Source organism: Microcaecilia unicolor, chromosome 11, assembly GCF_901765095.1.
Source record: "Microcaecilia unicolor chromosome 11, aMicUni1.1, whole genome shotgun sequence".
NCBI lineage: Eukaryota > Metazoa > Chordata > Amphibia > Gymnophiona > Siphonopidae > Microcaecilia > Microcaecilia unicolor.
Window position 1 is genome coordinate 27,973,971 of NC_044041.1, and position 265,671 is coordinate 28,239,641.

At 45.5% G+C, this 265,671-nt stretch overlaps 2 protein-coding genes across 5 annotated transcripts; both read right to left on the minus strand.

Moving 5' to 3' along the window:
• Positions 1 to 13,987: 13,987 nt before the first annotated feature.
• KCTD10 (potassium channel tetramerization domain containing 10) lies at positions 13,988 to 47,383 on the minus strand. 2 transcript variants are annotated; one of them, XM_030218236.1, is made up of 7 exons: positions 47,301 to 47,383; positions 43,967 to 44,180; positions 23,558 to 23,727; positions 19,272 to 19,358; positions 18,387 to 18,439; positions 16,761 to 16,956; positions 13,988 to 14,907 (listed from the first exon to the last, which is right to left on the minus strand). In XM_030218236.1, exons 2-7 carry the CDS (start codon positions 44,172 to 44,174, stop codon positions 14,689 to 14,691), a joined length of 933 nt encoding a protein of 310 aa, XP_030074096.1. In that variant the 5' UTR covers positions 44,175 to 44,180; positions 47,301 to 47,383; the 3' UTR covers positions 13,988 to 14,688. The 2 variants fall into 2 exon arrangements, with proteins under 2 accessions (XP_030074096.1, XP_030074095.1); XM_030218235.1 differs by having other exon boundaries at positions 19,272 to 19,361.
• An 11,994-nt stretch (positions 47,384 to 59,377) lies between these two features.
• On the minus strand, positions 59,378 to 157,152 carry MYO1H (myosin IH). Of its 3 annotated transcripts, none has more exons than XM_030219579.1 (32): positions 157,078 to 157,152; positions 144,925 to 145,086; positions 140,521 to 140,636; positions 140,170 to 140,368; positions 135,842 to 135,922; positions 131,592 to 131,771; positions 129,351 to 129,449; positions 127,688 to 127,801; positions 125,154 to 125,225; positions 124,474 to 124,593; positions 120,642 to 120,709; positions 118,291 to 118,396; positions 116,078 to 116,158; positions 113,600 to 113,691; positions 112,836 to 112,930; positions 108,824 to 108,870; positions 106,928 to 107,008; positions 106,694 to 106,799; positions 100,148 to 100,265; positions 95,764 to 95,877; positions 92,512 to 92,588; positions 90,099 to 90,167; positions 87,549 to 87,654; positions 81,600 to 81,759; positions 78,982 to 79,065; positions 77,213 to 77,306; positions 72,203 to 72,258; positions 70,834 to 70,969; positions 66,886 to 66,956; positions 62,869 to 62,966; positions 61,773 to 61,869; positions 59,378 to 59,894 (listed from the first exon to the last, which is right to left on the minus strand). In XM_030219579.1, exons 2-32 carry the CDS (start codon positions 145,048 to 145,050, stop codon positions 59,871 to 59,873), a joined length of 3,087 nt encoding a protein of 1,028 aa, XP_030075439.1. In that variant the 5' UTR covers positions 145,051 to 145,086; positions 157,078 to 157,152; the 3' UTR covers positions 59,378 to 59,870. The 3 variants fall into 3 exon arrangements, with proteins under 3 accessions (XP_030075439.1, XP_030075441.1, XP_030075438.1); XM_030219581.1 differs by lacking the exon at positions 157,078 to 157,152 and adding an exon at positions 156,908 to 157,032 and having other exon boundaries at positions 87,570 to 87,654; XM_030219578.1 differs by lacking the exon at positions 157,078 to 157,152 and adding an exon at positions 156,908 to 157,032.
• Between the last annotated feature and the right edge of the window lie 108,519 nt (positions 157,153 to 265,671).

Genomic DNA, 265,671 nt, shown 5'->3' on the forward strand with positions numbered 1-265,671 from the left:
CTTTTGTGTATACCCTACTTTGATTTGTACCTGTGCACTTCAGGGCACAGACCGTATAAGTCTGCCCAGCACTAGCCCCGCCTCCCAACCACCGGCTCTGGCATAGACCGTATAAGTCTGCCCAGCACTAGCCCCGCCTCCCAACCACCGGCTCTGGCATAGACCGTATAAGTCTGCCCAGCGCTATCCCTGCCTCCCAACCTCCAGTCCTGCCTCCCACCACTGGCTCTGGCACAGACCGTATAAGTCTGCCCCCACTATCCCCGCCTCCCAACCTCCAGCCCCGCCTCCCACTACCGGCTCTGCTATCCAATCTCGGTTAAGCTCCTGAGGATCCTTTCCTTCTGAACAGGATTCCTTTGTTTATCCCACGCATGTTTGAATTCCGTTACCGTTTTCCTCTCCACCACCTCCCACGGGAGGGCATTCCAAGCATCCACCACTCTCTCCATGAAGAAATACTTCCTGACATTTTTCTTGAGTCTGCCCCCCTTCAATCTCATTTCATGTCCTCTCGTTCTACCGCCTTCGTATCTCCGGAAAAGGTTCGTTTGCGGATTAATACCTTTCAAATATTTGAACGTCTGTATCATATCACCCCTGTTCCTCCTTTCCTCCAGGGTATACATGTTCAGGTCAGCAAGTCTCTCCTCATACGTCTTGTTACGCAAATCCCATACCATTCTCGTAGCTTTTCTTTGCACCGCTTCGATTCTTTTTACATCCTTAGCAAGATACGGCCTCCAAAATTGAACACAATACTCTAGATGGGGCCTCACCAACGACTTATACAGAGGCATCAACACCCCCTTTCTTCTGCTGGTCACACCTCTCTCTATACAGCCCAACAACCTTCTAGATACAGCCACCGCCTTGTCACACTGTTTCGTCAAACAGAAAGATGGTTTGTAGGAATTTGTTCCTTTTGTTTTGTGGAATGCAGTGGTATATTATAAAAACGCACTTAATATTTACTACTATTATTTGTCAATGAATAATGTATAGAGCTATGTCCTAGGAATAATGATGGCTAAGGGAAAGCAGCAGTAAAAGAGTTGGAGCCGAATGACAGGAACAAATCTGGTGGAGGAGAAATGAGTCACCATAAGTTAAGTAAAAGTTTTTATTGGGCCAGGTTGGACCCTTCACTGTTTTGTTTTTCTTGGTCTGTATGAAGCTCATCAACCTTGTTGTGTTTTGAATAAAGATGATTAAAACCAAACTAAGTTTTGGATGTTACAGAATTCTATTATTCTCTCACTGTATTTCCAGTATGTCATCTCAAGGACAAAATATATGAAAACCAATGGCCTGCACTAGGGGATTATAGCTCATTTAGTTATGTTTAAACAAATGAGAGATCTGCAAGAAAGAAAATAAATATTTTATTTTAACTTGTGAAAAACACTTGTCCCTGAAACATGCTTAAAACAGAATAATCAATTTACAAAAGAGATGAGGTGAAGATGTGATTCCATGTGCCCCAGTGAAAGGAGAATTTAATTTTACTTCCAGTTTTTAAAACAGCAGGCTTACCAAGGCAGATTACAACAACAGTTAAGATGAACTCATCAGTAAAAAGGGGTATTCTCACTGCTAAATCTATGGCCTATCCAGTCTGCCCATCCATGCCATCTACTCTCCCTATCAGAGATCCTGTGTACTTATCCCATGTTCTCTTGAATTGAGATAATGTTTTCATCGCCACCACTTCCACTGGGAAGCCATTCCACTAATTCACCACCCTTTCGGTGAAGAAGCATTTCCTCAAGTTACTTCTGAGTCTATTCCCTTTCACCTTCGTCCTATGCCCCCTCTTTCCAGAGCTTCCTTTCAGCTGCAAGAGACTCATCTCCTGTGCATTTATACTGCATAAGTATTTAAATGTCTCTATCATATCTCCCCTCTCCCACTTTTCTTCCAAAATATACATATTGGGATCTTTTAAGTCTGTCCCCATGCTTTATGACAAAGACCACCGACAATTTTGGTTGCCGTTCTCTGGACTGGCTCCATCCTGTTTATATCTCTTTGAAGGTACGGTCTGCGGAATTGTACACAAAATTCTAAATGAGGTCTCAACAGAGTCATATACAGGGGTATCATCACATCCTTTTTCCTACTGGCCATTCCTCTCCCTATGCACCCAAGCATCTTTCTAGCTTTCATCATTGCCTTTTCTACCTGAAACCATGCTATTAGTTAAAGTGGAAAAATGCCCACTGACAGTGTTATAAATGCACATTGACAATAAATACTGACCCATGACCTTTCAATATCCATATGCAAAACAAATCATTTAATAAACACCAAACATCTGTGAAAAACAGTGGTGGTGAGTGAGCCAAGTATGGTCCCTGAAGCAGTTTTCAAAACGGGGAAGCTCATCAGAGGTACACCTTGAGTGAACGGCTGAAAAACCTTGTCAATCAGGTGAATTCATGGAACGGTTTCCCAGTGGAGGTGGTGAAGACGAAAACTGTATCTAAATTCAGGATCTCTAAGGGAGAGGAAGGGATAATAGATGGAATGGATGGGCAGACTGGGTTGACAATATGGTCGTTATCTGCCTTCATTTTTCTCTGTTTCTATGAATATGCATGAGATATATTTGCATACTAAGGAGGCAATTCATTGTGGATATTCTAAAAAAATGAATGGCTGAGTGTGCCATAATGACTGGATTAAGAATCATTGGCCTAGATGATGAAAGACAATATACCTTATGAAGTCCACTATTATTGAGTTTCAAGTGCATTGATAACAAAACATATGGAAATTAGATTTCAGATATCCTTAGAAACAAAATGCTGCTTATTGCTTACACCGATATTTTTTCACCTTGTCCTCAGGGACCACCTGGCCAGTCAGGTTTTCTGGATCTCCATAATGAATCTGCACAAGATGTATCAGCTTGCGCTTTCTCCACTGCATGCAGATCTGTGGAGATCTTGAAAACCCGACTGGCCAGGTGGTCCCTAAGGACTGGGTTGAAAACCACTAGCTTACACAACCATATCGTATGCAAACATTTCTGGGTATGAGGCTGTACCAGGGGCGTATCTGGACTCTGGCAGTAGGGGGGGCCAGGGCCAGAGGGAGGGGGCACATTTAGCCCCCCCCCCCCCGGCACCACCGACCCCCCCCCGCCATTGCCAGAGCCCCCCCTGCCACCGACTCCCCCCCCCGCCATTACCAGAGCCCCCCCCTGCCACCGACTCTCTCCACCTCCTCTCCCGCCGCCAACCCTCCCCCGCTGACGTTGTTTACCTTTGCTGGCGGGGACCCCAACCCCCGCCAGCCGAGGTCCGCTGCCGCCTGCATTTAAAAGTAATTCTTCAGCTGGCGGGGGACCCCAACCCCCGCCAGCCGCCGAGGTCTTCAGAGTTCTTGTTCGTCGTCCTCCTCTGTGGCCATGCTGTACGCTGCTGATTCGGAGTCTGTCTGACGTCGCACCATGTTGTACGCACGTACAACGTGGTGCGACGTCAGACAGACTACAAATCAACAGGGTACAGCATGGCCACGGAGGATGACGAACAAGAACTTTGAAGACCTTGGCGGCTGGCGGGGGTTGGGGTCCCCCGCCAGCAAAGGTAAACAACATTAGTGGGGGAGGGTTGGCGGCAGGAGGGGGGCCAGGGCGAAATCTGCGGGGGCCCAGGCCCCTGTGGCCCCACGCAGATACGCCCCTGGGCTGTACACAATAGGAATAAAAACCATACAAAATGCCAGAATAGTTATAGATGTCAGCCTACCCCCTCCCCTCTTGTACTATATCTTCTCCTCTTTCCAAATTCTAGGGCGATGCAATCTTGCGATGTGAACACATCTTTGAAACAGTTACAAAACTATGTATGCTGGCAAATAAGCAGAACTCAGTTAACATCGTCCAGGGAAGGTATGTATGGTGTTGTTCAGATCACAGAATGGAAACACTGTGTACTAAATTAGTCCTGGATCCTAGAGAGAAAAAAATGGGTTAATTATCAGAAGATTTGCAGATATCCCCATTCATTACACCAAATCACTGCATAAGGTTTGCCATTTTTAGTCACCTGGCTCTCAGTGACTGACAAAACTTCTAATGATCACCTGCAGATGAAAAACTTGTTTCCCAATCAGCTTTTGTATTTATCACAAGATTTCAGCTATTCAAAGTACTTTTAAAAAGTATTTCTGCAGAAGTAACTGGTTTCCAGATAATGAACATTTATTTGGATTTGTCAACATTTAGCACATTTTCATAGGAGTTATGGCAGATAAGGACCAGTTGGCTGATTCGCCCTGCTTACATGAGCTGTCTCCCACCTCTTACTAATACAAGCTTGACTACTTCCAGATCACTCCTTATTCCAGCTGGGTTTCTAGCCTCCCCTTTGAGCCACCTATCCCCAGATTCTCTGTAGGTTGCCCAAAGTTTGTTATGCAAATTTGGGAACAGATCCCTGATCCAAGTGGAAACTAATTAACAAGAAATAATTGGTATTAATTGTAACTGATTTGGAGTTACATGCAGATCTGCTCTGTGGAAGAGTAGCCTAGTGGTTAGTGCAGTGGACTTTGATCCTGGGGAACTGGGTTCGATTCCCACTGTGGCTCCTTGTGACTCTGGGCAAGTCACTTAACCCTCCATTGCCCCTGATACAAAATAAGTACCTGACTATATGTAAACTGCTTTGAATGTAGTTGCAAAGACCTCAGAAAGGCTGTATATCAAGTCCCATTTCCCTTCCCCCTTTCCCTTATGACATCACAATATCAGAAGTGAGCCAAGTATCGGGCAATCAAGCCATTGTGACATCACTGATGAGGTTGGTTCTTATTGGTGGAATGAGTGGAGGAGTAGCCTACTGGTTAGTGCAGTGGACTTTGATCCTGGGGAACTGAGTTCGATTCCCACTGCAGCTCCTTGTGACTCTGGGCAAGTCATTTAACCCTCCATTGCCCCTGGTACAAAATAAGTACCTGTTCAATATGTAAGCCACTTTGATTGTAACCACAGAAAAGCAGTATATCAAATTCCATCCCCTTTACCATTAAAGAAATGCAATGGGAGGTATATATATTTTTTTAATTAACTTTATTTTACATAAATGCATGAAAAAGTACATTTACATAATCTATAAACAATTGAAGCTTTTTTGGTACATAATGAAAATATTTCAAACTGTACAAAAGTACAGACTAGGAGTTTCTAAGTTACAAACATATATCCAAGCAAAGGCCACACACAGTGATGACAACACAGCATATGCTGGGAATGCCCATCCTGAATCTAACACATCAAGCCTGGAAATTCACCTTTCATTCTATTAAACCAAAACACACATTGCTACATAGTGTGTAGAACAGTAACAGGTAACATTTTCATACCAAACACAGAAACTAACAGTTTTATTGCAAGAACCTGAAATGGGACTGCTTTGCAACACTGAAGCTCCCACAAGTTTTATCAGCATTTCACATTTCCTGTATATCTGTGCTTGGGGGGGGCGGGGGAAGAGAACATGAAACGATTCATTCAGCAGATTTCATCAATAAAGCTACAGGATGATTATTTATACAGCAGTTTCAGAAAACTATCCATAGAAATCAAACCAAATAAAACATGGAAAAGAAAATAAGATGATACCTTTTTTTATGGGACATAACTTAATACATTTCTTGATTAGCTTTCAAAGGTTGCCCTTCTTCATCAGATCGGAAATAAGCAAATGTGCTAGCTGACAGTGTATATAAGTGAAAACATTCAAGCATTACTATGACAGTCTGACAGGGTGGGAGGATGGGGGTGGGTAGGAGGTATGCATGGGGACATCAAAGCATATCACTGATATTCTAACAGGATGGGTGTGGATAGGTGAGGGGTGGGGTGATCAACAGAGACATAATCCCACCCTGTCAGACTGTCATAGTAATGCTTGAATGTTTTCACTTATATACACTGTCAGCTAGCACATTTGCTTATTTCCGATCTGACGAAGAAGGGCAACCTTCGAAAGCTAATGAGAGGCTGGCACAGGCGCAGCTCACACTTCCACGGGAACCCCGCAGGAACTGCTTCCATCCCCGTGGTATTCCCACAAACCCCACTGAGGTCTCTAGCAATAACTAACCCGGTTAAGGCTCACTTTTTAAGTCACCAATTCAGCAGGTGATACCTCTAAAAAAGACTGTTGTGTAAGCATGGCTACTGTACTGAACGAAAAATCAGATATTTTTGCTAGAGGCACACCGATATTTAGACGTCAATTTAATTATCATCAGAAGAAAAACGGGAATTCCTGGGCCATGGTCAGTTCTGGGCTAGTAGGGCATGTTTGTGTAAGTTGGCCATTCCGGCAGGCTGAGGCCTAAAGCAACTGAATTGAATCTGGAGTAGGGATGATTCTCAGAGGTCGAATTCTTCTCCCTCTCTGGTTCACTGCCGTTTGCCTCCTTCCTCTGAAAGGGGTTTAGATAAGTGGATGGCTAGTTGCTTCCTCACCTCAAGACAACAGAAGAACCCTGCAGTGTTTACTTAGAGTGATTAAGCCACATTCTGCTCTTCCCCTAGTCAGGATGATGCAGCCCAGACACTAAGAAACAACAAGTTAAAAACACCACTCCTAGGCTTAGTCAAGGAAGTCGTATGGATATTAATTCTTGACTAATGGAAGGACTCTACTCAATGCTAACATATACCAGAACAAAAATTCACAGGAGGAAACAAGTTGCTTATTTTAGTTCAGGAATGCCAGTAACACCATCAACAAAAAATGTTGTTACAGTAATAACCTCAAAACCAAGTGGGGTTCACAATTTCCACAAAAGTCAACAGCACAAAAGGAAGTGGAAAAGAGACCAACTTCAAGAGATCAAACAAAATACCAGGATAAGATGCTCCAACACACAAACTTTATTCTGACCCCCAAAACACAAACTTTATTCTGACCCCCCCAATACAGTTTCTGTGTTGGAGCATCTTATCCTGGTATTTTGTTTGATCTCTTGAAGTTGGTCTCTTTTCCACTTCCTTTTGCACAGTAATAACCTCAGCATCACAAACCAAATTTTGTAGAATCATGGGCTACATGGTAAATGTCTGACAAAGAAAACTGAAGTCAGTTGAGCTCAATGGACCAAACAATATGGTAATGTCTTAGCCATCATGCGAGAAGACTTGACGTCCTTCAGCAGTTAGGCTAACATTTACACTGAGAAACGTGTACATTAAAAGGATGACAGCACAAGCCCAGAGACTGTGCACCCAAGGAAATTAACATCACATGAACACCAACAATTCCACCCTTTCTACAGAGGAATCCTAAACAGTACGCTAGGTTTATTTCTTTGAACTCGCTAGAAAACAAATGACCGTGCTCTGAAAAGGAGTCAAAAGCCCTCCTTCTCCTTAACTAATCTTGGAGTCATTTCTACGTTAAAGCTCAGTTTAGGCGGTAAGCTGCACTTGCACGTATAAGAACAGTCATACTGACCCCACCTAACCCAGTATCCTACTTCCAACACTGGCCAACCCAGGCCAGAAGTACCTGGCAAAAACCCAAATAAGCAATATTCCATGCTACCAATCCTAGGCCAAGCAGTGGCTTCCTCCATGTCTACCTCAACAGTGAACTATGGACACTTCCTCCAGCAACTTGTCCAAACCTATTTTAAATCCAGATATGCTAACCACTGTTACCCCATCCTCCGGCAACGAACACACTTCATTTGTAGCTGCTTCCTGTAAACTGATTTGATAGCTACTACGTAACAAGTCTTAATAAAATAATGTGAAATACTGTGGATATAATATATACTTCACACACAGCAAAAATTATCCCCCCAATATTCAAAGCTATATTCAGAGCCGGTGGTGGGAGGCAGGGATAGTGCTGGGCAGACTTATACGGTCTGTGCCAGAGCCTGTGGTGGAAGGCTGGACTGGTGATTGGGAGGCGGGGATAGTGCTGGGCAGACTTATACGGTCTGTGCCCTGAAGAGGACAAGTACAAATCAAGGTAGGGTATACACAAAAAGTAGCACATATGAGTTTATCTTGTTGGGCAGACTGGGTGGACTGTGCAGGTCTTTTTCTGCCGTCATCTACTATGTAACTGGGCAGACACAGCCGCTAACTGGTTAAACAGCATATCGGCGCCTAACCACTAATATTCAGCGGCAGATAACTGGTTACCCCCTGCTGAATATTGCCAGTTAGTGCCAGGCGCAAAACTGGCTATATCACACGATTTATTCAGTTTGGTGCTGATATTTCAGCGCCTAACCGGATAAGTTTAGCAGACAAATAGAACCGCATAAATACCTGTCCTATCTTTAACCGCTAAAACGTTAACTGGTTTAGTGCTGAATATCAACATAGCCAGTTAACTTTTTAGTGATTGAAAAAAAAAAAAAAAAACCCTGGATACTCAATGCCGGTCGCCAGAAATAACCCCGGCATTGAATATCCGGGGTTAACACTGGCAGTGGACAGCAAAGGTGCTGCCCACCGCCAGCTGAATACTGGGCTCTATAGTCCTGTTTAGCACACTTCAGTTTAACACTGCTGTTTGGTACCACTGCAGCCTAATCAACTGTAGATGTGTTTCTGAGAACCTGTACTAAGCAAACAGAAGTGCAAAGGGAAGTCTAGAGGAAGAATATTTCAAAACAAATGCACCTTTCCACGCAATCCAAGGACATATCTCCAATATTCCTGTTTCAAGCTGTTTTATGAGACCAGATCATTCCCCCCCCCCCCCCCCCCCCCCCGAAAAAAACCTGCTGTAAGGAACTGAAAGATAATGGGAATCTAGTTTTTAACAAATCTAAAGGTGCTCTAAATTCCATTATCAAACAGCAAAGTAGGGAAGTGTGATCTTAGCGTTCTTCGTCCTTCTTCAGACAAGTCTCGGGTTCCTCCAGCCAGAAAAAAATTAGTTACACAAGGCCTCCCTTTTACAAAGTGCCAGTAAGCCCAATATGTCTTTACTGGGCAATAACTGGGCAGCCCAGTGGTACTTCCCACCCCCCACCGTGCCATCATATTGGGCACTACAAAAATATATTTCTGTACTTCCGGGGTATACCAGCGGTAAAACCTCCCCACCCCGAAATGGCCGTGCGGCAAGTGCTTTACTTAACGCACGGCCATTCCCTGCAGAAAAGAAAGACTACCTTTTTTACAAGCTGCGAAAAAAGGGGGCTTCAGCGCGGGTCAAAAATACGCGCCAGCGCAGGCCCCCTTTTACCGCAACTTGGGAAAAGGGGCTCATAGTAACTAAGAGGCCCTTTTACTCAGATGCCGCAAATAGAGGCCTTAGCGTGACTCCAAGGGAGACTTGCCCACACGCTAAGACCACTTTTTGTTGCAGACATAAAATGGCTGATTTTCCGTTTTTTTTTTTTTTTTATTAATAGCCATACACTAATGTTGCCATTAGTGTGTGAAATAAAACACAGAACAAAAACAGTAAAGGTTGGTATAGGAAAGCAAGGATAACTGTGAAACAGGGGACCTCAGCAGTGACTCGTTTCACAGTTAACCTTGCTTTCCTATACCAACCTTTACTGTTTTTGCCATGGGTTTTATTTCTAATGTGTTTATTGCCCCCGCATTAAAAAAAAGAATCTTTTGGGGACATTTTTAATTTGCCATTAGTGTGTGGACATTAATAAACATTACCATATGATAACTTACCGCCTACAAAGCAAATGGCGGTAAAGGCGAATGCGCTAACCTTGTGTTAACTAGTTAGCATGCAGTAATGTAGCTGTGCTGATTGGCTGAGGAACGCCCCGACACGCCCCCTCCCAAAAACATTAAAAAAAAATTTTTACCGTGTGGATTAGCGAGTGCAAAATGGCACTTACCCACAGGAAGTCCGAGTGTCCCCTGCGGCACACCATTTTAAACTGCGTTACACGTGCAAAAACGCCTGACACACCTTGGTAAAAGGGCCATTAAGTTTTTACAAAATTACTACCATTTCCAATTTTATTTCTAGCAAGACAATCCAAGCACTGCTGCTTTAGGATAAAATTATTCTCTTCTCCAATCATAACATTCGACACAGGAACATCTCCAAATTGTCATACCAGAGAAAACAAAAAGACTGACAGGCCCAAAAAATAAATATATGTCTATAAAAAGTACAGTATGACAGGATAATTCCATTTATATTTTTCAAAAATGGCCACTTTGCAGCTGCTGAATCCGTGGGAAGGCCTGGATTGCATGTGGAGAATCCTGCATGAGGGGGGGGACCGTGTTACATGGATAAGAGACTTTAGAACAAGTGCTAAATCACAACTGGAAAGTTGAAATTGCAGGATTAGATAGAGTGCTCTGTACGTCATTACTCCTACTTTCAACAAGACAAAACTTTCCATTGCCAGCTAAGAGAAAAATTACTACCGTTTCTGTGGCAGTAGTAAAACATTATGCAGTCCTATAGACATACAAAATTAGAAGCAAACAATGGATACAGTGCTGAATGCCTATCCTGGCTACTCAACCCCTCAGCCACTCCACATGAATCCCTGATTCTAAGACACAGAGCTACCTAGTAAGTGATATGTAAGCTGGACTGAACCAAACATGCTTTTGGATAATGTGGGATATGTCTATATATAAAAGGCACCACCAACGTTCTAAATGAAGCCTCCAGCCGGAAGTGTGAAGGGGGAGAGATATCCGGTATCCCCATGACTGTCTGCCCCGCCCTCGCTCTCTCTGTAACCCAAAGTGAAGGAAAACGCAGCAAAGCATGAAATCAAATCGCTCTCTCTGTAACAGTGAAGGACTCAGAGGGGGAAGGGGAGAGAGGGCAGAAGCCCTCACTATCTCTGTAACACAAACACAGCAGGAAACTTAACACTGAAGGACTCGACTCCGAGGGGGGAGGGGACAGACAGCACAGGGGAAGGGAGAGAGGGCAGAGGGCAGGGACACACACACTCCCACATGCACACAGAAGAAAACCTTGCTAGCCCCCGTTTCATTTGCATCAGAAACGGGGCTTTTTTACTAGTAAATAAATAAATGAAAAAATTTACTTACAATAGCTCCCCAAAGAAACTTCTGTATATTACACTGGGAGTGGCTTAAACCTTCTTCCACAGCTCATCGAAGAGGAAGCAATCAAGAGACAACTATTTTTATTACTGCTCCGTTTCCGAACCAACCTTATGTGGTCAAGGACAGCTCTTAGGGATCTCGAGAAAAGGTCCTCACACTTCTCCATCCCTGTTTCACTGACACAGTCTATTGCCCTAACATTAGACCAGGGGTTCTCAACCCAGTCCTCGGGACACATCTAGACAGTCAGGTTTTCAGGATATTCACAATGAATATGCGTGAAATACATTTGCATGTGCTACCTCTGTGTGCAAATCTCTCATATGCACATTCCCTCAGGGGTATCCTGTGTGTCCCAAGACCCGAGTTCAGAACCCCTGCATTAGATCACTCAGGTCTGTTATGTAGGTTTCAGTTCTCCCCCTTATTGGTGGTTTTAGTGAGTTCACTTTAAAAGTAAGTTAAGTACAGGAAATGTCTAAAGAACATTTTTATGCTCATTATTGCAGTATCAGACTAAATGTATTTCGGCTCTATAGGAGTAACGGAGACGATTCACATAATGTCATCACTGCCCTATTTCTTCCTCCTTTCAAGCCCTCTCCTTATTACTTGCCACTTTTGAAAGAAATCCCCAGACTGTGTGTCATGATCCCAAATGAGCTCTTCAGAGTAAACGCAGGTCATGTCCACTTCTGGATAGGTTCATATGGCCTAAAGACTTAGCAACTTAGAAGGCCAATATCTCCAAAGTGGACTTGGCCAGCTTTTGTTCTCAGGGGCTGAAACGAGGTCGCAAAACTTACATTTGGGGTTACGACCTAGGCAGACCATCAATATGTCATCAGCCTGCACCTTGAATGCTTTCTGAGGATACCATACTGGTGTTGTGGCCACAAAATATTTGTTAAAGCTCTGCTCCAGTGAGTCAAGGACTGACTGCAGCTGTAGTATGGAGTTTGCAAGTAAGACATGAAGTCATCTGTCAGACCTGTAAGGGATTAATTTAAGAATGTTTATAACTTGCAGTAGGTTACTGTGAATGAAAGGAGAAATTAGACCTTACCTGCTAATTTGCTTTCCTTTAATCCCTCCGGACCGGCCCAAGCTTGGACTGTCTCCAACCTGCTGGAAGGCGTGCACAACCCATCAGTCCAATCCTGGGCCGGTCCGGAGGGATGGTAAGGAAGACTTGTTTTGCTCACACCCCTTTCCGATCAAGAAGCAAAGCAGCTGATTCTATCATCAGAGAGTGTCCCCCTCATTCTATAAAAAGTCGCCAGCACCATTTGTACACTTACATTTATAGAATACTGCCATCCGTGTGGGTACGAATATGTTTATACATAACTGGAAGTAGTGCGCCTAACCGTTGTTCTATAAATTTATGCACTAAATGGCTTAGCTTGGAATTAAGGGAATAGTCACAAGGGAAGGGCATCAGCGGAGCCAATATTTTCTCAGGCTACTTACAGAATAGTGGTATGTATGTAAATATCACATTTAGACCCATGCGTTTACACAACTATAGACCTGGTGTAATGCACACACCAAAAGAGAGCAGAGTATGACACAATAACAAATCCGCCAGGGAGGTGAAACTCAAGATGGAGCAGCAGACAGGAAGACCCGACACAGGCCGTGTTTCAGTGGTCACAGCTGCCTGCCTCAGGGTTCACAAGAACACTGTATATTTATTTATTTACGGTTCATTTCTACCCCACATTTTCCCACAAATGCAGACACAATGTGGCTTCCATGAATTCCAAAAGTTAAGAGATACAGCACATGAATTTAGCAGTAGAATAAGGATAAAACGTTAACAGCAATTAGGATGACTAAACAGCAGAGTCACTAATGGAATACACTTGTTCAAAAAGGTACGTTTTCAGCAGCTTCTTGAAAAGAGGGTGGTCAGCTTGCGACTTTAGGTACAGGGGAAGAGCGTTCCAGGTCTTCGGGCTAGAGTAGTGGAAAGTGGAAGCAAAAAGAAGCTTGTATTTAACACCCCGGCAAGGTGGATAATGGAGTTGTAAAAAGGTGCGTGCTGTAGTGATGGCATTTCTAGGTGGAGATCTATTAGAGGAATCATATATTCCGGAGCTAAGCCATAGATTATTTTATGTGTCAAAGTACAGATCTTGAATGCAATTCATTCTCTCACAGGTAGCCAGTGTAGGTTGAAACGTAGGGGCTGCGCAGAAACCCAGCGCGGCTTGCCCAAGATATATAAAAAGAAAATACATTACAATAAACATAAAAACCAAAATCACCAAACACTGCCCGTGTTGGGCCTTCCTCTCTGGTGCGCTGATAAAGTATCTTGAGTTTCACCTCCCTGATAAGATTTGTCATTGTATCATCCTCTACCTCTTTTTTGGATCCTTTGGATTTCTGTAGAGGGCATCTTCCTGCTTCTCCTGTGGACATGTAATGTACACGCCTACATTTCAGCATGGGGATTCAGTTTACACTTATATTCTTAAGAACACAAAATGTGCGTAAGCGTTCTTACAAAATAGGCTCAATGTTATAGGATGACCAAATTTTGGTTTCAGCACAGAAAGGCCCGAAATTCAGATTTTGGTGGAAAATGCAGGGCATTTTCGGCTGAAACTGAAATTCCCCCACTCCCATCGCTACTGCACACAGCCTCCCTTCCCCCCTCACTCACTGCCCCCCACCACCAGCCTCTTTTTCCTCCCATTCCAGACCCACCCATCAGCCGCCGCCCCCCCCACCCGAGGGCCTGCTTCTGGCTCCTACCAATAAAGGCTCCAATCCCAAGATGGCTGCCGAGATTACTGTTGAAGTTCATGGTGGTCAATTGGCAGCAGAGATGGCCGAGGTTAGAGCAACTGAATCGCTCCTGTCCTGCTTAGGCCACTAGACTACCAGGGCGGCTGAGGTAGATCGGGGTGGGGGGGGGGGGGGGGGAAGACAGGTGGCTGTGTGTGTGGTGGTGGGTAATGGAAGCTGGTTGTACACAGTAGAAGTGGCAGTGACAGCAAGGGTTGAAACCGAGCGGCCAATTTTGGCCACGGATTTGGTTTCAACAGAAACCGAAGATCCTGGGTTCGGTCTGACTCTACTCACTGTCTGCACAAAATGATGGCGCCCTGTTATAGGACTGCCTCCTATATGCCATATAGGGAGGGATACATACACATCTACCACATGAAAACACTCCATTTTGAAATGTTGCAAAGGACAAAAGTAGTCTGGGCCTCGTATTGCTCCGTGTTGAACCAACTTCCCAGTCAGGATCAAAAATGTTTTCCCAAACACATTTCTGTTAGTAATCTGGAGAAAAACAAAAATTTCCCACGGTTTGTGGAAAATGTCAAGAATTCACAGATATTCTAGGCTTCAACGGCAAATGATTTGTGCATCGTCATGTTTATTACAAAAAAGTGATTGAATATATTATTTTCTTACATGTGCAATGACAGAACTACTTCAACACACTAAAATATTTATATGTATAAAATAAAAATAATCTAGCTTGATACAAACTCAGAGACCATAAATAATGAATTCACCTGGCTGTCCATGTCAGGTAGCATGTGATTAACCCCTCCACTGTCACAGGAGACAATGGTGAGCAGCTTTCAATCACCTCACTGATGAAGATGAGCCCTGTCATCGGGACGTTTGATGTGAATCCTTCGCACACGCTCAATCCGCTCCCGTTCTTCGTCCTCATCCAGGTGATGGGAGCGCCCTGCAGCCCCTCCTGTGGCCTCCAGCAAGGCGTTGTCGGGGCCACGCCCATCCTGAGCCTCATACAGCAGAATGTTCAGCGTCTCTTCATAAATACGCGCTTCCGGGAACTCTACCTGTGTTCACAACGAAGAGGGTTACTCATGAACAGCACAACTAAATACTCTTTGCCATCCACTTTACTTTCAAATCATGTTGTCTATACATAATGGATCAGTAGTTCCCCAGCCTGGTCCCTCTGACTCCCGCTAGGCCTGCATCAGGAGTCTCTATCCACACAAACTCCTGATATAGGCCTAGCGGCCGACACACAACGTTGTGTCGATTCCTTTATTAATAAACGTTTTTCACTCAAGATTGACCACAGCAACCAGAGACTGGAGGAACACAATCTCCCACTTCTTCCCTTTTGTGCTTTCCCATGGGACTTTTGAGTTCTCTGCGCTTGCGGATTTTCTTACCCTCCCCCCCGACTCCCAACAGATCTGATTTTCAGAATATCCACACTGAATATTCCTGAGATTTTTAAAACGCGATTGGTGTGCAACACCGATGCAGAATTTGGAATCATTAAGTTCTCTTCTGTATCTAATATCAGAACACACCCTCTGAAAGGCCTGGTCAATCACATAATTGTAATAATAAATAATATTTATATATTACTTTTAAAGTATGTATTGCAGTCTAAGATTTTATATTGTCAAGCCCTGCAAAAGGGTAACAATCTAGAGCCCTAACTAATCCCCGTTTACTAAGCCGCACTAGTGGCTGCCGGTCGCTAATGCTAACACAACCCATTCACTTTCAATGGGCTGTGTCAGGGTGGGGGTGGGGGGGGGGTTAAATAGAAACATTTTTTGAGCTTAAATTTTCCCTTCATTGCTGACAAAATGTGGAATGAACTTCCTTTATATATTACATTAACAACAAATTATTTACAGTTTTGTGTCTTAAATCTTGGCTATTTAAAAAATACTTGCTATGACTCGGTCTATGAACTATGAGGCATATCTTCAAAGCACTTAGCCTTCCAAAGTTCCATAGAAACCTATGGAACTTTGGAAGGCTAAGTGCTTTGAAAATGAGCCCCTAAGTGATTCATTGCATCTTCCCAAGATATAACTAGGTTTCATTTTGATAGTGTTATCCTCATTTAAATGGTATATGTGGACTATAAGAGATGTATTGGTATTGGTTCTAGAATGATTTATAGCACAGGAGGCTTTAAAGAGCTCCAAATATACAAAGTAGTCAGACTAACATTAAAAACAGTAGAAGTTCACCATCTTAAAAAAAAAAAAACCCTCAGGTATCAATAAGCAAATGTGTATCTTGATGTATTTAAAAAAAAAAAAAAAAAAAAATCCACCACCCAAAAAAAAACTATCCAAGATACTTTTACTAAGCTGCGCTGAAAAATGGCTTGCGGTAGTGTAGGCGCGGGTTTTGGGTGCGCGCCGATCCATTTTTCAGCACGCCCGATTTAAAAAAAAAGGCCTTTTTAAAATTTTTGCTGAAAATGGACGTGCGGCAAAATCAAAATTGCCGCACGTCCATTTTGGGTCTGCGACCTTACCACCAGCCACTGACCTAGCGGTAAAGTTTCACACAGTAACGGGCAGTAATGACCTACGTGCGTCAAATGCCACTTGGCGCGCATCCAATACGCACATCCGAAAATAAAAATTATTTTTCGGCCACACATATCAGATTTTTTTTAAAAATGAAATTACCGCAAGAGCAACACGGTAGTCGGGTGGTAACTCCATTTTGGCGCGCGTAGACGCTTATGTGCTTAGTAAAAGGACCCCTAAGATTTCAGAACTTTTCTGAATCCTAAGTATTCAGTTGCAACCAAGTTTTCATTATGTGCAAGCCATGGAGGTCCTGAAGCACGATTTCAGGTATAAGGACTTTGCAGCAGGCTGGCGCAGCTGCACCTCTGTGCAGTACAGGAGAGAATGCTTACCTTGGTCTGTTTTTTCTCAGTAGCATACACGATCGATGTACAACAGACCTCTGCAATCTTGCGCCCCTGTCCATAAAAAGACCAGCAGCAGATTTCATCTCCAATAACATCCTTGATAAAGAGGACCCGCCCATTAAAGCGCAGTGACAGCTTATCAAACAGTTCAATGTTTTTCAACATATTATCATCAGAGTTACTGCCAAATAGAAAAGGAAAGACCATCAGCACAGAACAAAGAGCCTACCGGCTTTCAACAATTAAAAGTGAAAAAGTTAGAAAACAAGGAGAACATTTGAATTAAAGTTTTATCTTTTTTAAGTAAAAAAATATTTACATTTTGAAGCAACTTTTTTTTTCTTTTTTAAAACAGCAAAAGGTAGAAAATAATGCGCATATAGGAGTTGGGCAGTTTTCAGAAAGGTGAGGCAGGGATTGGATTTGGGGGGGGGGGGGGTAAGGAGAGGCAGAGATAGGATTTAGGGGGGGAAGGGAGGAGAGGTAGGGATAGGATTTAGGGGGGGGAAGGGAGGAGAGGTAGGGATAGGATTTAGGGGGGGAAAGGAGGAGGAAGAGGCGGCAGGGCAACTGTACAGAGAAACCTTGGAGATCAATCATGGTTCACACCATACACAAGAACTTCTGAACAAGCCTCCACACAACTATTGCTAGAATGCAAGTACGATATAAAATACTAAATCCTTTCAAAGTGCTTTGTCTTCTGCCCAAAATAGGCTTTTTTAAAATCTACTTTCCTGCAAATGTTAACTTTGACACAGACCTCCAGAGAACCAGATGACTGAATCAAGAGTTCACAATGGAAACCACAGCAATCAATTTACGGTATCAAGTATTTGCTTCTTGTAGCCACTGAAAAACTTCTGCACCCCTCCCCCCCACCCAACTGAAATACTGATTTTATGACAGACAGCAGAACTGAAACCGTTCAAAGCCGACTAGGATAAAACTAGGCATTGACTAAATCATTACAACTACTAGGAAAAAGGCCCGTTTCTGTAACCAATGAAACGGGTGCTAGGCAGGCAATCCCCCACCGTCTCTTGGTGTTCCACAGTCTGCCCTTCCTCTGTTTTCAACCCCCCCCCCCCCGCCCCTGCGTTACAGCCCCGTGGACCCCCCTTCTGCGACCCTGTCGACCCCCCCTTCCCGCCAAAAACCGGCCCCCGCCGCCGTTGTCGACTACCTATGCTGACGGGGGACCCAAACCCCCGACAGCCGAAGTGCTGTTCTGTCCTTCGCGGATCTTCTCTTCAAGTTTCTGTGCATGCGTCCGACGTCAGACGTTCTGTCGCATGCACAGAAACTTGAAGAGATGATCACTGAGGAACCAACGCCGCGAAGGGCAGAACAGGACTTCGGCTGTCGGGGGTTTGGGTCCCCCGTCAGCACAGGTAGTCGACAACGGGGGGGGGGGGGGGTCCAGGGAGCCGTAACGCGGGGGTGACAGCTGATTCCGAGGCAGGGGGAGGAGTACTCCTCCCCTTGCCTCGGAATCAGCTGTCACTGACGTCAGTGCGTGCCTGCCTAGCAGATCACCTCCAAGGGAGGCACGGTCCCAGGCACATTCGAACGTTGGAGGTGAGAATTATTATATAGGATGTCCGATACCTGGTATATGAATACTTGTTGTTACTCCTGTTGTATAACAATTTTACTGCTGGCTGCAAAAAAGGGGAGAAAGTTAGTTCAATATGTTTTCTTTAATATGGGAAAAGAAAGCTAGAGATGTTAAAATTGATCACAGGATGTAAGACAACCAAAAATGAATGGTCAATCTGGAAATATGCGTGAAGAGCGAGCAAAGTCAAGCTCTTGGCCTATCTTGTGTCAAAGAGGGAACTCAACAATAACAGAGCCTGCCACTGTTCTCTGCTTTTCTTTTTCTGTATCAATATTTTTATTGAAGTTTCAAATGCAGTAATACATATCATATTTGCCAGGATTCTCTTAACTGACTACGATACCCTTGAGTTCTTATTTTAATGTCGCAGCAGATCGCCCAACCAACTACATTAATTGCCTGGATGACAAAAGCTTGTAGCCTGTTGTGAGACAGTGCCGCTGCTCTCTCCAAATCTACTATCTGCCAGACTTTCCTCCATCGTTGCTGTATGGATGGGGTCTCCACCTTTCTCCATTCCGCCGCCACAACCAACCGGGCGGCGAGTTGTAAGAAAGCGAGAGTATCATTCCTACGTAAGACTCTCAATCCCGATGTTTTGGTGAAGCCCAGTAGCATCATAAGTTTCTCTAATGGGAGATGTTCCCCTGTTACTCGACTAATCTCCTTTCCAACCTGAGACCAAAAACTTTGTATTTTTTGACATCCCTACCACATATAGTCAAATTCTCTGCTTTTCTAAACTATAGATGAAGTTATAATGGCAGCTAACAACAAATCAGTAAAACATTAAAAAGGAGGAAGAGCCTTTGTATCAGATGCACCCTATTTTTTAGGGTGAAATATGTGTAAAAAGTAATAGGCCCTCTTACCTTATTTGAGGTTGCTATTAACTTTTGCTCTTCCTTGGAGGATGTGATAACCGGTACTTTGCAGAAAGGTTCGTACGCATCTTTATTCTGCTGGATCAAAACATTTCAGTCAAAATAAAGAGATTCTCCTCACATTTAATATTCTTGTTTTGGCTTGGTAAATCAGCTGACTTTCAACAGAGATGTGAAACCATAGCATGACAGCACAGAATCTGGGTGGAGAACATGAAGCCATGCAAGAAATTTCAAAAGTTCTGGTTGCATATACTTATCGTTAATTGAAGGACATTTACCCAAAAGAACCGTTCTATTGGGATCTGTTGGAGGTAAGGGGACCAGACCTTTTAATTAAACATGAAAAGAACTGGTAATGTATTTAAATTTCAGAAATCTTTTTTTTTCCCCCAATGTGACGCAATTCACAATCAATTCAAAATAATTTGATCTTTTTATGTTACACACAGGAATTTCATGTGGCATTCTAGCTGCCTGTTCAAGTTTTGCAATACCAGATAAATTCCCCCCCCCCCCCAACCACCATAAAAAGGAAAGGATTTTTTGAAAGTTGATGCAGTTCGTAGAACTCTCATATTTTTATGCATATTGAACAACCCTGAGCACGTAGCCAAATCTTGAATAAACTCCCTTGGCAAAGGTATTTGAGTTTCCTTAGCACTTTGAGCGTTGCAATGGGATAGGTAGGGGGGGGAGGGGTTACTAAGTAGGGAGGGGGGAAGAAGCTGGAATGGGGGGGGGAATGTGGAGATATGGGATGGGGACTAGTATATGACGGAAGACTTGTATTACAATGTATAACATCGGCCTTACCTCAATGCTCCGAAAGTTACTGTTAAGTCTTTGTCTACTTTGTTGTAGAAACGTAAGGGTAGTAGGGAGCAGGTGGGGGGAAGAGGGGGTGGTGGTTGGGAGGCGAGGATAGGGGAGGGCGGCCTTATACGGTCTGTACCAGAGCCGGTGATGGGAGGCGGGACTGGTGGTTGGGAGGTGGGAAATACTGCTGGGCAGACTTATATGGTCTGTGCCTTGAAAAGGATGGGTACAAATTCAAGGTAAGGTATACACATATGAGTTTGTCTTGGGCAGACTGGATGGACCATGCAGGTCTTTTTCTGCCGTCATCTACTATGTTACTATAAGAGACCAGGCTCTCTCTACCTTTATTGAATGTTCATGACTATAATAATAGAATATACAGATGAGTCTTACTTGTTTAACTGACTAAAAGATAGGATTTTATAGACTATGGAGGGGAGAGGGGTGTATGAAATTCAAAACCTTGATCATGTGATGGTCTCATGTTTGTACTGTTATGCTTTTTTTTATGGACATACTAGTAAAAAAGGCCCGTTTCTGACACAAATGAAACGGGCGCTAGCAAGGTTTTCCTCGGAGTGTGTATGTTTGGGAGAGTGTATGTGAGAGTGTCTGTTTGAGAGTCAGAGTGAAAGTGTGATTGTGTGAGAGAGAGCGTGAGTCTGGGTGTGAGTGTGTTTGTGAGAGAGTGTGTGTGTGAGAATGAGAGTGTGTGCAAGTGTATATGTGAGACACAGTGTGAGTGAGAGTGTGTGTGTGTGGGCGAGAGAGAGAGTGTGTGTGAGACACAGATTCTCTGTTTGAGTGAGTGTATGAGACCAAGCGAGTGTGTGAGTGACTGTGTGGCACATAGAGAGTGAATGTGATACAGTGTGAGACAGAGTGTGTGAGAGTGAGAGTCAGAAAGACATTGTATATGAGAGAGAGAGTGTGAGCCGTGCCCTCCCAATCCATGGCCATCTGTCCCCTGCCCCCTCCATTCATCCTTTTCCAGCAATTCCCCTCTGTCCCTGAGCCCTGCCCTCCCAATCCATGGCCATCCATGTTTGTCTGTCACCTGCCCCCTCCATTCATCCCTATCCTGCATTTCCCCTCTCTGCCTGAGGCCTGCTCTGCAATCCATATCCATCCATGCCCATCTGTCCCCTCCATTCATCCCTATCCAGCAATTCCCCTCTCCCTGAGTCCTGCCCTTCCAATCCATGCCCATCCATGCTCATCTGTCACCTGGCCCCTCCATTTTTCCCTATCCAGCATTTCCCCTCTCTGCCTGAGGCCTGCTCTGCAATCCATATCCATCCATGCCCATCTGTCCCCTCCATTCATCCCTATCCAGCAATTCCCCTCTCCCTGAGTCCTGCCCTTCCAATCCATGCCCATCCATGCTCCTCTGTCACCTGGCCCCTCCATTTTTCCCTATCCAGCATTTTCCCTCTCTGCCTGAGGCCTGCTCTGCAATCCATATCCATCCATGCCCATCTGTCCCCTCCATTCATCCCTATCCAGCAATTCCCCTCTCCCTGAGTCCTGCCCTTGCAATCCATGCCCATCCATGCTCATCTGTCACCTGGCCCCTCCATTTTTCCCTATCCAGCAATTTCCCTCTCTCCCTGAGTCCTGCCCTCCCAATCCATGCCCATCCATGGTCCTCTGTCCCCTGCCGCCTCCATTCATCCTTTTCCAGCAAGTCCCCTCTCGCCCTTCCATGTTCCCCCCCCCCCCCTCGCATCCATGCTACGCTCTCTCCCATGTCCCAGCCTGGCCCGCCCTCTTCTCCCCCCCCCTTCGCATCCATGCCCCCCCCTTCGCATCCATGCATCCTTTTTTTTTTTTTTATTCTTTTTAACTTTACCTCCGTGGCGGTTCGTGCAGCGAAGCGTCAGGGAAGGAGGCGGCGCTCCCGACGTCTAGCTTTCCCTTCGCTGTGTTCCGCCTTGTTGGCGGAACACAGCGAAGGGAAGGCTAGACGTCGGGAGCGCCGCCTCCTTCCCTGACGTTTCGCTTCCGGATTTGTTTGTTTTGTCGCGAGGGCGGGGCAGAGACGGCAGGCTGAACCCTTCAGCCTCAGCCTGGGAGTGACGTCAGATGGCTTCAAGGCTTCAGGCTTCAAGGCTTCAGGCTTCCGGCTTCAAGTTTCCGGCTTCCGGCTTCAAGTTTCCGGCTTCACAGAACGTGGCTTCAGAACGTTGAGGGTGTGTTTTATTATATTAGATACTGAGATGGTTGATTGTTAATATGTTATATCAATAAAAATTGTTGAAACAAGCAAATTGCATAAATATGTAAAAATAAATATAAATGTGCCCACACATCGCACGCTGTATGAGTTTACTTTTTTTTTTTTTAAATATGCTAATTACAAAAATGATACATTTATTTTTAAGGGCTTTTCTCTTTTCAGTGGTTCCCAAACCTAGTCCTGGAGGCACTCCAGCCAGTCAGCTGTTCGGGATACCCACAATGAATATTCAGGAGATAGATTTGCATGCACTGCCTCCACGGTATGCAAATCTCTGATGAATATTCATTGTGGATATCTTGAAAACCTGACCGGTTGGGGTGCCTCCACAGCCAGGTTTGGGAATCACTGTTCTAGGTTGTTGCTGGCATTATTAGTGCATGAAGCCTGTTAAAACACAAAAGAAAAAGCTTTAAAAAGAAAAGAATGTGCTAATTTTGCAATTAGCACATCTTAGTAAAAATATACCGATATAACATACCCACACATATGGCTCTGGTTACTAAGCCGCACTAATATTCTAAAATGTTCGATATACTGCCATTTCTGACACACAGAAGTTAACAAATTTAACAACACAGCAAACAAAGGAAGAAGAGGAATGTCATTAATAATAGGAAAGGACTGAACCATAGCATAAAAAATTGTTGCTTCAAATAAAACTTATACAAAATCATAATACCGTAGTTAAATAAAATTCTAATAAATTTAAAACAGCTACATTCCCCAACAGGCATCCATAGCCCCCTCAAGAATAGAGAGTGGTTATTCCAAAATCCAAATTGGGGGAAAAAAACAAAACAAAAAACAAACAAACAACCTGGGAACTAAGAAAACTAAAAAAAAAAAAAAAAAAAAGTTTATTGTGGATTCGAAATGTTACAGTCCACTTTTAGATCAGGCATTTTTTTTCTGCTTCACACCTTGGGCCCTGTTTACTAAGCCGCTTTATAGGCGCATTAGTATTTTTAACGCACGTTATACATGTACTTGCATTAATCGTTTACGCGCCTACAATATCCCTATAGGCGCCTACACGGTTAGTGCTCACGCTAACACGCCTTAGAAAACAGGGTCCTTTAAACTGAAAATACAATAGAGCCAATTCTTTTTCTTGTATCAAACAAACAACAACAACAACAACAACAAAAAAACAACCAGGAAATTCTATTGTGACCAGAGGTTGAGAATAAAGCAGCATTTCTGTGCCTACCTGCAGAGCTGCCTGGCATTCATCTACCAGTCCCTGTACCAAGTAATACTTCGCTTCTGCAAGTAACTCTTCGATCTCTCGTCGGCTTTCCGGGAGAGGAACTGCACCATCGCGTAGATAATTTAAAATTGTACCAAAATGTTTCCCACATCGATCTATTAGGATCCAGCCTACATATAAGGAAAAAGGAAAATGAATTAAAAGGAAAGATCTGACAACAGTGTCCACTACCAAAAAAAAGGTACATTTTATTCTGGGGATTCCCTTCATGGAGTTCGCAACTTATGTGGGTCTTAAACCAATAGAGGGCTTTGGATCAAACATATTATAAATGCAATAAGTTATTTACAGTTCTGCCGAATCACAATTGTCCTTTGTGGATTACAATCAACCTGCATGCTAAAATACCTCTGAGAATATTAACATTAAAAACCACCACCACAACAAAGACAGAACAAGATGACAAACATTTTCGATTTTGGGGGCCCTCTTCAGGGAATAAGTACATAAGCACCGCCATACTGGGAAAAGACCAAGGGTCCATGAAGCCCAGCATCCTGTCTCCGACAGTGGCCAATCCAGGCTTCAAGAACCCGATAAATAAATACAATTAATAATGTTCAATGGACTTTTCCCTCAGGATATTTCTCTTCTAGTCTTTAGTGGTGTCTTGGTGGTTAAGGCAAGAATTCACACTACGAGTGGAATCGCTGTCAAGATTGCTGTATATTAGGTGAAAGGAGGGAGCGATACACAGATGGGTTAGAATCATTATCCTTGAGTTATAGTTGGGGTGGATGTCTCTCTGATTTTCTAGTAGGTTGGGTGGGAGGAGTTGTGAGCATTTTGTATCGTAAGTCATTTGGGGGTTTTTAAGGGAAGCAATAAATAAATTTAAATATTTCAACAATTTGTCAATAAATCCTTCTGTTTATACTCAACCCTAACCCCCAAAGCTTGATGCTTTTCTTCTTTTAAAAGAGAAGAATAATCCGCGATTGTAACCTTTCACTCACTAAAGGATCAGCACACAAAACGGGAAAAAAAAAAGTACTTTAAGGTTTTGCAGAAGCTCAACCATTAAAGGGGAAAGGGAAATGGGACTTGATATACTGCCTTTCTGTGGTATTTTGCAACTACATTCAAAGCGGTTTACATATATTCAGGTACTTACTTTGTACCAGGGGCAATGGAGGGTTAAGTGACTTGCCCAGAGTCACAAGGAGCTGCAGTGGGAATCAAACTCAGTTCCCCAGGATCAAAGTCCACTGCACTAACCACTAGGCTACTCCTCCACTAGCAACATTCCATGTAGAATCTCAAATACCGTGTTTCCACGAAAATAGGACATCCCCCGAAAATAAGACCTACCCAGGTTTTGGTGCCCTTAGTAAATATAAGGCCTCCCCCGAAAGTAAGGCCTAGCAAAGTCTTATTTTCAGGGGATGTCTTATTTCGGGGAAACACGGTTGGTCTGCCCACCCTACCTCCGTCGCTCCTGCAACTAACCCCCCACCCGAGATCGCCGGCCCCCTTCCTTCGCTCCGAAACTAACCTGAAGCCTCCTTTCACATGCCTTCCAGTTCGCATCGCAGCAGGGCAGGCTACTCCTTCCTTCCGTGTCCCGCCCTCGCCTGACGTAACGTAACGTCAGGCGAGAGCGGGGCACGGAAGGAAGGAGAGGCCTGCCCTGCTGCGATGCGAACTGGAAGGCAAGTGAAAGGAGGCTTCAGGTTAGTTCCGGAGCGACGGAGGGGGGGCCCGGCGACTTCGGGTGGGGGGGCCATCTCGGGTGGGGGGTTAGTTGCAGGGGTGATGGAGGGAGGGTGGGCGGGCCAACCGTGTTTCCCCGAAATAAGACACCCCTGAAAATAAGACCTAGCGCCGTTTTGGGAGCAAAAATTAATATAAGACAGTGTCTTATATTCGGGGAAACACGGTAGTAGCAACAGAATCTCCAATAGTAGCAACATTCCAGAATCTCAAATAGTAGCAACAGCAACATTCCATGTAGAATCTCAAATAGGGAAAGAGAAATGGGACTTGATATACCACCTTTCTGTGGTATTTTGCAACTACAGTCAAAGCGGTTTACATATATTCAGGTACTTATTTTGAACCAGGGGCAATGGAGGGTTAAGTGACTTGCCCACAGACACAAGGTGCAGCAGTGGGAATCGAACCCAGTTCCCCAAAGAAAGGCAGTACAATATAAATGTAAAAATAAAAGCGTAATTGAACATACACAGAGGGGCATTTTCAATACTGCACCTAAGTAGGACTTTGGACGTTTTGCACTAAACATCCAAAATCCGAACAGAAAAATATAACCATTTTCGAAAAAAGAAAAACCATCCTATCTTTTTTTTTTTTTTTGAAAATACCATTTCGAACAAGGTTTTCTGTTTTTCTTTAGGCCATTAAAAAAAAAAAAAACTGCACAAGTTATAAACCAGCATTTTTAGCAGACGTTACTCAGATATCCCAGGAGAGCAATGGGGCCCCCTAGGGGGCACTGCAGTGGACTTCTAATAAATTCTAGGTACACACCTCACTGTTGCTCCCTTATCTTGTCTGCTGAGCCCTCCCAAACCCACTACCCCCAACTGTACACCAGTTGCGTTCCCAGCCTGGATGGCACCCGGGGCGGATCGCTGATAAGCCCCCCCCCCTCGCCTGTGAAATGACCCCTCCCCCCCCCCGGCGAAATGATACCCCCCCCCCCGGGTGCACGCCGCTGGGGGGGGGGTGCCGCGGCGCGCACCTGTGGGCTCCGACCGCTTACTTTGCTCGTTCGCTGCAGCTCCCTCTGCCCCGGAACAGGAAGGTAAAATTATGTATCATACCTGATAATTTTCTTTCCATTAATCATAGCTGATCAATCCATAGACTGGTGGGTTGTGTCCATCTACCAGCAGGTGGAGATAGAGAGCAAACTTTTGCCTCCCTATATGTGGTCATGTGCTGCCGGAAACTCCTCAGTATGTCGATATCAAAGCTCCATCCGCAGGACTCAGCACTTAGAGAATTACACCCACAAAGGGACACTCTGCCCAGCTCACCACCGCCGAAACGGGGGAGGGGAATTAACCCAGCTCATCCCCACACAAGTGGGGGAGGGGAATCCATCCAGCTCATCCCCGCGGAGCGGGGGAGGGACACCACCCCGCCGATGCGGGGGGATCTGGCTTATCCTACAACCGCAACCGCGGGAGGAGCTGACTGACCCTAACACCGCCGAAGCGGGAGGGGTACAAAGCTGCCCTACAGCCGCACGAAGCGGGAGGGAGTGCCGGCAGAATTTAAGCCTCAATCCAGCCCCGTAAAACGGAGGGGAGAGGAATGCAGCAGCTCACTGTAACACAAACTCGTCTCAACTCTTGAAGAATCCAAGTGAAAAAACTTGAACATGAAGTCCTCCTGAAGTAACTGAAGACTAAACTTGAACCTAAAATTCAACCAGAATATAAACAGTACAGATATCTGGGAGGGGCTATGGATTGATCAGCTATGATTAATGGAAAGAAAATTATCAGGTATGATACATAATTTTACCTTCCATATCATCAAGCTGATCAATCCATAGACTGGTGGGATGTACCGAAGCAGTACTCACCCAGGGCGGGACATAGATATCCCTGACCGCAACACTGAAGCTCCAAACCGGGCCTCCGCCCGAGCAGCCACAGTCAAGCGGTAATGCTTGGAGAATGTATGGACCGATGCCCAAGTTGCCGCCTTGCATATCTCTGCCAAGGAGACGGACCCGGCCTCTGCCATCGAGGCCGCCTGAGCTCTAGTGGAGTGAGCCTTCAGCTGGATAGGCGGCACCTTCCCCGCGGCCACATAAGCCGCTGCAATGGCTTCCTAGACCCATCTTGCCACTGTAGGCTTAGCAGCCTGCAGACCCTTACAAGGACCTGCAAACAGGACAAACAGATGATCCGATTTCCGGAAATCATTGGTCACTTCCAAGTATCTGATGATAACTTGTCTCACATCCAGATATTTGAGAGCAGAGAATTCCTCTGGGTAGTCCTCCCTACGAAAGGAAGGGAGACAGAGCTGCTGATTCACATGGAAGCGAGAAACAATCTTGGGCAGGAAGGAAGGCACTGTGCAAATAGTCACTCCTGCCTCAGTGAACTGCAGAAAAGGCTCTCAACATGAGAGTGCCTGGAGCTCGGAAACTCTTCTGGCTGAAGTGATAGCCACCAAAAAGACTGCTTTCAACGTCAGGTCTTTCAGAGATGCCCTCGACAAGGGTTCAAAAGGCGGCTTCTGCAATGCTCTTAGCACCAGGTTGAGATTCCACGCAGGCACCACTGAGTGCAGAGGAGGGCGCAGGTGATTAACTCCCTTGAGAAAGCGCACCACATCTGGCTGCGAAGCCAGGGAAACACCCTTCAGGCGGCCCCTGAAGCAAGCCAGAGCCGCTACCTGGACTTTAAGGGAACTGAGCGACAGGCCTTTCTCCAGACCTTCTTGCAGGAACGCCAACACTGAAGAAATTGGAGCAGTGAAGGGAGAAAGTGAGCCTGCTTCACACCACGCTGCAAAGATACGCCAAACCCTGGCGTAAGCAGTAGAAGTAGAACGCTTCCTCGCTCTCAGCATAGTGGCGATGACCTTGTCTGAGAAGCCCTTCTTTCTCAGACGCTGCCGCTCAATAGCCAGGCCGTAAGACCAAAGGGGGAGGGATCCTCCATCACCACGGGACCCTGATGCAACAGGCCCTGCTCCACTGGCAGCCGCAGAGGATCGTCGACTGAGAGCCTGATCAAGTCCGCATACCAGGGACGTCTGGGCCAATCCGGACCCACCAGGATTATCCGGCCTGGATGCTTTGCCACCCGGTCTAGCACCCTGCCCAACATGGGCCAGGGCGGGAACACATAGAGAAGCTCTTGTGTCGGCCACTGTTGGAAAAGAGCATCTACTCCCAGGGATCGAGGGTCCCGTCCTCTGCTGAAAAAGCGCGGCACTTGGCAATTGGCCGATGACGCCATCAGATCTAGGCTCGGCTGGCCCCAGCGCTTCGTGATGTCCAAGAACGCCTGAGCAGATAGCTGCCACTCTCCGGGCTCCAAGGTATGGCGACTGAGAAAGTCCGCCTTGACATTCATGACTCCGGCAATGTGGGCCGCTGACAGCTGTTCCAGGTTCGCTTCCGCCCACTGGCATAGATTCATGGCCTCCTTGGCTAGAGGGGCGCTCTTGGTACCTCCCTGGCGGTTGACATAGGCCACAGCCGTGGCATTGTCCGACAGGACCCGTACTGGCTTCAACGCCAGTACCGGGAAGAACTCCAAAAGCGCCAACCGAATGGCTCTGAGTTCCAGGAGGTTGATAGACCACTTTGCCTCTGCAGGAGACCAGAGCCCCTGCGCTGTCCTTCCCAAGCAGTGGGCTCCCCAGCCCGACAAAGAAGCGTCCGTCGTGACAACAATCCACTCCGGGGTCACCAGAGGCATTCCTGCAGACAACTTGTCTGTCTGCGTCCACCAGCTCAGCGCCTTGCGCACTGCTGGGTCCAAGGGAAGGCGCACAGCATAATCCTCCGACATCGGAGTCCAGCGCTGCAGCAGAGAGTGTTGTAGTGGTCTCATATGAGCCCTGGCCCAGGGCACTACTTCCATCGTGGCCGTCATAGAGCCCAACAGCTGCACATAGTTCCAAGCCCGAAGAGGAGAGGCTAATAGGAACTGGTCCACCTGAGCCTGAAGCTTGACAATCCGATTGTCTGGCAGGAACACTCTGCCCACTTGGGTGTCGAATCGAACTCTCAGATACTCCAGGGACTGAGTTGGGCGCAGCTGGCTTTTCTCCCAGTTGATGATCCACCCCAGGGAGCTCAAAAGAGCAACCACCCGGTTCACAGCTTTGCCGCACTCTGCATAAGAGGGGGCTCGGATCAACCAGTCGTCCAGATAAGTATGGACTTGTACTCCTTCCTTCCTCAGGAAGGCCGCGATGACCACCATTACTTTGGAGAAGGTCCGCGGAGCAGTAGCCAACCCGAACGGGAGGGCTCTGAACTGGAAGTGTCGGCCCAGGACTGCAAAACGCAGAAAGCGTTGATGAGGAGGCCAGATGGGAATATGCAAGTACGCTTCCTTGATGTCCAAGGATGCCAGGTACTCCCCTGCCTTCACTGCCGCTATAACAGAGCGGAGAGTCTCCATGCGAAAGTGCCGAACTTTCAAGGCCCGATTGACCCCTTTGAGGTCGAGGATAGGCCGTACAGAACCTCCTTTCTTTGGTACCACAAAGTAAATGGAGTAACGCCCCTTGCCAAGCTGATTTTCTGGCACCGGAACGACCGCACCCAGGCGGATCAGATTGTCCAAGGTCTGCTGCACTGCCACAGCTTTGACCGGAGACTTGCAGGGAGAGAGTACAAACCCGTCTCTTAAGGGTCGGCAGAACTCTAGCTTGTAGCCGTCTCTGATGACTTCCAGCACCCAAGCGTCTGAAGTTATTGTGGTCCACTCGCCCAGAAACGAGGACAGCCGTCCTCCAATCTGCACTGGGGCGTGGACCAAGGCCCCGTCATTGGGTACGAGACCCTGGGGAAGGACCGGAGAGAGCACCTCCGGGATGGCGGTCTCTGCGAAAGGAATGCTGCTTGGGGGAGAAGTTCCTCTTGAAGGAAGAGGGGGCAGAGGAGCCCGACCTGCCCGGGCGGTACCGACGGGCTTCCTGAAACCGTCCTCTGGAGGTACCGGGGCGAGTACTAGCCCGAGCCCTGACCTCTGGTAACTTCTTGCCCTTAGACGTGCCGAGATCGGTCACGATTTTGTCCAGCTCGACCCCAAAGAGCAGCTTGCCTTTAAAAGGCAATCTAGCCAGGCAGGATTTAGAGGCGTGGTCAGCAGACCAATGCTTCAGCCAAAGCCACCGCCGCGCAGAGATTGTCTGAGCCATGCCTTTAGCTGAGGCCCTCAAGACATCATACAGCAAGTCTGCCAAATAGGCTAAGCCCGATTCCAGGGCCGGCCAATCAGCCCTCAAGGAATGATCCGAGGGGGAAGCCCGCTGCACCATAGTCAGGCACGCCCTGGCCACATAGGAGCCGCACATTGAGGCCTGCAAACTTAAAGCAGCCGCCTCAAAGGACGACCTTAAGGCCGCCTCCAATCTTCTGTCTTGGGCGTCCTTTAGGGCCGTGCCACCTTCCACCGGCAACGCCGTTTTCTTAGTCACCGCAGTGATTAAAGAATCCACGGTATGCCACAGATAGGCCTCACGTTCACTTTCAGGCAAAGGATAGAGGCGGGACATAGCCCTAGCCACTTTAAGGCTCGCTTCCGGGACATCCCATTGAGCCGAAATTAAGGTGTGCATAGCATCATGCACGTGGAAGGTTCTAGGCGGGCGCTTCGTCCCCAGCATAATGGCAGAGCCAACAGGGGCTGAGGGAGAGACGTCCTCCGGAGAGGAAATCTTCAAAATGCCCATGGCCTGCACTAACAGGTTGGGCAAATCCTCTGAGCTAAAGAGCCGCGCTGCAGAGGGGTCATCTGCTCCATCCGAGCGGGGATCCGTCTCCTCCAAGGAAACCGCAAAGGACCGTTGGGAGAACTCAGATATGCTGCCCTCATCTACATCGGAGGAGACAAAGTCCTCCAAGGCCTGGGAATCAACCCGAGGGCGTTTACCTCCGGGGGCCTCAACCTCTTTACCAGACGAGGGAGCAGGGGCAGCGTTTTGCATAAGGAAGGCCTGATGCAGCAGCAAAACAAACTCAGGGGAGAAACCCCCCAGACTGTGCACTTCCACAGCCTGGGCTACAGCCCTAGACGCACCCTCAACCGGCGCTCGCAAGAGCGGGGGAGAGACATGCTGCGCATCCAAGATGGCGTCCGGCGCGACACTCCGCGAAGGAGCCGCGCGGGAAGAACGGCGCTTAACTTTAGCCGCTTTTGTGCCGTCGCCCAAATTAAGGGCGTTCATGACATTAATGTCTCCTACCTCAAGGGCGGCCCAAGAAGAAGCCGTCCGAGCCGCGTGGCCGGCCAAGATGGCGGAGGCGAGCAGCGGGGGATGGGCGTTTATGGCGGGAAAAACCGCCACACCGGAGGAAGGACCGGGACACTCATCGGTCACGAAACTGTCACCCAACAAGGGCGAATCAGACTTTAAGACCCCCGCATCCCCTCTAGAAGCGCCCAAGCGATCCGGGGAGCGACTCTTTGCGCCCTCGCCCTCCGACGCCATATGCCACGTGGAGATCAATCGGGGAACCCCCTGCCCGCTATAAAAAGGTAAAAATTACCTGCTTTCCGCTCCGAGCTGTAACGACCTGGTGTCCCAGTGAGTAGCTGCAATAAACGTCGAAATAAACGCCTTTAAGGACGTTCAAAATTTTTTTTTTTTTTTTAACGGAGCCAGCGGGAGGGGGGAGAAAAGGAGGGACCTGGCGCCACCAGGTTTGCACTTGCTCAAGAAGAGCTCTCAACCCCAGGCACTCAACAAAACCTAAAAATTAGGCTTGGAGGCCTAGCCAGAGCTGCTGCTGTGTGTGACCACCACCTGCTGAGATAGAGAACATACTGAGGAGTTTCCGGCAGCACATGACCACATATAGGGAGGCAAAAGTTTGCTCTCTATCTCCACCTGCTGGTAGATGGACACAACCCACCAGTCTATGGATTGATCAGCTTGATGATATGAAAGTAACCTGTTCCGGGGCAGAGGGAGCTGCAGAGAACGAGCGAAGTTAGCGAAGTTGGAGCCCACAGGCGCGCGCCGGGGCACCCCCCTACGGCGTGCACCCGGGGCGGACCGCCCCCACCTTGGTACGCCACTGCTGTACACCACTACAAAAGCCCTTATGAGTGAAGGGGGGCACCTATATGTAGGTACAGTGAGTTCCTGGTGAGTTTTGAAGGGCTCACAGTTTTCACCACAAGTGTCACAGGTAGAGGGAGACAGGGACCTGAGTCCCCCACTTCATAATGCACTGCACTCACCAACTACACTACTCCAGGGACCTGAATGCTGCTCTAATAAACCTAACTCCCATATATAATTCCCAATAAGACCACTGGTATATCATGAAGGACATATAGGAAAATTCCACAATCCAAATCAATTGAAAATAATGAATGCATGTATGTGGAGATGAAAAAAAGCAGTAAAATTATAAGATGAATATCCGGAGAAATTCTTAGTTATAACTCACCCAAGCAGAATGCTAACCCCAAGGTAAAAAGCTACTCGTAGAGGGTGGATACGTTTCTCAATCATTGAAATTCTCCGTATTGAATTTTGTTTATATATAAGCACACCTTGTGCTTCAATTAATTATAGTAACGCTCACACAAACAACAGTGAGAAAAACCAGTGGAAAATTGAATGAGAATTATCTATCCCAACTTTTTACAATATTCACAACACATTTCTCATGTCCCCCACTTCTATGGAGAGCACTCACAGACAGTCGCATTTGGTTCAGAAACTGAAAATACTGGGAATTCTCTGCAGAGCAGATTTGGGATTGCTGATTAAAAAAAAAAAAAAAAGTGCCCCATTATCCTCAGTGCATTCAGTACACATTTATGCAGAAAATATATACGTTCACAGACAGTGTGGAGGAAATACAAGACCCAGGTGGCTACTGGTGACCAGTAACTCTTTCCTGGCCATCCATTTTCAGGTTTCAGAGGCAGTGTAGCAGCAATTCCAGTGGCTACAGGGATAGTATCACAGTAAAAACCCCATAAAGTAGCTTAATACTAGGACAGAGGATTTCCTTAGGATGAAACATTTTCAATTACACCCAATATACATTCCCAGAAGAGGTCCAGGGATAAGAACAACAGGTGTTAAATGTTTGTTCCTGATCCCGTGAGGTCTGTGTGAAAGAACTATGGAGGACTAGAGAATGACATTTGGGGGGGGGGGGGGGGGGGGGAACAGAGCCCATGAAAACGGGGACAAAATTTGTCCCCGTGCCACTTTCAACTTTGAAGTGTCGGTTAATGAACTGGATTGTTATTTATGTTTGATTGATGCAGATGACAATATTTTAAATTTTTTTTTTGAAAAACAAGCAATCATGCTGGCCACAACTAGCAAATTTTTAAATGGGGGATCCTGTACATCCTGCTACCAGCACATCTTCTAAGAAGACATCTATTGCGGGAAGGACTGTGGAAGAAAAGAAAAAGAGACTGAATCCTGAGATTGTTGGTGACTTATTCATCTACAGATTAAAAAATCATAACAGTGCTTCCTAGGGCATATAGAATGGGTTGTTTTTTGTACCCCTGGACATTTTAACAGAGTGGATTAGGATTCCTTGGGGTAGTAGAAGTCACCTATTGTTGGGGTTGGAAGGGTAGAGGGTGGTGGTGGGAAGGAGGGTTATTATAGCTGATCGCTGTTATTATTGTTTTCTATTTGTAATTTATACACAACAGTTGCACAGCATATTGTTCCTTTTTATCTCTCTATATAAAAGGCAACCCCAAAGTTCTGAAGCCTCCACGGAAGTTGAGGCGCCCGAGATATCCGGTGTGCCCTGGAGTGTCTGCACCGCCCTCGCGTCAAAACGTCATGACGTCGAGGGCCGAAACGCGAGGCGAACGCGAACCCCGAACAAGTAACGCAAGTAGCTCCGAGGGACGGAGGGAGGGGGCCCCTTGCTAGCGCCCGTTTCATTGCACTCAGAAACGGGCATTTTTTCCTAGTAGTTTAATAAAAAGATTTAAATATAAAATCATAAGTGTTTGAGGCTTCTACACATGAGAACAGAGCTCACGGGGATGCGGCGGGGACGGGAACAAATTTTATCCCCGTGTCATTCTCTATGGAGGACACAACACGGCAACTTTATAATATACTTTAGGATCTGCTTCAGTCCAAACATTTTAATCCTACACAATTGGAACATCTCTTTAAATAAATCACTAAGAAGAAAACCAAGGCAGTTTAAGTTTGCCCACACTAAAATCTCTTGTTTATTAAAATCTAGAAGCAAATCTGAATATTTGGCCAGGCAGCTGAATCTGCAGAGTCAGGACTCGGTGAGATCACACAGAAGCCTTACTAATGAGTCGCTTTGCTGGAATCAGACTCAAGAATGTACCCAGGAAATGCTTCTGGGGGAAAGATTCATAGTTTGGACAAATAAGGGAAAAGAAATGGGAGGAAAACGCTTAGCACGCATGTTTTTACTTAACTGAACTTTCAAAAGTATACTGACTTGCTCTAAAAAGAAAATAATCCTGGCTCTTAAGTATTACACCTAAGCAGAAAAAAAATCTAAGACATCCAGGTCTGAATAAATGTGACTACCTCTGGGAGAAGGAGACTAAAGTGTCCACAAACGTAAAATGAGGTTTTAATGAATTCTGTTACAGCAAACAATTTATAATATATTTATAATATAGTCCAAACGCAATCCTTTTAAGTGGGAAAAAAGAAGTTACAGAAGTTCAGACATGTAACTTTTGCAGACTGCTTATGAACCCATGACATGAAAAAGTCAGCCATTCCAACATTTTGGATCTGCAACTTTAGTCACCTTTTCCCAGGAATGGTAGAGGGACGGGTAATGAGGCTGCAAGGGTTTGGTGAGTGGGAACATGGTGAGTGTGGAGGTCTCCGTAAGGTACAGTAATGCAACACTGATTAAAGGAGGGGGCGGGGGGGAATCATAGAAAAAAATGGAGTCATGTATGGGTTTTTTTGACCAAGTTAAAGAATACGTATTTCTACTTACTAGATGTGAATGTGGATAATGTACACACTCAGCTGAATGTGAGGATGCATCGAAATGTTGGGAGGTTATGAATTGTTATTGTTTTATGAACCAACGACTCAATAAAGATATTAAAAAAAAAAAATTGATATCTATGTATTTCTGCTTATTATGGATAATTAGTTACTACTATCCAGTATTAACACGGACCATTATTTTTAGTTTTTCACCTCCGACATTGTGTGTGACTGGAGTTCAGAGTCTGAAAACAGCAGATGGATGCACAGTTTCACACTAATTTTATTAAAAAGCATAAAAACCCCGTTGCTTCTTATTGTTTCAGGATAATTTTCCATAATCCAAACCACTGAAATCAATCCCAACTTATTACTTACTACTAGAATACAAAAAGTTAAAACCAGACTTAGTCCTTAGTGGTGCTCATGATCTAGTGCAGGGGGTAACGATACGAGGGCCGCTTGATAACAGTGATCATAATATGATCGGTTTTGATATTGGCATTGAAGGAAGTGAAACTAGGAAATCAAGTACGTTAGCGTTTAACTATAGAAAAGGTGATTACGACAAAATGAGAAAAATGGTGAAAAAAAGACTGAAAGGAGCAGCTCGCAGAGTAAAAAACTTGCATCAGGCGTGGATGCTGTTTAAAAACACCATCCTGGAGGTTCAGGACAAATATATTCCACGTATTAGAAAAAAGGGAAAAAAGACTAAACGTCAGCCGGCGTGGCTAAACAGTAAGATAAAGGAAATCATTAGAGCCAAAAAACAATCCTTCAGAAAGTGGAGAAGAGAACCAACTGAAAGTAACAGGATAGATCATAAGGAATGCCAAGCCAAATGCAAAGCGGAGATAAGGAGGGCAAAAAAGGACTTTGAGAAGAAATTAGCGTTGGAAGCAAAAATACATAGTAAAAATTTTTTTAGATACATTAAAAGCAGGAAACCGGCCAAAGAGTCGGTTGGGCCGCTGGACGAAAATGGTGTTAAAGGGGCGATCAAGGTGGACAAAGCCGTAGCGGAGAAATTAAATGAATTCTTTGCTTCGGTCTTCACCGAGGAGGATTTGGGGGGGACACCGGTGCCGGAAAGAATATTTGAAGCGGGGGAGTCGGAGAAACTAAACAAATTCTCTGTAACCTTGGAGGATGTAATGGGTCAGTTCAGCAAGCTGAAGAGTAGTAAATCACCAGGACCTGATGGTATTCATCCCAGAGTATTAATAGAACTAAAAAATGAACTTGCGGAGCTACTGTTAGAAATATGCAATCTGTCCCTAAAATCGAGTGTAGTACCGGAAGACTGGAGGGTAGCCAATGTTACTCCGATTTTTAAGAAGGGTTCCAGAGGAGATCCGGGAAATTATAGACCGGTGAGTCTGACGTCGGTGCCGGGCAAGATGGTGGAGGCTATTATTAAGAATAAAATTGCAGAGCATATACAAAAACATGGACTGATGAGACAAAGTCAGCACGGATTTAGTGAAGGGAAGTCTTGCCTCACCAATCTAATGCATTTTTTTGAGGGGGTAAGCAAACATGTGGACAATGGGGAGCCGGTTGATATTGTATATCTGGATTTTCAGAAGGCGTTTGACAAAGTGCCGCACGAAAGACTCCTGAAGAAATTGCAGAGTCATGGAATCGGAGGTAGGGTATTATTATGGATTAAGAACTGGTTGAAAGATAGGAAGCAGAGAGTAGGATTGCGTGGCCAGTATTCTCAGTGGAGGAGGGTAGTTAGTGGGGTCCCGCAGGGGTCTGTGCTGGGTCCGTTGCTTTTAATGTATTTATAAATGACCTAGAGATGGGAATAACTAGTGAGGTAATTAAATTCGCCGATGACACAAAATTATTCAGGGTCGTCAAGTCGCAGGAGGAATGTGAACAATTACAGGAGGACCTTGCGAGACTGGGAGAATGGGCGTGCAAGTGGCAGATGAAGTTCAATGTTGACAAGTGCAAAGTGATGCATGTGGGTAAGAGGAACCCGAATTATAGCTACGTCTTGCAAGGTTCCGCGTTAGGAGTTACGGATCAAGAAAGGGATCTGGGTGTCGTCGTCGATGATACGCTGAAACCTTCTGCTCAGTGTGCTGCTGCGGCTAGGAAAGCGAATAGAATGTTGGGTGTTATTAGGAAGGGTATGGAGTCCAGGTGTGCGGATGTTATAATGCCGTTGTATCGCTCCATGGTGCGACCGCACCTGGAGTATTGTGTTCAGTACTGGTCTCCGTATCTCAAAAAAGATATAGTAGAATTGGAAAAGGTACAGCGAAGGGCGACGAAAATGATAGTGGGGATGGGACGACTTTCCTATGAAGAGAGGCTGAGAAGGCTAGGGCTTTTCAGCTTGGAGAAGAGACGGCTGAGGGGAGATATGATAGAAGTGTATAAAATAATGAGTGGAATGGATCGGGTGGATGTGAAGTGACTGTTCACGCTATCCAAAAATACTAGGACTAGAGGGCATGAGTTGAAGCTACAGTGTGGTAAATTTAAAACGAATCGGAGAAAATTTTTCTTCACCCAACGTGTAATTAGACTCTGGAATTCGTTGCCGGAGAACGTGGTACGGGCGGTTAGCTTGACGGAGTTTAAAAAGGGTTTAGATAGATTCCTAAAGGACAAGTCCATAGACCGCTATTAAATGGACTTGGAAAAATTCCGCATTTTTAGGTATAACTTGTCTGGAATGTTTTTACGTTTGGGGAGCGTGCCAGGTGCCCTTGACCTGGATTGGCCACTGTCGGTGACAGGATGCTGGGCTAGATGGACCTTTGGTCTTTCCCAGTATGGCACTACTTATGTACTTATGTACTTATGTAAGATATTGTTAGCCACATAGAGCCTTTTTTCACGGAGAGGGTGGTGGATGCTTGGAATGCCCTCCCGCGGGAGGTGGTGGAGATGAAAATGGTAACGGAATTCAAACATGCGTGGGATAAACATAAAGGAATCCTGTGCAGAAGAAAGGGATCCTCAGGAGCTTAGCCTAGAATGGGTGGCAGAGCTGGTGGTTGGGAGGCGGGGCTAGTGTGGGCAGACATATACGGTCTGTGCTGGGGCTGGTGGTTGGGAGGCGGGACTAGTGCTGGGCAGACTTATACGGTCTGTGCCGGGGCTGGTGGTTGGGAGGCGGGACTAGTGCTGGGCAGACTTATACGGTCTGTGCCAGAGCCGGTGGTGGGTGGCAGGGATAGTGCTGGGCAGACTTATACAGTCTGTGCCAGAGCTGGTGGTTGGGAGGCGGGGATAGGGCTGGCCAGACTTATACGGTCTGTGCACTGAAGAGGACTGTACAAATAAAAAAAGTAGCACATATGAATTTATCTTCTTGGGCAGACTGGATGGACCGTGCAGGTCTTTTTCTGCCGTCATCTACTATGTTTACTATGTTGGGAATATGTGGGCTATAAATGTTCTAAATAAATAAATATATCACAGAGGTCAATGCATTGACTCCCGGATTCTATATGTGTTCTACTACTACTACTTAACATTTCTAGAGCGCTACTAGGGATACGCAGCGCTATACAAATTAACAAAGAAGGACGGTCCCTGTTCACAAATTAATGAGTTAACAAGGTGTGAAACCAATAATTGGAGTTAATTGGCAACTGGCTTTGTCACTATTCTTTCTTCTTGCATTATATTCTAAATTCTCCAGTTTACAGTGCGTAAGAGTACTGTCTCAACCAGTAAAGCTTCCTGAGCAAACAATTACTTCACCTCAGGCTCAACAACATGTACAGGGCATTTTCAATAACATGTCTTAAGTCCGATTTTGGATGTTTTACTAAAAACGTCCAAAAACTGAATGATGAACAGACATTTTTCAGGTTCGAAAATCCCCAAACTCCTGAAGACGTCCTCCCACAGGAGGAAGAGAAGAGTGGACCAGCCTCGCATCATTGCGAAGCTCAGGAGGCATTGGATGATCTAACTGAGAGGACATCCTGTCTGCATGAAAAGGAATACTGGCGTGCCTGAAAGTGGGACTTCTGACCATATTGCCGACGACCAGGTTGGCACCGTCTGCTGTCTCGATATCGAGAGCCCACTGAAGACATACGACCAGAGGCTTTTGGCTTATTCTCTGGCAACCACTGTGGCTTAGTTTCCTCCCAGGTCTTCACCAAGTTACCGAGATCTTCTCCAAATAGCCACTTGCCCCCGAAAGGGCAGTTTAACGAGATGTAACCAACCTTGCATCCACTGCCCAATGCTGCAACTAGAACTGCCAATGTGCCGTGACAGCAAAAGACATACTGTGGGTCGTAACCCAAATTAGTGCAGGAGCCTTTACCAACACCTATTTTGTAGGTGGTAGAACCTCCCGCAGGAATTCCGTTCGCCAATACCCACGCGCTGATTAGCGCAGAGCATGCCTACTCTCTGCCTCCAAACATGACCCTCCATTAAAAAAATAAAATCTATTTTTTAGCCCGTGGTAAGCACACGCCAACTAGGGATTACCACAGCTTAGTAAAAGGACCCTGGAATGTTGGCTGATGCAGCTCCGTAAGGACCTATATAAGGCTGGTAAACAGTGCAATTTGAATAGAACTGGAGAAATATGATCTTACTCGGACGAACCAGAAAGCACAAAATGCTACAGCTCACGTTCTACCTGTAAAGTCAGAATCAGAAAAACAACTGGGTAATTCAGCATCCCTCGGTAAACAGTAACAAAGCAGATGACAGCCACCAACTGGCTCATTCAATCTACTCGGGCATCATCATTAGAATTCGATTTACATACAGGCTTGTCTTAGCTTTGAGGCTAAAAAAACAGCCCAGGCTCACATTAAGAGTGGCCATGACCCTTCCAAGCATCTCTGTGGGAGGCAGAGCATTGCCTGAAGGTTTGTTTGCTCTCCACACCCACTCAATGGGACTGTATTGATCAAACTTTTGCACTGGTACATGAACAACAGGTCACACTGCTGACTATAGTTAGAAAAATCACTACTATGGCCACACATCGAAGCAGCGAGAAACATGGCTGCCAGATATCTCATTTCTAATTAGTCAGGCTGATAAAACTATCCATATAATTTGTTTTTGTTTTTTTAATGTCATCATCTAAATTACTAACTTTTAAATTAAGAAGGTTTTGTGTATATTGGTTATCCAGAACTTTTAATGTACCACATTGTTTATTGATGTTGATTGTATACCACTTTCTTTTGCAAACTACCTTAAGCATTTTGCAAGGTTTTGGAAGGCAGTGTACAAATAATTTCAGAACACTGACCCACATTTAGGTCATTTTATGAACAATTACAAATTAAAACAAATGCCCAAAAGAACATACAGTGGGGGAAATAAGTATTTGATCCCTTGCTGATTTTGTAAGTTTGCCCACTGACAAAGACATGAGCAGCCCATAATTGAAGGGTAGGTTATTGGTAACAGTGAGAGATAGCACATCACAAATTAAATCCGGAAAATCACATTGTGGAAAGTATATGAATTTATTTGCATTCTGCAGAGGGAAATAAGTATTTGATCCCCCACCAACCAGTAAGAGATCTGGCCCCTACAGACCAGGTAGATGCTCCAAATCAACTCGTTACCTGCATGACAGACAGCTGTCGGCAATGGTCACCTGTATGAAAGACACCTGTCCACAGACTCAGTGAATCAGTCAGACTCTAACCTCTACAAAATGGCCAAGAGCAAGGAGCTGTCTAAGGATGTCAGGGACAAGATCATACACCTGCACAAGGCTGGAATGGGCTACAAAACCATCAGTAAGACGCTGGGCGAGAAGGAGACAACTGTTGGTGCCATAGTAAGAAAATGGAAGAAGTACAAAATGACTGTCAATCGACAAAGATCTGGGGCTCCACGCAAAATCTCACCTCGTGGGGTATCCTTGATCATGAGGAAGGTTAGAAATCAGCCTACAACTACAAGGGGGGAACTTGTCAATGATCTCAAGGCAGCTGGGACCACTGTCACCACGAAAACCATTGGTAACACATTACGACATAACGGATTGCAATCCTGCAGTGCCTGCAAGGTCCCCCTGCTCCGGAAGGCACATGTGACGGCCCGTCTGAAGTTTGCCAGTGAACATCTGGATGATGCCGAGAGTGATTGGGAGAAGGTGCTGTGGTCAGATGAGACAAAAATTGAGCTCTTTGGCATGAACTCAACTCGCCGTGTTTGGAGGAAGAGAAATGCTGCCTATGACCCAAAGAACACCGTCCCCACTGTCAAGCATGGAGGTGGAAATGTTATGTTTTGGGGGTGTTTCTCTGCTAAGGGCACAGGACTACTTCACCGCATCAATGGGAGAATGGATGGGGCCATGTACCGTACAATTCTGAGTGACAACCTCCTTCCCTCCGCCAGGGCCTTAAAAATGGGTCGTGGCTGGGTCTTCCAGCACGACAATGACCCAAATATACAGCCAAGGCAACAAAGGAGTGGCTCAGGAAGAAGCACATTAGGGTCATGGAGTGGCCTAGCCAGTCACCAGACCTTAATCCCATTGAAAACTTATGGAGGGAGCTGAAGCTGCGAGTTGCCAAGCGACAGCCCAGAACTCTTAATGATTTAGAGATGATCTGCAAAGAGGAGTGGACCAAAATTCCTCCTGACATGTGTGCAAACCTCATCATCAACTACAGAAGACGTCTGACCGCTGTGCTTGCCAACAAGGGTTTTGCCACCAAGTATAGGTCTTGTTTGCCAGAGGGATCAAATACTTATTTCCCTCTGCAGAATGCAAATAAATTCATATACTTTCCAAAATGTGATTTTCCGGATTTAATTTGTGATGTGCTATCTCTCACTGTTACCAATAACCTACCCTTCAATTATGGGCTGCTCATGTCTTTGTCAGTGGGCAAACTTACAAAATCAGCAAGGGATCAAATACTTATTTCCCCCACTGTATCTAAGGAAAGACAACTGCCTGATATATTTTAAGTCATTGTAAAACAGGCTCATTTTCAAAGCACACAGTGTAGACTTACAAAGTTCTATAGGTTACCATGCGGCTCATTTTCAAAGCACTTAGACTTACAAAATTACATAGAGGGGCATTTTCAATAATGCATCTAAGCTGGACTTTGGCCGTTTTGTGTTAAACAGACAAAATCTGAACAGAAAATATACCCATTTTTGAAAAAAAGAAAAAAAAAAGTCTATTTTTTTTTTTTTAAATACCATTTCAAACAAGGTTTTGTGCTTTGTGCGTTTATCTTTTCAGGCCATTTTTGAAAGAGAGAAAAAAAAGACACTAGTTCAAAACTCACACTTTCAAGCCATTGGGATGTAGAAGGGGCCAGAATTTTTAGTAGACTGGTCCCCCAGACATCCCAGGAGAGCAATGGGGCCCCCCCTAGGGGGCACTACAGTGAACTTCAAATAAATGCTTCCAGGTACACACCTCACCATTGTCTTGTCTGCCAAGTCCTCCAAAACCCATTACCCCCAACAGTACACCACTACAATAGCCCTTATGGGTAAAGGGGGCACCTATATGTGGGTACAGTGGGTTTCTGGTGAGTTCTGATGGGCTCAACAGTTTCCACCACAAGTGTGACAGGTAGAGGGAGATAGGGACCCGAGTTCCCCACTCCATAATGCACTGTACCTACCACTACACTACTCCAGCGACCTGCATGCTGCTCTAATAGACCTGACTAAAATCTAAGGCTGTCATAAGGGCTGGTAAGTCATATTTTTATTCACATTGTTTGGTGGTGGGAGGGGGACAGTGACCACTGGGGGAGTCACCCCTGATTCCCTCAAGTGATCATCTGGTCCTTTATTTTAATTTTATGTATTTGTAACATTTGTATCCCCCATTTTCCCACCTATTTGCAGGCTCAATGTGGCTTACATAATACCATTAAGGCAACTGCCAATTCCGGTATGAACAAACTACAGAGTGATGCTGTAGTAGGGTAGAGTTCATGTGTGACAAACATATTGGGGGACCGTAATGAGGAGGAAGAGTTTAGTTAAGTAGTAGTAGTAGTTATGTCCAGTATGGTTTTGGCTTCGTTGTGTTGCAGGGTTCAGACATTCAGGTTATGTCGTTTTTGAACAGGTTAGTTTTTAGTGATTTAGATTGTTTTCACGGCGTTTAGTAGTGCGTTTCATAGTTGTGTGCTTATCTAGGAGAAGCTGGATGCATAGGTTGTTTTGTATTTGAGACCTTTGCAACTTGGGTAGTGGAGATTTAGGTAAGTTCGTGCTGATCTTGTTGTGTTTCTGGTTGGTAGGTCTATGAGGTCTGTCATGTATCCCGGGGCTTCGCCATAGATGATTTTGTGAACCAGGCACCTTTTTGTGCCGTATTCATTATAAAAAAAAGATCTAGCTGAAAACGTCTTAGCTTTAGTTCTGGACAATCTTGTTTTGTTCCATTATGGTTGAAAAACATCTAAATCTTAGGAACCCCCATATCCCACCATTAACACACCCCCTTGAGATCTGGACGCATTGCAGACAAACAGCATAGAAACACATCTGAAATATAGGTTTCGAAAATACTGATTTAGATGTTTTTGTAAGAATAAAAATGCTGCTTTCGAAAATGAGCCCCCTGGAAACCTATGTAATTTTGTAAAGTGCTTTGAAAATGAGCACCAAAATCTGCCTCTGTTAGATCCCAACATTAGACTCCACAACAGATGAAAATCTTGATTTTACCTTCACTGTCTGTGAGGACCTCCATCCTGCCGCTGAACATGGCTTTCAGCATCGTATCCTGTTTGGTCAGCGTTTGCATTGTAGTGTAGTAGAGGGCTCCTCCTACATTTAACTTGACGTATTTGGAGCTTGGGCTGGTTCCTTTGAATGATGTGGTGCGAGTGGAAGCTGCTGGGACCCCCGAGCTAACCGCGTTTTCCCCCGACATCTCTTCCTGAAAGTAAAAGAAAATAAGCTGTTGATTAGGTGCTGTTTAAGGGGCTTGACCATTGTGTCCTAGAATCTTCTCTCTGACAGCCTTAAAATGAGAACTTTAAGTGCTTTTATTATCAGCTCACTTGAATGGAAGAACTGCAAAACAGAATTAATTTAATTGCTCTGGACTTCAGTGACAAGAAAAGTTTTAGGAGACTAGATCAAGTCGATGCATTCAACAAGGCCACGCCAAGACTGCCAACATTACCAGTAGTTTTCACTGTCTCTTCTGTCTGTTTTCCAAATTTGCAGACCAACGTAGGACTTCAATTTGATTTTTTTTTTCTTCCAGAAACACCTACACCCTACCTGAGGCTTCTGAATGGATTGGAAGGAATCGCTTGAGCTATTTGGAACAAATTATTGTTCAGCTCCATTGCTCTTTAAGCAACCATCTTCACACAAAAGCGTCAGTCCTTGGAAAACAATTCCAAGGAAGGGGGAAAACAAAGAACCCATCACTAGACTCTTGAACTTACACAAAACCTATCAGGAAACACCTGGTACTCTGAAGCTTTGTTATATCAGCTTTACTTACATCTGCTGTGTTGAAGGTATTCATGATGTGTTTTTAGATCTGTGTTCCACCTTAATAAAAATAATTTTTAATAAAAGTGCCCTAACTGGCCAGTCAAATGCATTTTGGCTACACCAGACTGAAAACCAACAGATAAATGGGAGAAAAATAGAACTCATAGGGCTGTTCTCAATCCAGAGGCTCAGGTGACTATGGAAAACTAAGACCCAAGTGTTTTATTTACACTAGCAGAACCCCCAAATCATCGCACAAGCCTTGCATCTAGATTTTATCTTTTAGCAAATATACTTGGTGGCAGAAGAGAGCTGCCCTTAACAATTATAACTCAACAGCCAGTCACAGCATTTCCACCTACCCACAACTCCTCTTCCGAGGTGAGGTATAATCTTTCTTTTACTGTTAGTCATTTCAGCTTTCTCTGCTCATCTCACCTTTTCCACCCTTACAGGCTTCATTCTACACTAACAACCACAATTCAACATTCAAAGCAGAACAAGACATACAATTAAGGCTCACTCTCAGGAAAGTGCTTAGAACATCTTTATCCCATCCCCTCCCCCTCTTGAGAACTCACAACCCTCAAAAATACCCAAACCCAGCTCTCAAATCACACAGCACTCTCCTGGCCTCTAAGACCATTCTACCTCCCGCACAGATGTACCAGATGTCATTAACTGACAGGATCTTGTGGGCAGTCTTTCTTCTAGTCCTGCCTCCTCTCACTTTGGGAGCTCATGGGGGGAGGGGGAGCAGCTTGGTCCCATATTCTGCTGGCTGCAATTGGCAACACTCCATCATCTCAAAAGTATCACTATTGATGTACTTTATTTACAAATTCAATAAAATGATGTGAACTAACAAAAAAAAAATACCATTAGCAATTTGTGAGTGATTTGTGGTGGCATTTAAGTTAAGGAACTCGATAAGCAAGCCAGAACTACACTTTCTGCCATTCAGTGGAGTAAAAACAGACCTGCCTAGGTCTGCTCACCTAATCATCCTCTCCTATTAAAGGGGTGTCTGGTTTTGCTCACATTCTTCCTTGCTTTTCATGCATCTGCTTCTACTGTTCAGGATAAAGTGATGGGCACCATGGCTACTGCAGACCATGTTTATCTCAGCAGTTACTGGGCAGACTGTTCACATTCTGTGTTCCCTGACACTTCAACAGGAGAAATGTCTAATTATCAGTTTTTGTTAAAGGCCTAAAAAGGCAGAAATAAAAACTATAAAAGAAGTATAGCGAGATAATTACATTAATCTGGAAGACACACATCCTCGGTCAATAGAAAGACTGAAACTGCTGTAAATGTATATGTATTTTTTAAAGGCCAATGGTTTCACATGTTAAACGTTACTCTTGGAGACATTAGAAGCATTTTATAGTAAGCAGCGATACTACTACTTAACATTTCTAGAGCGCTACTAGGGTTACGCAGCGCTATACAGTTTAACAAAAAGGATAGATAGCTTACAATCTAACGGGCGAAATGTCAAGTTGGGGCAGTCTAGATTTCCTGAATAGAGGTAAGGTGGTTAGGTGCCGAAGGTGACATTGAAGAGGTGGGCTTTGAGCAAGGATTTGAAGATGAGCAGGGAGGGGGCCTGGCGTATGGGCTCAGGGAGTTTATTCCAGGCATGGGGTGAGGCGAGGCAGAAAGGGCGGAGCCTGGAGTTGGCGGTGGTGGAGAAGGGTGCTGAAAGGAGGGATTTGTCTTGAGAGCGGAGGTTACGGGTAGGAACGTAAGGGGAGATGAGGGTAGAGAGGTAAGGAAGGGCTACAGATCGAGTGCATTTGTAGGTTAATAGGAGAAGCTTGAACTGTATGCAGTACCTGATCGGAAGCCAGTGAAGTGACCTAAGGAGGGGGGGTGATATGAGTGTATCGGTCCAGGCGGAAGATAAGACGTGCAGCAGAGTTCATTTTATAGTAAGCAGAGATAATTACTACAATGAAATAAAACCATATCATAATAATCTCAAGAAATTACACAGATCCTATAAATATTAAAATACAAAGGAAAATACACAGAACGTTATTATTTGTCAAATCTTACTATCCCCTTGTACACCTTCTCAAGTACTTTGAACTTTAAATGATCATAGACTTGTACTGCCTGGTCTAATTGCACACTATAAACTGACAGATCGCAGTGGGGTTTTTTTTTTTCTTTCTTGCTTCCCCTTTATGGAATAATCTCCCAGTGTTCATTCAGGCTGAATTGTCCTTTCTAAAAATGTAAGGACTATTGAAGCCCAAGTTGTTTCAAAGAACTTTCACCGAGTTGGTTTTTTTTTTTTTTTTTTTTTTGTAGATTGGGTGTCGGGAGTTGCCTTCCTGTGAACAGCCCAGGACTAGACTTCTTTTTTTTTTTAAGCATATTTTTAACTATACTCATAGGCGCCGACCCTGTGGGTACTCAAGCACCCCCCCCCCCCCCAATAGTTTTAGGCCCGGCATAGGTGGCACGGCGGCAAGTTCAACACTCCAACCGGAGGCCTCCCGATGGTCAGTATATGCACTGGCCCGCTGCTAAGTACCTTGATCGCTACTGCCGGTTGAAGCACCGCGGCGATTAAAAGAAGCTGCGGCTGCCTCGGGATCTTCTTCCCTGTGACGCGTCCAGCCTTCTAATGCAACTTCCTGTTCCGCATTCTCAACCAAACCTCTTTGGCCAGGAAGCGTCACAGGCAGGGAAATTAGGTGACGGCATGACGTCAAAACGTTGAAGCCACTTAGCTTATTCTCGGTTTCCCCTTGCCCGGCCCGCGCAACCTGTGTACACTGAAAACAAAGCAAATAAACCTATGAGTTGCTGCATCCACTACTACTACTACTATTTAGCATTTCTATAGCGCTACAGCGCTGCACAAACATAGAAGAAAGACAGTCCCTGCTCAAAGAGCTTATGATCTAATAGACAAAAAAATAAATAAAGTAAGCAAATCAAATCAATTAATGTGAACGGGAAGGAAGAGAGGAGGGTAGGTGGAGGCGAGTGGTTACGAATCTTGCATGGAATCTTGTCACTCTTTAGGATTCCAGAATCTTGCTATTCTTTGGGGTTCTACATGGAATGTTGATACTCCTTGAGATTACTACTACTACTATTTAGCATTTCTATAGCGCTACAAGGCGTACGCAGCGCTGCACAGACATAGAAGAAAGACAGTCCCTGCTCAAAGAGCTAACAATCTAATAGACAAAAAATAAATAAAATAAGCAAGTCAAAAGCAATCTTAAAGAGGTGGGTTTTCAGTCTAGATTTAAAGGTGGCCAAGGATGGGGCAAGACGTAGAGGCTCAGGAAGTTTATTCCAGGCGTAGGGTGCAGCGAGACAGAAGGCGCGAAGTTGTTGTTATTGTTGGTAGCATGTTTATTTAATCTCACATATTTTCAAGCATGCCCAGCTTGTGCAGCATACGGATGTACAGAGAGGAAGTATAACGGAATAACTTTTCATAGGTAGAGTACTACTACTACTACTACTACTTGACATTTTTAAAGCGCTACTAGGGTTCCGTAGCGCTGTACAATTTAACATAGAAGGACAGTCCCTGCTCAAAGGAGCTTACAATCTAAAGGACAAATGTACAGTCAATCAAATAGGGGCAGTCTAGATTTCCTGAAAGGTATAAAGGTTAGGTGCCGAAAGCAACATTGAAGAGGTGGGCTTTGAGCAAGGATTTGAAGATGGGTAGGAAGGGGGCTTGGCGTAAGGGCTCAGGAAGTTGATTCCAAGCATAGGGTGAGGCGAGGCAGAATGAGCGGAGCCTGGAGTTGGCGGTGGTGGAGAAGGGTACTGAGAGGAGGGATTTGTCCTGTGAGTAGTCAATAGAAATAAAACAAAATAAAACATGAAAAAGAAAATAAGATGATACCTTTTTTATTGGACATAACTTAGAGCTAATCAAGAAATGTACTAAGTTATGTCCAATAAAAAAGGTATCGTCTTATTTTTTTTTCATGTTTTATTTTGTTTTATTTCTATTGATTACCTTTAAAAGTGGACTAACATAACACGGCCACCACACCTCTCTACTCATAGGTAGAGTAGTAATTTGTTGTAAATTGTGATCGGTGTGTCGTTTGGAGGGGCTGGTTATAGGGACTGCATAGCACCTGTTGTATTCGTGCGGACATTTTTTTTTTCTCCTGGGTAAAGCACCGCTAAAACAGACATTATATTATGAAAATCAGGTGCTCAACATTAGAGTTTCTATTTATTTATTTCCTTATTTATATCCCACATCAAACATGAATTAGGTTGAAACCTGGGAGCATTTAAAAACTTTTTTTTCCCTGTGCCTAGATCAAAAGAGAAAGATGGTTTGTGGGAACTTCCTTGTATTTGTTTGTATTTTGCACACACCTTCAGTAGTAGCTCAAGGTGAATTTTGTGGAATATAATAAAAATGCCCTTAATATTGTTTATTACTACTATTTAAAAGAGAGATATTCATAATGAGGGCAAAGCTACCTTCATGCAGAAGTCCAGAGTCAGTCTAAAATGTGCCAACATTTTCCAGTGCTGTGATATATATTTATTTCTTCAAGTCATTTTTCAACAGCATTTTCTCAGTTATTACCCAAATACAAACACAATTATAATGTTAATTAATAAGTTTTGGATGTTACTGAACTCTATTATACTGTAAAAGGAGAGGGAAAAGGTGGGTGGATGGCCAGGGGCTCCAAAGACAAAAGGGACAAACTCAGGTAAAATATTTATTGATCGAGGACTCGTCACAATGTTTTGTTTTGGCCGGAAAGACCTGCTTCAGGAGTCTTCTAAGATAAAGGTCAGAATCTCCAAATGTGAAACATATCAGAGTAGATCAATAGAGTGGTCTTGAAAAAGACCTTAATGGTAAACGATGTGTGCCTTCAAATCTGGTAATCCAAAATGTCAGATGACATTTATATTAGAAGACTCCTGAAGCAGGCCTTTCCGGCCAAAACAAGCATTGTGTCTAGTCCTTAATGAATAAATCTTCTTTTACCTGAGTTTGTCCCTTTTGTCTTTGGAGCCCTTGGCCATCCATCCACTTTTTTCCTCTCCTTTTGAGCATTCCCACGGGATCATTGAGTTCTCCGCATCTGCGGATTTCTGTTGGAACATTCTTCTCTATTATTCTCTCACTGTATTTCTAGTTTTGGTACAGTATAAGTCATCACAAGGACAAAATATATGAAAACCAATGGACTGCATTAGGGACTTATAGGCTTCTTAGTTATGTTTAAACAAATGAGGGATCTGCAAGAAAAAAAATATTTATTTTTAATATTTTAACTTATGAAAACCACTTGTCCCTGAAACATGCTCAAAACAGAGTAAACCATTTGTACAAAAGAGATGAGGTATAGATGTGATTCCATATGCCCCAATGAAAGGAGAGTTTAATTTTACTTCCAATCTATATAACACCAGACTTCCCAAGGCAGATTACAACAACCGTTAAGATGAACCCATCAATAAACAGGATATCCTCACTGAAATTTGGCTATGTATGACTGTATTGTATAGAAGAATGAGCACAAAATGCAGCGTTTATTAGTGCTGTTTTCATCAGCTACAATCATTTTTGAAGTTGTTTTAGTGATATTCAGTTTTTATTTCATGATATTTATATATACATATGGGAACCTTTCAAATAAATTAAAAAGCTGTCAAATAAGTTAAAAAAAAATCTTTTGTCCTCCAACTTTTAAGGCACTGCCAATCCAACTGGAACAGCTTTTGACTTTTTACAGATGGACCACGCATAAGCATTATTTCTAATAATCTTTTACTATTGCTTCCAATAGCATTTGCAATTGTTTTGGGTAAACCAATGACTTTGCTACTGCCAGCAAGTTCCACCTACTGGCTTCAACCCATATAATGGGCTAGATAGCCTCGTACCATCTCCTGTTCCTAATCTAACCACCTTGGTCACAGGGAAGACTGAGGCCCCTAGGCAGCACCTTTAAATCACTGCGGTGCCTCTACCTGCAGCAGCGATCAAGGTAGTTAGCAGCACCAGTGAGCGGGGAGGGAGGGGGTAGGACAACAAAGGAAAGAAACGATGGACCTGGACCTGTGGAGGCCACAGGGAGAGAGCGAGAGGTGCTGTGTTGGATCAGGAAAGGGGAGGGAGAGACAGATAGGAAAAGGTGCTGGATGGAAAAGGGAGAAAGAGAGGTATAGATGCTGGACCAACTTGAAGGGAGGAGGAAGAGAGAGACAGACTGGGGGGAGAAGAGATGGGGAAAGAAGATGCTGGATGGAAGAGAGGGAGAGAGACACTGGAGACCCAGGAGGGACCCATATTGAACTGTGAAGGTGGTTGGAGTGGGAAGGAGAAGGGATAGGAACACAGGGGTAATGCTGGCTGGTAGGGGAGGGACAGGGAGACAGGTAATGCTGATCACAGAGGGAGGGATAGGGGCAGGGATACAGAGGAGGAAATGCAAGATAGGTCAAGACACACACAAAGGGAAAATGCTGAATAAAAGAGCTGGATCGGGACACTGAGAGGGCATATGCTGAAAACGGAGGAAGGTAAAGGACAGGGACACAGTGGGGAGATGTTGGACGGATAAGGATGCAGGAGGAGGATGATAAGACATGGAGCGAGAAGAACTGTCAAATGCACTGACCACAGCAAAGACAAGAAAACAAACAGACACAGAAAAGGGACACTGGAACCAAAGGGAACAGAAAAATAAAATGCTCAGACAACAAAGGAAGAGCAAAGTATTTTATTCTGAATTTATTAACTGGAATATATCAGCTTTTGAAAATGCACACAGATATTTTGCATTTTAGTTTAAATTTCTCTAGTGTTGTATGCCGAGTCTGACTTCTTGAGGTTTTCAGTTCAGTTTTTTGATCTCTGGTCCCTTGTGATACATTTGTTGTGTCATGTCTTTTTCATATGTGGCCACGATGCGGTATTCTGCTAGCTTGTGGTATCTGCGTAGAGATCTTGTTTTGTTTTTTCACTGGCTAGTGTATTGATCTTTTAAGGCCCAGTGTAGTATCTACAGTGCAGCCTTTTCACACATGAGGTTGTAGCTCTTTGTGTCCTGTGAGCTAGTGCTGTTATGATATGGTAAGGTTCTGAGTGTGTTTGTGCTCAAGTCTGTGTCCCTGTTTCCCCCCTCCCACCCCCAGTGTCGGGTCTTCCTCTCTGCTGCTCCAATAAAGTATCTTGAATTTCACCTCCCTGGCGGATTTGTCATTTTGACATCCTCTGCTGTCTTTTGGTGTGTGCATTACACCAGGTCTATAGTTGCATAAACGCATGGGTCCAAATGTGATATTTACTAACTAAACAGCATTCTGTAAGTAACCTGAGAAGATGGTTCCACTGATGCCCCTCCAGACCATCCCCTTCATTCCAAACTAAGCCACTTTAGCGCATAATTTATAGAAATGCAGTTAGGCGCACTAGTGCCAGTTATGTATAAACATATTCGTACCCACACAGATGGCAGTATTCTATAAATGTAAGTGTTGCAAATGGTGCTGGTGACCTTTTATAGAATGAGGGGGACACTCTCTGATGATAGAATCAGCTACTTTGCTTCTGGATCAGAATGGGGTGTGAGCAAAACTGAAGTCTTTCATTGGCAGTAACCTACTGTAAGTCGTAAACACTCTTAAATTAATCCCTTACAGGTCTGACAGATGACTTCATGCCTGACTTGCAAACTCCATACTACAGCTGCAGTCAGTCCTTGACTCACTGGGGCGGAGCTTTAACAAATATTTTGTACCCACAACACCAGTATGGTAGCCACAGAAAGCATTCAAGGTGCATGCTTGTGACATATTGATGGCCTCCCTAGGTCGTAATCCCAAATGTAAGTTTTGCGACCTCGTTTCAGCCCCTGAGAACAAAAGCTGGCCAAGTCCACTTTGGAGATATTGGCCTTCTAAGTTGCTAAGTCTTTAGGCCATATGAACCTATCCAGAAGTGGACATGACCTGCGTTTACTCTGAAGAGCTCATTTGGGATCATGACACACAGTCTGGGGATTTCTTTCAAAAGTGGCAAGTAATAAGGAGAGGGCTTGAAAGGAGGAAGAAATAGGGCAGTGATGACATTATGTGAATCGTCTCCGTTACTCCTATAGAGCCGAAATACATTTAGTCTGATACTGCAATAATGAGCATAAAAATGTTCTTTAGATATTTCCTATACTTAACTTACTTTTAAAGTGAACTCACTAAAACCACCAATAAGGGGGAGAACTGAAACCTACATAACAGACCTGAGTGATCTAATGCAGGGTTTCTGAACTCGGGTCTTGGGACACACAGGATACACCTGACGGAATGTGCATGAGAGAGATTTGCACACAGAGGTAGCACATGCAAATGTATTTCACGCATATTCATTGTGAATATCCTGAAAACCTGACTGTCTAGATGTGTCCCGAGGACTGGGTTGAGAACCCCTGGTCTAATGTTAGGGCAATAGACTGTGTCAGTGAAACAGGGATGGAGAAGTGTGAGGACCTTTTCTCGAGATCCCTAAGAGCTGTCCTTGACCACGTAAGGTTGGTTTGGAAACGGAACAGTAATAAAAATAGTTGTCTCTTGATTGCTTCCTCTTCGATGAGCTGTGGAAGAAGGTTATGAGAGCTTCATGGTTTAAGCCACTCCCAGTGTAATATACAGAAGTTTCTTTGGGGAGCTATTGTAAGTAAATTTTTTCATTTATTTATTTATATCCCACATTATCCAAAAGCATGTTTGGTTCAGTCCAGCTTACATATCACTTACTAGGTAGCTCTGTGTCTTAGAATCAGGGATTCATGTGGAGTGGCTGAGGGGTTGAGTAGCCAGGATAGGCATTCAGCACTGTATCCATCGCTTGCTTCTAATTTTGTATGTCTATAGGACTGCATAATGTTTTACTACTGCCACGGAAACTGTAGTAATTTTTCTCTTAGCTGGCAATGGAAAGTTTTGTCTTGTTGAAAGTAGGACTAATCACGTACAGAGCACTCTATCTAATCCTGCAACTTTCCAGTTGTGATTTAGCACTTGTTCTAAAGTCTCTTATCCATGTAACACGGGCCCCCCCCCCCCCCATGCAGGATTCTCCACATGCAATCCAGGCCTTCCCACGGATTCAGCAGCCGCAAAGTGGCCATTTTTGAAAAATATAAATGGAATTATCCTGTCATACTGTACTTTTTATAGACATATATTTTTTGGGCCTGTCAGTCTTTTTGTTTTCTCTGGTATGACAATTTGGAGATGTTCCTGTGTCGAATGTTGTGATTGGAGAAGAGAATAATTTTGTCCTAAAGCAGCAGTGCTTGGATTGTCTTGCTAGAAATAACATTGGAAATGGTAGTAACTTTGTAAAAACTTAGTGGCCCTTTTACCAAGGTGTGTCAGGCGTTTTTGCACGTGTAACGCAGTTTAAAATGGTGTGCCGCAGGGGTCTCGGGCATCTTGTGGTAAGTGCCATTTTGCACCCGCTAATCCATGCGGTAAAAAATTTTAAAAAATGTTTTTGGGAGGGGGCGTGTCAGGGCGTTCCTCAGCCAATCAGCACAGCTGCATTACTGCATGCTAACTAGTTAGCACAAGATTAGCGCATGAGCCTTTACCGCCATCTGTTCTGTAGGCGTTAAGGGCTCACGTGGTAATTTTTATTAATGGCCACACACTAAGGGCAATAATCACATTAGAAATAAAACCCAGCGCAAAAACAGTAAATATCAGTATAGGAAAGCAAGGTTAACTGTGAGACAAGTCACTGCTGAGGACCCCAAGATGCGGTAAAAGGGGACCTGCGCTGGCATCGGCGTGTGTTTTTGACGCATGCCAAAGCCAAGTCTTTCTTTTCTGCAGGAAATGGCTGTGCATCAAGTAAAGCACTTGCCTCGTGGCCATTTCGGGGGGGGGGGGGGGGCGGACGGACCATACTGCCACCCATTGAGATGGCGGTAAGGGCTCCCGCACTAACCAGGTGGTAACCGGGCAGCGCACAGCACTCTCAGATTACCACTGGGTATACCCTGGAAATACAAAAGTAAATATATTTTTGTAGCGCCAAATATGACGGCATGGCAGTGGCGTAGCCAAGGGTGGGCCCAGGCCCATCCACTTTGGGTTCAGGCCCACCCAGTAGCAGCACATCTATAATGTGGCTGGCAGGGATTCTCAAGCCCCACCAGCCGAAAACTCCCAACTGTCCCTCCTGCATACCTTTTAAATAGCAGAGCTTTGCCTGCAGCAAGCAGCGACTGATACATACTGTTCGCACCGGCCCTTCAGCCTTCCCTCTGGTGCAACTTCCCGCCTATGCGGAAACAGGAAGTTGCATCAAAGGAAAGGCTGTGGGGCCAGCATGAGCAGTGTGTATTAGTTGCTGCTCGCTGTTGGTGAAAATCTATTTAAAAGGTATTCAGGCAAGGGCGGATGTTTGAGAGACCATATAGATGCAGGCAAGAGAGGGAGAGACCAAATCACTTGTGGGACAAGGCGGAATTCTTCTGCCCACCCATCTTGGGCCCAGGCACACCCAAATTTGGGTGTCTGGCTACTCCCTTGTGGCACGTGGGGGTGGGAGGTACCACCGGGCTGCCCAGTTATTGCCCAGTAAAGACTTATTGGGCTTGCTGGCATTTTGTAAAAGGGGGCCCTGTGTAACTAATTTTTTTCCAAGGAAATGGCTGGAGGAACCCCAGACTTGTCTGTGGAATTTGTTTGAAGAAGGCTAAGTTCACACTGCCTTAGTTTGCTGTTTGATAATTGAATTTAGAGCACCTTTAGACTTGTTAAAACCAGGGGCGTAGCCACGAGTGGGTCTGGGTGGGCCTAGGCCCATCCAGTTTGGGTTCAGGCCCACCCAGCAGTGGAGAACTTCAATTTCAACGGCAGCGGAGGGAGCAGGCTGAGGTCCGATCCTGCTTCTGCCTTCCTCTCTCCCACAGCGCTTCTCAGACGCTGCCTACCTACCGCCGCCACGATCTAGCATCTTCCTCCCATCTCAGCACTGCAGCAGCGGTAGCAATTCATGCTGCCTCTTGCTTCGTTCTAACCCGGAAGCGTCTCCTCTGCCGCGTCCCGCCCCCATTATTACAACTTCTTGTTTCTGCTAGGGCAGGATGCGGCAGAGGAGACGCTTCCGGGTTAGAACGAAGCAGGAGTCAGCATGAATCGCTACCGCTGGTCCGCTGCTGCTGAGATGGGAAGTAGATGCAGGATCGTGGCGGCGGTAGGTAGGCAGCGTCTGAGAAGCGCTGTGGGAGAGAGGGAGGCAGAAGCGGGATCGGACCTCAGCCTGCTAAGGGTGGTGCTGTGCCCCATTGAAGAGATGGAGAGTTGGGGGGAGGTCTCCTTAAGATAGACGCTGAATGGGGGGGGGGCATGAGGTGGAGAGGGGCAAGAGAGAGAGAATTGTGGGACATAGGGTAGAGAGGGGTAAGAAAGGAAAAAATCTTGCATTGGGAGGGGAGAGGGACAAGAAAGGGAGAAATGTTGGACATAGGGGGGTAGTGGGGAGGGAGAGATGGTAAATGTTGGACAGGGGGTGGTGAGGAGGAGAAGATAGATGGTGAAAAATTGGACATGATGGTGGAGGGCAGGAAGAGATTTGTAGGGGGAAACGAGAGATGTTGGATGGGGCACAAGGGAGGGGGAGAGGCAGAAATGTTGAACATGTCACAGCAGTGGAAGGGAGGAAGAGAGAAAATGCTGCATGGGGGGAGGGGGAAGAGAAGTGTTGGACCCATGGCACAAGAGAGGGAGAAATGGTAGAACGTGGGAGAGAGGGAGATATATTGGACCTGGGGGTGAATGAGAGGGAAAGAAAAACACAGGAGGTGGAGAGGGAAGAAAGGAGGAGATGTTGGATTCAGGAGCAGAAGGGTGATGGAGAGATGCTGGACAGTGGGAGTGAGGGAAGAGAGAGGGAGAAATGTTGGAACATGGGGGAGAGGGCAGGAGGGAAGAGAGATGTAAGGCTACAAAAGTGGGGTGGGGAGAAAGAGGGAGCAGATGCTGGGCTACAAGGGTGGAGGGAAGGAAGATGGTGGAACCATGTGGGAGAGGCCAGGAAGGAGAGGAAGAGGGTGGCAAGGAAATAAATAAAAAGATAGTGATTACAGAGGATAGAAATATGGTAATGAAAGGGAATGGAGGGCTGAGGAAGGAGTGAGATGGGGAAATGGAAAAGCTAGTGGGTGAGAGAAAAAGATGAAAATCTGATAGGTAGCTGTAAACTAAAAAGGAGGAGAACAGTGAGAGGGTGAAATTTGAGTTGACAGCAAGGCAGAAAGAAGAAAAAAGAGAGGAAAGAGCTAAAAATAAGAAGTCAATATGTCAGAAGCAGGTGTAGTGAAGGTAAAAAGACAAATGGACAGCAGCCGCTCGAAAGAGAATTAGAAGACGACAGACAGGAAAGCAGAAAAGAAACTGCAACCAACATGATGGAAAAATACAATGTCCAGACCACAAAGGTAGAAAACAATGTATTTTGAATGTTTTAAATGGAATATGTTGGCTTTGGGAAATCTACATAGCAAATGTGTTTGTATCGTGTTCAGGAAAAAGGAAATGCATTTCTGTTTTTATTTCTCTAGTGTTGAAGTACATGCTAAGTTTAACTTTTTTGGGGTTCCGAGTTCAATTTTTGTCTAAATATTTTTATTTCTGATATGCGATCCCATGTTCTGTATTTGGTGAGGGTCTGTTGGTGTGACAGTAATGGCAGGTTGGGAAATTGGAGGGAAGGCAGGGAGGAGAGGGGATCAGGGAAGGGGCCTTAGCATGTCTAACACCAGGTCTGACCCTTGCTGTATAGCTGGTAGGGATCCCAAGCCTCCCCAGCTGAGGACTTCCTCCAAAGACGGCCAGAACGTCCTTCTACCAAGCTCTGCAGTCGGTGACAGCATGCTTGAGTCACTGACAGCTAAGCATGCATAGGGTACTGGCATCAGTGGCTTACAGATGTTGCTGCTGCCTGCCAAGTTTGGTAAAAGGGAGTTCTGGCCACCTTGACAGAAAGTCTTCAGCTGATAGAGCTTGAGGATCCTTATTAGCTAATGTATTTATATTTTGCGGTAGGGCAGGGCAGAGAAAATATTGTGCCCACCCACTTTGGACTCAGGCCCATCCAAAATTGGCTGTCTGGCTACGCCACTGGTTAAAACTAGATTCCCACTATCTTCTTTCAGTTCCTAAGAGCAGGTTTGGGGTGGGGGGGGGGGGGGGGCAGGAGTGCTCTCATAAACAGCTTGAAACATGAATATCGGAGATATGTCCTTGGATTGCGTGGAAAGGTGCATTTGTTTTGAAATATTCTTCCTCTAGACTTCCCTTCGCACTTCTGTTTGCTTAGTACAGGTTCTCAGAAACACATCTACAGTTGATTAGGCTGCAGTGGTATCAAACAGCAGTGTTAAACTGAAGTGTGGGCAGCGCTTTTGCTGTCTGCTGCCGCCGTTAAACCTGGATATTCAATACCGGGGCATTTCTGGTGACTGGCATTGAGCATCCAGGGTTTGTTTGTTTTTTAACCACTAAAAAAGATAACCGACTATGCCGATATTCAGCACTAACCAGTTAACGTTTTAGTGGTTAAAGATAGGACAGCTATTTGTGCGGTTCTATTTTTCTGCTAAACTTATCCGGTTAGGCGCTGAATATCAGCACCAAACCGGATAAATCGGGTGATGACTGTACATTTGTCCTTTAGATTGTAAGCTCCTGTGAGCAGGGACTGTCCTTCTGTGTTAAATTGTACAGCGCTGCGTAACCCTAGTAGCGCTTTAGAAATGTCAAGTAGTAGTAGTAGTAGGCACTAACCGGCAATATTCAGCCAGTTATTTGCTACTTCACTCTCCTCAGCCACTGTTTTCAGGGGAAGCCAGTCAATTGGTCAGAGACAGTGGCTTAGGAGAGTGAAGTGACAAGCGAGAAAACACTGTGCACGTCGTAGAAAACGTTTAGAGATAAGTTCACATTTTGATTTAATTATTTGGAGTAGCACTATTCAGATAGGCAACAGCACACAACATAATACAAAGAGAAGCCCGATGAAAGAAGTGCTATACCACTTGGCAAAGAAATGTATAGCCTAAAAAAAAGTGGTTTTTGCTGAGGGCACTCTTTAATAAGAAGTAAAAGAAAAAAAAAAAAAGCAAACTAAAAAACATTAAAAAAGATATTGCCAGTTGTATATACGTGTTTGTAGTGCTGTTAGCCTTGTTAGTGGAGCAGCATTGGAATATTACAGGCATCGACTTGGTTAGCACGTGCTCATTTTTAGCGCACACTAAAAACGCTGGCGTGCCTTTGTAAACAGGGCCCTAAGCGCTTTGACAGTTCTCCTTTAAGTAAACCAGAATGAAGTGTCCTTTTCAGCTGATACAGACTCTGGTCATGTTACAAATTTATTTCCAGAAATGTAGGGGCAGAGAAGGGGAAGTTTGGGTGGCTAAAGTAAAACTGCACACCAGGCCTCTAGTCTTCAGCTCACATAACTATTTCGAGCAGTTTATTTTTCCATCTGCATATAGCATTTGCATCATTCATCTGCCACCTCGTTAACACAAGTCCATATTTGAAAACGAATGTTCTAGAATTTCTTAGGTAAAAGAGGCTAGCCCTGGAAATAAAATAATTTGACCAGTTCCAATTTGAAAATAAAATTTAAAAAGATCAACACTGTTTGCTCTCACTCTTGTACATTGTGTTCAGCATGTCGTACAAAATTATCATCACCCAGTTATAATTCATCATAAGCTGCCTTCCAAAGTACAGGCAAAACTGGAGAGGAAAAGTAGAATATAACCTTTATTTAAAAGTGTTTACATAAAACACCTATTTTTTTTCAGTGACTGTTTTTTCCAGATAATCATCTTGGCTATATCAAATCCAATTCTTCGTAGGATATCATTCACAGCTGCCATCGCTTGTCCCAAGAGGTGGCAGATACGCTGCCCTAGGACTGGCTCTTAATATCTGTGGGAGTGTCCGCCGCTGCCTGAGGTTATGAGTAGAGTAAACCCCCTTATCCTGAATAAAACGTACAGGCTGAAGGATGGTGAATTGTTCTCTGCAGACAGAATGAGAAGCCAGGATGTGTTGCTCCTTGTCAGGACTTTATGCTGGTTGATACCTATAATCAATCAGGAAAAGGTCTCAATAATTCTTTTCTCTCTTTCTGGTGATACAAACTGATTTGCAAGGTATACATGGAACCTTCCCAAATGCCACACTTCTGTAGAATCTGAGAAGTATCAGTGTTGTAATGTATACATAAATACAGTGATGTGAAAATTTCCCCTATTATTTCAAATATATTGTATTATTCTGATCTTTTAAACAAAATGTAATATTAAAGGAAAACCAAGTAAACACATAACATAATTTTCTTAAAGTTATTACTTCATTTATTTAAGGAACAAAGTTATCCAACACCTATATCACCCATGTGAAAAAGTAACTGCCCCCTATACTTAATAACTGCTTGCACCTGTCAGCCAAATGCTTCCTAGACTTTGATATCAGTCTTTCACATTGCTGTTGAGGAATCTTAGCCCACTTTTCCTTAAAAACTGTGTTGTGTTTACTCAGGTTTCCTTTCTCTAATATTACATTTTGTTAAGATCAAATATTTAGTGTGAAACATGTAATAATTAGGAGGAAGGATGAACTTTTTCACACCACTGAAGATGGGTATAAGTTTAAGACAGGAAGAGAAAAGTGTTAGGTAACGACCACAGAAACTGTTAAAACAAGGCAGGAGGATCGTTCTTTGGCGATGAATTGTACTGGGATTATAAAAGGAAACAGGAAACAAGGGGGTCCACTCAGATTCTACAGAGTGGAGGAGTAGCCTAGTAGTTAGTGCAGTGGACTTTGATCCTGGGGAACTGGGTTCGATTCCCACTGCAGCTCCTTGTGACTTTGGGCAAGTCACTTAACCCTCCATTGCCCCTGGTACAAAATAAGTACCTGAATATATGTAAACCACTTTGAATGTAGTTGCAAAAACCATAGAAAGGTGGTTTATTAAGTCCCATTAACAAGATTCCATGCAGAATCTTAAAAAGGAGCAATCTTCCATGTAGAACCCCAAAGAATAGCAAGATTCCAGAATCCCCGCTTATTTGAGGTTCTACATGGAATGTTGCTAGTGGAGGAGTAGCCTAGTGGTTAGTGCAGTGGACGTTGACCCTGGGAAACTGAGTTCAATTCCCACTGCAGCTCCTTGTGACTCTGGGCAAGTCACTTAACCCTCCATTGCCCCTGGTACAAAATAAGTACCTGAATATATGTAAACTGCTTTGAATGTAGTTGCAAAAACCTCAGAAAGGTGGTATATGAAGTCCCATTTCCCTTTCCCCCTTTCCCTTATGACATCACAATATCAGAAGTGAGCCAAGTATCGGGCAATCAAGCCATTGTGACATCACTGATGAGGTTGGCTCTTATTGGTGGAATGAGTGGAGGAGTAGCCTAGTGGTTAGTGCAGTGGACTTTGATCCTGGGGAACTGGGTTCGATTCCCACTGCAGCTCCTTGTGACTTTGGGCAAGTCACTTAACCCTCCATTGCTCCTGGTACAAAATAAGTACCTGAATATATGTAAACTGCTTTGAATGTAGTTGCAAAAACCTCAGAAAGGTGGTATATCAAGTCCCATTTCCCTTTCCCTTTTCACAGAAACGCAAGCAATACAAACCAAGGGTGGAAGAAGACCCAAGTCCAAATGACCAGCCCAATAAATGAGTAGGAGCTTCAAAACAAGTTTATTAGGACCCAACACGGTTCGTGTTTCGGCAAAAAGCCTTCTTCAGGGGTCGGGTAATGTGAAACTTCAGCACAACTCAAATGAAAAGTAGAAGTGCTAAGAAAGCACAGAGAGAAGAACGCTGCATCCACAAAGAACTCTGTCTCAGTGAAGCAGCCAGATTCTCACATAAGTAATTCTTCTCACATTCTGAGGTAGGCATTTGTTGTACCATCGGTGACAATTTGTTACACAAACTTACCACTGCCAGATGTCCATTTTTAGCTTTAAAGACCTGTGGCTCTTGCCCACTGCTGAAGACGATTGTTCCTTCTTTTCCCTTGAAATGGAACTGTAGGCTATAAACAAATCCACATGTCGGGTTTTTAAATATAGCTGAAGCAGATGCCATTAATTTCAAAAGGTAGCCCTCTTTGATTCTGCTTGTTGTTTGAAAAGAGCCAGCCTACCCTACTCCTTCCTTTGCTGTCATATTAGGTATATCATTAGACTGAAAACCAGCACTCCTATGAAACACAGAAACATGACGGCAGATAAAGGCCACATGACCCATCCAGTCTGCCCATCCTCTGTAACCCCTAATTCTTCCTGTTCCTAAGCGATCCCACATGCTTATCCCATGCCTTTTTACATTCTGGAACAGTCCTCGACTCCACCACCTCCACCGGGAGGCCATTCCACGCCTCCACCACCCTTTCTGTGAAATAATGCTTCCTTAGGTTACTCCTAAGCCTATTCCCTCTTAACTTTGTCTTATGCCCCCTCATTCCAGAGCTCTCCTTCACTTGAAAAAGGCTCTCTTCCTGTACATAAATGCCCTTGAGATATTTAAACGTTTGTATCATGTTTCCTCTCTCCCTCCTCTCTTCCAGCGTATACATGTTGAGGTTCATAAGCCTGTCCCTATAATTTTTGCATTCAAGACCGCTTACTAATTTCATAGCCGCCCTCTGGACTGACTCCATCCTGTTTATATCTTTCCGTATGTGTGCGGTGTCCAGAATTGTTGACAAATCCAAATAAATAAATGTTCATTATCTGGAAACCAGTTACTTCTGCAGTAATACTTTTTAAAAGTACTTTGAATAGCTGAAATCTTCTGATAAATACAAAAGCTGATTGGGAAACAAGTCTTTCAACTGCAGGTAATTAGTAGAAGCTTTGTCAGTCACTGAGAGCCAGGTGACTAAAAATGGCGAACCTTATAAAGTGATTTGGTGTAATGGATGGGGATAGCTGTAAATCTTTTAGTAATTAACCCATTTTTTTCTCTAGGATCTAGGACTAATTTAGTACACAGCATTTCCATTCTGTGATCCCAACAACAGCATACATACCTTCCCTGGACGATGTTAACTGAGTTCTGCTTATTTGCCAGCATACATAGTTTTGTAACTGTTTCAAAGATGTGTTCACATCGCAAGATTGCATCTCCCTAGAATTTGGAAAGAGGAAAAGATATAGTACAAGAAGGGAGTAGGCTGACATCCATAACTATTCTGGCATTTTGTATGGTTTTTATTCCTATTGTGTACAGCCTCATACCCAGAAATGTTTGCATATGATATGGGTTATGTAAGCCAGTGGTTTTCAACCCAGTCTTTACGGACCACCTGCCCAGCCAGGTTTTCAAGATCCCCACAATAAAAATGCCTGGGAGAGATCTGCATGCAGTGGAGGAAGCGCATGCTAATACATCTTGTACATACTCATTATGGAGATCCTGAAAACCTGACTAGCCAGGTGGTCCCTGAGGACAAGGTGAAAAAATATCGGTGTAAGCAATAAGCAGCATTTTGTTTCTAAGGATATCTGAAATCTAATTTCCAGGTCCATAGGTTTTGTTATCAATGCACTTGAAACTTGGTGACGGTGGACTTCATAGGGTAGTTGTATTCACTTCCATCATCTACTACTACTACTTATCATTTCTATAGTGCTACTAGACGTACGCAGCGCTGTACACTTGAACATGAAGAGGCAGTCCCTGCTCGACAGAGCTTACACTCTAATTAGGACAAACAGAACAAATAAGGGATAAGGACAAAGAGTAGCAAGATTCCGTTCAGAATCCTAAAGACTAGCAAGATTCCGGAATCTCATAGTAGCAAGATTCTTTGCAGAATCCCAAAGAGTAGCAAGATTCCGGAATCCCAAGACTACTACTACTACTTATCATTTCTATAGCGCTACTAGACGTACACAGCACTGTACACTTGAACAAGAAGAGACAGTCCCTGCTTGTCAGAGCTTACAATCTACTTAGGACAGACAAACAGGACAAACAAGAGATAAGGGAATATTAAGGTGAGGATGATAAAATAAGGGTTCTGAACAAGTGAATAAGGGTTAGGAGTTAAAAGCAGCATCAAAAAGGTGGGCTTTTAGCTTAGATTTGAAGACGGCCAGCGATGGAGCTTGACGTACCGGCTCAGGAAGTCTATTCCAGGCATATGGTGTAGTAATAGTAGACAGTGGACTTCATAAGGTAGTTGTATTCACTTCCATCATCTAGGCCAATGGTTCTTAATCCAGTCCTTGTGGCACACTCAGCCATTCAGTTTTTCAGAATATCCACAATGAATAGGCATTGCCTCCTTGGTATGCAAATCTATCTCATGCATATTCATAGAAACAGAGAAAAATGAAGGCAGATAACGACCATATTGTCAAGCCAGTCTGCTTGACAATTATCCCTTCCTCTCAGAGATCCTGAATTTAGATACAGTTTTCGTCTTCACCACCTCCACTGGGAAACCGTTCCATGAATTCACCTGATTGACAAGGATTTGGCCATTCACTCGAGGTGTACATCTGATGAGCATCCCCGTTTTGAAAACTGCTTCAGGGACCACACTTGGCTCACTCACCACCACTGTTTTTCCACAGATATTTCATGTTTATTAAATAAATGATTTGTTTTTGCACATGGATTCTGGGTAGCACTATTGAAAGGTCACATGATTTAAGTGGACATTATTTATTGAGCGATTTAGACTGATGATGTGCATTTCCCTTTATAATGTTATCAGTGGGCGTTTTTCCACTTGAAAGCTAGAAGGCAGCTCGGGTGCATAGAGAGAGGAATAGCCAGTAGGAAAAGAAGTGATGATGCCCTTGTATAAGACTCTGGTGAGACCTCATTTAGAATATTGTGTACATTTTGGAGACCGCACCTTATGGAGCCAGTCCAGAGAATGGCTATTAAATTTGTCAGTGGCCATTGTCATAAAGAGTATGGGGCAGACTTAAAGATCTCAATATGTATACTTTGGAAGAAAGGCGGGCGAAGGGAGATATGATAGAGACGTTTAAATACATATGTAGCATCCATACACAGGAGGCAAGTCTCTTTCAATTGAAAGGAAGCTCTGGAATGAGGGGGCATAAGATGAAGGTGAAAGAGGATAGACTCAGAAGTAATATGAGGAAATCTTTCTTCATGGAAAGGGGTGGTGAATTCGTGGAAAGGCCTCCCGGTGGAAGCAGTGGAGACAAAATCAGTACCTGAATTCAAGAGAGCGTGGGCCAAGTACATAGGATCTGTAAGGAAGTGATAAGGAGAGTAGATACTACTAGTACTACTTATTTCTATAGCGCTACTAGACGTACGCAGCGCTGTACACTTGAACATGAAGAGACAGTCCCTGCTCGACAGAGCTTACAATCTAATTAGGACAGACAAACAGAACAAATAAGGGATAAGGACAAAGAGTAGCAAGATTCCGTGCAGAATCCTAAAGAGTAGCAAGATTCCGGAATCCCATAGTAGCAAGATTCTGTGCAGAATCCCAAAGAGTAGCAAGATTACGGAATCCCAAGACTACTACTACTACTACTTATCACTTCTATAGCGCTACTAGACGTACGCAGCGCTGTACACTTGAACACGAAGAGACAGTCCCTGCTCGACAGAGCTTACAATCTAATTAGGACAGACAAACAGGACAAACAAGAGATAAGGGAATATTAAGGTGAGGATGATAAAATAAGTGTTCTGAACAAGTGAATAAGGGTTAGGAGTTAAAAGCAGCAAAAAGGTGGGCTTTTAGCTTAGATTTGAAGACGGCCAGAGATGGAGCTTGACGTACCGGCTCAGGAAGTCTATTCCAGGCATATGGTGCAGCAAGATAAAAGGAACGGAGTCTGGAGTTAGCGGTGGAGGAGAAGGGTGCAGATAAGAGAGATTTACCCAGTGAACGGAGTTCCTGGGGAGGAATGTAGGGAGAGATGAGAGTGGAGAGGTACTGAGGAGCTGCAGAGTGAATGCACTTATAAGTCAATAAGAGGAGTTTGAACTGTATGCGGAAACGGATAGGAAGCCAGTGAAGTGACTTGAGGAGAGGGCTAATATGAGCATAACAACACTGGCGGAATATTAGTCATGCAGCAGAATTTTGAACAGATTGAAGAGGAGAGAGATGGCTCAGTGGGAGACCTGTGAGAAACAAGTTGCAATAGTCTAAGCGAGAGTAGATGGCATAGATGGGCAGACTGGATAGTCCATATGGTCTTTATCTGCCTACATTTTTCTATGTCACTGTTCCTTGACATAAAAACATTGATGGTCTTCTCTCTCTTTCTCTTATAATTAATAGATTAAAAACATTTCTGTAGTGATCACATATTTATTCGGTGTTTCATTGGTTGGGGCAGTGGCGTAGCAAGGAGGGGCGGTCCGCCCCGGGTGTCAGCTCAGGGGGGGTGCTCCCTTCCAGCCCCCCCCCCCCTCGGCGAATCAACCCCCCCCCCCTGACCAGCTCCTGCACCCTACCCTTAAAAAGAATATCAGGAGGCGAGGCGCCCTGCCCTGCACGTAAGAGAAATGTGGACCGTTGGGTCTTCCCTCGCTCTATCTGTCCCGCCCTCCGCTGACGCAACTTCCTATTTCCGCAAGGGCGGGACAGACAGCGAGAGAAGGCCCGACGGTCCACATTTCTTTCACGTGCAGGGCAGGGCGCCTCGCCTCCCGATATTCTTTTTAAAGGTAGGGTGCGAGAGCTGGTCAGGGGGAGGGGGGTGTCATCGTGCTGCACCCGGGGGGGGGGGGGTGCAACGGCGAACTGCCCCGCCCCGGGTGGCAGCCCCCCCTGCTACGCCACTGGGTTGGGGAATACATATTTTGTTTGGGCTTTATCTGGCATCATATACTTTTCTACTATAATAATTTCTGCCTTGTGTACACCTGTAGGCCATGGAGGACTCTTTGAAGGACAACTTTAAACTTGATTATGAAAGCAATCAGGATACAGTATGTTTTTCTTTTTGATTTGCCATAGTAGGATTATATGACTTACATTTTATTTTATTGTGTGTGATATGTAATAGATATTGACAGATGTTTGATTTCCCACCTTTTGTTTGTTGTCCTCTGTGGGAACATGGATGACTAAGATTTCATCACTCAGGTTACTGACTGAAATACCTTAAAATGAAAGAAATGCAAAGGTAATTTCAATGAAGAAGTCACACTGCTGCTTATTAAGAAATATCAGTTTGTTAAAATGGCTTTAATGTCCCACGGAGGAAAGGATGCCTGCTAGCAACCTACACCCAAAATACTGGAAAAATATTACAGTGTTGCAGGTCGTTAATCCTAGTTTTCAGTGCCCCAACCACAATGAGTTCTGGTAGTCATAAATTAGGATTTGCCTACTGAAAAAAATAAAGCTTATGAGGACCAGGATATGCATAGGTGAGATTTATAACACCAGGTTACTTCACTTGTAGCTAATGTGATGAATTACCAAATCAGATCCCCTTCCCTTAAAGATGCTTTAGTCTTTTACAGCAGAATAAATGGTAATGACTGATGGCAATATTTTGTCTCCAATTCTTTCTTGCAAGCAAAAACATTTTATCACCATGCAACCAGAGAGTCTGGGGAGCCGATTCTTCAGTTTGCTTTAATAGATATGATTTTGTAACAGTCAGGTGAGAGAGAAGTTATAGGGCTGTGCTTTTGTTGGAAATCTCATTTCATATTCTATTTTTTAATGAAATTTCATTTGTTTTTTGTTCTATAAAAGGCCACCCCCTGGGAACATCCTTCTCATTGGAGAAGCGCTGGTAAGTGAGTCTAGGCATTGCCGTAGGCAGAAGCCACCTGGTTACAACACTGTTGGCTGCTTAAGATCAAGCTTTACGACAGCACACAGCTATCAGGCTTATTTTCGAAAGAGAAGGGCGTCCATCTTTCGACACAAATCGGAAGATGGGCGTCCTTCTCCCAGGGTCGCCCAAATCGGCATAATCGAAAGCCAATTTTGGGCGTCCTGAACTGCTTTCCGTCGCAGGGACAACCAAAGTTCATGGGGGCGTGTCAGAAGCATAGCGAAGGCAGTACTGGGGAGTGCTTACGACATGGACGTCCTCAGCCGATAATGGAAAAAAGAAGGGCGTACCTGACAAACACTTGGGCGACTTTACTTGGTCCTTTTTTTTATGACCAAGCCTCAAAAAGGTGCCCAAACTGACCAGATGACCACCGGAGGGAATCGGGGATGGCCTCCCTTTACACCCCCAGTGATCACTAACCCCCTCCCAACCTAAAAAATAAAACCTTTAAAAATATTTTTTGCCAGCCTCAAATGTCATACCCAGCTCCATGATAGCAGTATGCAGGTCCCTGGAGCAGTTTTAGTGGGTACTGCAGTGCACTTCAGGCAGGCGGACCCAGGCCCATTCCCCCCCCCCCCCCACCTGTTACACTTGTGGTAGTAAATGTGAGCCCTCCAAAACCCACCAGAAACCCACTGTACCCACATCTAGGTGCCCCCCTTCATCCCTAAGGGCTATGGTAGTGTTGTACAGTTGCGGGGAGTGGGTTTGGGGGGGGGGGGTTTGGGGGGCTCAGTACACAAGGCAAGGGAGCTATGCACCTGGGAGCTTTTTCTGAAGTCCACTGCAGTGCCCCCTAGGGTGCCTGGTTGGTGTCCTGGCATGTCAGGGGGACCAGTGCACTACGAATACTGGCTCCTCCCATGACCAAATGGCTTGGATTTGGTCGTTTCTGAGATGGGCATCCTCAGTTTCTATTATCACAGAAATCTGGGGACGCCATCTCTAAGGTCGACCTAAATGTTGAGATTTGGGCGTCCCCGACCGTATTATCGAAATGAAAGATGGACGCCCATCTTGTTTCAATAATACGGGTTTTCTCGCCCCTTCGCAGGGACATCCTGCGAGGGCGCCCTCAGGAAAACTTGGGCGCCCCGTTCGATTATGCCCCTCCACGGGTGTATGCCCAAAGAGTCATGACCAAAGCTGCAGGTCATGCCCCTTTGGAGTCCCTTAAGAGCCCGTGGGGAGCCAGGAACTCTGCCCATTTGTTTCAGTATTGATGGGGAAGCAAAAAGGAGGGGAGTCTCTGAAACCTGAGTCATCAAAATGGAAATTCAAGAATGTTGATCCTTTGGTCAGTAAGGTATTGGGTGTTGTAAGTCTTTTGGTATATACTTATGATACTAAAAACAGCAGTGCTGAGACCATTTGATCTAACTTTGGTTCATGCTGTGGAGCTCAGCCTTTATAAAATGGGCTTAAAAACAGGTGCCTTTTTCTACTTCTCTCATAGGTGTCCTGTTATAAAATCAAGTGTATTGATAACAGAAGTTTGGACTGCATGCAGAAGCAGATAAGAAGCCAATTTAGGAGTCCCTTAAGGTGTGCTAATGGATTTAGCATGTGCTACCGATTAGCGTGCCCTAAATGCCATGCAACCCATTATCGCCCTTATTCTATGAAAAGTGCTAAAAATTGTGCACACAAATTTAGGCATGTACTCAAATTGCACTCACAATTTAATTGAATAATGAGGCAATTACCACCAATAATTGGCTTTTGGTGCTTTATTGAAATCAATCAACATGTACGCATTCAAATTTAGGTGCATCCTGAAAAAGGGGGCATGGAAATGGGAGGGTCATGGGTGTTTTGGGGTAGAGCACGGGCGTGGATTTCAGTTACGCATGTAATTATAGAATAAGGGGGTATACGTGGACATTTTCATTGGTGCAAATGGATACGCCTAAGTTTACATGCAACCCCTGCGCTTAAGCGCTATGCTATAAACCATACCTAACTTTAGGCACAGCTTATATAATAGTGCTTAAGTGGGGGGTTTTCAATGCCGAGTTTTTATGTATCATTTATAGAATTCATGACATTAAAAAATGTATTTTTTGCACCTTTCTGTGGTACAAACAACATAGTAACATAGTAGATGACGGTAGGAAAAGACCTGCACGGTCCATCTAGTCTGCCCAACAAGATAAACTCATATGTGCTACTTCTTGTGTATGCCTTACCTTGATTTGTATCTGCCATTTTCAGGGCACAGACCATAGAAGTCTTGCCCAGCACTAGCCCCGCCTCCCAAACACCAGCCCCGCCTCCCAATCTCGGCTAAGCTTCTGAGGATCCATTCCTTCTGAACAGGATTCCTTTATGTTTATCCCACGCATGCTTGAATTCCGCTACCATTTTTATCTCCACTACCTCCCGTGGGAGGGCATTCCAAGCATCCACCACTCTCTCCGTGAAAAACATAAATGTAAACAAATTGGTTTACATTTATTATGTGCAGGTTCTTTCTCTGTCCCTAGTGGACTCACACTCTAAGGGGCCCTTTTACTAAGCTGCGGTGAAAAGGGCCCTGCACTAGCAGCGGGGGCCGTTTTTGCTGCACGCTGAGGCCCTTTTTACTGCGGCGGGTAAAAAGGCTGAGAAAAGACATGGCCACACAGTAAGATTGCTCTTACCGCATGGCCATGTGGAGGGGAACACTTACCACACCCATTGAGGTGACGGCAAAGGCTCCCGCACTAATAAGGCGGTAACCAGGTAGCACGTGGCACTGCTCAATTACTGCCGGGTAACCCCTTGTAGAAATATTTTTTTAACATTTCTGCTAGCACTGGAAATGCCATGCACTGGGGGTGGAGCTACCGCTGACACCCGTGTTGGGCCGGCGGTAGCTCCAGATTGGCGCGTGGTAAGCCCGCAGTGGGTTTACCACACCTTAGTAAAAGGGCCCCTAAGTTTTTATACCTGGAGCAATGGAGGGTTGAGTGACTCGCCCAGAATCCCAAGGAGCCGCAGTGGGAATTGAACCCAATTCCCCAGGTTCTCGACCCACTGCACTAGGGCATGAGGCTAATCTTCCTTTCCTCTACCTCATCCATGCAACTTTCGGTGAGCTATGTCAGCCATAGGTATCTTTTCCTCCAAGCTCTTGGTTCCTTCTGTCAAATAGTAAATGGCTGGTTTCATTTCAGTGTTTAGGAAATGAACTGCTTTACCTTTCAGGGTTGCGTATTCAATTCTCTGTTTGATTTTGGCCAGTTCCACCAAGTAAGCAGCTGAATCTGTCATGACAAGCTGTCGCTGCCTCGGTTTAAACCCATTCCTGTCATATTTAGTCACTGGCGTGCAATACTGAAATAAAATAAGGTGCGGGGAAAAAATGCTTTTAGATTCTAGGCTCACTGATAAGTAAAAGGCAGCACAGTCTATGCGCAATTATCTATTAATGGCCCTTGCCAGGCTTTCTCCTCACCTTGAGACAAAGACCGAGGGGTCAGTACTCAAAAGGGTTTAACCAGGTACGAGAGGCTCCAACTCAGTTAAAACCAGCTGAGCTAACTGGCCACCAATATTCAGTGACATTTAACCACTGACTGGCCATCCCCTAACTCAGTGGTTCCCGAACTTTTTCAATTCACAGTGCCCTTATGGGCTGATGACCAGAAGCCCTGCGCTGTGCCAAACAGTGCTCTAAAAATAGCGCCGGAACTGCACGCGACTAAAACGCCCCTATGACCAAAGCTAATAGAATGCAAATTTATGTGTGCTATTAGCTCTGATCATGGGGGTACTTGTGCGGGAGGATTGTGCCTGGGCATGTGCCCAAGACACAATCCTCCTGCAGAAGTTGTTTGACAGGTTCGGGCTGTCAAAAAGCTGGATCTGTCAAACAGCAGAAGAGGTTTGACAGGTCTGGGATTTTTCTCCCGGACATGTCAAACTAAGCCCGTCCCCCCTCCAAACACAAGAACTGGAGGTCCGATGGACTTCCAGGCCCCTCCCCCCAAACCACAAAAACCCTGGTGATCCAGTGGGACCACTAGCTTCCCACTCTGACCCCACCCCACCCCCACATTACACAAAATCGCTCTGGTGGTCCAGTGGGACCGCTACCTATCTGCCCCCCTCCACCCTTGGTGGTCTACCTCTCCGTAGTGGTGGTAGTAGTTGGAGGAGGGAGGACTTCCCCCTGAGAGGGAAGATTATGCAGAAAAGAGTTGGACATGTACGGCCTTGGCTGAATTTCTTTAAAAAGGCAGTAAATAAATCCCAATAAATAAACATATAATCCAGAGGGGGGAAAAACCCCCTTTGAACAGGATGTGATGCACACTGACAAAACCTGTTACTTATTCTTTACAAAACGTTTCATTGGCTAATATTTGGTTAGTTTTGTTCAGTTAGACTTTGAAACTAGTTTGAACAAATACAGGTACAAATTATTTTACAAATCTAAAGATTGTTTTTACACAACTGGAGTTGCCAGCAGAGATTCAGAAAATCGACACCTGGAAGTTAATACCTCACTACCCCAGGAGGCTACCTCAGTGAGGAAATACTGCCAAGAGAAAACGTAATATTTACCTTGATCCTCTCATTCCTAATTAGCTGTAATGCTTTGGGATTAATGTCTTGTTCATCTAAGGAAAAACAATTGAAAACACCTTTAGTGTCTCAGTGTTTGAACCCAAGGACTATCTTAGGATAACCAGTGCATAACTTAACAAAGTAACTTTAGTTGGGGTTTTCTTGTGATAGATGTTACACAAAGCAAATTTCATATGTAGATTTACTAGATGCTTTGAATAATTTGGCAACTCATTAACAGGAAAACAGAAAACAGTGCATGCTTTTGCAAATAACTTTCATTATTTGGTGGTTTTGCACATGGACAGCTAAATCATAACATAGTAGATTATGGCAGATAAAGACCTGTACGGTCCATCCAATCTATCCAACAAGATAAACTCATTGCATAAGGTATGATGTGATACTTCATATGTATACCTGATCTCACATTCGAAGATCATGCGAAAAATACAGCAAAGAAAATGTTCTACTCAGTGTAGAAACTTAAAAGAATCAAACCTTTCTTCCCAAGGGAAGTATTCCACAGCCTAGTACAATCAATGGTGCTCAGTCATCTAGACTACTGCAATGCCATCTATGCCGGATGCAAATAACAAATCATTAAGAAGCTTCAAACCGCCCAAAACACAGCAGCCAGACTCATTTTTGGAAAAGCGAAATACGAAAGCGCCAAACCCCTAAGAGAAAAACTACACTGGCTACCACTCAAAGAACGTATTGCATTCAAAGTTTGCACCCTGGTACACAAAATTGTTTACGGAGAAGCTCCGGCCTACATGTCAGACCTTATAGGCCTGCCTACTAGGAATGCAAAAAGATCATCACGCACATTCCTCAATCTCCACTATCCTAACTGCAAAGGGCTAAAATATAAATCCACATATGCAACCAGTTTCTCTTACATCTGCACGCAGCTATGGAACACACTACCAAAAGCCATAAAAACAACGCAAGACCTAACCACCTTCCGAAGACTACTGAAAACAGATCTTTTCAAGAAGGCATACAATAAACAGTCATCTTAAATACTAAAAAAACAACACTATACACGATCTATACAAAACCAAACACTTATCACATGACTGATTAATCTCCTTGAAACTATGATCAAACAACTCCACTTCAAACCTTACACTGAATAGGGACCCTTTGAAGCCGATGGCCTAATGTATGTTACAATCCAATTTATTACTCAGGAACCTTCACACAATACCATAATTTATTCTTCCTTACCATGTATATATACACCATGATTTATTCCATGTATGTTATGTTACATATTTGTTACCATGTATACACCTTAACGCAATACTATTTGTAATCCTGCTACCCGGAAATGGCAAGCGCCATTACGGCAAATGTAAGCCACATTGAACCTGCAAATTGGTAGGAAAATGTGGGATACAAATGCTACAAATAAATAAATAAATATCTTAATTTGTCCTTTCCATTTTCAGGGCATAGACCTTAGAAGTTTGCACTGTCCTTGTTCTAAAACTTCTGAAGTTGTCATCGAAGCCCCTGAAAAGCCCCATTTCAGCCCATCCAAATCTGTTCAGCCATAATCAGGGCACAGATCATAGAAGTCTGCCCAGCACTGGATTTGCTTCCCAGTTATGGGGCTGCTAATTTTCAGTGGCACTTAACCGATTAGTGCTGAATATTGACCCTCCATTCATATGGTTTTCTCTATGTTTAAGGACAGTACTAGCTGTTCAGCATTCCTCAGCTAGTGTTCATGCACAGCATATCACGGGGGTACAATGTATTCAGATTACTCAACTCTAATATAAAATTACTCAAATCTTGTGAATCATAAGCAAATCTTTGTCTCAATTTTATCTTGAATCCATACCAGCACTAGTAAAAGGAAGGAAAAAGCCTCAGGACAGGCTCTCGGGATTAAACTCTGTCAAGCCTTAATGTCTGAGACAAGGGAGCAGTGTGATCAACAGGACACTTCCAAACAAATCCAAGGAGACGAGAGATGGCAAAATATTTTGATAAAGACTCGACACGGCACCATGTTTCAGCGAACATCGCCTGCCTCAGGAGTCTTTAAAAAGGCGGTTGATGTGTAAATAAAGATGAGAGACGAGTCGAGTGCAAAAAAATGCCAAATAGCAGTATCGCTGTATCAGGAAGTACCACTGGGCTATCAGCGATACTGCTATTTGGCATTTTTTTGCACTCGACTCATCTCTCAGCTTTATTTACACATCAAATGCCTTTTTAAAGACTCCTGAGGCAGGCGGTGTTCGCCGAAACACGGTGCTGTGTTGAGTCTTATCGCCGATTAAAGAATATTTTGCCATTTCTCGTCTCCTTGGATTTGTTTGGAAATGTCCTGTTGATCAAGCTACTCCCTTGTCTCTGCATTTCTTCTCGTAGGGAAGCCTTAATGCCTATCATAGTCATTAAAAAACCTGTCTTTAAATGGCCATGCAGCAAGTAAAACGCTTGCCGTGCGGCCATTTCGGGGGGGAGCCCTTACCGCCACCTCAATGGGTAACCGGGCAGCACGTGACACTGCCCGATTACTGCTGAGTACACTTCGGTACTACAAAAATAAATGCATTTTTGTAGCGCCAGAAATGATGGTGCGTTAGGGTTGGGAAGTACCGCTGGGCTGCTGCGGTAGCCCGGCGGTACTTCCTGTATAGCAAGCGGTAAGCCTGCATTGGACTGACTGCCACTTAGTAAAAGCAGCACAAAATGTGCATTCACTCAGCAAATATTCATGTAAAAAAACAGCACTTAGCTTCAAAGAAATGTTAAATATAGCTCAACTGCTTCTTTCCAAAAAGTCTCATGCCAACAATGGCCAACATTTCCAGGCTGTCAACCTTGCCACTATGGAACTTTGTCAGTCTAAGTGCTTTGAAAATACACCTCATAGTAACCTATGGAACTTTGTAAGTCTAAGGAGATCTTTTACTAAGCCGTGGTAATGTTTTTAGTTCACGGTAGAAATCAGCTGGTGGTAAACGCCGAGACGCCCGTTATATTCCTATAGGCATATCAGCGTTTACTGCCAGCTGATCACTACTGTGGCTTAGTAAAAGACCCCCTAAATGCTTTGAAAATGAGCCCCAAAGTCTCTCATTTTTATATTAAGTTACATTGGCTGCCAGTAGAGGCAAGGGCTTTATTGCCAAAACCTGTTGTTTCTTTCTCTATAACATCAGCAAAATCCGTCCCTTCCTCTCTGAGCACTCTACCAGAACCCTTATCCACACTCTTATCACCTCTCGCCTTGATTATTGCAACCTGCTTCTCACCGGCCTCCCACTTAGCCATCTCTCTCCTCTTCAATCAGTCCAAAACTCTGCTGCGCGGCTCATTTTTCACCAGAGTTGCTATGCTCACATTAGCCCTCTCCTCAAGTCACTTCACTGGCTCCCTATCCGTTTCCGCATTTAATTCAAACTTCTCTTACTGACCTATAAATGCATTCACTTTACTGCTCCCCAGTACCTCTCCACTCTTGTGTCTCCCTATGCCCCTCCTCGGGTTCTCCGTTCTGTGGATAAATCTCTCTTGTCTGTCCCCTTCTCTTCTACTGCTAATTCCAGACTCCGTTCCTTTTATCTTGCTGCACCTCACGCCTGGAATAGACTTCCCGAGCCTGTATGTCTAGCCCCGTCTTTGGCCATTTTCAAATCCAGGCTAAAAGCCCACCTCTTTAATGCTGCTTTTGACTCCTAACCACTACTCACTTGCCCTGTACCCTTTTAACCCCACCTCTTTAATTCCCTTACCTCTTAGTTGTTCTGTCTGTTTGTCTATCCTACTTAGATTGTGAGCTCTTTGAGCAGGGACTGTCTTTTCATGTATGGTGTACAGCGCTGCGTATGCCTTTTAGCGCTATAGAAGTCATAAGTAGTAGTAGTAGTATTTAAATTGACATGCTTTTTATTTAAGATTCAAAATGGATTAGGTCCTCATTACTGGAATGACCATTTTTTATTTCTCATTCACTTAAGTCTTATTGGAGACCTAATTTTTTCTTTATCCTATTTCTAGAGGCATAAGGAGATTAAACACAGTTTGAGAAACTTCTGGCGAATTAAGCAGCAAAATTCAGCAAGGAGATCTGGGGAAAATCCAATGCTTATTTCTGGGATACGCAGCATAAAATGTATTGAAGTTTTTCAGGATCTTGCCAGGTATTTGTGACCTGGATTGGCCACTTTTGCAGTGGCGTTCCTAGGCTGGCTGACACCCGGGGTGGATCACCGATGCGCCCACCCGGGTGCAGCGCGACCCCCCCCCCCCCCCCCGGGTGCATTTTTACCTGCTGGGGGGGTACCGCGTGCCTGTCAGCTCCGAGTCCGCTCGTTCCCTGCTGCTCCCTCTGCCCCGGAACAAGAAATAACCTGTTCTGCGCAGAGGGAGCAGCAGGGAGGGAACGAGCAGAATCAGCCAACAGGCGCACGGCACCCCCCCAGCGGCGTGCACCCGGGGCGGACCACCCCCACCGCCCCCCCCCCCTTGGTACGCTACTGCACTGTTGGAAACAGGATGCTGGGCTTGATGGACCTTTGGTCTGTCCCAGTGTGGCAGTACTTATGTACTTATATGTACTTATCTCCTCTCTTGTAGCTATTTAATTGACCTATAAAATGTATAGACTTAATGTTAAATGTTACTCTTTCAAAAATATGCCTTGGGTAACAAAAATGGACAACAATGGATTAGCATAGAACAGTGATGTTAGTATTAGTTTTTTTATTATACTGTTTTTGTATTTTCTGGTAATGTCTAGCTTTTTGTGATTGTACTCTGCTAAGAACTAATAAGTATAGCGGACTATAAATCCGAAATTATGTTATGTGATGTTATTAGAGTTGAGTTGCTTGAGATACTCTAGTCCTGATTTTTTGCAGTGTATTCAAGTTACCACAGATAACAAATTTCTCTAATTATCCATCTCGTACTTTCCTGCCTTCCCCCACCACTGCCATAAACACACACGTCATCAGCTCTGTGCCATATACTTACTGATGCGGGTTTCTACAAAGGGTTTATTTACACTTTGCTGGTATCCATCCTTCTTTCCTTTAAAAATATCACTCGCCACTGTTTTCTGCTGCATCTATCAGAAAGCAAAGAATGATACATAGTTGACATATTTCCCGACTGTGCTTTTCAAGTCAACATTACAGCTTTTCTATTAATCAGATATCATGAGAGGGGCTTGAGGGCCCTTTTACTAAGCCGCATAGAGGGGCATAATCGAACGGGGGCGCCCATCTCTAAGGGTGCCCCTCTCTAAGGGTGCCCCGGGGAAGGGGCGGGGAAACCCGTATTATCAAAACAAGATGGGCGTCCATCTTTCGTTTCGATAATACGGCCGGGGACACCCAAATCTCAACATTTAGGTTGACCTTAGAGATGGTCAACCTAAATGTTGAGATCACTGACCTCAGAGAAGGCCGACCTCGGTTTTCGCCGATAATGGAAACTGAGGATGCCCATCTCAAAAGTGACCAAATCCAAGCCATTTGGTCGTGGGAGGAGCCAGCGTTCGTAGTACACAGATCCCCCCCCCCCCCCACATACCAGGATACCAACCGGGCACCCTAGGGAGCACTGAAGTGGACTTCACAAATTGCTCCCAGGTGCATAGCTCCCTTACCTTGGGTGCTAAGCCCCCCCAACCCCCCCCCAAACCCACTACCCACAACTGTACAACACTACCATAGCCATTAAAGGGTGAAGGGGGGCACCTAGATGTGGGTACAGTGGGTTTGTGGTGGGTTTTGGAGGGCTCCCATTTACCACCACAAGTGTAACAGGTGGGGGGGTGGGATGGGCCTGCATACTGCTGTCACGGAGCTGGGTATGACATTTGAGGCTGGCATAGAGGCTGGAAAAAAATGTTATTTAATTTATTTTTTTTTGGGTGGGAGGGGGTTGGTGACCACTGGGGGAGTAAGGGGAGATCATCCCCGATTCCCTCCGATGGTCATCTGGTCGGTTCGGGCACCTTTTCAAGGCTTGGACATGAAAAAATATTGGACCAAGTAAAGTCGGCCAAATGCTCGTCAGGGATGCCCTTCTTTTTTCCATTATCGGCTGAGGACGCCCATCTCTTAACCATGCCCCCGTCCCGCCTTCGGTACACTGCCGACATGCCCCACGGGAACTTTGGTCATCCCCACGATGGAAAGCAGTTGAGGAAGGGCCAAGTCAACTTTCGATTATGCCGATTTGGCCGACCTTGAGAGAAGGGCGCCCATCTCCCGATTTGTGTCTTCTAAATGATTTTCCTTGTAAATAAATAATAGTAGTCATTACTACATTTGTGCATCATCTACAATTATTCCAGGGTCTTAACTACTCTTAACATTAGATGTCATAGATAAGAACACTTTCATGCCTGACCTCGGTCCCTCTCAATCCCCCTCCCCAACTGACCTCAATCACCCCAACCCTTCAGAAGACATCAGATCCCCTTCCTAACCCCTTGACAGCCAGCATGCATGCTACCTGAAAGCATTCAATCCTCACCAACCCACAATCTCCCCAGCATGAATATCCCCCTACCTGACCCTGCCTCTGCAAAAATGACCCCTCCCCAACCCATACAGCAGATTCCCACCCCCTCCAGTAACCAACCTTAACCTTACCAGGCATCCTTGGTATCTAGTAGGAACAGAAGCAAACCCCAGTCATGGCTGTGGGTAAAAAATGCTACTATTGCTAGGGATCAGTACTGTAAGACTGCCACTAGGGGTCTCCGGTTGGGATTCTCTGGTTTACTGTACCTGTGCTGTTTTCTGTGAGGTGATACCTCTACAATATTTTCGCACCAGGTTTCTCATGCACATTTTATGTAGCATCTCAGAGGTCTGATAAAAAGGAAATAATAGGATATAAAGTAGATATCACAATAATTGTTTTTCAGTTTGAATACAAAAAAAGGACAAAGGTTCAGCAGCTAAAAATGGCACAGTATTGAACATTATCGGGTTGATGTTCAAAGTGATTTAACCGGCCAGAAATGGCTCCTGGCCAGATAAATCTCCTGTTCAGAGCTAACCAGTCATTTTCAGCTGCTGAAACTGTCTGGTTAACACCTAACTGACTATTTTGGGGATGTCCCAGGGGTGGCACTTAACCGGACAAACGTAAGTTCTATCTTTATGCAGTGCTCTATAGCTGGTTAAGTGATGAATATTGCACTTAACCACAGGGCCGCCAAGAGGTGGGGCAGAGGGGACAAAATTCCCCGGGCACGGGCCTCCAAGGGGGGCCCGGCACTGCAGTCCCACCCGCCCTCCATTGTTGACCGTCTGCCACCAGGCCGGGCTCCCCGCAATTGAAATCACAGCGCCTCTCTCCTCCGTGTGAAAGTGCTGCAGGCAGCAGGGCAGCAGATTGCTTCCCTTCGGGCCTCCTTCCCTCCCTCATCTGAAGTAACTTCCGTGAGGGCGGGACACAGGGAGGGAAGGAGGCCCGAAGGGAAGCGATCTGCTGCCCTGCTGCCTGCAGCGCTTTCACACGGAGGTGAGAGGTGCTGTGATTTCAATGCAGGGGGCCCGGCCCAGTGGTGGACGGAGGGGGGGGGGGCCCGGCCCAGTCTCTCGGCGGCCCTGCTTAACCAGCTGTTTCAGCCGGCTCCACAAACCCAGAAATTCAGTGCTATGGCACGGCCTTGAATTTCAAAGCGTAACGCCAGCCGCAATCAGGCAAAACACTGAGCGCCACCAGCTGACTCTTAGGCCCTCAATATTGCACATGACAAAAACATGCACACATTCACACACACACACACTCACTGCACACACATACTGCGCACATACATACTGCACTCACATACTGTGTGCACGCACACACACGCACTGCACACAAACTGCACACGCACTACACAAACTGCATACACACATACTGCACACAACACATATTGCACACATACTGCCACACACTGCACACACACTCACACATATTGCACAAATATACTGCATGCGTGCACACACTGTGATGGATGGTTTAAGAATTGCTTTTCAGTTTTACTTTGATCGATAATACCCTATAATACCCTTTAAAATCTTCTGTCTTTGACCAGAAGTAACTTTCCTTGTACATACAAAAACAGGTTGGAATGTCTTGGAACCCAGTCTGTGCAGGAGGGAGGCAGGGTGCGCTCGAGGTTCAGGAGATAAGCCACCTCGCCAGTGATTTGCTTGCCTGAACCGAGGGCGTGTGACTGCATCCCCATGTACATTCCTGTAATTTTCCCTTGGCTCTGAAAGTAAGCTTTAGCTTAATAAAAATGGGGGCTTTTTGCAGTGGAGCTCTGGGGCTCATCTGTGGGCAGACATGCCGCGCAGAGGACTTGTTCCTGGTCATAAGGAGACTTTGGGCTTTCGCTGCAACGGGCCTCCCGGCTGATGAGATAAGGGTCAAGCTGTGTTGGTAGGTGAAGAGGGTTATGTGGGGTCGTTGGGTTAAGCCTTTTTGAAGAGGTTGGTTTTTAGTGATTTCCTGAAGTTCAAGTGATCGTGGCTATATATCTATATATCTGTTTTAAAGCTTTCTTTTAGTTAGATGGTTTGATCATTGTGCATATCTCCTAATCTGACTCGGTCAGTGTGTATATTTCTTAATCATTGTGTAGATTGGAACAATAATGACTTATACACTCTCCATTTAAAGTACTAATAAAGAGTTTCACTTACCCAATACGAATCCAAAAGAATCTGTAGTATTTTATTCTTTGAGCAGTCTGTGGTGATCAAGTGAGCAGGCTGCAATACCAAAGCAATACAACACACACACACATATACTGCAAGCACACACACACACACATACTTCCACACACTGCACATGCACACACATAATTTACGTGCACACATACACACTTACTACACACATACATACATACTGTGCACACACTGCACACACATATACTACATAAACACTGCACACACAGAACACACACACACACATACTGCACACATACACACACTGCACACACACATACTGCACACACGCACACACACTGCACACACATACTACGTGTGTGCATACACACACACACTGCACACAGTTTTTCCAGAAATGCAACAGAATTTCAGGAAGATTCCTGTAGAATTGCCTTGGCTGAAAGTGATTAGGAGCATTGAGTAAAAAGATTATTTGCTTCTATCTTTATCTTATTGCTGGCAAGTTCCATTTTGTTCAGAGATAACTAATTTTTTTCAGTGAAGCGCTCTATTTTTCAGCTGCACCCCAGCTTTCAAAGCCTTCTCCTCTGCAGAAACTTCATGGGGTCCTATCTAAATTAGCTTTTTGCTGAGAAAGGCAGAAGGTTCTTTCCAAAAATGTTTTTGGTTCTTTTGGCTAGAAGAATCTTTAAGGTACACGAGGAAGAGATTCTCACCATTTGCAGGGTGGCTGGAGGACTGAGCCAGCTTTTGTCCAGTACGGATTTTGGAACATGCTCCTTCAGCTTGGTGAGATAGTTATACTGCATAAGCTTTATGAAGTCACTGTTTTCTGGGCCAATGGGTTTGTTTCGATTGATGAACCCTGTTATAAATCTACAACAAAAACAAAAGCATAACAGCTATTCTCAACTGCCAATGTAACCGGGATGTGAAAGGCTCCATGATCATCTGTGAACTGTGCAAAAAACAGAAGAAACCAGTCTTCACAAAAAATAGCAACAAACAAAACAGCGAAGAGGACCAACAAAAGAAAAAAGACAAAATGAGAAAAAGAAAAAAAAAAAAAAAGCTCAGCTGTGCTGGGATTGTTAGTGGGCGATCTCGGAGTCAGATATACACATTCCCTCCCTATTTGGATAATACATAAGCATACAGCGAGAAGACTCCTGACGCAGGCCTGTATGGCCGAAACACAGCTGTGTCGAGTCCTTTTCTCCCTGCTATCCATTGACAAAGTTTATTTTTGAATTTCAACAACCAAGTGTTGACGCCTTACATTTTTTATATATTTTGATTTTTTTTTGTGTTCTTTCATTATATTTTTAACCCTTTTTTTTTTCTCTCATTTTGTCTTTTTTTCTTTTCTTGGTCCTCTTTGCTGTTTTGTTTGTTGCATCTGTGAACTGTGTCACATATGCCAATGGCACACAGCCATGCAAACAGAGAACCACTGCATCACTTCTGATGTTAAGGTAACAGACCCGGACCAGGGGCGTATCTGGAATCCGGCGGTAGGGGGGGCCAGAGCCAGAGAGGGGGGCACATTTTTGCCTCCCTTCCCCCCCCCCCCGCCGCCGCCGCCTCTCTCCACCCCCTCCCCGCCGTCAACCCTCCCCCGCTGCTTACTTTTGCTGGCGGGGGGCCCCAACCCCCGCCAGCCGAGGTCCGACCCGCAGTCTTCATATTTCGTCTTCCTCCGTGGCCATGCTGCAAGGAAGTAACGCTGCAGTGCTGCTTCATTGAATCCAGTTAGGAGTCTGACGTCGCAGCACGTTGTATACGCGTACAACGTGCTGCGATGTCAGACTCCGAACTGGATTCAGCGAATTAGCACTGCAGCGTTACTTCCTTGCAGCATGGCCACGGAGGAAGACGAAATATGAAGACTTCGGGTCGGACCTCGGCTGGCGGGGGTTGGGGCCCCCGCCAGCAAAAGTAAGCAGCGGGGGAGGGTTGACGGCGGGGAGGGGGGCCAGGGCGAAATCTGCGGGGGCCCAGGCCCCTGTGGCCCCAGGCAGATACGCCCCTGACCCGGACACATACGCTTGTAATTGGTCTTATTTACGGCTAGGTGTTATTTATTTATTTATTTATCTCATTTGTACCCCACAGTTTCCCAACAGTGTCAGGCTCAATGTGGCATATACTTTACAGGTGAGTGCTCACATGGGTGCAATCTGGGTGGTTCAAAGTCTAAAAAACAAAAAAAACAAAAAGCAAAGGAAAACCAAACAAACCCACAAAGATCCAAACGGAGAACACAACAAAAGTGAGAATAACCAGACTGATGTTCCTGGAGTAATAACGCCAAATCCTTTATTGCCAGATTCTCAATTGGGATTTGTACAAAACAAATAGCACGCAGTGTTCAATGAGGGATGGACCCTACAAAGGCGGCATTTCAACTTGCGAACCTTCATCGATGGCCCTGTAATATCGTAACTAAAAGATCACTCCAGCGGTTGAGAAAAACAACAATTTTCCAAAGCGGTGTGCGTTCTTCTAAGTCAACATCCAACAAGCCACACAGAACGCGCACTACTTTGGAAAGCTGTTGTTTTTTTTCCCAACCGCTGGAGTCATCTCTTAGTTACGATATTGCAGGACCCCTGATGAAGGCTCACTAGCTGAAACACGGCCGTGTAGGGCCCGTTGTTCATTAAACACCATACACTATTTGTTTTTACAAATTCCAATTGAGAATCTAACAGTAAAGGATTTGGTGATATTACTCCTGGAGTTTGGGTGGAACATGGGCAGGCCACCCAATTATGTGTGCAAGTTATAGAATACTATGCACATTCTTTTAACTGTGTAGGAGATGAGCATTTATAAAACTGCTCATTCCTAAAATATAGGCATGTATTTGACCTGTCAGCTAGTATTCTATGAAGAAAAGTAGGCACCTACTTTCCTGTACAGAATAGACTCCAAATAAACATGCTCTTGGTACCTAAAAATAGGTCCCCTTTTATAGAATTAACCCTCTTGCTCCCTAAAGTGGTTCTGCTAGAATATTCTTGTTTTGATGTCTGAAAACTGGCATTTAGACGTTTATATTGCATGGACATCCAAATCCCAATTTTACAACAGCAGAATATGGATGTTTAACACTGCAGTATGTCCATGCGGCAAGGGAGAGTTGTATGAGCGTATTTTGGACGTGATTAGGGAAGGCCAAAAATATGGATGTCCAGCTCTGATCACAGAAGGGGAAGAGATGTCCAAGTCTAAAAAGATGGACGTCTATATTTAGAGCTGGTACTTGTCACATCCAGGCTATAGAAAGGTGCTCTAATTGAGCAGTTCTCCACTGAGTGGAGATGAAGGAAATCACAGTAGGTATTTTTCTGTCCCTGGAGTGCTCACAATTTTAAAAAAACAAAAATTACAAAAAGCTGCAGTGGGACTTGTAATCTCTGCTCTGGCTCCAGTGGCGTACCAAGGGGGGCGGTGGGGGCGGTCCGCCCCGGGTGCACGCCGCTGGGGGGGTGCCACGCGTCTGTTGACAATGCTCGTTCCCTGCTCCCTCTGCCCCGGAACGGGTTACTTCCTGTTCCGGGGCAGAGGGAGCAGGGAACGAGCGAAGCCGACAGGCGCGCGGCACCCCCCCAGCAGGTAAAGATGCACCCGGGAGGAGGGTGTCGTTTCGCCGGGGGGAGGTCGTGTCCGTCATTTCGCCGCTGGGGGGGTGCCGCGCGTCTGTTGGCAATGCTCGTTCCCTGCTCCCTCTGCCCCGGAACAGGAAGTAACCCGTTCCAGGGCAGAGGGAGCAGGGAACGAGCGTTGCCGACAGATGCGCGGCACCCCCCCCCCCCCCCAGCAGGTAGATGCACCGGGGGGGGGGTGTCCGTCGTTTCGCTGGGGGGGGGTCATGCTGCACCTGGGGGGGGCGCATCGGCGATCCGCCCCAGGTGTCAGCCACCCTAGGAACGCCACTGTCTGGCTCTCAGCCGGTTACTTGAACCTTTAGGCTATTCCTTCACCTGGATGTCTGTTTGGCCATTTTATAATATGGATTTTCCTCTGCTGCTACACAGAGGTTCATGTCCCCCATTTTGCTCCATTTCTAATTTGACGTTTCAGCAGTGGCGTACCAAGGGGGGGCGGTCTGCCCCGGGTGCATGCCGCTGGGGGGGGGGGGTGCCGTGGCACGTGCCTGTGGGCTCCGACTTCGGTAACTTCACTCGTTTGCTGCAGCTCCCTCTGCTCCAGAACAGGTTACTTCCTGTTCCGGGGCAGAGGGAGCTGCAGCGAACGAGCGAAGTTAGCGAAGTCGGAGCCCACAGGCGTGTGCCGCGGCAGACCCCCCCCCCCCCAGCGGCGTGCACCCAGGGGGGGGCCATTTCGCCGGGGGGGGGGGGGAAGGTGTCATTTCGCACGCATGCGGGGGAGACACTACACCCGGGGGGGAGGGCGCATCGGCGATCCACCCCGGGTGCCATCCAGGCTAGGAACGCTACTGCATTTCAGTTTGTAAAATGGAAGTTCGTGCTGGATGTTTCTCGTACATAGATGTCCATCTCACATGTATTTTAGAAGAGGCTGTATCCTGTTCTGAAATACATGTGAGATGGATGTCCACTTGTGACGTACTGACTGGGACAGCTTGTTAAACTTAGCACCGCCATGCACTAACAGTGTATGCTAATTTATGCGATAAGTGCTTAACCCATTTTAGAAGAAGGGCTCCTTAACGTTCTTTGCTTTAAGATCTTGCTAGAAATGTTCTATTGTCAGCGACCGACAACTTAACTCAGGGGCCCTTTTACTAAAGGGTTGACGCGTGGCAACAGGCTAGCTGCGCCAATCTGGGACTACCGCAGGAGCCCAGCGGTAGTTCCCACCCCCAGCATGCACCATTTCCGGCACTACAAGACTATTTTCTCTTTTTGTAGCAACTGGTACTTACCCTGCGGTAATCGCACTGCCTGGTTATTACCGGGTTGGCGCAGGAACCCTTACTGCCACCTCAAAGGGTAGTGGTAAGTGCTTCCCCCCCCCCCCCCCAAATGGCCATGTGGCAAGTGGTTCACTTATCACACAGCATTTTTTTTACATCCACTGTGACTCTCTTCCCTTTCCCTTTTATCTCTTACCCTGTTCCTTTTACCCTACCTAATGTAATTGTAATTGAATCATCCGTACATTGTAAGCCACTTTGAGTCTGCTTTATGTGGAATAAAGTGGGGTATAAATGTTCATAAATAAATAAAAGAGAGCCTCAGCGTGCGTCATAAACACCCAATGACGCTAGCACAGGCCCCCTTTTACCGCAGCTTAGTAAATTGGCCCCTCAAAGACATAACACTATCACTACTACTACTTAACATTTCTAAAGCGCTACTAGGGTTACGCAGCACTGTACAGTTTAACAAAGAAGGACAGTCCCTGCTCAAAGGAGCTTACAATCTAAAGGACAAATGTACAGTCAGTCAAATAGGGGCAGTCTAGATTTCCTGAAAGGTATAATGGTTAGGTGCCGAAAGCAACATTGAAGAGGTGGGCTTTGAGCAAGGATTTGAAGATGGGCAGGGAGGGGGCCTGGCGTATGGGCTCAGGGAGTTTATTCCAAGCATGGGGTGAGGCGAGGCAGAAAGGGCGAAGCCTGGAGTTGGCGGTGGTGGAGAAGGGTACTGAGAGGAGGGATTTATCCTGTGAGCTGAGGTTACAGGTAGGAACGTAAGGGGAGATGAAGGGCTGCAGATCGAGTGCATTTGTAGGTTAGTAGGAGAAGCTTGAACTGTATGCGGTACCTGATCGGGAGCCAGTGAAGTGACTTGAGGAGAGGGGTGATATGAGCATAACGGTCCAGATGGAAGATAAGACGTGCAGCAGAGTTCTGAATGGATTGAAGGGGGGATAGATGGCTAAGTGGGAGGCCAGTGAGGAGTAGGTTGCAGTAGTCAAGGCGAGAGGTAATGAGAGAGTGGATGAGAGTTCGGGTGGTGTGCTCAGAGAGGAAAAGGCAAATTTTGCTGATGTTATAGAGAAAGAAGCGACAGGTCTTGGCTATCTGCTGGATATGCGCAGAGAAGGAGAGGGAAGAGTTGAAGATGACTCCGAGGTTGCGGGCAGATGAGATGGGGAGGGTGAGGGTGTTATCAACTGAGATAGAGAGTGGAGGGAGAGGAGAAGTGGGTTTGGGAAGGAAGACAATAAACTATCAGGAGAATAAGTTATTCAAAAAAGCACATTACAGTAGGTCACATATGATAACTGCACTGGAGTTGGAAAACAAGGGTAATGTCAATTATTCTGCTACTTTTTTTGCCTTTTCAATGGTGTCAGTATTTCATCTTATTGTGCAGTATCGAATGTGATGCATGGTTGATGCAGCCAATGAGATCTGGACCCTAGTCAGCTTCCTCTAAATATTAGCTAATACTCGCTTCCTTTTGTCTCTATTTTGCAAATATTTGGAGAAGAGTAAAAAATATATGTACAGGAACAAATCTCTGTGGGACTGTGTTCAACATCTCCTAAGCCAGCCAAAATATGTTTTGTTTGCTTTATTTTGCAGCAGGTTGAGGCTCTCCCGCTATCCCACCACACAGGAACCTCTGGAATTCTACAGAGCTGAGGGCTCTGATTCTATAATTGACACCCATGTTTCCCCAGGTCTTCCACCCCCTCCCCGCCCCAAACAGTGAAAACTAAACTGAGTGAAAGCACAGCCCCACTTTCTGATGGTCTGCACAGCCCACGTCCTCTTCTGAGCTTCTTTCCTTGCCAATACACCTCGCCAACTTGCTTCAATTTTTAGAGCTGTAAGAGATTGAAAAGTCAGCTTTTATTTGCATGATTATTATTAGGCTTGCATATTTATTGGGATTTATTAACCACCTTTATGCTACCTTAAAATCAGTGCATGGGTTATCTACTTACTAAACGGTACAGAAAAGTGAGAGACTAGTAAAGAGTGTGGGAAGAAACTCAGCCACTGAGAACATAGAGGCTTTCATGTTACATTAAAGGTTTGGAGGCTTGGGAGTTGAAAAAGATCATATCAGCCATACATGTTCTTCTCAGGGGTGTAGCCAGACAACAGATTTTGGGTGGGCCTAGGCAAGAATTGGGTGGGCACCAAGTGTTCTACCCCACCCCCACCCCCCAAAAAAAATGATCTCAGCTGGTGGGAAAAAGCTTCTTTCCACCTTGGCAGCAGGCGTGCACTGAAAACTGAGCATATGCAGGTGTCGGTGTCGTGGTGAGTAGCGTTTTCGTTACCATCAGGGGAAAATCTTCAGCTGGTGGAGCTTTGGATTCCCATCAGTTACCACTAAACATGTGCTACTGTTGGGTGGGCCTGAGCCATAAATGGGTGGTCCCTGGCCCACCTAAGCCCACCTGTGGCTACGCCACTGGTTCTCCTATCAGCAACTTGTAGATCAGTCAATAGCATAGGCAATAGTAAATTGTCATTTATATTAATACAAGTAGTTGTACGTCTGAATGTCTGTGTGTTCACTTACAACTCAAGAGCATCTGGTCTTATCTATTCCAAATTACAGGGCACTTCTTCATCCTAAGCTCCCACATTTACATCTGCATAAATGTTTAGTAGACCAGCACTTAACCGCTATGGGATAAATTCTATATATGGTAACGAAAGAAAATCCCACCGAGTGCTATTCTATAAGTCGCGCCTAAACTTAGGCGCAGTTTATAGAGCTTAACTTAGGGGTCGCGCCTACATTTGTACCTTGACTCCAAAAATATCTGATGATAGATCCTAGCTACAGAGTTTGCTCCATAAACAGTGTCTTGAGGATCGTAGATAGATTAAACAATTCATTGTAGAATGGTAAATAATGTAATGTAATATGTCATTTATAGTCCATCAATTCCCAACAAGACCCAAAGCAGATTACAAAAAAAAAAAATCCAAAATATAACCAAATGGAGAAGTTACAATAGAGTAAAGAACACCAGGTATACACAGACTGAGAACAAACTGAGCTATTCAAAATTTTCCTATAACAGAATGGTTGCAAGCTTACGAGTCATCTCAGCCATCGGATGTGTCTGCAATGATAGCTGCAAGAACCAGTGGCGTTCCTAGCCTGGCTGACACCCGGGGCGGATCGCTGATGTGCCCCCCCCCCGCGTGCAGCGCGCCCCCCCCCCTGGCGAACCTACACCCCCCCTGGGTGCAGCGCGACCCCCCCCCGGGTGCATTTTTACCTGCTGGGGTGGTGCCGCACGCCTGTTAGCTCCGAGTCCGCTCGTTCCCTCCCTGCTGCTCCCTCTGCCCCGGAACAGGAAGTAACCTGTTCCGCGCAGAGGGAGCAGCAGGGAGGGAACGAGCGGACTCGGACCAACAGGCATGCAGCACCCCCCCAGCTGCGTGCACCTGGGGCGGACCGCCCCCACTGCCCCCCCCCCCTTGGTACGCCACTGGCAAGAACAGCAAGGATACGCATTTGTTTGAAAAGACACGAGAAATATCTACTCTTCCACAGGAAGGCGCACTGTTTATTGAAAGTGCATACTTTTTCGAAAGTGGGTACACTCTTTCCAAAAGAGGGCGCACTACCAACAATGTTGCTCCCGTAACAAAAAAAAAAAAGGAAACTAAAATTACTTTAAATGACCCAGGAAACAATATAACAAACATGAAAGATTTGGAAATGCACGCCCCTAATTATGATACACCTCAAATACCCACTTATTCTACATCTTACGTGCCAAAAATGTAACAGTAGACTGAGCAGTAATAACAACCATTACCAGAGCTCCCTTCAAATACAGCACAGTCTTGATTATCCGACGTAAACCGGACTGACCTTTTGTCGGATAAGTGAAAAGTCGGAAAATATGGAAAACAATGGTAACCCCTCAAACAATACATAAACAAAGGCACAGAGTTCCAGATTGGAGCGCTAGAACATAATTACTGTGCTTGTTCTAAAACAAAGATTTTTTAATAGAATTAATATGATGACATCACCAGGGAGGGGGGGACCTGTTGGATATGCCAGATGGTTGACAAAGCGAAGATCAGATAATCGAGACTCTACTGTATTTATAGCTTCATCTGAAACCTCCTTTGCACCACACTGTTCTCGTAAAATGTTTTTCACTTCATGTCCTTGCATTTTAACTAGATTGTCTATTATGTCTGAACAATGCTGAACACCTCTAGTATGTACTATACACAATTATCATCATAAAAATAATAGGCTACTAACTGCATCTTGTACACCTACCTGCTTTCTTCTTTTTCTGAAATTCCCGGTGCCCTAGGCAGCCTTTATGTTTGGCTTGAATTTTGGAAACTGCAAATATAAGACATCAGTAAGGGTGACACAGTGCCCTGGATTTGTTTTCATTTCTTTTGGGGGGTTTTTTTTTTTTTTCGTATTTTAAATTTTTTATTGATTTTTGTTTTTTGAAAAATCAGTACAGAAAATCTACTAAATTAACTGCATAGATGGTGTAACAAGAAACAGTATAGACTTGCACATTTACCTCACTGTAAGAACAACCATTTAAACCACAATCTGTGTACAATGATACGTGTGTCAATGTGGAAGCCAGTACAGGTGAAACAGAGAATAAACGCTTCAGGTTAAGGATGGGAAGCCCTTGTATGTCAGGAAACACTGCTGCTCCTTGTGATCTTGAGCAAGTCACGTTAACCTCCATTGTCTCAGGTACAAAATTAGATTGTGAGCCCTCCAGGGACAGACATACCCAGTGTACCTGAATGTAACTCACCTTGAGCTACTACTACTACTCCATCAACCATAGGAGCCAACTTTTCAAAATTATTGGGGGTGCTAAGCCCAATGAAAATAACCCCTCCCTGGACACATACAAGGAATTTTCTCAATATTGGGGGTGCTCAAGCACCCACAGCACCCACAGAGTCGGCTCCAATGCCATCAACAATCTTTAATGAATATCCTTAAATAAATTTCTTCAAATCACTTATCTTAATCAGTTATGTAGATATTTCACTGTCTCAGACCCACACCAACATGACATGTTTCGCTATGCTGCATCAAGGCCATTGCTCTTCCTATGCACCCAAGCATCTTTCTAGCTTTCGCCATCACCTTTCCTACCTGTTTGGCTACCTTAAGATCATCACATAGAATCACACCCAAGTTCCACTCCTCTTTCGTGCACAAAAGTTCTTCCCCCCCCCCCCCTAAATTGTACCGTTCCCTTGGATTTTTGCGGGCATGTAAATACAGCAGGTGCCCATGTATCTTACAGTAGACTGTAGAGTTACATTCCCATTGCACTCCCCATGCTTCTCCCATGCATACGCCCCCTTGCATTTACATGCAATGGCGGGTTTCTGCCAGGTTCTTGTGACCTGGATTGGCCATTGCTGGAAACAGGCTACTGAACCAGTATGGCTAATCTTATGTTATTAATTAACATTATATTGCTGAAGCGTTCTACTTGCAGGCCTTGCAGTCTGATCCATCCCACATGGCAGTGGTTTCTCCTGCAGATGTGACAGCTACAGCACAGCTAGAGCCCTGGGTCCATGCTGAAGATAGCTCATTGTATTCTACTGGGGAAATCGGACTATGGCTGAGGGAGACCAAAGATGATGTCAAGGCAGTCCATATCATACTTAACCACCCTGGGGGTGGACCTCCGAAAAGAGATGGTAGAACTAGGCCTGCATCTGGATAAAACTGACCAGTGAATAGAAGATCATACTGAGGCAGCAGGTGGAGGAATCAAAGAATTTTGCACACGACTTGGCCCTAAAATTGGAGGGCCTGGAAAACAGATCACATCGGGATAATCTCCGTATCCGAGAGCTCCTGGAATTACCGGAGTATGTAAACAGTGAGCAAGTCTTCCAGAGACATGCCAGCTTCCTCCTTTCGGAGCAGAGGGAGGTTATGTCCCCAGAGAGAGCAGAGATTGTGCAGTCTCATCGGTCCTTGGGTAAGGCACTCCCAAATACACCACGATATATAGTGGCCTTCTTCCAGCATTACAAGATAAAGAAGGCTGTACTGAAAGCTGCACGGGCCAGAGATAAAGTGGTCTGGGATACCTCTGAACTTTCTCTCTACCACGATGTGGCAGCAGCCACTCTCTGGAGATGGGGGGGAATTGCACTTCCTCCCGGCAAAGCTTCGAGCAGAGGGAGTTCACTATCAGTGGCAGTTCCCCTTTGCCCTGGTCTTCACAGGAGAGGGCCAGCTTTACCAGATTAAAAATAAATTAGAGGCTTTGCAGGTTGCGCCTGAGGAGAGCTTGGATACTGATTATGTGGAACCGGTAAGGCAATTGCAAAACTGAAGGAATGTCCCAGATGGCAGCGTGTACCCAACGGGAGAGAGAGATGTCTGCAGCGCCAGGCCTCTGCCATGGGTCTGCCGGGGGCTCCCCTGAGATGAGAATGTGCTGGTTAGATGCTTTATTTGGGGACATACAGAGTTCTGCACGGTGCAGCTGGCTGAAGAAACATATTAAACCTTTGCACCATCACCTTTTTGGGGTGAAGATTGTTAAAATGTACTTGTGTGTTGAAGTTGTAACTGATTTGATATTTTGTATTCTACTTCACTAACACAGAATAATAAAGCAATAAAAATAATAATAACAATAATAGTGTTGAGGAATGAGAAACCACATGGACTATACCTAGTTGATGCTTCCTTATTTCAAATGCATCCACTATGGCAAACAGCGTCCGCGGGAAACGGATAAACAATTTTGTTCTGGAAGTAAAAAAAACAACACACGGTGGACTTTAAAATGGTTAAGGAAGACAGTTTGAAAAGAGAAACCAAGATTGTGTGAAAAAAAAAAAATTTAATCAGGACAGGGTTTGTTGATGAGCATCAAGTTGGGTAGGCTTTGTAGTACTGAAGTAGGGATGGGCAGGCTGCGTAGGCCTTCCGGGCTTTAGCTGTTGTCATTTTCCTGTCCCTATTGCATCTGCAGAATTACAAAGAAGCTGATGCTATAGAGACAGAGAATGAGGAGTGCCCAGGAGTGGAGGAGTGGCCTAGTGGTTAGGGTGGTGGACTTTCGTCCTGAGGAACTGAGTTCAATTCCCACTTCAGGCACAGGCAGCTCATTGTGACTCTGGGCAAGTCACTTAACCCTCCATTGCCCCATGTAAGCCGCACTGAGCCTGCCATGAGTGGGAAAGAGCAGGGTACAAATGTAACAAAAATAAAATAGATACTATTGGAGATTCTACATGGAATGTTGCTATTCCACTAGCAACATTCCATGTAGAAGGCTGCGCAGGCTTCTGTTTCTGTGAGTCTGACGTCCTTCAGGATGTCAGACTCACAGAAGCAGAAGCCTGTGCGGCCACATTGGTGGAATAGCAACATTCCATGTAGAATCTCAAATAGCACCAACAGTGGAGGAGTGGCCTAGTGGTTAGGGTGGTGGACTTTGGTCCTGAGGAACTGAGTTCAATTCCCACTTCAGGCACAGGCAGCTCATTGTGACTCTGGGCAAGTCACTTAACCCTCCATTGCCCCATGTAAGCTGCATTGAGCCTGCCATGAGTGGGAAAGCATGGGGTACAAATGTAACAAAAATAAAATAGATACTATTGGAGATTCTACATGGAAAGTCAAGAAGGGGACACAGACCTGCCAAGTTTTCCAGTATTAAACTCCTGGACATACATGGGAAACGTGGGGCTAGAGCAGAGCTGCCAACCAATGGGTTTAATTAAGGAACTGAAATAAGCTTTAAATTTTGCAATATAATTGGCAGTAACCTGCTGATGGTTTGCATTCCTAGCAGTAGGCATGATGTGTACTCTTCTTTACCCCTCTACGGCTCCAATTCCTTCCCAGGCCCCTTGAATCCACATCTTCCATCTCTGCCTGCCTGATCTTTCTCCTTCTCCCTCCCTTCAAGCAGAGACCTCCATCCCCTCTTCTGCTCCCCCATCTCATCTCTCCAAAGCAGTCCAGGAAAGCTGCAGGGGCTGGTCCTGAGAATGGTAGTAGGCTGCAAGAGGGTGCAGGAACTAAATCAATGCACGTGGGAAAGGCAATTCTTTAACTGTGCGCCTGCATTTACAAGCCACTTACATGTGTAGATGTATAGAATACTGGCACTTTTACCAGAATACTATTCTGTAAGGGTGTATGTAAGGGGGTGGTTCACATGGGCAGAGCATGGGAGGGGCTTGGGCAGGGCTGTAAGTTATTTATTTATTTACTAGACTTTGAGCCCGTAAAAACGGGCTATTATAGGAAGGGGGGGTTGAAAGGCCCGCCCCCACCGCCGAGTTCGCCACTGCCCCTCCCCCTCCGAGTTCGTGCCCCCCCACCGAGCCGTCACCACCCACCTTCCACCCGGCCGGGCCCTCGCTCCGCTATTGAAACAGTGAGGGTCCGGGAATGCAGCACTGAGCTCTGCTGAGCTGCCGACATCAGCCTTCGTTCTTCTTCTCTGCCTGTCCCGCCCTCGTGTGACGTAACGTCGTCGAGGGCGGGACAGAGGCAGAGAAGAAGAAGGAAGGGCGATGTCGGCAGCTCAGCAGAGCTCAGTGCTGCGTTCCCGGACCCTCGCTGTTTCAATAGTGGAGCGAGGGCCCGACCGGGTAGAAGGTGGGTGGTGACTCGGGTGGGGGGAGCGTTAGACGGCGGTGTCCCTCCCTCAGCAATGCGCAGTACAGACCCTCTGTGTTCCATCCCCCGTCATCACGTATTGACGTGGGGGCGGGGCAGAGAAGGTCTCTACTGCGCATTTGCGAGTGAGTACGGTCACTCGCCGTTTATATGTTTGATTGCATTTGTACCCCACATTTTCCCACCTATTTGCAGGTTCAATGTGGCTTCCATAGTACCGTCAAAGGCATTTGCCCAGTCAGTGGATAGCAAATACAAAGTTGTATAAGTGGAGGGTCAGAATGGATAAAGATTGCGTGATGTCCTGTTCGATCATAGTCATGCTGTGTTGGTAGGTGAAGAGGGTTACGTGGGGTCGTTGGGGTAGGCCTTTTTGAAGAGGTTGGTTTTTAGTGATTTCCTGAAGTTCAAGTGGTCGTGGATTGTTTTCACAGCTTTTGGGAGCCCATTCCATAGTTGTGCGCTTATGTAGGAGAAGCCGGCTGCATAAGTTGTTTTGTATTTCAGTCCTTTGCAATTTGGGTAGTGTAGGTTTAAGAACACCTTTGCTTATTTAGGTACCGCAATATGGCTGGTATACTACGGGCGCATAAATATAAGATGCACCGATGCCATATTATAATACTATTTTCTAATGGAAACTGGATGCCCCAATGCCATTATACAAAAACATGGAAATATTTTAAAAACAAACAGGAGGAAATATTTTTCACTCAAAGAATAGTTAAGCTCTGGAACTCGTTGCTGGAGGATGTGGTAACAGCGGTTAGCGTATCTGGGTTTACAAAAGGTTTGGACAAGTTCCTGGAGGAAAAGTCCATAGTCTGTTATTGAGATGGACATGGGGGACGCCACTGCTTGCCCTGGGATTGGTAGCATAGAATGGTGCTATTAATTGGGTTCTGCAAGGTACTTGTGACCTGTATTGGCCATTGCTGGAAGCAGGATACTGGGCTAGATGGACCATTGGTCTGACCCATTATGTCTATTCTTACATTCTTATGTTCTTATAACATCAGGGCACCTAAATGGAGGCGTCCACTTATAGAACTGCCTCCTTACTGACCACACAATTGCCCCTCCCATTCCTGGGTGCTGAGCAGGAGGTGGGGACTGTGTGCATTTGAATTTGGATTTAATTACTTGCCTTCTCAAATTTGAGCTCGGCAAGTTAGACATTCCAGTACTGTTGGTAAGATCCATGCCCCGGAACAGTAACTTCCACGCTTGTCCTGTGGGACCCCCAGTCAGTCAGGTTTTCAGGATACCCACAATGAAAATGGATTACCTTCCGAGCTCATATTCATTGGGTTTGTACCCGAGGTACTTCATTAGTATCTCCACACCTTTTATGGCAGGACCATGCCATTTAGGCCACGTATCCGGACATAAGGACTTGTATCTAGAATTATAGAAACGCAACACTTTTGTTGGAATAAATATAAAATGTATTCCCATACACAAAATTAAATATCCGTAACATACAGGAAAATGAATTGGAAAGAAATTTTGAAGTGATAAAAGAATTCTGCAGTGGTACTCACTTCCTGTCTCGAGGGTTACAAATGAGTCAGGTTTTCAGGATAACCCTAAATATTCATGAGATAGATGTGCATAAATTAGCAGTCATATGCATGTGGATCTATCACATGCATATTCAATAGAGGTATCTTGAAAAGCTGACTTGCTTGCAGCTCCTAAGGACAATCAGTGAATACCACCTTTAATTGGAAAAATTTCCGGTCAGTATGCAGCTGGTGGGGGGTCAATGTTCTTTTAAGCACTGACCACTGTGAGCAGAATTAACCCCAAATATTCTATCTCGGGCCTTGTCTGGCCATCAGCATTGAATTTCCAGGGCCAGGCTGGCATGGTCTTGCTACCAGACACTTATGTTGGCCCCAGCTGGGACCTGGAAAGTTGAAGCAGGTTCCCTCACTCCCTTTGATTCCTTCCTCCCACCTCTGCAATCCAGATCCCCCTCCCTCCCACCCCAAAAGAGAGATACCAAAAGGAGGGGAGAAATTAGTAAGCTCGACTCAAGAGAGAGACCTTGGGGTGTTGGTGTCACAGGATATGAAGGTGAAGAAACAATGTTGACAAGGCGATGGCCGTGGCCAGAAGGATGCTAGGCTGCAAAGAGAGGGGTACAACCAGCAGAAGAAAGGAGGTGTTGATGCCCCTCTACAATTCGTTGGTGAGGCCCCACTTGGAATATTGTGTTCAGTTTTGGAGGCCATATCTTGCTAAAGATATAAAAAGACTGGAAGTGGTGCAAAGAAAAGCTACAAAAATGGTATGGGATTTGCATTGCATACCGTACAAGGAGAGATTTGCTGACCTGAATATGTATACCTTGAAGGAAAGGAGAAACAGGAGTGACATGATACAGACGTTCAAATATTTGAAAGGTATTAATCCGCAAACAAACCTCTTCCAGAGACGGGAAGGCGGTAGAGCTAGAGGACATGAATTGAGGTTGAAGGGGGGCAGACTCAGGAGTAACATCAGGACGAATTTTTTCACAGAAAGGGTGGAATGCCCTCCCTTGGAAGGTGGTGGAGATGAAAACGGTAATGGAATTCAAACAAGTGTGGGAAAAACACAAAGGAATCCTGTTTAGAAGGAATGGATCTACGGAATCTTAGCGAAGATTGAGTGGCAACGCTGGTAATTGGGAAGCAAAACTAGTGCTGGGCAGACTTCTATGGTCTACACCCTGATCGTGGCTAAATAAATTTGGATGGGCTTGAGTGGAGCTTTTCAGGGGCTTCAATGACAACTTCACAAGTTTTAGGAAAGGACAGTGCCGGGCAGACTTCTATGGTCTATGCTCTGAAAATGGCAAGGACAAATCAAGATCAGGTATACATATGAAGAATCACATCATACCTTATGTAATGAGTTTATCTTGTTGGACAGACTGGATGGACCACACAGGTCTTTATCTGCCGTCATCTACTATGTTACTCACGTTACTTTCCCTACTGTTTACTAAGCCGCACTAGCGAACACAGCCCATTAGTTCACTGGTGGCCACTGTTTGGAAAACAGGGTACTGGGCTAGATGGACCATTGGTCTGACCCAGTATGGCTACTCTTATGATCTATGTTCTTATTCATTCAGGTACAGTAGATAAGATAGAGGAAGAGGTTGGGAACTACAGGCCGGTGAGTCTGACTTCCATGGTAAACAAATTAATGGAAACACTTTTATAACAGAGAATAGTAAAGCTTCTGGAATCCAATGGATTACAAGATTCAAGGTAATATGATTTCACTAGAGGCAGGTCTTGTCAGACAAATCTGATTAAGTTCTTTGACTAGGTTTAATATTCCCTTATCTCTTATTTGTCCTGTTTGTCTGTCCTAATTAGATTGTAAGCTCTGTCGAGCAGCGACTGTCTCTTCATGTTCAAGTGTACAGCGCTGCGTACGTCTAGTAGCGCTATAGAAATGATAAGTAGTAGGGTTACCAAAGAGTTGGATCAACGGACAGTGGTGTATTTAGATTTTAGCAAAGCCTTTGACAGGGTTTTGTACAGACAACTAACAAATAAACTGAGTGCCCTCAGTATGGACCCATAAAGCGACTGTGCAGGTTAGGAACTAGTTGAATGGAAGACGACAGAAGGTAATGGTAAATGGAGCTCATTTCGGAGAAAAAGGTTGTTACCAGTGGTGTGCCACAAGGTTTGGTTCTTGAGCCGGTTCTAATATTTCTGTAAGCAATATTGCTGAAGGGCTCTCTGGTAAGGTTAGCCTCTTTGTGGATTGTGACAGATCAGTGGGTTTTTTAAACCTGTAAAACTGCCTTAATTAATCCTTGAAGTGTATTTCTCTAGTTTAGCCAGCAGGTGGTGCATGTTTATGCTTAAAGCTGTTACAGAGAAAAGACCTGCAGTGATATGTCAGTTAAAAAAAAATACTGTTCTGGACTCTGATTGGCCAAGGAGCTCAATTTCATTTGGAATGCACTGGCTCTTGCCCCAGTCTTAGTCAGGAAGAAAAGAGAGTAGGATTTCTTTGCTGAGGCTCTGTGAACAGTTATATGTCCTGTTCTTCCCAAGTACTACTTAAGATAGTATACAAATCTTGTTAGTGTCATAATTGATCAATATTTCAGTTACCTGTTATTGTTCTGCTGATTGCACTTTTTCTGTTTCACTGTTCAATTTTTTCAGACAATAAGCACTATTCAGTTTATTGCCTCTGCTTGTCTGGACTGATAAAGAATCCTGATGGTTTGTTTGTTGGGTCTGTAAGCACATTCTTGGAACTATGGTACCACTAGGAGTGTGGCCTCCAGTAACCTAGAAATCACTGGGAATAACTTGAGAGTGGGAGACTCACCCAGATGCGGTTGAGACCCAGTCGGTGGGAAGAGGTTGCTAGTGTGGAGCACAAGTGGCAGATGCAGGCAGACCTGAGCTGTGCTGGGGACAGACCCTCTAAGTGGCAGCGGGGTAGTCCCAGGCAGGTGGCTAGGCATTTCGTGACACAGATGATACCAAAATCTGCAATAAGATAGACACCCCTGATAGTGTGGATAACATGAGGAAGGACTTTCCAAACCTAGAGGAATAGTCTGGAATTTGGCAGCTTAGATTTAATAGGGTCATGCATTTTGGCTGCAAAACCCCGACTGGAACGGTACAGTTTAGGGGGTAAAGAACTTTTGTGCCCGAAAGAGGAGCAGGACTTGGGAGTGATCATATATGATGATCTTAAGGTGGCCAAACAAGTAGAAAAGATGACGGCGAAAGCTAGAAGGATGCTTGGGTGCATAGGAAGACAAAAGAGCAGAAGGAAAAAGGAGGTGATAATGCCTCTGGTGAGACCTCATTTAGAATATTGTGTACAATTCTGGAGACCGCTCCTTCAAAAGATATAAACAGGATGGAGTCAATCCTGGGGTGACTACTAAAGCGTAGGGGGAATAGACTTAAAGATCTCAGTATGTATACTTTGGAAGAAAGGCGGGAGAGGGGAGATATGATAGAGACATTTAACTACTTACAGTATGCAGCATAAATGCACAGGAGGTGAGTCTCTTTCAATTGAAAGGAAGCTCTGGAATGAAGGGGCATAGGATGAAGGTGAAAGGGGATAAACTCAGAAGTAACCTGAGGATATACTTCTTCATTGAAAGGGTGGTGAATTGTGGAACAGCCTCTCGGTGGAAGTGGTGGACACAAAAACAGTATCTGAATTCAAGAGAGCATGAGACAAGTACATAGGATCTCTAGAGGAGTGATAGGGAGAGTAGATGGCATGGATGGACAGACTTGGTAGGCCAAATGGTCTTTATCTGCTTACATTTTTCTCTGTTTCTATTTTTCTATATTGCTTTGACCCTCTATGAACCCTGGCTTTCCTGGTTCTCACCCTGCTGATCTACTAGGCTACTCTTCCAAACCTATACTATAGTTCAAAGGGTTAATTCAATAATTTGCCATCCCTGCTATTCTTACTTTGCTATTAACTATAATGATCCTGCCCTACCGCTGTTTGCTATATTGCATCTGGGTAGGAATCAAATATGCATATGGAGAACGGCAGTGGAGATGAGTCAAAGAAAGAATAACGTGTCTAACTTCAGACCTAGGCCTATAAGTAATTCATTGCATGCTGCTCGCCCATGGGAGCTTTATAAAATCAGTCAGATTTACCTGTCTAAGAAAACTTCGTACTTTCGACGGTAGGCAAATCCTGCCCGCCTCACTCGCAGGTGTTCCATCAAGCCCAAGTATTTCACCTGATGCCGAACAAGAACATCATCGAACTTTCCTAGGATGGATGTGTTAGCAAAAAAATGAGTAAATATACAATGTAGCATCCAGACCTGCAGGACTACAAAATCCAGAATGCCATATACAATGAAATCATAATTTAAAATCCATGTAAAGCTATCTAGGCCTTTACTGTAGGATAGAATGGGGTAACTTCTAGTTTGGAGAGCAACCACAAGTGTAGAGTTATTTGCGAGTGTTTGATATTGCCCATTCCCTCAGAGTGGGTCCCTTATCCTAAAACTATGTAGGTGGCTCACTGAGTCACAAAGAGAAGAGGCAGTGGGGTGCTGTGGCCTTCCTAGGTCCAGGAGGAGTCAGGCCTTTTCTTTCCATTGAGAGAGTGCTGTTTGCATTCTTAACTGGCTGGATTGGGTTCGAGAAGGGGTCTGACTACAAAAACAGTGCCAAAAGAAAATTACACATCTGTGTGTTAATCAATCAAAGACACACCTAGCTTTGTAGTAGTTCTTTCCACAACAAAATAGTAGATAGCAGAAGTGCTTTTCCATACTGTAAATTTCACAGCGTTGGAGCAAAAAGAAAGAGCCTTTCCATACGGCAGCAGCACTGGTACGGTAAGGTCTCCAGCAGAGGTCATTGTGAAACGGGTCCCTGTGAGGACCGAAGCCATCTTGTCTGGACCTATACTGTGTTGAGAGCCGCAGCATTGCTCCAAACTCTCTAAAGATTTGGTCTATTACGATGTGGTGAGAGTCATAAGCACATAAGCACCGCCATACTGGGAAAAGACCAAGAGTCCATCAAGTCCAGCATCCTGTCTCTGACAGCGGCCAATCCAGGCTTCAAGAACCTGGCAACCCCCCCCCCCCCCCCAAAAAAAAAAAATTAATAATGTTCAATAGACTTTTCCTTCAAGAATCTGTCCAAACCCTCCTTAAACTCCGTAAGGCCAGCCGCTGCCACCACATTCTCCAGCAATGAGTTCCAGAGTCCAACTACAAGCTGAGTAAAGAAAAACTTTCTATTTGTTTTAAATCTACCATATTCTAGCTTCATCTTGTGTCCCCTGGTTCTATTATTGTTTGAAAGTGTAAACAAACGCTTCACATCTGTCCGCTCTACTCCGCTCATTATCTTGTAGACTTCTATCATATCACCCCTCAGCCGCTTTTTCTCCAAGCTGAAGAGCCCTAACCTTCTTAGCCTTTCCTCATAGGGAAGTCGTTCCATCCCTTTTATCATTTTCATCGCCCTTCTCTGCACCTTCTCCAATTCCTTTATATCTTTTTTGAGATGCGGCGACCAGACTTGGACACAATATTCAAGGTGCAGTCACACCATGGAGCGATACAACGGCATTATAACATCCTTGTGTTTGTTTTCCATCCCTTTCCTAATTATACTCAACATTCTGTGTGCTTTTTTGGCCGCCGCAGCACACTGAGTCGCAGCACTGCTACAATGCTGTGAAATTTACAGTATAGAAAAGCACTTCTGCTATCTACCATTTTGCGGTGGAAAGAAACTACTACAAAGCTAAGTGTGCCTTTCATTGATTAACGCACAGATGTTTAATTTTTTTTTTTATATGATTAAAGCAACAGACTGATTTTGGAGGTTTTGCTGATGTATACTTGGAGGGGCATAATTGAACGAAAACGTCTATCTCCATGGGCGTTTATCTCCGAGAACGGGTCCGTGAAGGGGCGGACCGAACCGTATTTTCAAAAAAAATAGACGTCCATGTTTTATTCGACAATTTGTGAGCTGGGCGTTTTTGTTTTTCAGCGATAATGGAAAATGAAAGCGCCCAGCTCAAAAACGAATAAATCCAAGGCATTTGTTCGTGGGAGGGGCCAGGATTCGTAGTGCACTGGTCCCCCTCACATGCCAGGACACCAACCGGGCACCCTAGGGGGCACTTTGACAAAAACAAAAAAAAAAGGTAAAAGAGCTCCCAGGTGCATAGCACCCTTCCCTTGTGTGTTGAGCCCCCCAAATCCCCCTCAAAACCCACTGCCCACAAGTCTACACCATTACTATAGCCCTAAGGGGTGAAGGGGGGCACCTACATGTGGGTACAGTGGGTTTGGGGGGGTTGGACGACTAAGCATTAAGCAGCACAATTGTAACAGGTAGGGGGGGATGGGCCTGGGTCCACCTTCCTGAAGTCCACTGCACCCCCTAACAACTGCTCCAGGGACCTGCATACTGCTGCCAGGGAGGTGGGTATGACATTTGAGGGTGAAAATAAAAAGTTGTGAAACATCATTTTTTGTGGTGGGAGGGGGTTAGTGACCACTGGGGGAGTCAGGGGAGGTCATCCCTGATTCCCTCTGGGGGTAATCTGGTCATTTAGGGCACTTTTTGGGGCCTTATTCGTGAAAAAACAGGGTCCAGGAAAAGTGCCCTAAATTCTAGCTACAAACGCATACTTTTTTTCCATTATCGGCGAAAGGTGCCCATCTCTCCTCGGCCAATAACCACACCCCAGTTCCACCTTCGCCACGCCTCCGACACGCCCCCGTCAACTTTGTACGCTTCCGCGATGGAATGCAGTTGAAAACATCCAAAATCGGCTTTCCATTATACTGATTTATTCGTTTTTGTGAGATAAACGTCTATCTCCCGATTTGGGTCGAAATCTAGGCGTTTTTCTCTTTCAATTATAAGGTGGATAGTAACATAGTAGATGACGGCAGAAAAAGACCTGCACGGTCCATCCAGTCTGCCCAACAAGATAACTCATATTTGCTGCTTTTTGTGTATACCCTACTTTGATTTGTACCTGTGCTCTTAAGGGCACAGACCGTATAAGTCTGCCCAGCATTATCCTCACCTCCCAACCACCAGCCCTGCCTCCCAACCACCAGCTCTGGCACAGACCGTACAAGTCTGTCCAGCACTATCCCCGCCTCCCAACCACCAGCCCCTCCTCCCAACCACCGGCTCTGGCACAGACCGTATAAGTCTGCCCAGCACTATCCTCACCTCCCAACCACCAGCCCCTCCTCCCAACCACCGGCTCTGGCACAGACCGTATAAGTCTGCCCAGCACTATCCTCACCTTCCAACCACCAGCCCCTCCTCCCAACCACCGGCTCTGGCACAGACCGTATAAGTCTGCCCAGCACTATCCTCACCTCCCAACCACCAGCCCCTCCTCCCAACCACCGGCTCTGGCACAGACCGTATAAGTCTGCCCAGCACTATCCTCACCTCCCAACCACCAGCCCCTCCTCCCAACCACCGGCTCTGGCACAGACCGTATAAGTCTGCCCAGCACTATCCTCACCTTCCAACCACCAGCCCCTCCTCCCAACCACCGTCTCTGGCACAGACCGTATAAGTCTGCCCAGCACTATCCTCACCTCCCCACCACCAGCCCTGCCTCCCAACCACCGGCTCTGGCACAGACTGTACAAGTCTGTCCAGCACTATCCCCGCCTCCCAACCACCAGTCCCGCTTCCCACCACCGGCTCTGGCACAGACCGTATAAGTCTGCCCAGCACTATCCCCGCCTCCCAACCACCAGCCCCTCCTCCCAACCACCGGCTCTGGCAAAGACCGTATGATTACTTTTTTACTGGTTATAGATATAAAGTTTTGATGAGGTGTTTTCATCCTTTAAAAACAAAAAGTAAAAAAAAGTAATAATAAAAAATGTAATAAAAAACCACAATATCTTTCAAAAACATTTTTTCTATATGTTTTCCAGAGCTTTCTAGTTTTTCATCATTGTTTTCTAAGGGGTTACTTGTCCATTTTATGGTGAATAAAATCTCAATTTTGTTATTTTGTACAAAAACAATTCTCCAAAAGATTACTTTCCCTAACGGAGGAGGCTGAGAATATCAACCAGGTATTGTGAAAACCAGCAAGAGTAGGAGAAGATAATTTCAGGTTTCCAATCAGGGTAATTAGAAAAACAAAGAAGCTGGAAGGACCTAGTGAATGTCCAATTAATCCTGACACTCTGCTTAAACAGAATAAGGAACTGTGTCTTTCTGATTTTTATTTTGCTGCAACTTTGAAGAACTATTTTTGTCTTCAGTAAAATTTACTTTTGGAACAACTCTGTTTGTGTGGAGACTTTTTGCTGAGAAACTGTACTCGTAATAGCCTTGGGATTTTTAACTTTGCTGGAGCCCTCCCACTGGTGTCCGGAACCTGGTCACCACCTCCAGTGCAAGAATCCTAAATTCTGGACTGCAGTGGTTGAATAATAGTCAGCCTATTTTTCAGGAAGTGCCCTGGAAAACGGGTTTCCATTCTACCACACAAAAAAATGGTAGTTTCAACATTAGGGACTTTTGAATCAAACTTACTAACCTACAAATGCACCCAATCTGCAGCCCCTCATTACCTCTCTACCCTCATCTCCCCTTACGCCCCTACCCGAAACCTCTGCTCACAGGACAAATCCCTCCTCTCAGTACCCTTCTCCACCACCGCCAACTCCAGGCTCCGCCCTTTCTGCCTCGCCTCACCCCATGCTTGGAATAAACTCCCTGAGCCCATACGCCAGGCCCCCTCCCTGCCCATCTTCAAATCCTTGCTCAAAGCCCATCTCTTCAATGTCGCTTTCGGCATCTAACCATTATACCCCTATTCAAGAAATCTAGACTGCCCCAAATTGATTGATTGCACATTTTTGTCCTTTAGATTGTAAGCTCCTTTGAGCAGGGACTGTCCTTCTTTGTGAAATTGTACAGCGCTGCGTAACCCTGGTAGCGCTTTATAAATGTTAAGTAGTAGTAGTAGTATTAAATTTCAATTTTTTTTGTATGAGTCACCAAGGTCAGAAAAGAGACATTGAAGTTAGGACATTCACAATTTACAGTTGGAAAATAAATGTGTGATATGGAACCAAAGGATTGTATAGTATAGGAAACTGAATCTTGTAGAAATGTTTCCTTTGGCATTCTTGATTTTTCTAGGGTTATAAAATTAGAAGCAATCAAACTGGAAGTTTTCTGTAAATAGAAGTATGATAAAGCATATGCCAACTTTCTAGAAGTTATAAAGGAGCCATCTTAGTCTAAGATGATCGCTCATATTTAATGGACAGGAACAGATTATTGGTAAATAGCCAATCACAGCAACAGCTATGCAGAATGCTTTAACTTAATTTTTTTCCCAAAATCAAAATATAGTTTTAATTCCCCTTGACAGGGGCCAGGGGATAAGGAGGGACAGAAATCTGAATCTTTAAAAATATAACTTTTTAAAAATTCATCAGGCTCTCACCCCTCAAACCAGTTTTCTGCTAATACACTGACAAATTGTTATTGCTAGCTCTGATGCATCTAGTGATTTTTCCAACCCCAGGAGCAAGAATACTCAGGGCTTGATTTACTAAGTTTCCCCCCACCTCCCCCCATAAACACAACGAGAAAAGTCACTGTAGTGAATCAGGCCCTCAGAGGTATTCTGAGGAAACTCAGGCTGTAACTGGGCAAAGATAAGTAAATTTATTTATTTATGTTACATTTGTACCCCGCGCTTTCCCACTCTTGGCAGGCTCAAGTGACTTGCCCAGAGTCACAAGGAGCTGCCTGTGCCTGAAGTGGGAATCCAACTCGGTTCCTCAGTTCCCCAGGACCAAAGTCCACCACCCTAACCACTAGGCCACTCCTCCACTGTTGCTACTATTTGAGATTCTACATGGAATGTTGCTATTCCACCAATGTGGCCGCGCAGGCTTCTGCTTCTGTGAGTCTGACGTCCTGCACGTATGTGCACGACGTCAGACTCACAGAAACAGAAGCCTGCGCAGCCTTCCTTCATGGAATGTTGCTAGTGGAATAGCAACATTCCATGTAGAATCTCCAATAGTAGCAACATTCCATGTAGAATCTCCAATAGTATCTATTTTATTTTTGTTACATTTGTACCCTGCGCTTTCCCACTCATGGCAGGCTCAATGCGGCTTACATGGGGCAATGGAGGGTTAAGTGATTTGCCCAGAGTCACAAGGAGCTGCCTGTGCCTGAAGTTCCTCAGTTCCCCAGGACCAAAGTCCACCACCCTAACCACTAGGCCACTCCTCCACAATGAATTGCTCCTCTGTTTTTTTTTGGCCCAGCAGTTTCCTCTGGCTCCTTCGGGCTTCCAGCTCACCCGGAGCCAACTTCCATTAAAGCTACAGTGCCCTGAGCCATCATCTGCAGCTTCTGCTGGGATGATGGAGAAGGAATGGTTCTGTAAATGTTTATCCCTATCACAATGGGCTATTGTAATGAGAGTTCTTGATAGGGTTAGGGCCTGCAGCCCATGGTTCCTTTAAGAGCTAGGTCCATGTGTAACCTGAACCCCAGCCATAGGTGTTGCGTTTCAGCAGTGACTGGGAGTCCCTTTTCCTATGACTGTCCATGCTGTATTGATGGGAATCACCAGCACAGGCTAGCTCAAGGATGGAAGTATGTGGTGCTTTCTCAAGAACATCCCTCTTCTTTTACCAGATTCTTTGGCATCGTTAGGTTTGATACATCGAATGTAAGAAGGCTCCTTGGACTTCAAAATTTCCATTAGGCTAGCCAAGCTGTGTTTGAACTGAGTAGTGACCTAGGGATAAACATACATGCAAGAGGTGCAATTAAAACATTTGGAAATGGCCGAAAGCACATTTTCTTCTTATTGTAGGTAGCCATGCTCGGACAGGCTTGTAGCTAAGTGCTATGCGTTCTGCTTACGGTTTCAGGTCTTTTCCGGTTATCTAGTTCACTTGCATGGAAACAGTCTCTAATGATGTAGTTTTTAGATTTCACCAATACCTGAAGCAGAACAATTAGATTCTATTACAGATTAGCTTAACAAATCATAATAAAACTGTATTCTTTCTCTACGCTTTCCCAAATGCTCAAAGTTTGGGGTGGACAAGGAGATAGAGCGCCCCCTCCCCCTCCAAATGTTGTTTGGTTCCTCTCCCCCCCCCCCCCCCCCCCCCCACTGCCAATATGGTATCTGTACCATTGCCCCCTCTTCCCCCATAAAGTAAACAAAAGGCATGTAACAACATGCAAAATCATAGTAAAACCTTCTTATAACAAAACCATACTTTTAAAAACATGTCTGAAAATAACAAACAAATAAAAAAAATAGCAGTATTTCTAAATTCTATGTTACTTAAATTCAGTAAGGAGCAAACCAAGAAGTGATAAACTTTACCTCAGTACTTAACTGAAATGTGTTAATTACATAGTAGATGATGACAGAGAAAGACCTGCACGGTCTATCCAGTCTACCCAACAAGATAACTCATATGTGCTACTTTTTGTGTATACCTGACCTTGATTTGTATCTACCATTTTCAGGGCACAGATCGTAGAAGTCTGCCCAGCACTAGCCCCGCCTCCCAACCACTAGCCCCGCCTCCCAACCACCAGCCCCGCCTCCCAACCACCAGCCCCGCCTCCCACGACCGGCTCTGCCACCCAATCTCGGCTAAGCTTCTGAGGATCCATTCCTTCTGAACAGGATTCCTTTATGTAATTCTATGATTACATTTCTTCTCCACAGCCTTTGTGAGTTCCCAAACTACAACTGATGCCTACAGGTTTGCAGAGGTTCTAGGACTAGCATCAGGCCCACTGGAGCCCAGTGTGTGGAATCTCTCTCCTTAGCAGTAAACACATACTCTTGTGTATAAAATTAGCATATAAAACAAAGAGCTTCATGTCAGGCTTGATTCGGTTGTTGAGTCCTTTACTATGGCCTTTTTTGCTTGACCAATGTAAAAAAAAAAAAATCTGAACTCCAGTCTTTTTAAAATTGAGGTACCCCTTCTCCCACCACCACCACCACCACTACCTTGAATTCAACCTCTCCACTAGCTAATATCTTTGGGCCTGATATTCAAAGCAATTTAGCTGGCCGCTGACCGGTTAAATCGCTTGATCAGGGCTAGATGCTAATATTCAGCAGCACTTAACCGGCTAAGGGACCCTTTTACCAAGCTGTGGCAAAAGGGGGCTGGTGCTGGCGTCAGCGCGTGTTTTACACGAGCGCCAAGGCCCCCTTATACCGCAGCTGGTAAAAGGGAAGTCTTGCCTTCCTGCAGGAAATGGCTGTGCAGCAAGTAAAGCACTTGTTGTGCAGTCGTTTCAGGGGGCAGCCCTTACCACCTGAGGTGGCGGTAAGGGCTCCCGTGTTAACCTGGTGATAACCGGGCAGCACGTGGCACTGCCCCATTACCACTGAGTACACTCTTGTGCAACAAACATAAATACATTTTTGTAGCACCAGAAATGACAGCACACTAGGGGTGGGAAGTACCACTGGGCTGCTGCGGTAGCCCGGCGGTACTTTCTGTATAGCGAGCAGTAAACCCATGTTGGACTTATCGTCACTTAGTAAAAGGAGCCCTAAGTGCCATTCAATATCGTGATTAGCACCAAACTCAGTTGGCTATCCTGGGAGCATTCCAGGGGCAGAGTCAGCTGTTGGCCACCAGGGGCGTAGCTGCTTTGGGGCCACGAGGGCCTAGGCCCCCATAGATTTGGGCCTGGACCCCTCTGCTGGCGACCCTTTCAACCCCCCCCCCCCCCATTTCAAAAGGAGATTGGGTGCTGTCCTGCATCACTCTTTACCTCCTTCAGATTTCGATATAGGAGGTCATTGTTTTTCTCCAGGAATCCTAATGCAAAAAAAGAGACACAAAGAGAGAGAGGAAGAAATATGTTACTTATATGTGTTAGTGCAGGGGTTGGGTTCTTATTTAATTATGAGCAAACTGACACAAAATTATGTGCATCCGAATATAGGCAGTGGAATGGGGTGCGTCACTGGGGCCACTGCAGTATCAGCAGGTACAGGATTTAGAACAGAGTATGGATTGGCTTGTTTTGGTCCCGCCAATCAAAAGGGTGTTCCACTTCCCCTAAATTTTAAATTTAGTAGAAGCACAGGAAGGCAGTCCGGCAATTTCCTCCTGCCACTGTGCATTTCCAGTTCAATGGAAACACTTCATTAGGGCTGTGGCACCCAAGTCTTCATTTGCAGTGAGGGATGGGGGAGGGGAATTTCTCCATTTTAATTCTTCCCTTCTGTCTAATAGAGATGTGCACAGCAAACAGATAAATACATTAAAAATAAATTTAAAATCAGGTTTGTTTGGGGGGTTTCTGAACTCTTCCCAATTTTCATGCATTTTTTTCGATTCATTTCACACAGACATTTTTGTTAATGCAGGCATTATGGGGTAGATTCAAGAAAGACCACCAAAATTTAGGCTCTGGGATGAGGTGCGCTATGCGCAAGTTTGATAACAGTAGTTCCGCGAGGAACCGCCATTATAGAATGCTCAGTGCTATCAATTATTCAATTTTCTCTAACTTCCATCAGATCATACTGAGGCCAATATTCAGCCCATGGGAGGCAGCCTATCTAAATGCTGCGATCAGCGCGGACCCTGGATATTCAATCAAACAAATCACCAGAGCTGGAAACTTAGAAAATCACAAAAATGTCCAAATTCTACCAGAAGAGGAGACTTTTGGACGATATTTATGTCAACGTGAACAAAGGTGGATTCATTTTTTTTCAAAACAGTGAAACCTGCTGATCTGAATGTATGTATTGAATGGGCAGCATTTTAAAAATGTTTTTTGATGATTTTTCTGATTGGTTGGAAGGTGTCTGGCAGCTACTGGATATTTTTGAGGGTGGGGTTTCCCACGTCTGTTATTTATTTATTTATTACATTTGTATCCCGCACTTTCCCACTAAAAGCAGGCGCAATGCGGCTTACATAGTAATAGGTAACACAGAATTTTGTTATGTAGAGTAGGAAATTAAGTATAACATAATAATAGGATGGATGGGTAGGTAGAGACAGGTGATAGAGAGGAGGGTAAGGTGGGAGATAGAGTCTGGGTCAATGTCGTTTTTTCTTCAGTATATGTAAGGTAGATGGGTTCAGGAGATTAATCTGGGTCTTTTGGGTAGGCTTGTTTGAATAGATGGGCTTTTAGTGCTTTTCTAAATGGTAGGTGGTCATGGATTGCTCGGATAGGTCTAGGGAGAGCGTTCCATAGACGGCTGGTTTGCCATTTTGAAGTAGCAGAGGTCAGAACACAGGAATTTATCCCCTGATGCAGCTTTGCGAAACAGGGTGTCCCCATCAGATGTCCTATTGACTGACTGCAGAGCATTTGATGGTGATTGTACAGATAAAAAATTTATTGGTTTCATTTATCGCTGCAGTTTTATCAGTGCTTTTTTTGTAGAAAAAAAGGTGCCGGTACTCATTGTGGGCGGGGTCACCACACATGGCACCGCCCCTATTATAGCCGCACCCACATTAGCCACACCCCTTACACCAGCCATGGCGCATATAAACAGACATCATTGAAAATATTATACTAGTAAAGGAGAAAAAATAATGTGATTTTTTTTCATTATAAATAATTTCTGTAAGCTGTTACAGCTCCAGTATACCCAGTGCAAAATAAGACAAATTCCAAATACTAAAATGAAAATAAAATGATTTTTTTTCTACCTTTGTTTTCTGGTGACTTTGTTTTTCTATCCATATTGGTCCCAGTCTCTGATTCTGCTGCTCTCTATCTGTTCTCTTAACTCCGTTTCCAGGGCTTCCTTTCCATTTATTTCTTTACTTTCCTCCTTTCTTCTTCTTTTGTTGCCCTGCATCCATAAGTAAAAGCTGGGTCCTCCTCCATGGAATTGACTGGAGGAGGTATAACGTGGATCCAGCTTTTGCCTATTTTCTCCATCCATGTGCAGTTTTTCTCCTCTTCCCTTTCCCTCATCTCCATCCATGCGCATCTTCTTTTTTCTTTCCTCCCCTCCATTCATGTCCAGCATTTCTCATCTCTCTTCCCTCCTCTGTATCCAAATAAAGCAATAATTCTCTCTCCCCTCTCCTCCATCCAAGTCAGCATTTCTCCTCTCTCCTAGCCAACTCCTCCATCCATCCATGTCCAGCAATTCTCCTCTATCTCCTGCTCTCCTCTCCATCCATTTCTAGCATTTCTCCTCTCTCCCCTCTCATCCATGTCCAGCAATTCTTTCTTCCCTGTCCTCCCCACCCTGTCCAGCAATTCTCCTCTCTCCCCTCCATGTCCAGCAATTCTCTCTTCCCTGTCCTCCCCTCCCCGTCCAGCGATTCTCCTCTCTCCCCTCCATGTCCAGAAATTCTCTCTTCCCTGTCCTCCCCTCCCCGTCCAGCGATTCTCCTCTCTCCCCTCCATGTCCAGAAATTCTATCTTCCCTGCCCTCCCCTCCATGTCCAGCAATTATCTCATCCCTGCCCTCCCATCAATGTCCAGCAATTCTCTCTCCCCTGCCCTTCCCTCCCATCCCATGTCCAGCAATTCTCTCCCCTGCCCTTCCCTCCCATCCCATGTCCAGCAATTCTCTCTCCCCTGCCCTTCCCTCCCATCCCATTGATTTCCAGCAATTCTCTTTCTCCTGCCCTTCCCTCCCATCCCATGTCCAGCAATTCTCTCTCCCCTGCCCTTCCCATGTCCAGCAATTCTCTCTCCTCTGCCCTTCCCTCCCATCCCATTGATTTCCAGCAATTTTCTCTCCTCTGCCCTTCCCATGTCCAGCAATTCTCTCTCCCCTGCCCTTCCCTCCCATACCATTGATTTCTAGCAATTCTCTCTCCCCTGCCCTTCCCAGCAATTCTCTCTCCCCTGCCCTTCCCTCCCATCCCATTGATTTCTAGCAATTCTCTCTCCCCTGCCCTTCCCTCCCATCCCATTGATTTCCAGCAATTCTGCCCTTCCCTCCCATCCCATTGATTTCCAGCAATTCTCTCTCCCCTGCCCTTCCCTCCCATTGATTTCCAGCAATTCTCTCTCCCCTGCCCTCCCCTCCCATTACTTCCAGCGATTCTCCGCCTCTTTCCTGCCCTCCCATCGACGTGCAGCGATTTTTCCGTCCCTCCCCTGCCCTCACCTCTCCCATATCCAGCGATTCTTCGTCCCTCAGCGTCCTCCTTCACTGCCTGCCAGCCAGCGTCAGACTCAGAAGCGAACGGTGCAGGCAGCGATTGGCTGGCAGCGTCGTAGCTTCCCTCTGCATGTCCCGCCTACAACTTCCTGTTTACGCATAGGCGGGACTTGCAGAGGGAAGCTACGACGCTGCCAGCACCATTCGCTTCTGAGTCTGACGCTGGCTGGCAGGCAGTGAAGGAGGACGCTGAGGGACGAAGAATCGCTGGATATGAGAGAGGTGAGGGCAGGGCAGGGACGGAAAAATCGCTGCACGTCGATGGGAGGGCATGAGAGAGGCGGAGAATCGCTGGAAGTAATGGGAGGGGAGGGGAGGAGGAGAAAAAGGTGCCGGTACGCCGTACCGTTGCGTACCGGCACAAAAAAAGCACTGAGTTTTATGAATTTTTCCTGTTTACGTGACTACAGCTTTCTCTCTGTTTACTGCTTTCAGTGACTGTGGAGTTTTTTTTGACCGGTGATGGTTGTCAGCTCTGGCTCTATACATTAGTGAGGAGCGCGGGGTTGTTCACTGAGGTCTTTTTTCTCCACTTTTTGGTAAATGTTTCCATTTCTTGCATATACAGTGAGACGGAGTGACTAGTAGTCTGTTTTTGGAAACTGGGCTGAGGAACATACTCACCTATCGTACAGTAAGTTACTTCTCCCGCATAGTGAAGGAGTCGGAAGTCCACCCAGTCAATTGTCTTTCGTGCTTTTTGATCTGCAAGTTTTCGACTATGGAGAAAGAGGGGCAATGCCAAATCAAGAAACAGCAAAGTACTTTGCATATACTGCAACTTTATTCTGATAGAAAAATGATTTTAAGAATGGTACAAGATCTTTTTCCCTCTGGAACAAATTGTGGACATCCTAAACCTTAGCCTCATTCTCTTCCCTTCTTCTCTATTGTGTTAGCAGGTTTTAGACTCTGAAGTTTGATTTAACTAATGAAACATTCATTTCCTTTACTTTGAGCAGGGTTTTGTGCATCTATAAGATACAACACACTTCAGCAAGTCAGAATTGATAAACGTGTATGTATATGTCAGAAGTGAGAACCTTTGGGAAGAGCTCAAATTCTGCTTTTTCATCAACCCTTCCAAAGAGGATTGCATGATAAACAAATCTTCCTAGTGCCTGAATGATGGATATAAAGTATTGTCCAAAAGGCACCCTTGCAGTGGCTTCAGTGTCAGTGTTGCTGAAGTGTCAGGAGCAGTCACTCCTTTGATGGCTATCATCTTCCCTCCAACCCCTGTAGGGGTGAGCTTCACCACCATGATCTGCAGGAGCCCTGCCAACCTTGCCATAAACATGGATCCTGCTGTGTCAGAGCATACAGCACTGTGACTGAGCCACAGGACCAGCCAGGGGATGGAGCGTTTATAAACTATAAATGCATACGTCAGGAAGTAAGGGTGATCTCCTACTTTCTCTTCCAGCTTTTCCAGGAAGCTCAAATCTGTGGCCTCACCAGGTCTCATGCATTCTTCATCCTTAGGAAAGATAAGGGAGCAGGGATAGACAGCATAACTATTGTATGAGTAGAACACTTGCATTTCCAAGAACATTGTCTTTAAAAACATCCCCACTGTCTTTTTTTCTGTGATTGGCAGTTTCCTCCAGCTCCTTCCGAAATAGGGTGGGATATAACATTAGGGTTTGTTCTGCTATTGTATATTTCTTTCCAACTCACTCTAGTCCAATTGTCAGGTGGGGACCATGCACCAGGGCTCCTTCTGAAGCCATACAATCATGAGCCCTAAATCTGGTCACAGTAACTATGACTCCCAGTCAGGGGCTGTGCCAGTAGGGAACTGGACTTGTGCCATGCTGGGCTTGAGTCTTCCTTCCTTTTGGAAATACTGTGTCCCCATCCATCCTGAGTCTTTGTGTACTCTGGTCTTCCCTGCCTTGTCTGTCTGTTGGGTGTGCCCCGTTGAGGCCAGCCCAGATAGTAAGGGTTTTCTGCCCTGCTTCTGAACTGGTCAGCACTGGGTTATTATCTATGTTAAATCTGTTCTTCCAGTATCAATTTTTCCTGGATTCCAACTGGCCTTGAGTCTTTAGATTCTAGTTGGCCATGTTGTTCATTGTTCCCCTGGATGCCTTGTTCTGGTCTATGTACTCATGTTTCAAGCTTACACCTCTTTGATGCCTTGATTAATTAAATGGTTTCCTATATGAGTGAATGAAGTGAACTTGCCCGTTGTTTGTAAGATCAGTGTGTACTGAACCAATGTCTTGCTAAGGCTAAGTTACATGAAATGTGCCTGGCAAATTGTTTTGTTATATGCCTTCTGTTTTCCTTTAAGAGGAGCCTTCCCTGTGTCTGCCCACGCCATGCCCGGTTCCCCTCACAATTTGCTCTGTAGCATTCTATGCTCCAGTCAACCTGTGAAGCAGAAGACCCGAGCCAGGATTTGAACCCAGTCCCTCTGCAAGGCAGCACAGAGCACTGCCACTGAGCTAGTCCTAAAAACATTCCACTCTTCAAATGAATCCTGATTGACAAACGACAGATAAACACATCAGGCAGAAAATTAGACAAGGGAATTGGTCAATTACCAGGACACATCAATTCAGGAATTTAGGATTGACTTTTTTCATTCACAGGGCCTGATATTCATGGATTTGCTGACCGCCGCTGGCGTTAAATCTAGATATTCAATGCCAGGCCATGTTCAGGCACTAGCATTGAATATCTGGGCATACACAGACAGATAAAACTTATCCAGTTAAGTGCGATATTCAGCACTTAACCAGCTATGGTAAACCGTAAAAAGATAGGACTGTGTTTTATGTGGTAACCATAGTAACATAGTAACACAGTAGCTGTTACTATGTTACTATGGTACCATATCCAGTTAAGTAGTGAATATTAGCACTTAAGCACATAATCCTTATTACTATCCCATGTCTTTTTCCTCTTCATCTTCCTTACGCCTACCCTTAACACTTAACTCATACGACATTGTTATTCTTCATATTGTTACGATGTAAGCCGCATTGAGCCTGCCATGTGTGGGAAAGTGCGGGGTACAAATGTAATAATAAATAAATAAAATAAAAAAATAAGTGCTGACTCCGACCCCCAGACCACCCACAAAATAGCCACTTACAGTTTAGGTACTAACATAAGTACATAAGTACATAAGTAATGCCATACTGGGAAAAGACCAAGGGTCCATCGAGCCCAGCATCCTGTCCACGACAGCGGCCAATCCAGGCCAAGGACCACCTGGCGAGCTTCCCAAACGTACAAACATTCTATACATGTTTGTTTGTTTGTTTATTTATTTATACATATTATTCCTGAAATTATGGATTTTTCCCAAGTCCATTTAGTAGTGGTTTTTGACTTGTCCTTTAGGAAACCGTCCAACCCCTTTTTAAACTCTGCTATGCTAACCGCCTTCACCACGTTCTCCGGCAACGAATTCCAGAGTTTAATTATGCGTTGGGTGAAGAAAACTTTTCTCTGATTTGTTTTAAATTTACTACACTGTAGTTTCATCGCATGCCCCCTAGTCCTAGTATTTTTGGAAAGCGCGAACAGATGCTTCACATCCACCTGTTGCACTCCACTCAATATTTTATATACCTCTATCATGTCTCCCCTCAGCCGTCTCTTCTCCGGGTATGTTTAGCAGGTTAAGTGCTGCTGAATATCTGCAGTTAGCCTTGGACTAGTGATTTAAATGGCCAGGAGCTGTTTCTGGCTGTTTAAATTTCTTAGAATATCGACCCCGAAATTTATAACATTCTGAATACTCCTTTCAATAGTGCTATAACTATATACATCCTTCATATATAGTTACGTATTTGTGATCTGAATGTGGGGTTCTATTTTATAAAACCATGGTATCTAGATATTCCTACCATTATGGAGATGATGCCCTTGTGCCTCTGTTCGATCAAGTCACATATTATTTTGTTGTTGAAGTACGGCACTGGCTCCCACTGTAATTAAAGAGGAAATAAGGGAAATCAGGTTGTAAACAGGGCAGCCTAGAGTTCCACTTCAAGCTTTCAGATGCCAGTATGAAACCATTCTAAAGACTAAACAGGCCTGTTTACCAAAGTGCGTTACATGCAGGAAGTTCAACAGTCGTGCACTAGCTGCTTGGAGTGTTCCCAACATATATTCTTGCAGTTACCACACAGAAAAGTTCTTTTCCATGTGCTAAGAGGGCAATTCTACAGATGGGCACCTCCATTGATGTGCCTTGAGGCCACTCCTATTCCAGGGGCATAATCAGCAGACCATTGGGGGGGGGGGGAGCCTGGGATGGTCTGAAGGCGTGGACTGGAAGCAGGGGCGTAGCCAGACAACAGATTTTGGGTGGGCCTAGACAAGAAGTGGGTGGGCACCAAGTGTTCTCCCCTCACCACCTGATACAAAAAACAGAAGAAACAAATCTTCGCACAAAAAAGAACAAAAGGCAAAACAGCGAAGATGACTAACAAAAACAAAAACAAAAAATAAATAAAAAATATAAAATATAAAAATAATAAAATGTATATATTTAAAAATATAAATATAAAAAAAGGGGACGACACTTTTTTAATATAAAAATTGAAAAATATATACTTTATTAACCATAGAAAAGTAGGGAGAAAGGGACTCGACACAGCTGTGTTTTGGCAGTTCAGGCCTGCATCAGGAGTCTATACAAATCAAAACATATAAATTATATAAAGTAGATAATAACATGTAACAATAAAGAGACAATATAAATATCTAAAACAGTGTTACATTGCAAGAGATATTTTCTACATATACAGTACTGACCAATGACACAGCTGTGTTTCGGCCATTCAGGCCTGCATCAGGAATCTTCTCACCATGTGATGGTTGCTTATTCTATCCAAATATCAAAGGAATTTATATATCTCTTTTCAAATATTGTAGCACTAAAATACACTCAAAATAATGTGGAGTGGAGAAGCTCAGAGCAGCGCCTCATACCTCAAAATCCGGACATATGGTAACTCTAAACATGGGTAAACATTTTGAAAATTGTTCAGGAAATTTGAGGAGAAGATTTAGCACTGGATTACCAAGAAATGGCAAAAATAATGTTAGTTCAGAGTCACGGTTCAAGTTTTATAATAAATCAAACAAAAGGGGGGGGGGGAGAAATGCTTCCACAGCAATCACACAAACCGGCACAGGGTCCTCACACACAGGAGAAGGAGAAAGACAGGACAAGGGAGCAGAACCTTCTGGTGCCGGACCCCCTCGGAGGCCAGGCCCGGGGAATCTTGCCCCCCCCCCGCCCCACCCTCTCGGTGGCCCTGCCTACTGCACCTAAACATAAAAACCACCTGCAAGCCTAAAGTGGTGTGCATTCAGGTACAATAGGTGCTCCTGGAGGGCTCACAATTACAAAATAAGGGGTCCTTTTACTAAGGTGCGCTGAAAAGTGGCTTGCAGTAGTGTAGGCGCGGGTTTCGGTTGCACGCCGATCCATTTTTCAGCGAAAGTTTTGCCGAAAATGGACGCGCAGCAAAATCAAAATTGCCACGCGTCCATTTTGGGTCTGCAACTACCACCAGCCATTGACCTAGTGGTAAAGACTCACGCGGTAACCGGGCGGTAATGAGCTACGCACATCAAGCGCCACTTGGCATGCGTCCGAAAATACATTTTGCGGTACATTAAGGATTGTTGTAGAGTACTTGATTTTATTATCTTGTTTGACAAGACTTATTTGAACAAGTTAGAGCACTGGTCTTGATATCCAGAAGTGGCCGGTTCAAATCCCACTGCTGCTCCTTGTGATCTTGGGCAAGTCACTTAACCCTCCGTTGTCTCAGGTACAAACTTAGATTGTGAGCCCTCCTGGGACAGAGAAATATCCAGTGTACCTGAATGTAACTCACCTTGAGCTACTATTGAAAAAGGTGTGAGCAAAATCTAAATACATAAATAAAAATAAGCACACTGGCACTATGGTTATCATACATGTTTGCATCTAAATTCTAGGTGTGCAATTAACCTTTAGGCTAATATTCTATAAAGGAAAGTAGGTACCTCCTGCCTATTTATAGGTGCCCTGTTATCGAATTGCCCTGTAGGGGACGTTTACCTGTATGCCCTCGGTCTCGTACTCCTCTTGTTCTGCCTTCAGTGTCATCTCGATAAACAGCTGCTGGAGCTTCTCATTGCAGTAGTTTATACAGAACTGTTCAAAGCTTGTGGAAATCATAAAATAAGGAGAACATTAGAAATGCCATGCTGAGTCAGAGCAATAGTCCATTGGGTCTCTTGGAAGTATTTGGCCAATTTTAATTTAATTAAAGAATTTGTAAAACATTTCGTGGAGTTTATGCGTAAACAGGAAGTTGTAGGCGGGACTCGCAGAGGGAAGCTATGACGCTGCCAGCCAATCGCTGCCTGCGCCGTTCGCTTCTGAGTCCGACGCTGGCTGGCAGGCAATGAAGGAGGACGGCTGGGGGACTAAGAATCGCTGGATATGGGAGAGGTGAGGGCAGGGGAGAGGTGGAGAATTGCTGGAAATCATGGGAGGGGAGGGCAGGGATGAGATAATTGCTGGACATCGATGGGAGGGCAGGGGAGAGAGGAGGGCAGGGAAGAGAGAATTGTTGGACATGGATGGGGGGAGAGAGGAGGGCAGGGAAGAGAGACTTGCTGGACATGGATGGGAGGGGAAGGCAGGGAAGAGAGAATTGCTGGACATGGAGGGGAGAGAGGAGAATCGCTGGACGGGGAGGGGAGGACAGGGATGAGAGAATTGCTGGACATGGAGGGGAGGGCAGGGAAGAGAGAACTGCTGGACATGGAGGGGAGAGAGGAGAATCGCTGGATGGGGAGGGGAGGACAGGGATGAGAGAATTGCTGGACATGGAGGGGAGAGAGGAGAATCACTGGACAGGGAGGGGAGGACAGGGAAGACAGAATTGCTGGACATGGATGAGAGGGGAGAGAGGAGAAATGCTAGAAATGGATGGAGAGGAGAGCAGGAGATAGAGGAGAATTGCTGGACATGGATGGATAGAGGAGTTGGCTAGGAGAGAGGAGAAATGCTGACTTGGATGGAGGAGAGGGGAGAGAGAATTATTGCTTTATATGGATACAGAGGAGGGAAGAGAGATGAAAAATGCTGGACATGGATGGAGCAGGGGCGTATCTGCGTGGGGCCACAGGGGCCTGGGCCCCTGCAGATTTCGCCCTGGACCCCCCTACCACTGTTAACCCTCCCCCGCCTACCGCCGTCAACCCTTTCCCCGCCTACCGCCGTCACCTACCCCCGAGGTCTGCTTCCTCCTGGCGGTTTTTTAAAATATTACTTCAGCTGGCGGGGGACCCCAACCCCCGCCAGCCCAGCCGAGGTCTTTTTTAACTTCTTCATCCTCGTGCTGTGAAAGCTGCATCCTTCCAGTTGGACGGAGTCTGACGTCGCAGCACGTTGACGTCCTGCACGTACAACATGCTGCGACGTCAGACTCCTTCCAACTGGAAGGATGCAGCTTTCACAGCACGAGGAATCGGATGAAGAAGTTAAAGACCTTCGGCTGGGCTGGCGGGGGGTTGGGGTCCCCCGCCAGCTGAAGCAATATTTTAAAAAACCGGCAGGAGGAAGCGGACCTCGGGGGTAGGTGATGGCGGTAGGCGGGGAAAGGGTTGACGGCGGTAGGCGGGGGAGGGTTAACGGTGGTAGGAGGGAGGGTTGACGGCGGTAGGGGGGGCGGCGGCCGGGGGGCTATAATGTGCCCCCTCACTCTAGCCCCTGCCCCCTCTACCGCCAAATCTCAGATATGTCCCTGGGATGGAGGGGAGGAGGGAGGAGAGAGGAGAAGTGCTGGACATGGATGGAGGGGAGGAAAGAAAAAAGAAGATGCACATGGATGGAGATGAGGGAAAGGGAAGAGGAGAAAAACTGCACATGGATGGAGAAAATAGGCAAAAGCTGGATCCACGTTATACCTCCTCCAGTCAATTCCATGGAGGAGGACCCAGCTTTTACTTATGGATGCAGGGCAACAAAAGAAGAAGAAAGGAGGAAAGTAAAGAAATAAATGGAAAGGAAGCCCTGGAAACGGAGTTAAGAGAACAGATAGAGAGCAGCAGAATCAGAGACTGGGACCAATATGGATAGAAAAACAAAGTCACCAGAAAACAAAGGTAGAAAAAATCATTTTATTTTCATTTTAGTGTTTGGAATTTGTCTTATTTTGCACTGGGTATACTGGAGCTGTAACAGCTTACAGAAATTATTTATAATGAAAAAAAATCACATTATTTTTTCTCCTATACTAGTATAATATTTTCAATGATGTCTGTTTATATGCGTCATGGCTGGTATAAGGGGTGTGGCTAATGTGGGTGTGGCTATAATAGGGGCAGCGTCATATGTGGTGACCCCGCCCATAATGAGTACCAGCACCTTTTTTCTACAAAAAAAGCACTGATACTTACCCATTCGTTTCAAAAACTTCAAAGCCATAGATATCCAGCAGTCCAATCACTGTTTTCCTAGGAGGGTCCTGTTCAAACAGAGCAATAATTAGACTGTAATTGGTTGACAAGTGTCATATATACAAGCTTATGTTGGTGTCAACTTCTCTTCAGGACGCTGTCTAGTGGACACAGAGCACACCCAATACTACTGTATCTTAAAGCGCTATCAAGTTACAACCTTAAACAAAGACTAAGAGGGAGTATCCTATATATTCTGCAGGGAGAGAAAGGTACAACTCTAAGCAGTGTGTTTTTTCTAGCAAAAAAGATGCCGGTACTCAAATCCTAGGCCACCCTTCAGGGGAGGGGTGATCACTGAGGGACCCACCCTCAATGGCCAGAGCTCCTGCAACCAGTCACAGAATCTATAACAAGGTAGAATTGGTGTGTAGAGCCTGAGCTCTTTCATTAAAACTTGGGGTCCATAGGTCAATTATAGCGGACAATGGAAAAGGTGACAGTACTCAGTGCCCCCTCAAAAAAAGCCTTGACTCTAAGCCACATTACTGAGCAGACTAGATGGGCCCTAGTAGTCTTTATCTGTTGCCATTTATTATGTCACGTAACCTGAATAGCAGTGGAGAATTTCAGTTCCAGGTTATTACTGATGATGTGAGAAGCTCAGATGATTCTATAAGCATGTCCTAGGACGGCCCGCCCACCAGCCTGCCCGTTTGTCCAGAAATCCAGACAAACGGGCAGATTGCTAGCCTCCCCTCCCCTCCCCTTAGTTACTACTGCCCTGGTGGTCTAGTGACCTCTTCCGCCTTCGGGGCAGGAAAGAACCCCCTCTTTCCTGCCCGGAACACTGCCCTGCATGCATCCTTCCTGTTGGTGATCTCGGCGCCGATTCAAAATGGCCACTGAGAGTTGAAGTGACCTCGTGAGACTTCAACTCTCGGCAGCCATTTTGAATCGGCGCCGAGGTCACCAACAGGAAGGATGCATGCAGGGCAGTGCTCCGGGCAGGAAAGAGGGGGCTCTTTCCTGTCCTGAAGAGGTCACTAGACCACCAGGACAGTAGTAAGGTAAGGGGAGGGGGGTGACGGGGAGGGTGGGTGACAGGGTGTGTGACAGGGGGGAAGGGAAATGTGACATGGGGCGGAGTGAGGGAAAGGAGGCAAGTGGGGTGTGAAAGGGGGCGGGGCGGGGCATGTGTCCTCCTTTTTGGGGGACAAAATATGGTAACCGTATATAGCCTGCTCAAGCCAACCTCAGAGCCTTCTCTCTGATGTAACTTCCTGTTTCTGCATAGGCAGGAAGCATCAGAGGGAATGCTCCAGGTTTGGTGCTCGCTGCCGCCAACCACTAAAGACAAGAAAACTTTTAAAAGGTACACGGGGGGTGGGGAGGGTCATGAGAGACAAGGAGAGATGCCTGGTCACTGGCTGGAGAGAGAACAGGATTCTGGTCTATTTGTGGGGGTGGGGGAGGAATAGAAGGTAAATGCTGGAAAATGAGTGGTGGGGGGGTGTCTTGACAATTTTAGTGCCATGTAAGTATGCTGTGAGATGACAAAGGTTGAAAATCTCTGTCTTACATACATACATAACATAGTAGATGACAGCAGAAAAAGACCTGCACGGTCCATCTAGTCTGCCCAACAAGATAAACTCATATGTGCTACTTCTTGTGTATACCTTACCTTGATTTGTATCTGTCATTTTCAGGACACAGACCGTAGAAGTCTTGCCCAGAACTAGCCCCACCACCCAAACACCAGCCCCGCCTCCCAATCTCGGCTAAGCTTCTGAGGATCCATTCCTTCTGCACAGGATTCCTTTATGTTTATCCCACGCATGCTTGAATTCCGCTACCGTTTTCATCTCCACCACCTCTGTCTTAACTGCAAATGTGGCAGATAATATGATGCAGTCATTTACCTCTCCAGAGGTATAAGTAACTGCATTCCGCATCATCTGCCATGTCGTTAACGTGCAGTAGCAAACTTTGCTCTGTATTCATTGCGTGGCTTCTTTCCCCCCACAGTACTGGGAATGCTCCCACCAGTTAACACAGAAGTTTTGCACCAGGACTACACCATCTCCAGGTGCAAAACCTTAGCACAATTTAGTAAATAGGAACCTTAAAATAGAGAGCAATTTTCAAAAGCCAGTTTACCAAGGTAAAAAAAAAAAAACCTAACTAACTGAAAATTGTCCATTCTTATTCTTGCTAGAAGTACATGTGGGGTTCCATAGCATGTGTGCTTTTTCTCCAGTTAAAGGGAGGCATGTTTTGAATGGGATTAGGAAACAGGGTGCATTCTTTGTATTTTCAAATGTACATTCAGTGGGTGGGTGTTGCATCACACTAGACAAATAAATTATCTGTTTAAATTAATGTGTATATTCAATTTCTGTTGGCTAAAATTGTTGGAAACACAACCTATGCTAATTTATCTCATACATATTAATTACCAATTACATATGACTATTTCAAAGTTCTACTATCATTTTGATATATCAATTTATACATACACTCAATATATCACATCTCATTTATTCCTGCTTTAAAAATACAAACAGATCACCCATACAAAAAATTCTATTGATCTTAATCCCAGCATTTATGACTGAAAATGGAGCAATGTCACTTGATATCTCAATATGTCAGTCCACTTGCTGACTGTAGACTCTTTAATCCTTAAGGACTCTCCAAACAATGCAATAATTTGTTAACCATATTCATGGTTAACTATCAGTAAATTCCATTGTTCATATATTGATAAAGACAAACAAGGATGATCCTCATGTAAATTCAAAATCCACCAGTCAATTGTAGGTGGCTGTAGCGTATTCCACACTGTTCCAAAACAAATTAATGGATTCAAATTTGTAATGACGTGAGTCACGTTCTGCTGAGACTCCTGATGGCGTGCTGTGCTTGAGTACGGTTGGATCTCCTGAAGACGTTAATGATTGAAACACGGCCTGTGTTGGGATCCATTAATTTGTTTTGGAAAAGTGTGGAATACGCTACAGCCACCTACAATTGGACATTGACTGGTGGATTTTGAATTTACATGAGGATCATCCTTGTTTGTCTTTATCAATATATGAACAATGGAATTTACTGATAGTTAACCATGAATATGGTTAACAAATTATTGCATTGTTTGGAGAGTCCTTAAGGATTAAAGAGTCTACAGTCAGCAAGTGGACTGACATATTGAGATATCAAGTGACATTGCTCCATTTTCAGTCATAAATGCTGGGATTAAGATCAATAGAATTTTTTGTATGGGTGATCTGTTTGTATTTTTAAAGCAGAAAGAAATGAGATGTGATATATTGAGTGTATGTATAAATTGATATATGAAAATGATAGTAGAACTTTGAAATAGTCATATGTAATTGGTTACTAAGCACAACTTGACTAAGAGGAGGAGTGTGTAACCCTTGATTTGGTAGTAACGTTAAAATACATATTAATTATGGATACTCTGAAAAGCTTACTGGCAGGAGTGGAGGGGGGCAGAACAGATCTGAAAAGCCCTGAGTTAAACCAGCTTTGTATCTCATATTTTGTTTCAGCAACAGTAATTTTGCAAATAACCAAAGAACCACAATGAATTTCATCATTACTCTAAACACCCAACATGTCATGCAAAACAGACCCTATTTGACTTTCATCAAGACTAAACAAGAATTCCCAAGGTATAAGCAAATTCCACCATATTCCACGCCTTTGGTTTTCAGTGTGACATCTGTCTGCAACAGCTCTGATGGTCAGCAAAAAAGGCAGCAGTGTGGGGTCAGTTTCTGTGAAGTCTCTGTTCTCTACTAACCGTGTTGGCTAGAGATCCGTTGATTTTATTGACGAGCCAGTTGAATGTTCGTCCGTAGATGGCTTTTGCTACGGCATCACGGGCATAAAATGAGAGCTCAATGTTCAGGGGACTAAGAAGCTGCAGAGATTGGAAAGAGAAAACCATGAGAGGAAATCAGTCCTTCAGAAACCTGAATATAGCAGGACCAATTTTAGAGGTAAGTGATTTGCGTTGCAACCCCTCCCCCCCCCCCCTTCGAGTTCCCATATACTGCACAAAATTTAATTTGGACAGAGGTTTAGAACTGAGGGATATTAGTTCCTGAATTCATCTATAAACAGTGGAATGGGGTGGGCCACAGGGACCGTGGCCCTACCAAAATTTTGGAGGGGTCAGAGAGGGCAAAATTCCCCGGGCCTCCAAGTGGGCCCGGCGCAGGGGTCTCTCTCTCTCTCTCCTGCTCCTGATGGGACCCGAGTGATCGCATCCCGACAGGAGCAGGAGAGAGAAAACGGCGCCATGGCCGGGCCCCCTTGGAGGCTGGGGAGAACCACAACATTATTCCTTAGTCGAACCACCTTGATAAAGAGGAATCGCCAGTGCTCTCACTGCCGTGAAACTTTAAACTAACTTCCTAATTATTATAGTATGCAGGATAATAACTCCAGTGCGTTCGTGATTTTATATTGAGTTATTACCTCTTCTGATCTGGCTTCGATCTTTTTGTGTGTCAGCGCTTCTTGCAGAATAGACAAAGGAACCCCAAGTAACTGAAACGTAAGACAGAGAGCAGACATCAGAATATCAAATCTCTTCTACAGTATTTGTACGTCAGTCACAACTTGCACAGATACTTTTTTTTTTAGCTTTATTATTCCTCATTCAATTATAATTTTCAAAGATTTTAACCCTGGGAAACCCTGTCCTCTCTGGGCTTCAAGCCCAACCATAGTAACATAGTAACATAGTAACATAGTAGATGACGGCAGAAAAAGACCTGCACAGTCCATCCAGTCTGCCCAACAAGATAAACTCATATGTGCTACTTTTTGTGTATACCTTACCTTGATTTGTACCTGTCCTTTTCAGGGCACAGACCGTATAAGTCTGCCCAGCACTAGCCCCGCCTCCCAACAACCAGCCCCGCCTCCCACCACCGGTTCTGGCACAGACCATATAAGTCTGCCCAGCACTATCCACGTCTCCCAACCACCAGCCCCGCCTCCCACCACCGGCTCTGGCACAGACCGTATAAGTCTGGCCAGCACCATCTCCGTCTCCCGCCACCAGCTTTGCCACCCGTCTAAGCTCTTTAGGATCCATTCCTTCTGAACAGGATTCCTTTATGTTATCTCACGCATGTTTGAATTCCGTTACCGTTTTCGTTTCCACCACCTCCCGCGGGAGGGCATTCCAAGCATCCACTACTCTCTCCGTGAAAAAATATTTCCTGACATTTTTCTTGAGTCTGCCCCCCTTCAATCTCATTTCATGTCCTCTCGTTCTACTGCCTTCGCATCTCCGGAAAAGGTTAGTTTGCAGATTAATACCTTTCAAATATTTGAACATCTGTATCATAGACGTTCAAATATTTGAAAGGTATTAATCTGCAAACTAACCTTTTCCGGAGATGCGAAGGCAGTAGAACGAGAGGACATGAAATGAGATTGAAGGGGGGCAGAGCTTGTTTGTGTAATCCGCAGGCCTGGAGCTCCTCAATCAATGTTTTCAGCTCTTACCCTTTATTTATTTATTTATTTATTTATTTGTAGCATTTGTATCCCACATTTTCCCACCAATTTGCAGGCTCAATGTGGCTTACATTTGCCGTAGTGGCGATTGCCATTTCCGGTTAACAGAATTACAGATGGTATTGCATTAAGGTGCGTACATACATGGTAAAGAAGAATGCAATGTGGTATTGCATATAGGTTTGGGAGTGATATATTGGGATGTAACATATGTTAGATCATCAATTATAGAGAAATCGTATTCGATATAAGGATTAAAGTGGTATTGCATTAAGGTGCGTACATAACATGGTAAAGAAGAATACGTTATGGTATTTCACATAGGTGCCTGAGTTATAGATTGGCTTGTAACATATGTTAGGTCATCAATTATATAAAAATCACTTTCGACATTAGGATTAAAGTGGTAGTGCTTGTTCATTAATAGCAATGAGGTTAGTCAGTCAAGTGATAAGAGTTCGGTTCTGTCTGGTTCATGATCATTCTTATTATTTTAATAGTTAGGATGGTTATTTATGGTATGCCTTCTTCAACAGATCAGTTTTCAGTAGCCTTCGGAAGATAGTTAGGTCTTGCGTTGTTTTTATGGCCTTCGGTAGTGCGTTCCATAGTTGCGTGCAAATGTAGGAGAAACTGGTTGCGTAGGTGGATTTGTATTTTAGTCCTTTACAGTTGGGGTTGTGGAGATTGAGGAATGTGCGTGCTGATCTTTTTGCGTTCCTAATAGGTAGGTCTATAAGGTCTGACATGTAGGTTGGGGCTTCCCCGTGTATAATGTTGTGGGCCAGGGTGCAAACTGGAGTGGAGGAGTGGCCTAGTGGTTAGGGTGGTGGACTTTGGTCCTGAGGAACTGAGTTCGATTCCCGGCACAGGCAGCTCCTTGTGACTCTGGGCAAGTCACTTAACCCTCCATCGCCCCCATGTAAGCCGCATTGAGCCTGCCATGAGTGGGAAAGCGCAGGGTACAAATGTAACAAAAATAAAATAGATACTATTGGAGATTCTACATGGAATGTTGCTATTATTGGAGATTCTACATGGAATGTTGCTATTCCACTAGCAACATTCCATGTAGAAGGCTGCGCAGGCTTCTGTTTCTGTGAGTCTGACATCCTGCACGTATGGCCACATTGGTGATCTGCAAGGGCCGACTTCTACATGGAATGTTGCTAGTGGAATAGCAACATTCCATGTAGAATCTCAAATAGTAGCAACAGTGGAGGAGTGGCCTAGTGGTTAGGGTGGTGGACTTTGGTCCTGAGGAACTGAGTTTGATTCCCACTTCAGGCACAGGCAGCTCCTTGTGACTCTGGGCAAGTCATTTAACCCTCCATTGCCCCATGTAAGCCGCATTGAGCCTGCCATGAGTGAGAAAGCGCGGGGTACAAATGTAACAAAAATAAATAAAATAACTTTCTCTTCGTGCCCCTGTTCCAAAACTCTTACTATGTAAGAAACACCACAATTTCAATGTATAGTACCTTTGATATCCATCTGATCTGGGTGCCATCGGTAATGATGGCATGACCACGGTGATCCTCTTCATACTGGATGTTTCCCAAGTACAGAACACTGGCAATGATTCCAAAGAGATGCTGGTACATGAAGGATACAAAGTTACATTTCAAATGACTCTTAAATATGTTCTGCTTCAAAGTCTATCTCTGTATGAACAGCAGCTGCACAAACCCTTTATTCACAAGTGCCCATGGATTTTCTCCTCTATCGTACATCCCCTTCTATTACCTAGTCTGCTCATTGTTGTAACAGTTCTTTGATTTGGGGTCATGCAAGAAGATTCCTTTAAGAACCCTGCAATTAAGGATTCTGAATCTATCCACTAGGTGTCACCTTTGAGCAATGACTATGACTCTTCGCCCCAGGGAATAGGCTGCCATTTGCAAGGACACTGGAAAAGTCCAAAGACATATCTCATGACTATTGTGTGTTATTAGCAACTGAAAACGAGCAAAAACCCCACATGTTGTGTTTTTTTTCATTCACTGATAACAGTCTGCACTCTTTGCAAAGAGTGTGCACACTAAACGACATTGCTACCAAAACGAAAATGAAGCTTAACCAAAAACAAAATGAACACTGGTGCACACAACATGGGAAAGGAAACAAAACAAAGCGTTTTGGGCTGTCCTTCCCTGTCAATGTTGACCCTGGAGAGTTGACCCTGGGAGCAAATGAACTGGGCACTTTCCACTACATCTAAGAGACTGTGACACAGTGGCGTAGCCAAGGGTGGGCTTGGGTGGGCCCAGGCCCACCCACTTTGGGCTCAGGCCCACCCAGTACCAGCATAGCTATAATGTGGCTGGCAGGGATCCCCAAGCCCCACCAGCTGAAAACGCCCAACAACTGTCCCTCCTGCATACCTTGTAAATAGCAGATCTTCGCCTGCAGTGAGCAGTGACTGATGCATACTGTTCGCACCGGTCCCATAGCCTTCGCTCTGATGTATTCTTGCCTAGGCGGAAACAGGAAGTTGCATCAGAGGGAAGGGTATGGAGCCAACATCAGCAGTGTGTATTAGTTGCTGCCCGTTGCTGGTGAAAATCTGCTATTTAAAAGGAATGCGGGAGAGGGAGGATATTTGAGAGACCATATGGCATGCAGGTGAGAGGGATGAGGCGGGGTTCTTCTGCCCATCCATCTTGGGCTCAGGCCCACCCAAAATTGGGTGTCTGGCTACGCCCCTGCTGTGACAGTCCTAGATTATGATTTTATTTCATCAGAAAGAACATCTTTTTTTTCTGTCACAGAAAGAATAGCCAAACAAGGAATGGTTGTTTGATATGAATTAGCTTTGTAGGGCTGGTACATGTCTCTAACAGTCCTGAGTCCTCTCATGTGGAACAAAAAAGATGTCAAACAGGATTAACATTTGTACAGACTTGATATAATTTGATGCTCTACTTTCAGTGTTAAAAAAGGGGAATTATTGGTTCATATATCTTCTCGGAGTGCCCAACGGTGGCAGTGAGCATGCAGCAGGGTCTGGGCTTTCCCTGTAAACCTGAAAGCAGTGTGAAGACACATTAGATCATCATATAATGTTTGGGTGCATCTTCTGGGTTCCTTTGAATTCATTATTCCCTCTACTGTAACATGAAACGCTTTAGATTTTGTTTCTACCTCTATATCAGCTTCTGTGAAATTGATCACCGAAAAAGCTTTGCGGACTGTTTTCCAGTCATTCTTGTCATTGATGGAACTCACTTTGGCACATTTACCCTGTTAGGGAAAACAGGAAAAGAGATGTGACACATTCTCTCTCATGGTTTTGATTCAAGATATTATTAGAACAATTCTGTAATTGTTTCCCCACCAACCTGTCTTATCTCTATTTAAAAAAAACCTGAAATCAGAGCCAGCTTAACCATTGGACCAGGTGAGGCACTGGCTCAGGGCACCAGTGATAAAGGGGGCAAAACTTCAGACATCACTATCAGTGCCTCACCTGGTCCAATAGTTAAGCCTTCTCTTCCCTCTCCACCCCCATGGGTCCAGCATCTCTCCCTTCTGTCCAGAGTCTCTCCCACCCCACCCCTCCATTGCCTCCCTGCTGGTCCAGTATCACTCCCTCTCATCTCCCCCCTCCCCAACATAGACCTGTAAACTTTACATGGGATGCCAGCAGCAACAGCATGAAGATAGGCTGCCTTTGGCCAGCCCCTGGTCTTCCTTCTGCTCCATCCTGCCTCCTCTAAGGCAATTTCCTGTGGGCAGAACATGGCAGCAGGAAGACCCAGGGACTGGCTGAAGGCAACTTGTTTTCATGCTGCTGTTGCTGCCTGCCAGCAACCCAGGTAATGTTTACAGGACTGCGGGGTGGGGGGTGGGGGGAGAAGGAGTGATGTTGGACCTGTGGGGAGGGAGGGTGCTGAAGGGGAGAAAGAGACTAGGCTGGGGGGAGGGGAGAGATGCTATACCGAGAGAGGGAAGAAGAGATGCTGAACCTTGGAGGGGGGGGGGGGGGTAAAATGGAAGAAAAAGAGAGAGAGAGAGATACTAAACCACTGGGAGTCATAGTGGTGAAAAACAGTGCCAGCAATGCTGGGGAGGGGGGCAAAGCAAGTTGGCTCAGGACCCCAAAAATCCCTGGGTCGAGCCCTGACTGAAACCATCACCTCAATATATAGAGTCCTTTAAAATATTTTTATATATTAATTGTTTTGTTGTTCTCCATTTATCACTGCTGATTGGTCAGAAAAGAATATACGATTTAAATGAACTTATTTTATTGGCTGATAGAATTCATGAATTTAATTAAGAAGCCTGGCTGCCATTTTTTGTAAAAATAACTGTTAAAGAATGAGAAAACTGGCCCGAGGACTAATGTAAAAATATTACTGTCTCTGATGTTCAAAGGTTGCATTATTCCTGGAAGTCATGAGACCCACACCTTGATCATAGCACATAAGCACGTAAATAATGATTACTGTACATACCTGTGTGCTCTGTTCATGCTTCACCCACTGGTAATGTGCATGGCATGTACTTTCCACTATTTTGTATTCTAGATAGGGCTGTACCGAATATTCGTATTCAATTCGATTTGGCCCCAAATACATTGTGTTATTTTACTGTTTAACTTGTGCTGTTTTAGCAAAGGCCCCATTTTATGCAATGAGACCTAGTTACTAATAACTGAGGTTAACAGTAAAATAACACCTCGTAATAGCAACTTCCCCTCCACCCAAAACCTTCTAAAATCGCCTCCAAAACGTTTTAATGAAGCACAATATAAAGCAGTGGCATAGCTAGGTGGGGACCTGGGCCCCCCAAAATGTCATCCGGGTCCCTAGTTTTGCTGGCGGGGATCCCCAACCCCTGCCAGCCGAATACGTCTACAGTCTCCGACGCACCACGTTCCCTGCTCTGTGCTCTTTCTTCCTCCTGACGTCCTGCACGTTCCTTTAAGTGAAACTGAGCATGCTCAGTTTCAAGGAGCACGCACAGGACGTCAGGAGGAAGAAAGAGCAGGCCAGCGAACGCGGCAGCGCCAGAGACCGGCGCTGAAGAAGGCTTCGGCTGATGGGAGTTGGAGACCCTCGCCAGCAAAGGTATTTGCTGTTGTGGGGTGCGGTGGGGGAGCAGCGAGGTGGTGTGGGGGGAGGTGAGGTGGTAGGGGGGGGTGAGGTGGCGGGGTGCCAGACTAAAATGTGCCCCCCCCCCACCTCGGCTCCCACTGCGAGGTCTGGCTACGCCCCTGATATAAAGGTATCATCCTATAAATTATTTTGTTGATGTTTATTTTCATGTGTATCTATGGGGGGGGGGGGGGAGCCTATGATGTCTTCTTGCTGCAGGAGTTTCAAGCACAGACATGGAAGATTATGATGATTAAAACATTGGCATCGTATTCTTTCCAACCTGCATAAGATAGCTGTACTTCTGAGCATTGCGTTCCAGCCCTAGCCAGCGCATCAGCTCATCTTCTCCTCCTTCCAACAGCTGGTAGAAGATATGGAAGTTCCGTTCCCCATTGTTCTGATGGACAACACGAGACTTTTCTATCAGGAAACTGAGGATATGTCCGCCAGCCGGAGCGCCCTGAGGTAAAAGAGTTGCTCAACCATTGTAAGAAAGCTCAACTTCATTACAAAAAAAGTCTTAGTTCATCACCTTCAGCTCTTTGTGACTCTGGGCAAGTCTCTTAACCCTCCATTGCCCCCATGTAAGCCGCATTGAGCCTGCCATGAGTGGGAAAGCGCGGGGTACAAATGTAACAAAAATAAAATAGATACTATTGGAGATTCTACATGGAATGTTGCTACTATTGGAGATTCTACATGGAATGTTGCTACTATTGGAGATTCTACATGGAATGTTGCTATTCCACTAGCAACATTCCATGTAGAAGGCTGCGCAGGCTTCTGTTTCTGTGAGTCTGACGTCGTCAGACTCACAGAAGCAGAAGCCTGCACGGCCACATTGGTGATCTGCAAGGGCCGACTTCTACATGGAATGTTGCTAGTGGAATAGCAGCCATGTAGAGGAGTGGTTAGGGTGGTGGACTTTGGTCCTGGGGAACTGAGTTTGATTCCCACTTCAGGCACAGGCAGCTCCTTGTGACTCTGGGCAAGTCACTTAACCCTCCATTGCCCCATGTAAGCCGCATTGAGCCTGCCATGAGTGGGAAAGCGCGGGGTACAAATGTAACAAGAAAAAAATTGCAAAGATGTTGAAAACCTATGTGGATCTTATGGCAAATCACAAACAGAAGGCAAGTTGCTCCAGTGAAGGGAAAAACACCAAGCAAGTAACAGTAGAACAAAAGGGACCTCTCACAGATGGTCAGAAATGTCTTTATTAAAAAGTTCTTTGCATATTTCACACACGTTTCTTTTTTATACATTTCTTAATGTTATTATTTTTTTTTTTTTTTGCAACATATATTAGTTTTGTCTATTTCTATATTTTATATTTGTTTTTTAAATTGTTATTAGGAGATTTCACAGTTTAATGACTAATCTAGGAACACTTATTGAGTGATAAATTCCTAGGTATGTTATCTTTTCAACTATTTATATACATTTGTTTGCTATTTATGTATACAGCTCATATTTTTGATTATTTTGTACATTTAAAAAATTTTTAGACCGCTGATGCAGGCCGGTTAGGCCAAAACACGAGTCGTGTCGGGTCTCCCTCATTGTTTTAGAAGAACTTTTAAATAAAGACATTTCCGGACACCATCTGTGAGAGCGTCCCTTTTGCTCTACTGTTACCTGCTTGGCGATCCTATGGCAATAACAGAGCAGTTTTGAGTGTGGTTCGGATTACTGATTGCAGAGACGGAGCACCATGGAATTGAATTCACTGAACTGAACTGGGGCTGGAATGTGATGCTGACAGAATTTTAGTATCATGGAACCTTTCACGGTTAGTAACACCTGTCTTATTTGAATGCTCACCCAGTTTCATGTTAAAAAAATATTTGCTTTTCATGTTTGCACAACAAAAACACACACACACACACACACACACAATTCCAAGGTTTTCTAGAAGCAGTTAGCATGCCAATGATCACCCTTTGAGGGCCCTTTTACAAAGCAGTGAAATCATACCATGTAGCCATTACTTTTTTCAACCTTTTCCCCCACTGTGGTAAAAAGGGCGTCAGTGCATGGCAAAACCAGTCGCTACTGCTACCGCAGGGCCCCTTTTACCGCAGCTTAGTAAAAGGACCCCTTTGTCTTCTATTCTCTCACTTTCGTCACTTTTTTCATTAATTTATTTATTTTGTAAAATTTATAATTTATTTTTATTTATTTTATTTTGCTGCATTTATATCCCACATTTTCCCACCTATTTGCAGGCTCAATGTGGCTTACAATATAATACAACTGCAATCACATTGATGGAATAGAGAATCAGAGTATATATAAGGTACATAGGAATATTATGGCAATCATATTAACGGAGAAGAATTTCAGAATTATTGCTATTAAGGTTCATACGAAAATTATGCTGATTAAGAAGTGGGTAAGTGGATAACAACATAACATAATGATATCAGGACAGGGTATGATTATCAGTAATTAGGGTGTAAATAAAATAGGCAAAATAAAAGAGTTCCAATATAAAATTGTGTCTGGTGTAGTTTAGGAGTCAAGCAGTTTCCAATATAATATATTGTGACAAGGCTACATCCCCGATGTATAGAGTGAAGCAGCAGAACCATGAACTACATATCCCAGAATGCATTTCCAGTCCTAGCAGTGAGATCCCAGGGGATAGGTAAGCTGGCCATATACCGTCTCTGACCACAAGAGGGAGGGTGAATGAAGGAGCCAGTTCCCGGGACCAGTAATCTGTATATCATGCTGCCCACCTGTAATAGGGAGGGGTGGGCTGAGAAGCAGGAGGAGGATTGGATGGAAGAGGGAATTAATCAGCCTGAGCAGGGGAAGGGAGAACGGAATGGGAGCTTGAGAGCTGAGGAAGGCATCCCCTGAAGGTTTGGAAACCTACATGGTTTTGCGAATTTATTTTGATTTAAACCCTGCTTAAGTAGAGAAGCCTGGTTTTCTTTTGGGGAAACCCTGAGTGGTGGGGAATTACTACCCTGTTTTGAAACCTGATTATTGTGAGAACCTCTGAAGTTGGAAGGCTTGTTTATGAAGGAGGGCTGCCTGGTGGGAAGAGGGGTTCAGTTCAGGAGGAGAGGAGCAGTGCGGGCTGAAAATCCTTGGGCAAGACAGGTCCCTAAAGAACTGAAGCAGGCTGAAATACTTTGGGTGGAAGGAAGTCCCAAAAGTATTGAACCTCCTGAAAGTAAAGGCTGCTTGGTGATTAACACTGTCTTGAGGGGAAATCCTGCTTGTGGGACAAGTACTATTTGTTTGCTACTGACTGGGACCACATAAGCAGGGATTTCCAAAGGACTATTGCATTTCCCCTCCGGGAAGGGGGCAAAGTCTTTGTGTAATTGGTTGATGTACTAAGCAAGGCAGAACAGCCCTGCCTGAGAAGCAAGTCTCTACTCTGGAGGGAAGTTTTGTTTATGAATCTGGAAAATAAAGGAATGTTTTTGAAGTATTTCCTGGTGGCCGTTTTGTGAAGTTCTGGCTATTCATGGGAGGCAGCGCCCTCTCCCATACTGGAGCAGGGGGCCCGTTTACAATATTCATGGAAAAACAAACACCACAGAGCTTTGTGTTGTCACAACTAGACTACTGCAATATGGTTTACTTGGGTTGCCCAAAGTCTCTGCTGAAAAGATTACAAACCATCAGAATGTGACGGCTTGTCTAATTTGCTCAGCGTATATCAAAGACAGTGATTGTCCCCTTTATTAATAAGGCTACATCGGCTGTCAGTGAAGGCTAGGGTTAATTTTAAACTATGCCCTCTGGTTTTTAATATAATTCATGAATACACACTTTTACACTTGATATCATTGATAGGTCTTATGTTACAATTTCCAAATCCAAAGGGTTTTCATTTCAAAGAATATTTTCAGTGAGTTTTGCTTGGTATTCTGTGGTATTCCCTGGTGCGCTTGTTGTTTGCTGTGGCAGACCCCTCTAATCATTCTGCGCTGGTAAATGTGGGCATTAGTCCGGCGCTAGAGGCCTGCAGCACCCACATTTACCTTTCATCATCAGAGCCTGAATTTGGCACCATTTATTGAATCTCGTGTAATGCCAGTATCCACGCCCCACTTTGGGTGCAAGGATTTTCACCAACTGAAACCTGGTGTAAATCCTTGCACGTAAAATTAGGTGTGGATCCCTCAAATTCTATAACAGTGTGTGCACCTTTAGTGAAAACCCCTGACCCAATTAACGCCAATAATTGATAATGCCCAATTATTGGTGCTAATTGGCACATGGCTCAATTAAATTGGCACGCACCCATATTTGCGGGCGCAATTTTGAGTGTCATTTATAGAATTTGGCATATGCGTTTCTGTGCACACATATGCATGTAAATATCATTATTCTTCATAGATACATGTGTAATAGGCTTGTAACTGTTAGTGTCTGTTATAGAATTTCCCCTTATATCAGCACACACAGATACATCAATATTTCTTAAGTAGCTGAGGCTGTAATCCTCTGTACTGAAGTAATTGATTCTGTCAATTCTTTTTCTCCAATAGATGCTTCATTTACCTTAAAATCAAATTGGATATCCATGTACTTTCCAAATCTACTGGAGTTGTCATTCCGTAAAGTCTTTGCATTTCCAAAAGCCTGGAAGGCAAGTTTTTAAACTCAGTAAGTTAGCTTTTAACAAGTGTGTAATGCTATTGTTTCTCAATCTGCAAATCCTGCTGCATCCTACCCCCTACCTCCTCAGTTAATCAGTTCTAACACTCTTTCCATGCACACCTGGACAATGATGTACTATTTCTTTGGTGCTTCCCTCCCAGACTTCAAGGGCTGTCAACAGGTCACCCAATGAATATGTATGAGACAGAGTCTAGGAATGCAAATCTTCATGCATATTTATTAGGGGTATCCGGAGAACCTAACCCCTTGGCAGCCCTTGAGGCCTGGGAGTGAAGACAAAGATACTGTGTGGTGTGAAATCCAAGTGGCAACCCTGCACTACTAATGCAAGTTCTAAAGAGAAGCTCAGCAGAAAGGATTTGGACTAGCCGCAGACATGGGGCTGCTTCTTTTTCTTTCTACAGAGTAAGCTTGCTCCATGAAACTGGATTCTGGCCTGACTACCTGAGGATTCACCATACATCGTTGTTCCGTTCCTGGCTTTACCCCATTGCATGCAGGGACTTGTAGTTCTGATTTCCCAGTTGCCTCCCTAAATAAAGCAAGACTATACCCAGGACTGAATTAACCCTGTCAGGTGAATCTGGAGCCATTTGGCAATCCTATGCCTGCATGTTGTCTGTTAGAAGGTCTTCCGGGAAAGCAATGCCAGGCTTCCAGGAGAAAATCTTATCACAGTACATTCATGAATGTACACCTACCTGCAGATAATTTGGTTTTGCTGCTATTTCTGGGCTAACTTTAGGCGCGGTTTATAGACTACACCTGGGGCCCATCCACATGATTAAATCTAGTCACAGGAATTTACACCAGGGTAAAACTTTGTGTAAATGCCGGAGACTAAGTTAGGCATGGAGTGGGTGTATTCTATAATTTTTAGTAACTCCCACAATCCACCCATTCCATGTCAGCAATGCATTAGAATTTACATGCATCACTTTATGCAACATGTTTAGCAAGTTGTGCATGCAAATTCTAATTAATGACAATTAGTGTCAATAATTGCCTGTTAATTGGCAATTATCGGTGCTGATTGACTTCTTAAGATAACTACTAAGTTGTGCATGCAATACAGAGTACCACCTAAATTGTGCACACAACTCAAGTTGCACTAGATAGAATCTGGGGACCTATGTGTTCCAGGGGTGTAGCCAGACTTCGGCGGGAGGGGGGTCCAGAGCCCGAGGTGAGAGGGCACATTTTAGTCCCCCCCCAGCGCCGCTGACCTCCCGCCATTGCCGACTTTGCCCCTCCCCCCCAGCACCGACCCTCTCAACCCCCTTCCCGCCGCCAACCCACCGTCGCCCAACCTAACCTAATCTGTCCCTCTACCTCAACTGTGTATTTCTCCTATCTGGAACTGGTAATCACCACTTACAGAACTAGGTAAGCCACATTGAGCCTGCAAATAGGTGGGAAAATGTGGGATACAAATGTTATCAAACATCTAAAGGGCAAGTGACCGACTCACCTGCAAATGCGCAGTAGAGTCGGAACGCTGAGAGTGTAGAAGTCCAAGCCCCGCCTCCACCAGCATTACAGCCCAATAGGGAGGAGGGCTTGGACATGGGCGTGGAAATCAGAGTAGGAGGGAGCAGGGAGGGAAGGATGGGGCGGAACTGAGGGAAACACGCTGGGGGGTGGGCAGGGGAGAGAGCAGGGCTGGTGGACGGGGGGGGGAGGCCATAGGAAAACAAAAAACTAGCTCGTTGGTACGGGCTTAACGGCTAGTAAATAAATAAATAAACCCCCGCCAGCCGAGGTCCTCTTCTTTTCGCAAAGGCTTCCTTCTGTTTCTGACGTCCTGCACGTGCAGGACGCCAGAAACAGAAGGAAGCCTTTTGCGAGAAGAAGAGGACCTCGGTTGGCGGGGGTTGGGGTCCCCCGCCAGCAAAGGCAGGCGACGGCATCGGCGGGTTGGTGGCGGGAGGGGGGGTCAGGCGGGTCGTCGGCAGGGGGGTCCAGGGCCAAATCTACGGGGGCCCAGGCCCCCCCAGGCCCCACGTAGCTACGCCACTGATGTGTTCCAAACTACATGTGTATTTCTCACATCCTTATACATATTTAACAAAAGACTCCAAGTTTAGCAAAGCCCTTTTTACAATATTCTGGAATTCTGAATGTGCAGACTTCAATGTCCCTTTTCCTACCTGAACAACCTACACAAAATCGGGCTTCGTCTGACATAAGGTGACATGATAAATGCTGTTTTTGTGCAATCAAGGGCAGTGGAACATCTTTTTTGTTGGAGAGACCAAACAAACTGAGCCCCAGCCCTGCCTCGGCTCTCTGATTGCCGATGCTATTATGGGCAAAATATTGATGGTCCCTGTGACCCATCTCATTCTGATGCCTATGTGTGCAGCTATGAGCTGACAAAACTGAACACTTTTCTTTGCTCACCAGACTCTACACTTACCCAAACAGTTGCACACAATAAGAGAACTTTCCGAAAGACAAACGAACTTATGACATTAACTATCTCAACTGGATTACTGCAACGTCGTGTATGTTGGAAGTAAAGAACATGTACTTAAAATATTGCAGGCTGCTCAAAACACGGAAGTGTGACTGATTTATAGAATATATGAAAGGGTTACCCCACAGCTTTTAATACTACATTGGCTCCCAGTTAGGGCAAGACTAATTTTCAAAACTAGCACTATAATTTTCAAAACACTATTTGGAATGGCACTTGATTATATGCTGGACTTGGTTGAGTTATCAACTAGAAATGTAGAGAGGTGTGGTAGCCATGTTAGTCCACTCTTAAAGGTTATCAATAGAAATCAAACAAAAGAAAACATGGAAAAGAAAATAAGATGATACCTTTTTTATTGGACATAACTTAATGCATTTCTTGATTAGCTTTCGAAGGTCGCCCTTCTTCGTCAGATCGGAAATTAGCAAATGTGTTAGCAGATAGTATATATAAGAGAAACATCAAAGCATTACTTTGACAGTCTGACAGAGTGGGAGGGTGGGGGTATGCATGGGGACATCAAAGCATTTCATTGATATTCTAACAGAATTGGTGTTGGTTGATTTTGTTTGATTTCTATTGATAACCAACTTGAAATGCAAAACCAGGAACAAATAACTACCTACTTTTTCACCTCCCTAATTGCAAAAATGTGGTCTATAAGTCTGTCCACACCGCAGGATTCAGCTATTTGGTTTCCAAATGATGGAATCTAATTCCCAAGGAAACAAGAAGCATTAGCAATTACCTACATTTCTGGAAAGAACTAAAAGCCTATATTTTAAATACGTTTTTTTTTAGATAAAATCTATTGATACCTGAAATTTTTCAAAGTTCATGTAATTGTATAATTATAAAATTGTGATGTCATTGTTTAATGTAAGCCCAATGAACCAAAACTAGTTTTTGGATAATGTGGGATATAAGAATAAATAAATAAAGTTTACGGTGTGTATACTAGACTACCTGGATCAATCAGATCTAATCATGCTAGGCTAGGACAAAATTCATTACTAGAAAGGATCTAGTTAGCCAGTTCAGATCCTGAATTCCTTAGTCCCACACATTTTTGTATCCGAGAGCATTCTGCTGAAATTTTGTCGGCGGCTTTACTGGCTTGCCGGGTGTTTACCACAGTTTGGCGTTGCAGGGTGCTCTTCCCCTGACGAAGTCCCAAGTGGTGAAACGGGACTGTTGGGGAGCCCCTGGTTGGAGCAGCAATAAGCTAAGTAGCTGTGGTGATTGATATCTATCGAATATGTTTGTGATATTCAGCACTAACAAATATTAGAAACACACAAATGAATATTTAGGGAGGAGGTTGGTAGAGGACCAGTGACCACACTAATATAATCTTATTGATTAAAAAAGTGTCACTGGTCTGAGGTCCTCTCCCCCTCTGTCACTTATTCACAATCGATATGTATTACCCGCTGTACTTTTGTTGTTATGATTTATAATCCAGCGGAGTGATCCCTATTTGTTTTTGTTACTCGGTTAACGCTTAGCAAATAGCCAGTTACATCACATAATAGAATCGGTTATCTGCCAATTTTCAGCGCATCGCCGGCTAAGTTTGGAGGCCAAATCTGGCTGCGTCAATAGCAGGCCTATCTAGCCAGTTTCAACTTAACTGGTCAGTACTGAATATCAGCTTTGCTGGTTGAGTTGAAACTGGATATTCAACGTCGGTCACCCACGGCACACCTTTTCTTCCATGGTTTACCTCCAGCACTGGATTGGAGAGGAGAAGTCGATCGCGAACTGTTTGCAAGTGATCGGTGGTAGGACATGTCATTGCCAGGTATTGGAGGATCTTCTTCGATGTTTCTGTCTTTCCAGCCCCACTCTCCCCAGAGATTAGGATGAAATGGTTATTGCGCTCTGTGCACATCACCCTATAAGCGTTGTCAGCTATGGCATAGCTAGAAAGAACAAAATTCACAAGAAGAAGACAAGTTTAAGTCTCTCACTTATCACATCTATGACAGAAGCATATTTCAACTCTGTCATCTCTGCTAACTAAATAAAATTATAGCTGAATGATAAATTTGTAGGCAGCCACAGAACTACTTACATATGTGGTGGCAGCTCAAATAAGTTCACTCCTTGATAAAGCTCCATCTGCTTGACTGAGTAGATATTCAGTTCCTTGTAGGGATTTACCGACACTAGAAGGGTACCAATGTAAGTCTAGGAAGTAACCAGAATAAGACACAAGGTGTCAAACCCAGCATAAGGTGGAGGAGTAGCCTAATGGTTAGTGCAGAGGTTCTCAACCCAGTGCTTGGGACATACCTAGCCAGTCAGGATTTCAGGGTATCCACAATGAATACGCCTGAGATAGATTTGCATGCAATGGAGGTAGTGTATGCAAATCTACCTCACGCATATTCATTGTGGCTATCTTGAAAACCTGAATGGCTAGATGCGTTCCAAAGACTGGGTTGAGAACCACTGGGTTAGTGTAATGGGCTGAGAACCAAGGGAACCAAGTTCAATTCCTACTGCAGCTCTTTGTGACCCTGGGCAAGCTACCAGGTGCATAGCTCCCTTCCCTTGGTTGTTTAGCCCCCCAAATCTCCCCCCCAAAACCCACTCCCCACAACTCTACACCATTACCATAGCCCTTATGGGTGAAGGGGGGCACCTACATGTGGGTACAGTGGGTTTTGGGTGGGTTTTGGAGGGCTACCATTTACCACCACAAGTGTAACAGGTAGGGGGGGGGATGGGCCTGGGTCCACCTGTTTGAAGTGCACTGCACCCACTAAAAACTGCTCCAGGGACTTGCATACTGCTATCAGGGAGCTGGGTATGACATTTGAGTCTGGCATAGAGGCTGGCCAAAAGGGGTTTTTGGGGGTTTTTTGGGTGGGAGGGGGTTGGTGACCACTGGGGGAGTAAGGGGAGGTCATCCCCAATTCTCTCCGGTGGTCATTTGGTCAGTTGGGGCTCATTTTTGAAGCTTGGTCATGAAAAAAAAAGGGACCAAGTAAAGCCAGCGAAATGCTTGTCAAGCCTGGCTTTTTTTTTTTCATTATCAGGTGAAGCTAGCCATCTTGTGAGCACGCCCCCGTCCCGCCTTCACTACCCTACCGACCCTTGATGCTTTGCCGACTCCACGACGGAAAGCAGTTGAACCTGGCCAAAATCAGCTTTCGAAGAAATTGCAGAGTCATGGAATCGGAGGTAGGGTATTATTATGGATTAAGAACTGGTTGAAAGATAGGAAGCAGAGAGTAGGATTGCGTGGCCAGTATTCTCAGTGGAGGAGGGTAGTTAGTGGGGTCCCGCAGGGGTCTGTGCTGGGTCCGTTGCTTTTTAATGTATTTATAAATGACCTAGAGATGGGAATAACTAGTGAGGTAATTAAATTCGCCGATGACACAAAATTATTCAGGGTCGTCAAGTCGCAGGAGGAATGTGAACGATTACAGGAGGACCTTGCGAGACTGGGAGAATGGGCGTGCAAGTGGCAGATGAAGTTCAATGTTGACAAGTGCAAAGTGATGCATGTGGGTAAGAGGAACCCGAATTATAGCTACGTCTTGCAAGGTTCCGCGTTAGGAGTTACGGATCAAGAAAGGGATCTGGGTGTCGTCGTCGATGATACGCTGAAACCTTCTGCTCAGTGTGCTGCTGCGGCTAGGAAAGCGAATAGAATGTTGGGTGTTATTAAGAAGGGTATGGAGTCCAGGTGTGCGGATGTTATAATGCCGTTGTATCGCTCCATGGTGCGACCGCACCTGGAGTATTGTGTTCAGTACTGGTCTCCGTATCTCAAAAAAGATATAGTAGAATTGGAAAAGGTACAGCGAAGGGCGACGAAAATGATAGTGGGGATGGGACGACTTTCCTATGAAGAGAGGCTGAGAAGGCTAGGGCTTTTCAGCTTGGAGAAGAGACGGCTGAGGGGAGATATGATAGAAGTGTATAAAATAATGAGTGGAATGGATCGGGTGGATGTGAAGCGACTGTTCACGCTATCCAAAAATACTAGGACTAGAGGGCATGAGTTGAAGCTGCAGTGTGGTAAATTTAAAACGAATCGGAGAAAATTTTTCTTCACCCAACGTGTAATTAGACTCTGGAATTCATTGCCGGAGAACGTGGTACGGGCGGTTAGCTTGACGGAGTTTAAAAAGGGGTTAGATAGATTCCTAAAGGACAAGTCCATAGACCGCTATTAAATGGACTGGAAAAATTCCTCATTTTTAGGTATAACTTGTCTGGAATGTTTTTACGTTTGGGGAGCGTGCCAGGTGCCCTTGACCTGGATTGGCCACTGTCGGTGACAGGATGCTGGGCTAGATGGACCTTTGGTCTTTCCCAGTATGGCACTACTTATGTACTTATGTACTTATGATTATACCGATTTCGCCGGGTTCAGGAGATCGCCGGCCATCTCCGGTTTTGTGTCGGAAGATGGCCGGCGATCACTTTCGAAAATGAGCTGGATAGTCTCCAGAGATTGACTACTGTAGGTACAATAAACTGAAATGGAAACACATGCAAAATGTACCAAATCAACATATTAAAGTTACTCTTTAGAGCGCGAAGATACTTAACTGTAGCAGATATTCTCCGAGGACAGCAGGCTGATTGTTCTCACAAGTGGGTCGACGTCCGCATCGCCCCAGGAAATGGCAAATTTTCCACAGTAAAATTTAAAAAGCTTTGCCAGAGTCTTCTGGTGCAGGCGGTGTCAGAATCCGTGGAGGCTCTGGAGCAGGTGCCGGGCTGCTAGGAGACCGATGCATTGGCACCTCCTGTATCGAGGGGGAGCGATCCTCTCGGTGCCGACTCTCTCGACGCCCCGGAGCTCCCGGTACCATGTGTCGAAGGAGAACGATGACGGTGCTTTTTCGCCTTCGCTCGACGCCCGTCATCGAGATTCCTCGATACTGACAAGGAGGACGTGGAATCCTCACGTATCCTCGGGGCTGGGTCCAAAGAAGGTCAGTCTCGAGGGGCCTGCATAACAGGAGGTGGAGACCCACTCAACGCCTCACTGCTCCCAGCGCGAGTTGGTCTCTCAGCAGCCATTACCTCTCTTCCCGACGTTGATGCTCCTTTCGATGTCGACGCCGCCGACCTCGGTACCGATGTCAATGTCGACATCAAAGGACCAAAGTGAGCCCCAAAAAGCTTTTCTCTTTGGGCTTCTCGAGATGCTTGTGTCCGTTTCTTCATACAAAGACACAGACTACAAGCGGCTGGGCTATGGTCGGGCCCAAGGCACTGGATACACCAGGCATGGGTATCAGTACCTGAGATGGTCCGGTTGCACCGAGTACAACGTTTGAAGCTGCTGGGTGTCTTCGATGACATGGAAGGTAAAACGACTTTGGCAAAATCAAAAGACGCGATTGTGCCTGTAAAGAAAAAGGGCACAAAAAAAAATAAGGGAATAACCTGACCGTGCAGTCTAAAAATCGGCCGCGTCGAAAAAGAAAGAAAACTTTAAAAAGGGAAGAAAACTAAAACAGAACTACAGGACCCTTTTTTTTTTTAAAAATGAAGATAATAATAAAATAAAGAAAAAATTAGAAGAAAAAAAGCGAAAACTCGTCGAAGACTCTTTCCTGGGCCTGAGGAGCGCAGAAAAAAACTACTGCACCTCAATGTGGAGAAAAAAAGCCTGAAGAGCCATGCTCACGCGACGGGCGGGAAGTCGTCCGCGCATGCGCGGTGCGCGCTGTTTGCGCGCCAGAAAACTCTGGCAAAACTTTTTAAATTTTACTGTGGAAAATTTGCCGTTTCCTGGGTCAATGCGGATGTCGACCCACTTGTAAGAACAAGCAACCTGCTGTCCTCAGAGAAAAATATAGTTAGTAAATGTCAGTCTTCTATATTTTCCTACTGTATCCTTCCCAGCATCCTCAGTGCACCTCAAGCATGACATCTTTTCATTTGCTCTTTATTCAGAACACTATTTCCCTACCCAAGTTTGGGACATGGGATATTTTGTAGCAGAATGAGATTCATCTACTTGGATAAATAAGGTGTGTGAAGAAATAATAAGATCAAAGATGAGGCCATGGTGGCGATGATTAGTCAGGGGTTCCCACAAAGTTTCCTTAACATACTGGCTGACGTTTTGCTGCCACAAATGAACTTTGAATCTTCTGTGACTTATTCTAATGAGCCATCACTAAGCCACATTTCATAGCAAGGAAAGGGGCCTTTCAAATAATGTGTTAGTAAGGGTGACAGGGAATTTCCACATGAGAAAGATGTTTCTCTCCATACTGCTCAGTGCCCCAATCTATGAAGAGAGACTTTATGCCATGCCTGGCTTCTTGGTTCAATTAAGCACCTGCGGAATTGCTGAATTCAGTTAGAAGAAGCAGGTTATATAAATCTCATGACATACTGGAATGGAAGTCCAAAACCCAGGAATGGCCAAAGTTGCCCTCTGGGAAAAAGTATCAGCTTGTTTTGTAAGAACAGAGGCAGAAAGCAAATGCAGATTTACATAGACGAGGTTTTCTCGGAAGCGCTTGCGCAGGTTGTCCAGAAAAGCTGTCTCGCTGGTGAAGGAATCCAGCAGAACGAAATCCTGCACGCCTACTCGCTCTCGGGCAGGCAGCGCCCCTTCCATGCTTAGCGCCACTCACTTCTCTTGAATTGCTTCTCCCTGGAGAAAGAAAACATCAATAATGTTCATGCCTCCACATTTTCCTAACTTTAATAATTCAAGAGTACAGTAGCGACGATATGATTGCACAAATAAAGATTTTAAATGGTCACAGGCCATATTTTCTGAAACCTGTCCTCACCGGTCAAAACAAAATTGAAGCCACTTTCATAAATGCCTAATCTCTGCAACACAACCAAACTAAAGCACGTAATGGACATAACACAACTCTTCCGTTCTCCGATTCCCTAATGTGGCTGTGCCACATGAACTTGATCTTACCACAACATCTTACCCTGTATTTGTTCACACCGGAGCCTGCAAAGGCCTCTCCGGTACTATGTAAGCCACATTGAGCCTACAAATAGGTGGGAAAATGTGGGATACAAATGTAACAAAGAAATAAATAAATATGAATTAAATGGATCTAGTGCTTTTAAGGCATTTAGCAAAATGGAATGTTTAAGATGCCAAAAGCCAATGAAGCATCCAGATATGCCATCTGGACAGCTCTCCATATCCAGTAGTCCAACAGTGAAATCAATCAGATTTCCAAATAAAATAAATAATTAATCTCCATGCTGCCCTCCCCGCCCCTGCAGAATCCAGACAGAAAGGGATCAAAGATTTTATAATCCCCCTGAAAATCCTGGAGCAGAGACACTGCTATTTTTAATGCTAATTTACCAATTAAAAAAAAGCTGCTTTTTCCCATTGTTTAATTGTTAATTTATATCATTTTCTGGAAATGAAGTGTCCAAGGATTTTTTTTTAAAAGACTGGATGCACTACAGCTCTGGGAGAAGGTTCTCTATCATGTAGCATTGGTAATCTTATGTAAGACATTTTTTAGGAAACCCTTGATAGCCTTACTCTCATACCAGACTGAGTTTGACCACATTTGGGGGGGGGGGGGGATGATGAGTCATTTACTAACAGCTCAGGTTGATGGGTGTTTTTATGAACTTCATTTTCCTTTATACAATCAGAAAATCAGGATCCATCAGTAATATATAACTGTTTTTAATGGGAGACCTAATACTCCCACTTAAACCACAGTCCAAATGGTTTTGTTTCCACAGTGGACAAGAGTGTTAACCCTTACCTTACTGAAGAGATTGTCAGTCTCGGGCAAAAGGCTAAGAAGGGGCATTCTTGAATCAAAGCAGGTGATGCCGATTTTTTAAAAGGGTTCAAGGGGTGATCTGGGAAATTACAGACAGGTAAGCCTAACGTCAGTGCCAGGTAAAATAGAGGAAACTATTACGAAGAATAAACTTTAATAGGACAGAGTCAGCGTGGGTTCAGCCAAGGGAACTCATGCCTCACCATTTGTTTTATTTCTTTGAAGGTGTGAGTAAATATGTGGATGAAGGTGAGCCAGTTGATGTGGAGGGGCATTTTCGATATGACGTCTAAATCCGACTTTGACGTTTTGCAAGTTTTGCAAAAAAAACGTCCAAAATCTGAATAGGAAGGAAGGTCATTTTCAAAAAAGAAAAACGTCTATCTTTTTCTTTTTTTTTTTTCAAAAATACTGTTTAGAACAAGGTTTTGTGATTTGAACATTTTAATTTTTGGACCATTTTCAAAAAACAAACATCTAAGTGTAAAATGCACAAAATCAAACCATTGGGATGTAGGAGGAGCCAGCATTTTTAGTAGACTGGTCCCCTTGACATCCCAGGAAAGCAATAGGGCACCCTGGGGGCATTGCAGTGAACTTCACAAAATGCTGCCAGATACACATTCTCACCATTGCTCCCTTATCTTGTCTGCTGAGCCCCCCAAACCCACCCAAAACCCACTACCCCCAACTGTATACCACTACCATAGCCTTTACAGGTGAAAGGGGCACCTATATGTAGGTACAGTGGATTTCTGGTGAGTTTTGGAGGGCTCACAGTTTCCCCCACAAGTGTAACAGGTAGGGGGAGGTATGGGTCTGGGTCCACCTGTCTGCAGTGCACTGCACCCACTACTCCAGGGACCTGAATGCTGCTCTAATGGACCTGAGTATAACAGCTGAGGCTGGCAGAGACGATTGGCAAGTAATGTTTTAATCAGATTTTAGGGGTGGGTGGGAGGGGGTTAGTGACTACTGGTAGAGTAAGGGGAGGCCACCCCTGATTCTCTTCAGTGGTCATGTGGTCATTTAGGGTACCTTTTTGTGTCTTATTTGTTATAAAAACAGGTCTAGCTCAAAATGTCTTAGTTTTAGTCTTGGATGGTTTCGTTTTGTTCCATTATGGATGAAAAACATCCAAGTGCTAGAAATGCCCAGATCCCACCCTTAATATGCCCCTGGCATGCCCCTTTGTGATTTGAACGCACTTCTGATGGACTTTATACAAAAATGTATAAACATTGGTTTTGAGAATACCAATTTGGATGATTTTGTGAGAAAAACATCCAAATGCACATTTATTCCACTTTTTGGACGTTTTTCTTTTTTGAAAATGACCTCCATAGTGTATCTAGATTTTCAGAAAGCTTTTGACAAAGTTCCTCATGAGAAACTCCTGAGAGAATTAAAGAGACATGGGATAGGAGGCAATGTTCTGTTGTGGATTAGGAATTGGTTATTGGACAGAAAACAGAAGGTAGGCTTAAATGGCCATTTCTCTCAATAGAGTGGAGTGAACAGTGGAGTGCCACAGGGATCTGTACTGGGACCGGTGCTATTTAACATATTTATAAATTATCTGGAAATCGGAACAACAAGTGAGGTGATTAACCACCCTGTTTACTAAGCTGTGCTAGTGGCTGCCGTGCGGCAGTGCCTATACAGCCCATTTAAAGTGACTGGGCTGTGTTGGCATTAGCGCATGGCTTAGTAAACAGGGAGATAAATTTGCAGATGGAACAAAACTATTCAAGATTGTTAAAACCAGTGGCGTAGTGAGGGCGGCTGCCACCCGGGGCGGTACGCCACTGCGCACCCCCCCCCCCCCCGAGTGCATTCTTGCTTGCCATGTGCACGTCGTTGGAGGTGTGTCGGTTCCGCTGGTTCCCTGCTCCCTCTGCCCCGGAACACAAAGTAACTTGTTCTGGGGCAGAGGGAACCAGCAGAGCCAACACCCCCCAGCGGCGTGCACCCGGGGCGGACTGCCCCCACCGCTCCGCCCTTGCTATACCACTGGCTAAAACACATGTGGACTGTGAGAAATTGCAGGAAGACCTTAAGAAATTGGAAGTCTGGACATCCAAATGGCAGACAAAATTTAATGTAGAAAAATGAATAGTGATGCACATTAGGAAGAATAATCCAAATCATAGTTACCAAAGATGCTAGGGTCCACCTTGGGGGGGGGGGGGTCAGCACCCCCCCCCCCCAAGAAAAGAACTAGGTGGTGTTGTAGACAATATGCTGAATTCCTCTGCCCAGTGTGTGGTGGCAGCAAAAAAAGCAAACAGGATGCTAGGAATTATTAGGAAAGGGATGGTAAATAAGACCAAGAATATTATATAATGCCTCTGTATCACTTCATGGTGCGACCTCACCTTGAGTATTGCGTTCAGGTCTGGTCACCATATCTCAAAAAATTAGAAAAGGTTCAAAGAAGAGCAGCCAAAATGATAAAGGGGATTGAATTCCTCTCATATGAGGAAAGGCTAAAGAGGTTAGGGCTCTTCAGCTTGGAAAAGAGATGGCTGAAGGGAAATATGATTGAGGTCTACAGAATCCTGAGTGGTGTAGAACGAGTAGAAGTGAATCATTATTTTACTCTTTCAAAAAGTACAATGAAGTTACATGGAAATACTGTTAAAACAAATAGGAAGAAATATTTTTTCACTCAACGAACAGTTAAGTTCTGGATCCTTTTGCCGGAAGATGTAGTAACAGTGGTTAGCATATTTGGGTATAAAAAAGGTTTGGACAAGTTCCTGGAGGAAAAGTCCATAATCTGCTATTGAGGCAGACGTGGGGAAGCCACTGTTTACCCTGGGATTGGTAGCATGGAATGGTGCTACTATTTGGGTTTCTGCCAGGTACTTGTGACCTGAATTGGCCACTGTTGGATACAAGATACTGGGCTAGATGGATCTTTGGTCTGACCCGTTTGGCTATTCTTATGTTTTTATGTTCATGTGTTTGCATTGTAGCCAAAAAGAAGCTAACATATCACCAGTACACTACTCCAGATCCTGGAACCTCTAGAGACCTTTCAGTCCTCAGCTTTTCCTCTAATAAGTTTATTATGGTAAAGTCTGTAAACTGAAGCTATCAGAATCCAAGTCTGAATCTTACCATATTCAGCTGCACTGCTTTACTGTACTCTTAAAGGTACAGACTTATACAGTCTGTGCTGGGGCTGGTGGTTGGGAGGCGGGACTAGTGCTGGGCAGACTTATACGGTCTGTGCCGGGGCTGGTGGTTGGGCGGCGGGGATAGTGCTGGGCAGACTTATACGGCGGTGGTGGGAGGCAGGGATAGTGCTGGGCAGACTTATACGGTCTGTGCCAGAGCTGGTGGTGGGAGGCGGGGTTGGTGGTTGGGAGGCGGGGATAGGGCTGGCCAGACTTATACGGTCTGTGCACTGAAGAGGACAGTACAAATAAAAAAGTAGCACATATGAATTTATCTTCTTGGGCAGACTGGATGGACCGTGCAAGTCTTTTTCTGCCGTCATCTACTATGTTACTATGTTAAAGGTACATCTCATGGCACAAGAAGTTCTAGTCAGTGACCAGCAGATGGCACCAGAAGACAAAAAGAGACAGAATGCCATACAATATAGTATGTGGGAAGAAGGGAATCCTGTTGCTGGGCACAGTACTCTTAAAGGTACATCGCCTAGTACTAGAACAAGTTTTAGCCAGTGGTGAGCAGATGGCACCAGAAGATGTTTGGGAGGAAGGGAATCCTGATGTTGGGCACAATAGATGGTGATGCATGACGGTCAGGTATACACATAAAGTAGCACATATGAGTCTATCTTGTTGGGCAGACTGTATGTAGCGTCATCTGCCATTTAGACGCCCAGTCTCCCAGTCTTGTAAGGTCCTCTTGTAATTTTTCACAATCCTTCCGTGATTTAACTACTTTGAATAACTTTGTGTCGTCAGCAAATTTAATTACCTCTCTAGTTACCCCAATCTCTAGGTCATTTATAAATCTGTTAAAAAGCAGCAGTCCCAGCATAGACCCCTGGGGCACCCCACTATTTTCCTATCTTCATTGAGAATACTGACCATTTAACCTACTGTTTTCTCTCTTTTAACCAGTTCTTAATCCACAACAGAACACTAGCTCCTATCCCATGACTCTCCAATTTCCTCTGGAGTCTTTCATGAGGTATTTTGTCAAACGCCTTCTGAAAATCCAGATACACAATATCAACCGGCTCACCTTTATCCACATGTTTGTTCACCCCTTCAAAGAAATCTAACAGATTGGTGAGGCAAGATTTCCCTTCACTAAATCCATGTTGGCTTTGTCTCATTAATCCATGCTTTTGAATATGCTCTGTAACAAATGTCTCTGTTCTAAGTTCTGTACACTTGTAAGAAACCTATTTCTACATAAAATATCTTTTTCCAAGCCACACCTATTTGTTGTATTATTGGGCTACAACCCCATTGCCTCTGAGAAGTGGACCTGAGACCAAAGAAAGGAACCAAGAACAAGATGAAAGACAAAGGTTACATCTGACAAAAGAATAATAGCGTAACTGGGTATTCAGGCATGAACACTTATAGCAGGTGCATGCGTAGTTGGCAATATTCTGTAAATTACATGTCTATATGGGAGTCTTGCCTGTAGCCTAATGGTTAGTGCAGTGGACTTTGATCCTGGCATCTAGGCTCAATTTCCAATGCAGCTCCTTGTGACCTTGGGCAAGTCACTTAACCCTCCAATGCCCCAGGTACAAAAACTTTGTGAGCCCTCTAGGGACAGAGAAAGTAACTGCATATGATGTGTACAGCGCAGTGTATGTCTAGAAGCGCTATAGAAATCAGTAGTAGTAGTAGTACACTGCCCCTGTGTAATCCCCCTTGCAAGTACACACTACGGGCCAGATTTTATATAAGGCGCCTAACAAATCCGTACAGTAAACATTTCCGCCTAAGCGCATTCTATACGCGGTGCCTAGATTTAGGTGCGGTATATAGAATATGCTTAGTTGATATCCCAGCGCCTAGAACTACACGCCTGCATTTACACTAAAGAAAACATGGTGTAAATCCATGCACGTAGATTTGCATGCACTGGGCTATATTCTATAACTATGCGCGTAAATTTGGGAACACCCACAGAACGCTTATTTCCCCACCCATAGCAATGTACCTTTTGAACCGCGCATATTAGAATTTAGGTGCAGTTCATTATAGAGTATGCTTAGCGAGTTGTGCACATAAATTCTAATTATTGCCAATTAGTGTTCATTATTGCTTGTTAAGTGCTATTATCAACACTGATTAGCTTGTTAAGCCAGTTAAGTTAAGCACGTTGTTATAGAATAGGCCTGGATTTTGCTGCCGATCTCTAGGCGTACTATATAGAATCCAGGGGTATTTGTAGAATAGTGCTTAGACAGAATATTGACATATAAGTGGGCACATACATGTTTGCTTGTACTCTAACCCAGGGGCGTAGCCAGACTTCGGTGGTAGGGGGGGTCCAGAGCCCGAGGTGAGGGGCACCTTTTAGCCCCCCCGGTGCCACCAACGCCCCCCCGCCATTTCCGACCCCGCCGCCACTACCACCACCATTGCCCCCCCCTGCCGACGACCCTCTCGACACCCCTCCCGCTGCCAACCCGCCGTCGCCTACCTTTGCTGGCGGGGGACCCCAACCCCCACCAGCCAAGGTCCTCTTCTTCCCATAAAAGGCTTCCTTCTGTTTCTGACATCCTGCATGTACAATGTGCAAGGCTTCGTTCTGTGAGTCTGACGTCCTGCACGTTGTACGTGCAGGATGTCAGAAACAGAAGGAAGCCTTTTGTGGGAAGAAGAGGACCTCGGCTGGCAGGGGTTGGGGTCCCCCGCCAGCAAAGGTAGGCGACGGCGAGTTGGCAGCGGGAGGGGGGTCGAGAGGGTAGCCAGGCATTTTGAGGCTTTTTCCCCTATTAGCCACAATAATATTGGTTATGATTGATAGCCATTTCCCTTTTTAATAAGCAGTGGGAGTCTTGGGGTTTGCATACGTGATTCATTGCTACTTCCACCACCACCCAATTTTTTCAATCCATGTGTTAATGTTGCCATTAGCGAGTGGTCATTAAAAAAACATTAAGGGCCCTTTTACAAAGAGGCGGTAAGCCCAACGCAGGCTTACTACATGCTAATTTGGAGTTCACGCCAGCCCAACACAGGAGCCAGCAGTAGTTCCAGACCTAGTGCGCACCATTTCCAGGGACAGACTGACCATTCAGGCAACCGAGCAGTGCCCAAGGGCCCAGAGGCTCTGCCCGGAGGCCCGTTGTACACTACAGCCCGCTCCAGTCCTACCTTTAAAGGCACGCCACTGGTGATCTAGTGGCATCTGTGGGGGAAACATATTTTTTCCTGCCCGTTTTACTGCCGTTATTCCCCCTGCCCAGCACCACCGTACTTTAAAAATGGCAGTCGAGACTCCCTGTGGAAGTCTCATGAGACCCATGAGACTACTGCAGGAAGTCTTGGCCGCCATTTTGAAAACATGATATGATAGAAGTCTACAAGATAATGAGCGGAGTAGAGTGGACAGGTGTGAAGCGTTTGTTTACACTTTCAAACAATAATAGAACCAGGGGACACAAGATGAAGCTAGAATATGGTAGATTTAAAATAAATAGGAGAAAGGTTTTCTTTACTCAGATTGTAGTTGGACTCTGGAACTCGTTGCCGGAGAATGTGGTGGCAGCGGCTGGCCTTACGGAGTTTAAGGGGGGTTTGAACCCAGATTCCTGAAGGGAAAATCCATTGAACATTATTAAAAATTATTATTAATATTATTGATTTTTTTTGGGTGGGGGGGTTGCCGGGTTCTTGAAGCCTGGATTGGCTGCTGTCAGAGACAGGATGCTGGGCTTGATGGGCCCTTGGTCTTTTCCCAGTATGGCGGTGCTTCTGTGCTTATGGCAGTGCCAGCAGGTCGGGGAATAGCAGCAGCACAGTGAGCAGGAAAAAACATGCTCCCCCTCCCCCCTGCAGAGACCACTAGACTACCAGGGCCCTTCAGGTAGGACCAGGGCAACAGGGCATAGGCTGTAGCGGTGGGGGGGGGGGGGCAGCAGCCTGGCAGTAGGGAGGGTATTGGGCAGTGGCCAGGCAGGGGGCATAGATCACCCTCAGGCAGGGGGCACAGACCACCCTCAGTGCCCAGGGGCCCAGACCACTCTCAGTTCACCCTTGACCATTTAGGGCTGTAATTTTTAGCACAGCGTTAACTCAGTGGTAATCAGGCGGCGCCTCATGCTATCCGGTTACCACCAGGTTAGTGTGGGACCCTTAATGCCACCTCAATGAGTGATGGTAAGTGCTTCCCCTTGCATGGCCCAGGGCCGCCGAGAGACTAGGCCGGGCCCGAGGCAAGGCCGCCCCGCCTCCACCCCCCCCCCCCCCCCGTCGCTCCCCCTGCCGCTGCAGTCCCCGGTCTCACCTGCCTGCCTCCACAGCTCCGGGCCCCCTACATTCAAGGTGGCAGTTGCAGATCGCCTCCCTTCAGGCCTTCCCTCCCTGTGTCCCGCCCTTGTCTGATGTAACTTCTGGTTTCCGCGAGGATGAGACACAGGGAGGGAAGGCCCGAAGGAAGGTGATCTGTGATTGCCGCTTCGAATGCAGGGGGCCCAGAGCTGAGGAGGCAGGCAGCTGAGACCGGGAACTGCAGCGCCGGCGGCCTGACCCTGGCGCTGGGCCCCACTTGGAGGCCCGGGCCTGGGGAATTTTGTCCCCCCTGCCCCCCCCCCCTCTCAGCAGCCCTGGCATGGCCACTTGGTAAGAACAATCTTACCAATTGGCCGTGGCTATTTTCAACCTTTTTTTACCCACTGTGGTAAAACGGGCCGCTGCATGTGGCAAAAAAGGCCCACACCGCTAGCGCAAGGCCCCTTTTACTGCAGCTAGGTAAAAGGACCCCATTAGTGCATGAGCCTTTAATGCAGTGGCGTAGCGAGGGCGGCTGCCACCCGGGGCGGTTCGCCGCTGCGCACCCCCCCCCCAGGTGCAGCATGACACTCCCCCTTCGGTGCATCAAACCCCCCCTCGGTGCATCATCCAAGCCCCCCCCTCGGCGAATCAACCCCCCCCTCGGTGCATCACCCAAGCCCCCCCCCCCCCCCGAGTGCATTCTTGCCTGCTGTGTGCACGCCGCTGGGGGGGGGGGGGTGCCGGTTCTGCTGGTTCCCTGCTCCCTCTGCTCCGGAACAGGAAGATGCCTGTTCCGGGGCAGAGGGCACAGGGAGCCAGTGGAGCCGACACCCCCCTCAGCAGTGTTCCTCCCCCGGGGCGGACCGCCCCACCCTTGTTACGCCACTGCCTTAATGACACCTATTTTGTAGGCAATAAGGGCTCACATGCTAATCACACGCTGATCAGTTAGTGCGTGTCAATACAGCTGTGCTGATTACCACAGACACACCAACTCTCTTTCTCCAGAAACGTCCCCTTTTTGAAAAAGGAAAGAGATGATTCATATGATGGCTAGAATATGTTAAATCATTGGTAATTTGAAATAAGGGAAACCTTGTATGTATCAATGAGTTTGTAATTCTTTTTTTGTTATGTAAACCTACTCTGAACCTGAAATAAGGGATTGTGCGGGATAGAAACCCCTAGTAGCATAGCATAGCAATTTGGTTTACCATGTGGAACTTACTACTACTACTACTACTTAACATTTCTAGAGCGCTACTAGGGTTACGCAGCGCTGTACAGTTTAACAAAGAAGGACAGTCCCTGCTCAAAGGAGCTTACAATCTAAAGGACGAAATGTCAAGTTGGGGTAGTCTAGATTTCCTGAGTAGAGGTGAAGTGGTTAGGTGCCGAAGGCGACATTGAAGAGGTGGGCTTTGAGCAAGGATTTGAAGATGGGCAGGGAGGGGACTTGGCGTATGGGCTCAGGGAGTTTATTCCAAGCATGGGGTGAGGCGAGGCAGAAAGGACGGAGCCTGGAGTTGGCGGTGGTGGAGAAGGGTACTGAAAGGAGGGATTTGTCTTGAGAGCAGAGGTTACGGGTAGGAACGTAAGAGGAGATGAGGGTTGAGAGGTAAGGAGGGGCTGCAGAACGAGTGCATTTGTAGGTGAGTAGGAGAAGCTTGAACTGTATGTGGTACCTGAGAGTGCCCTGCGGTAAGCGTTTTTAAGCTGTGGTGCTGATCGCAGCTTGGTGAAAGGACCCCAAACATTTGTATCTGATGAATGGCTAAGGTTGGCTTTGTTGTTAATTAGCCATTAAACGTGCGTGCTAAAGTATACAGTATGATAAACCATTTGGAACTCCTAACCCTTGCATGATGTAAGACAAGAAATTTATATGAGGTACAATTGCCACCAGTCATTAGTTCACCCCTCAAATTAAAAGAATATAGCAGCTTCTTTTAATATGTATTGTAAGCCACATTGAGCCTGCAAAGATGTGGGAAAATGTGGGATACAAATGCATTAAAAATAAATAAATCATTATCTTTCCCCTCCTACCAGGTAAAATATGTCATTCCTGAGAGCAAGCGGGGGTTTAGCTCTGAAAAGGTAAGACAGCTCCCATAAGTTCAGATAATACATTCAAAGATGAGTTCCAAAGCCTGTGAATTCCCCCAGGGGGTTAGGAATAATTTACCAAAATGTATAAATTCATACCATAAAACACCTAGACATGCAGTCGTAAGGCAGCTATGAGTCCATATTTATTCAGTCTTGATTTTGTGTAATAATTACAAAAGCATCATCAGAAACACATCAAAATAAAGACATAAGGTAGAAAAAAAATAAACACTCTATAATCAGATTCAAAAATCACCTCTGTAGTACAATGAAGGAGAAAGACGTCTGTAGGGCTTCAAGAGATACAATGAAAATTACAATTCATTTAGTCTGGCATTGACAACTCACTTTACTTCTAGAAAAAAAATGGTTTCAAGGTGCATTTACAGTATATCACCATCCACATGTTTAAACAATTTCTCCTAATACACACAAGATACAAAATATGACCGTATTTGGAATAAAATTGAAAAACAAAAAACACTGAACGCCCCTGTGTGGGTATCAACAGGCATGCTTTTGGGAGGCTCTGTTCCTCCTATCCTAGTTCCAAGCCTGAAAAGAGCCTTCTTTGGCTCTGTTCACTTTCACCAAATCACCATCACAAAACATTTTGTAATTCCTCGGGCTATAATGACTGACGTGTTGAAAAGCCACGATCATCACAGGCTGCGGCTCAATCCTCTCTACAACCCTTGAACAGAGAACTTCTGAAAGTCTTACTTTCCTCCTCCTCACTTGACCGTATATCTGACTGACTGGACTCATCTTTTGGGTACGGTGCGCCCCCAGCATTACAGATATCTGGCTCTTGTGCTTTCTGTTATCTCCAGTAGAAAACTATTCAAGCAGCTTATCTGTCCCCTGAGCAAAACAATACTAAAACCATCCGTCCGTCTAAAATCCCACGTAATGAATCATGCATTATACACTGCGAGCAAGAAAACGTGGCATCTGCCTAAGCACAAAAAGGTAGGTAAGAAATTGCCAGAATCTTGCACCGAGGTCTTTTAACGTGCCTCCCGAGAGAACCAAAAATCGTAATCTTAAATTACATTTTCAAGCGCGCTGTATTTTAATAAACGGCTATTCGCATCACATGTGCGCACAGACGAGCAGGGAAACGTTTCGTTACCTTTTTCTGGATTGTTTTCCTAACTTCCCATGTGAGGACCTGAGGTCTTGTTTGCACAGCCACTTGAATCATCTACAACCTTTAGGTCTTGTTGTGAAGTCGAGGGGCTCTGAAAGGAGCCTCTGCCGGTGGGAAACCCTTTAATATCTGCCGCTTACACCGATACTGACCTGTTAACAGCACATAGAAGGCATCCGACTGGCTGTGCAAACACTTGTCAAACAGCACAGCCCATGGTCATGAACTGGACAGAAAACATCCCTTAGGCAGGGCACTGCTGAGGATATATATATGTGATGGTCAGTGTGCAGGAATGATTTAAGGACTGCCAGATGTGGTGAAGCAGATGTGGTGTTCAGTCCCACAGAGCCCAGTGCTGACAAGTAAAAACTGCTTTAATTATATGGTGAAAATGATGGTTGACCACTGAAAATCAAGCTTTACCCCTGGGGATCCTCATTGCAGTTATTGTTAACAACAATCCTAGTCAATAGTCAGTTTTATGGGAGACTTCAAATATACTAAAGCCACATAGGCGCCTATGCACGCCCTACGTGGCTCAATTCAGAGTTACCATCCAGCTACTGCGTATCCCGTGCAGTAATTTCATTTTTGGTGCGCATCTGCTACTCACACCAGGAAATATACTTTCTTTTCTGGCGCGTAGCAAAAATCGAGCGGTAACTCCGAACTGATGTGCATAGGTGATTACCGCACGGTTAACACGAGAGACCTTATGTACTTATCGGCTTCCTAAAGGCAAAGTCCATAGACTGTTATTAAATGGACTTGGGGAAAATCCACTATTTCTGGGATAAGAAGCATAAAATGTTTTGTACTTCTTCGGGATCTTGCCAGGTATTTGTGACCTGGATTGGCCACTGTTGGAAACAGAATGCTGGGCTTGATGGACCTTTGGTCTGTCCCAGTATGGCAATACTTGTGTACTTGTGTGTGTACTCCACTTAAAATGTTGTAGACCTTTATCATATTTCCTATCAGATGTCTCTTCTCAGAGCTGAAGTGCCCTAACCTCTCTAGCCTTTTCTCATATGAGAGCGGCTTTCCATCCCCTTAATCATGTTGGTGGTCCTTTTCTGTAACTTTTCCACTTCCACGATATCGTTTATCGGATGCAGCAATCAAAATTACACACAGTACTCAAAGTATGATCTCATTATGGTATTCTTTCTTTTATTCTCTATTCCTTTCCTAACAGTTCCTAACTTTCTGTTTGCTTTTTTGGACACTGCCACACACTGAGCAAAAGATTCCATGATAACACCTAAACCTTTTTCCTGGGGGTGACTCCTAATGTAGAACCTAGTATTCACAGCTATAATTGGGTTATTCTTTCCAAAGTGTATTGCTTTGCACTTGTCCATATTAAATTTCATCTGTCATTTGGGTTCCCAGTCATCTAGCCTCCCCAAGTCCTCCTGCTATTTCTCAACTTTGAATAGTTTTGTGCAAATTTGATCAGGTCACTTTTTTTTTTGTTACATTTGTACCCTGCGCTTTCCTACTTTGGCAGGCTCAATGCGGCTTACATGGGGCAAAGGAGGGTTAAGTGACTTGCCCAGAGTCACAAGGAGCTGCCTGTGCCTGATGTGGGAATTGAACTCAGTTCCTCAGGACCAAAGTCCACCATCCTAACCACTAGGCCACTCCTCCACTGTTGCTACTATTTGAGATTCTACATGGATCACCAATGTGGCCGCGCAGGCTTCTGCGAGTCTGACATCCTGTACGTACGTGCAGGACGTCGGACTCACAGAAACAGAAGCCTGCGCAGCCTTCTACATGGAATGTTGCTAGTGGAATAGCAACATTCCATGTAGAATCTCCAATAGTATCTATTTTATTTTTGTTACATTTGTACCCCACGCTTTCCCACTCATGGCAGGCTCAATGTGGCTTACATATTGTATACAGGTACTTATTTGTACCTGGGGCAATGGAGGGTTAAGTGACTTGCCCAGAGTCACAAGGAGCTGCCTGTGCCTGAAGTGGGAATCGAACTCAGTACCTCAGTTCCCCAGGAGCAAAGTCCACACTAGGCCACTCCTCCACTCCTTCACTTCAGATTGATATCCAGTGTACCAGAATGTAACTCACCTTGAGCTACTACTGAAAAGGTGTGAGCAAAATCTAAATAAATAAAAATTATACATTATAAAATAAATGTATAGTTACGTGTCAAGAAAACAAAACACCAGCCCCAGTACAGATCCCTGTAGCTCTCCTCTATTCAACTTCCTCCATTGAGAGAATTGTCTTTTTAACCCTATTCTGTTTTTTTTTTTCATCTTTATCCAGTTCCCAGTTCACAACAGGACATTACCTCCTATCCCACGGCTTTTTTAAAATTTCCTTAGGAGTTTCTCATGAAGCAATTTGTCAAAAGCTTTCTGAAAATCCAGATAGTCTGTATCAACTGGTTCATCTTTATCAACATATTTATTTATGGCATCAAAAAAATGCCAAAGTAATTCAAATAATACAACCCCACTGGGAGAGGTAAACTAGTGAAGCAATATACAAAAGTAATCCCTTCAATCAAATCCAAGAGACTTGTAAATTTTGTTTGTGCTGAGTGAATTTTCTTTGGAATTAGCCGCTGTCAACGGCTCACCATGAGCACTCTTTCACATCACAGATTCCCTCCTCAATAAAGTGTTGTAACCAATAAATGATGTCTGTGTACATATAAATTGAAATTGCAATTTTTAACCACCTAAAACAGTGTACTAATATAATGTCTCTTAATAATGTCCAAAACATCTGTAATCAACAATTAAATCCCGCAGTCTATGGAAAATCAATGATGACGTGAAGGGGCATAATCGAACGGAAACGTCTATCTCCATGGGCGTTTATCTCCGAGAACGGGTCGGTGAAGGGGCAGACCGAACCGTATTTTCGCAAAAAATAGACGTCCATGTTTTATTCGACAATTTGTGAGGTGGGCGTTTTTGTTTTTCAGCGATAACGGAAAATGAAAGCGCCCAGCTCAAAAACAAATAACTCCAAGACATTTATTCGTGGGAGGGGCCAGGATTCGTAGTGCACTGGTCCCCCTCACATGCCAGGACACCAACCGGGCACCCTAGGGGGCACTTCTACAAAAACAAAAAAAAGGTAAAAGAGCTCCCAGGTGCATAGCACCCTTCCCTTGTGTGTTGAGCCCCCCAAATCCCCCTCAAAACCCACTGCCCACAAGTCTACACCATTACTATAGCCCTAAGGGGTGAAGGGGGGCACCTACATGTGGGTACAGTGGGTTTGGGGGGGCGGTTTGGAGGGCTCCCATTTACCAGCACAAGTGTAACAGGTGGGGGGGATGGGCCTGGGTCCACCTGCCTGAAGTCCACTGCACCCCCTAATAACTGCTCCAGTGACCTGCATACTGCTGCCAGGGAGGTGGGTATGACATTTGAGGGTGAAAATAAAAAGTTGTGAAACGGCATATTTTGTGGTGGGAGAGGGTTTGTGACCACTGGGGGAGTCAGGGGAGGTAATCCCCGATTCCCTCCAGTGGTCATCTGGTCATTTAGGGCACCTATTGGGGCCTTATTCGTGGAAAAACAGGGTCCAGGAAAAGTGCCCTAAATTCTCGCTACAAACGCATATTTGTTTTCCATTATCGGCAAAAGGCGCCCATCTCTGATCGGCCGATAACCACGCCCCAGTTCCACCTTCACCACGCCTTCGACACACCCCCATCAACTTTGTCCGCATCCGCGACGGAGTGCAGTTGAAAACGTCCAAATTCGGCTTTCGATTATACCGCTTTATGCGTTTTTGTGAGATAAACGTCTATCTCCCGATTTGGGTCACAATATAGGCGTTTTTCTATTTCGATTATAAGCAGGATAAACTACCAAAACCAAGACTGAAATATAGATAAGGCTACCAGCATTTAAAAATATATATCAGTTACTTCTTTTTTCTGTTTTATTTTTTTCTTGCTTAGATTATAGAGTGCCCTCAGCAACCACCACTGTTTACGGCAATATATTTTTTAATGCCACGTGGACATAGCACTTCTTTCATCGAGTCACTCTTGGTTTTTTTTATGTGCTATAGCCTATAATATAATGCTTCATCTAAATAACTCAAAACGTGAACTTATCTCTTAACGTTCTCTCCAAAATGCGCTGTGATACTTGAACTTGCTGCTTCACTCTTATCCACTTCTATCTACGAACTGAAGTTGGCTTCCCCTGGAAACGCCTTCAATGAGTCTTTCATCAGGGACTTGGGTTAAAGCCGAGCCAAGACTTAACGTGAAGCCTTCTGCTTTCTCAAACTGAATGCGGCCAAAACATCTGTAAGACAGTGTTGACAGGCCTTTATGGACTAAAGAATGATTTGTCTTGCTTTGGGAAGAAGGTGAAGGCATATTATTTTCCAGAAGAGGAATGACATTCCAGAACAGGTTTGATTGAGCAGGCTCAATCTGATGAAGCTTGGGTCGCCTCACCATTTACCATGTAACCAAGCAGCATGAATAACATGTTGCTGCTTTTTGTAAAACTCAGAAAGAGATTTGAAGCACGATTGCACCCCTGCGGAAGGGTTCTCCAAAATGGAATACTCTGTTGGATGATGTTTATCAGCCTTTTTTTTCAGACAAATACTCTGTATTGATGATTTATATTTGAATACTAGTGGAACCCAGCCCGTTTCCTCAACAACGAAACGGGCCCTTGGAAGGCTGTCTTGTAAGCGATTTTTTGTCTCCCCTCCATGTCCAGAGATTCTCCTCTTCCCTGCCCTCCCATCCGTGTCCCGCGATTCTCTTCTCTCCTCCCATCCCATCCCATCCATGTCCATCGATTCTGCTCTGCTCTGCCCTGCCCTGCCCTCCCCTCCATGTGCCGCGATTCTCTTTTCTTTTGTACCTCATCGTTTTCTGGCTGGCCTGGCTGGATTTCTGGCTGGCCTGGCTGGATTCCCTTCCGTTGGTAACGTCCTGATGTCAGCTAGCCTCCAGCATTCCCTTCCCTTTCACTATTCCACCCTCTGATGTCATTACGTTTTGACGCGAGGGCGGGGCAGTGAGGGGGAATGGAATGCTGGAGGCTGGCTGACGTCATGAGATGTTACGAACCCAGGCAGCCAGACAGCGATGGAATGTTGGAGGTACAAATTATTATATAGAATAATGCTTTTCTGGCAACAGTTTTGACATTTTTGAGTGGTTTTGGACACGTTTCACAAAACTCAGCCTTGGTTTTGACCAGGGTCTCAGTCAGTAGTCCTTTGGAGTATACTTTAGGATTTGCCTATAGACTAGTAGTCCTGGTTGTGGGAACTCTTCACACTCAAGGTAACCTTCTCATCCTTTATCAGACAGACCCTTCACCAAGTGGAAGGCTTTCCTTGGACAAAAACAGTAGTTCTGGTATTTTCCTTAGTATTCAGAGTTTTTCTGTGCAACAAAACACACTTGGATAGAAGGTTGTAGGTGAAATGCAAATTAGGCTCTCTTCAGTACTTGGACTTATGCAAATTCAGTCCATGGTTAGCCTCTTCCAAGCAATAGTGTGGGGTTATCGACCCTTTAACACCGTTCTCCTTCAGGTAACATTAAACTGAGCACCTCTTAGTAGAGTGCTGGGGTCTCAGGCTAACAGCCACCTCCTCTTGGACAGAACTATATCTTGGTGTGACCTTACAGCCTTGTCCTCCATCCCACGGCTGTTAGTTCCAGTCTCAAATTAAGCCAGTGTTTCTTCACACTGTCTCCAACAAAACATATTGGAAAAAATCCTCTTCATTAAAGTCAGTAAAGCAAGCATCTTCTGTTACAGGTCCAGCTTCCTTGGCTCCTCTTTAGGAATTCGTGCCCCAGGGTTCTCAGCCCGTTCTGATCAGCCTTTCTGGTTACAGGTAAGTCTTCAACCTTCAGGACCCCTTGTCTTCTGACTTCTTCCTCCTAGGGAGTGCTTTTACGGGGCTTCTAATACCTGACCCTACCCTTTCTGGGAACCCTCCTCCTATTTCAAGATGTGACCAGAACTTTCTTAGCTGGGGCTTTCTTCTTAAAAGGGAAATACCTCTTCCAGTCTCCCAGATAAGCTTCCTCCTACCCTTAAACTAAAAAGGGCCAGCCCACTTCTTACAGCCTTATATAAGGCAGAGCTCCCACTACTGGCCCCTTCGTAGCTACACAGGGCCCTTACTGGCTGAGCTCCCTCTAGTGGCCTCTCTACAGCAAGGCATGACCTATGCTCGCCACAATTGTAATTTCAATGTATATATACACAGACATCATTTATTGGTTATACCACTTTAATATGGAGGGAATCTGTGATGTAAAAGAGTGCTCATGGTGAGCCGTTGACAGCGGCTAATTCCATAGAAAATTCACTCAGCACAAACAAAATTTACAAGTCTCTTGGATTTGATTGAAGGGATTACTTTTGTATATTGTTTCACTAGTTCACCTCTCCCATGGTGCTTTTCCCCCTGCCTACTGGTTCAGAGTATGCCCTGTTGTGTTTCCTGTTGTAGTCCATGCGGTAGTGGCCATTTTTGTAAGCCAGTTTTAGTTCCCTTTCCTGTGTTAGCCACATTAGACAACTTAGTTCTTCCCTTGAATGTGGCTGAAAGAGGGCATTGTACAGCATTCTGCCAGCTCTGACCTACTGCTAATCTCAGTACCAGGGAGACTCATTGCCAGTGGGGCACAACCTCTGCAGTTAACTGTGAGTAAACGTGCTTATTCCAATAAAGGACATTTTCGGAGAGATTAGTCTTCAGGTATCAACTGGTGTGCCAATGTTATACAGCAGCAACAAGTCCTAGAGGCCTGCGTGTATGCAGGTCCCTGGAGCACTTTTAGTGGGTACCGCAGTGCACTTCAGCCAGGTGGACCCAGGCCCATCCCCCCCCTACCTGTAACACTTGTGCTGGTAAATGGGAGGCCCCCAAAACCCACTGTACCCCCCTTCACCCCAAAGAGCTATGGTAGTGTTGTACATTTGTGGGTAGTGGGTTTTGGGGGAGGGGGTTGGGAGCTCAGCACCCGTGGTAAGGGAGCTATGCATGTGGGAGCTTTTTCTGAAGTCCACCGCACTGACCTAGGGTGCCCAGTTGGTGTCCTGGCATATCAGGGGGGCCAGTGTACTACCAATCCTGGCCCCTCCCACGACCAAATGGCTCGGATTAGGACGTTTTTGAGCTGGGCGTTTTTAGTTTCCATTATCGCTAAAAAAAAACAAACGCCCAGCTCAAAAACGTCCATTTTTTTCGAAAATACGGTTCGGCCCGCCCCTTCATGGACCCGTTCTCGGAGATAAAAACGCCCATGGAGATAGGCGTTTGCGTTCGATTATGCCCCTCCACGTATTCAGCCAAATAGTAAAATATGCTATTCAGAACAGCTCTAGTTAATGTGCAGTACTGCAGTAGCGCACTTCAGTAAACTTAGTTATGAAAGAGTTAAATCTCACCCCTTGTATTTAATTAACTTCCTTTACTTTGAAATTGTAGTTCTCAAAATGCACCGTATCCAAGCATCTCCCCAGTAGCTTCACATGGGATAGAAGCCCTCCAAAACCACACTTTGTATTCCAAGACTTACAAATTTTTTTGACTATCTTAATTAACTAGTCTAATTCAATTAAAATGAATACAATATATTGGAGAGTACCTTGTATCCATATTCCTACTATTCAGAAACTCCCAATATCTAGGAAAATCCAGACCCCGATTCTTGTAATCTACTCTTCTGCTCATTAATGTCTGTTCCTCTCATACAGTTCACAGTCTCCCAGATCAGTTGTTTGAACCCTGCAGTGCTCTGAACATTCAATCTGCAGAGCGCAACAGAGTTCAAACTGTTCATCTGAAGCTATGAACTATGCAGGAGGAAGAAGCACTGGCATCCAGAAGAGCAGATTACATAAGCGTAGAGCCAGAGAGAGATGCAGGGGCTGGGAGAGAGGCAAAGAGGGAACTTCAATGACCCAGAAATCAGTGGCGTTCCTAGGAGGGCTGACACCCGGGGCGGATCGCCGATGCGCCCCGCCCTCGGGTGCAGCGCCCCCCCCGGAACAGCGCGACACCCCCCCCCCCCGGCGAAAGAACCCCCCCGGGTGCACGCCGCTGGGGGGGGGGGTGCCGCGTGCCTGTCGGCTCTTAGTTTTCATGCTCCCTTTGCCTCAGAACAGGCGTGCACCCGGGGCGGACCGCCCCCACCGCTCCCCCCCTTGGTACGCCACTGCCAGAAATATCAATTTTCCAGAACAGGTTTGGTCTTGCTCTAGCCAGATAAAAGGTCTGAAGTGTGGACAACTTCTGGAGCTCTTCTTTCTATGGTGTCTCTTTTCTTCAGTTACAGGGGCGTAGCCAGACAACAGATTGTGGGTGGGCCTTGGCAAGAAGTGGGTGGGCACCAAATGTTCTCCCCCCCCCCCCCCCCCCCCCCCACCAAAAATATATCTAAGCTGGCAGGAAAACGCTTCTTTCCACCTTGGCAGTCTGCAAAGGCATGCGCTGAAAACTGAGCATGCGCAGGTTCCGGTATCATTGAGAGTAGCGTTTTTGTGACCATTAGGCAGAAGTCTTCAGCTGGCGGAGCTTGGGATCTCCACCAGCTACCGCTAAACTTGTACTACTGTTGGGTGGGCCTAAGCCCTAAGTAGGTGGGCCCTGGCCCACCTGTGGCTACGCCACTGCTTCAGTAAGGGGACATTTCTGTAACTGGATGCCACAATTTAGGTGCTAGATAGCACATGCTGAGTGTTAATTTTATAACAACATCTGAGTGCCAAGATTCCATTGTAAAATACTAATAGAATCATTGATGTACCTACATTTAGTAGCGACCACTTATGCCATGTCAGTAGCAGGCGTAGGTGGTCTTGGCACCTGAAAAATCGGTGCCGAAAAAATTTCCGTTTAGGCGTAATTTATAAACCGTGCCTAGATTTAGGTGTTTATAGAATATGCCTAAGCGGGTTTATAGAATATACCTAGTGGAAGTGGTGTAGGAAGGGGGGGCGGTCCGTCCCAGGTGCACGCCGCTGGGGAGGTGTCGGCTCCGCTGGTTCCCTGCTCACTGTGCCCTGGAACAGGTTACTTCCTGTTCCGGGGCAGAGAGAGCAGGGAACCAGCGGAGCCGACGCAGCTCCCAGCAACGTGCAGTCGGGGTGGATCGGCCCTACCGCCCGTCCCTCACCGCTTTGCGATGTAAGTATGCGCTCCGTGGGGGGTGCGCTCCAGAGGAGGGAGGGGGGGTGCGCAGCGGCGACCCGCCCCGGGTGTAAGCTGCCCTCACTACGGCACTGCCTAGTGGCCATGCCAGCGCCTAACTCTAGGTGCATCTATTTACGCCAAGGAAAACTTGGTGTGAATACCAGCGCCTAAGTTAGGCATGGAGCAGGTGTAAATATTTGTAATGCCCATGGCCACACCCCCTTTCTGGCAGCACACATTAGAATTTAGGCATAACACTTTAAGTTGTACATGTAAATTCTAATTAATGCCAATTAGTGCTGTTAATTTGGTTGTTAACTCCAATTACCGGCACTGATTAGCTTGTAAACCAATTAGGTTCTGCGCATTATGGGATACGCTTCAATTTCCACACAGAAATCTCAGCACAATATATAGAATCCCGGGAGTTAGTGCGTAACTTCTAATATTCTGCAAGTTACACAAGTAAATGTTGGTCCTACTCACGCTCCTCCCCTGTGAGCTCCCCTCATATTTATGCGCTTTGGGGTCCTTTTACCAAGCTGTGGGAAAAAGGACCCCGTGCTAGGGGCAGGGGCTGTTTTTCCCCACGCACCAGGGCCCTTTTTACTGCAGCAAGTAAAAAAAGCCCCCAAACACACATGGCTATGTGGTAAGAGAACTCTTACCGCGCGGCCACGTGGCAGGGAGTCCTTACCGCTACCCATTGAGGTGGCGATAAGGGCTCCTGTGCTAACCTGGCAGTAACTGGGCAGTGCACAGCGATGCCCAATTACCGTCGGGTTATTGCCACACAAGCCAGTTCCGCTCAGGGCAGAACTACCCCTGGCGGCTGTATTGGGCCAGCAGTAGTCCCTATCCATTTCCGTATACAATTCAAGCTCCTCTTATTGACTACTACTACTACTACTATTTAGCATTTCTGTAGCGCTACAAGGCATACGCAGCGCTGCACAAACATAGAAGAAAGACAGTCCCTGCTCAAAGAGCTTACAATCTAATAGACAAAAAATAAATAAAGTAAGCAAATCAAATCAATTAATGTGAACGGGAAGGAAGAGAGGAGGGTAGGTGGAGGCGAGTGGTTACAAGTGGTTACGAGTCAAAAGCAATGTTAAAGAGGTGGGTTTTCAGTCTAGATTTAAAGGTGGCCAAGGATGGGGCAAGACGTAGGGGCTCAGGAAGTTTATTCCAGGCGTAGGGTGCAGCGAGACAGAAGGCGCGAAGTCTGGAGTTGGCAGTAGTGGAGAAGGGAACAGATAAGAAGGATTTATCCATGGAGCGGAGTGCACGGGAAGGGGTGTAGGGAAGGACGAGTGTGGAGAGATACTGGGGAGCAGCAGAGTGAGTACATTTATAGGTTAGTAGAAGAAGTTTGAACAGGATGCGGAAAACGGATAGGGAGCCAGTGAAGGGTCTTGAGGAGAGGGGTAGTATGAGTAAAGCGACCCTGGCGGAAGATGAGACGGGCAGCAGAGTTTTGAACTGACTGGAGAGGGGAGAGGTGACTAAGTGGGAGGCCAGCAAGAAGCAGATTGCAGTAGTCTAAACGAGAGGTGACAAGGGTGTGGATGAGGGTTTTGGTAGAGTGCTCGGAAAGAAAGGGGCGGATTTTACGGATGTTGTAAAGAAAGAAACGACAGGTCTTGGCGGTCTGCTGGATATGAGCAGAGAAGGAGAGAGAAGAGTCAAAGATGACCCCAAGGTTTCGAGCTGAGGAGACAGGGAGAATGAGAGAGCCATCAACAGAAATAGAAAACGGGGGGAGCGGGGAGGTGGGTTTGGGGGGGAAAATGAGAAGCTCGGTTTTGGTCATATTTAATTTCAGGTGGCGTTGAGACATCCAGGCAGCAATGTCAGACAAACACGCTGAAACTTTGGTTTGGATGCAAGGTGAGATATCAGGGGTAGAAAGGTAGATTTGGGAGTCATCAGCATAGAGGTGGTAGGAAAAGCCATGGGATGAGATTAATGAACCAAGGGAAGAAGTGTAGATAGAAAAGAGGAGGGGACCAAGAACAGAACCCTGAGGTACGCCGACAGGCAGAGGGATAGAAGTAGAAGAGGATCCACCAGAGTGAACACTAAAGGTGCGGAGGGAGAGGTAGGAAGAGAACCAGGAAAGGACAGAGCCCTGGAATCCAAGTGAGGACAGGGTATCGAGAAGTATGCTGTGATCGACAGTGTCAAAAGCAGCGGAAAGATCAAGAAGAATGAGGATGGAATATTGACCTCTGGATTTAGCCAGTAATAGGTCATTGGAGACTTTAGTAAGCGCAGTTTCGGTTGAGTGGAGAGGGCGAAAACCAGATTGTAATGGGTCAAGAATAGCATGTGAGGAGAGAAAATCAAGGCAGCGGCGGTGAACAGCACGCTCAAGTAATTTGGAGAGAAAAGGAAGGAGGGAGATGGGTCAGTAATTAGAGGGACAAGTAGGGTCAAGTGAAGGCTTCTTAAGGAGAGGTGTGACCACAGCATGTTTAAAGGCAGCAGGGGGACGATAAATGACCGCTATTCGAAGAGGCAGAGGAGAGAAAAGGCGGATAGAGTGGACTTCAAAGGAGGAAAAACAGTGAGATTGAGGTGGAAGAAGGGGTTGAAATCTGGAGGAGGGAGAGAGAAGTAGTCCAACACCGCCCCCACGGCCAGCAGGGCGAGGAGTATGTGAAAATAGATAACCGCCATGGCACAGGGCTGCGACTGAAGCAGAGTCATCAGGGCAGAGCCAGGTTTCTGTTATGGCGAGCAGATGGAGGCGACGCGAGATAAAGAGGTCCTGGATATAGGGGAGTTTGTTACAGATAGAGCGGGCATTCCATAGGGCGCAAGAGAAGGGCAGAGAAGAGGAGCAGGGTTGCCAGGTAGAAATTTTTTTTCCAGCCCAATCCGGGCCAGAAACCAGCCCAAAACCCGCCCAAACACAAACCCCGCCCCTGACACCCCCACCCCCGCGTCACCGGCCCCGCCCCCGCTGTCACCGGCCCCGCCTCCCACGTCATCGGGCCCGCCTCCCCGTCATCAGCCCCGCCTCCCACGTCATCGGGCCCGCCTCCCCGTCATCAGCCCCGCCTCCCCGTCATCGGCCCCGCCTCCCACGTCATCGGCCCCGCCTCCCACGTCATCGGCCCCGCCCAAAACGTCACTAACCCCACCCAAAAACGTCACTAACCCCGCCCCCCGCGGCCGAAAAAAATCAAAAAGCCGCCCAAAAAGCCGCCCGGAAGCCTAAAAAACCGCCCAAAAAACCGCAACCCGCCGCGGGCAAAAATTTCCCGCGGCGGGGCGCGGAAAACCGCCCAATTGGGCGGTAAAACCGCCCACCTGGCAACACTGAAGAGGAGGGGAGTAGAGGAATAGAGATCAGGTTAGAGAGGTCATGGTGAGATCTGTAGAGTTTGGATAATAGTTGGTGAGGAGGGCCAGGATTGGGATTGATGTCACCAGCTGAGAGTAAGAGAAGGAGTAAAAGAGAGCGGAGGAGAGTAGGAGAGGTGTGGCCACGAAGGCGTCGAAGGCGAGAGGTATTTAGGTGGAATGGGGAAGGCAAAATGGAGGGAAGAAAGAGACGGAGATTAAAAGCCAAAAAGGAGGAAGAGGGTAGGAGAGAAGGTGAGGTGATGAAGTCAATGGATGGGAAGTGAGTTCCTGTAGCGGAGAGAGGTAGGGGGTGAGGGAAAAGATTAGGAAGGGACAGAGCTAGGAAGAGAATGTGAATAGGGGCCATAAACGATTAAGGTACTTTAGCAACTGGAAAAAGATTAGATACAAAGAGAAAAAAATGCCCCGCGCACCGTTAGGATATGCAGATGAGCTGCAAGTCCTCCACAGCACCTGAAAGGCAGCCGGTGGTAGAGGTGGGTACCTCTCAGCTGAGGAAAGGCTTACCAGGGGTTAGGCCGAAGCCAGCATTCCTCCCCCTGAGGGTCGCCTGATCCTAGCCAAAAAGCACCTGGGAACTCTGGGCACTTGGAGAGAAGGCCATGGGAAGATCGGGGTGGAACTGGAGTCACCCCGGATACAGCTGTGAGGAAATGCAGAAGGGCTGCAAGTCCTCCACAGCACCTGGTGGGAGCGCTGGGCACCTAGAGCGGAGGCCCTGAGTGGATCGGGGTGGACCTGGGTGTCACCCCGGAGAAGGCTGTAAGGATATGCAGATGAGCTGCAAGTCCTCCACAGCACCTGAAAGGCAGCCGGTGGTAGAGGTGGGTACCTCTCAGCTGAGGAAAGGCTTACCAGGGGTTAGGCCAAAGCCAGCATTCCTCCCCCTGAGGGTCGCCTGATCCTATAAGTGCATTCACTCTGCAGCCCCTCAGTACCTCTCCACCCTCATCTCTCCCTACACTCCTTCCCTAGAAACTCCGTTCACTAGGCAAATCTCTTCTAATTGTACCCTTCTCCTCCATCGCTAACTCCAGACTCCGTTCCTTTTATCTCGCCGCACCTTATGCCTGGAATAGACTTCCTGAGCCATAACGTCAAGCTCCATCCCTGGCCGCCTTCAAATCCGGGCTAAAGGCCTACCTGTTTGATGCTGCTTTTGATTCCTAACTTGTCACTTGCTCGTACTTTTATCTTGTCTTCCTCTCTTCAATAATCCCCTTTCCCTATGTGTCCTATCTGGCTGTCCTACCCTTATCCCTTATTTGTCCTGTCTGTCTGTCCTGATTTAGATTGTAAGCTCTTTTGGGCAGGGACTGTCTTTCTTCTTCATGTTCAATTGTGAAGCGCTGCATACGACTGATAGCGCTGTAGAAATGATTTGTAGTAGTAGTAGTAAGCCCCTAAGCAAGTTACTCACATATTTTATAGAATAGCAATAAGCATTCAGCTAGCACTTATGTAATAAGTGTTTACTTATTTGCATAGGTGCTACTATTCTATAAATGTATATGTACTTTTAGGCAGTAGAATAAAGACCTAAATGTTTTAAGTTAGTCCAATAAGAGGAATCGCCTTTTATTGTTTTATGCTTGTTTTATTTTTATTTATTAATCTCTTCTTCAATGGCTGTCGGTTGACCTCTCTCAGTTTCTCTTTCAGTGCCAGTGGGGCTGGTAGCTCCAGTACCTTCCTTCAGAGGTAGGTTAAATAGGGAGCTTGCTGATAGCCCAGACCGCCCTTCAATTTCTCTTTTCTTCCTGGAGGTTGAATGAGGCAGGCAACCGTGTTTGTTTCCAAATACAGCATGCGCGACACTCGTGCATGCTCGGTTTCACTAAAACCCGAGCATGCACGCGACGTGAGAGGAAGCAGGGCAGGCAATGCGCAGAGAACAGCGCTGGAGAAAGACTTCAGCTGGCAAGGGTTGGGATCCCGCCAACAAAGGTATGTGGGGTTGTGGTAGGGAGGCAGGCCAAACTATGCCCTTCCCCACACACTTTGGGCTCCGGACCCCCCCCCCCCCCCCCCCCAAGCATTGAGGTCTGGCTACGCCCGGCTCCTCCCAACCCCAAATGAAATGTTCTCACCCCTTCCCTGCTTGAAAACCACTGCTTTAAAGGAAAGAGCAAAAGAGGGGGAATTGAGGAACACTGTAACACTGGGAACTGTTCCAAAGTATTTGCAACCTTTACCTGGCTCTGATAATGATTCTCAGCACCATAGGCTGACTCAGGAGAAACATTAGGGGAGCAGTGGCATGCTATGAGAATTTGCCCTTATAAACCTACAAACCAAAGAGAGAGGGTAAACAGCATACATAGATTTGCTTTTGCAAAATACAAGGCTAAAACAGGAAAGGTTTTTTTCCGAGGCTGTCCATTCCGACAGGCAAGCTTGGTTCTAAAGATTTTCCACGTCCATTTTCAGAGGCATTGGACACACATATATTTTAAACAATTTACACCCAAACCCTAACCCCTAAGGCAGGCGTTGTTTAACGCCAAAACACGGCCCGTGTCGGGTCACTTATCAATAAAATACCCCTGTTGTCTCAGTCTTGAAGGCCCAGTGTTGCTTTTTTTTGTTTGTGTACTCCCTTATAAACCTCCCCATAATGTATTGTGACCAATCTAATGTCACTAGTGGGGGGGGGGGGGGGGGGGGGGGGTCTGTGAAATCCGTGCAATTTGGATCACGCAATTCCGCTCTACTACAGGGCATCAGAGAAGTTTTGAAAAAAGCCAAAATAATTTGACACCTACCATACTTAACACTTTATTTGTGTGGTTAGATCATTTGCCAGGCTTAGCAGCTGAAGCCAACACTCCCCAGGTGTAAATCTTGTTATTTTATTTACTGTACGTCTGGTGACCGGTCTTAAGGATCCTGCCACATTTTGATAGGTACAAGCTGTGATGCCCTAGCATCTGCTCAGCTCTGCTTACTCCTTTGATGTTCCATTTAAACTGGAGCTACTGAAGCCTGCAGTACATGAAGTGAAGGTGCACGATGCACTCAAGATTTCTTTGACTTGATAACTACTACTACTACTACTATTTAACATTTCTAAAGCGCTACTAGAGTTACGCAGCGCTGTACAATTTAACATAGAGGGACAGTCCCTGCTCAAAGAGCTTACAATCTAATAGATAAGAGTGAGACAAATATAGGACAATCAAGCCATTGTGACATCACTGATGAGGCTGGCTCTTAGGCATTGGTGGAATGAGGCATTATGACATCACAATCTCAGCTCTGGTTAAATCACTGCTATATGTAATACTACTACTACTACTTAACATTTCTAGAGCGCTACTAGGGTTACGCAGCGCTGTACAGTTTAACAAAGAAGGTCAGTCCCTGCTCAAAGGAGCTTACAATCTAAAGGACAAATGTACAGTCAGTCAAATAGGGGCAGTCTACATTTCCTGAAAGGTATAAAGGTTAGGTGCCGAAAGCAACATCGAAGAGGTGGGCTTTGAGCAAGGATTTGAAGATGGGTAGGGAGGGGGCTTGGCGTAAGGGCTCAGGAAGTTTATTCCAAGCAATCTCCAATAGGAGCAACATTCCATGTAGAAGTCGGCCCTTGCAGATCACCAATGTGGCCGCGCAGGCTTCTGCTTCTGTGAGTCTGACGTCCTGCACGTACGTGCAGGACGTCAGACTCACAGAAACAGAAGCCTGCGCAGCCTTCTACATGGAATGTTGCTAGTGGAATAGCAACATACTACTACTACTTGACATTTCTAAGCGCTACTAGGGTTATGCAGCGCTGTACAATTTAACAAAGAGAGACAGTCCCTGCTCAAAGAGCTTACAATCTAATAGATAAGAGTGAGACAAATATAGGACAATCAAGCCATTGTGACATCACTGATGAGGTTGGCTCTTAGGCATTGGTGGAATGAGGCATTATGACATCACAATCTCAGCTCTGGCTAAATCACTGCTATATGTAATACTACTACTACTACTTAACATTTCTAGAGCGCTACTAGGGTTACGCAGCGCTGTACAATTTAACAAAGAGAGACAGTCCCTGCTCAAAGAGCTTACAATCTAATAGACAAGTGAACAGTCAGTCCGAAAGGGGCAGTCTGGATTTAGTGAACAGTAAGAGTTAGGTGCCGAATGCAGCGTTGAAGAGGTGGGTTTTAAGCAAAGACTTGAAGATGGGCAGGGAGGGGGCTTGAGGACAGCAGGCTAAACATAAATCTTTGCCAAAATTCCATCAAACATTTCCTGCATCCTGCATTGACAGTCCTAGTTCAAAACAAGCAGAGAGCTGATAAAACAGGATGCCGACAATCCTAAAACATGCCTGACCCTACAAAGGTCAGGGCGGATGCAACATACAACTCTTATCTTCATTTGCCCCTCCTATTCCCCTCCAGGAAACCCTTCGAGATATTGCCTTGTCTTCCTGTAGGCAATAACTCATCAAGACTTTTTATTCATTACAAATAGATAACATTCTTTACAATCATAGATTCAGGATATTTTTAGCTCCAGTTGAATCCAAAGAGAGGCTTCCAAGGTCTCTGTGTGTTCTAGTTTGCTTGGCTTTGTGTGACTCTCTCCTTACCACTTATGACTTGAGAAAGAGCCTGAGGTAGGGGTCTGAAGTTCTGGAGACTACACACGGACTTAGGGATAGATGTTGTGATTGAATTAATGAAGTGGTTGGTGCGGGTGGTAAAGAAATGCAACGCAGGACACTGAAGTTCACTCTCTGGCAGAGTCGGTGTTAGGGGATGGCAAACAGGGCAATTGCCCTGGGCTCCCATTCCATAGGAGGCCCCAAACCTGCTTCAAGCTAAAGGAGGCAGAGGCTGAAGGCCAGTTTTTGGGCCCCCTCCCCACGATCTGCCCTGGGCCCCGAATGTCTAACACCAGCTCTGGTCGCTGGAAAAACACAGAATCACGGCTCGTAAAAATATCACACTTTCTATTTGTTAGTTTGTCATTTATTGGCTGCTGCTTGTTATGCTTGTAGGCTGGGAGCAGCACTGTCATCATGTAATGTGGACCTGGTCCTCTGCCCACACAATGCAAATATTTTGTAGACAGACCAGACCAGGGCAATTCTGTAATGCACTCAACACAATTATATCATCCACTGGGTTCTGCGTATGCCTTGTAGCGCTATAGAAATGCTAAATAGTAGTAGTAGTAGTAGTTCTATATGGGAGGCCCAAAGTTGGGTGTGGATCTCAGATGTCAAGTAGGTGCTAATAATCAATTATTGGGGTTAACTGGCACCAATTTGTATTTGAGTGCACATCTGCTCTAGTTGCTATTCTATAACATCTGCGCCTAAAAGTTTTATAGCATGCAACTTAAAAGGGGTCATGGCCATGGTTGGGGCGTGGATGGGTTGGTGCGTTCCCAGAAATTAGGTGTGATGTTATAGAATACTTCAGTTTGTGAGCCCAATTGCCATCAGTTGGGCATGAGGATCTAGACCAAAGTTGGGCACAGGAATCCACTCTAAGCGTTATTCTATAAAAGGTTGCTTAGTGCTAAGTGAGCTTTATATAAATGGTGCTTAGTGCAGATCTTAACTGTGCCTATCTTTGGGCACCATTTACTGAATAAGTGCACATATTTCACTTATTTATTTATTAGGATTTATTTACCGCCTTTTTCCTGTGCGCACATGTGCATGTATCTAAGGTTCCACATTAGGAGTTACGGACCAAGAAAGGGATCTGGGTGTCGTCGTCGATAATACACTGAAACCTTCTGCTCAGTGTGCTGCTGCGGCTAGGAAAGCGAATAGAATGTTGGGTATTATTAGGAAAGGTATGGAAAACAGGTGTGAGGATGTTATAATGCCGTTGTATCGTTCCATGGTGCGACCGCACCTTGAGTATTGTGTATTGAGTATTGTGTTCCGGTCGCCGCATCTCAAGAAAGATATAGTAGAATTGGAAAAGGTGCAGCAAAGGGCGACTAAAATGATAGCGGGAATGGGATGACTTCCCTATGAAGAAAAACTAAGGAGGCTAGGGCTTTTCAGCTTGGGGAAGAGACGGCTAAGGGGAGACATGATAGAGTGGAGGAGTGGCCTAGTGGTTAGGGTGGTGGACTTAGGTTCTGGGGAACTGAGTAACTGAGTTCAATTCCCAGCACAGGCAGCTCCTTGTGACTCTGGGCAAGTCACTTAACCCTCCATTGCCCCATGTAAGCCGCATTGAGCCTGCCATGAGTGGGAAAGCGCGGGGTACAAATGTAACAATCAGTATATAAAATAATGAGTGGAGTGGAATAGGTGGATGTGAAGTGTCTGTTCACGCTTTCCAAAAATACTAGGACTAAGGGGCATGCGATGAAACTACAGTGTAGTACATTTAAAACAAATTGGAGAAAATCTTTCTTCACCCAACGCATAATTAAACTCTGGAATTCGTTGCCAGAGAACATGGTGAATGCGGTTAGCTTAGCAGAGTTTAAAAAGGGGTTAGATGGTTTTCTAAAGGACAAGTCCATAAACCACTACTAAATGGACTTGGGAAAAATCCACAATTCCAGGAATAACATGTATAGAATGTTTGTACGTTTGGGAAGCTTGCCAGGTGCCCTTGGCCTGGATTGGCCGCTGTCGTGGACAGGATGCTGGGCTCGATGGACCCTTGGTCTTTTCCCAGTGTGGCATTAGTTATGTACTTATGCACCATTATATAAATATGTGTATGTCTTAGATAACACGGAGTTTACAGGAAGGTTTACACATGGGTGAAGTCTAGGCAAGACATGGGCAAGATGTAAAGTGGCATCCATAACTTATAGAATACTATACGTGGCGTGTGAATCTCTGGCACAGGTGCACACAAAAGTGCTCACACCTAAATTATAGGCACAATTTTTGCTGTTAGTATTCTATAAAGAAAAGTAGGTAAAGAGTCATGAATTTGATATACCACTTTTCTGTGGTACAACCTTAGAAGGTTCATAGATTTGATAAACCACTTTTCTGTGGTACAACCTTAGACGGTTCATGGATATGATATACCACTTTTCTGTGGTACAACCTTAGAAGTTTCATGGATATAATATACCAGTTTTCTGTGATCCATCCAAAGCAGTTTACATATATTATACGCAGGCACTTTCTCTGTCCCTCTGGGCTCACATTCTGGGGCAATGGAGGGTTAGGCGACTTGCCCAGGGGCACAGGAGTTGCAATGGGAATTGACCCAGTTCCTCAAATTCTTAGCCCACTGCCCTAACCATAAGGCTACTCCTCCATTTCTTTATAGAATAGGCAACTACCAGGTGGTCAGTGTTAAAATTGCCCACACAGAAGTAATATACATGGCAACCCAGCTAAATTCAGGGGAGTTCCTGGTCCCTTGATAATGCACATTTTTATCAAGTCCTCCAAACCTGGGGAGGTAATCTGCAGGCTGATCTTTTCTTTTCTCTCCATCAGGACCAAGGAGAATAGATTCCCAGACCAGTCAGTAATGGTCAGTCCTCCTGTGTACACTGACCTCAAAGAGAGGACCTCCAGATCATTTAGGACTACCTCCCCAAGCCTGGAGGAGGGCTCCCTGTGCACATGACCTTACTGGCTACTAGGCATGTCAGTCATTTTGACAGTGGAAGCAAAAAAAGCTGATGCACAGACCTGCTTTTGTTTTTCTTAATATTAAATAACCCAGTTGTACAAAAAAAGTTAATAAAATTGTTTTTAAAAACACTATTTTCTTACAAAACTATGCAGAAAATACCTGAATCATTTTGGGGGGGGGGGGGGGGGTAACAGAAAGAACCCAAAGATCAATCAGTACAGAATCAGTTTCTCATTTACATTTTTACTTATGTTTTTAGATTTTGCTCACACCTTTTTGAGTAGTACCTCAAGGTGAGTTACATTCAGGTACACTGTGTATTTTCCTGTCCCTGGAGGGCTCACAATCTAACTTTCTACCTGAGGCAATAGAGGGTAAAGTGACTTGCCCAAGATCACAATTCACAGCAGTGGGATTTGAACTGGACACGTCTGGATGTTAAGACTGGTGTTCTAGCCACTAGGCCACCACTCCATTCCACTAAACACATACAGATTTTTGGATCACTATTCAGCGGTCATGGCCCGTGCTATTGTTAAGTGTCAAGAGGGAGATGCAGGAGGAAATGGCACCTACAGATAGGCACTGGGATACAGGGCACTTCAAGGCACTTGTGAATTTTATAACAGCAGTTCTGCGCAGGACCACCATTACAGAATACTAAAATCTGCATTCTCACACCCAAATGCTCGCACCTACCTACTGGCCACTGTTCCCTCTAAGCTGAGCAGGAGCCCTCCACCGACAGTCCTGCCAGTAGAGGGTGCTGTTTCACTATCACATTTTCAGTAGCGTGGGACAGACAAGCTCTGCAGGACTTCAGGGAACCTGCTTGTCCCTAGTGATTAAAAACACAATATTGAAGCACCACTCCCCACTGGCAGGAATGCAGTTGGAGGACTCCCGCTCAGCTTAGAGGGAACTGTGTCACTGGCATAAATATACTGGTCCTTTTAATGGCATACGCTTTCTAAAACAGTTTTAGCACTGGAGATCTGTACTGAGACTGGCGCTATTTGATTTGTTTATAAATGATCTGGGAAAACAGAACGATGAGAGAAGTGATTACATTTGCAGATGACACAAACTATTCAAAGTTGTCAAAACACATGCGTATTGTGATAAATTGCAGGAAGAACTTAGGACACTGAAAGACTGGGCATCCAAATGGCAGATGAAATTTAATGTGGACAAATGCAAAAGGATGCACATTGGGAAGAATAATCTTAGATGCTAGGGTCCATCTTAGGAGTCAGCACTAGGTGTCATTGTAGACAATGCGCTGAAATCTTCTGCACAGAGTGCAGCTGCGGCCAAAAAAGCAAACAGGATGCTAATAATTATTAGGCAAGGGATGTAGTGGAGGAGTGGCCTAGTGGTTAGGGTGGTGGACTCTGGTCCTGCGGAACTGAGTGCGATTCCCACTTCAGGCACAGGCAGCTCCTTGTGACTCTGGGCAAGTCACTTAACCCTCCATTGCCGCATTGAGCCTGCCATGAGTGGGAAAGTGCAGGGTACAAATGTAACAAAATAAGACCAAGAATATTATAATGCCTCTGTATCGCTCCATGGTCTGACCTCACCTTCAATATTACGTTCAATTCTGGTCGCAGTGTCTCAAAAAAGATATAGCAGAATTAGAAAAGGTTCAAAGAAGAGCGACCAAAATAATAAAGGGGATGGAATTCCTCCCATATGAGGAAAGGCTAAAGAGGTTAGTGCTCTACAGCTTGGAAAAGAGATGGGTGGGGGGGGGGGGTGGATATGATTGAGGTCTATAAAATCCTGAGTGGTGTAGAATGGGTAAAAATGAATCAATTTTTCACTCTTTCAAAAGGTACAAACACCAAAGAACAAATAGGAGGAAATATTTTTTCACTCAAAGAATAGTTAATCTCTTGAACTCGCTTCCGGAGGATGTGGTAACAACGGTTAGTGTATCTGGGTGTAAAAAGGTTTGGACAAGTTCCTGGAGGGAAAGTCCATAGTCTGCTGTCAAGATAAACATGTGGAAAGCCACTGCTTGTCCCTGGGATCAGTAGCATAGTATCTTGCTACTCTTTGGGATTCTGCCAGATACTTGTCACCTGGATTGGCCACTGTTGCAAGCAGGATACTGGGCTAGATGGACCAATGGTCTGACCTAATATGGCTATTCTTATGTAGTTAGAGAAAGAGTGAGACAGAGAAATAAAAAGGGAGACACATACATGTGTGTGTGTGTGTTAGGGATGAAGTTTTCTCCTTTCTAAATTATCATTTATTGAATAATATTTTTCTTCTGGTGAAAAACCAGCTCTCTACAGAAACATGAGGGGAACTACTGGCCTATTACTGGAATCATTAGCAGGTATTTCTTTTCCCCAGTTCTCTGTTTTCTGTCCCTTTGCATTTCTACTTGATGATACTCCATTACTACTACTACTTAACATTTCTAGAGCGCTACTAGGGTTACGCAGCGCTGTACAAAATACACAAAGAAGGACGGTCCCTGCTCAAAGGAGCTTACAATCTAAAGAACGAAATGTCAAGTTGGGGCAGTCAAGATTTCCTGGGTAGAGGTGTAGAGGTTAGGTGCCGAAGGCGACATTGAAGAGGTGGGCTTTAAGCAGGGATTTGAAGATGGGCAGGGAGGGGGCCTGGCGTATGGGCTCGGGGAGTTTGTTCCACGCGTGGGGTGAGGCGAGGCAGAAAGGGCGGAGCCTGGAGTTGGCGGTGGTGGAGAAGGGTACTGAAAGGAGGGATTTGTCTTGAGAGCGGAGGTTACGGGTAGGAACGTAAGGGGAGATGAGGGTTGAGAGGTAAGGAGGGGCTGCAGATCGAGTACATTTGTAGGTTAGTAGCAGAAGCTTGAATTGAATGCGGTACCTGATCGGAAGCCAATGAAGTGACTTGAGGAGAGGGGTGATGTGAGTGTATCGGTTCAGGCAGAAGATGAGACGTGCAGCAGAGTTCTGAACGGACTGAAGGGGGGATAGGTGGCTACGTGGGAGACCAGTGAGGAGTAGGTTGCAGTAGTCAAGGCGAGAGGTAACGAGAGAGTGGATGAGAGTTCGGGTGGTGTGCTCAGAGAGGAAGTTGTCCCTCTCATTGTAATCCCATCTATCTTTCATTTGTAAGCTCTTTGAGCAGGGACTGTCTCTCTTTGTTAAATTGTACAGCGCTGCGTAACCCTAGTAGCGCTCTAGAAATGTTAAGTAGTAGTAGTAGTATTACATATAGCAGTGATTTAACCAGAGCTGAGATTGTGATGTTATAATGCCTCATTCCACCAATGCCTAAGAGCCAGCCTCATCAGTGATGTCACAATGGCTTGATTGTCCTATATTTGTCTCACTCTTACCTATTAGATTGTAAGCTCTTTGAGCAGGGACTGTCTCTCTTTGTTAAATTGTACAGCGCTGCGTAACCCTAGTAGCGCTCTAGAAATGTTAAGTAGTAGTAAGTAGTAGTAGTATTTATCAGTCATGACCTTACTGTCTTAATTTCAAGCTTCTGATTTGACTTTTAGTATGTGTCCTGTCTGTCAGTTCTATTATGTGTGTCTGTAAAGCACCTGGTACATCCAGTATATGCTGTACAAACCATAATAATAATCATAGATGCCCAGTATAAGAGGCTGGGGGAGGCTAAGCCTCCCCAACCCCAATCATGACTTCCCCACCTCCTTCCTGCTGCCACTCCTGTTGCTGCTTCTTCAGACCAGCAGCAGCATCAAAACAGCATAAAGCAGTGGCAAGGTTGCTGTCTCCATGTGTGTGGCACCCAGCCCCCTCTGATGTCAACTTCTTGATCTTGGATAGAGCCAACAGCCATGCATATAGAAGTTGCAGCCCCACAACTGCTTTATGTTGTTTTGCTGATGCTTGACCCAGGAAGCAGCAGTGGCTGGGATTTAGGACTGGAAGGAACTGAAGATGCCAAGGATGAACACAAGAATGGAAAGAAAATATATTGGCTGGAAAGCGGGAGAGAGAGAGAGAGAGAAAGAGAGAGGGGATGGAGATGCTGGATGAAAGAGAGGGAGAAAGAAAGAGGGGAGATGCTGAATGGCAACCCTTTAGTAAAAGGGACCCTAAAGGCCTGATTCTATATTTGGCGCCAAAAGAATCAGCATGGAAGGAAAACACACCTACGCATATTCTATAAACCATATTTAAAGTTAGGCATGGTTTACAGAATATGTGTAGCACCATCCATGCAACTAAAATTTAGGTGTAGCCATTTACATCAATGAAAAGCTGGTGTAAATGCCTACGCCTAACGTTAGGTGCGGAACAGGTTATTCTATAACTCTGTGCATAAATTAAGAACATAAGAATTGCCATACTGGGACAGACCGAAGATCCATCAAGCCCAGTATCCTGTTTCCAACAGTGGCAGATCCAGGTCACAATTACTTGGTAATTGTGCAATATATTTTATGCTGATTATCCTTGAAATAAACAGTGGATTTTCTCAAAATCCATTTTAATAATGGCTTATGGACTTTTCTTTTTGGAAGCTATCCAACCCTTTTTTAAACCCCGCTAAACTAACTGCTTTTACCACATTCTCTGGCAATGAATTCCAGAGTTTAATTTTAGGAATGCCCAAGACCAGCCCATGCTCCTCCCATGAAAACACTCACTTTGAAATCCACATGGTAGAATCTATGTGGACTACTTTATAGAATGCGCTTAGCAATTAATGCACGTATATTCTAATTAGTGCCAAAAATTGCTTGTTAACATCCAATTATCAGTGTTGATTGGCTTGTTAACCAATTGAATTGTGTGTGCAAATCAGAATACACCTAGATTTCCATGTGCAACTCTAGTCACACTATAAAGAATTTGCAAGTAACTTCCTAACACCTTCCATGCCCACTCTCTGTCTATGCCACACCCTGATACAAAAAAGCACTTAGGACTAGATTCTATAATGGTGCCTACACTACCACAGGCCATTTTTCAGCGCAACCTTAGTAAAAGGACCCCATAATGTGGTGGTATCTCACTTTTATCGGGGGTTACATGCTTTTTTTTCAAAAGGTTAATAATGCTGTTGTCCACTAGAGGTCTCTGTAGAATCTTTTTCTGAGTTGAAACCTGATTAAGGATACAAGGTTAATTTACACAGTATCTCATTTTCTCCCACTACTATGGGTTTAAAACACGACACAAACACACATTCACACAGTGCAGCTAAGACTGAAAAGGCCCCTGGCACAGAAAATGAAATGGGCCCTTGGAGGAAAAATGAAACCAATATACAGTTGCACAAAACAGTGAACTCTGTTAACACCAATGTAGTGCAAAGTTCGGTCCTGATGCCTTAAATCAGGCTAACAGGATGATTGGTTGCATGTGCTTTTCAGACCACGTGAAGAGGGTCACATTTTAAGAAGAGACCTGCTACGATCTTTTCTCTGGAAGGGGCCAACAATGTGCAAAACACCAGTTAGGAATTTATTAGCGTGAAAATGAATTAGAAATCCTATTCTTAACTACTGCTGTTTTCAGACACTTCACACTGCAGAGAGTAACAGAAAAAAACCAGACTATCGAGCAACATGTCCTGTCCAGTGCCAGACAGCCCTTAGGTTATCAGATTTTTGGTGGGGGAATCTGGGGGAAACTGTTCCCTGTGCTACTACTAGTGAGTGAGGAACTCATTTTCAGGGGATGCAGTGGGCTAGGGGACCATCCCCAGGAAAATTGTAGTAATGTAAGTAAGAACATAAAAACATAAGAATAGCCATACTGGGTCAGACCAATGTCCATCTAGCCCAGTATCCTGTTTCCAACAGTGGCCAATCCAGGTCACAAGTATCTGGCAGAAACCCAAATAGTAGCAACATTCCATACTACCAATCCCAGGGTAAACAGTGGCTTCCCCATGTCTATCTCAATAGCAGACTATGGACTTTTCCTCCAGGAACTTGTCCAAACCTTTTTTAAACCCAGATATGCTGGGTTGACCGCTGTTACCACTTCCTCAAGCAATGAGTTCCAGAGCTTAGCTATTCGTTGAGTAAAAACATGTTTTCTTCTATTTGCTTTAAAAGTATTTCCATGTAACGTTTGTCCCCTAGACTTTGTACTTTTTGAAAGAATAAAAAATCTATTCACTTCTACTTGTTCTACACCTAAACCAACCTAGCAGCTCATGAAAAAGAAAGGAAACTTTAAGTGCCAAAAACACCACAAAAAAATAAACAGGAAACAGAATAAGGAGAAAGGAAAAAAGGACAAAAATACCTGCATAGGAAGACATTATAGAGAAGAGAAAATTTCACACTCAGAGAAGAACACGATGATGCGTCCTACCTACTCCACAGAAAAACAAAGACTGAGGGACCTGCACTTAGTGGGACGATGTTAGAAAATTCTATAATAATCTTGCTAGTCAGCGTCTGCACTGGGCTCTGTCGAATGATATCACCCAGCTGTGAGAATACAAGTGGCCTGCTCGTCTTCGGAGAATGTAGATATACTAACTGATTAGCACAGGAATGCCCACTCTCTGCCCCTGATACGCCCCCTCAAACAAAAAAAGAACATTTTTTTAGTGCACACAGATTGCAAAGTCCTGTGGTAACTTTTTTTTCCATGCTTAAAACCCATGCTAGGGCTTAGTGCATCTAGCAAAAGGCTCCCTATCTTTACACCCAAAGCAAAAAGGGGTTAAGGGACTTGCCCAAGATCATTTTCCCAGCTTATTTTTGAAAGAGAAAGATGCCCATATTTTGACCCAAATCGGGAGATGGGCGTCTTTCTCCCGTGGGCACCCAAATCGGTATAATCGAAAGCCGATTTTGGGCGTCTTCAACTGTAATCTGTTGCGGAAACGGGCAAAATTGACGGGGGTGTATCGGAGGCGTGGTGAAGGCGGGACTGGGCTGTGTTTATTGGCCGAGGAGATATGGGCGCCCTTGGCCGATAATCGAAAAAAGAAAGGTGTTTTTAGCGCGAATTTGGGTCACTTTTTTGGACCCTTTTTTTCATGAACAAGTCCCCAAAAAAGTGCCCTAAATGACCAGATGACCACTGAAGGGAATCGAGGATGACCACCCCTGACTCCCCCAGTGGTCACTAACCCCCTCCTACCACACAAAAAAACAACTTTAACAACTTTTTTTTCCAGCCTGTATGCCACCCTCAAATGCCATACCCAGCTCCATCACAGCAGTATGCAGGTCCCTGGAGCAGTTGTTAGTGGGTGCAGTGGACGTCAGCCAGGTGGACCCAGGCCCATCTCCCCCTACCTGTTACACTTGTGGTGGTAAATGGGAGCTCCAAACCACCCCCAAAACCCACTGTACCCACATCTAGGTGCCCCCCTTCAGCCATAAGTGCTATGGTACTGGTGTAGAGTTGTAAGGAGTGGATTGGGGGGGGGGGGAATTTGGGGGGCTCAGCACCCAAGGGAAGGGAGCTATGGACTTGGGAGGTATTTTACTTTTTTTTTTTAATTGTTACAAGTGCCCCCTAGGGTGCCCGGTTGGTGTCCTGGCATGTGAGAGGGACCAGTGCACTACGAATCCTGGCCCCTCCCACGACCCAATGCCTTGGATTTGTCCATTTTTGAGCTGGGCGTCTTCGGTTTCCATTATCGCTGAAAAACAAAACCACCCAGCTCAAATCCGCACAAATCCGATGCATTTGCCCGGCACAAACCGTATTATCGAAAAAAAAGATGGATGCCCATTTTTTTTCGAAAATATGGTCTGTCCTGCCCCTGGAGATAGATGCCCATGGAGATGGGTGTTCATGTTTGATTATGCCCCTCATAGTGTACTAGTGGGATTTGAACCTTGGTCTCTCTGGCTCTTAGCCTGCTACTCTAACCACTAGGCTACTCCTCAACTCCTTGTAGGCATCTTGATGCTGTGTAGTGAGAGCCTCTTTTAAAATAGCACCTAGGCACAAATGCAGCAAGGGTGCACCTAACATACTATATTCTGCATAAGTGAGAGCCTCACTCGAGCCCATCCCATGCTCTACCTATGTTACTGTCCCAATTGTATTCATACGCTCAGTTACTTACATGCACCCTTACAGAACAGTGCTTAGGTGTTTCACTGCAACTTATATGCATAAGGTACATTTACCTGCAAAAGTGCCAATAATTCTGTACACTCAGGTGCTCAAGTGGTGCACAATCCCCCGGATTCTATGTATTGGCATGGCGAGTAGTGCGCATTAAATTCTGCACACGGCCAATTTACGCATGCTACTCAATCGAATAATTAGTCATGACAATTGACCAATAATAACCAATTATCATCACTAATTGGCAGTAATTGGAATTTACGCACACTTCTATTTAGGCGTATTCTAAAAAGAGGCGCACATAAATTCTAACAAGTAGAAGAGACCAGTAAAAAGTGAAAAAAAAATTAAATCACTCTATCTGAGGCTGAAACAGCAGACGCAGCTCTGAAAATTCTGTCGTAGAATCCCAGAAAAAAAAATGTAAAAACCTCTTGCAAAAGAATTGGGTCTATGAGAAATTACAGAAGTCTCTGAATGCATTTCATCTACACCAGACTAATTCCCAATGCTGTACAGTGCAAAGAGTAACTAATTAAGGGGCCCTTTTACAAAGGTGCCATAAAATCCGAGCTTAGCATGTTTTAATGCAGGACTTTCCCATTTGCTAAGCCCGGGTTTAATGTGGCGCTATTTTAGGGCTTTTTCTTTTTTTTAATTTTCAGGTTGTGCGCTACTGTTCCATTAGCGTGCGGAACCTGCAAAATATTAACGCAGGAGCACTTACTGCCTCCAGTTTAGGAGGCGCTAAGGCCCCAATACTCAAAAGTAAATGCAGGCGCCAGAGGCCATTAGCACTGTACTAGCACCCGCCTTTACTTACGCAGAATGTTCAGAGGCCTGGAGCGCAGAAACAAGTGCACAGACGAACAATGCAAGTAGAATGCTCGTGTTAATGAGGTGATTTTGTATTCCTCCCCAATGCTCAGAAAAGGGTTCCTGAAACAAAATTGTCTTACCACTGCAAAAAAATAACACCAGGTCGGAGCAGGCTGTTGGAAGAGAGGATTTCTCATGATTCTCATGCTTCTCTCATGAATCTTTCAGCAAAATCTGCTGGTTTTGATTGCTTTTGGAAGCAGAGGAAGCCCGTGCAAGCCCTTAAGCGTTGGTTGTGAGAAACAGCAGACCAAAGCGAAAGCACACATTGTCAGTTGTTTCCTGTATCTAAATTTAAAGCATCCATGCTTAAAAAAATTTATTTAAATGCTCACATTGATGTGTGTTTCCTCCATCTAAATACAGTGAAACCTCGTTTTTCGTTGACTTCGGATTTCGTCATTTTCAGTTTTCATTGAATTTATTAGCAAAAAATTTGTCTTGGTTTTCGTTGGTTGCTTCGGATTTTGTCGGCGTGCCCACGCTGCTAATTTTGCATTCTCCTGCGGCGTTCTTCTGGGGCGTTGTTTCTCGTTGTGTGATCACTGCCTGCTCTCAGACACCAGAGTCTTCAGAAAGGTAAATGACATGTTAAATGTTCATTTATTCTATACATTTGTCTTTCTTATTCATGTAAAAGAAAAAATTTCTTATTGCCTCGGTTTTCGTCGGTTTCGGTTTTCACCGATTATTTTCGGACAGATTATCGATGAAAACCGAGGTTTCACTGTATAAGCGTCCAAGCTAACAAAAAAATAATTAAAACTCTTATATTTAGGCCACAGAAAACAGATGCCAATGTGTGCTTCACGTTTGGGTTTTACCAGGTGCATATGCACAGGAGCTGAGCTCACCGTGAAACTCTTCTGCGCATGCACCAAGCACAATCCACTCACCTAACTCCCTAATGCTCAACGCTATGAGTGCGCCTATATTTGTATCTCATTAGTGTTGAACATTAGGGCATAGTTTTTCTACACTGTTCCGAAGGTAGTTTTAAGATGCTATTTGGAACAACGCTGGAGTTTTGAGCATCGGGGCCTAAGTGCTCCACATTATGTCTGTATTATTCAGTCATGAAAACAGTGATGTGATGAGAAGATGGCTCCATGTTCAGTTTTTGTATGGCTTTAACCCAAGTCCCTGATGAAAGATTTCTTGAAACTCGCGGTGTCGGGCTTTTCCAGGGGAAGCCGGTCTAATGGTCGAAGTAATTTACAATCAGATGAATGTGAAGTGATAATCGTCAAAAATATTTTTCAGATACGTTTATTTTTGTTTCATTTATTTGTGTAGTAGCACTAAGCCCATTAATTATAGCACAATTGTAAAAATACGAGAGCAGCCCGATGAAAGAGGTGCTATGCCACTTGGCAATAAAACTGTGTTGGATAACATAGGAATGCTCTCTCTCTGCCCATGACACGTAACATGCGGGTTAACATGCACAAACCGAGAAAATACTGCAAAACATTTTATTGCATTTCTGTGATAGCCTGTTTGCATGCGCTAACCACGTGTTAAGGGATTAACGCCCTTTAGTAAAATGGCCCCTAACAGACCAATGTATTCAATGGCAAATTTTTGGAAGATGGAAGCCTATATTATGGAAACATTCAAAACGTGCTAAAACACACAAAAGACTGATATTTTGAGTTTTAGTGTGCTCTCACACCAATAGGCTCATTCGTGAAAAAAATTGGACTTGTCCTCGTAGTAAACTATTGTGAGTCATCTTCTGCAATGCAAAGGTAGGCAAAGCAACACATTATCTAATATAATAATTCGCACCTCCAACGTTCTGAAGCTGATTCTGCGACAGTGTGGCAATGAAGCCGTGTAGTGTTCGTAGGGTTCGTAATCGCACTCCCGATCACTGCCCCGCCCTTGAGGGAACTCTGTATAGTTGCCAGGGAAAGAAATGTGATGTCAGAAGGAGACGGGACCAACCACAGGCAATCGCAATCGCTGTCAGTGCCCCGCTCTCTAAGGGCAGGGAAGGCTGCATGGTAACGCGACGTCAGAAGGAGAAGGGACCAACCACAGGCAATCGCACTCGCTCTCACTGCCCCGCCCTTGGAGGGAAGGGAAGGCTGCATAGTAACGCCATGACCAGAGAACAGAGGACCACGGTGGCGGGAAGCACACAAACCGCCTGACAGGACTCTCACTTTCAAGAAAGTTGAACTCTGAGGTACGGACAGTGCACTACAAATGCTGGCCCCTACCACGACCAAATACCTTGGATTTGGCTGGGTTTGAGATGGCCGGCATCGGTTTTCATTAACGGCGAAAACTGATGCCGGCCATCTCAAACCCGGCCATCTCTGACATTTGGCCGGCCCCAACCGTATTCCCACAACCAAATGCCTTGGATTTGGCCGGGTTTGAGATGGCCGGCATCAGTTTCCATTATCGGCGAAAACCGATGCTGGCCAACTCAAATCCGGCCATCTCTGACATTTGGCCGGCCCCAACCATATTAATGAAACCGAAAGATGGCCAGCCATCTTTTTCAATAATATGGTTCGGGACCGCTATTTGCGGCGCCGGCCATATAGATGGCCGGCGCCGTTCGATTATGCCCCTCCACGTGTATCTCTCTCTTCCACTCTCTGAAAATGAACTCCAAGGTACAGACATCAAAGGAGGAGGCAAGTGGAGAGAACGGAAGGGGAGAAGAATCTTTAATCTCTCTCTCTCTGTCTTTCTCTCTGTGACCCCCCCCCTCCCCCCCATTGGGTCTGTCTCTCACTCATACACACACACACACACACACACACACACACACACACACACACACACACTAACAAACAGACAGAAACAAAAGAATACAAGTACATAAAACAATATACATCTCATTCTGCAGCATGATAGTACTGATAATACACCACTGAAAATTATTGATTTACTATCGGAGTATATTTCTCCTAATACTCCCCTTAAAAGCATTAATGGCAGAAGGTCATTACCTTGCTAGCGCCCGTTTCATTTCAATGAGAAACGGGCTTTTTAAAAAATAGTTTATGAATGTTTTCATAAGGAAAATACTTTTGCATGGGGGTTTGCCTGTTAGCTTGAATAGCTCATTTTCATGTGCAGTTTTTCTATGGAGCTCATTTCCACCCCTAGAAAAACTGCACGTGAACGAACTGCTCATGTGTGGGAAATCCACTTCACCTTCCTCGTTTGAGAACTGTTGACCAGCAACTTCTAGACTACAGCTTCTTTTTGTATTTTCAAACAGAAACCTCATTGTAGCAATAGCTACAATAGCGGGAAAGACACATATTCACATTTTTAAAATAACAATTTCAAAGACTTATATACCAAAAGCAAAATAAAATAGAGACAAAATTCTTAAAGCCTTCTCCTGTCATTTCTTTGTAAACAAGGACTTTAGGGAAAGGAGAGGTCAAACTGAACTACTCTTTTAGAAATCAAAAGAATAAAGAGATACAAACTCCAGGGTTCAGACGTTCCTTTAGCACCCAAACTCTTAAATACTAGATGGGCTTCATGGCTGCCATCTTGAAAAACAGCTTGCCAAAGGCTCCCTTTGATTTCCATAGGGAATCTGAAGGCTTGGGATAATCTATTGAATCACATCGGCTCAAAGGGTTCCTGAATTGGAGTGTTTGTGAAAGACGACAGTTTTGTGCGCAAAATAAAACATTTCAATGCTCTACAATCCATTACACATATATCCCTAAATTTCCTTTCAGCGATTATTCATTAGAAAACATTTAACGTCGCTGCAGATTTCACACTGGCCAATCCGCACACAAAAGAGAAGAGTTGGCCCATTTATCCACGGCACAGGCCTTCTAATCTGAGAAACTCCAGAGGGGTGGGGGCCTTCTTGACACAAGGAGCAGGCGAAATTGTGCAGTAAACGGTCAAAGGCCCCCTGCCTGCTCTGACACTCATTTAAAGATGGCTGGAGACAATAGGGAGTTGTTCTAAGCAGCATCTTTCTCGTTATACGGTCCAACATTGGCTACAGCTTGGCTGTTAAAGGCATGAATCCAGAAGTGAAGATTTGCTCTCACTCTGCTACACTTTCCTCCGCTATGCTCCTTAGCCTGTCCCCACTTTAACGCAATGAGACAGGTGAAGAATATCATTAAAAGAGGACCATTCAAAATGTCAGCTCCAATAGTACAATTGCTTGTCAGGTTAAATATAAGGAGTTCAAACATTTGGGTCCTGCTGCCAGTAATCCTCTTCTTCAGATATTTCTCATCTCCTCCACCATTCAGATTTCAGGTAAGCAACCCAGAGTGCTGAAAAACCATCTATTCAACTGAGTGGAAAAGAGTTTGATTGTTACCTGTGAGAACATAAAATCAGCCCGTTTGAACCTCAGACACAAAAGCAACAAGAAAAGCACAAGGTCCACAGGCAGAGTGTGAGAAATGGGAAGGCTAAGAACAGATCCATTACTTTTTTTCCGTGTGTATGAAATGTAAAGACTCTGCTAAACGAAACTAGTTGACAACACAGCTCGTTCAGGGGCCCTTTTATTAAAGGGTTGGCGCGCGCCAATCTGGAACTACCACAGGAGCCCGGCGGTAGTTACCACCCCCCAGCACGCACCATTTCTGGTGCTACAAAAATATTTCTATTTTTGTAGCGCAGTTGCTTATCTGGTGGCAGTGGAGTAGCTACGTGGGGTCACAGGGCATAGGCCCCCCCCCAAATTTCCTCTGGGCCCCTGGTTTTGCTGGTGGGGGTTCTCAACCCCCGCTAGCTGAAGTGTTGTCCAGCGCCGGTCTCCGGCGCTGCAGTGTTGCCTGCCCTGCTCTGTCTTCCCCTCATGTCCAGCACGCTTGTTTTAGTGAAACTGAGCATGCTCAATTTCACTAAAAGGAGCGTGCAGGACGTGAGGGGAAGACAAAGCAGGGCAGGCAATGTGGCAGTGTTGTCCGGCGCCGGAGACCGGCGCCAGACAACACTTCAGCTAGCAGAGGTTGGGGACCTCTACCAGCCAAGGTATTGGGTGGGGAGCGGCGGCAGACTAATATGTGCCCCCCCACCTCGGGCTCTGGCCCCCTCCCACCGTGAGGTCTGGATACACCCCTGCCTGGTGGTAATCACTGCCCGGTACCGCTGGGTCAGTGCAGGAGCCCTTACTGCCAACCTCAATAGGTGGCGGTAAGTGCTCCCCCCAAAACGGCCGCACGGCAAGTGGTTCACTTACCGCACAGCCATTTCTTCTCCAGCAAGAAAGACGGCCTTTTACCCGCTGTGGTTAAAAGGGGCCTCAGCGCTATTGCAGGCCCCCTTTTACAGCAGCTTGGTAAAATGACCCCTCAGTGATCAGATAAGGTTAAAAATGAAGCACTGTGCAACAGGGGCGTAGCCAGACCTCACCAGGAGGTGGGTCCAGAGCCCGAGGTGGGGGGGGCACTGTTTAGCTGCCGCACCCCTGAGCCGCCGCCGCCACATTGTATCCCCCTGCCGGCCTGCCGACGATCCCCTTGAACCCCCCCCCCCCAGCCACCAACCCTCCCCCGCCGTCGCCGCCCGCCCCACTGCCGCATCAGATTCCTTGTTTGCTGGCGGGGGTCCCCCAACCCCGCCAGCCGAAGAGAGTCTTCTTCAGCACCGGAGTAGCGCCTTCATTCAACTAAGTTCCTGTTGTGATCAGCTGTTTCTGATGCCTTACGTCCTGCACCGTGCAGGCCCAGTCTGTGGAAATCACGTGCAGGGATTTACACCATGTTTTCTTTGGTGTAAATGAAGGCATGCAGTTTTAGGCGCTGGGATATCAACTGTGCATATTCTATATACTGCACCTAAATCCTATAGAATACACCTAGTCGGCAATGTTTTCCGCACAGATTTTTAAGCATCATATATAAAATCTGCTCCTATATTGCTATGGGTGTCTTGCGTTTTTCCACCAGCTGTTTTCTACCGCGAGCTAAAAACAATACTGTGGCTTAAAAAAGACCTCCTAATTGTCAAGCAGGGCAAAGTGGTTTACATGCTAAAACAATAAGTACCTGTATATGTAAGCCGCATTGAGCCTGCCATGAGTGGGAAAGCACGGGGTACAAATGTAACAAAAATAAAATAGATACTATTGGAGATTCTACATGGAATGTTGCTACTATTGGAGATTCTAGATGGAATAGATACTATTGGAGATTCTACATGGAATGTTGCTATTCCACTAGCAACATTCCATGTAGAAGGCTGCGCAGGCTTCTGTTTCTGTGACTCTGACGTCCTGCACGTACGTGCAGGACGTCAGACTCACAGAAGCAGAAGCCTGCGCGGCCACATTGGTGATCCATGTAGAATCTCAAATAGCAACAACAGTGGAGAAGTGGCCTAGTGATTAGGGTGGTGGAGGACTTTGGTCCTGAGGAACTGAGTTCGATTCCCACTTCAGGCACAGGCAGCTCCTTGTGACTCTGGGCAAGTCACTTAACCCTCCATTTCCCCATGTAAGCCACATTGAGCCTGCCATGAGTGGGAAAGCGTGGGGTACAAATGTAACAAAAATAAAATAGATACTATTGGAGATTCTACATGGAATGTTGCTACTATTGGAGATTCTACATGGAATGTTGCTATTCCACTAGTAACATTCCATGTAGAAGGCTGCGCAGGCTTCTGTTTCTGTGAGTCTGACTTACAGAAATAGAAGCCTGCGCGGCCGTGTTGCTGATCTGCAAGGACAGGCTTCTACATGAATGTTGCTAGTGGAGGAGTAGCCTAGTGGTTAGCGCAGTGGACTTTGATCCTGGGGAACTGAGGAACTGAGTTTGATTCCCACTTCAGGCACAGGCAGCTCCTTGTGACTCTGGGCAAGTCACTTAACCCTCCATTGCCCCATGTAAGCCGCATTGAGCCTGCCATGAGTGGGAAAGCGCAGGGTACAAATGTAACAAAAATAAAAAAAACAAGAATAAAGAAAAGGAACTACAAAAATAGATAAGGAAGAACATATACGCACAAGATGAACCGATCAAGCCAAGCCTCCAATAACGACTGGAACTTTCTTAATGAAAGTTCACTTCTTATATATAGGGGCAGGGGATTCCAAAGTACCGGAACGGTAAAAAAGAAAGCTCTATGCCCAGTACTCTGCATTTGTGCTTGACGGGGGCCTGCCTGACAAAACTATGCGATGTTCATTTACAGATCTCAAAACCGGGTCTGGAGAATACAGAATAGTTAACGTTGATAAATTTGAAAAGAGGCCACACTCTTAATGACATTGCTCTCAAAACAAAAATAAAGACTGATCAAGACAAACTAAACAATGATGCAAATGACAGGGGAAATTAAACAAAGCAAAAATTGGGGGGCTGCCATCCCTAGGAGTTATATCACAGACAAATAAGGAGAAAAATCCTTTTGATTGTAGGGTCCTACAGTTCCAGTTGTTTTCAATTAAAGTAGAGCCCATTCTTTTTTTCTGGTACTGCACCAAGGAGGCGTGTCCAGATCCCATCCCCCCTCCCCCCATGTCAAGAACCCGTAGATTAATTTTGTGAAGTAGGTACAGACCATTCTTCCCTCGTTTTCTGTCTATCTTTAATACAGCCCTGAACTTTTCCATGGCAAACAAGTAGTATGATATTCTTTCTTTTTTTTAGCTTTCAAATCTTTATTGCACATGTATGGAAAAAGGATCTGAGGAAGCTAGAAGAATGGTCTAAGGTTTGGCAATTAAAATTCAACACGAAGAAATGCAAAGTGATGCACTTAGGGAATAGAAATCCTCGGGAGACGTATGTGTTAGGCGGGGAGAGTCTGATAGGAACGGACGGGGAGAGGAATCTTGGGGTGATAGTATCTGAGGATCTGAAGGCGACGAAACAGTGTGACAAGGCGGTGGCCGTAGCTAGAAGGTTGTTAGGTTGTATAGAGAGAGGTGTGACCAGCAGAAGAAAGGGGGTGTTGATGCCCCTGTATAAGTCGCTGGTGAGGCCCCATCTGGAGTATTTTGTTCAGTTTTGGAGGCCGTACCTTGCGAAGGATGTAAAAAGAATTGAAGCGGTGCAAAGAAAAGCTACGAGAATGGTATGGGATTTGCGTTACAAGATGTATGAGGAGAGACTTGATGACCTGAACATGTATACTCTGGAAGAAAGGAGAAACAGGGGTGATATGATACAGACATTCAAATATTTGAAAAGTATTAATCCGCAAACGAACCTTTTCCAGAGATGCGAAGGAGGTAGAACGAGAGGACATGAAATGAGATTGAAGGGGGGCAGACTCAAGAAAAATGTCAGGAAGTATTTTTTCACGGAAAGAGTAGTGGATGCTTGGAATGCCCTCCCGCGGGAGGTGGTGAAAATGAAAATGGTAACAGAATTCAAGCAGGCGTGGGATAAACATAAGGGAATCCTGTTCAGAAGGAATAGATCCTAAGGAGCTTAGCCGAGATTGGGTGGCAGAGCCGGTGGCGGGAGGCAGGGATAGTGTTGGGCAGACTTATACGGTCAGTGCCAGAGCCGGTGGTGGGAGGCGGGGCTGGTGGTTAGGAGGCGGGGATAGTGCTGGACAGACTTACACGGTCTGTGCTCTGAAAAGGACAGGTACAAATCAAGGTAAGGTATACACAAAAAGTAGCACATATGAGTTTATCTTGTTGGGCAGACTGGATGGACCATGCAGGTCTTTTTCTGCCGTCATCTACTATGTTACTATGTTACATAGCAAAGAAATGAACTGAAACATCTGAATATGTATAGTCAAAAATCAACTGCTCAACAAGCGTCTCAAAATTTTCCACGCCCTCCCCCCCCCCCCACTCCAAACAGTGTTCCATGGAGGTCTCCTCCCAAAGTCCCACGTGATCTAGGTCTTTGTTACTGCTCCTGGAGATCAACGTAAAACGCACATGTTCTTTCTTTCTTTTTAAAAAATTTGTTCATATGGGAAATAAACGCAAAGTTGTAAAGAGTAAAAATGTCCCAACTTCCATTTGTATCACAACGCATAAAGCTGTCAAATTTTGCTAGGTCTCACTTTTCAGGGAAACTTTATGACCTGACTCTAGCCATTGGTTAATGTTCCACCTCAGTGGCACCTGCTGATGGAGTGAAGGTCGCTGGTCTCAGACCTGTTCTTTTATATAATCCCTGTCCTGGAGTCTAAGCTATGATAGAACAGGATAATAACAGAAGAGAAGACACTGTATTTTCTCAGGGGTAGGAAAATTGAGCCGGCAGCTCCTAACAATGAGATGTATAGTTTTTGTACTAATGAACAGTTTAAAAAGTTCTCTGATTCATGAATCATGGCTAAATAATGCAAATTTCCTTATTTTCCTGTACTGGTACCATAAAAGCTATAGACCTGAGCAATGTTATTGCAACATTTCTATATATTTTATCCCATGATCTCAATTATTGGTAGAATAATTTTCTCCCAATTAAACAGCTGCGCCAGTCACCCAAGTCAGCATTAGGCAATCGGCAAAGGAAAAATACAACAAGATTTCAAACTTTTAGAAACACAAAAATAACCTTACACCAGTACAACTGTCATTTTTTTTTTTTTACTGTCTTGTTCTGCAGCTTGACTAGAACTGTGACCTAGCAGAGGACATTGCTTTTGACTCGTAACCACTTGTAACCACTCGCCTCCACCTACCCTCCTCTCCTCCTCCTGTACACATTAATTGATTTGATTACTTTATTTATTTTTTGTCTATTAGATTGTAAGCTCTTTGAGCAGGGACTGTCTTTCTTCTATGTTTGTGCAGCGCTGCGTACGCCTTGTAGCGCTATAGAAATGCTAAATAGTAGTAGTAGTAGTCTCTTGTAACCAGAGCTAATATTGTGATGTCATAATGCCTCAGTCCACCAATAAGAGCCAACCTCATCAGTAATGTCACAATGGCTTGATTGTCCTATACTTGGCTCACTTTTATTACATAGCTCTTTGAGCAGGGACTGTCTTTCTTCTATGTTTGTGCAGCGCTGCGTACGCCTTGTAGCGCTATAGAAATACTAAATAGTAGTAGTAGTAGAGCTGCAAAACCCAGAGAGTAAGGCCAAGATACCAGTTTGCCTTGCGAAGCAGTTTTGTAGCACTGTGAAAAGCCAGTGGGAACAGTTGTGGTGCCCTAAATAAAAAGCAAAGTGGGACCTTGGTGAAATGGAGAAAGACAAAAGAGATTAGAGCTCTTTAGTTTGGAGAAGAGATGGCTGAGGAGAGATGTGACAGAGATCTATCAAATACTGAGTGGAGTGGAACAGATACACACATGAGACTAACCATACTGGGTCAGACCAATGGTCCATCTAGCTCAGTACCCTGCTTCCAACAGTTGCCAATCCAGGTCACAAGTACCAGATATAATCACAAAGATTTTGGAATCCAAATGAGTAACAAGATTCTGAGCTACTAATACATAGTAACATAGTAGATGACGGCAGAAAAAGACCTGCACGGTCCATCCAGTCTGCCCAACAAGATGAACTTGTGTATACCTTACCTTGATTTGTACCTGTCTTTTTCAGGGCACAGACCGTATAAGTCTGCCCAGCACTATCCCCTCCTCCCAACCACCAGCCCCGCCTCCCACCACCGGCTCTGGCACAAACCGTATAAGTCTGCCCAGCACTATTCACCGCCTCCCAACCACCAGTCCCGCCTCCCACCACCGGATCTGGCACAGACCATATAAGTCTGCCCACCACTATCTTTGCCTCCCAACCACCAACCCCTCTTCCCCCCACCGGCTCCGCCACCCAATTTCGGCTAAGCTTCTGAGGATCCATTCCTTCTGCACAGGATTCCTTTATGTACCTGTATATCCCACGCATGTTTGAATTCCGTTACCGTTTTCCTCTCCACCACCTCCCGCGGGAGGGCATTCCAAGCATCCACCACTCTCTCTGTGAAAAAATACTTCCTGACATCTTTTTTGAGTCTGCCCCCCTTCAATCTCATTTCATGTCCTCTCGTTCTACCGCCTTCCCATCTCCGGAAAAGATTTGTTTGCGGATTTGTTTGCAAAAAAACCCCCCACCCATCTCAGAAGGCACCAAATCCATGGCTTTTGGTCTGTCCAAACTGTATTTGAATACCAGGGTTAGAAGCGGCTTCCCCATGAGAGGCATAATCAAACACAAACGTCCATCTCCATGGGCGTCTATGTCCGAAAACGGGTATGTGAAGAGGCGGGACAGACAGTATTATCAAAAAAGATGGGTGTCCATCTTTCGTTTCAAAAATACGGTTTGGACAGACCAAATGCCATGGGTTTGGTGCCTTCTGAGATGGGCGGGTTTTTTTTTTTTTTGCGATAATGGAAACTAAAAACGCCCAGCTCAGAAACGTCCCTATCCAAGCCATTTGGTCGTGGGAGGGACAAATGTACAACACTACCATAGCTCTTAGGGGTGAAGGGGGCAACTACATGTGGGTACAGTGGGTTTTAGAGGCCTCCCATTTACCACCACAAGTGTTACGGGTGGGGGGGATGGGCCTGGGTCTGCCTGCCTGAAGTGCACTGCAGTACCCACTAAAAGTGCTCCAGGGACAGGACTTGTTACTGGTATGTAACCTTGGCACAGCAGTTGGCACCTGAAGACTAATCTCGCTGAAAACGTCCTTTATTTGAATAAGCACCTTTACTCACAGTTAACTGCAGATCAGAGGTTGTGCCCCACTGGCAACGAGTCTCGCTGGTACTGAGATTAGCAGTAGGTCCGAGCTGGCAGAATGGTGTACAATGCCCTCTTTCAGCAACATTCAAGGTAAGAACTAAGTGCTGTAACGTGGCTAACACATGAAAGGAGAAGGGGAACTAGCTAGTTAAAAATGGCAAATACAGCCAACTACAGGATATGTTCATATGGAGTAAAAGGCCTATGCCATCAAAGACCTTTGACACCTTTTATCTCTTATGTACTGTTCATGGTTATGCAAAGGGACAGTAAATTTATTTTGTCAGTGATGGCTTCAGAAGCTGCCAGCAGTACAAAACAGTGGCTGTGTGAATGCAAACATAGTCCATTCTCGTTATTCATGCATTCGGCATTCACTATTTCGCTTATCCGCAGAAGAACAAATAGACACCGCAATTCACCATTCATGGTACTGTGTTTGCGTATTCGTGGACATGCGCCTTTCAATTGCTTTCACTTTTGCATTTTTGGCATTTGGCATCCTAGAACTTTGCACAAAGAGCAGCTAAAAGTTAATGTTACTACAGTACTGTAAGTAGTTCAGCAAATAAAAAACTTTTTTTGCAACACAGTCTGTTCTTGGTAGACATTTCCCAGGTTTTTGTTTTGTGTTGTCCCACCATGCAGGAACCAAACCCTGCATTTCCTATAGGGATATGTGTTCACTGTTCGTGGTTTTGAGGAAAAAGTAGTACAGCTAGAACCTAACCCTTATTTCCTATAAGTACATTTTTCGGTATTTGCAAATTCGTGGTTCACAATGTTTTCTGAGAATCACACCATCGTGAATACTGAGAACGGACTGTACCCTGCTGTTAGAGGGAGGAGTTAGTGATGTAAAAGATGACTATCAAATCCTGTGTTGAAGGAGGGAACTTGCCCTTTCTTATCTAACCTTCATTAGAGGTGTTGAAGCTCAAGGAGAGTGCCTGAGCTCCAAGAAGGTCCTGTGGACCAATGTGATCTAGAGACAGGATAGGAAGTGCCCATTTTGTTTGGAAACTGAGGAGTGATTCACTGCATCTACTCAGGAAAAGAGGAGTGACTCAAGGAATCTCAGCAAAAGGCAGGTGGCAGAGGTCTGGCCACCAATCTGAAGACTGCAGGGGCCTTGCTATTCTGAAGTATGGAGAGTTGGGGCTATAGAGCAGAGTGGAAGAAAACCCAGAAACCAAGCGATCTACATTGCTCTCATGTGTTTTCGTCTATCTGAGTTGAAGTTTATTTTTGCTATTGTGCCTGATTTGAAGAAACCGCTCAGAAAAGCGTCCTCAAGGCTGGATATCTGCTCTGGTTGAAGATAGGGTTGCTAACTGGCTCCAAATTCACCCAACAGGGTTCACCTAGCCTGGGTTTATCCCACTGCAAGCAGAGACTTGAAGACTTGCTTTTCTTAGGGAATACAATGGAGAAATCTCTGCTGCGCGACTCATTTTCCGCCAGAGTCGCTATGCTCACATTAGCCCTCTCCTCAAGTCACTTCACTGGCTCTCTATCCGTTTCCGCATTCAATTCAAACTTCTCTTACTGACCTATAAGTGCATTCACTCTACCGCTCCCCAGTACCACTCCACTCTGGTCTCTCCCTACATCCCCCCTCAGGTACTCCGTTCTGTGGATAAATCTCTCTTGTCTGTCCCCTTCTCCTCTACTGCTAATTCCAGACTCCGTTCCTTTTATCTCACTGCACCTCACGCCTGGAATAGACTTCCCGAGCCTGTACGTCTAGTCCCGTCTTTGGCCGTTTTCAAATCCAGGCTAAAAGCCCACCTCTTTAACGCTGCTTTTGACTCTTAACCACTGCTCACTTGCCCTGTACCCTTTTATCCCCACCTCTTTAATTCCCTTGCCTCTTAGTTGTTCTGTCTGTTTGTCTGTCCTATTTAGATTGTGAGCTCTTTGAGCAGGGACTGTCTTTTCATGTATGGTGTACAGCGCTGTGTATGCCTTGTAGCGCTATAGAAGTGATAAGTAGTAGAAGTAGAAATCAGAACTACAAGTCCCTGAATGCAATATCAGGCAAATTCTATAAATTGGCACCAAGATGTAGGCTTCACAATGGAGATTTTAAGTGTCATTTCTATAATGGCTACAGAGTGTGCCTAAGCCATTGTAGAATACTAGGGCAAACCCACTATGATGCCATGCCAACTTTTTCCAAAGTTGTGTGCATTACTTGATGACATGCCCACGCTCCACACACACGTACACCCTTCTGACAGCTGTGCACTAAGCAATTTATGCGCACTGATTACAGAATAGCACCTAGCACTTCTGTGCGTAACATAAGAGTAGCCATTCAGAGTACCTGAATGTAACTCACCTTGAGCTACTACTGAAAAAGGTGTGAGCAAAATCTAAATAAATAAATAAATACTGGGTCAGACCAATGGTCCATCTAGCTCAGTATCCTGTTTCCAACAGTGGCCAAGCCAGGTCACAAGTACCTGGCAGAAACCCAATCATTAACGCCAATGATGTATGTAAGTGCTAGCTTCTGTAATATACATGCGCTACTGCCAACTAATTTTAGGTCAAGCAAAAAAGAGCACAATGGGCCTCCAAGAGAGGGCTGACAGCCAAACTTTACTGAAGGACCTGATATGGGCTGTGTGTTGGCATAACGCCTGCATCAGGAGTCAACGGGGTGGAGGAGTAGCCTAATGGTTAGTACAGCAGGCTTTGATCCTGGCAACCTAAGTTCAATTCCCACTGCAGCTCCTTGTGACCTTGGGCAAGTCACTTAACCCTCCATTGCCCCAGGTACAAAAACTTAGATTGTGAGACCTCTAGGGACAGAAAAAGTACCTGCATATAAGTTGTACAGCACTACGTTCACCTAGTAGCACTAAAGAAATGATTAGTAGTAGTAGTAGTGTAGCCAATTCTCTCAATTAAGGAAAAAGGCACTTACAGGGCTTTCTATTGAGGCAATATTACATTAGGTGAGTAGTCATCTCTCTCATGACAGCGAAAAAAACAAACCCATTAGACTACTCATCTAACACAAAAAAACCATGAGAGAGATTGACTAGTCACCTAACACTCTATTGCCTCAATAGAGAGGCCTGGTAGCCTTTTTTTTCCTCAGTTGAGAGAATTGGCTACATTGCCCCCTGATGCAGACATTCTGCTGAAACAATGGCCTGTGTTGGGTCCTTCAGTAAAGTTTGGCTGTCAACCTGCTCTTGGAGGCCCACTGTGCTCTTTTTGGTTGACCTAAAATTAGCTGCCAGTAGTACATGTATATTACAGAAGCTAGCGCTTACATGCATCATTGGCGCTAATAATTGAAAATTACGGATATAAGTGCTAGGCACTGTTCTGTAATTGGTGCGCATAAATTGCTTAGTGCACAGCTGCCAGAAGGGCATACATGTGTGTGGAGCATGGGCGTGTCATCAAGTAATGCACACAACTTGGGAATACTAACAGTTGCATGTGTGGCATGGCACACATAGGCACATTGTCTTCTTTTTGCTTGGCTTTGTTTCCTGTGCTTTGGATTCTGTCTCTCCTGTTGTCTTGAACTAATTTTAAGTGCCTGCTTCTAGAACTGTCTTTCACATCAAGTACCAATAAACATAAACCTTTGGTTAAAAGTGCTGCCAATTGGTGTCGTTCAGGGGCGTATCTGTGTGGGGCCACAGGGGCCTGGGCCCCCGCAGATTTCGCCCTGGCCCCCCTCCCGCCGCCAACCCTCCCCCACTAATGTTGTTTACCTTTGCTTCCGCCTGCTTTTAAAAATAATTCTTCAGCTGGTGGGGGACCCCAACCCCCGCCAGCCGCCGAGGTCTTCAAAGTTCTTGTTCGTCGTCCTCTGTGGCCATGCTGTACCCTGTTGATTCGGAGTCTGTCTGACGTCGCACTATGTTGTACGCGCGTACAACGTGGTGCGATGTCAGACAGACTCCGAATCAGCAGCGTACAGCATGGCCACGGAGGAGGACGACGAACAAGAACTTTGAAGACCTCAGCGGCTGGCGGGGGTTGGGGTCCCCCGCCAGCTGAAGAATTATTTTTAAAAGCAGGCGGAAGTGGACCTCGGCTGGCGGGGGTTGGGGTCCCCGCCAGCAAAGGTAAACAGCGTCAGCGGGGGAGGGTTGGCGGCGGGAGAGGAGGTGGAGAGAGTCGTTGGTGGCAGGGGGGGCTCTGGCAATGGCAGGGGGGAGTCGTTGGTGGCAGGGGGGGCTCTGGCAATGGCGGGGGGGGGGGGTCAGTGGTGCCGGGGGGGGGGCTAAATGTGCCCCCTCCCTCTGGCCCTGGCCCCGGCCCCCCCTACTGCCAGAGTCCAGATACGCCCCTGGTGTCGTTGATAAAACGATAAGAGAAAATAATAAGAGAGCAATGGAAAAAGATAAGTGGTTATGCCTATCACATATATGTTTTTGAAATAAGTTGATACTACGCACTGTTTGAAGTAAGGGTGGTCCTATGAGGATCTGCATTACAACCATTACTCAATGGAGCAAGGAACACTGTGTTCCGATGGTGTAAGTTGCAGTTAGATCTGATGACCTCCCCCAAAAAAGAATATAAAAATAAGTTTTCTCACTGCGTGATTAAAGTTTGATGCACTGTTACTCCTGTTTAAATCTATTTAAGAGTGCTGTTTGGTATTTTAAGAACTTATAAGAGATTTTTTTTTTGTTTGGGACACTTTATTTGACTACTAGTCCCCACATAGTTTACAATATACGGTCCTTTTATTTGAAAATTGCAGTTGATTGTATGCACATTAATTCGTAGATATACATGTGCACAAACAATTTGCACACACTTTACATTTTTAGACACACAAATAAACAGAACACACAGTCACAAATGTGCACCCCTATGCCACAGAAACCTTCTCATTTCTTCCAGCTATTCAGGAGAGACAAAGACCAGAAAGAAAAGGCCAACAGAGCAACAGATTAAAGTCAGTGGAACCGATCTTGGAAAGACTTTTTTGTTTAATTTGTTCCCAAAAAAGTAATTGTGTTCTGCTTTATTACTATCTCTAAATTTCCAAACCCCATTAAGTGTTGTATTGTCTCAATTTTGACTTTAACCTAAACTGTATGGGTGACTGCTCTAGGAAATTAGATTTTATAATGCAAGTAGAAATTCGAGAAACTAAAATCAATAGATTTCTTGACCTTTATAAATTTAGTATAGTGCTTGTACATTGCACTGCAAGGTCTTTTCCAAAGTTATTACAGACTAGAACCAAATTTTCAAAATTTTCTTCCAAGGTCTTTAATACGTTTCCAAATGTTTAAAGTCCTAGTGCAGGGCCATGAAGCAATTTCACAGAGCATTCCCTTCCTTTTCCCCATAAAGCCAGCCTTCACCATCACATTCATCCAGTAAGGAATCAAAGAATTTGTGGCACTGTCCCCTTCCATTTTCAGTCTGACTTTCAGACACTGGGGTTTATAAAGCAGAATTAAATGAATTAATTGTACAGTTTAAACTGACTCGGTTTCCCACCTTTTGATCCCTTATGGGTCAGTATTAAAATATTGCAGTCACTGCTTGTTTTCAGCACCAGCTGTGGTATTTAAATTGTCCACAGACAGTCAGCACCCCACTTTCGCCAGGCCTAGTTGTACCCAGAGGCGTAGCCAGACTTCGGCGGGAGGGGGGTCCAGAGCCCGAGGTGAGGGGGAGAATTTTAGCCCCCCCCCCAGCGCCGCCGACCCCCCCACCATTGCTGACATCCCCCCCTGCCATTGCCAACCCCGCTGACCCCACCGCCGCCACCAACTTTGCCCCCCCCTGCAGTCGACCCTCTTGACCTCCCCTCCCGCCGCCAACCCACCGTCGCCTGCCTTTGCTGGCGGAGGACCCCAACCCCCGCCAGCCGAGGTCCTCTTCTCGCAAAAGGTCTCCTTCTCTTTATGACGTCCTGCCCCCCTGTCCCCATGTAGCTACGCCACTGGTTGTACCATTGGATTCCAATTTGAAAATCATAGGGGTTACCTTGCATTTGTATTTGGCTTTCGAATCTCAAATCACTTCAGTGATGAGGGCTTGTTTTGAAGTATTGAGATTCATTAGGACAGTCTAGCCATATGTTCTTAAATCACAAGCTTGTTCATGCACTAGTCCTCAGCAGATTGGACTATGGTAATTTCCTTTTCAATGGGCTCCATTAACCACTTTCAATTTGTTCAGATAGGCCCGCACAGTGTTGAGACTCTCCAGTGCTCTTGCAAAAGTGATAGGAGGTTGTTGAATTTCGTCAGCATGTGCCTCGCTGCTCCTTTCATCATCAGCCGTTGCCTGCGTGTAGGCGCATATCTGGACATCAGTGCTGTAGTCAGCTGTTTGTAGATCGTAATCAACAGGTACGTAGTGATGAAACTTCTCTTCAGGAACACCGGCTGGGATGTCAATAGCCTGTTCATCTGACGCGTTTGCAACAGCTGTATCTGTTTTGTCTCTCTCCACACCCTTATCAAAGCTTGCCCGCTTGTAGCAGTTCACAATGGTTGCCTGTGTAACACGATTCCAGGCTTCTGTCTGCATATGTAGGGAATCCAACAGTGATAGATTACGAGCCAGTTCAACAGCACGTTTATCCTTGCCAGTCTAGTCATCCATAATTCTCATCAGACGACGTAGCACAAGAGCCCGATAATGTTGTTTGAAATTGGCTATTATGCCCTGATCCATAGGTTGGATCAGAGAGGTAGTGTTTGGTGGCAGGAAGACCACCTTGACGTTAGACAGCCTGACATCATCATCACTGTGTGCAGCACAATTCAGGGGCATAGCCACAGGCGGGCCTGGACGGGCCCAGGCCCAGCCACTTTCCCTCCAGGCCTGCCCACCCAACATCCTTCGCTGCTGTCGCTGCCTTTTCTCATCTGGCCCTACGTAAACAGGAAGTGCATAGAGAGGGCCGGATGGATGCGGCAGGGGGGGAGCAGAGCTGCCTGTGAGAATGGCAGCGTTGTGCAACGGGTGAAAAAAGAATGCAGGGACCGATGCAGCGGAGCCTGGGAGAAGAATTATTTCAGGGCAGGTAGGCAACGCTGAACGCTGCCTCCCGGACGGCCGTACTCGGAGCCGCGGGAGAAAAGGCAGCATCACAGCAGTGAAGGATGTTTGATGGGCAGGCCTGGAGAGAAAGTGGCTGAGAGCTGCTGGACATGGGAGGGAGAGGAGGAAGGGGCTGGAGAGCTTCTGGCCATGGGAGGGAGAGTAGGAAAGGAAGGGAAATGGGACTTGATATACCGCTTTTCTGAGGTTTTTTGCAACTACATTCAAAGCGGTTTACATATATTCAGGTACTTATTTTGTACCAGGGGCAATGGAGGGTTAAGTGACTTGCCCAGAGTCACAAAGAGCTGCAGTGGGAATCGAACTCAGTTCCCCAGGATCAAAGTCCACTGCACAGGGGCTGGGGATCTGCTGGACAAGGGAGGAAGAGGAAGAAGGGACTGGAGGGAAGGGACAGATCTGCTGGACATGGGAGGGAGAGGAGGAAGGGGCTGGAGAGCTTCTGGACATGGGAGGGAGAGTAGGAAGGGGCTGGAGATCTGCTGGACAAGGGAGAAAGAAGGGACTGGAGGGAAGGGACAGAGCTGCTGGACATAGGAGGGAGAGGAGGGAGGGGCTGGAGCGCTGCTGGACAAGGGAGAAAGAGGAGGAGGGGACTGGATGGAAGGGAGAGAGTTGCTGGACATGGGAGGGAGAGGAGAGAGGGGCTGGAGAGCTGCTAGACAAGGGAGGAAGAAGGGACTGGAGGGAAGGGAGAGAGCTGCTGGATGAAGAGAAGGAGGGGATCTGGGTGGAAGGGAGAGAGCTGCTGGACGTGGGAGAAAGAGAGGGAGGAGAACTGGAGGAAAGGGAGAGAACTGCTGGTACAGCACAAAGAGGGAAGGAAGGGAAACAGAGATACCAGACCAAGGAGATGAAGGAAAAGGGAACAAATACTAAACCTACAGCATGAGGGAGGGAGGAAGGAAGGGAGGGCGGGCAGGCAGAGAATCAAGCAACCAAACCAGATGCTGGAAAGGGGAGGGAATGAGACGGAGAGAAGCTGGATGGGGTAGAGTCAGAGAGGGTAGAGATATAATGGCACAGGGGACAAAGAGGGGGGAGAAGCTGTACTGAGAAATATAGGGACACAGAGTAAGGGAGATAATAAACATGGAAGAAGATAGAGGTACAGAGATGGAAGAAGATGGATAGTGGACATGGAGAGAGAGTAGAAATATCAAATGGACATGAGACCTTGGTGAGTGAGTTAAGAGAAGACAGAAGGATGTAGAAACCAGAGCCTGGGACCAACATGATTTGGAAAAACAAAATGAGCAGACAACAAAAGGTAGAAAAAAGAATTTTATTTTTCTATTTTGTGATTAGAATATGTCAGATTTGAAATGTACATCCTGCCAGAGCTGGTGTTAGAATATGGCTGGGGCCCAAGGCAGATATTTAGGAGGAGACCCCAAAGCTTACTAACAGGCTGCACCTTCTTCAGCTTCCAGCTAGCCTGGGGTTCTCTCTGGCTAGGGGGTCAAACGCAGTTGCCTAGTTGTACCTCCCCTAACATTGTCTCTTGCATGTGCTATCATATTTTGCACAGTATAGGAGAAAATGCATCTCTTTGTATTTCTCTGTGCTGTGCTAAATGCAAGGTCTGGCCTCTTGGGATTTTGATTTAATTTGTTTATGTTTTGTGGTCACTTATTCTGTATTTGGCATTTGTGTTCTCTGTGTGTGACCAAAGTATTCTGTTAGCATCAATTTTCTATGTAGTATTCTATAGTACTTTGGCTTATTCAGTTTTCTTCTTAGATATATTGATATTTTAGGGCCCCACTGTAATATTTAGGGCACATTTGGGGGAAGCATATGTGTGTTGGCGGACCGTGGCTCAGTGGAGGATGAAGAGTGCACCCTCTTATATTTCCCCTAGCTCTCAATGTGGCCTGCAGCCACTGAGGCCAGCACTGCTAGTCCCATTGAAATTATTGGGAGGGGGGTAGGTGTGCGGTAGGAGTATGGGCGTGGGTAGGGCATACCAGGTGGCAGGTGTTTCTCTAGTGCCCATCCATCCAACCTGTTGGCCCACCCAAAAATTGCCTTCTGTCTACGCGACTGGCACAATTATCACAAAGCAACAAAATCTGACGCTTTTGTGCCCGCATTCTAGTGTCTAACTTCTTTAGCCACTGCTTCCAAATTTCCCCAGTCATCCATGAATTTGCGTTAGCCTCGTATGACACAGGAAGTCGCTTAACAGTCTTGAAGCAACGGGGTTGTTTGATCTTTCCAATGACGAGTGGTTCCAACTTCTCACTCCCATCCATATTGCAGCAAAGGAGGATCATCAGTGCGCTTATGCGGAGTCTTTCCTGCAGAGGAGCAGTCTTATAAGCGAATCTTGCACTTATCAGTGGTGCACTAAACCAAAGTTTGTCCCCATAGAAATTGATGGCGCCAAAAACGGGACCAAAGTACGGCATGCAGTTAAACAGAGCATGCACTTATCCGACGTGCACTTCAATGGAGTGCACTGTATTCCCAATCGATAAGGCTAGATAGTGGGGTTCCCCAGGGTTCTACGCTGGGACCTCTGCTTTTTAACATATTTATAAATGATCTAGAGAAGGGCGAGTGAAGTAATTAAATTTGCTGATTACACAAAGTTATTCAAAGTTGTTAAATCGCAAGAGGATTGTGAAAAATGGCAAGAGGACCTTATGAGACTGGGAGACTGGGCATCCAAATGGCAGATGATATTTAATGTGAGCAAGTGCAAAGTGATGCATGTGGGAAAGGGGAAACCGAACTATAGCTACGTGCTGCAAGATTCCACATTAGGAGTCACTGCCCAGGAAAAGGATCTAGATGTCATCGTTGATGAGATGCTGAAACCCTCTGCTCAGTGTGCAGCAGCAGCTGAGAAAGCAAATAGAATGCTAGGAATTATTAGGAAAGGAATGGAAAACAAAAATTAGAATGTTATAATACCTTTATATCGCTCCATGGTATACTATGTGCAATTCTGGTTACCTAATCTCAAAAAAGATATAGTGGAATTAGAAAAGGTACAGAAAAGGGCAACAAAAATGATAAAGGGATGGGACAACTTTCCTATGATAAAAGGATAAAGTGGCTGGGGCTCTTCAGCTTGGAGAAGAGACAGCTGAGGGGAGATACGATAGAGGTCTATAAAATACTGAGTGGAGTAGGACAGGTAGACGTGAATCACTTGTTTACTCTTTCCAAAAATACTAGGACTAGAGGGCACACAATGAAGCTTCTGAGTAGTACATTTAAAACAAATCAGAGAAAATATTTCTTCACTCAATGAGTAATTAAACTCTGGAACTCATTGCCAGAGAATGTGGTAAAAGCAGTTAGCCTAGCAGGATTTAAAAAAAGGTTTGGATGATTTCCTAAGAGTCCATAAGCCATTATTAGGATGGGTTTGGGGAAAATCCGCTGCGTATTCCTAGGATAAGCAGCATAAGATCTGTTTTACTGTTCTGGCATCTTGCCAGGTGCTTGTAACCTGGATTGGCCACTGTTGGAAACAAAATGCTGGGCTTGATGGACCTTCGGGCTGTCTCAGTACGGCAACCCTTATGTTCTTATGTTATACTATTTGATTCATTTGACATTAGAGGTAAGATTAGAACTAAACAGCTGTCTAGAATTACAAGTGTGCCAAAAATATGTTTGTTCACTACTGAGAATCCCTTCTGTCCTTCCATGCTGTAACATCAGCCTTGGTCTGGAGGAGTTGCCTGGCGGTTAGAATTGGAAACCAAGAGTTAGGGAAGCCACGGTTCAAATCCTACCTCTGATCCTTATGATCTTGGGCAGTTCACTTAACCCTCCATTAGCTCAGATACAAATGAGAGTTCTTTTACTAGGTGTGCTAACGAATTAGTGTCCATTAGCTGCCATGCAGCTCATAGGTATACAACGGGGCTGCATGACATTTCGCATGCACTACATCGGCACACACTAAATCTGTTAGCACACCTTAGTAAAAGAACCCCTTAGATTGTAAGCCCTTCAGGACCTGAATGTAATTCACCTTGAACTACTATTGAAAAGCTGTGAACTAAATGCCAAAAAAATAATAATGATCACCATTATAGAATGGGATCCCTGCTCAAACCAGCTAGCAAATTGTTTCAACTTTTCATTGTGCTTTCAAGACAGAGCCTTTTTGGGGGAAATGGTAGTTTTTCAAAACTGTAGCACTGTGCATAGAGAGTTACTCTACCAGTAAAACACCCTTCTGACCTGGTCTGAATTGTTCTAGTGTAAGATTATCAAATAACTCTAGGAACAGATTGAGCCAATCCTTTTAAACTTCTGTTCTGTTGCATATGTGGGTCTGTCAGGACTGGATTTATAAGGGATAATGCATCCTACATCAGTCTGCATGGAATGGATCACAGACCCGAGATTGCTCAGAGCCAGTTGAGAATCCTGTAATTAGCAGGTACCCCAAACTCTAACACTGCCACCTGAATCACATCAGCACTGTCGGGCTTGGCCATTCCTAGTTTGTCTCTGCTGCTATATTAATAGAGAAATCCAAGGACGGAGGAGAGTAAGACAAGATAATGTCTGGATCAGCCTGTAAAAGTTTACATAAAAGCATGAACTATATAGCGAATTACTGCTCATGACTGTTATTTTTAACCAGATTTTCCTATTATCAAACTAGGACATAATTACAAAATAAACATTTCATCTAAACAAGATTGCCTTAGGAAATAAAATAACAAAATCCAACTAGCTTCTTTTTGATTGTTTTTTTTTTTGTTTTTGTTTTTTAATTTGTAAAATCATTTTGCTCACATGCAGGGATGGCAATCAAAAAATAATAACATTAAACTAGGTTTTAAGTTAGAATGTCTCTTTTTGTTGTTTGTTTATTTTGCAGTATAATCTCACAATAGTTATACAGATTGATAAAGTCCTGAACAGACTAAAACAATATAAGATTTGTAACATAAGTATGAGAAAAATGCCAGCACAGTTCAGGCTAACACACCATTATCAGAAGATGTTAGCAGACTTCTTACCAGCATCTATGCACTCCAATACAATGGGCCCCCAGTCTAAGATTTTGATGTTTTCTGAAGTTCTTAAAGGTTATCTAACTCATTATAAACAATAAGCTGTATTTCTCTGTTTATTACCCTCCTCTCACCTACCAACACCCATCCTGTTAGAATATCAATGAAATGTTTTGATGTCCCCATGCATACCCCCACTCTCCCACTCTGTCAGACTGTCAAAGTAATGCTTTGATGTTTCTCTTATATATACTATCTGCTACCTCATTTGCTAATTTCCGATCTGACGAAGAAGGGCAACCTTCAAAAGCTAATCAAGAAATGTATTAAGTTATGTCCAATAAAAAAGGTATCATCTTATTTTCTTTTCCATGTTTTATTTTGTTTGATTTCTATTGATAACCTTTAAGAGTGGACTAACACGGCTACCACACCTCTCTACTGAAGTCCTTACAAATGCTGCTTTCCCCTGCCAGTTTCCACCTTCATAAGACTATAACCTCTCTATAGGCTTCTAAACTCATTTTTACAACTTGGTTCATTTTGTAACTACACAAGTTCCTAGAATTTGCATGGTAAAGGAGGAACTATATATAATATATCCATTTCAAACAGGCAGATGCAAAATATGAATACACTTTATCACTCAGAACTAGTGAGCAAATAATTGCAAACTTAATAATGGAAAAAAATAATCTTTAAGCATCAGGTTCTCGTTTTCCTTAAATGGATCATCAGTCCTCAACTGCTCAGTCCTTTAACAATAATTTTAAAAAATGAGTCCTTTGGAACACCATTTGCCCAATTAAATGCAAAACGCAGTAATTCTAAATCAATCCTTTACAAATCCAATCTACAATTGTGCCCTCAAGCACAAATCTTCAACGTGCCCTTTCCTTTGCCACAGCAGAAATGACAGACTGAATCAGTAATTAAAGTTACCTGGATGTTCATCTTGAGTTGCTGTTAGAGGTAGGTAACAATTATTCCAGCAAACCCATTCAAAACTTGCTTTGTGTGAGTCTATGGTCCAATGTAGTGCTGTGCAGCAATGTATGAGAGAGACTCCTTCCTTGCCTGACTGGAGCACAATCAATAATTTACTGTGTGAGTCAGTGACTTCGTCTTTCAGATACTTGTGTACACACATTGGCTGCTTCTCCAAGATATCCACTGAAAATAATATCTTCCTCCAGATTGTGTTACAACCACTTCTAATCTTTGATTAGACAGTGTCATTGCAGATTAATTACAATGACTGAAAATTGGAATAAGGGGCTGTGTACTGGGCCAGCATTAAATTCTAGCTGGAATCAGGTTACAAGTCACTAGTGTATCTAGGTTTTCAGAAAGATTTTGACAAGGTTTCTCATGAGAGACTGCTGAGGAAATTAGAGAGTCATGGGATAGAAGACAATGTTCTATTGTGGATAGGGAATTGGTTATTGGATAGAAAACAGAAGGATTAAATGGCCATTTTTCTCACTGGATGAGGGTGAACAGTGCAGCGTCGATCTGCACGGGGAACAGTGATATTTAACATATTTAATGATCTGGAAATCGGAACGACAAGTGAAGTGATTAAATTTGGAGATGACGCAAAACTATTCAAAGCTGTTAAAACACATGCAGACTGTGAAAAATTGCAAGAAATTGGAAGACTGGGCATCCAAATGGCTGATGAAATTTAATGTGGACAAATGAAAGCATCCATCTTAGGAGTCAGCACCCAAAAAAAAGGTGCCTGTTTACCAAGGCGCGCTAGCGTTTGTAGCACGCTAATGCTAGAGACAACCATATGTTCCTATGGGTGTCTTTAGCATTAACGCACGCTAAATAGCGCGGCTTGGTAAACAGGGCCAGCAAAAGTAACAAGAGCAATTGCACGGTGTGGTCTCCAGAAGGAGCCATGGGTGAAACGGGTCCCCGTCGGGACCGATGCCGTCTAGCCCCATAGCTCAAGTGAAGCAGTGCTGCGTTCAAAGCGGCAGCTGTATGGAAGAAGGGTGCTTTTGCTACAAGATTTCAATTAAAGCTAAGTGTGCTACTTAAGTACAAATAGCACAGATTATAGTTAAGATTTAGGTTTACAAATAGCACTTTTTGATTGGTTTTGAACACTATAAAGGAGATTTTTCTGACCAATGATTACTTTTTAACCGGTTGCAGCCATGATTGACTAAGAAAAAATGTTTAAAGCGATTCAAGGACTTTGCACCAGTCTTATGAGGTCTTTTCCTCCTTTTCATTTAAATTTAACCATCTTCCTTGTACTGTAACTGGATGAGATGTTTTTCATTATATTGAATTCTTCACATTGAAAAAGTGTTTTACATGGCTTCCAGAATTTTCTGCCGCCTTTAGTCCAGGGCTCCTCAACCCTCTCTTGGAGGCACACCCAGCCGATTAGGTTTTCAGAATTACTACAACGAATATCCATGTCACAGGGGCGTAGCCAGACAGCAGATTTTGGGTGGGCCTAGACAAGAAGTGGGTGGACACAAATGTTTCCCCCCCCCCCCCCCCCCACCAACAAAAAAATATCTCAGCTGGCAGGAAAACACTGCTCTCTACCATGGCAGACTGCAGCAGGCATGCGCTGAAAACTGAGCATGCGCAGTTGCAAGTATCGGTAGCTTAGGAAGCTCAGACTTCTGAAGTGGAGAGCAATGTTTTCAGCACCATCAGTAGCAACATTCCATGTAGACTCTCCAATAGTATCTATTTTATTTTTGTTACATTTGTACCCCGCGCTTTCCCACTCATGGCAGGCTCAATGCGGCTTACATGGGGCAATGGAGGGTTAAGTGACTTGCTCAGACTCACAAGGAGCTGCCTGTGCCTGAAGTGGGAATCGAACTAAGTTCCTCAGGACCCCAAAGTCCACCACCCTAACCACTAGGCCACTCCTCCAAGCAATACCTTGGTAAAACCAAGATTAGAAGTTCTTGTATGCAGTAAGGTAAACCCAGGACTGGATCAATCTGTAGGACAAAGAGCCAGCCGGAAACTTTAGCTGCCCTCATCTCTTCTCACATGTAAGCCTTACACGGCAGTAACCCCCTGAGTCTACCAAAATGCAGAACTTGACAGGCACTTCTTGAGATGATATTTCATTTTGTCTTCTAGTTCTGTGAACTAGCTGCTCCCAAACTGGCTTAAAGTTTGTTTCTGTGTTTGGTATAATAAAAATCATGCTTTTGACTTAACCTAAGTATTTCCCACAGAAAAAGTCAAGTTGGATGTACTTAAATGTCCCCCATTCCCTGATATATTTCAAAATATTCTCCAAAGAGCTATAGGAAAGTTGCTCACCCTATTAAAAAAAAAAAAGAAAAGAACCCTGAAATAACAGATAGACTCTTGCTTTGCTTTATTTAAGGTTAGAGGTTTCACGGTTTTCCATCGCGCATGTTACATAATGCAGGAAGAAACGTGATACTGCTCACATTACAATGTAGAGAACACTATGTTCTACTATTACATCTCGAAGGAGTCTATTGTCCGAAGACGGTGGAAGTCTCTTACAAATAAGAAACACTGTCTCTGTTTACCTGCCAGACATTAGAACCAAAACCCTAGTAATCCGATATATCATCAGACAGTTCCAATGGCCATCAATCATACTTTTCTAGGCAAAAGTAAATCACAAACTGCCCTTGCATTTGGGTAGTTACATGATGCTATGTTATCATGGTGAATGTGCAGCTTTGTCACTAAACATCCCCATTTTTGTTTGCTGACTGTTTGCAGGCTGAATATTGGGGAGTAAGTTGGTTGTTTTTTTTTTAAATATCTTCCATACTGCAAAATTGACGTCCTCTCCTTCCTATGGAAAGTCCTAGTGCTGTGGAACAGTGCATTCTGAAAGTAATACTCTGATTAAGCATTCTCAAATAATTTAGGAGTCTGAGACTCTCCATCTATCAAAGTAATTGGAGTTAAGAAGAAAAGAACACATTATCTCTCCCTCAATTTGAAGCAAACTCAACAGTGTTACACAGAAGAACCATTAATATACATTAAAGTATGACAATGTTCAGCAACAGTAGGTACTATATAGAGCAGTAATTTAACCTTTAAAAGTCCAGTGAAATAAGTACATGAACTAACGAATGGGTTTTTATCAGAAAGAAAATTGTAATCCCAAAACATTAATTGCATGTTATTTACAATTATATACCACCCTTCTTAAACAAAACAAACAAAAATATTTTACAACCATTGATACAGTAGATCAAAATACATCAAATATAATAAATATATTAAAGCAATACTAGAAACCTAACTTGGTCCTACCACATTTTCACAATGGGCAAAGCTATAAATTCAACAATTCTAATATATCAACACCAAGTTAATATGGAGTCAGCTCCTCCCAACTAGCTTTTGACGTCAAAACCAGGCACACTGGACAACCAACACAACAGCTCTTTTTAACTAAGGCCCTCGATGAGCACTTCAATCCCAGGCTGATAAATTACTGTTTATCCACTCCTCCCCCCTCCCCGTTTTATACATGCCGTGAATCAACCTGCAACTCAGCCTTTTTTATTTTGGTTCCCTTTTAGTGGGGCTCACTTTGGTGGTTGGGTGCCGGGGATACTGCTGGGCAGACTTATACGGTCTGTGCCAGAGCCGGTGGTGGGAGGCAGGGATAGTGCTGGGCAGACTTATACAGTCTGTGCCAGAGCTGGTGGTGGGAGGCGGGACTGGTAGTTGGGAAGCGGGGATAGTGCTGGGCAGACTTATACAGTCTGCGCCAGAGCTGGTGGTGGGAGGCGGGGTTGGTGGTTGGGAAGCAGGGATAGGGCTGGCCAGACTTATACGGTCTGTGCCCTGAAGAGGACAGTACAAATAAAAAAGTAGCACATATGAATTTATCTTCTTGGGCAGACTGGATGGACCGTGCAGGTCTTTTTCTGCCGTCATCTACTATGTTACTATGTTACTTTCTAGATATCTTTGTATCAAATCATCTGTTGCTGAGTTTAAATCAAGCCTTAACACATTCTTTTTTTCCCCAAGCTTTGAATGATCGACCAATCGGTGCCCAGCTGGGTAGGGGTGTCCACAAAGGGACTTGTTCCTCTCTCTTCTACTATAAATACTAGTATCTCTTTTCTTTTTTCCTACTCTTATAGTAAAATTGTTGAAACCTCTGTGATGTCTAATGAATAGCAATGCTATTAGGACTTGCAATAAGCATTTGCTTAAACAATTACTCCACCAAGAACCCACCCACTGCCATATATTACGAGTCCAAAAATCTTGGTTTCCCTACTACACCCAAAGGTATCCCCTTGTTTGCCCTTTTGGAAGTAGCCTGTTCCCACAGGATCCAATATAAGTTTGAGCATTCCATAAGTTTGGAGGCATACTAGCAGGCTTATTTTCAAAAGAGAAGGACGCCCATCTTCCGACACAAATCGGGAGATGGGCGTCCTTCTCTCAGGGTCGCCCAAATCGGCATAATCGAATGCCGATTTTGGGCATCCTCAACTGCTTCCGGTCACGGGGATGACCAAAGTTCACAGAGGCGTGTCGGCACCGTAGCGAAGGCAGGACTGGGGTGTGATTAGGAGATGGGCATCCTCGGCCGATAATGGAAAAAAGAAGGGCGTCCCTGACGAGAACTTGGCCGACTTTACTTGGTCCATTTTTTCTTGCCACCAAGCCGTGAAAAGGTGCCCGAACTGACCAGATGACCACCGGAGGGAATCGGGGATGACCCTTACTCCCCCAGTGGTCACCAACCCCCTCCCACCCTAATTAAAACTTAAAATTTTTTTTTTGCCAGCCTCAAATGTCATACCCAGCTCCATCACAGCACTATGCAGGTCCCTGGAGCAGTTTTTAGTGGGTACAGTGCACTTCAGGCAGGTGGACCCAGGCCCATCCCCCCCCCCACCTGTTACACTTGTGGTGGTAAATGTGAGCCCTCCAAAACCCACCCGAAACCCACTGTACCCACATGCAGGTGCCCCCTTTCACCCCTTAGGGCTATGGTAGTGGTGTACAGTTGTGGGGAGTGGGTTTTGAGGGGGGTTGGGGGGGCTCATCACCCAAGGTAAGGGAGCTATGCACCTGGGAGCAATTTGTGAAATCCACTGCAGAGCCCCATAGGGTGCCCAGTTGGTGTCCTGGCATGTCAGGGGGACCAGTGCACTACGAATTCTGGCTCCTCCCATGACCAAAGGGCTTGGATTTGGTCATTTTTGAGATGGGCGTTGTCGCGTGCTCGAGGACCTTGGCATACTGTCAGGCTTCTTCCCCAGGAGCACTGGGTTCGTGAGCCCATGGGCCACTACCGTGGAGCGGCAGTGGCAGGCAAGATCACCTCCAAGGTAGAGATGAGACAAAACTGGACCGGAACCCCGGACTGGAGTTCTACACCGGAATACACGGAACTGGAACGCACCGGACGGGTGCGCACTGGAGTGGAGCCCGCTGGACTGGAACACACTGGAGGGCCCCACAGGACTGGAACATACAGGAGTGAAACCCGCTGGACTGGAACACACTGGACCTAGGCTTCACCTACGCTTGACCACCTTTCCCCGAGGGTTGAGCCCTCAGGTTCTGGCAGCCGGTAGGACTTACAGGAAATCCCGGAACTGGAACTTGCAAGCAGGAACAGCAGGAATGAAGATCCAGGAGTGCCCCCTGGCACCTAGGCGCAGGCAAGGCCGACAGGCAGGGACTGTCCGGGCTCTGGCAGTCGGCAGGTTTAAACACAATGACTAGTAAACTGTACCTAGGCTAATAGAAACGCTATACCCAGGCAAACCAGTCATACACAAGAAACATACACAGAGCACACTCAGGAGACTTGAAAGCTATACACCAGCTAACAACAAAGCTGTGCCCAAGCTAACAAGTCATGCACTGGAAACAAACACAGAGCACTAGCAAAGCTATACACAGGCTAACAAGCCACACGGTGCCTAAGCTGGCTAACACTAGGAACAAACACAGAGAACTAGCAAAGCTATACACAGGCTAAGAAGCCACACGGTGCCTAAGCTGGCTAGTCTAACACTAGGAACAAACACAGAGAACTAGCAAAGCTATACACAGGCTAACAAGCCACACGGTGCCTAAGCTATCTAGTCAAACATAGAAACTCACACAGAGCAAACACTGAAACAGTGTACAGAGCACTCTATACACCAGGGCCCTAGATGAAATGCAAAGGCCAGGGCTGTAGTCTCTAAGTGATTAATAAAGCCCTTCCACACCAGAGGCACAGCTGCAGCAATCACCTTGCATCCAAACAGAGGCTTGACACACAGAGAAGTCAGCCCAGCAGGAGCCATCTTGGATACTGGCATAGAGGAGTCGGCGGCAGCCATCTTGGAAAAGGCATAGCCCACACAGGTGAGGTTCAGTAGGGCAATCAGCACACAGAGCCAGAGAGAAACTAAGACAGAGACAGACACAGAGACAAGCAGAAGCCAGCACAGCCACTGACTCCCAGAAACAGGGTAAGTCTGAGGGTGGTCACAGCCACAGACGTAACAGGCGTCCTCCGTTTCCATTATGGCTGAAAACTGGGGATGACCATCTCTAGGGACGACCATCTCTAAGGTCGACCTAAATGTTGAGATTTGGGCGTCCACGACCGTATTATCGAAACGAAAGATTGAAGCCCATCTTGTTTCGATGATACGGGTTTCTCTGCCCCTTCGTGGGACCGTCCTGCGAGGACGCCCTCATGAAATTTTGGGCGCCCCGTTCAATTATGCCCCTCTAGATGTCTCACTTTAACATGGATGATGTCAAGGGAAGGCACCCCAGAGTTCAAACCAGTGGCTGCCAGGAGATGAAGGACTGAAGCCTTGCCAACCCAGCTGGGAAGCTAGAGGCTGTTCTGACCTGGTTTTACAGTCTGCTTTACTGACACAGACTACTCAGTAATTACTGTGGGTTCTCTTGGATTTGTATTAGGTAAATGAGACTTTTATTAGAGGTTCTAAAATACACAATGATTGATTAAGATATATACAATGATTAAGGTATATACTCAATGATTATAACTGAAAAGAAACAATACCTATAAACAGTCATTACATCACTAGTCCCTACATCCAAGCAATGCTAGGAGTTTCTAGACCAGAAAAAGAAGCAATAATACACTATATATACATAATCACTGGTCCTTAATCTCTACATCCAGGCTTTTTACATAAGCTGAGAGAAGCCCCTTTTTCAGCGAAGCCAGAGTTTCACCAGGAGTCTGGTTCTATGCAATGCGTCCACCCATAGATGAGTTTCCAGCTTCACTGTAAAGGGTCCCCATTTTTTTATTATGCTTAGAACTCATGTTCAGAGCTAAGGAAAATTACAGAATGCTTGAGAATTTCTCTGTTTTGGTAAACAAGCCATACTGTGGGAATGTGGTCACATGTTTCTCAGTCCAGGTGGCCAGTCTGAACTCAAAAAAGGCTCCACCTCTCCCTTCACATACCAAATTAATTAGAGCTGTGTCTTATCTTCTACATTCCAACTTATTTTCACACAAAGTTAAACAATCATTTTTAAACAGAATTACTTCTAATCAAAAATACAGACCCCGAGTGCACTTGTCGGTCAAGGCAGAGTTGAAAAACAATCTTTAAAATTCACTTCCACTACAGAGGCATACAGGCCAAGGCTGCAAAGAGATGCTGATTTTTAAAAAGAGTTCCAGGGGTAATCCAAATAATTACAGACCGGTAAGCCCGACTTCAGTGCTGGGGAAAATAGCGGAAACTATTATAATGAATAAAATTACAGAACACTTAGACAAACATGGTTTAATGGGACAGAGTGAGCATGGATTCAGCCATGGAAGGTCTTGCCTCACCATTTGCTTCATTTCTTTGAAGGCATGAATAAACATGTGGATAAAGTTTAGCCGGTTGATGTAGTGTATCTAGATTTTCAGAAAGCTTTTGACAAAGTTCCTCATGAGAGACTCCTAAGAAAACTAAAGAGTCATGGGATAGGAGTCAATGTTCTGTTGTAAATTAGGAATTGGTTATTGGACAGAAAACAGAAGGTAAGGTTAAATGGCCATTTTTCTCAATGGAGGAGGATGAATAGTGGAGCGCCACAGGGATCTGCACTGGGACCGGTGCTATTTAACATATAGCGAATGCTACATACCTGTAGAAGGTATTCTCCGAGGACAGCAGGCTGATTGTTCTCACTGATGGGTGACGTCCACGGCAGCCCCTCCAATCGGAAACTTCACTAGCAAAGTCCTTTGCTAGCCCTCGCGCGCCCGCGCGCACCGCGCATGCGTGGCCGTCTTCCCGCCCGAAACCGGCTCGAGCCGGCCAGTCCAGTATGTAGCAAGACAATACACTTCAAGGGAAGACACAACTCCAAAGGGGAGGCGGGCGGGTTGGTGAGAACAATCAGCCTGCTGTCCTCGGAGAATACCTTCTACAGGTATGTAGCATTCGCTTTCTCCGAGGACAAGCAGGCTGCTTGTTCTCACTGATGGGGTATCCCTAGCCCCCAGGCTCACTCCAAACAACAACATTGGTCAATTGGGCCTCGCAACAGCGAGGACATAACTGAGATTGACCTAAAAAATTTACCAACTAACTGAGAGTGCAGCCTGGAACAGAACAAACAGGGCCCTCGGGGGGTGGAGTTGGATCCTAAAGCCCAAACAGGTTCTGAAGAACTGACTGCCCGAACCGACTGTCGCGTCGGGTATCCTGCTGCAGGCAGTAATGAGATGTGAATGTGTGGACAGATGACCACGTCGCAGCTTTGCAAATTTCTTCAATGGAGGCTGACTTCAAGTGGGCTACCGACGCAGCCATGGCTCTAACATTATGAGCCGTGACATGACCCTCAAGAGCCAGCCCCGCCTGGGCGTAAGTGAAGGAAATGCAATCTGCTAGCCAATTGGATATGGTGCGTTTCCCTACAGCCACTCCCCTCCTATTGGGGTCAAAAGAAACAAACAATTGGGCGGACTGTCTGGTGGGCTGTGTCCGCTCCAGGTAGAAGGCCAATGCTCTCTTGCAATCCAATGTGTGCAGCTGACGTTCAGCAGGGCAGGAATGAGGACGGGGAAAGAATGTTGGCAAGACAATTGACTGGTTCAGATGGAACTCCGACACGACCTTTGGCAGAAACTTAGGGTGAGTGCGGAGGACTACTCTGTTGTGATGAAATTTGGTGTAAGGGGCCTGGGCTACCAGGGCCTGAAGCTCACTGACTCTACGAGCCGAAGTAACTGCCACCAAGAAAATGACCTTCCAGGTCAAGTACTTCGGATGGCAGGAATTCAGTGGCTCAAAAGGAGGTTTCATCAGCTGGGTGAGAACGACATTGAGATCCCATGACACTGTAGGAGGCTTGACAGGGGGCTTTGACAAAAGCAAACCTCTCATGAAGCGAACAACTAAAGGCTGTCCTGAGATCGGCTTACCTTCCACTTGGTAATGGTATGCACTGATTGCACTAAGGTGAACCCTTACGGAGTTGGTCTTCAGACCAGACTCAGACAAGTGCAGAAGGTATTCAAGCAGGGTCTGTGTAGGACAAGAGCGAGGATCTAGGGCCTTGCTGTCACACCAGACGGCAAACCTCCTCCAATGAAAGAAGTAACTTCTCTTAGTGGAGTCTTTCCTGGAAGCAAGCAAGATGCGGGAGACACCCTCCGTCAGACCCAAAGAGGCAAAGTCTACGCCCTCAACATCCAGGCCGTGAGAGCCAGGGACCGGAGGTTGGGATGCAGAAGAGCCCCTTCGTCCTGCGTGATGAGGGTCGGAAAACACTCCAATCTCCACGGTTCTTCGGAGGATAACTCCAGAAGAAGAGGGAACCAGATCTGACGCGGCCAAAAAGGAGCAATCAGGATCATGGTGCCTCGGTCTTGCTTGAGTTTCAACAAAGTCTTCCCCACCAGAGGAATGGAGGCTAAGCATACAGCAGGCCCTCCCCCCAATCGAGGAGGAAGGCATCCGATGCCAGTCTGCCGGTGGCCTGAAGCCTGGAACAGAACTGAGGGACTTTGTGGTTTGCTCGAGATGCGAAGAGATCCACCAAGGGGGTGCCCCACGCTTGGAAGATCTGGCGCACCACTCGGGAGTTGAGCGACCACTCGTGAGGTTGCATAATCCTGCTCAACCTGTCGGCCAGACTGTTGTTTACGCCTGCCAGATATGTGGCTTGGAGCACCATGCCGTTCCGGCGAGCCCAGGTCCACATGCTGACGGCTTCCTGACACAGGGGGCGAGATCCGGTGCCCCCCTGCTTGTTTACATAATACATGGCAACCTGGTTGTCTGTCTGAATTTGAATAATTTGGTGGGACAGCCGATCTCTGAAAGCCTTCAGAGCGTTCCAGATCGCTCGTAACTCCAGAAGATTGATCTGTAGATCGCGTTCCTGGAGGGACCAGCTTCCTTGAGTGTGGAGCCCATCGACATGAGCTCCCCATCCCAGGAGAGACGAATCCGTGGTCAGCACTTTTTGTGGCTGAGGAATTTGGAAGGGACGTCCCAGAGTCAAATTGGTCCAAATCGTCCACCAATACAGGGATTCGAGAAAACTCGTGGACAGGTGGATCACGTCCTCTAGACCCCCAGCGGCCTGATACCACTGGGAGGCTAGGGTCCATTGAGCAGATCTCATGTGAAGGCGGGCCATGGGAGTCACATGAACTGTGGAGGCCATGTGGCCCAGCAATCTCAACATCTGCCGAGCTGTGATCTGCTGGGACGCTCGCACCCGGGAGACGAGGGACAACAAGTTGTTGGCTCTCGTCTCTGGGAGATAGGTGCGAGCCGTCCGAGAATCCAGCAGAGCTCCTATGAATTCGAGGTTCTGCACTGGAAGAAGATGGGACTTTGGGTAATTTATCACAAACCCCAGTAGCTCCAGAAGGCGAATAGTCATCTGCATGGACTGCAGGGCTCCTGCCTCGGACGTGCTCTTTACCAGCCAATCGTCGAGATATGGGAACACGTGTACTCCCAGCCTGTGAAGTGCCGCTGCTACCACAGCTAGGCACTTTGTGAACACCCTGGGCGCAGAGGCGAGCCCAAAGGGTAGCACACAGTACTGGAAGTGGCGTGTGCCCAACTGAAATCGCAGATACTGTCTGTGAGCTGGCAGTATCGGGATATGTGTGTAGGCATCCTTCAAGTCCAGAGAGCATAGCCAATCGTTTTGCTGAATCATGGGGAGAAGGGTGCCCAGGGAAAGCATCCTGAACTTTTCTTTTACGAGATATTTGTTCAGGGCCCTTAGGTCTAGGATGGGACGCATCCCCCCTGTTTTCTTTTCCACAAGGAAGTACCTGGAATAGAATCCCAGCCCTTCTTGCCCGGATGGCACGGGCTCGACCGCATTGGCGCTGAGAAGGGCGGAGAGTTCCTCTGCAAGTACCCTCTTGTGTTGGAAGCTGTAAGACTGAGCTCCCGGTGGACAATTTGGAGGTTTTGAGGTCAAATTGAGGGTGTACCCCTGCCGGACTATTTGCAGAACCCACTGATCGGAGGTTATGAGAGGCCACCTTTGGTGAAAGCTTTCAACCTCCCTCCGACTGGCAGGTCGCCCGGCACGGACACTTGGATGTCGGCTATGCTCTGCTGGAGCCAGTCAAAAGCTCGCCCCTTGCTTTTGCTGGGGAGCCGCGGGGCCTTGCTGAGTCGCACGCTGCTGACGAGAGCGAGCGCGCTGGGGCTTAGCCTGGGCCGCAGGCTGACGGGAAGGAGGATTGTACCTACGCTTGCCAGAAGAGTAGGGAACAGTCTTCCTTCCCCCGAAAAATCGTCTACCTGTAGAGGTAGAAGCTGAAGGCTGCCGGCGGGCGAATTTGTCGAATGCGGTGTCCCGCTGGTGGAGAGACTCTACCACCTGTTCGACTTTTTTCGCCAAAAATGTTGTCCGCACGGCAAGGCGAGTCCGCAATCCGCTGCTGGATTCTATTCTCCAGGTCGGCGGCACGCAGCCATGAGAGCCTGCGCATCACCACACCTTGAGCAGCGGCCCTGGACGCAACATCAAAAGTGTCATAAACTCCTCTGGCCAGGAATTTTCTGCACGCCTTCAGCTGCCTGACCACCTCCTGAAAAGGCTTGGCTTGCTCAGGGGGAAGAGCATCAACCAAGCCCGCCAACTGCCGCACATTGTTCCGCATGTGTATGCTCGTGTAGAGCTGGTAAGACTGGATCTTGGACACGAGCATAGAGGAATGGTAGGCCTTCCTCCCAAAGGAGTCTAAGGTTCTAGCGTCCTTGCCCGGGGGCGCCGAAGCATGTTCCCTAGAACTCTTAGCCTTCTTTAGGGCCAAATCCACAACTCCAGAGTCGTGAGGCAACTGAGTGCGCATCAGCTCTGGGTCCCCATGGATCCGGTACTGGGACTCGATCTTCTTGGGGATGTGGGGATTAGTTAAGGGTTTCGTCCAGTTCGCAAGCAATGTCTTTTTCAGGACATGGTGCAAGGGAACGGTGGACGCTTCCTTAGGTGGAGAAGGATAGTCCAGGAGCTCAAACATTTCAGCCCTGGGCTCGTCCTCCACAACCACCGGGAAGGGGATGGCCGTAGACATCTCCCGGACAAAGGAAGCAAAAGACAGACTCTCGGGAGGAGAAAGCTGTCTTTCAGGAGAGGGAGTGGGATCAGAAGGAAGACCCTCAGACTCCTCGTCAGAGAAATATCTAGGATCTTCCTCTTCCTCCCACGAGGCCTCACCCTCGGTGTCAGACACAAGTTCACGAACCTGTGTCTGCAACCTCGCCCTGCTCGACTCAGTGGAGCCACGTCCACGATGGGGGCGTCGAGAGGTAGACTCCCTCGCCCGCATCGGCGAAGCTCCCTCCGCCGACGTAGTCGGGGAGCCTTCCTGGGAGGTGGCCGCTGCCGGCACCGCACGCGGGTACCGACGTCGGGGACCTCAACCTGGGCGATGGGCCAGCCGGCGCCACGCTCGACGGTACCGGAGGCGCAAGCACCGCCGGTACCGGAGGGGTAGGGCGCAACAGCTCTCCCAGAATCTCTGGGAGAACGGCCCGGAGGCTCTCGTTTAGAGCGGCTGCAGAGAAAGGCTGTGAGGTCGATGCAGGCGTCGACGTCAGAACCTGTTCCGGGCGAGGAGGCTGTTCCGGGCTGTCCAGAGTGGAGCGCATCGACACCTCTTGGACAGAGGGTGAGCGGTCCTCTCGGTGCCGATGCCTGCTGGTGCCGAATCCCTCGGCGACCCAGAGCTCTCGGTGCCGACGCGGGGAGGAGACCGGTGTCGATGCTTCTTCGACTTCTTCTGAAGCATGTCACCGGAGCTCCCCGGCACCGACGAGGAGGACGTAGAATCCATCCGTCGCTTCCTCGGTGCCGAGGCCGAAGAAGGTCGGTCTCGGGGGGGCTGTACCGCAGGAGCCCTCAGGGTGGGAGGAGACCCACCCGAAGGCTCACCGCCACCAGCAGGGGAATGGACAGCCCTCACCTGCACTCCTGACGATGCACCACCGTCCGACGACATCAGCAGACGAGGTCCCGGTACCACCGGCGTCGATGCAGCTATCCGATGTCTCGGCGCCGATGCAGAGGCCCGATGCCTCGATGCACTCGATGCAAGGGCGGCCGAGGAAGATGGTCTGGACGCTGACGACGTCGATGCACTCGAAGATCCCGGTGCCGATGCCGACGAAGAGCCCGAGAACAAAACGTTCCACTGGGCTAGTCTCGCTACCTGAGTCCGCCTTTGAAGCAGGGAACACAGACTACAGTTCTGAGGGCGGTGCTCGGCCCCCAGACACTGAAGACACGACGAGTGTCGATCAGTGAGCGAGATAACCCGGGCGCACTGGGTGCACTTCTTGAAGCCGCTGGAAGGCTTCGATGTCATGGGCGGAAAAATCACGCCGGCGAAATCAAAGTCCGAAATGACGGAAAAAGAGCACCAAAAACTTTAGAGGGAGAAAATCTCGACCGAGGCCGAAAAGAGGCCTACCCCGACGACGAAAGAAAACTTATCGGGGCCAAAAGCTGGAAATACGGGGAGGATTGAAACGGAACCCGGTGGAGGGGTTCCGGAGCACTTTCCGAGTAGAAGAAAAGCTTTTCCGAAGAAAAAACACGTTCACCAATATGGATGCGCGAGGTCGACTCTCCGGGGCTCGACACGGCGAAAAATACGACCGTACCGAGTGCGGACAAAAGTAGACTGGCCGGCTCGAGCCGGTTTCGGGCGGGAAGACGGCCGCGCATGCGCGGTGCGCGCGGGCGCGCGAGGGCTAGCAAAGGACTTTGCTAGTGAAGTTTCCGATTGGAGGGGCTGCCGTGGACGTCACCCATCAGTGAGAACAAGCAGCCTGTATATATATATATATATATATATATATATATACTTTTTTTTTTTTTTAATGTGAAATCTTTTTTATTATTGAGAAATCCAAATACAACAAAGGCAATACATTTTCAAGAAAAATAACGTTTGGAAAGCACAACCCAACATTTAGTCCCCCCCCACCTACTATCCCACTCCCCACCTTCAACTTAAATACAATAGTACATCCAATACTAGGTCCACCCCATCCCCCCTCCAATCCCACAAATAATCCTAGAAGACATATATTTCTTCCAATCACGTTATTTAACATATTTATAAATGATCTGGACATCGGAACGAGTGAGGTGATTAAATTTGTGGATGACACAAAATTATTCAAAGCTGTCAAAATGCATGCGGATTGTGAAGAATTGCAGGAACGTCTTAGAAAACAGGAAGACTGGGCATCCAAAGGCAGATGAAATTTAATGTGGACAAATGCAAAGTGATGCACATTGGGAAGAATAATCTGAATCATATTATCTAATGCTAGGGTCCACTTTAGGAGTCAGCACTCAAGAAAAAGACCTAGTTGTCATTGTAGACAATATGCTGAAATCTTATAACCAGCGTCCAGCGGTGGCCAAAAAAGCAAATAGGATGCTAGGAATTATTAGAAGAGGGATGCAAAATAAGACCAAAAATATTATAATGCCTCACCTTGAGTATTGCGTTCAATTCTGGTTGCCATAGCTCAAAAAAATATAGTGGAATTAGAAAAGGTTCAAAGAAGAGCGACCAAAATGATAGAGGGGATGGAACCAGGGCCGCCCCTGAGGTTGTCGTCATCGCCCCCTCTCCACCTGCCCCCCCCCCCGCCCACCACTGGGCCGGACCCCCCTGAGTTCAAATCATAGTGCCTCACCTCGACCTCGCTCCATGTGAAAGAAGCGCAGCAGCGGCAGTTTGTAGATCGCCTCCCTTCGGGCCTTCCCTCCCTGTGTCTCATCCTCGTCTGACGTAACTTGCGCGAGGGCGGGACACAGGGAGGGAAGGCCCGAAGGGAGGCAATCTTCAGACTGCCGCTGCTGTGCTTCTTTCACATGGAGCGAGGTCGAGGTGAGGCGCTATGATTTGAATTCAGGGGGGCCCGGCCCGGGTGGTGGACGGAGGGGGCGGGTGGAGGGGACTGTGGTGCCAGGTCCCCCTTGGAGGCCCAGGGAATTTTGTCACCCCTGCCCCCCCCCCCCCCCGGCGGCCCTGGATGGACTGCTCCTGTATGAAGAAAGGCTAAAGAGGTTAGGGCTCTTCAGCTTAGAAAACATATGGCTGAGGGGTAATATGATTGAGGTATACAAAATACTGAGTGGTGTGGAATGAGTGGAGGTGAATTGATTTTTCATTCATACAAAAAGTACAAAGACCAGGGGACACTCAATGAAATTACATAGAAAAACTTTTAAAGCAAATAGGAGGAAATATTTTTTTCACTCAAAGAATAGTTAAGCTCTGGAACTCGTTGCCAGAGGATGTGATAATATAACAGTAGCTATACTGGGTCAAACCAATGGTCCATCTAGCCCAGTATCCTATTTCCAAACAATGGCCAAGCGAGGTCACAAGTACCTGGCAGAAACCCAATCATTAGCAAAATTCCATGCTACCAATCTTGGGGCAAGCAGCTGCCCCCCCATGTCTATCTCAATAGCAAACTATGGAGTTTTCCTCCAGGAACTTGTCCAAACCTTTTTTAAACCAAGATACGCTAACGCGCAAATGCTACAGACACCTATAGGACTATATGGGTATCTCTAGCATTAGCATACACTAATGTTTTGCATGCACTAAAAACATTAGCACACCTTAGTAAACAGGGTCCAGATGGACCACGCATAGGCAATACGTTATTTCTAATAATCTTTTGCTATTGTTTTCAATAGCATTTGCTATTGTTCTGGGTGAACTAAAATGGTGGCAAGCTCTGCCTACTGCTGGCAGGCTCCGCCTACTGGCTTTAGCCCATGTAATGTGCTAGATAGGCTGATGCCATCTCCTGTCTCAATCTAACCTCCTTGCTTTCTACTTATGGCTTATTTTATTTGATATACTGCTTTTCCTAAAAATAACAAAGCAGTATACAATATCAAATGAAGAAAATAATGAAACCTATGACAGGGGAAGAAGGGAAAAAAGATGGTAGAGGTGGCTGTAAGAAGAACTTGAACCTAGTGTTTTTGAAGATTGAATAAGGTAAGTGACCCTTATAAAAAATGATAAAATGTTAAAAATGGACAATGCATATAAGAATTGTAACTGGACACTGATGATACAAATATTTGGACACTGCTTGAATGTTTTGGGAATTTATACATTTGATAAAAGGAGGATTTTTTTCATCAATGATTGAAAGGATGTCCAACCTTAGAGCTGGTAACCAAGGTTGTGAAAATTTTACACTGAGGTCTTTATGCTCCATTTTTTGTTCATTTGTGCTTATTGGGTGTGCTTATTGGGTTTGGGCAGAGTACCCAAAAGAGTGTTTTATAGTGGGTCACTAGAGGGTGAGTGTTTCTATTTAATCTACTTGAGTCTCCAATATATTACTCTTGGTTCCCTAAGCATATTATACATACAGGTATCTTAGATCCATGCCCAAGAAAATAATTCTGCTACACATTGTTTATTTACACCTTATATGTGTGTAAACAAAGAAACTGACACCTATTATAAAGAAGAATAATCAAAAATTTTTATTTTTTCAACTGTCCTCCGTTGGACAGAGGCAGCATGAGAACATTACGCTGGAAGCAAAGTCTACTTACAGAATATATTTTTAGCAATAATACAGAGATATATGTTTGCTCAGCAGTAATACAGAGATATATGCTTGCTTTGCTTTGCTCACCTGCATCTCCCTTTTCCAAAGTAGTGTAGTAGTAACTTTTTCTATGGCATTTCTCTGGAAGCACAGACTGGCAACATGCCTGACAAAACACAGGCCAGATTCACACCTGCCAAAGTCCTGCAAAAACACAGGAGGCAGGGGAAAAAGCAGCCAATGCTATTCTACTAGTAAAAACATTATAACACAAGTCAACATCCCACTGAAAACAAAAACCATTATACAAACCTTAAGTCCCCTTTTATATAAACGACTTTTCCCAATATTAACATTAGCTTTCCACCCATCAAAATGATAGCTTTGTCTCACTAAGAGGCTTGTTTACTAAGGTGCGCTAAGCAGGTAGTAAGGGATTTAGCATATGCCAAGTATTTGCACAGCATGCGGAAAATGAAAGCCTCTTCCCAGGCAAATTTCCTGGTGTTTTAATAGTGACGGTCATGTCTCCCCCCCACCCCCCCACCCCCACACACACAGACATTCCCATTCAGAATAAAGTTGACATTTACCTTGCAAGTCATACACTATTTTAAAAATTATTCTCACCAACTCAGCTCAGCATAACTTCATCTCTCTCTAGGTTTTGTAAAAGCCTCTGAGGCTTGTTACTGAAGGTAATTCATGTATTCATAAGGAGATGTAAGGTTTTTTTTTTCAGCTTTAACCAATATTATACATACATAAATTATATGGACATTTTCATTGAACTAGATTGTATTTCATTTCAGTATGAGTGAAGATTCAAGTAATCCACTATGCTGTCTACAGTAGAAATGGTTTTAGTAAAAAAATGAAAGACTGTGGATTTCTAACACTGTCAATTTCACTTTTATTTCACTGTACCACAAAGATGTATATGGACTGCGCACATAAAATTCAGTTGCATATATTTTAACTTTGGAACTGTGGGACACAATTAAAAATAATGAGGAATGTCTCCAACTGCCGGGTCCAATTAGCATTAATAAGAACTGATAGCTCCTAGAACAGGGTCATTTGTGTCTGAGAGAAGAACTGGAGCAGTGGTGTAAGCAGGGGTCACTGGATTCGACCTGGCAACAAAACATAGGTCAATCAAGCTTAAAAGAGTTTTTCAAGAACATAGTTATTAAATAAGGAAGTGGAGAGAGATGAAATTCAAAAGCACCACCAAGTCTGACAGTTTCCCCCCATTCCAACACATTATAGCAAACTTCCAAATTATAATAAAATGATCTTTTACGCTGAACTACATTCACTCTCACTGAAAAACATCAGTATTATTCTTTTAAGTCTTCTTAATGTGATCTCTTTTTTTATCCAATGTCTCAGCTGCAGTACTGTGCACCTACATAAAAGATGTACTCATTTCTGAGTCCAGCTTGTGGTGCTGGAGCTGATCATGGCTAAGGGTGCTAAAGCAGTGTTCAGAGCCCTCTCTCACCCCTTCTTCCCCTGGAGACCCGGCATTACTCAACAGTGACACCCACTGGACAGATCTGAGAAATAAGCATACTGGGTTCAGTAGGGAAATACAGTCTATGGATCCCAGCCAGCTCTAATAGCTGCTAGGGCTGGGTTTAACCTGAAGGGGTTCTAAACATTAAGAAAAAGCTCAAATAGTTAAATAAATTTTCTATAGCACTGTAGGCCTAGTATAGGCCAGCCCTAAGTAGATTGTAAAGATGCCCTAGGCATAATCCAGGGATATAGACTAATTTACTAGATATTATTATTATTATTATTTTCATTCTTGTATTCCACTATTATCCAAAAACAGGTTTTGGTTCAAAGTGGCTTACAATTCATCAGTTGGCGATGTTACAATGATATAATATATTTTTAAGTGGTTCAGCGTGGTTTGCAATTTACAGTTCACTACTTTATAATGATGTAAAACAGTTCCAGGTGGAGTGGTGATTTTGATTGTGTGTGCAGTTATCCATAGAATTTCTTGTAGAGGTAGGTCTTCAGTTCTTTTCTGAACTGAAGATAGTTTGTGATGTTTCTTGTGACTTTCGGTATTGAGTTTCACCATTTGAATCCCAGATAGCTAAATCCCGCCATAAATCCCAGGAGTGGAGAAGTAGCCTACTGGTTAGTGCAGTGGACTTTAATCCTGGGGAACTGGGTTCGATTCCCACTATAGCTCCTTGTGACTGTGGGCAAGTCACTTAACCCTCCATTGCCCCTGGTACAAAATAAGTACCTGAATGTATGTAAACTGCTTTGACTACTAGCGACATTCCATGTAGAAGCCTGCCCTTGCAGATCACCAATGTGGCCGCACAGGCTTCTGTTTCTGTGAGTCTGACAGACTCACAGAAACAGAAGCCTGCGCGGATGCATTGGTGATCTGCAAGGGCAGGCTTCTACATGGAATGTCGCTAGTGGAGGAGTAGCCTAGTGGTTAGTACAGTGGACGTTGATCCTGGGAAACTGAGTTCAATTCCCACTGCAGCTCCTTGTGACTCTGGGCAAGTCACTTAACCCTCCATTGCCCCTGGTACAAAATAAGTACCTGTATATATGTAAACCGCTTTGAATGTAGTTGCAAAATACCAAGAAAGGCGGTATATCAAGCCCCATTTCCCTAAAATATACGGACTTGTAGGTTATGTTTCTGCAATTAGGTAGATGAAGTAATAGATAACTTCTGGTTTCTGGGCTTGCATTGTTTAGGGCTAGTTCGATCAGATCTAGCATGTATTCAGGAGACATGCTAAACAGTACCTTGAAGATTAATATGCTGGCTTTGAAAAAGTCTTGCTTTGCTTGGGAGCCAGTGTAGCATTTCAAGTAGTGGGGTTGCGCTTTCATATTTAGATTTTTTGAATATTAGTTTTGCGACTGTGTTTTGAACGGTTTATAGTGATTTTAGTGTGGTTTCTTTGCACCCTACGTATACTGCCTTGTAGTAGCCTAGTTGTGACATTATCGGCGATTGCACTATTAGACTATATTCCTTTGGAATTTGGAGAGGTTAAAAGAACTTGTTCAACCCAACTCGTACTTTGTTATCTGAACACTCTGGAGGTAATTTTATAAGTAACCTAAGCACATAGAAGAGCAGTCTACGCTCTCTAAATAAATTGCCCAGGAACATATGTGCATAAAAGAAAGCCCTCTGATATAGTGCCTACTTTTATGTGATATTTCTGAGGCTAGATAGCCAGAGCAACTGCGCACTCAACTTGACACTTAAAAGCCAGCTTCTGTAAATGGCGCCCAATGCTGTTCTATACAGGGTGCTCCGGGATGAGCACTCTTTATAGAATAGTGTTGGTCACTGAATTCTGTTTCCAACTTTGGGTGTGAGGACTTACATCAACTAAAACTGGCATAAATCATGGTGCACAGTCACAGTATTCTATAATACCGCATGCAATTTTCCACAGTGCCCCTGGCCTGCCCATGCCCCTCCCATGGGAAATGCCCCCTTTGCAGTTGAATGCAGATACACTTAGGTGCTATCCTTTAACTGGGTGCATAAGTGTATTTCTGCACCAATCTGCTGTTTCAGCCCTGTTTTGGCGCCTTGCATCTGTTATAACACGTCTGCACTAAACGTTGAGCACAGAATTAGTACCTATCTTTATGTGCCACTTATAGAATTCCCTGGTTAGATAGGTCGTTGTGGCAGCTTTATGTAGTTTTGAATCCAGGAACCCAAAATTCTCCAGGAGCGGGCGGGAGGGGGGAGGGGAGTAGAGGGAAAGTGTTGTTGGTTGGGGGGATATAAAGATAAAACAAGGTAGATGGAACACTGAATTGCTATTGTAACATACAGGGGCAGGCTAAAGAAGAATTAGGCAACTGTGTTTCAGGCTGCCACGTGCTGAGGAGGAGATGCCAGAGGTGTCCGACACGATGCATGGAGGAGGCCCAGATGCTGAGAGACATTTTGCGTTAAACTTACTGCTGGTGTTGCTGCCCTTGTACTAGATTTATTTGTGCTGTAATGCAATGTTTTGGTGTTCTGAAACCTTAATAAAAATTATAAAAAAAAAAAAAAAAAGAACTAGATTCTATATATGACGCCTAAAAAATCGGCGCCAAAATGAAATATGCCTAGGCATATTCTATAAAGTATGACTAAATTTTGGCATACTTTCCACCTTATAATTGAAAGAGAAAAACGCCTAGATTTCGACCCAAATCGGGAGATAGACGTTTATCTCACAAAAACGAATAAATCGGTATAATGGAAAGCCGATTTTGGACGTTTTCAACTGCACTCCATCGCGGAAGCGTACAAAGTTGACAAGGGCATGTCGGAGGTGTGGCGAAGGTGGAATTGGGGCGTGGTTATTGGCCGAGGAGAGATGGGCGCCTTTCGCCGATAATGGAAAAAAAAGTATGTGTTTGTAGCTAGAATTTAGGGCACTTTTCCTGGACCCTGTTTTTTCATGAATAAGGCCCCAAAAAGTGCCCTAAATGACCAGATTACCACCAGAGGGAATCGGGGATGACCTCCCCTGACTCCCCCAGTGGTCACTAACCCCCTCCCACCACAAAACATGATGTTTCACAACTTTTTATTTTCACCCTCAAATGTCATACCCACCTCCCTGGCAGCAGTATGCAGGTCCCTGGAGAAGTTGTTAGGGGGTGCAGTGGACTTCAGGCAGGTGGACCCAGGCCCATTCCCCCACCTACCTGTTACAATTGTGCTGCTTAATGCTTAGTCGTCCAACCCCCCCCCCAAACCCACTGTACCCACATGTAGGTGCCCCCCTTCACCCCTTAGGGCTATAGTAATGGTGTAGACTTGTGGGCGGTGGGTTTTGAGGGGGATTTGGGGGGCTCAACACACAAGGGAAGGGTGTTATGCACCTGGGAGCTCTTTTACCTTTTTTTTTTTTTTTTGTAAAAGTGCTCCCTAGGGTGCCCGGTTGGTGTCCTGGCATGTGAGGGGGACCAGTGCACTACGAATCCTGGCCCCTCCCACGAACAAATGCCTTGGATTTATTTGTTTTTGAGCTGGGCGCTTTCATTTTCCATTATCACTGAAAAACAAAAACGCCCAGCTCACAAATTGTCGAATAAAACATGGACGTCTATTTTTTTCAAAAATACGGTTCGGTCCACCCCTTCACGGACCCGTTCTCGGAGATAAACGCCCATGGAGATAGACGTTTTCGTTCAATTATGCCCCTCTTTATAGACTAAGCCTAAATTTCCACACAGTTGATGGAATACATGGAGCGCCCACTCACACAACTAAATTAAATGTTCCACGCAATGTGGAAACTCAAAAAAGTTAAACCTTTCTTCCCAAGGGAGGTATTCCGCAATCTGGTGCAATCAATGGAGTTGAGCCACTTGGACTACTGCAATTCCATTTACGCCGGATGCAAAGCACATATCATTAAGAAACTCCAAACTGCAACCAGACTCATATTTGGAAAAGCAAAATATGAAAGCGCCAAACCCCTCAGAGAAAAACTACACTGGCTCCCACTAAAAGACCGAATTGTAATCAAAACCTGCACCCTGGAGAGGCCCCGCTATATATGTCTGACCTCATAGACCTACCAGCAAGGAATACAAAAAGATCATCAGGCACTTTCTTAAACCTCCATTACCCTAGTTGCAAAGGACTTAAATATAAATCAATTTATGCATCTAGCTTCTCCTACATCAGCACGCAACTGTGGAATGCTCTACCAAAAGCCATAAAAACAATGGCGGACTTGGTAGACTTCCGTAAATCACTAAAGACTTATCTAAAGGATCCTTTACAAACGACCTGATATCTAAATTTTACCAGAACAAGATAATATTGAACTCTTTTATTTGTTACTTCATTTATATTATCACTATTGAATGTTATACATTACCCCTTGATCTCTTATACCTGTAAGGAATTGTTTATCTACTTACTTATAATGTATTTTATATTCTCTGTACTTTAATATTATAATATTCTGTATTTCTCAGTCCAAAATGGCGATCACCATTACAGCATAATGTAAGCCACATTGAGCCTGCAAATGGGTGGGAAAATGTGGGATACAAATGCAGCCAATAAATAAATTTAGTTGCGGGCAGTTCCGCCAAGTAAAACTTGGTGTAAATGCAAATGCCTAAATTAGACACAGACCAGGTGTATTCTATAATCATGCACATACATTCATGAAACACCCACCACCCACCCATGGCCAAGCCCCCTTTTCAACTATGCAACTTAGAATTTATGTGCATCACATTAAAGAATACACTTAAGACAGTTGTGTGCCTAAATTTTAATTAATGCCAGTGTCAATAATTGCGTAATTGGCAATTATCAGTACTGACTGTGTGATTTGTGTGTGCAGCTTAAATCATACTATATAGAATCTGGGGGTTAGTGTGCAACGTTGCATGCTCAAGTTATAGAATAAGGTCAGTTAAGTGCACAACTTAATTGAATAATTCAAGGTTAACAGTTTTTACCAATTACTGGGCAATAATTGGTGTTAATTGGTGCTAACTGGCACTAATTAGAAGTTACTGCCCTTAGCTGGTATTCTACAAAATGTGCATGCAGTTTCCATAGCATGCAACTGCAGGGGGGGTGTGGACCTGGAAGGGACATGGGCCACTTTCCAGCCTATATGATGTCTTTTGTACAGCTATTATCTGGGGGCGAGACTTATTGTCTTACATGTGGTTTTCAATGATCTCTAAAATGAAATCAAAGAAATTTTTTACATCCACTGTTTCATTCCAAGCAGTGGCGTAGCCAGACAGCCAATTTTGGGTGGGCCTGAGCCCAAATTGGATGGGCACATTTTTTCTGCCCCTGCCCTACTCCCACATCACCCCCACATTTCACCCCTCCCCCAGCACCTCACAACTCAAAATATAACTACTTTAGCTCATGAGGATCCCCAAGCTCTGCTGGCGGAAGACTTCCTCTGAAGGTGGCCAGAATTCCATTTTACCAAGTTTGGCAGGCAGCAGCAACATTCCTGAGCCACCGATGTCGGCACCCTACGCATGGGTAGTTGTCAATGACTCAAGGATGGTGCTGCACTCTATAGAGCTTGGTAGAAGGGAATTCTGACTGCCTTTGAAGGAGGTCCTCAGCGGCCATGCGTGGATATCCCCTCCAGCTATAGCAAGGGTCAGAGCTGGAGTTAGACATGCTGGGGCTCAGGTTAGAAAATAAAAGAGGGGGCCCTCCCGATCCCTACCTGCCCTCCAATCTTCCCACCTGCCATTACTATCATACCAACAGACCCTCACCAAATACAAAACAAGGGATCACAAAAATAGAACTGGGAACCTCAAGAAGTTAAACTTGGCATGTACTGCAACACTGGAGAAACAAAAAACATATATGCACTATGCACATTTCCCAAAGCTAACATACTACATTTAATAGATTCAAAATAAAATGCTTTTTTTGTACCTTTGTTGTCTGGACATTTTACTTTTCCATTATGTTGGTTCCAGTATCTCTTTTCCTGTCTGTCGTCTGCTAATTTTCCTTCAAGCGGCTGCTGTCCATTTGTTTTCTCCTCTCTCCTGTCTTATTCCGTTGCTTCACTACACCTACCTTTGACATATTGATATTTCCTTTTTAGCTTTTTCCTCTCTCTTTTGATTCTTTATTGCCTCTCTGTTCACTCAAATTTCACCCTTTCTCATTCTTCTCCTTTTTACTTTTCAGCTACCTATTAATTTCCATCTCCTTCTCTCACCCACTAGCTGTCCCATTCCTCATCTCACTCCTTCTCCCAGCCTTCCATTTCCTTTCATCTTTAATAAACTCTCCATTACCATATTTCTAACCCCCCCCCCTAACCACTATCCTCCTCTCATTTGTTTCCTTGTCACCCTCTTCCCCTTGGCCTCTGCCAAATAGTTTCACCATTTGCAACATCTTTCTCCCTCAAACCTTCTAGCCCAGTGCCTGCTCCCTCTTTCTCCCATCCCCACCCTTGTAGCCTGATATCTCCCTGTCCCCTCTACACATCCCCAGCATCTTCCGGCCCTCTTCCCTTGTGGTCCAGCATTTCTTCCTCTTTTCCCTCCCTCCTACTGTCCAGCATCTCTTCCTCACTCCTTTCTGTCCCTGGATCCACAATCTCCCTCTTTTTCTCTTCCCCCTCCAGTGAAATTACCACCCAGGCCACATGGTAGCCAGGTGGTAATTCCAAATTGGCACACATTGGGTGCATATAGGCGCCTACGCGGTAGGGTAGCGAAGGCGGGATGGGGCGGGGCAGGAGTGTGGTCACGAGATGGCCGGCTTCGCTCGATAATGGAAAAAAGAAAGCCAGACCTGACGAGCATTTCGCCCGCTTCACTTGGTCCCTTTTTTTTCAGGACCAAGCTTCAAAAAGGTGCCCCAAATGACCACCAGAGGGAATCGGGGATGACCTCCCCTTACTCCCCCAGTGGTCACCAACCCCCTCCCACCCAAAAAAAAAAAATATATTTTTTTGCCAGCCTCTATGCCAGCCTCAAATGTCATACCCAACTCCCTGACAGCAGTATGCAGATACCTAGAGCAGTATTTAGTGGGTGCAGTGCACTTCAGGCAGGTGGACCCAGGCCCATCCCCCCCTACCTGTTACACTTATGGTGGTAAATGTTAAGCCCTCCAACCCCCCCCCCCAAACCCATTGTACCCACATGTAGGTGCCCCCCTTCATCCCTAAGGGCTATGGTAGTGGTGTACAGTTGTGGGGAGTGGGTTTGGGGGGGATTTGGGGGGCTCAGCACCCAAGGTAAGGGAGCTATGCACCTGGGAGCTATTTTTGAAGTCCACTGCCTGGTTGGTGTCCTGGCATGTGAGGAGGACCAGTGCACTGCATAATGCTGGCTCCTCCCACGACCAAATGCCTTGGATTTGAGATCACCGGCATTAGTTTCCGTTATCGGTGAAAACTGATGCCAGCCATCTCAAACCCAGCAATCTCTGACATTTGGCTGGCCTGAACCGCATTATCGAAACGAAAGATGGCCGGCCATCTTTTTCGATAATATGGTTCGGGACTGCTCTTTGCGGCGCCAGCCATATACATGGCCGCCCATATAGATGGCTGGCGCTGTTCGATTATGCCCCTCCACGTTGCCTTTTCGGATTCTTCCTAAGACGTACCTATTTAGAAAATATGTGTTAAATACAATCAGTTAAGATGGGGCTATTGTGTGTAGCCAATATTGCTGTTGTTTTTCCTGGTTATGTCCAGCTTCTTATTGATGTTATCTGCATTGAACCACAAGGCAAATGGAAGAATATAAATTACACTATGTTTATACAACATAGGTGCTAATGCACTCCCCCCCCCCCAAATCAGAACAGTGTGCCTAAAGCAGAGCCAGTGTTAAACATGTGGGGCCCAGGGCAGAAATTTGGAAGGGGGCTCCCACAACTCATCAGAGGGCTGTATCACCTTCAGATGTAGATAGGCTTGGGGTGCCCATGGGGGCCCAGTCTAGTTGCCCTGCTTGCATTCCTCTAGCATAGGCCCTGCACTAAAGCATTTCAATATATACAATCTCAAAAATGACTATCCTGAATTGTACAGCCCTTTGAAAGAATAGCATCTGTTTAAAAAGTTACTCCCCTACTAATTATCACAGTAGCATATTCAAGAGGAGATAAAAGATCTAGTCTCGCTATCAGCAAAAACAAGTATATCATCCAGGGACAGCATAAGAAAAAAAATTAAAGCTATATTTACAAGATTCTAGTTGGCGCCACTGAATAAGAGGCTCTGCTTTGGCTCTGACAACTGAGGCTTCTTAACTTATTTTCTTTCCAGATTTGCTACTCTGAAGATGGTTAAGGGGATGGGGAAGACTAGAGGTGCTCCCCCTAGTCTGTCTGCTGTGACCCAAACCATTTTGCTTCAGGTTTTTGCAAAACTGAAGCGATTGGAAGGGTTGGGTGCAGTCCTCAATGTCGAAAGTGGAAAAGGAGCTCCCTTCTGACTAGAGGTGTCACCATAATGCAGAGTTTGGGTGACGGAACATAGACAGATTCAGGTAGCGGTGCACAGGTGGTCCCACATGTAGGTGCACTGGCATGTATATATAAGAGATTTGCATGCAGTATGTTTCCAGCATACGCAAATCTCTCTTTTCAAAGTCCTGAAAATCCAGCCAGCTGTGGTGCTTCCAGAACAAGATTGGGAAACACTGGTGTAGAGAAGCCTACCCCTGATCAATCAGTAGTTCTTTGAACCTCCTTTCAACAAAGGGCATGGAAAGCCTGTTTTTTTTTATAGACCCTACCTAACGTGACTGAAATCATTACTTGCTGATGTGACTAACCCCCATACCCCCCCCCCCCCCCCACACACACACACACACACACACAAACACACTCTGCTATGCTGCAACAATGAGAGGGAGGGGTCAGCTTCTCATTTTGTCTGCACAATTTTTCTGGGATATCTGCAAAGGGCCATATTTCATTGCTAGAGGGAAAACTTAAGAGTTGTATTTATAAGACATTTAGAAAGCCTATAGGTAGGTTACCTGCTTCTTAATCCTCAATCATAACAGTAGCTCAGTTCCATCCCATTACCAATTTCAATTTCATGCACTTCAACTCCTGTGCAAGCAATATGCATCTTTAGTTCCACAGGTCACTTGAATTTTTTCCAAAATATTTTGCAACAATTTGGAGGTCATTTTAGAGGGGTTGCATAGCATTTATGATTATAAATAGTGGCATTTACATATGAAATGCTGATGTCAGAATGCCACTGATTACAAATATAGATGCAGCGGGATGCATAGATTCTAAAGGGGGCATGTTCCTTGCATGATTTAAGCAGTCCAAATAAATATTTTTAACCAGTTTTTAATCCACAACAGGACAGTACCTCATCCCATGACTCTCCAATTTCCTCTGGAGTCTTTCATGAGGTACTTTGTCAAACACCTTCTGAAAATCCAGATACACAATATCAACCGTCTTACCTTTATCCACATGTTTGCTCACCTCTTCAAAGAAATTTAATAGATTGGTAGGCAAGATTTCCCTTATCTAAATCCATGTTGGCTTTGTCTCATTAATCCATGCTTTTGAATATGCTCTGTAATTTTGTTCTTTATAATAGTCTCTGCCATTTTGCCCGGCACCGACGTCAGACTCACCTGTCTATAATTTCCCGGGTCTCCTCTGGAACCTTTTTAAAAAATTGGCGTTACATTGGCCACCCTCCAATCTGCTGGTACAGCGAATGCTACATACCTGTAGAAGGTATTCTCTGAGGACAGCAGGCTGATTGTTCTCACTGATGGGTTGACGTCCTCGGCAGCCCCCTCCATCAGAAAGTTTACTAGCAAAGGCCTTTGCTAGTCCTCGCGCGCCCATGCGCACCGCGCATGCGTGGCCGTCTTCCCGCCCGAAACCGGCTCGAGCCGGCCAGTCCAGTATGTAGCAAAACAATACACATAAAGGGAAGACTCAACTCCAAAGGGGAGGCGGGCGGGTTTGTGAGAACAATCAGCCTGCTGTCCTCGGAGAATACCTTCTACAGGTATGTAGCATTCGCTTTCTCCGAGGACAAGCAGGCTGCTTGTTCTCACTGATGGGGTATCCCTAGCCCCCAGGCTCACTCAAAACAACAACCATGGTCAATTGGGCCTCGCAACGGCGAGGACATAACTGAGATTGACCTAAAAAATTTACCAACTAACTGAGAGTGCAGCCTGGAACAGAACAAACAGGGCCCTCGGGGGGGTGGAGTTGGATCCTAAAGCCCAAACAGGTTCTGAAGAACTGACTGCCCGAACCGACTGTCGCGTCGGGTATCCTGCTGCAGGCAGTAATGAGATGTGAATGTGTGGACAGATGACCACGTCGCAGCTTTGCAAATTTCTTCAATGGAGGCTGACTTCAAGTGGGCTACCGACGCAGCCATGGCTCTAACATTATGAGCCGTGACATGACCCTCAAGAGCCAGCCCCGCCTGGGCGTAAGTGAAGGAAATGCAATCTGCTAGCCATCGGATATGGTGCGTTTCCCTACAGCCACTCCCCTCCTATTGGGATCAAAGAAACAAACAATTGGGCGGACTGTCTGTGGGGCTGTGTCCGCTCCAGGTAGAAGGCCAATGCTCTCTTGCAGTCCAATGTGTGCAGCTGACGTTCAGCAGGGCAGGAATGAGGACGGGGAAAGAATGTGGCAGACAATTGACTGGTTCAGATGGAACTCCGACACGACCTTGGCAAGAACTTAGGGTGAGTGCGGAGGACTACTCTGTTATGATGAAATTTGGTGTAAGGGGCCTGGGCTACCAGGGCCTGAAGCTCACTGACTCTACGAGCTGAAGTAACTGCCACCAAGAAAATGACCTTCCAGGTCAAGTACTTCAGATGGCAGGAATTCAGTGGCTCAAAAGGAGGTTTCATCAGCTGGGTGAGAACGACATTGAGATCCCATGACACTGTAGGAGGCTTGACAGGGGGCTTTGACAAAAGCAAACCTCTCATGAAGCGAACAACTAAAGGCTGTCCTGAGATCGGCTTACCTTCCACACGGTAATGGTATGCACTGATTGCACTAAGGTGAACTCTACAGAGTTGGTCTTGAGGCCAGACTCAGACAAGTGCAGAAGGTATTCAAGCAGGGTCTGTGTAGGACAAGAGCGAGGATCTAGGGCCTTGCTGTCACACCAGACGGCAAACCTCCTCCAATGGAAGAAGTAACTTCTCTTAGTGGAGTCTTTCCTGGAAGCAAGCAAGATGCGGGAGACACCCTCTGACAGACCCAAAGAGGCAAAGTCTACGCCCTCAACATCCAGGCCGTGAGAGCCAGAGACTGGAGGTTGGGATGCAGAAGCGCCCCCTCGTCCTGTGTGATGAGGGTCGGAAAACACTCCAATCTCCACGGTTCTTCGGAGGATAACTCCAGAAGAAGGGGGAACCAGATCTGACGCGGCCAAAAAGGAGCAATCAGAATCATGGTGCCTCGGTCTTGCTTGAGTTTCAACAAAGTCTTCCCCACCAGAGGGATGGGAGGATAAGCATACAGCAGGCCCTCCCCCCAATCCAGGAGGAAGGCATCCGATGCTAGTCTGCCGGAGGCCTGAAGCCTGGAACAGAACTGAGGGACTTTGTGGTTCGCTCGAGATGCGAAGAGATCCACCAAGGGGGTGCCCCACGCTTGGAAGATCTGTCGCACTACCCTGGAACTGAGCGACCACTCGTGAGGTTGCATAATCCTGCTCAACCTGTCGGCCAGACTGTTGTTTACGCCTGCCAGATATGTGGCTTGGAGCACCATGCCGAGACGGCGAGCCCAGAGCCACATGCTGACGGCTTCCTGACACAGGGGGCGAGATCCGGTGCCCCCCTGCTTGTTGACATAGTACATGGCAACCTGGTTGTCTGTCTGAATTTGGATAATTTGGTGGGACAGCCGATCTCTGAAAGCCTTCAGAGCGTTCCAGATCGCTCGCAACTCCAGAAGATTGATCTGTAGATCGCGTTCTTGGAGGGACCAACTTCCTTGGGTGTGAAGCCCATCGACATGAGCTCCCCAGCCCAGGAGAGACGCATCCGTGGTCAGCACTTTTTGCGGCTGAGGAATTTGGAAGGGACGTCCCAGAGTCAAATTGGAGCAAATCGTCCACCAATACAGGGATTTGAGAAAACTCGTGGACAGGTGGATCACGTCCTCTAGTCCCCCAGCAGCCTGATACCACTGGGAGGCTAGGGTCCATTGAGCAGATCGCATGTGAAGGCGGGCCATGGGAGTTACATGAACTGTGGAGGCCATGTGGCCCAGCAATCTCAACATCTGCCGAGCTGTGATCTGCTGGGACGCACGCACCCGCGAGACGAGGGACAACAAGTTGTTGGCTCTCGCCTCTGGGAGATAGGCGCGAGCAGTCCGAGAATCCAGCAGGGCTCCTATGAATTCGAGTTTCTGCACTGGGAGAAGATGGGACTTTGGGTAATTTATCACAAACCCCAGTAGCTCCAGGAGGCGAATAGTCATCTGCATGGACTGCAGGGCTCCTGCCTCGGATGTGTTCTTCACCAGCCAATCGTCGAGATATGGGAACACGTGCACCCCCAGCCTGCGGAGTGCCGCTGCTACCACAGCTAGGCACTTCATGAACACCCTGGGAGCAGAGGCGAGCCCAAAGGGTAGCACACAGTACTGGAAGTGGCGTGTGCCCAACTGAAATCGCAGATACTGTCTGTAAGCTGGCAGTATCGGGATGTGTGTGTAGGCATCCTTCAAGTCCAGAGAGCATAGCCAATCGTTTTGCTGAATCATGGGGAGAAGGGTGCCCAGGGAAAGCATCCTGAACTTTTCTTTTACGAGATATTTGTTCAGGGCCCTTAGGTCTAGGATGGGACGCATCCCCCCTGTTTTCTTTTCCACAAGGAAGTACCTGGAATAGAATCCCAGCCCTTCTTGCCCGGATGGCACGGGCTCGACCGCATTGGCGCTGAGAAGGGCGGAGAGTTCCTCTGCAAGTACCTGCTTGTGCTGGAAGCTGTAAGACTGAGCTCCCGGTGGACAATTTGGAGGTTTTGAGGCCAAATTGAGGGTGTATCCTTGCCGGACTATTTGCAGAACCCACTGGTCGGAGGTTATGAGAGGCCACCTTTGGTGAAAAGCTTTCAACCTCCCCCCGACCGGCAGGTCGCCGGCACTGACACTTGGATGTCGGCTATGCTCTGCTGGAGCCAGTCAAAAGCTCGCCCCTTGCTTTTGCTGGGGAGCCGCGGGGCCTTGCTGAGGCGCACGCTGCTGACGAGAGCGAGCGCGCTGGGGCTTAGCCTGGGCCGCAGGCTGTCGGGAAGGAGGATTGTACCTACGCTTACCAGAAGCATAGGGACCAGTCTTCCTTCCCCCGAAAAATCTTCTACCTGTAGAGGTAGAGGCTGAAGGCTGCCGGCGGGAGAACTTGTCGAATGCGGTGTCCCGCTGGTGGAGAGACTCTACCACCTGCTCGACTTTTTCTCCAAAAATGTTGTCCGCACGGCAAGGCGAGTCCGCAATCCGCTGCTGGAGTCTATTCTCCAGGTCGGCGGCACGCAGCCATGAGAGCCTGCGCATCACCACACCTTGAGCAGCGGCCCTGGACGCAACATCAAAGTGTCATAAACTCCTCTGGCCAGGAATTTTCTGCACGCCTTCAGCTGCCTGACCACCTCCTGAAAAGGCTTGGCTTGCTCAGGGGGAAGAGCATCAACCAAGCCCGCCAACTGCCGCACATTGTTCCGCATGTGTATGCTCGTGTAGAGCTGGTAAGACTGGATCTTGGCCACGAGCATAGAAGAATGGTAGGCCTTCCTCCCAAAGGAGTCTAAGGTTCTAGGGTCTTTGCCCGGGGGCGCTGAAGCATGCTCCCTAGAACTCTTAGCCTTCTTTAGGGCCAAATCCACAACTCCAGAGTCATGAGGCAACTGGGTGCGCATCAGCTCTGGGTCCCCATGGATCCGGTACTGGGACTCGATCTTCTTGGGAATGTGGGGATTACTTAGTGGCTTGGTCCAGTTCGCAAGCAATGTCTTTTTCAGGACATGGTGCAAGGGAACACTGGACGCTTCCTTAGGTGGAGAAGGATAGTCCAGGAGCTCAAACATTTCAGCCCTGGGCTCGTCCTCCACAACCACCGGGAAGGGGATGGCCGTAGACATCTCCCGGACAAAGGAAGCAAAAGACAGACTCTCGGGAGGAGAAAGCTGTCTTTCAGGAGAGGGAGTAGGATCAGAAGGAAGACCCTCAGACTCCTCGTCAGAGAAATATCTGGGTCCTCCTCTTCCTCCCACGAGGCCTCACCCTCGGTGTCAGACACAAGTTCACGGACCTGTGTCTGCAACCTCGCCCTGCTCGACTCGGTGGAACCCCGTCCACGGTGGGGGCGTCGAGAGGTAGACTCCCTCGCCCGCATCGGCGAAGCTCCCTCCGCCGACGTAGTCGGGGAGCCTTCCTGGGAGGTGGCCGCGGTCGGCAACCGCACGCGGTACCAACGTCGGGGACCTCAACCTGGGCGATGGGCCAGCCGGCGCCACGCTCGACGTACCGGAGGCGCAAGCACCGCCGGTACCGGAGGGGTAGGGCGCAACAGCTCTCCCAGAATCTCTGGGAGAACGGCCCGGAGGCTCTCGTTTAGAGCGGCTGCAGAGAAATGCTGAGAGGTCGATGCAGGCGTCGACGCCAGAACCTGTTCCGGGCGAGGAGGCTGTTCCGGGCTGTCCAGAGTGGAGCGCATCGACACCTCCTGAACAGAGGGTGAGCGGTCCTCTCGGTGCCGATGCCTGCTGGGTGCCGAATCCCTCGGCGACCCAGAGCTCTCGGTGCCGACGCGGGGAGGAGACCGGTGTCGATGCTTCTTCAACTTCTTCCGAAGCATGTCACCGGAGCTCCCCGGCACCGACGAGGAGGACGTAGAATCCATCCGTCGCTTCCTCAGGGCCGAGACCGAAGAGGGTCGATCCCGGGGGGGCTGTACCGCAGGAGCCCTCAGGGTAGGAGGAGACCCACCCGAAGGCTCACCACCACCAGCAGGGGAATGGACAGCCCTCACCTGCACTCCTGACGATGCACCTCCATCCGACGACATCAGCAGACGAAGTCTCGGTACCACCGACGTCGATACAGTCGCCCGATGCCTCGGCGCCGATGCAGAGGTCCGATGCCTCGATGCAGTCGATGGAGCGGCAGCCAAGGAAGATGGTCCGGACGCTGACGACGTCGATGCACTCGATGCCTCCGGTGCCGATGCCGACGAAGAGCCCGAGAACAAAACGTTCCACTGGGCTAATCTCGCTACCTGAGTCCGCCTTTGTAACAGGGAACACAGACTGCAGTTCTGAGGGCGGTGCTGGGCCCCTAGACACTGAAGACACGCAGAGTGCCTATCAGTGAGCGAGATTACCCGGGCGCACTGGGTGCACTTCTTGAAGCCGCTGGAAGGCTTCGATGTCATGGGCGGAAAAATCACGCCGGCGAAATCAAAAGCCGAAATGGCGAAAATTGAAGCACCAAAATTTAGAGGGAGAAAAATCTCGACCGAGGCCAAAAGAGGCCTACCCCGACAACGAAAGAAAACTTACGGGGCAAAAACTAAGAAATACGGGAAGGGCAGAAAACCCGAAAGGGTCTTCCGGAATACTACCGGAGCGCTTCCCGAACTTTTCTCAAGGAAAAAAAGGACAAAAACACGTCGAAAAGGACGCGCGAGGTCGACTCTCTGGGGCACGAACGGCGTAACACGACCGTACCGAGTGCGGACGAAAGAAGACTGGCCGGCTCGAGCCGGTTTCGGGCGGGAAGACGGCCGCGCATGCGCGGTGCGCATGGGCGCGCGAGGACTAGCAAAGGCCTTTGCTAGTAAACTTTCCGATGGAGGGGGCTGCCGAGGACGTCAACCCATCAGTGAGAACAAGCAGCCTGCTTGTCCTCGGAGAACACGCTCGATTTTAAAGATAAATTACATATTACTAACATTAGCTCCGCAAGTTCATTTTTCAGTTCTATCAGTACTCTGGGATGAATACCATCCGGTTCAGGAAATTTGCTACTCTTCAATTTGTAGAACTGCCCCATTACATCCTCCAGGTTTATAGAGATTTCATTCAGTTTCTCCGACTCGCCAGCTTTGAATACCATTTCTGGCACCGGTATCTCTAAAGCAAAGAATTCATTTAATCTCTCCGTTATAGCTTTGTCTTTCCTGATCACCCCTTTTACCCTTTGGTCATCTAGCGGTCCAACTGATTCTTTTGCCAGCTTCCTGCTTTTAATACACCTAAAAAAAATTTTACTATGTGTCTTAGCCTTCCTTATCAGCACTTTGCATTTGACTTGACATTCCTTATGCTGTTTCTTCCATTTTCTGAAGGATTTTCTTTTAGCTCTAATAGCTTCCTTCACCTCACTTTTTAACCATGCCGGCTATCGTTCAATCTTCTGCCCTCCTTTTTTAATACACGTAATATATTTGGCCTGGGCTTCCAGGATGGTAATTTTGAACAGTGTCCACGCCTGATGTAAATTTTTGACCCTCACAGTCGCTCCTGTTTTTCTTTTCACCATTCTTCTCATTTTATTATAGTCTCCTTTTTTAAAGTTAAACGCCAATGTATACTTCAAAGCTAATATCAAATCCGATCATATTATGATCATTGTTATCAAGCGACACCAGCACGATGACCTCCCGCACCAGATCATGCGCTCCACTAAGGACTAGGTCTAGAAATTTTCCTTTTCTCATTGGCTCCTGTACCAGCTGCTCCATAAACTAGATCCTGCAGTGCCTGCTAGAGGCTATCTGTTAATGCTGTGGTACAAAGCTCAAGTTTTAAAACTAAGGGGAAAAGACTACGGAAATTAGTTGATAAAATTAGCTTTTTTATATTTTTATTCTGCCTATCACTAACCTACAATTCCTCCTTTAAACCCCAATCTTTAAGTTCCCAAAGCACAAAACAAAATAGTGTTCACTTACCAGAGAAATGTTCTGTTCTCTCAGAACTTCTCAGAAAGAAAGTTCAGTGAGACCTTTCCTCTTTATATAGCTTTGAATCTAAGGGGCCTTTTTAAACAGGCTCTTTGAAGCTACCTCAGCAACCTATGCAAACATTCTACTTCCCCACACCTTAATTAACACCTAATTGAGGTCACTGGACGTGCTACCTCTCCAGCAACCAAAGAACAGAAAATAACTGCTTTTTAGAACAAGAGGTTTTGGCTAAGTTTCTACCTCTAGAAAAAGGTTTCAGTTTAAAACTATGGGGAAAATACCTATTTCCTAGAGGAAATTTCAGTTTAAAACTATGGGGAAAGGGTTGTACACTATGGCAACTAGCTAATAATGCTTGCTTTTCTCTCTCTCTCTCTCTCTCTTTTTATTCCCCCTTAATACTAAACTAGGTCCTGCTTGCTTTTCCCTCTCTCTATTTTTATTCCCCCTTAATACTAAACTAAGATCCTGCAGTGCCTGCTAGAGGCTATCTGTTAATGCTGTGGTACAAAGTTCAAGTTTTAAAACTAAGAGGAAAATAGTATGGAGGATCTCTAATTAGAAAATTAATGGTATAAAAAACAAAACTTAAAGGGTTGCATATGTGTTTGCATGTCAAGTGATGCTTAGATGGCAACTTTGGCTGTAAAAACTAAGGCCGGTGCTGGGCTGACTTGTAAGGTCTATGTCCCACATACAGAAATCCAGTTTAGGATGGGCTGGAGAGGGAGGCAATTGCAGCACTAAATATATTCAAATAACAATACAAAGTGTGGCATAGTATACTACTTATAATGTCAACATAATACGTAATAGAACATTCTAATTGATAGTGAAGGGTATAAGCAAAGATGGAACATATAGATAAGAGAGTAAGAAAAGTTAGAAAGTAAGGTGACTAATTTAAATACAATTGCACATGAGGTCAGAGAGATGGTTAAATATTATCTCAGCTAGGGTAGGAGTGGATAAACATGTCCTGCTGCAGTATGTGCAGCCCGTGTCACTCCTTGTGAGTGTGAGTGAGACTAACAAGTTAGATACTTCTTCCATTAAAGGCCTGATTAAAGAGCCAAGGTTTCACCTGCTTCCTGAAGTGTGGGGCTACTCTGGAGAAGGCTTGCTTGCGGTATCACATCGTGTAATGTCTTTTGGAGAAGGTGTGGTGAGTGAAAGTCCTTGAGAGGATCTTAGTGTCCTTGGAAGTGTGTAGAGGATCATTCTTCAGGTACTCAGGGCCTTTTCCTTTAAGGGCCTTGAAGATCAGACATAGAGTTTTAAATTTAGCCATGTATTGTACTGGTAGCCAATGAAGTTTGTGCAAAAATGGTGTGATGGGTCACGTCGATTGCATCCTTCTATGAGTCTTGTTGCTGCATTCTGAATCAATTGGAGCTGGTGCAGGCCCTTTGTAGTCAGACCATTGTATAGTGCATTGCAGTAATCCAGTCTTGATGTTATCATAGCATGCACAACTGGGATAAGATTTACCTTCTCAATGTAAGGAGAGAAGCAGCGTAGCTGTCGCAAATAGTAGAAGCAGCTCTTGAAGGTTGCTTGGATTTGGGGAATCAGTGTAAGTGTTGAATCTAACTGTATTCCAAGGTTCCTGACTTGTGATTTCAGGGGGAGTTCATACTTCCCAAAAGAGAATAAGGACAGATCCGGGGCGGACTTCTATGGTCTGTGTCTCAGAAACACTGAAGAAAGACCATGATCAAGTATATAATCTCATGTTCATTGTTGATTTAATCTTGAATTGATAATGAATGTGACTGTTGGTTAGACTGGATGGACCATTCAGGTCTTTATCTGCCATCACTTACTATGCTACTTACACATATAAGCAGCAAAAATAGCCACCTACACCTATAAGCACTACTACTTGCATGTAAAAGGTGCCAAGCAATGCTGCTCTTTTTGTACGTGTGTATTTTTCTAAAATGCTTGCTCCTACTGCATATTTAGTGTATTTCCCTGCTGCCCTGAACATGTTTTACAAAGGGCTTCACATTCAGCAGGCCTTTTGTAAAACAGACTGGAAATTATGAACATCCTTATTAAGACATTCCATTTCTGACCCAGGTGCTCTATGCAAAATCAAGCTTTTTATAAACTAGGTATATATTTGTGTTGTATGTTTTATGAAACTTCAGATGAGCATGTAATGTTTCTGAATGGAATCCATAGCTATATACACTCTGAATGCATGAAAGATAACTTAGGAATAAATGATCAACTCTCTAGTTGTGAGGCCGTCTATCAATATATTTAGTGGGCCCAATAATTAAAAGTATTTAACTGGGCAGGAGAGGCTCCTGCCTAATTTAATTAATTTGCACTGCCTGGGCAATCCACGGAATTTCAGCAGCACATAACTTGATAGTGCCACTGAAAATCCAGGGAGACCAGTTAGTGGCAGAGTGGTTTGGGGGTGGAGTCAGGCACTGTTCCATCTAAACTGAGCAAGAGCCCTCCAACTACATTGTGGCCAGTGGGGGGTGGAGCTTCAATTTTGTATTTTCAATCACTAGGGACAGGCAGGTTCCCTGGAGTCCTGCAGAGCTTACCTGTCCCTCACTATTGAAAATGTGATAGTGAAACAGCACTCCCCTCTGCTTAGAGGGAATAATGGACACAGCTGGAACTTACCAAGTTAGCGCCAATGTTCAGACCACTGGGCAAGTGCCCAGACAAAGTTAAGACAGCAAAAAGGATGTCCTAATTTTATCCTGTCAGTTATCTGGGCACTGGTCTGAATATTGGCTGGTACCTAGATCATTTCCAGCAGTTGGCCAAGACATGGATATTCAGTCAGTGCCCAATTAGGCTCAACATTGAATATCCAGTTCATATTCTGCCCACAGCGGTCAGTACCTTGCCCAGTATATTTAAGGTAAGTAGCACAAGTTTTTAAATCTAAGTAAAAGATATTTCTATAACAAAGGCTCTGATGTAATAAAATGCTGGTTTATAATGGTTAATATTAATAACATGCAAAGGAAGCAGATTATGAAACATGAACACACTTTACATACAGAAGATGATATTGCAAAAAGTTAATTACACTCATTTGAGGTGTAGCTCAGTAATGTGTTGGGGAACCAGTTTGCATTTGTACTTTTTTGTTGCATTATGAGGTAATGAGCTATTTTGCATACTTTGGATCTCATTATCATAGATTCCACGTTAAAACTACTGCAAGCTAATTCATATGTTAAAAGTACACTAATGTGCATAAACCTAAGTCGCACATATTAATAGTGCTTAAATATGTATTAACATTTTTGATCAGCTTAACACACTTCAGTAATTTGGTCTCTAAATTTCCAATAAAAGTACATTATGTTATTAAAAGAAAATGTATTTGGAATTTGTTTCCCTGTTCTTGACAGATGGCTCTGTTCCAAGCACCATCACTAATACTAATCACTAATAATGTTGTGGTCATTGACCTGTGGTAGCAAAGACGAGACCAATATAGCAGGTATCCAGGTTAATTAAAAATAAGTCAACAAAATACAATACAGCAAGTAGAAGACTCAGAAATAAAGATTAACAGTGTCCTCCTGACCAGTAATGATGACTAAGCTCACACTTGAAACAGGGGAGGGGTACTGATAACTGAAAGCTGATCCTTCTGTTCTTTTCATGGTTCCAAATTGTTTTATTGATGCTGCTGGAACATCACATTTATAAGGGAAGATGCTAAAGAGGACATTTACTAATGCGTCAATTGACCAACAAGGAAGTAAGATCTATGTTGAGCATAAGCAGTCATTTGCAATGGCCATATGGTACTTGAAGGCCTAACCTGAAGTTAAGATACAGCACATAATAATATCAGTAACTACTCTGTTTTGTTTAGAGTTTTTCATTTTTAAATAAACTTTTGATACAAACATTCCAAATATCAAGTAACTGAAATAAGACATTTCTAAGAACCAACACTGTGATTGCCAGGAAATCAGATTACTGGCAATCTAAAGATAGAGCTGAAAGGGATAAATAAATAAATAACAAGCAGGCAATTATTGTGAAATAAATTAAAGATTAGTATTATAAAGTGTCTGTGTATCTTATGCAAATTAATTTCTTTTTAATGAAAATATTTTTAAAGCAATATAGGATGTCTTTCTTATAATGAAGTTACAGTACACAAATGCAGCATTTTGTCATTTATGGTGTTTAATGATCAAAAAGCTCTCCTTATTAGTTTGTAGAAGTTTTTTGGTTATATCATTTTTCAGATGAATAGCAAGAAGTTGACTGATGACATGTAAGTTAGAGTTATGAAACCCAGACAACCAAGTTCAAATCCCATCAACATAAAAAAATATATATCGATTTATCATGAGGTCTTGTCATATATTATCTAGAGCAGTGGTTCTCAAACCTGTCCTAGCGGACCACCAGTCCCTAATCAATATGCATGAGATACATTTGCATGCCTGTCTCCTCCATTATATGCAAATCTCTCTCATGCATATTCTTTAAGGGTATCTTAAAAACTCAACTGGCTGGTGGTCCCCCAGGGCAGGTTTGAGAACCACTGCTCTAGATAACATGGGGCCGATATTTAGATCGTGGGAGATAGCCCTGCTAATTCCCATGGTCACTGCTAAACCCGGATATTCAATGCCAGGCCACTTATTTTTTATTTCTTTGAGATTTCTATCCCACATTATCCTGAGTAAAACTCAGGTTCAATGTGGCCAACATAGCAAAAACGTTCAAATGGTACATAATATATCATATTAAACAGATTTTCTTTAGAACATTATACAAATGTTGACATCTTGAATTGAACCAATATAGAAGGAAAAGAACAGATAGTTTTAAGAGTGCAGAAAAAAAGGAGCCTTAGTTGAGCATAGAGTTACTATTTGATATTGTAGTAATAATCAGTACTATAAGGATGGGTGAATTGGGAATATAGTAACATATAGTAGATGACGGCAGAAAAAGACCTGCACGGTCCATCCAGTCTGCCCAACAAGATAAACTCATATGTGCTACTTTTTGTGTATACCCTACTTTGATTTGTTCCTGTGCTCTTCAAGGCACAGACTGTATAAGTCTGCCCAGCACTAACCCCGCCTCCCAACCACCAGCCCCGCCTCCCAACCACTGGCTCTGGCACAGACCGTATAAGTCTGCCCAGCACTATCCCCGCCTCCCACCACCGGCTCTGGCATGACTGTATAAGTCTACCCAGCACTATCCCTGTCTCCCACCACCGGCTCTGGCACAGACCGTAGATTCTATGGCAAAGGGTTCTTAAAGAGGATAAAGGATTGTAAAGTGATGGTTATAGCACTGATTCAGACTGAGTTTATTGGTTTGTTGAAGACTAAGGTAAAGAAAATGGGTTTTCAATGAGCTACAAAATGACATGTAAAGTGAAGATACATATCTGTAGCAGGTATTCTCCGAGGACAGTAGGCTGATTGTTCTCACGATTGGGTCGTCATCCGCGACGGCCCAGGAGACCAGCAAAATTTGCATAGCAAAAACAAAGAACTCTACAGAACGCTCCGTCGTGCAGGCAGAACACACTGCGCATGCGCGAACGACTTCCCGCCCGCTACGCGAGTGTGCCCTCCTCAGTTTAATAAAAAGCAAAACAGAAAACTAGAACAACTCCAAAAGGGAGGAGGGTGGGTTTGTGAGAACAATCAGCCTGCTGTCCTCGGAGAATACCTGCTACAGGTATGTATCTTCACTTTCTCCGAGGACAAGCAGGCTGCTTGTTCTCACGATTGGGGTATCCCTAGCACCCAGGCTCACTCAAAACAATGAGCATTGGTCAATTGGGCCTCGCAACGGCGAGGACATAACAGAGACTGACCTGAAAAGAAACACAACTAAGTGAGAGTGCAGCCTGGAATAGAACAAAAATGGGCCTAGGAAGTTGGAGTTGGATTCTAAACCCCGAACAGATTCTGCAGCACCGACTGCCCAAACCGACTGTCGCATCAGGTATCCTGCTGAAGGCAGTAGTGAGATGTGAATGTGTGGACTGATGACCACGTTGCAGCCTTGCAAATCTCTTCAATAGAAGCTGACTTTAAGTGAGCCACTGACGCAGCCATGGCTCTGACATTGTGAGCCGTGACATGGCCCTCTAGAGTCAATCCAGCTTGGGCATAAGTGAAGGAAATGCAATCTGCTAGCCAATTGGAGATTGTGCGTTTTCCGATGGCGACTCCCCTAGGGTGCCCGGTTGGTGTCCTGGCACGTGAGGGGGACCAGTGCACTACAAATGCTGGCTCCTCCCACAACCAAAGGGCTTGGATTTGGATGTTTTTAAGATAGACGTCTTTGGTTTCATTATCACCGAAAACCGAGGACAACCATCTCTAAGGTCGAACTAAATGTCGTCATGATTTGGGCATCCCCCACCGTATTATCGAAATGAAAGATGGGCGTCCATCTTGTTTCGATAATACGTGTTGCCCCGCCCCTTCGCAGCACCATCCTTAGAGTTGGGTGCCCTTAGAGATAGTCGTCCCCATTCAAAAATGCCCCTCCACGTGGTCCTACCACATGAACCTTACCCAATCTACTACTACTACTACTACTTAGCATTTCTATAGCGCTGCCAGGGTTACGCAGTGCTGTACAAGTTTAAACATGGGGAAGGACAGTCCCTGCTCAAGAGAGCTTACAATCTAAAGATAAAAACTATGTAGTCAGTGTAGGTATCAGGAATGGGAAGGTGGTTAGGCGCCAAAAGCAAGGGAGAAGAGATGGGCCTTGAGTAGGACTTGAAAATGGGCAGGGAGGGCGCATGGCGTATGGGCTCAGGAAGTCTGTTCCAGGCATAAGGTGATGCGAGGCAGAAGGGGCGGAGTCTGGAGTTAGCGGTGGTGGAGAAGGGTACAGAAAGGAGTGATTTGTCCTGAGAGTGGAGGTAATGGGTGGGAACATACGGGGAGAGGAGGGTAGAGAGGTAATGGGGGGCTGCAGATTGAGTGCACTTGAAGGTCAATAGGAGAAGCTTGAACTGTATACGGTAGCGGATCGGGAGCCAGTGAAGTGACTTGAGGAGAGGGGTGATATGAGAGTATCAGTTCACGCGGTAGATAAGACGTGCGGCGGAATTTTGGACAGATTGAAGGGGGGATAGGTGGCTAAGCGTGAGGCCAGCGAGGAGAAGGTTGCAATAGTCAAGACGAGAGGTAACGAGCGAGTGGACGAGGGTTCGGGTGGTCTGTTCAGAAAGGAATGGGCAAATTTTGCTAATATTATAGAGGAAGAAGCGACAGGTCTTAGCTGTCTGCTGGATATGGGCAGAGAAGGAGAGGGAGGAGTCAAAAATGACTCCGAGATTGCGGGGAGGATTCACCTTTGTATTTGTATACACCAGAGCCTGCAACTGCTCTCCGGCACTATGTAAGTCACATTGAACCTGCAAAGAGGTGGGAAATGTGGGGTACAAATGTAACAAACAAAATAAAAAATAAAAACTAGTCAATTAGGTGTAAACAATCAATTATTCCAGTTAATTGGCAGTATATGAGTTGCTTGTGCATCTGCCCTACGCCCTATTCTAAAACGTGGGCACCTAAATTTAATAGCACACAACTCAAAAGGGGGCGTGGCCAAGGGAGGGGCATGGGTGGGTCAGAGGCATTCCCAAAAATTAGGCACCATGTTATAGAATACTTGGATTTTTGTACCCAACTACCATCAGTTAGGTGAGAGGATTTACACCAGGCTTCAGCAGGCGTAAGTCCTTTTGCTCAAAGCTGGGTGTGGGAATCCACTCTAAGTGCTATTCTATAAATGTTGGTTAGTGCCATGTGTGACGAAACAGTGGGTTTGTAAGCCTATGAACTGTATTATTTTTACTGATGACACGTATTTCTCCTAACTGGCCAGCAGATGGCGTTTGTTTTCAGTTTTAAAGCTGTTGCAGAGAAGATTACTTTCTTTTTCAATTTAGCCTTGTGAAAGGGGAACTTGCAGTACCATTGGCCAGATACTTTCAAAATGGTGCTCTGGGCTCTGATTGGTCCTGGAGTTCAAATCTAGCCAGGAGATACTGGTCTGGATTTTCCTTTAGTCTCAGCTTGGGGGTACAGAGGAGAAACATCTCTGCTTGAGACCCTGTTCAAAACTTGTGAGCAGTTATTCCTGAAACTCCTCAGGTGCTATTCAGGTAGTAACAACTGTTAGATAGTTTTAATGTTGATCCTTCTTTTGGTTATCTGTTATTGCCTGCTGTACGTTTTCAACTGGTTTTCCAAACATTCACTGTTTTACTGTAACAATAAACCTATTAGTTTATTGGTTCTGTTGTCCTGGACTGACTAAGAATCCTGGTGGTTTGTGTTTTGGGTCTGTGAGTGCTTTCTAGGAACTGTGGGACCCCTGGGAGTGTGGCCCTAGTGTCCTTGAAATCACCAGGAATAACTTGTGAGTGGGAGACTGAGGCAAGTGGAACCTAGTGCATGGGGTGGAGGGTTGGCTAGTATAGAGCATGTGCCCAGGTGCAGGCGAGCCTGAGCAGTGCTGGGGACAGACCCTCTAGGTGGCCGCAGGGTTAACCCCAGGTGGGTGCTAGGCATTCCGTGACACTGTGACCTTTATAGAATTGGCACTTAGCATGGATCTTATCGGCGCCTAACTTTGGGCACCATTTACTAAGGGGTCCTTTTGCTAAGCTGCAGTAAAAGGGGGCCTGCGCTAGCGTCAGTGCCTATTTTTGACACACGCTGAGGCCCCCTTTTAGAAGGAATTGATCCACAGAATCTTAACAGATTGGGCGGCAACACCAGTAACTGGGAAGAAAAGCCAGTGCTAAGCAGACCTCTATAGTCTGTGCCCTGATCGTGACTGAATAGATATGGATGAGTTGGAGTGTAACTGTTAAGGGGCTTCGACGTTAACTTCAGAAATTTTAGTACAAGAACAGTGCCGGGCAGACTTCTACTGTCTGTGCCCTAAAAATGGCAAGGACAGATCAAGACAGATATACATCTGAAGTATCACATACCATGTGTAATTAGTTTATCGTGTTGGGCAGACAGACTGGAACAGGTCTTTATCTGCCATCACAGACTATGTTACTATACGTTACCCCACAGTGGGTAAAAGGCTGTCTTTTTTTCTCAAAAAGAAATGGCTGTGCGGTAAGTGAACCGCTTGCCACTTGGCCATTTCAGAGGGATGGTAAGGGCTCCTGCGCTAACCCAGCGCTGCCTGATTACCGCCAGGAAGCCACCAGCATTACAAAAATAGAACATATTTTTGTAGCACCGGAAATGGCGTGCGCTGGGGGTGGGAACTACCACCAGGCTCCTGTAGTAGCCCAGCAGTAGTTCCGGATTGGTGCATGGCTAGCCTGTTGCTGCGCGTCAACCTTTTAGTAAAAGGGCCCCTAAATCCGGTGGTAACTGCATAGCCTATTATGGGGCAGGAAATGGACATGGACTGTGCATTGCAGTTAGCATACAGTACTTTATACACACTGTCAGTGTTCCAGTTAGCATGGATGCACTTTCCAGTAACTGCACTGGCACTAACAATGAAAGCACATAACATACAGTGAACAACTTTTCTGTGCACTAACTGTGTGGGAACATGCTGAGAATGCCCCCAACATGTTAACTGTTAGTGTGGTAAGCTACACAGCAGTAACCTATTTCTGTTTTCTCTGCATTAACTATACAACTACCTTCCCCAAAGTGCTGGGAACATCCAACAGTTAATGCAGATGTTGTGTACTTAACCAGGGCCGCCGAGAGGGGGGGACAAAATTCCCGGGGCCTGGGCCTCCAAGGGGGGCCCGGTGCCGCAGTCCCACCCGCCACCGGGCCCACCTGAACCCCCGCCAGCAGAAGTGCTGTCTTCTGACTCTGACGTGCGCGGCCCACACAGACGCACTCCTCTCAGCTGATCTTCGCTGTACTCTGCAGGGCTTCTGTGCGTCTGACGTCCTGCAAGTGCAACGAAGATCAGCTGAGAGGTGCACGTCTGTGTGGGCCGTGCACGCCGGAATCAGAAGACAGCACTTCTGCTGGCAGGGGTTTGGATGGAAGGGGCCTGGCTAGTTGGTGGAGGTGGGTGGGACTGTAGCGCCGGGCCCCCCTCGGGTGGGGGGGGGGGGGCGGCGACAACCTGGGGGTGGCAGTGGGGATGGGGGCGGCCTTGTCCCGGGCCCGGCCCAGTCTCTTGGCGGCCCTGTACTTAACATGCTTTAAATCTGGCTCCTAAAGCGCTAAATGCAAAAGCTTAGCACACCTTAAGAAACAGGCTTTTAGCATTAACTTTTACCTTTAGCATGATGTACAGTTATTTTTTGGCAGCCAATTTTATCGGGCAGTTCTCTTGCTAGTAAGGTCAAATAAAACATTTTTTAAAAATCTGGCAGATGTCCAGTTTCTTTTCATTTCATCTCCTTTTTTGTTAATTTGTATTCCATAATGAAAACTTATTGACATCTAAAGATAAATAAAGCTATCACATTCTGAATGACTTTATTACAGCTTATACCACTTCATCCTAAAAGCTCAAGGTGATATATGACATAAAAATTAATGTCATATACAATAAATATGAAATACAACTAACCTTATCATTACATGACAGTTTGGCATCCTTATTAAAAGAAATAATATATTCGCCACCCAACTGATACAAACAACAGATTATACAGTAGAAAACTGCATATTCCCCAAGAACAAAAATGTAATTTATAGCTGTCCAAAAAAAATCCTTATCTGCTAAAATATTATAAGAAGCTCCAGAGATTGCATTTTTGAAACAAAGATTTTCAAGCAAAATACAAAACTTTCAGAAAGCATGCTAACTTCTTTTTCACAAAAATGCAAATAGTGACTCGAAACCTGAAAACAAAGCCTAATACACAACTCTGATCAATTCCTGTAATTAGATTCACAGTTCATTACAAGCAAGGGCATAAAACCTTTACACAAAGATATTTCCCTATCAGCCTTATTTTCGAAAGTGATGGGCGCCCAGATTTCGACCCAAATCGGGCGATGGGCGCCCATCTCGCAAAGGCGCCCAAATCGGTATAATTGAAAGCTGATTTCGTGCGTCTTCAACTGCAATCTGTTGTGGAAACGGGCAAAGTTGACGGGGGCGTGTCGGAGGCGTGGTGAAGGCGGGACTGGGCGTGTTTATCGGCCGAGGAGAGATGGGCGCCTTCAGCAGATAATCGAAAGAATTTGGATCATTTTTTGGACCCTTTTTTTCACAAACAAGTCCCAAAAAAGTGCCCTAAATGACCAGATGACCACCAGAGGGAATCAGGGATGACCACCCCTGACTCCCCCAGTGGTCACCGACCCCTTCCCACCATAAAAAAAAACTTTAACAACTTTTTTTTCCAGCCTGTATGCCAGCCTCAAATGCCATACCCAGCTCCATCACAGCAGTTTGCAGGTCCCTGGAGCAGTGGTTAGTGGGTGCAGTGGACTTCACCCAGGTGGACCCAGGCCCATCCCCCCACCCACCTGTTACACTTGTGGTGGTAAATGGGAGCCCTCCAAACCGCCCCCAAAACCCACTGTACCCACATGTAGGTGCCCCCCTTCAGCCATAAGGGCTATGGTAATGGTGTAGAGTTGTGGGCAGTGGGTTTTGGGGGGGATTTGAGGGGCTCAGCACCCAAGGGATGGGAGCTATGGACTTGGGAGGTATTTAATTTTTTTTTAATTGTTACAAGTGCCCCCTAGGGTGCCCGGTTGGTGTCCTGGCACGTGAGGAGTACCAGTGCACTATGAATCCTGGCCCCTCCCACAACCCAATGCCTTGGATTTGTTCATTTTTGAGCTGGGCGCCTTCGGTTTCCATTATCGCTGAAAAACGAAACCGCCCAGCTCAAATCTGCACAAATCCGATGCATTTGCCGGGCACAAACCGTATTATTGAAAAAAAAGATGGGCACCCATTTTTTTCGAAAATACGGTCTGTCCCGCCCCTTCACGTACCCGTTCTCGGACATAGACGCCCATGGAGATGGGCATTCGTGTTCGATTATGCCCCTCCACGTGTCCTGCCCTTTCTTCCATGTAACTTGGGGAGAAAAGGGGGAAGGGTCCATACAGAATCCTGAATTTCTTAAAAAAATAATAAATACAATACAGTTCTACAAATGGTGCTTTAAATTGCGTGAAAGACTGCACATTCTCCATGCTTGTTCCTAGCAAAGGCTGGGAAACAAACCGACTGGTTGAATGGTTGAGTGCTACTACTACTATTTAGCATTTCTATAGCGCTACCTAGTGGTGTAGCCGGGGGGGGGCTTGGGTACCTGGGCCTGGGCCTCCTCCCCATTTTGGGCTTTGGCTTGGGCCCCCCAAAACTGCAGTACCCTGAATGGCTGGCAGGGTTGCCCAAGTCCCAAAGAGCTCCATGGCCCAAACCTTCCCCACTGTAAGGAAATTGGCAGCTTACTTTCAGCTGCTGATGCTGGCACTCGTTTCGCATGCTCAGTTCACACACATGAACCCAGATCCAGCACATTCCAACTGAGGAAATCTGCTTGGACATTTTCCTCCTCTGCAATATGCTTCAAAGAAAGGGCCATTAGATACATTTTCATCCACTAGCAGAGAGCAACAACAACTTTGGTCGCCGCAACTACACTCCTGGTTCCCCTGCTTGTTGAAATAGGCCACCATTGTGGCATTGTCCAACAGGACACAAATCACTGACCCCACTACAAATGGGTAAAAGCTCAGCAGCACTAGGTAAACTGCTCTGGCTTCCAATCTGTTGATGGACCAGGAAGCATTCTGGTACAACCAATGCCTCTGTGGTATTGACAGTGCATCCCCCACCTTAACAAATTGACATCATCATCACCATCACCCAACTGGGATGCTTCAGACCGGAGATTACCACCACACCAGTTTTCATCAGATGGCAGGCTTAAGGGAAGACACGCCATATTCATGTGAACAGAGAGACTACCTGGAAAGTACAGATCTCTGGAAAGGCCACATGTAAACCCTCTCCCAAGGTACCAATTCTATCATTGCCATCATAGAGCCCTGAAGTTTAAGGTGATTGCAGGCTCTTGGTGCAACCTAGGCACACACCCTCAGATTCTATAAAAGTCACCAAATTGTGTGCCAAAATTTTGGGCACATTCCTGAGATGCATTCAGAAAGTAATTACTCAACGAGCCAATTAACAGCAATCACTGGCATTAATTGGTAATTATTTGTAATTGAGTGTGCTTCTGCCTACGCACTATTCTTATAAAAATGCATGCCAAAATTATCTCGTACACAACCTGAAGGGGGCATGGCCATGGGAGGGGCATGGGTGGGTCAGGGGTGTCCCCATAATTTAGTTGTGATGTTATAGAATTCCGAGGTTGCATGCTTAACTTGTGCACCAGGATTTACACCAAGTTTCATTTGGTGTAATTCTGGTGGCCCAAAGTTGGTCTTAGGAATCAGCACTAAGTGCTATTCTATATAGAGCAATTGGCACGGAGCGCCCTTTATAACAGGGGCGGAATGAGAATGGTCTGGGCCCCCGGGCAGTGAGAGTGGTCTGGGCCCCCTGCCCGGCCGCTGACGGATGCTCCCCCCACCGCCACACTGCAGTCCTCCCTACTGCCGCAGCTGACGCCCCTGCCATCCCTGTCATACCTGAAGGGCCCTAGTGGTCTAGTGGTCTCTATGGGGGTGAGCATGTTCTTTCCTGCCTGCTATGCTGCCGCTATTCCCCCACCCGCCGACGCTACCGTGTTTTCAAAATGGCAGCTGAGACTTCTCGTGGTAGTTTCGCAGGTCTCAACAGCAGATGCAAATTTCAAAAACTGACATATTTCAATCACTATACTGCAGGTTAACAAATAGAAATAAAACAAAAAATGGAAAATATAATGATACCATTTTATTGGACTAAATACATTTGTCAATTAGCTTTCAGAGGCCAAAACCTCTTTCCTCAGGTCAGGATAGTATACTGCTGTTAAGGTATTCTGTTCTGACATGAGAAAGGAGGGTTGGGTCTCCAAACATTAGTCAAAAAATGTATTAAAATTAGTCCAATAAAGATATCACCTTATTTCCATCTTATGTATTTATTAACACAGCTACCACACTACTTCATCCTAAACTAAAAATAAAATTCATTTTTTCCTACCTTTGTCTGGCCGTTTACTTTTTCTAATTGTGTTGGTCCCAGTCTCTTGTTTCTTCTTTCCTCGATCTCTTCTTAAATCTCCCCAGCGTCTGCCCCTTTCCAACCAGCATCCTCTCTCCCCTTCCATCCGGCATTTGTCCCTTCTCTTCCGCTCATCCACTGTCTGTTCCTCCTCTCCCCATTTCCATCTGGCATATGTCCCTTCTTGCCTCCTGTTAGGACTTTAGTGAGCCCTTGTGCCACGACTGAGCACGGTGGATGAAGAGCGGCGCCGCACTCGGTCAGGCAGCCGGACAACCCCTAGCTTCACCTGGGAAGCGACCACCGTTCCCCAGGAGTTGAGCCCCCAGGTGCAGGTGGCCACCAGGACTTCAGGATCCTAACGGGGTTGGGCAGCCAATGACCTGGCTAATGATAAAGGCGGGCGTAACTCAGCGGGTAATCAGGTACAGTCCAAAGATCAAGGCAGGCAGCAATACAGTGGATAATCAGGTCCGGTCCAAAGGTCAAGGCAGGCAGCAACATAGCGGGTAGTCAGGTCCGGTCCAAAGGTCAAGGCAGGCAGCAACACAGTGGGTAGTCAGGTACGGTCCAAAGGTCAAGGCAGGCAGCAACACAGCAGGTAGTTAGGTCCAGTCCAAGCAGTCAGGTATCAGCAGACAAGTGAGAAGAGAAACACACGATGCGAGCACCAAACCTCTATAATCATAGAAGCCAAAGCAATGATGGTGGCTCAGGCCAGCTCTTAAATAGGCCTCCAATCAGAGGGTCCTGGTCTCAGCTGTGAGTCAAGAGCTCCCATAGGGGCACGCCCAAAAGAACTCAAGATGGCTGCCTCCTAGTAGCTACCTAAGATGGCTGCTCCTCAAATGATCCTTCCAAGATGGCTGCCCTTCAGATGATCTTCCCAAGATGATTGCTGCTCAGATGATCCTTCCAAAATGGTCGCTGCCAGAAGAACAAGGTAGGGTTGCAACACATCCTTATCCAGTGTCAGTCCCTCCTCTCCCTCTTTCCATCTCACATCTGTCCCCTCTCTTCTAGCATCTGGCCCTTGTCTTCTCCCTACATCCATTGTCTGCCACCTCTCTCTCTCCTTCCGTCCAGCATCTGACCTCTCTCAACCTCTCATCCAGCCTCTGATTCTCCTCTTCTCCCTATATCTAGCATCTGCCACTTCTCTCCTCACTTCCATCAGACATCTGCCCCCCCCACTCCATCCAGCATCTGTTCCCCTCCCCCTCCATCCAGCATCTGTCCCCCTCCCTCCTCCATCTAGCATCTGTCCCATCTCTCCTCCCTTCCAACCGGCATCTGTTCCCCCTCCATTCTCCATCCAGTGTCTGTCCCCCTTCTCCCTCCATCCAGTGTCTTTCTTTTTTTTTCAACCCCCCCAACACCCAACCCCTCTCTCTCTTCCTCCCCACTGGACACCCCCACTGGCACTGGCGCACCAGGCTCTCCCCACTCTCACCCAATACCCTCCTGCCATCACTGCTGCTGCTGCTTCAGCAATGGCAGCAAAAACAGTGAAAAAGATCATGGGGCCACACTAATTCAGCTCGCTACTGACCAGCTCTGCCCCAGAATAGGAAATTATGTCACAGGAAAACAGGACTGGCAGCCGCAAACAGGAACAGTGCGGCCCCGCGATCTTTTTCATTGTTTTTGCTGCCACTGCTGAAACAGAAACAGAAGCAGCAGCAGTGGTGGCCGAGGCAGGAGGGTATTGGGTGGGAGTGGGGAGAGTGGCGGGCATCTGGGCAGAGCCTCTGGGCCCTCAGGCACTGACTGGTTGCCCAAATGGTCAGTCCGCTCCTGATTGGCAGTATTATTACTCTGCTGGTTGTAACTACAGCATTTAAAAATTCAACTTGGTCACCCATGCTTTCTTTAGCTGGGCTTTCATTGTGGAGCATACATTCTTTAGGGACCCTTTTACTAAAGAGTGTTAAGCACTTAACATGCTTACTGCAGCAAAAACTTATTTTTGTGGAGCACACTGAGGTGTCCCACAGTAATTTGGGAATATGCACGTACTACCCACATATTAAAAAGTAAAATTTATTTTTTAGTGGTGGGGGTGGGTCTGTGGGCAAAAAGTGGGCATGTTCTGCACTAATTGGTTACAGCATGGGCACTACCGTGCATTAATCGATTAGTGCAAATTTAGCACATGAGTCCCTACCACCTACAAAACAGGTGGCATTAGGGGCTCACGTGCTAAGGGGAAAATGAGCATATGGCCATTAATAAGAAAAATTGGAAAATCAGCTGTTTTACCCCAACAGTAAAAAAGGTCTTAGTGAGCGGGAATGGCCCACATAAGGGCGCACTAAGGCCACTTTTTACCGCTGTTTGGTAAAAGGGCCCCCATTGTATTTTCTTCACCTTTGCTACAGAGAGGCATTGCATTTCTACATATTTAACAATAACATGATAAAGTGTGATACCAGAAAAATGAGAGAGAAAAAGAAAGTAGGTAACTTACAACAAAAAATGTTATAAATCACTAGATACTAAACCACTTAAGTAGCTGTCTTCAAGCCTTCTTCTCATTTGTTTAGTGATCTAGGAAACATCCTGAGAACACTGGCTGCATTTTTTAAACTGCAGTCTAGTGAAGCAGGGAGGCATTAGGACCCCAAATATCTTTTTCTAGCCTTTACTAAACATTTTTGTCCGTTACATCCATTCATGTAATCAGTTACTCTGCCTTTTGTATAACTCTGATTCACCATCTGTACACTCCCACAGGGCTGGACGGGAGGTAAAACATTTTCCCTATGGGATTAAACAGCAATTTCACACTAAATGGCTTTTAAGTATAATTTGTTAAAGAATATGGTGTTGCAGATTATACAAACAGCCCAGACTGCTAAACTGCAAGTGAAGAACTATGATTTTACAGATTATCTATTCTAGATGCATATGTATATTTATCTTACGCACGTATCCTATACTGTTTAATTTAAGCCACATTGAACTCAAGTTTGTTTGGGATAATGTGGGATATAAATGTCACAAATAAATAAATACATACATACATACAGAAAACTGTAAAAGGCACATGAACAGACAAGGTTAGGGCTTTTTTTTGTAAATTACCACATTCATTTTATCAGGAAAATTTGTTTTCCCTAATTAGTGTCAAAAATACAAAATTGCAAATGCACTGCCTGAAACAGATCTTCAGCAGCATGATCTGGATCATGTGCTGCTGAATGTCCTTACAGCTCACCTCAGTACATTCTCTATAGTACTCGGGTAGTGTGAGGAAGGAGTTGGCAATTATTTATTTATTTAGGTAACTACCTGGCTAAAGTTAGGACAGAAATATTTCAATCCTAACTTTATCGGGTTAGCTATCCAGACAGTAGCATCCCTAGCTGTACTGCCTAGCGTCACACGCACGTTTTTTAATATGCCTTTTATATTTATTAAAGTGTCATTATTTATATATATATTCATATATTTTGTTAAATGTAAATTTATTTTTAAATTTTTTATTATTTATGTATGTACATTCATTTTTAGACTCCTGATGCAGGCCTACAGCCGAAACACAACGTTGTGTCGAGTCCTTTACCAATAAACATCTTAAATCAAGATGAAGTCTGTCCAGTTGCTGGTATCCGTGGTCCATCTCCCACCCCTTTTATCCTCTAGATAATTTTATTATTATCTAGCCCTTATTTTATTTAGTTTGTGCTTTTAGGACCACTTAATGTAGAGTATGTTCACTTGCTCGGGCGCATCTTCAACCTTTGCTTATGTTAGTATATAATCAGAGGATATGGTATCTTGTTTTTTTGTGTAAATCTTTTTATGGGCCCCTGAACCCAAGGTAAGGTCCTCTCCTATATCCAACTGACACACACTGGGACATTTATTCAGTCTTACTGCAATCATTACTCTCAGATGGTCCCACAGGTATTTCCAAAACTTTTCTGTCATATGGCAATCCTGTTTCAGTAAAATATATTATAGTAAGTTTTCTAGAAAAAAAATTCTGTAGTAAAGAATGTGCTGGGAGTTGCAATAAATAATCACTTGTAAGGATAGGTCAATCTGTTGGGCCCAGTATTTTAAGGACCTCTATATATATATTCCAGGCTTGTCCAACCTTTTTTATCAGAGGCTAGATTTTATATTTCATATCATTCTGAGGGCCAAAACACACATCTTTGTGAATATGTGCACATTCATGCTCTTTCTCTGTCATGTACACCCTCCCCAGCCTCTTTCTCTCCCATTACCCCCTACAGCCTTTACCCAATTTCTCTCTCAGCCCCCCAGCCTTCACCCAGTCTCTTTCTCTCTCTTCCATATCCCCCCCCCCCCACAGCTTTCACTAAGTCTCCTTCTCTCTCTCCCATGTACCCAGAGCCTTCACCCAGTTTTTTCCCCCTCACCTGGCTTCTGCAAAAGAAGAAACAGCAGGATTCCTGCTTCCTTGCTGCAACTCGGGTCCCTTCAAGGTTGAACCGTGTGGTGACAGAAGTTCAGGTTGGTCTCACAGTTTGAGGTCTCACAAGACCAACCCGGATTTCCACCACTGTGCGGCTCAAGCTTTCAGAGAGCCAAGTCACAGTGGGGAAGATTCTGAGAATTGCCGAGCTTCTGTGGGCCAGGAAGAATCTCTTGGCAGGCTGCAAAAAGTGTAAATATAATTCTCCGAGGACAAGCAGGCTGCTTGTTCTCACTGATGGGTGACGTCCACGGCAGCCCCTCCAATCGGAAACTTCACTAGCAAAGTCCTTTGCTAGCCCTCGCGCGCCCGCGCGCACCGCGCATGCGCGGCCGTCTTCCCACCCGAAACCGGCTCGAGCCGGCCAGTCTTCTTTTGTCCGCACTCGGTACGGTCGTGTTTTCGCCGTGTCGAGCCCCGGAAAGTCGACCTCGCGCGTCCAATTTGTTTTGAACGTGTTTTTTTCCTTCGGGAAAGCTTTGTCCTAGTCGGGAAGTGCTCCGGAAACCCCCCGCCGGGTTTCGTGTAAATCCTCCCCGTACTTCCAGCTTTTTTGCCCCGGTAAGTTTTCTTTCGTCGTCGGGGTAGGCCTCTTTTCGGCCTCGGTCGAGATTTTTTCTCCCTCTAAATTTGGTGCTTCAAATTTCGCCATTTCGGCTTTTGATTTCGCCGGCGTGATTTTTCCGCCCATGACATCGAAGCCTTCCAGCGGCTTCAAGAAGTGCACCCAGTGCGCCCGGGTTATCTC

Excerpts from the sequence above, each read along its gene's own strand:
- KCTD10 (XM_030218235.1), bottom strand. The coding sequence starts at position 44,174 with ATGTCGGGGGAAAACGCGGTTAGCTCGGGGGTCCCAGCAGCTTCCACT. Across the intron at positions 16,957-18,386 it reads AACAAGTATTCATATACCAG|TAACTCTGATGATAATATGT; the intron begins GTATCGGACATC and ends TCTATTTGGCAG. Across the intron at positions 14,908-16,760 it reads CTGAGAAAAAACAGACCAAG|GTAGAGTTCCCGGAAGCGCG; the intron begins GTAAGCATTCTC and ends TTGTGAACACAG.
- MYO1H (XM_030219579.1), bottom strand. The coding sequence starts at position 145,050 with ATGGAAGGGGCGCTGCCTGCCCGAGAGCGAGTAGGCGTGCAGGATTTC. Across the intron at positions 100,266-106,693 it reads TAACGATGCCAAAGAATCTG|GAAAGTTCGATGATGTTCTT; the intron begins GTAAAAGAAGAG and ends CATCCATCCTAG. Across the intron at positions 62,967-66,885 it reads CAGAGGACAACAAACAAAAG|GGAGATGCAATCTTGCGATG; the intron begins GTGGGAAATCAA and ends TCCAAATTCTAG.